General features: G+C 38.3%; 7 protein-coding genes and 2 long non-coding RNA genes across 14 annotated transcripts; 5 read left to right on the top strand and 4 right to left on the bottom strand.

Moving 5' to 3' along the window:
- The first annotated feature begins 3,569 nt into the window (after positions 1-3,569).
- Positions 3,570-10,283, top strand: LOC137090621 (uncharacterized). The gene is made up of 4 exons (XR_010907924.1): positions 3,570-3,792; positions 4,104-4,145; positions 7,314-7,378; positions 9,675-10,283. It is a non-coding gene; the product is annotated as an uncharacterized lncRNA (long non-coding RNA).
- A 75,243-nt stretch (positions 10,284-85,526) lies between these two features.
- Positions 85,527-90,514, bottom strand: LOC137090620 (uncharacterized). Of its 2 annotated transcripts, XR_010907923.1 has the most exons (4): positions 90,137-90,514; positions 89,259-89,805; positions 89,060-89,149; positions 85,527-88,757 (listed from the first exon to the last, which is right to left on the bottom strand). It is a non-coding gene; the product is annotated as an uncharacterized lncRNA (long non-coding RNA). The 2 variants fall into 2 exon arrangements; XR_010907922.1 differs by lacking the exon at positions 89,259-89,805.
- A 15,526-nt stretch (positions 90,515-106,040) lies between these two features.
- Positions 106,041-114,122, bottom strand: cmpk2 (cytidine monophosphate (UMP-CMP) kinase 2, mitochondrial). Its single transcript, XM_067454572.1, has 5 exons — positions 113,326-114,122; positions 111,846-111,960; positions 111,465-111,666; positions 110,116-110,349; positions 106,041-109,431 (listed from the first exon to the last, which is right to left on the bottom strand). The coding sequence occupies exons 1-5, from the start codon at positions 113,902-113,904 to the stop codon at positions 109,311-109,313; spliced, it is 1,251 nt and encodes a 416-aa protein (XP_067310673.1). The 5' UTR covers positions 113,905-114,122; the 3' UTR covers positions 106,041-109,310.
- Positions 114,123-114,979: 857 nt separating this feature from the next.
- Positions 114,980-119,033, top strand: rsad2 (radical S-adenosyl methionine domain containing 2). The gene is made up of 6 exons (XM_067454571.1): positions 114,980-115,396; positions 116,062-116,223; positions 117,090-117,319; positions 117,404-117,553; positions 117,819-117,851; positions 118,201-119,033. The coding sequence occupies exons 1-6, from the start codon at positions 115,057-115,059 to the stop codon at positions 118,363-118,365; spliced, it is 1,080 nt and encodes a 359-aa protein (XP_067310672.1). The 5' UTR covers positions 114,980-115,056; the 3' UTR covers positions 118,366-119,033.
- Positions 119,034-121,472: 2,439 nt separating this feature from the next.
- On the top strand, positions 121,473-172,553 carry rnf144aa (ring finger protein 144aa). The gene is made up of 8 exons (XM_067455361.1): positions 121,473-121,595; positions 143,130-143,280; positions 146,853-146,957; positions 149,123-149,183; positions 154,720-154,930; positions 163,482-163,629; positions 164,359-164,448; positions 168,468-172,553. The coding sequence occupies exons 2-8, from the start codon at positions 143,146-143,148 to the stop codon at positions 168,597-168,599; spliced, it is 882 nt and encodes a 293-aa protein (XP_067311462.1). The 5' UTR covers positions 121,473-121,595; positions 143,130-143,145; the 3' UTR covers positions 168,600-172,553.
- A 356-nt stretch (positions 172,554-172,909) lies between these two features.
- On the top strand, positions 172,910-196,276 carry adam17a (ADAM metallopeptidase domain 17a). Of its 2 annotated transcripts, XM_067455358.1 has the most exons (20): positions 172,910-173,325; positions 173,769-173,901; positions 174,844-174,977; positions 175,068-175,156; positions 175,264-175,441; positions 177,065-177,195; positions 177,330-177,416; positions 178,262-178,375; positions 183,613-183,754; positions 183,831-183,922; positions 184,016-184,168; positions 184,244-184,443; positions 185,015-185,118; positions 185,250-185,384; positions 187,380-187,507; positions 187,594-187,672; positions 187,777-187,865; positions 189,536-189,592; positions 189,813-189,852; positions 193,905-196,276. In XM_067455358.1, the coding sequence occupies exons 1-20, from the start codon at positions 173,211-173,213 to the stop codon at positions 194,249-194,251; spliced, it is 2,547 nt and encodes an 848-aa protein (XP_067311459.1). In that variant the 5' UTR covers positions 172,910-173,210; the 3' UTR covers positions 194,252-196,276. The 2 variants fall into 2 exon arrangements, with proteins under 2 accessions (XP_067311459.1, XP_067311460.1); XM_067455359.1 differs by lacking the exon at positions 189,813-189,852.
- Positions 196,277-196,429: 153 nt separating this feature from the next.
- iah1 (isoamyl acetate hydrolyzing esterase 1 (putative)) lies at positions 196,430-202,294 on the bottom strand. Its single transcript, XM_067455360.1, has 6 exons — positions 201,942-202,294; positions 201,821-201,873; positions 201,594-201,736; positions 201,345-201,506; positions 196,874-196,995; positions 196,430-196,797 (listed from the first exon to the last, which is right to left on the bottom strand). Exons 1-6 carry the CDS (start codon positions 202,002-202,004, stop codon positions 196,624-196,626), a joined length of 717 nt encoding a protein of 238 aa, XP_067311461.1. The 5' UTR covers positions 202,005-202,294; the 3' UTR covers positions 196,430-196,623.
- Positions 202,295-203,579: 1,285 nt separating this feature from the next.
- Positions 203,580-210,486, top strand: itgb1bp1 (integrin beta 1 binding protein 1). The gene is made up of 7 exons (XM_067455364.1): positions 203,580-203,720; positions 205,871-206,000; positions 206,400-206,478; positions 206,561-206,691; positions 207,466-207,558; positions 207,802-207,951; positions 209,883-210,486. The coding sequence occupies exons 2-7, from the start codon at positions 205,929-205,931 to the stop codon at positions 209,952-209,954; spliced, it is 597 nt and encodes a 198-aa protein (XP_067311465.1). The 5' UTR covers positions 203,580-203,720; positions 205,871-205,928; the 3' UTR covers positions 209,955-210,486.
- Positions 210,487-210,670: 184 nt separating this feature from the next.
- Positions 210,671-285,516, bottom strand: asap2a (ArfGAP with SH3 domain, ankyrin repeat and PH domain 2a). Of its 4 annotated transcripts, none has more exons than XM_067455354.1 (29): positions 284,970-285,516; positions 257,554-257,626; positions 243,602-243,747; positions 243,099-243,173; positions 236,597-236,646; positions 236,320-236,346; positions 234,022-234,151; positions 233,835-233,920; positions 232,365-232,440; positions 232,162-232,248; positions 231,185-231,288; positions 230,922-230,991; positions 228,486-228,573; positions 227,543-227,591; positions 227,258-227,424; positions 225,342-225,475; positions 224,789-224,883; positions 224,508-224,697; positions 223,617-223,702; positions 223,260-223,375; positions 222,652-222,719; positions 222,459-222,566; positions 220,419-220,647; positions 216,623-216,769; positions 215,230-215,350; positions 214,766-214,851; positions 214,592-214,671; positions 214,350-214,463; positions 210,671-213,150 (listed from the first exon to the last, which is right to left on the bottom strand). In XM_067455354.1, exons 1-29 carry the CDS (start codon positions 285,093-285,095, stop codon positions 213,076-213,078), a joined length of 3,003 nt encoding a protein of 1,000 aa, XP_067311455.1. In that variant the 5' UTR covers positions 285,096-285,516; the 3' UTR covers positions 210,671-213,075. The 4 variants fall into 4 exon arrangements, with proteins under 4 accessions (XP_067311455.1, XP_067311457.1, XP_067311456.1 ...); XM_067455356.1 differs by having other exon boundaries at positions 214,793-214,851; XM_067455355.1 differs by lacking the exon at positions 236,320-236,346.
- Between the last annotated feature and the right edge of the window lie 2,842 nt (positions 285,517-288,358).

The following is a 288,358-nucleotide window of genomic DNA, read 5'->3' as shown; positions in this document are numbered from 1 at the left end:
TTCTGACATGACATAACAGCTGGGTTCAGCTAAAGCTATGACTTTGCACATAGGGTAGCTGGAGAGTAATTGAAGGGTAATGTAAAGTTTAATAAACATGTGAAGTGATCTTTGAGCTCCCTTTGTTCCGGTTCCAATATTAGTTCTCAGAAAAATCCCACACGGAGCAGAACAACCGCACAGTTATATAACGCTCTGCATTAGATTTTTATCTGCACATGGGCCTATGGATGCCTTTGAGAAGGTTGTACTAATGAGGCATTTATACGTATCATTACTTATTTGTAGATGTTTAAATGAGGTGTTAAAAACAGCATTCCCTCTTCTTGGAAGGATTCCTGTTTTGTTGTTTTTGTTTTTTATCATTTAACTACCACAGAGGATGGGCTTGACTTTTTAAAACTGATTAGCATAAAAACTACAAATAGGTCCAAATGTATTATGTCTATTGGACATAAAACTACTATTTGAAGTACCCTCTTCAAGTTAGTGTTTAGTAAACTCCAAGTGTACTGCCAGGATTTAGTTGAATGATGGATTAGTAAGAACATGTTTTGTTTCTAATGTGGAGTGTTTGGATAATTCCAAACATGTGGTTGGAAAGATGTATAAAATGTATAAGATGGTTTGAGAGCTGCTCAAATGCTTTCTGGCAAACCAAAGCTGATATGTCAAACAGTTTAACAACTTCTTCACAGTGGCTTTATTTTTGCCACTTTCCAATAAAACTGTAGTGCACCCGGACAACATAAATAAATAAATAGCCATTATAGATTTAACTGTACTCTTAAAGAAATTCATTGACTTGGAAATCATCTTGTGTCCATCTTATTTCCAATTATTTTTGCACAAAGTTAAAATACATGGAAGTTTTGCCTTCCAGATACAGGTAGCCTGTTTATGTTACATTTAATGGAATCCTCTTGATTGCACAGAGATAATATACATTTTACGAATTAACATAATAGCGAGTGAGTGCGACATGATTGCATCAGTGAATGATGAGATATTTTGCTACACTGTAAAAAAAATCCTAAAATTACAGAAAATAACTCTAAATTTTTTACAGTATTTTTTTTTAATTTTTAATTATGTTTAAAACTATGTAAAATTACAAACAATATCTGTAAATTAACAACTTGACCATTATTTTAAGGATTATATCATTAATGACAAATTACAGTAATTCTTATTTTTTATACAAGAAAATTACTGTATTTTTTAAATAATATTTTTCTGTTTTCATAAATTACGTACAAATGCATGTAAAATTATAAATAATATTTGTAAATTAACAACTTGACCATTATTTTAATGAATATATCATTCATGACAAATTACAGTAATTCTCAGTTTTTTTATACAGGAAATTACCTTATTTTTACAGTATTTGTTTCTATTTTCATAAATTACATAAAAATTCATGCAAAATTACAAACAATATCTGTAAATTAACAACTTGACTATTATTTTAAGGACTATATCATTAATGTCAAATTACAGTAATTCTTATTTTTCTATACAGAAAAAATACTGTATTTTTTATATAGTATTTTTCTGTTTTCATAAATTACATACAAATGCATGTAAAATTACAATTAATATCTGTAAATTAACAACTCAACCATTATTTTAAGGATCATATCCTTCATGACAAATTACAGTAATTCTCAGTTTTTAATACAGGAAATTACCTTTTTATTTATACAGTAATTTTTTCTATTTTCATAAATTACATAAAATTCATGTAAAATTACAAACAATATCTGTAAATTAACAACTTGACTATTATTTTAAGGACTATATCATTAATGACAAATAACAGTAATTCTTATTTTTTATACAGGAAAATGACTATTATTTATAGAGTAGATCTCTGTTTTCATAAATTTGATAAACATTAATGTAAAATTACAAACAATATCTGTAAATTAATATTTTGACTGCAAGTTTTAGTATTAAATCATTAATGACAAATAACAGTAAATCAAATATTTATGAGAAAATCACTATATTATGGTATTTTTTCTGTTTTCTTAAATTATATACAAATTCAACTCTGGCCTAGATGAAGAAAGCCAAGAATTCTGACAAAAGTAAAATAAGTATCAGGAAAAAACAAATGATAGTTAAACACGTTTATTTTTGTCAAAACCTTGGAAAAAAAACACATTTGAAAATAAAGCATTCTTCTATTAAATTCGGGAGTTAAAAGGGATGGTTCACCAAAAAAAATAAAAATAATTGTCATTATTTACCCATCAAACCTGTACAAGTTTCTTTTTCTGTTTGAACACAGAAGCTGTTATGAAGAATGTTGGTAACCAGACAGCTAACTGACTTCAAACTGACCTCCATAACAGTAGTCGATGACAGTCAGCTGTCTGGTTACCAACATTCTTCATAACAAACAGAAAAAGAAACTTGTACAGGTTTGGTGGGTAAATGATGGCCTTTTTTCGCCATGATTTGCACATGAGCATCAGAATTGGACCACAAAGCACGAATCCTGATGAATCATGTGTGCTTTTACATCACGTGGATGGCCGGGTGCGTGTGCGTGGCTTACCTGAGGAACACATGGCCCCAGGATGCACTATGGGAAGAAGGCGAGCCGGCGGAGGCAGTGTGATGCTTTAGGCAATGTTCTGCTGGGGAACCTTGGGTCCTGCCATCCATTTGGATGTTCCTTTAACACGTCCCTACCTAAGCATTGTTGTAGACCGTGTACACCCTTTGATGGAAAACGGTATTTCCTGGTGGCTGTGGCTCTTCCAGCAGATAATGCTCCTGACACAAAGCAGAGGTGTTGTCTTGGCCTCAAAATTCCCCAGATCTCAATCCAATCGAGCATCTGTGGGATGTGCTGAACAAACAAGTCTGATCCATGGTGGCCCTGCCTTGCAACTTACAGGACTTAAAGGATCTGCTGCTAACATCTTAGGGGTCAGGGCTGTTTTAGCAGCAAAAGGGGGACCAACACAATATTAGGAAGGTGGTCATAAAGCCTCATCTGTGTATGGTGTAACTTGTATGGAATTATGGCAATATTAGCAAACAAGTGTTGCTTTGGACAGAGCATCCACCCTAAATCAACAAGTTATGTTATAGTGCCACACAGTAAAAGGGAAAATGAAAGTTGACAATAGGCAAGATTATTTCTAAAGGAAAGGTCAGTAATTTGTACAAATGTAAAAGGGTCATTATAGGTCACATGAATGTAACTGTAATGCCACCAAGATGCAGAAATTGAAATTAATACATATGCAGTGTTTACGCTGTATGTGTTTAGCAGAGTAGGGGTTGGTATATATATATATATATATATATATATATATATATATATATATATATATATATATATATATATATATATATATATATATATATATATATATATACACACACACAATTTAAACAATTCATTAATTCATTGTCTCTCTGTATTGCTTTGAGCATGATTGGTTATTCTGACTGTCATCCGGTATACTGGCCAATGACAAATGCGCGCGCCTTTTACGGGTCAAATTTGAATTATACGTTTGTTGTAGAGTGAGTGTGTGCGCTGCTAACGTTAACGTTACTGCTCGGGCATCTGTAATGCAGTAGCTAACTTCGGTTCTGTTCGGTTTTACATGGATTTCTACTTGGTTATTTTTTTAAAAAATGTTTTATATTTTGGGCGAATTTAAGTTGCGGGATGTTAATGGAGGACAAAAGAAGAAAGAAAAAAGAAAAAAATTCATATGGGCAACTTTTACCAACGTAACGGACATATTGGAACTGCAGAAGGTAAGTTAACTAACGTTAGTTTTATTTTTATTTTTTAAAAGCTTCTGTTACATCAAAATATAAATGTTTAAGTGATAATCAAATCGCGATTACCCCAATAACGACATTAGTAAGTTACATACTGTAATCATTAACTACCAGCTATCGTTATTGTCGTTGTTTGCATGTGTTAATATTATAAGCTAGGTTTGAGATAAAAAAAAATCAATATAGAAGCTTTGGATTGAGTGAACTGACTTTTGAAAATACCTCTGTTAGTAAGTAAGTTAAATAGCTAATATTGTTGTGTGTTTGTTTCCCTCATGAACCAGAAATTTTGGGAAGAAAATCCAGCCTCACGATCTTCAGGGGTGGTAAGTATTGTAATACTAACACGAAGACAGTGAATTGATAACGTTAACGTTACTGATATGCACAGTAGTAACGTTAGTCATTTTATTGGAAGTTTGTCGTTATGTTAATATTTAATTTCATTTGTTGAAGATATGAAGGTCATTCGTGTGGGAGACAACACATGAAAACAGAAGTAACGTTTCACTTGTAACGTTAATTCAGGTTTAGACAACATATGTGTGAGTAAATGATAAGAGAATTCTCATTTTTGGGTGAGCTATGTTTTTAGGGTCTTGTTTCCAATCTTGGAGTCATTAGAGCATACTTTATATCTTTTGGGGATCATAGTCATGTTTCCCTTATGTGCCATATAAACGTGGGGAACATAGGAAAAAATATAAACGTATAAACGTGGGGAACATAGGAACATAGGAAAAATCCTCATGATGTTTCAAATCTATTAAATCATGATTTGCAGAATATAAGCAAGTGGGTAAAAGATAACAAATTAATTTTAAATGTAGACAAATCAACATCTATGTTTTTCTGGAAAAGATTAAAATTAACTACCCAGCCATCTTTGAACTTGTCAGTCAATGGGCTGCAGCTAAGACAAGTGACGCAAGCCAGGTTACTGGGCGTCACCTTGGATTCTTACTTGTCTTTTTCAGCTCATATTGATGGAATGATTGCTAAAATGGGGAAGGGTATTGCAATGTCCAGAAAATGTATGTCATATATCCCTATGTCCATTGCTAGACAGGTGGTCCAGTCTCTTGTTTTGTGCCATTTAGAAAACTGTCCAATTATATGGTCATCTACATCACAAAAACATCTTCGTAAGCTTCAAGTGGCACAAAATAGGGCGGCAAGGACTGTCCTCCAGTGCTCTTTAAAAACTAACGTGGCCCTGATGCATAAACGTCTTTCTTGGCTCACAGTTGACGACAAAATTAAATTACGATTACTTTTAATGTTGTGGAATGCAGTATTTATGAAACAGCCACAGTTTCTCTCTGAGAAGTTTGTTTTTGTAGGAAGTGGACACCTACACGCCACCAGGCAGGCACTAGGTGGTGATATAAAACTTCCGCTTCCCAGGACAAATTTTTTGAAACGCACATCACTTTACAGAGCAATATCTATTTGGAATAGACTTTCTATCTCATCACGCAGAATTCAAAACAAATACAAATTTAAGAGGACAGTAACCAAGGAACTGCTGCAAATAATCTAGTGCCAGCTGTAAATTGTCTTTTTTTTTTTTTTTTTTTTTTTTTTTTTTTTTTTCTCTCTTCTCTCTGAATGTAAGCGCAATGTTTGAATTATTTTTATTGTAATTTGTGTTGATTATTGTTTTGTGTGATTTTATGATTTGAATAATTTTAAAAGAGGACCCCAGGAAGATTAGCTGCCATTAAATGGGCCGCTAATGGGGATCCTAATAAAACAATAAAACAATAAAACAATAGGAATGACCCCCAATGAACCCAGAGTTGCCAAATTATAAGTGTTAAAGGGATAGTTCACCCAAAAATGAAAATTAGCCCATCATTTACTCACCCTCAAATCATCCTAGGTGTATATGACATTCTTTTTCTTTTGTAATATAATTGTATTCGTCTGGAAGAAGAATCAAATACTTCCTAGGATGATTTGAGGGTGAGTAAATTATGGGCTAATTTTCATTTCTGGGTGAACTATCCCTTTAAACCCCTCCATTCAAATATAAAAATGCACATAGTGCCTCTGGCACAACCTGAATATGAATCCCTATTCTCTATGACTATTACATCATGCTGGCCGCTAAGATTTGTTACACTAGGGGTGTCACTCCCACAAAATATTCAAGGATGTTGTTCAGTTATTTAGTATTATTATGAATTCTGGTTAAAATCATTAACTTTGAATTTTGTTGAACTTCGAAATAAGCACATTGCATGGCATCATTACTCCAGTCTTCAGTGTCACATAATTAAAATATGCTGATTTGCCATTGAGATTTGGGGAGTTTGGAGGCCAAGTCAACACCTCAAACCCGTTGCTGTGCTCCTCAAACCATTCCTGAACCACTTCGCTTTGTGGCAGGGCACATTATCCTGCTGAAAGAGACCACAGCCACCAAGGAAAGGGTTTCCATGAAAGGGTGTAAAATAGTCTGCAACAATGCTTAGGTAGGTGGGACGTGTTAAAGTAACATCCACATGGATGGCAGGCCCCAAGGTTTCCCAGTAGAACATTGCCCAAAGCATCACACTGCCTCCGCCGGCTCGCCTTCTTCTGGTGCCATGTGTTTCCCAGGTAAGCGACACACCTGGCCATCCACGTGATGTAAAAGAACACGTGATTCCTCAGACCAGGCCACCTTCTTCCATTGCTCCGTGGTCCAGTTCTGATGCTCGCGTGCCACTGTTGGTGCTTTCGGCGGGGTCAGGGGTCAGCATGGGCACCCTGACTGGTCAGCGGCTATGCCGCCCATACGCAACAAACTGCGATGCTCTGTGTATTCTGACACCTTTCTATCAGAACCAGCATTAACTTCTGGAGCAGTTTGAGCTCCAGTAGCTCGTCTGTTTGATCGGACCACACGGGCCAGCCTTCGCTCCCCACGTGCATCAATGAGCCTGTGCCATGAGCCTGTGGCCGGTTCTCCACTGTTCCTTCCTTGGAGCACTTTTGATAGATCCTGACCACTGCAGACCGGGAACAGCCCACAAGAGCTGCAGTTTTGGAGATGCTCTGACCCAGTCGTCTAGCCATCACAATTTGGCCCTTGTCAAACTCGCTCAAATCCTTACGCTTGCCCATTTTTCCGGCTTCTAACACATCAACTTTGAGGACAAAATGGTTACTTGCTGCTCACTTCAATTTTCACTATATATATATATATATATATATATATATATAGTATACACGGTGTGTACGGCTTTCTTATATATATATATATATATGTATGTATGTATGTATGTATGTATGTATGTATTTTTTTTTTTTTTTTTTTTAGCAACATAAAAATATGATGAAGCTTGTGCTTGTCTTTGAGAGATTAAAATTATGTTTGACTGCCTGTTTCTTTCCAAGTATTTTTGACATTTCCTTTTCCAACTGTGATAACTGCTAATGATAAAACTTTAAAAGTAGATAAAGCTCATTTTAACTTTTTTTTATTTTATTTTCCTTTTCTTTAGATCAAGCATCGGAACAATGTTTACAGGGCAGAACAGGTACCAACAGAGAAACAAGTACATCACTAGTAAGTATCAATGCAGTATATAAAACCATAGACCATAAAGGTATAATGCACTCCAAAATGCTCTATTTTCCCTTCATCATGCCATCCCAGCTTTCCACAGATTGTTGGAAAAGTGATTCATCTTTGTGAGTCCATATAGGCCTACAGTGTGTGCATAATTACACAAGGTGATATTCTGATCTTATTTTTTTCCAAGCACATTTTACCCATTTCACACAAGTGTGCCACACAAGTCCTAAAAACTGACTTGTTGTCCATCTTTTTTACAGTCTATGATTCCACACCATATTAATCTTGATAACTACTATTAATTTATTAAATCATTTATAAGGGATGTATAATTAAAGAAGGCTGAAAGTGAAAAAGGTAAAATGGGCTAAAAAAGAGATTTAACTCAGACTGAAGAGTCAAAAATTATTAAAATGGAATGATGCAATACTAATGCAATAATCAAAATTAAGGTGTGACCATTGGACAGCAAAATGCTTATTGATTCAGCAGGGTCATACAAAAACAGGCCGATTTTCCAGAACTGCAACCTACCTGGAGTCTCCTGAAGTGCAAGGTGTCCTGACATCTCAGACACTTCAGTTAGGTAAAGAATCCTAAAAAACACCATTTAATAAGAATCAAACATGAAGACATACATAATAGACAGATTGAGAGTGACTCTTGTGATTCTTATTAAGTGGGGGTCATATTTCAGGGTTCTTAAAAGTCTCTGATATCCTGACACCTTGCACTTCTGGAGACTATGTAGGTTGCAGTTCTGGTGGTGTCTGGTCCTGTGGTTCTGGAGACTAAAGGGTTCCTGATGGTTCACAACTAATTCACCTTAATTCATATTTGTGTTAGAAGTTAATTTATTTCTTCACCTGTTTTTTTTGCTGAATCGATGTTTTGCTGTCCAATGGGCATGCCTTAATTGTGCAATTTCTAGTATTGCATCTTTCTCATGGGTATTTTAAAAAAGGACGTTCCAGTCTAAGTTAAATCCTTTTTTTTTGCCCAGTTTATCTATAAATGAAAACCTGTGTAATAATGATGCACACCTGAATACAAGACATTTTTCACTCCGAGCCTTTCTTAAAAAAAATATATCACTTATAATTTTGGATTTGAATTGGTAAAATGTGCTTAGAAAAATAAATCTGAATATAAACTTGCATTATACTAAAGCATGCTTCAGAAACTACATAATAATAATAAGTTATCTTATCATGTGAGCTTCACAATTCTCTTGGATTATTGTCATGATGTGTATACTGACGTGTTTGTTAAAAAAATGTTATACAAATGACAATAATTTATTGAAAAATCCCTGTTTGCACAATTCTACGAAAACAACTAAATAACTCTGTATTAATACATTCTAGACATGTGATTTGGCAATTCCATTGGTAAAGAATGCATATGTGCGCAGACCTACCTTGTCTGCGCACATATGCATTCAAACACGCATACCTATAAACTAAACATGTAATGCGCATGTGTGTCCATCACCATTAAGTTTACACAGAGATAACGGTATTGTTTTCAAAAACATTGTGTTTTCAGGCCACCAGAACTCCATTGTTGTGTAAATGAATGTCCAAAACGCGTTGTGTAAACGTCCCCTTATAAAGCATATATATTTTTTAAAAACCTTGTCATTTTTTAATTGAATTTGCCTAATTAAACTCATCTGAACCACCTAATCAAGGTTTTCAGAACTACCAGAACATTCCAGGCAGATGTTTAGAGCTACACTCTGCAGGAAATTCTACACACAAACTGAAGGGATAGTTGACACCAAAATTAAAAGTCTATCAATCACTTACTCACCCTCATGTTGTTCCAAACATGTATGACTTTCTTTATTTTGATCAATTTGTTTTCAGTGTTTTTTTTTTTTTCTCCATACAAAGGAAAGCAGTTTGGTTGCCAACATTCCTCAAAATATATCAAGAAATAATTATACAGGTTTGAAACGACATGAGGATGAGTTAACGATGACAGAATTTCCATTTTTGGGTGGTAAACCATCTCAAGTATTTTCATGTCTTTTTAGTTAGTTAAAAAATATGCCGTCATTAATCCTATATTTAATTCCCTTAAAAATATTGAGGGAAAGACCCTCAGCTACCAGACCCTACCAGATGAAACAGAAGACAAAAAGAAAACTTTAATTACATTAAATTGAGCTTGTTTAAAGTAAAAAATAATAATAATTTAAAAAAAAAACATTTATTTAAAATCTTTTTTTTTTTTTTTTAAGACTTTTCAGAGAATCATAGTGTTCTTTTTTTCTTCCCAGATGCACCAAGGACCCTGCTGATTACTGGTATTTTGAAGGATTGTTCTTTATCTGCTGTATCTTCTGGTAACAAATCATGGATCTTTTTTTTTTTTGTTACTTCTTAAAACGCTTGTTAGAATTCTGAATAAAAGACTGTTATATTTGTAATCAGATATCTCGAGTTAGAGACGGTTTGTGGATTGTACCCCCCTCATTTGTGTTGAAATCCGATGGCTCAGTGAGGCTTGCATAGCCAGCAATGACATTTCGTTTCTCAAGATCCATTAATGTACTAAAAACATATTTAAATTAGTTCATGTGTGTACAGTGGTTCAATATTAATATTATAAAATGACAAGAATATTTTTTGTGTGCCAAAAAAAACTGACCGATTTCAAAACTGCTTCCTGAAGCTTCAGAAGCTTGACACGCTGATCGCGTGTAAAACCGCCAAACTGCTGAGATCATGTGACTTTGGCTCTCCGAACTGCTGATTTGACACACTGATCTATAATGCTCCAAAGCTTCTTGTTTTGAAATCGGGCATCACTATATAAGTCGTTATTTCGGTTTTTTTGGAGCACCAAAAATATTCTCATCATTTTATAATATTAATATTGAACCACTGTACTCACATGAACCGATTTAAATATGTTTTTAGTACATTAATGGATCTTGAGAGAGGAAATGTCATTGCTGGTTATGGAGGCCTCACTGAGCCATCGGATTCAACACAAATATCTTAATTTGTGTTCCAAAGATGAACGAAGGTCTTATGGGTGTGGAACGGCATGAGGGTGAGGAATAAGTTACATTATTTTCACTAACCCTTTAACATTTAATAAATAAATGCTGTATAATTTTAATAAACGTTGTACATTTTGTAAAGTGTTACACAGTCTTGTATAGCCATAATCCTAAAGTTTGAGAATTTGATAAAACTATTGTTAATTACTGAAGTAGTTTAAATGTTGTATTTTATTTATATCAATATCAATAATTTAATTTAATGATGGAATCATTCCATTTTATTTAGATTGTTTTACATAATTTAAACACTATTAAATTGTGTAAACAAATGCTGCAAATCAGAGTTTGAGTTGATTTGAATTCTTTTTATACTGTTTTCAGACTTATTTTATCTGCCAAAATAAAATAAATAATTTTAAATCTTTATCACGTCTTTGCATTTTATTGAAAGAGTTTGACTGTAATAATCTGGAAAATGCTTGTAAAATAACAGTAATTTTCTGTAGAACTACCATTACCGTCATTTTATTGAAAGAGTTTGACTGTAATAATCTGGTAAATGCCTGTAAAATTACAGTAATTCTCTGTAGAACTATCAGCGCCGTCATTTTATTGAAAGAGTTTGACTGTAATAATCTGGTAAATGCCTGTAAAATTACAGTAATTCTGTGTAGAACTATCAGCGCCGTCATTTTATTGAAAGAGTTTGACTGTAATAATCTGGTAAATGCCTGTAAAATTACAGTAATTCTGTGTAGAACTATCAGCGCCGTCATTTTATTGAAAGAGTTTGACTGTAATAATCTGGTAAATGCCTGTAAAATTACAGTAATTCTGTGTAGAACTATCAGCGCCGTCATTTTATTGAAAGAGTTTGACTGTAATAATCTGGTAAATGCCTGTAAAATTACAGTAATTCTCTGTAGAACTATCAGCGCCGTCATTTTATTGAAAGAGTTTGACTGTAATAATCTGGTAAATGCCTGTAAAATTACAGTAATTCTCTGTAGAACTATCAGCGCCGTCATTTTATTGAAAGAGTTTGACTGTAATAATCTGGTAAATGCCTGTAAAATAACAGTAATTCTGTGTAGAACTATCAGCGCCGTCATTTTATTGAAAGAGTTTGACTGTAATAATCTGGTAAATGCCTGTAAAATAACAGTAATTCTCTGTAGAACTATCAGCGCCGTCATTTTATTGAAAGAGTTTGACTGTAATAATCTGGTAAATGCCTGTAAAATTACAGTAATTCTCTGTAGAACTATCAGTGCCGTCATTTTATTGAAAGAGTTTGATTGTAATAATCTGGTAAATGCCCGTGAAATAACAGTTTTAAACTGTAAAAAAACAATCATAAAAAAATGGTAATTGACTGGCAGCAGCGGCTGCCAAACAAAAACCGTAAAAAAAAGGTAAAACACCTTAATTTAAACAAGGAAAAAATCTGTAAAATAACATTGTTTTTCAATAAATCTTTTAATGAAAATTTCTGTAAAATTATTGTTTTTGCATTTTATTTGAATTAAGATATTTTACTTTAATTTTACGGTTTTTGTTTGGCAGCCGTAGCTGCCAGTCATTTACCATTTTTTTACGAGATTTTTTTTTACAGTGTATAAAATGCTCCTGCCAGAGGAATTGTGTGATAACTTTGATGTCTGTTTCATCTGTATCATCTCAGTGAGCTTTTATCAGATTTTATGCATGCATAAAAAAAATAAAATAAAAAAAAACTCATTGGACAAAGTCAACATTGAGAGCAGGTTTTTCATCCAATAAATATGTGCAGCCCCAGCTCATAAAAAAACTAACTGCAATGAAATGTAATTGAGTTAGTCATACTCAATTTTGAACAATAAAATTGAGTTGGCCCAATTCAATTTTATCAAATACCATTTAAATTATATTTATATACTTGTTAATGGAAAATAAAGTTGAAAATTTAGTTGAAAATTAAATATAAAAAAAAATCAATTATAAGCGATTTCATTCATCGTCATACACAATATAAATATAAGAAAAGGCTGCTGTAACTCCTGACATTAGCATTTAACTGAGTGGCCACAGCCTAAGCGCAGGCGCCACTCTTCAGCAATGGAAACTACAGAATTCAAAAACATTACAGAAACTCCTCTAAATGTCCATCATAACTGAACATTGAACATTAACAACATATTTCCCTTTAGAGAAAAACACATGAAATAACGTGTTAATCCCTAAATTTACTCTCCTAATGTTCCTTGAAAAGCATGCTGAGAACTACAGATCCACTGCCCAGTTAGTAACACAAATTAATTAAGTAAACTTCTGTTTTAAAAATATTAGGTTAATTAAACACAATTAAATTACATTGTGACAAAAAATGGATAAGTTTAAGTAAAGTGAACATCATTTAAATGTGTCGGTTCTGAAGGGCCTGAATAATTTTTTGAGTAAGCAGAAATCTAACTTTTCATTGAAGTAAGACAAGAAAAAGGGAGAGGAAAGCTAATTATGAAATAAATGTTTTTCTGTCATATACACATCGGCCACAATTAATGGAACCCTTTCAATACTTTTTGCAACTTCCTTTTGCCAAGATAACAGCTCTGAGTCTTCACCTATAATGTGTGTGTAATGTGTAGCAGTTTTGGTTTAGTTTTCTCAGTGTTCTGTTCCTTGTTTTACCTGCCTGAGTTGCTAGTTAGCTTCCTTGGCTATTATTTAGCTCTACACCTGTTCCTTGTTTAGTCAATCATCCTGTGTGTAAGCCCTAAGTTTCCTGTGTTACGTGGTTGTGATTTATGTATTGCTCCTGGTTATTCTCATGAGTGTTCTTGTATTCAATTCACAGTTAAAGACTGACTGTGATATTCCTTGTCATCGTGCTCTTCATTACAGCCTCTGCACGCATGAGTGAATTTGGAGAACACCAGACAAAAGATCAGAGATCATTCCTCCATACACTATGTTGATACACTCCCCGTCAGTGTTCTATAGGATTGAGGAAAGGGGACTGGGGTGGTCATGGCAGAACTTTTCTTTTGTGGTCAGTGACTCATTTTTGTGTTGATTTTGATATTTGTTTTGGAGCATTGTCCTAATGCAGGGGTTTCAAACTTGCGGCCCGCAGAATGATATGTTATGCCCCCCTACTTTACATCAGACTTTAGTGATAGTGCGGCCCGCTATTTCTGAAAAACTGAAAAATCTTTTTGGGTGATGGGTTGGTTTGGGGGCAGGGGCATTGTAAGGGAATATAAAATAAGGTTTGTACAGTATAAAAACCATTACACCTTTGGAGAGTCCCTGTAAACCACATAGACCAATGTGTGTGTGTTTGTGTGTGTGTGTGGGGGGGGGCATGTTTTTGTGACATATAAGGACACTTAATGTGTATAATGACATAGGTATGCCACAGGTATTACAAGGAGAGGGTGAAATATGAGGACATTACCCATGTCCCCACTTTTCAAAATGCTTATAAATTATACAGGATGAGTTTTTTTGAGAAAGTAAAAATGCGGAATGTTTCCTGTGATGGGTAGGTTTAGGGGTAGGGGCAGTGTAAGGGGATAGAAAATAAGGTCTTCCCTCATGAAGTATAATTGTTGACACCGCGTAATTGACAGGAACAGAGGCTGATCAGACAGTCAAAACAAATGTAGTCTAACAATGCTCAGATGGCCAATCAAATACAAGTAGGCGGGGTTAACATTGTCTTTTCGCTCGTTCAGTCTTCACACACACAGACGAGCGCGTCAATCTATCGCATAATGCCGTTGCAGATAGTAACTAATCTCTCTGGTGAAATCACAAAACTAAATGTACACAAATGCACACAAAATGCAATTTGTCCATGCTCTTAATATACAATCATTGATGAACATTTTAATGAAGAAGAAAACTATATGAGAGCTGATTAGAACTCTGAACATTTGAGACGATTTACTAAAAGTCTATTACACCACTGAGGAACTCAAGCAGCAAGCGGATGTACGTATATATTCACTCATTCGAAGAATCTCAGGACTAATAATATATTTGACGCAAATCAATACAAATATTGTTTGCAAATAGTCCCAAATAGATTATTTCCCAACTAGAATTATATTTAGAGTTGTGTTCACTGTTCTGTTTGACCTAGTTATGGCCTTGCTTTGAATTTTAAATAAAAATAAAAACATTTATTATTACAGTATTAAGGTCCTTTCACACCGGACGCGTAACGAAAAAGCGTAACGAATAAGCGAATATTTCGCGTCAAAACCATTCACATCAGCCGCGACACGAATTTGCGACTTTTCAGAGCTCCAACATTCTAAAACATTCGCAGCGACAGCTGAGAAAACACGGGCACTTCATCATTCAGTGAAGACGAGCTTTTCATTTTATTTAAAGGACCGAGAGGAAGGTTTTGGGTGAAGCCAGTCTTAAAGAACAGAGTCTAAAGAGGATGCTAATCTTGAACAAGAGGTAAAACTTTATCATGGCCGGTTCTGCACTTACTTTCTAAAGTCTGTGGGACAATTTGAGGATCTCCTCCAGAGACAGCAGTGCATCTAACTAGACAAATCGCGCACTTCTGGGAATCAATCGATCCGAGCAGATGTGTCCAGTCGAGTCACATGTAAACATTTCAGTGCCACAGACGTAGCCTACTGATGGCAACCCGTTCACTTTCCATAATCGCGGACACAATGTTTAGAAAAAAAACAACTATTTATAAAAGGTAATAACTTATAAGTTAAGTAATTGCTGTCTGTATCATACAGTGGGCAAAGACAGCTGCAGCTGTACAGCTTACAGTTGTAATCTCATGAGAAATGCCATGCCTGGCAAAGGTTAAAGTTGATTGAATAGCTCGTGACATCAACTGGACATTTCGTCACCTTTGTTTCCTTTTTTGTGATTGGTTGAAGCCGTTTTTGTCGCCGCTTGAGTAAAAAAAAATCGACATCGATACGAAAAAAATAAATCTCGTTTTTTCGCCTCAGCACATTCGCGTTCGGTGTGGAAGCGCTCATTACACAAACAGCTGATCGGAAAAAAAAACATCGTGCGAATTATTCGCACGTCAAAATCGCGTCCAGTGTGAAAGGGCCTTTACATAATGTTGTAATTTCTATAGGCTATATTTAAAAACAAACAAAAAAATGAGTAGGCAAGATGAACCTAAATGAACCATTCATGTTCAGAAAGGAATGTTCAAATTCAGAAGAACAGTTCATGTTCAGAAGAAACATTCATGTTATAGAACTGTTGATAATAAAGATTAAGATTGGATCATTGGATTTTTTTTTATTTTTTTATTATTATTATTATTTTTGTGGAATACATAATGTGGCCCAGCCTGACCCAGAGTCTACCTCCAGCAGCCCCCGGGTAAATTGAGTTTGAGACCCCTGTCCTAATGAAAGATCCAACACAGCACATTATATGATTTATAGCAGGGGCTGTCAAATTTAGTTTTTTATCTGTTGGTATTTGATAGAATCCATGATGTATTTGAACAAGATGTCCAGGAGCTCCAGCAGAAAAATAGGCCCACAACATTAAAGATCCAGCAGTGTTTTTATTCATACATGTGTGCTTGCTGCCAAAAAGGTTTTTTGTTTTTGTTTGTTTCATCCGACATAGAACCAGCCCTCTTTTGAAGTTGTTGTGTCGGACGACTGAATAGGCCTATGCTGAAGTTTGTTTTTGGATGAGAGCGTTTCATGAGGATTGAGGATTTTTCTTGAAACCCTCCCAAACAACTTGTGGTGATGTACATGCTGTTTGATATTTAGCTTTCTGACCCCAAGGCTCAAATAATATCTTCATTTCTCCAGCTGTGATCCTTGGTGAGTCATTGTCCACTCACACTCTTCTCCTCGCTTTGCATTAAGATGATAGACACACATCCCCCTCCAGGCAGATTCATCTTCAGTTGATTGGAACTTCTTAAAGGGGTGGTTCCGTGTTTTATTTTTCTAGCCTTGGTTGTGTTTATGGTGCGCAGTATAACATGTCTTAATACTTCTTTTTCTTTTTTAAACCACAATATTTTTCTTATACTTTACCTTTATTCCACACCGCTGTCTCCACTGTCCTTTGAACCGCTTGTTTGCTTCCTGTTTCTATGAAGCCCATCCCTCCGAAAAACGCATTGGTCTTAGATTGGTTAGATGGCCAAATGTAGTTTCATATATTTTTACTGGCTGAAGTGCCAAGCACAGGTTGTCCGGAAACACCAGGGCCCTTACCATCACGGGCAGAAGTCCCATTTGAGGCAGTGTTTATGTTAATAGAAAGGGTTTATGATGTCACCAACCCGGGAAGAAGCTTGCTATAGTCCAAACCGGACGTTTTTGTAGGCAATAAACTGCCATAAGACAATATCTCTGTTTGCATTGAACTTTCAGCGCTGTTACTCTGCAGATACTGTTTATGCTCAAGCAGCTACAGGTAAAAGAGGTTAAAAAAAAGAAGTGAAATCGCATGCAACCACCCCTTTAAAGACCCTGTAAAGTCAAAATTAAGTACGTGATCTGAGTTTGTCACACCACAGAAAAATATGTCATTAATCACCCAGCCAAATTTGCTAAAATAACTAAATAAATAATTCGCCAAGTAACTAAAATAAGAGATCAAAATCTTGAAAAATGAGCAGTATTCTCTGCTCTCAAACGCTGGGGGCGTGTCCGCTGGCCGTGCCGAAACCACCCCCACTCGTGGGAAAGCTACCTCCGCCTCACTCAAATGCCATACATGTTTGAGCCTCCAGTTTTTTTTACGGTCTATGCTCCAGAGCCAGAAACAACCTAAGGCCGGTTTCACACTGCACGCGTAAGCAGGGCGTAAGCAGCGTGTTTTTTTTTTTTTTTTTTTTTGCCACTTTATAGTCACATATCAAACTAAAAGATATAATACAGATATTAAAGATATAATATATACAGGTTTACAGATATAATAGTTGAAATCACTTGTCTAAGGAATCATATTGATGTAACTTATATAAACAAAACAAAATCACGTTAGAGGGTTGCAGGATTTAGTTACTGTGGACTAATATAACGTGTCTGTTGTAATTATAACACAAGCACACAAGGAAACTTACACACATTGTTGGGCTCGTAACGTTATTGCGGATGATGTCTGCACCGGCTGTCGGCGGGACGGGAGGATGAAAGCGGGAGATAGTCGGTTCAGCCCCATTCACCAGTAACAGCAGATTATCAGTGAATCCCAGTTGTCTCAGACGAAAGTTTATAAAATTATCCTGTGTAAAATGATCACTACAGAGGCGGTTGTTGGTGGTGATCCTCAGCTCTCCATCAAAGTGACTCTTCACAAAATGAATTCACCTCTTCTTGATATGATCATTTTTCGGAAATTTAAATAAGGACACCGAACTGTTTTGTAAGTGACTACATCCAGGTAATGCATTTTCTCGACAAAGGCATAGCTAGCTAGCAAACTGTAGGCTATAGTAACTAATAGTACTCGCGATTGAGCGGCAAACTGATGCGAATGTGCTCTAGTATGAGCCTCAGTGCGTCATCGACAGTTGGGGCGGGGCCAGGATAAGAGGCTCCAGTGTGTCATCGAGCCACCGTTTTAGCCCCGCCTAGAAAATTCGGAGCACAGCAATGGTGAAAAACTGTTTAGCGGTCTAACTCCACAATTTAGTACTTCATAGTTCACAGTATTTGCAATGTGTTTTAGCAATACATTTCTAACATTTATAATGTGTTTAGAATTTTTTCATAGAGTTGCCTTTACAGAGACTTTAATTATAGCCTTGATGGTGGAAATGGGGATTTTCAAAGCTGTAGCTGTTTTCTTACAGCCAATTTATATCAACAATATGTTGCACATCAGAACTATATTCTTTGGTTTTACTCATTGTGATGAATGATTAATGGAACTTATTCTTTGTGTTTCCTTATATTTATACTCCTGTGGAAGTCATGGCTGGACAATTTCATGTTCCTGGTCATCCTGCTGTGCTAAAAATTTTAAATCTGAAGGGGAATATACTTCAGATACATTTTAGTCATACAAAATTCGATGAGTACTAATATTTGTGGCCAACGTGTATTAGAGATTAATTCATAATGTGATTTTTCTCTTACATTCATACTTCAATGAAAGGTGATTTTTTTTAATGAAATATCAAAAGGTTAAACATCAGAGATTTATTTTCACAGCCTTCCTTTACCATATTTTCCAAGGGTGCCATATTAGCACTCTTATTTACTGCACTGTGCCAAAATGTTAAACACTAAAGCAATTATTTCATTTTACTGAATTCGCACATTCTACATATGCATTTTGTTATCAGAGACTAATGGAAAATTGGATTTTGGAATTTTTTGTATTATTATTATTATTATTATTATTATTACTACATGGCTATATTGTGTTGTTTACCCTATTTTAGAACCAAAAGCATTATTGTCTGTTAAATTCTGTGAAGCTACGGGGTAGCTTCAGGTTCCCTCAGCAGTCAACAGCATCTAGTCCTGCTCCAGTGTGAGTGACTCACATCATCAATCAGTCTGTAGACGGCTAATGAAAAATCCAGCGGAGGGTGGAGGAGGTTTGCCTTCTTGTAACGCTGAGCCTCAGGACAAATGAAAGGAAAACAACATTACCAATGAAATCTCAGATACCACCATTCCTCTGACAAGCTGGAACAATAAAAGCTTTCCTCAAACACGTGAAATTCATCAATTCGAGGGGAAATATTTCTTCTCCCAACATTAATCTAGGAGGTTTTGTTCTTATTATTCATCATTAATTTCGCCGAGGTATTGCCAAGCTAACACATCTCCCTGAGTAAATGAAATGCGTCTGAAGAGTTCATTTGTATTAATGAGAGGTTGTAGTTCTGTTCGCTGCCCTTTATAACTTCCATGCTTTCGGGGCTAAAAGAGGCTTTGCGTTGTCCCCAAAGCGCCACCTGCGTACACAGAGGGCAAACAGACACTGATTCAATGGCACGGAGCGGCCCAACAGGGTAGGAAGATAGCAGCTAAAGTGCTTATTTCCTTAGTCTCTTTATCCTTTCCAGCACTGTGAGATATTGACAGAAAGTCAGTTAACTCTAGCCAGTGGCAGCTGCATGGATTTTGCATAATTAATTATTTATACCAAGCCAGACACAGTAATTACCATCCAGATGAATATGATATTCTAATCAGCCACGCTTTAATTTTAATTGCCCTCCAGCATCTAACTGTCAGCGGTGGCCTGGCGTGATGAAGTGAAGACTCACCGAAGTCTATTAGACATCTGCCTGAAGACCAGTGGCGTTAGCCGCCATTTCTGCCTATGTGCGTCAAAATCAATACGGCTAGTGTGCAAGTACGTGCGTGCGATCTCATCCATCTCATTATGGATCGCCATTTCTGTCACAAATATAAACCAGTAAGAAGATTTCAAGGAATGATGTTGTTCTGCTGTGGTTTGTTTTGGACTGCTTTATAGCGAGCCGCTTTTACAATAATGCTCCAGTGACAGATGGTCTGTGCGAAATAATAGCCAAACTCATATGGCAGCCGATGTATGTAAACTAAACACTAGAGGATTATTGGATTCTCTCATTCGAGGACAGTATGGTAATTCATGCCTCGTCTGATGTGAACTTCATCTTCTTCTCCTGAAAAAGAGCTGAAATGCTATCATGAGTCTTCAGCTATTCATAAATGCCTATTGTGCCACTTCATGTAAACAACAGTAAAACTGTTGTTTATTTGTATGCCTATTGGTTCTAGAATTGGGATGTGGAATAAAAAATGTGAAAAAGCTATCCCTAAAATCAAAAGGAAAATGACTAACACTGATGTAGAAGCACCTAACCCCGGTTGTAAGCCTAAACTTGACATAAACTGTAAACCTGTCCCTGATTGGTTGATTGGAATGTTGTTCCAGGATCAACAAAGTTGTTGATCCTGGATCATGCTGCACTTAGTGAAATCAGATACAGATGTTCAGGTGTGTTTGCACCATGTCGTAATTATCATAAGTACAACATTTCAACATGTAGAAAGCTTTCACGTCCTCTTGGAGCTCGTAATTAAAACTTGCAAAAGCCCCGTTTATACGACATGACAGTTGTACAACCTGACCACTGGAGATTAATTTAGGCGTTGATAGTGGTGCCATAGAAACATAATTCCCAGTCCGAGGACGTGAACATCTAGAACATCACATGTTGTAATTACAACATGGCTTGAACACAGCATAGGAAACTAACAAAACAAATTCCTCATACCAAGAACATTTTTGATCTATAAGTGTATTTCAGCATGTTGAATTTAGTATTTATTTTATTGATATCTAAAATCCATCTAGAAATGTAAATGTAAAACCTATCTAAAATGGCTTTCTTTTACCAGTAACAATCACATTATTTCATAAATAGTGAAAACGTCTCAGGTTACGTATGTAACCCTAGTTCCCTGAGGGAACGAGACGCTGCGTCGAAACGCTGTGAGAACGCCTCTGCGTTAATGCGTCGTGAAGCGCCTGTAGAACCATTCCATCGGAAAAAAGATCGATCGTCGCCGACGTGATGACGTCGCCGACGTGATGACGTCATCAACCGGAGACTATAAAAGGTCCGCGAACACAAACAGGAACTAGCTTCTGATAAAGCCTGAAGTAAGTGATCACGGACACGCCGGGAGTATGGCAGAGCGACGCAGCGTCTCGTTCCCTCAGGGAACTAGGGTTACATACGTAACCTGAGACGTTCCCTTTCGGGGAACTCGAGCTGCGTCGAAACGCTGTGAGAACGCTTATACCCACATCGCCATAGGACCAAGTGTCTCGTATGTGTGAAGCCGAAGCGCACACGGTTACGAGAGTACCTGTGCCCCAACTGTAGATGCCAGGTCTAGTTCATAGAACCTGACGAAAGTTAAAGGAGACGACCATCCGGCCGCGTTTGCAAATATCGTGGAGGGACGCCCCCGACAAAAGTGCTTAAGAAGCAGCCATACCCCTGGTTGAATGCGTCCGGACAGCCAGTGGAGACTGCTGCCCGGCCGCCTCATAAGCAAGTGAGATGGCCTCGACCACTCACTTGCTCATCCTCTGCTTAGATACTGGGGCCCCTTCTTAGGGGGCCCGAAACAGACAAACAGCTGATCAGTTTTCCTCCACAGCTGGCAGCTCTGTGGACATAGTATCTAGTGCTCTAACAGGGCACAGCAGATTAATCTTCCTGGTCTGACGTCGTGAAAGGAGGAGGACAGAATGCTTGAAGAGTAATGGGGCCCCGTGGGCTCGTAGGAACCTTGGGGACATAACCCGGCCTGGGATGAGAAAACCCCGGCGCAAACTCTAGACATGAGTGCATAACAGGCCTCAACCTTAAAGTGCCACGGAGGAAACGTGTAATCAGAGGGTGTCTTCCCAAGACACTCCACCCAAAGGGACGTGGACGGCACCCAAGGCCGCCACGTACGCCTCTATTGTGGAGGGGGTCAACCCTGCCGAGAACCTCGCCTGCAGAAACTCCAGCACTGTACCAACCGGGCAGTTAACTGGGTCCCACTGGCGTTCTCTGCACCATGCTGAGAAAAGTTTCCCTTTCAGAGCGTACAGTTTCCTCGTGGACGGAGCTCTGGAGTGAAGGATGGTCTCTACGACCTCGGCCGAGAGACCTTCCTCTATGAGCCTAGCCCCCTCAGAGGCCAGGCCCACAGTTTCCACATCTCTGGGCGTGGGTGCAGGAATCTCCCGCCCGCCTGAGAGAGTAGATCCCTCCTGGTCGGAATCTCCATCGGAGAGCCTTCCAGGAAAGATATCAGGTCCGAAAACCATACTCGGGTCGGCCAGTACGGAGCCACTAGGAGTACCTGGGCCCCGTCCCGGCGTACCCTCTCCAGAACTCCTGGAAGCAAGACAATCGGGGGGAAGGCGTACAGAGGTAGCCTCGGCCACCCCTGTACCATGGCATCCACCCCAGCGGGGCTGGATGGGTCAGAGAAACTACTGCGGGCAGTGAGAACTCTCCGCCGAAGCAAATAGCTCCCATATACCTTCCATAGGAGCTCCACCACTTCTGGGTGGAGTCTCCATTCCCCGGGCCTCGGCCCCTGCCTCGACAGGCTGTCTGCTTCCTGATTCAGGACCCCCGGGATATATACTGCTCTGACTGACAGCAATTTCCCTTGGGCCCACAGGAGGATCCGATGTGCCAATTGTCCAACGGACGGGACCTCAGACCCCCCTGGTGATTTATATAGACGACCACCGATGTGTTGTCTGCACATGGTGGCCCCTTGAGGTCGGGCAGGAACTGTTTCAATGCAAGAAACACTGCGAGCATCTCTAGCCGATTTACGTGCCAGTGCCGCTGATGTTCCTGCCATAGACCCTGGGATGAGCGACCACTCATGGTCGCCCCCCCAGCCCGTGAGAGAGGCATCTGTCGTTAGCGTTACGCGACGAACATGAGCCCCCAACACGGGACCCTGAGCGGGTTTTTCCACATGACCAGAGCACGTAGGCATCGCCGCGTGACTTTGATCGTGCGGAGCGGATTTCCCCTCGGGGAGAACCCTTTTGTTTTGAGCCACCACTGCAGTGGCCTCATGTACAGTAGGCCAAAAGATATCACGTTGGACGCTGCTGCCATGAGACCTAACAGTTTCTGGAACCGTTTCACAGTGACGGCTCGGCCTAGCTTCTGTTCTTTGGCGGCTGCCAGGATCGATGCTATGCGTGTTGGCGATAATTGCGCCCGCATAATTACCGAGTCCCAGTTCACACCTAGAAAAGTGGTTCTCTGAGCCGGAGAAAGCACACTCTTCTTGGCGTTCAGCCTCAACCCCAGCTTCGACATATGGGCGAGAACAGCATCTCGATGCTGAACCGCCATCTGCTCTGTATTCGCTAGAATCAGCCAGTCGTCGATATAGTTCAGTATGCGGATGCCCTGTAGACGCAGCGGCGCCAGAGCTGCATCCACACACTTGGTGAACGTGCGGGGTGACAGTGCTAGACCGAAGGGAAGTACACGATATTGGTATGCCTCTCCCCCGAAGGCAAACCTCAGGAACTTCCTGTGATGTGGAAGGATGGAGACATGAAAATACGCATCTTTGAGGTCTATGGTGACAAACCAATCCTCCGATTTGACCTGCGCTACAATCTGTCTGAGTGTAAGCATCTTGAATTTGAGCTTGGCCACCGAGCGATTCAATAGCCGCAGATCTAATATCGGGCGTAAGCCCCCATCCTTCTTCGGCACGATGAAGTAACGGCTATAAAAGCCAGACTCCCTGCTGGGAGGGGGAACCCTCTCTATAGCCCCTTTTTGCAGGAGTGTCTCTACTTCCTGTGCCATTACCAGAGCCTGCTCCGGGCCCACCTCTGTAGGTAGGACACCGCAGAAAGGAGGTGGCCGACTTCTGAACTGAATGGCGTACCCCTTTTCTATTATCTGCAGGACCCACTGAGATATATTCGATAGACGTTTCCACTCGTCTAGAAAATCTACTAAGGGAACCAGCCTCTCGAGGCTGGCCTCTGGTGTATTTTGAGCAACAAGCACAGTGCCCTGAAGCGGCGGACCGGCAGGGAACGACTGACTTGACTGCTCGGGAGCCCCCCGAAGGGGGAGCGGACCACCCTCGAGTGGCCCGCGGGGACCGTCTGCGCCCCGGCATTGCGGCGGGGTTGGCAGCGCGGCCCCCAGAGGGCGCTGCAGGACAACGGGTACCGTAGGCAGAGGTAAACACCGTTTCCCTTCGGAGGGGACTACCCTCAGCGTCCTTTTGTTTCCCCTGCCCTCCGAGGAGGGGGCGGACCACCCTCAGGTGGCCCGCGGAGACCCTCTGCGCCCCGACATTGCGGCGGGGTTGGCAGCGCGGCCCCTTGAGGGTACCGAAGGAAGACGGGTACCGTATGCTGAGGTAAGCACCGTCTTCCCACGGAGGGGAAACTAAGGGAACCAGCCTCTCGAGGCTGGCCTCTGGTGTAATTTGAGCAGCGAGTGCAGTGCCCTGAAACGGCGAACCGGCAGGGAACACCTGACGTGACTGCTCGCATGCCCTCCGAGGAGGGGGCGGACCACCCTCAGGTGGCCCGCGGAGACCCTCTGCGCCCTGACATTGCGGCGGGGTTAGCAGCGCGGCCCCCTGTGGGCACCGAAGGAAGACGGGTACCGTGTGCTGAGGTAAGCACCGATTTCCTTCGGAGGGGAAATGCCAGGGACGATGCAGCTGAAGGCGAGAGATAGCTCGCAAGCGTCTCTTCGATCTTCGGCATCGCCCCATAACCATAGTGTCTCAGCCCAAATATATTACTATATGCAGATGTATGTGGGCTGAACACTCTATATGATACCGCTTGTTTCCTCCATGACCTAGACACCTCGGTGTGCAGGTCAGGGAAGAATGGCAGGACGTTGATGCTTTGCACGAGAGGGCAGGAATCGCTCATCTAATTTCGTTCTCTCTGATTTCGATGGGATTCAGATATTTCAGCCAGCCAGTCATTTCTTATTTTTATATTTAACCTGGCCACAGCTCTCGTGAGAACCTCAACTCACTAGCGGGTGACTGAAGTGGCGAGTCTTCAGTCGCGATGCTCTCAACGTCCACCTCCTCAGAGCTGGATAGTTGGAGCACCGGTGCCCCGCCCAGGGAGGAAGAGACCGCAGAGCGGGCTTCCAAACCCCGAGACGAGACACTGGACGATACAGGTGAGGGCTGAGATAAGGCCGGGCCCGTCTCAAACCCCTCTGTAAAGTCCACTTTTTTTTTTTTTTTTCGCAGGGGACTGAAGTGGCGAATCTTCAGTCGCGATGCTCTCAACGTCCACCTCCTCGGAGCTGGATAGTTGGAGCACCGGCGGCTCTCTCGGGGGGGAAGAAACCGCAATGCGTGCTTCCAAGCCCCGAGAAGAACCGCTGGATGGAGCAGGTGAGGGCAGAGATAAGGCAGTGCCCGTCTCAAACCCCTCTGCAACATCCAATTGTGAACCCCACGACTGCAGCCTCCGCTCTGCCTCGGCAGCAGCGGGACCAGAGCCGCGGGGAACACGAGCCGAGGCACCCTCCTCGAAGAGTGCCCGGCGGGAGCGCAGCGTTCTCAGTGGCATACGCTCACAGTGCTCGCAAGCAGCCCCCTCGAGGGCTGCCTGGGCATGCTGCGCTCCCAAGCATGCAACACAGAGAAGATGTGTGTCCCCGCCCGTGATGTAGCGTGGGCAGGGAGGAACACACTTTCTGAAATTGCTGCTTTCACTCGCCATTTCTATCTATTTTATTTTCTCTTTTTTCTGTTAATATATGAAATATTTAACAAAAGGGTGGAAAATCTCTGATAATAGACAGACAAAAACACCAAATAGACAGACAGGTTCACACAGATCGCTTACTGAAGGCACAGAAGCTAGTTCCTGTTTGTGTTCGCGGACCTTTTATAGTCTCCGGTTGATGACGTCATCACGTCGGCGACGTCATCACGTCGGCGACGATCGATCTTTTTTCCGATGGAATGGTTCTACAGGCGCTTCACGACGCATTAACGCAGAGGCGTTCTCACAGCGTTTCGACGCAGCTCGAGTTCCCCGAAAGGGAACTGAATTCTTGATATAAAAAAATGCTTTTTACTCATAATTCAGTAGATATCAATGATAGGCATTTACACTACTAACTTAATTATTGATATCAAAAATTACAATTTTTTTATCATTTGTATAATATGTACATTTCTAATGTGAAATTGGATTTTCCTTTTTGATATGTGTAATTGCATTTGAACGGCAGATCTTTGTGTTGTTAACTAGTGAAAATGCAGTTGCAGATAATAGTAATTCACCTATTTAGTGGAAATGTAATTACTGATATCAAAATAGCCATTTTAACAGTTCCTTTTTCTGATAAAATATTGAAAATTGGCTTACTGATATCAAAAGATTTATTAAAAGCCATCTTTTATTATTAAAAATGGTTTCTGAACCATTCATTAATTTAGAAATGGCCAATATTTTTACAATTCATGACTATAATTCTGTCATTCATAACTTTCTGAGCAGTGAATTTCAGTAGTAAACTTCCTTGCCATCTCACCTTTATCAACCTACAGTATTTGCCAAATGATCTTTATCTTCATTCATTTGGTTTCATTTACCAGATGCTTTTCCTCCAAAGTAACTAGATTAGACTGGAGCAACCTGGTTCTTGTACCATGTTGTACAGTGTTGATAATAATGGACTCTTAACTCGTGATGTGTTGTTCCAGCAGCTCAGCTGTTAGAACATGATGCTATAGCAACACCAATTTCATGGGTTTGATTCTCTGAGACGAAAGTCCTGATTAAATGTGAATCTAAGATCCCTTTGGAGAAAATAGAGCATTTGGTAAATAAATTATTGCAAAAGTCCACATGTCATGGGGTTGTTTTCCTTACCTAAGCAAGCAAAGCCTCAACTGCTACCACCAGCCCATAAGGCTCTTCCTCTGAGAATGCAGCATCAAGGTTGGAAACAAACTTGACCTTGTGTTACTGGAATTTTCCTCTCATGTGTCTTATTATTTCTGTATCTCCTTCCCACAGTCTGTCCTATTTACCACAGCCTCTTCACTCATCAATCTACAGTCACCTTCACATTAAATCTTTGTACCCTTTAACCCATCACCATCACCTTTGTGATTACTACACTTCCACCATATTGACTGGCTCTCAGAAATGACAGCATGATGGAAACATCAAACCCAAATATTAACCACAAATCTCTTGACACCCCCCCCCCTCCCTCTGTATTCTCAAGACCATCTACTGTGCTTATTCCTGATTATTTGTTTGTATAGGCTGACAACAACTTGATGTAGGATTTACTGAAATTGCTAGCAAATAATTACAAAGAAACGACAAACAAGAAGAGCATCAAATGAAACATAAAATTAAGTTGAAAGACTGACTATTTTCTTTACAATGTAGAAATGTGTGTAAATATCAACACAATTACATGGTAATGCGTATCAATAGTTCGAGTGTGCAATCTTGTGGAATGGATACACCAAAATTAGTTTTGCCGTGCATATGCTACGCAGTTTTCCATGTGCATATTATAAGCACTTTATGGTGTGCATATGACACTTGGGTAGGATTAGGGTGGTGGTGTGGATGGTTCGTACGTACGTATAATGCGCCATAAAGTGCGTATCATATACCATATGCACACCAAAGCTCATTTTGGCTTATACATTCCACGAGATTGCACACTCGTACTATTGATACGCATTACCATGTTATCGTGTTGATATTTACACACATTTCTACATTGTAAAGAAAATAGTCAGTATTTATATGCATTACCGTGAGATTCTGATAATAATATCAACATTTCTTTTCGGCACTGATATGTAGAAAACATTTATTTTACAGTTAAAGTTACAAATGTATTCGGCTTCATATTGAAAATGTCTTCCTTCGTTGTACTGTAAAAGATGAGGGTACTCAGAAATGTTCATGATTTATGGCAGTGAACTTATAAAAGTGTGGACTAAAACGTTAAACTTTGCAATAGTGAGGAATCGTCTCATTATTCTGTGTAACCACATAAAAATGCTTGAAGAAAAAAAAATGGTTTGAAAGGAGTCAGCGGTGAGATTGAGTGTGCTAGCTATTGATCTTCTCCAGTAGTTCCCACTGATGGCAAACACAAAGTTGTGTGGAAGACTGAAGTTTCAGCTATTTGAGTTTTGTTAAAGCATCTTCCACTCTTTCAGTCCACAGGAACAAAGACATAGCTGAACTCGATGGTAATCCTGCCTCCAAGGCTTGAGCGCAGAGGTCAGGAGGAAGCCGATGAAATCTCAACTAGAGTTGAGGAAGGTGGTTTAACAGTGAAGTTTTTTTGTCACCTGAAGAATATAATGAGAAGAAGCTGTCATTCAGTCAGTGAACTACGGTGTTATACAGGAAGGGAAGACTTGTGGGGGATCTTATTTTCTGATTACATGTAGCATTACAAGATGTTTTAACAACATTTCTCGCCATGTGAAATGAGATTCCGTATATATCCCACTCTAATGATGTCAGTTATGCTGGTTTGATATCTTTTATAAATGTCAGGAAGGGTCCCAGTGGTGGTGATCACACAGATTTTTATTCTTGAATCTTAAAAGAAAATAGTGTGATAAGCATTTCCATAACACATTTATGTAACTAAAATTGTCAGGTTGAATTTCATTTACTATGACTGAACAGTCATACTGTCTTTGATAATGTAATATTTTGCATCGCCTGAAGTATCTAGCATTTCATTCTGTTTCTCGGTATGTTCTTGAGTCTGATTGAAGCGCACATTGCCCTCATTAGAGCCCTGCTGCAGTAACCTTGCAATCCACCTCATTAATGGTGATTCATTTTCATCTGTGTTATTTAAAAGATCTGAATTGCAAAGATGACTCATAAGACCTCAGTGTGAACTTAATTTGTGATCAAACATCCTCATGAGATTATGAAAGCATGACTTGTGTATGACACGTGTGTGATATGTCAAAGGGTTTTTTATTTTATTTTTATTTTGAAATCCTCACAAAGCTACTATAAATATGTTGCTAATAAACAATAGATTGTCTACAACATATATATATATATATATATATATGCTAAAATATCAATGTGCATTTCCATTTGGAAATAATATATTAGTGCTTGCAGGGCAGTAAAATAAAAGTTTTAAAGTTTCAGATAAGTTTGGACTTCTAGATTGCTTCTGTGCAATAATGTTTCAGAGGTTTATCTTTACCTAAATCAACACATATTAGCCAACCTCCCCTCCCTTATGTATAAAATGTATAAATATAAAGATTGAAGCATTGATGTTTTAAAACTATTGTATTCAATTGTCATATCAATGGCATTGTTTTCAGTATTAAATGCTGTTGAGTTATCTACTTAATGTAAAATGATAAAGTGTTGCTATATTCTGAATGACTTTTGCGGCAAAGTAATTCCGAAAGAATACATAATGTTAAAGGGTTAGTTCGGCCAAAAATGAAAATTCGGTCATCAATTACTCACCCTCATGTTGTTTCAAACCAGTAAGACCTTTGTTCATCTTCAAAACACAAATGAAGATATTTTGATGAAATCTGAGAGCTCTCTAACTCTAATTACCCCTTTTAAGGCACAGAACGGTAGGAAAGACATGGTGTCATGAACTGGCTTTTTTTCTTTTTTTTTCTACTGTTGTCTGAGGTCAACTAATGATGTTCGTGTGTTTTTTACATTCAAAAACATCATAACTAATAAGTAATAGGCTATTTTCTACACTAGTTTTGAGGCTCTCTCCAAAACGCTGGGTTTTGATGGGCATGCCGCGCTGGAGACTTGGAAGTAAACGCCCATGGCAAGGATTGGATAAGATTTGCATATTTAATGAGCTTAAGCTCCCCTGCCAGTTCACATGAGGGAAAGGAGAGGCAACCGGAATGATTTTCTTGATCACAGCTCGTAAACGTCTTTGATGGTTAACAAACCTCAAAGATTCGTAAACGACTTATTTCTCATCCACCCGCGATTGATTGGACTGTTATTTTTATATTAGACATAGCCTGCATGATCGGTCGATATAAGCGTGAACCGCGCACACACACACAAACATGCACGCGCGCTGCCCTTCAAATGTCAAGCCCTAAAAAAACGGCATTATTCAACATTATCTTCTCGTCTATGTCAGTCTCCTACACTGTTGACATAGTAAATACAGTCCAGAACTTTCAAGTTACGTCAGAGCTAAGCCAGCATGCCGGCTTACCATTGGTTGATGCAGATCACGTGAGCACACAACACGTGTGTGATGCTGCGTTCCAGACAGGTTTTACAGCCCGTAAATTACATCTTAAAACCACAACTCATGAATTTGTAGTGTTCCAGGCAAAGTCACACCAAACTGCCTGAGTGCAAGGAATTATGGTAGCTAGATGTAATCAAAACATGGCGAACCGTACGGGGCTTATGCTCATTTACAATCATTTCTATCGCCAAGGGTGCTTACTCCTTGCTTATTTGAGGGAAACAGTGGAGAAAAACATGGCGCATAAGGCTGTTATACCTTATTTTACGTTATTTTTATATTTGGAAATGTATTTGGTATTAATGTATTCTTGCACTCAATGGACTGAAAACTAGCTAAACCTAGAAAAGCTGTTGATAATGCATAGCATTTGCTGATAAATAACTTAAGAGAAATACCTTATTTTAATAAACAAGAAATACCTTATTTTAATAAAAAATACCTTATTTTAATAAATAATTGTTTATTAAAATACCTTATTTTAATAAACAACAATAATGCATAACATTTGCTGATAAATAACTTAAGAGAAATACCTTATTTTAATAAACAACTGCACATTAAGTGGATCAGGCAGAACTACTCGCAGAAGTGAAAAATTTCCAGTTAGGGGCTTTGATAAACGTCTAGAATGTTTGAGGAAAAATCAATAGGGTACTGCACTGCAAGCGATGTAATAAAAAAAACTTAACAGGTGCCGTTTCTCACTCTTCAGGGCCTCAGCATCCCCCCAAAAACTCTGATGCTCGTGTGAATGGCTCCCATTCTATGACCATTATGTGCATGTCAGTTTGTTTCCAGACTCTTTGACACAAGCTGCTGAACAGGAATGCACAAATCCCTTTGAATTCAGCAGCTCCCAGATAGTAATCTGTGCTGGGGAGACCATCCGCTGCCTAAATTGAGCCCTTGGAGACTACTCATCCAGAGAGAGAGCAATTATTAGAAACTGTGGAGACCTGGAGGTGGACCCCGAGTCCCATAACTTGCGTTGAAGACAAGTTAAGGACCCTTGGCCCCCATTTAAATCAGACCTGGGTTCAGTTTGTTCACAGCTGAGGAGTGTACAAAGTACACAGTGAACAACTGGCTACACAGGTCTAAGAAAACAGTGTTCAGTTGATACAGTATTGGTTGTGTTGATATCGAGACAAGATAAAGTCTCAGATCTTAACAAGCGAACGCACTGCACATACTAATATAAATCATTAATCCAGGATGAAAGAATATAACCAAGCCAGACTAGAAATTAGTCTTCTTGAAGGTGAGAAGAAGAAAAAACTGCAAGCTGCTGAAAGTGCACTTCGTTCAAAACGAATCGTATTCTCTAAACGAAATAAGCAGAAGGGATTTATAACCTTCAATGCATCCCTCATATCATTCTAACCCACACAGTAAACAACCACTGTATATATTATATTCAAAGAAGATCCATAATTTGTTGTTATGTCCTAATATTATCTGCCAGCTACCCATATGTTACTGGAATAATCATATTTTTCATGTTCTTATCTGTTTATTCAGCACAAATCCATTCGCAAAGTAAATTAAATGAGTTCCATATAGGAGCATTATAGTTTGCACGGCTCTAATGTATTTCAATAGCTGACATTATTATTTCAAGCTCGGTAACTTTCTTTATTTGTCTTCATAGCTGTCGGGAAGACCGAGCGATTGCTTATCTTTCCCATTTGCATATAGAGATAATTGTAAAACGGCATGAACTAATCCACTCTTAGAACTGTATACTTGATCGTTTTTAGCTTTCAATCCATTAATGAAATTTGTTTGAGCACTGGGTTGAATCATTGCAATAATTATATGAAGGAAGTTATTATTTGAAGTTATCTCTAATTATGGGTTTTGTGTCCCAAATTTGCATACATAAATTGCAGTAATTATGGCACAATAATTAATATGATTTGGCCAACATATTATGATGCAGAAAGTACATGAGGTAAGCCTAAAGCAAAGAGATACAAATATTTGCTTTCAGGAAACCAAGACCAAGTGAATTCATTTACAAAGTTTGCTCCTTTTCTTCTTCTTCTTCTTCTTCTTCTTCTTTTTTTAATTTTTTTTAAATCACTCTAAATGTAAATTTCTTCAAAACGCAATGCAGATATCAAGGTGATCTTGACATCTTTATTCACTAATGTAAGAGTTGATATTTGATTTGCTCTCAAGTTCTTGTATTGTACATCATTTTTCTGTTATCTTTTAGTGCCACAGTCTAATCATGGATGCCTTGTTTGGTTGGTGCTCTACTATTTTTGAGTTCTGATCAAAAATACAGCAACAGCGATATTGTACAATATTGCTACCATTTAAAATAACGTTTTCTATTCGAATACATTTGAAAAATGTGTTCTGTTTATTCCTACGATTACTCCTACAATTGTCACCACATAATCCTTCAGAAATCATTCTAATTTACTGATTATCCGCTAAAGAAACATTTCTTATTATAATCAATGTTAACAGCAGTTGTGCTGCCTAATATGTTGGTGGAAATGGTAATACAATTATTCCAGGATTTAAAAAAAATAAAAAATAAAAATAAAAATAAATAAAAAAAATTGTTTGAAATAGAAATGTTCTAACAATGTAAAAGTCTTGACTTTACCTTTTGATCAAGTTAATGCATCATTTCTTTAAACAAGCTCAATGCTCATGTTTATAGTGTGTTTTCATCCATTGTATCACCTACTAAAAGGGTTAGTTGACCCAAAAATGTAAATTCTGTCATTAAATACTCACCCTCATGTCTTTCAAACATGTAAGGCTTTTGTTCATCTTCAGAACACAAATGAAGATATTTGTTGATGGAATCTGAGAGCTTTCGGTCCCGCAATCGAAAGCTAAGCTAATACTAGTTTGACGCTTTAAAAGGTTCACAAAGAGATCATAAAACTAACCCATATGAATTAAATGGCTTAATCCAAAATTTTCTGAAGAGACATGATCATTTTATATCAGACTGAATTTAGGTTTTTGTTCAAATATAAACATTCATCAACTCACATAGTTTGTGGTAAAATGAAGCATGTTTGCTTGATGTGCACAAGAACCAATGAGGTTCGTTCTCATGTCACGCAGTACGTTTGAGCTTCCACAAGAACCCATGAAGTTTGTTCTTGTATACGTCAAACAGGTTCGGTTGAGCTTCTGTTTATGTTGCCGATCAATGTTTAAATATAAATAAAAGTCTAAATTCAATCTGTTCGTCATCTAAAGTGATTGAGTGTCTTCAGAAAATGAGTAATGATGAGTAACAGAATTTTCTTTTTTGGGTGAACTAACCCTTTAAGTGTGATCACTTCTGAAGTTCTGTTCTCAGCACAAATGTTGTGGGATGAGTTACATGCCAAGTTTTGATAGTCCTTGTGAACTGGTTTGATTACTTTTCCTCCATGTGTTTTAAAGAAATGTGACGCCAGGGCAGGACATAAAAGTCAGTGAAGATCCCTTCCTTGTTTTATATTTTAGCCTAAAGCTGCACTATTTATAATTATTACAGCTATTTATAATAATTACAGTTTTTATCATTCATATAATCTTGTTCTAGAAAGCATTGGATTGGACACAATTCCTCCAGTGTGTTGCAGTTTTCTTTAAATGCTTTCACAGTAGAAGATAATTCATAACATATTAGGTTTTACAATCTCTGTGTTGTGGGCTAATCTGCAAAGTCAGTTTCAGCGTTAATTATTTTAGCGTTTCTCAAAACCGTTTCTACAGCTGTAGATGAGCCAGTGTAAGCACTTTCCATTACTATCTGCAAGAGAAGATCTCTCCTGTATGTTTTTCTCTTCTTAGGATGTCTCTGATCTTGGCAGTTGTCCAGTCAGGCTGTCATTTCAAGGCCTGCACCCTAAGACTGCACTGATGTAGGGCGCACACTGGGGCATTTGTGCCTGGCATCTGCCAAACATGCTGAAAACTGTCAGCCGCTCGCTCTGTTTGTCAGTGAGTAATTGGCACAGAGCGAAGCAGACACATGCAGGTGGCTGTCTGCGCTCGGAGGTACCTTCACTTCTCTCACTAGCGGCCCCCTGGGATGAGTTTGAGCTGGGGCTCCCGCTGCTTCAGGCTGTATTGTGTATACATTACAGCCAATATCCTGCTCTCCTCCACAAAGTTTAAGTGCCCGAATAAAAAATAATTGGCCGTCTGGAGTCGCACGTTATGACATATGTTTATTTCTTAGGTCTCGAACTTCATTTCTTAAAGAAGGGCCGTTTCTTTTTGTTGTTTGTTTGTAACAGATGGCATTTGTTCCGAGGTCCTGCGAAAGCGGTGCCTCCCGCGGAACGGCGGAGTTAAAATTCAGCAGCATATGCGATTCAGCAGGGGTGTTAGTCACGCTATACTAGCCAAATCCCAAACAGGTTGTAAAATCAGGTCTGTCTCAAGTTCTTCTGTCTAGATCTCTGGAGTCATGCAAAAAAGGAGAAAAAAATCTTTCTTGTGGTGTGCTAAGATTTGCAGAAGCTGGACAACTACTGGTTAGCTGTCAAAAAAGGCATGGAAAGTTAGTGAGCAGAACCCAGATTCTAGCATGGGGTGTTGAGTGGACTGTTGACAGGCCGCACAGACACATGGACTCTAGTTTTGTATGTTTTATACCTATTGGATGATGGAAAACCTATGTGACATTCTCTTAGGCCTTGTTTACACCTGGCATTAAGATGTGTTTTTGACGATCGGATCCCAAGTAGATGAGGGAGACATTTTCATTTACATCTGCAGGGTTTTTTTCCACTTTCAACCACTCCGGTCCTGATTTCTTCAAGGAGAGTCTTCTAAGAGTGGGTAAATGTATGGGCTTTAGATCTTTTGATCTAATCTATGAAATAAGCTTGCGCAATTTACATATGAACACGACTGGGGTGATGGAAAAACATACGGAGAGCAACAGCTTTCATTTCTGCTCAGATCACGCTGAACGCTGTGAGTGCGTGTTAGAAATCGTGAGAGAATATTGTGCTTGGTACATTTTTCATCTTCAAACCAAACTTGGATCTTCAGCTGACAAAGTTTCAATCCCGTCTGACTAGCGGGCTTCCCATGATGTTTACACATTAAGTCAGTAGGTGGAGAGTAGGTGGTCTTTTGTTCAACGTGTACCATGTTAAACGGGCTGTTTCTCAATATGCGTTCATAAGTGATCTTGCGTCCTTGTGTTCTCGTACTACGTCGTCATCAACCATCGAAGTTCAATTCCAGTACTCAAGAACACAGGTACAGAGGACACATGAAAGTACCCAGATGTGATCTTGACATCGAGGATGCATCGAATGCAGACTTGAGAGAATCAAACCATTAGAAATCCCAGAAGACGCTGCGGGCGGTAGACGTATGGAAGCCTGTAACCTTTAAAGTAAACCTGCTGTATTTTTATTGGTATGTCAAAAAGAATCTTAACATTGACAAAGCATTGGTAACATTAAACATACATGCTTATTTTCACAAATACACGTGGTAAAATAAAATGATATAAAATAGTATGAAAATAAATGTTTATAATAAAATGAAAGAAATGTTTTAATAGGTTATGACATTTGTTTGTGATGTTCTGTTGTATTTATTGTGCATTGGTTGTTAATCGTTAAAAGCTGGGATGATCAGCTGAGCAACAATTTTTGCAGCACACCTCAATTCTAATAAAGACACGTTCTGTGAAACAACCAAGGTATGTCCTTGTCTGGCTATCACCAGACCAAGCTCAATCTTGAAGATTGAACATTGATCTGGGGAGTCTGCTCTGTATTTTCTACTGCACAAGAGGCTTGATCAACGGGCATAGTTCAAATGGCTCTGTATGAAATTGGATAGTCCTTCAACCAATCAGACCACAAGAGGCGTGATCAACGGACATAGTTCAAATCATAGGCGCCGATTTATGTTTTCCTCCGTGGGTGCTCATTGGCGCACACGGCCTTTAAAGAAAGACCTAAAAAAATTGGTCAAACATTTTTTGCATTTCAGAACCTTAGGAAATGGACAGTGGCCGACACGAACACACACACCTATTTAATTGATAATAAAGCCGTAAAGTAGCATCTCTTTCAAATCAGGACAGCGCCAATTCTCACAAATACAGACAAATATATCATGTAATCATGCACAAAACTTGACCATCTCTGAGGAAAGCTAGGTGAGATTTTGATACAGCTAGAGAGAAGACATTGATGACATGCCTTTATTTGTCAAAAAAAGAGAATATGTATCTCTACAGGAACTTATTGGCCTTTTTAGCCATACAAACATTGAACTGAAGAATTAACTTGCATTTATCAAACTGCCAACATCAGTGTAGGTTTGCCGTGTTCGCGTCCTGTTATACTCGCGTCCTGTTATACGCGTCCGCACGAGCGCGAGGGTGCGCGCTGCAAAAACCTGGAGTGCGCGAGACCCCGTTTCGCTTGGCGGTGTGCCCGTCAAATCTTTTAACTTTGCCTGCGGCTCCGCAACCGAAGAAGCACGAGATCCAGACGAATCTGGCCGAGCCTGACGTCTCATCACGGCGCGTCGAGTTTAAACATCTCCCCAAACGGACGAGGCGCACGCTCCGTCAGCGAGAGAAACATCGAAAACAAACAAGCATGCAAATGGAAATTATCGCGGCCGGAAAAATGATCGAGCTCATTATTTTATTATCATTGAGTATCGCGACAGTTATTATACTTTTTGGGGTTTTTTGGCCGATGGCCCTCGGTTGGACGGCCGTTCTGGACTTTTCCAGAACGCACAGATTGCCAATCCGTCCCTGACTGGCAGTCTGGCACACGTGGGTGCTCGATATTTTCCGTGGGTGCTCGAGCCCCGGAGCACCCACAGTATCGGCGCCTATGGTTCAAATCACTCTGTATGCAGATGAATAGTCCTTCAACCAATAAGACCAATGATCCATCTCTTCTCTATACATAATTGTGTTAAACCCACCAATAGCACGTCAAGTGGATAAGCTGGTTTGTAATTGGTCCCCGCAAATTTGTAACAGAAGCAAGAAAGAAATATGTACAGGTTTCCAGCCTGAGCTGCAGGGCGAAATCAAATCGCCGGCAGATCAGGCTGGGTTTACCCAGTCTAGGTCCATGATCAAAGGGAAAAATCTTAAAAATCAAGTTGAGATAAAGCTGATTTGAGTTAAAGTCTTAAAAGTCGTAATTATTATTTTTCAAGAAAGTTTTTTATTCATGATAAAAAATTATATTTGAAAAATAATATATATATATATATATATATGTATATATATATATACATATATATATATATATATATATATATATATATATATATATATATATATATATATATATATATATATATATATATATATATATATATATATATATATATATATATACATATATATATATATATATATATATATATATATATATATATATACATATATATATATATATATACACATATATATATATATATATATATATATATATATATATATATATATATATATATATATATATATATATATATATATATATATATATATATATATAGGGAAAGTAGTTGATTATGCCGAACTACTTAAGAATTTGTGTTTAAGATTTTCATCCATTTAATTAGTTTTTTTTAATGAGTTTTCTTATGATGTCAGGATAGTTTTATCACCCTGACTTTTTTTTTTACTTAATGCTCCTCGAAAATGAATTTTAATGGTGAAATTAAAAACATGCTAATGTATTCAAGTCATTGTATTTATGAATGCAATTTTTAATGTATTTCTTACATATAAAAAGATGAATAGATAGAGAAAAAACGATCCCGCCAACCTATAGAGTTACTGGTTGTGGGCAGCACAATGTCACATAAGCAGAATTGCAAAGGATTTATATGAGCCTCTTAAAAAGCCTGAAAATCCTGGTTGTTCTCTAAAGTTTAAATTGATTTCTTAGAGAACCAATGAATCATTATGAAATACATTTAATAGATATAAACTAGTTTAATATACCCAAGATAATAGGAGACCCTGAATAATTATTCCATAGCAGAGGGATGTCTTGCACCATTAAAAATGTGCTGTTATGTAAATCAGTCATTGCCAGGGTCTCTGCTGAAGCTGAAGATCATAGAAAACGAGGATCTGCACCTATTTCTAGGGAATTTGCATTTCACATGTATTAGTACTGTTCGCATTGTAACTGTGGTTTCCTTTAGTGCTCATGTCATTGAATCTGACCTACTTAAGTAATTGTCACAAACACAATATGCACTTTTCCCTCGCTTGCTTTGGTGAAAACATCATCTGCTTCAAAAGTAAATGTAAATTTGTACTCATACGTTGAATGTGTTAGGAAAAATGAAGCGCAAATAGTTTGAGTTGTTTTCTCACAGCGTTGCTGGGGATTAAAAGTTTTATGTATGACAATATACTGTATCTATCATTATTAATGCTTGAATGATAAAAAAGTACATACCTGTCATATCCCAACTATGAAATAAAGGCATATTTAATTCTGGGAACAAAGTCATACATTCACTTTGTACATGTTCTGATGGTTTCCTACAAACTGAGTGGGGATTTCAGAGAAACAGCTTGATAGCTGCAATAGCAGTAATATAGACTAAATTATAAAAAGCAGTAGGGTTTTGCAAATCATTAAAGAAAAAGTCTCTTAATACTCTAAAATCATTAAGCCGAAGCACATTTTTTCACATTTCAACCAATTTGTATGTAAAGCGCATCTCTGCAAGAGGAGACAATGAGACCCATAGGAAACAGTACTCTGTATAATACGACAGCACGGCTCTCGCGTTGACACTCAGTCGAATCAGGTCATCGGAAAGCCAAAGCAGTGGGCTTCCCCGATGAGTCCTGTGAGCCAATCAACTCGAACCTCTCAGAGGCATAAATGTGATCCGTAGCTTAACAAACGTCCCCCCACAGCTGCTTGACTGTTAAGTTGTACTTAAGAAAATTGTGTTGAGGGGTCGCGAGGCTCTCATACCATCTAGTGTCCAATGAAAAAGAAAAACAGCAATGATTTCTAACAATGGCCTGTCTTTTTACATGATATTTACCCTATACCAAATTGGACTGTGGTCTGGGTTGTACACAAGGGGAAATATCTATGCTAAAAAGTCTCTTCTCATGAATGGGGTCGACGCTAAACAGTGTTTTTATGTGACGGCCCTTATAAAGGTTTCCTTTCCACTAGAGAATTTCGGTCTGGTGCATAACCTTGCAGTTAAAAGTGAACTCACCGAGAGAGCTGATGTGAGATCGAGGGGAGTATCTGAAATCTCATTAATCTTGTTATTTTTTCACATAACATTGTAAATGTGTTCCAAGGGCAGGAAAATGTGAACGCTTCCCGATGTGGAGAGCGTTTGTGGACAAGCGAAGGCTTTAGACGGCCATTCGCCAGGCCCTCGGGACTGCCACATGTGGAATGGCACTCTTGGGCACCATGAGAAACTCTTAGCTGTCCCAGGTGGGCAATCAGAACTCAGACTGTGGATTATGGCCTCACTAAAAAAGTGATCTTTGGTACAGTGTCTGTAGGAGCTTTTTCACACTGTTAAAATTCAATAAAATTCATTGCAGCAGGTGATGTGTAAGTCTGGGAATAAGGAATAGAGAGGGTAATGTTCCCTTTGCTGGGTACAGACTAGACTTGATATAATAATTTAGGTTTCCTGAAGTCCAGCTGAACACTGTTATAAAGTTCAGGGAATGGATCCCAAATGATCAACTGAACTAAGGTCTTCCAGCGGAACAGTACTGAGTTAAGTGCAGTGCTACCATACAGAAAAATACATTTTCACTGCCATCAGGTTCAATGCAGGCTGGGAACAATTACTTGATCTGCAAGCTCCAATCTACACTTACTTCTGCACGTTTAAGTCTGTGGTCAGTGATTGAGAGGAGCCTTGGGATACCAATGTAAAAAGGTACAAACTCCCTCTCTACTCCATTATGTACATAACCTCTTTGCTGAACCAATACAAATGATTTTGTAGAACACAAAAAAGAGTTAAAGGGGGGGTGAAACACTCAGTTTCAGTCAATCTCATGTCAATCTTGAGTACCTATAGAGTAGTATTGCATCCTTCATATCTCCGAAAAGTCTTTAGTTTTATTACATTTATAAAAGAAATATAGGCTGTACCGAGTCTTTCCAGAAAAAACGCACGCCTGGAGGCGTATCATGTGGGCGGAGCTAAAGAATGACGAGCGCACAAAGCGGTGACGTCCTCAAGCTTAGAGAAACCCATGGCTAGACATGTGCCGATTTTCGATTATGCGATTTATCACAATAATGAATATGCACAATATTGTTATAGTGGGCATTTTAAAATATCATAAATAATAATTTATTAACAATTCATATTTTTTTAATATAATACACTCAATAATACTTTGCCAATCAACCGTATAAATGCTCAACACCGCTGTATTCTGCGTCAAAGGGACACACACGCGCTCAGGTGTAAATGAGAAGCACATGAACGAGTGAAGGAGACCCGCTTCTGAAGTGCCGTTCAGTGACAGCAGAGGGCGCTGATGAACTGCAGAATGCAGGATTACCCCGGAAACCCGCAAATAAACAAAAAAAACCTGTAGTTTTTAAAACAGCCATTCGTTTTGTAATCTCAATGTTGTTCATCACAGCACCAAATACTTAATACTTAAAGACTTAATAGGCTATTTATTTTCAAACTTAAAAATGTTTTATGTTTTAATCTGGACTACAACATGCCCTTATTATTAAACTGTTCTAATTATTTATTGTTCAGTAAAACTTTGAGACATACGACTTCATTAGTTAATATGTTAATTCATTATTACCAAACTGACAATGAAAAATACTTATAAAGAATTAATCATTCTAAGTAATATTAATTTCTTACTTACTGTTTAATAACATCAAAATCAAAATAACTTTTTTAATGGACCTAAGATAAAACAGACAATGATCAGTATTTCATAACTACCATTACCAAATACATTATACTTTCTGTACCAAATGTAGCTGTTGCTCAATCTTAGTTAATGCATTAAATAATGACACCTTATTGTAATTTGTTACCTGTTGTTCTTTATAGCCTAATTCTTTTGCACTTTAATCTGTTTGAAAATTGTACTTTAACAGCTCTGAAAAAAATCAAGAGACCACATTACATTGATTTCTCATTGATTTTAAGTGTTAAGTGGTCTCTTAATTTTTTTCCACAGCTGTATATTATTGTAATTACAAAAATAGTTCTTAAAGCTGTTTTGCTATGGCAACACTTTTTTTGCAACTTATTTCCATATCTTGATAATATCGTATATCGTGATAAAACTTCAGCAATTAATCGCAACATAAAAAATTGATATCGGCACATGCCTACCCATGGCTATCGATTCTCAGCTAATACAGATATGATCCAGAATCAGATCCGGAGGCTGAAATAAATTGAACAGGGGAAGCAAGAAACATCAGGACGTCCGTCTCTGTGGTATGTACTGTATTTAGTGGCCTGTCAACATTCGCGTGTTTACTCGCAGTTTATGAGGACATGATTTGGTTTATGGACTATTGTATGCGACTAAACCTTAGCAGTACCAAGCAAAACGGTTTTGCACGTCAGACTAGTGTAACGTTATACATAGAACAACAATGGAGTAACGTTAGCGCATTTGAATGACGAAGCACGCTTTGTGAGAACGCTAGGTTTATGTTTGGGTGGTTTTACAATAAACAAACTGACACCTATAGTGTTCAGCTAAACAAATGTATTTAAACACAAACCATAGATCGCATGCTCCATTGATAAATTAACCAACGTTATACACGATCGTGTTGTTTACTAATGTTTACTCACGCGACGATAGCAAACAACACAGGCATCTAAAGCAGTTTTACTCACCGCCTGCTTCTAAAGCAGGACCGAACCTTTATCGTCACTGCTCCATCAAAAACCCACTTCTTTGGTATGATTTGGTGAAGTCCTGTGACAGCAGTGACCGTGGAGATCCACTTTTGCGATGCGACTGAAGAGTGATGTTGTGAAGCTTCCCGTCATTTCTGCGTTCAAATCGGTTCAAATGCAGCGCTGCCTTCCCGGAATGCTGTGCTGAGGCGTTGAAGTCGCTTGACATCACCCATAGGAATAAAATGAAGCGCGGCGCGACAGAAGTGTTGCACGGACGACTGGATCTGCACCTTGAGAGCAGTGTTTATGGGCGTGCATTTGCTCTTTCGCCTCAGTCACGCGTGCACGCACCCTTCCGGGAGAAGAGCCCGTACGGCCCATACAAGGACCTTCCGCTCTGTCGACGTCAAGCAGAACCATACTCGAAAAAAACTCTCCGAAACTTGTGAGAAATCGGAAGCAGTACTTTTGACAGAAATACTCCATCAAACGTCCAACTTAGTTTTTGAAACTTTGTCTATGTTTAGGATGGGAATCCAAGTCTTGAAACAGCATTTCAAACACTGTAACTATAAAATACTTTTGTACTGATGCATTGATTAATGCAATATTTCTACATTTATAAAACTGTGCAAACGTAAATACTGTAAGGATCCTTTATATCAGTTTTATAGTTATTTTTATTTAGATATTTTACTGTTGTATGAACCAAACCAACTCTCCTAAACCTATATTACTTAACAGTCTCTTCAGAGAAACAGTCTGTACTGTTTCATTTATTGTGTTTTGGATTGTTCTAAAGACAAAACAGAGTTCTGGCCTTGAAAACAGAGTACAGCCTCGCTTTTTTACCTGCATGGCTGCTGCTCTGAATAAGGTCTATATAATATAGCACAGATATGTGTAATCATTTAAAAAAAAATGATTACATGCAGCATCAGAAATCGCACTGAACAGAATAAAAAACTTACGTCAAATGATCGTGTTAAATTAATGTGATGACACTGAACATTTAACTCATCTCATTAATTTAAATAAAATAAAATCAGCCTTTTATTTTAATGAATTTCATATTGACCTAAAAATACGTGTGATGATCTTTATATTGTAATTTTGGGGCTTGACAGCCACTGGTCCCCATCCACTTTCATGTGAAGAGAAGCTTGTACTTCTCAACTTAATATATCCTAGCACCCCTTCTAATGCTACTGTCTACTAATGTACAGAAAACATACAGGGTACCACCCAAAGTCCCTATATATTTCCTGGGGAAAGTTCCCATGCAAGGAGAAAATGCGGCTATAGTTTTACATTAGTAGACAGTAACATGAAAAGTGGCGCTAGGATATATTAAGTTGCTCAGAGAAGTACAAGCTGCAATAGTAGAGAGAAGTAAGTAGAGAGAATGTTAAGGGATGTTTCACCAAAATGTTTAGTTCTGTCATGATTTCTCATCGTCATGTTGTTCTAAACACATGATTTATTTCTCCTTTGGAACACAAAAGAAATGCAGCAGCAGGTCCGAGCTTCTCTTCACATAAAAGTGGATGGGGAAAGTTCTCTTTTACTGCACGCACCGCGTCCGCAACAGACGTTTAAAAATAGTGGTCGAGTTCACGCAGCATTTTGATTGGCCGACTCAACGCAGTATTTTATTTCAACCACTATTTTTAAATGTCTGTTGTGGACACTGTGCATCCAGTAAAAGAGACAGAGGAGCCTCTAAAAGAAGTTGTTACAGGTCAGTGAGAGCCAAAAATCTTGCTTTTTTGTAGGTGACCAAATACTTATTTTCCACCATAATTTGCACACACAAAAAATTCTTTCTTATTCTGTCTCTCATAGTTGAAGTGTACCTATGATGAAAATTGCAGGCCTCTCTCATCTTTTTAAGTTAGAGAACTTACACAACTGGTGGATGACTAAATACTTTTTTACCCACTGTATGTTAAAGCTCATTCCGTGATCCTACGCCTACCAGTCAAAAATAAATTACGGCACCTTTACCTGTCAACCACCAATCACAGCTATTCTGCTTGATTGATCAATAAACGATAGGCAGTCTTACCCAATTAGTTTTGACACACATGGACAAGGGAATGAGAGGTAAAACATACTCTGTTGTTGCCATCTTAAGGCCGTCGGACACCTCATCAGGTGGTATTGATTTAGCCTAGCCACACTGACTAAACACCAGTCTTATGGCACTCAGCCCCTCATCATTAAGCTCTTCTCCGGAGTTCTGTAGCCGAGAGTAAGCCGCCAATTCTGCCCCATCGACGCTCATTCAGTCCCCCATAATGTCACGGCGACGACCCCCTGCTGGTGATAATAGGGGTGAAAATCAGGTCTGGGCATCAACATACATCTCATCCCTCAGGTGTTAGCCTGCTGGTAATGAGGACAGCCGCTGTTTCCCCCCACTTCCTCTCCTATCACACACGCATACACACTGCCAAATGAGAAGAGGAAGGAGCTGTGCCGTTCTCTGCACCTGTTTTGAGCTTGATTGGAGGATAGTCTGCTGAGATGAGCTCCACATGGCACCCAATTACGTTCCTGGTGCATTTTTCATGGTACCAGTTTTGTTTGTATTCATGTCAGAGTTCAGTTGTACTGGTCTGATAAATGCTGCTCTGGCTGGTCGTTACAATATATTTATTCAGGTTCAATAGAAAGGTGCATGTTTAACATCCGTGCAGAACAACACCCCTGGAAGCAGACGGATCAATATTTGAATTGCTAAACAAATGGACATTTTCACAGCAGCAGTCTAGAGCGAAAATTATTCGCAGGGTGAAAATTGCTTCTGCGCTGACCATCTGACCTTTGCCCTTGCTCATTTAGAGCACCTGTGTGATCTGAATGCAGCTCCAGCTCTTATTAATCACAGGGCCCAAAAAAAAAAAAGGTCCCAGAGCAGTTTGATGAGAAATTGTGTTATGTTTGAATTAGTCTTTAATTTGTACTGAAGAAAAAAAAATTACTTGTCTAGGAATAAATGGTAGATGGATGGTCGATGGATCGAAAAATCCACAAAAAATGACCCTCAAAGGAAGTAAAAACAAAAGGTTGAGTGTGAACTTTCACTTTGCGCTGAACAGATGCTTGTGAACAGAAGTTGTTTGCCTAAGGAGGTAACCATAGTAACATAAGTATTTTGGAGCTTAGCATTTCATTAAAGATTTGTATATTATGAGTATATAAAAAACGTATATATAAAAAAGAAAACCTAAGGCGGGATATAAAAACGACAACAATAATGTTGGGCCTTAGAGGACTTAGCTATGTTTTAAAATTATTATTATTGGGAATAATTATTATTTGTTGTTGTACGACTGCTTAAAGAACATACGTTTTACACTCTTAGTAATTATAAGTAGTATGTAAGTATGTAGTAAGTATCTACCACAACATCTCAAATGTTTTTTGTTTTTTTTTCAAATGAGTTGGCACTGACAAGATTGGACTTTGAGTGGAACAACAAAATATTCTATTCATAATCTATATAATAAATTTTTCCTCAATTTCTCTTTTTTCCACATATCACATCAACAGTTTATTGATTCATTTCCAAGGGAAAATGTTATTTTTTATTTTATTTTAAATTTTATTTATACAAATTTTAAAGTTATCAACATTTTCTTAATTCATTGACACGTGTTTTTCTGCATGCTATGTTGCATGTCATAAAGAATAAGTATGTGCATGTGTGAACTGTTGAAATACATCAGTGGATCATTAACCCTTAAATGCATACCGCAGGTCTTTAGTGACCCGGGGCATCATTCCCTACCTTCATCCTTTTTCATTTTATTTTAAAGTTAGACATCACCCTTCACTGTAAAAGATACAAATAAAAAAATGTCTCCAATTGAAAATTTTCTAGTGACTGATCACATGTAAATTTTTCAGTTGGCTGAAATGAAATTCTGTGATTTGATGTAATTTAATTCACATAAAATCAATTTGGCTAACTGAACATTTTAGATGTGATCATTCACTTAAAAAATTTCCATTGGAGAGCTGAATTTTTTTTTACAGTGTTCTTAGTATTCCTCAGTGGGAGAAAAAAAATCATACATTTATAAAAGAATGCCTGAAATGCCATTCATTTTTTTGTAAAAAAAAATAAAGAAAGAAAAAAGAAAAGAAAAAACATGTATAGGGTCGCTAACAACCCTCGGTGTGTAACAGTGTATGTATTTTTTTTTTTTCTGCAGAACAATAATTTAATCTTTAATGGCTGAATATAAATGCAGTTAACATTTATTACACTAGGTGGCAGTGTCTGATTCACAATGTTGAAGTGACCTTTCACTCATAGTTACCGCAGGCAGAAAACAAAAGAATGGGAAGTATCATCAGCAAAATTAGCAAGTAGGCCCACTGATGCAAACAAATATTAGGGTCTCTGTCATTTGGTGGATCTGAAGAAGAAGCTGTCAGCGATTTAAATATTGATTGTGAAGATGATGAAAATGATCGTTTTGAGAATACATTTGGAATGGTGTCAGATGCTGAATCTAAATGAGCTATGAACATGACAGTGATAATGGTATAAAACATTTGCTCAAACTGAACCCTTCCATGCTCCCAAAGGTAACAAAATATGCTTTATTTTATTCATAATTGTTACTCTAATATCAGGAGAGTTTTATATTATCGTAACTCCATTCATGAGACCCATCCGTGTTAGAAATAAATCTGGGTTGCTAAAGACCCGAATATGTAATAATGATTGGTGATACATTCATGGATTAAATTTGGTCACAGTATTGACAAATTATAGAAATCCATGGATTAGAAACTTGGCCTCTATATCATGGACATATATATTTGATGGACACAATATATCCTTTTTGTTTAGTTAATTGATGCTATTCTGATGCTTTTGATTGGCTCTCTTGTTTGAATCTGTGGCGCACCACATCTGCCAATTACATCAATCCACATTGCTGCGGAAAGCTTAGCTATAGCATAGCTGCAACCTGTCTGAGAGTTGCCAGCATGGCGAATGGTAAAAATGCATTCCAATGCTGGAAATGTAAAAATCATTTCATCCAGAAATCAGAAGGGTGCATATAATAATTCAGAGCAAAATATGTTTGCCAACTATTCAAATGCTATATCGACATCAAAGGTTTCAGTGTTGAACCTGAGGAAGCATCTGCAGGTATATGTAACTTAGCCTACAGTTAACTGTAAGCAGTCATTAAATAAAGTAGAAAAAGCATCGCCTACTCCCTCCTGCCACAGCATGCTACTAATGTGTATTCAAGATTTATTTTAGCTCTGCATTGCTTGGTGCATGTCCATTAGTTTATCTCATCTCCATTCATAACTAATAAGCTAGTCTGCTAGCTAGCTAAAAGCTTAGCTTAGCTCCTCAAAGTATGATCGCAAAGTAAAAAGAGGTGCTGAAGTCTGATTTTGTGGTGGCTGTACTTAAATGTTAATTATTAAGGGTCAAGCACAAAAGAAAGTCTATGGCAGCCCAGAAACAATCAGGAGATGAAAAAACGTATGCTTATAACTTCTGAACCCTTTGGCCAAAATCACAAAACTGGTCTCTTTAGATTTGGTGCATCTACCCAATTTTCCCATATCAGCCATATTGGGCGTCAGCCATTTTGAATTTTGTTATGCATTAACATAACTCAATATGTGTTTTTGGCACCATGACCTGAAGGTACTCAAAAAGTTTTGGGGGCACTTGTGGTCAAAAGTTATAACTATTATTTATTTATTTTGTATAAAATTAGCCTATTATAAAGAACCTTAATGGATTCCTTGGGTCAGGCCAAGAACATAGATATTAATTTTGTCATATTTGGCCAAACTTCCTGTCCACTATTTTGTTTTTGTTTGTTTTTTTGTTTTGTTTTTTTCAAACTCCTCATAGACCCTTTGTCCGATTTTTACCAAAATCAAAATGTATCATCCTCAGACCGCGCCAACAAAAAGTTATGGATTTCGTGTCAATAGCAGAACTATTCACATAACTCAGCAACAAAAATGAAAGGCATAATACCAAAATGACTCTTGCGGCTCTATCTCTGCAATGCTTTAGCATAATGACACCAAACTTTGCATGTGTCATTGTCCTCACTCTGACTACACCCCAAAAATTATGAAAATGAATAACAGTTGAAAACACTCATCAGAAATTTAGAAAAGTAATCAAATGTAATCATTTATTGATATAGTATATAATATATATAATATATAATATATATATATATATATATATATATATATATATATATATAATATATATATATATATATATATATATATATATATATATATATATATATATATATATATATATATATAATTGATATAGTTTGCACTACATGGTGGTGATTTTGCAAATGAGAGTCACATGTGCCTGGGTTGAATTTAGCATCGCAGCCTCATGGCAGCAGTAAGCCATGGTAAGCACTTTGGTTGACTACATACTGTATTTCATTTCACAAGGTTTTTACTGACACTGTTGTCTCCTTAGTAAACAATCAAACTACTTTTAGAAGCAAAATTGTTTGGTATTGTAAATGACACTTAAATGAAGACATGGTCAAAAAAAAAAGAATCTATCCCTGAGAAAGTGCTTGATGTTGAAAAAAAGAGCCAGTTTTCTAGTGACACAAAAATGACATACTTCACCTTCAAAAAGATTTGATACCTTTAGTCGTTGTATAATTTGTAACCTAAATCCCCTGTATAAACCTGGTAGTGCTTTAGCACAAGTTTAACTAAACCAACAGATCGACCTCACTATTTCTGGTGTATCTACCTTTCTGATGGAAACAAATGCATTATGCATGCTCTGAGTCTGAGGGGCTGCATTTAAAAGCCCAATGTTGTACACCAGCGCCCTGAGATGTTTTAGCAAGCAATCAATAATTCCCCATCAGCCCGAACGGATTCTGAGAGACCAGAGCCGCCGGCTTTGAAGTCCTCTGACAAGTTAAACCCAGTCCAGTCTTTAGAAGGCTAATGGCCACCCTCATAAGAGCCAGAGATTTTTTATGTTGTATTTCTTTTCATTTTCGAGCAACACAATTGTATGAAATTCGGGGTATTAGAGGATCAGTTGTGCACTAAGTCCTTGATAGCCCTAAGTTGTAGCTGAGGGGAAAAAACAAGGAACCTAACACTTTGAACACAGCATCTGTCCGCCAACTGCAAGAAACAACAACACTTTGAAGGGATGACAGCACCAAATAAACTCACCGAAAGCCCTGCATATTTTGAGAGTTTTTTTTTTTTTTTTTTTTTGAGAGGAGTAAGAATGCCCTCTGGCGATGTTTTCTCTGAAAGGTGCCGTATTCAAAGACCCCCGTACATTTGAGCTAATGAGACCAGTCAGGCTCTTAAGTCCTTGAACAAGCCATTGATCAATTAGCAACAGCACCACTTTCACATCCCTCTGTGTCTCATTTACAGTTTGCTTTGATTGATATTCTGATTCCAGCAAGAACAAAAGCCATTCCCGGGAGAAAAGAGGATATTCCACCACAAGACAAAAAACATGAAGAGCTATTGCTCACTTTTTGTTCATTTTCTTTCTCTTTTTTTTTTTACTTAAAATATATTTTTCTATCTCTTCACTGTGGCACTAAGGTAACCACATCAGCAGGGGTTCGATATGGTGCAACTCAAAGGCAATCCAAGACATGGTGGTGACATCGCCGCTCTGTGAATAGTCTTCAAAACCCATTTATGTCCCCGGTGTTGTAAAGTTTAAGCTCAAATATTGTGTCTGAAGTTTGTTCATTGTGACATAGGGCAGTGTTATGATTTAGAACTGATTCAAACAATTTGGTTTACAGAGTAGATTAAAAATATAGTTGTATTAAAGTTAATTTGTGTGTCAGTTAGAAGCCAAATTGGGAACTCTCATTATGTTTGGCGAACACATGCTGCCACTTTGCACATCACTTTAAGTTTAATTTAATACCTTTAAATGGTACAAATCCAAAAGTGTGTGTGGGGGGGGGGTGTGCGTGCGTGCGTGCGTGTGTGTGTGTGTGTGTCATATAAGGGCACAAATGTGTATAATGACATGGGTATGACATGGAGAGGGTGAAATATGAGGACATTACCCATGTCCCCACTTTTCAAAATGCTTATAAATCATACAGGATTATTTTTTTTTAGAAAGTAAAAATGCAGAATGTGTCCTGTGATGGGTAGGTTTAGGGGTAGGGGCAGTGTAAAGGGATAGAAAATATGGTTTGTACAGTAAAAAAACCATTATGCCTATGGAATGTCCCCATATGTCACAAAAACAAACGTGTGTGTGTGTACACTATACGTGTATTACTCATTTACTCACACTTTATTTGTATGTTTTAAAGCAGGTAAATTATTTATTGTCTTGGTTATGCCAAACTTACACCTTTCCAGCTGTTTGTGAGAATCTCAAAAGTTCACTTGGCTTTTAAACAGTTGGAAGCAGAGAGATTAATGTGTGCCAGATTCGACTGAGCTTAAAGGTATTTTGAGGCATGATCTCTTCCCCCTTTAGTAAGCCTGAAGGGGGCTGACCACTGATACTCAATTACTCCTCTCACTTTGTGGTCTGAGACTCCAGAGGCCAGCTGTGGACATCCGTCTGTGGCTGAGACAACACACTCCATCTTCACCTCATGATGCAAGAGTGTGACATCGGGCAAGGCCACACGAGAGAGGTCTGCAGCTGACAACATGTAGCACCTCATCCGCATCAGACAAAACATCAGGGACTATCACAGATGCTTCTGTAATTGGTGCTTCCTGAACTGAAACTCCCATCCAATTGGTTGCTGGGCAGACTTCATTCATTTTGGGAAGGTGTTGGTAGAGATTTCAAGTTCACTGTAGAGGTAGACATCTATTTAAATGTACCATGTTGGGTAAAAGCAGGATAGTGACAAATTGAGATGGATTTTAAATGGTGAAAGAAACTACAAGACGGATTCCTGATTACAATATGCAGCTCTGTCTAGTATCCCATTGCTTTACGTAGATATTATTTTTATTATACTTTTAAAAATTTGTCTGATGGAACCAATATCAAATCGCTATTCATTAGCAACAAGCAGTCAGGGCGAAGATAGCCATACTGTAAGTTTGTAAAAGGGCTGACTGATTAGAGAGGTACGATGAAGGACTGTAACAGCGAAGACATAATGAACAACCCGATAATAACAAGTTTTTCAAAGTGTCATGTTCCACAGACTTGTAACTCATTCGCAGTTAGCTATAAGGGTCCACCCTGTGTGATTTGGCTGCTCTCATCTAGAGTAATCAATTCAAGGGGATGCTATGAACCATTAATTAGCCTGACCAATGAAGCTTATAATTTAGCATATGCAGTTCCCATTCAGTCGGTCACTCTCGACGCCACGTCGGAGTACCGACGAATAGGAATCTCGCTAGCGAGAGCCAATCTACTTCGAGTGTAACTAAACGAGCCAATGCACATTGGCATGCAATGATTGCACCAGCTGCCCATGCCACGGAGAGCGGGTATAAATGAGGCACAGGTGCTTGCATTAAATTAGCCTTTTGCTTCGGAGCCGAGTGGTGAATGGATCGTCCTGAAATCACTCTCTACAAGCGTGTGTTAACATTATAACGAGTCAAGCTCTTCGGGTGAATCTCTCCTCGGTTGGTGTTGGAGTGACGGCATTGCAGCGGGGTCGAATTTCTCTCTTTCACTTTCGATTGTTTTATTGAGCAAAAACAAAGGCTGTTCTCACAGCTGGTTTGGTGCGCTGTTTTAGAGCGCTGAAAGGCCGTTTTCACGGCTGGTAAGAGATCGCCTTCTATGAGAAAGAGAGCGCGCATGACAGGCTGCACGAATTCCCTGTCTGTGTCGCCGCGACTATCCCCTGTGTGCTTCAGCACCCCAGAGAGCATTTTCCCTAAAAGAGCTACACAGGTAGAGCTTGCGTCTTTTTAAAGATGACAATTTACCTGTGTGTTTCTGGTTGCGGTTGTTCCCTGTCCTCACTGACGGCCACGAGCACTGTTTCACATGTCTGGGCTGCATGCTGAGACTGCGTTCGTGGGTGGTTCATGTTTTCAAATGGGAACATGACCACGTCGGCACGCCGGTCGCGACTCTTCTTTCTCCGGGAAGCTTGAGTCCCCTTTGTTGTTGGCCAGCCGCGGCTCGTGTGTAAAAGCACAGCCGCGGGTCTGCTCGACACTCTGGGAGACCGTGGAGATCAGCGAGAGCTGCCGCCGGGGGAAAACCGGGCGGACCTCTCGCTTCTCTGCGTGTCGTGTGCCGTCGAGCGGCTAAGCTGCAGCGCGCGTTGTCACGGCAACCCAGCGCTCGCTCGCCGCTCTATGTGCGCTGTCCCCGGGCCGATTTCCCGTTGTAGCGCCCTCCCTGGTGGCCACAGGAGAGGTCTACTTTGGTGTAATGGCTGGGGTGACCTGAGGTGGGTGGGGCTTCTTCGGGGATCCAACCCCCTGGGGCCCCTCCCCCTCTAGCGCACTGCAAGCTGTGTAGCTTCTGGATGGAGTTGCTGGTCCTTCTTAGGGGGGAACCTAGCATTTCATTCAGGGCTCCAGCTGAGGATCAGATGTCAATCGCTACATCGGAGAGAGGGCTGTTGTGCTCTGGGAATGAAGATGATGCTGAGCCCACTGTAATGGTGTGTGCTTTGCTGAATCAGATTCAGAGTCAATAGCCATGCTTTCCTGGGATCTATCCCAGATGTGCATGTAAAACTTGGCAGTATGGAACTCCAGAGGGGCCAGCACTGCATAAGTTTTTCCTCCCTCACTACCCTCCTTGGTGGGGTGGCTGTACGCAGACCACCTCCGCCCTGCACTCTTAATGCACGAGGGTAGTTCTGAGTCGGGGTTGAGCTGCGCACGTTGACTAACCGTGATCAGGTCATGGCGCAGGCCCTCGGCCAGACGATGTCCACCTCTGTGGTCCAGAAACGCCCCCTGGCTTGCCTTGCTGAGATGCGAGTGGTCGTCAAAGTACGCTTCACGATGCTTCCATCTCACAAGGTGGCCATTTCGGCGACACTGTTGAGAACTGAGCCCAGCAGTTCTTTGCAGTCGGTAGCGGGCTGAGGAAATCAAGCTTCAGAGCGCCTTATGGGCCGCCCCTCAGTCTGCTTGTCGCCAAAGACGTCGCCCCTGCAAAAAAAAAAAAAAAAAAAGGGACCCTCGACACAGTCTGCTCTACTGTGTTCACGGCAGGAGGACGACGCCACCCGTCTCTACTGCTGTTTAAGCGGTCGGTGAAACATCACCTCTGAGACGGGTGACCTGGAGATGGGCGGGGCTGCTTTTCCCCGGAAGAGGGCCGGGGAATGTTTTGAGTCTAAATTCTGTTCTGCCGCTGGTCACAACCAGTGGTACCCAAACTCTCAAAAAAAAAAAAAAAAAAGCAGTTCCTCTATCTCTGGGTCCTCAGGGGGCTTGGAGAGTTGTGGCTGGTCAAACGCCGGACCACACTCATCCTCCTCCTGTTTCGCCAGCAGGCAGCAGCGGATGACGCAGGGAATAACCACAGCCTCCTCGCGGACCCTCTGCCCTCCGTGGAATCAGGTATGTGTTGCACAGCACATTCACACCTCACTGCGGGCCACCTCCACGAGACAGCCGCCCCAGGCCGGTGCCTGTATTCCACCTCGCTGCCCCATGGTGGGTACGCCGGTGGTCCTGATGTTCCCGCTTGTTCGGTCTCTGCGAGCCTGGTTAGAGCTCCCCAGTCCGTCTCGCTGGCTCATTCAGGCCATCAGGCTCGGCTATGCGATTCAGTTCGCCCGGCGTTCCCCCTCCCAGGTTCACGGACATCCGCTTCACTTCGGTGAAAGCTGCAGACGTCCGTGTCCTGCGTGCGGAAATCGCAGTCCTACTGGCGAAGGATGGGATAGAGCCGGTCCCTCCAGCCGATATGAGGACAGGCTTCTACAGCCCGTACTTCATTGTACCCAAGAAAACCGGTGGGTTACGGCCAATCTTGGACCTGCGAGTACTGAATCGGAGCCTTCACAAGCTACCGTTCAAGATGCTCACGCAGAAACGCATTTTCGAGTGCATCCGTCCCCAAGATTGGTTTGCAGCGATCGACCTGAAGGACGCGTACTTTCATGTCTCGTTTCTCCCCCGACACAGGCCGTTCCTGCGCTTTGCGTTCGAGGGGCGAGCATATCAGTACAAAGTCCTACCCTTCAGGCTGGCCCTGTCCCCCCGTGTCTTTATGAAGGTCACGGAGGGGGCCCTTGTGCCCATGAGAGAACAGGGCGTTCGCATCCTAAACTATCTCGACGACTGGCTCATCCTTGCACAGTCCCGGGAGCAGTTGTGCGAACACAGGGACTTGGTGCTCAGACACCTCAGCCAGTTGGGTCTTCAGGTCAACTGGGAAAAGAGTAACTCGCCCCCGTGCAGAGGATCTCTTTTCTCGGTATGGAGTTGGATTCGGTCAAGCGGACTGCGCGTCTCACGAAGGAGCGCGTCCAGTCGATGCTGAACTGCCTGAACACGTTTCAGGGCAGGATGGCGGTTCCACTGAAACATTTTCAGAGGCTCCTGGGGCATATGGCGGCTGCGGCGGCAGTTACACCGCTCGGCCTGCTTCATATGAGACCGCTTCAGCATTGGCGTCACGGCCGAGTCCCGAGATGGGCGTGGACACGCGGCACGTATCGGGTGAGCATCACTCCGTCCTGCCGCAAAACCTTCAGCCCGTGGTCAGATCCCGGGTTCCTTCGGGCCGGAGTGCCGTTGGGACAGGTATCCAGGCATGCTGTGGTCTTCACGGATGCCTCGTCCATGGGCTGGGGTGCCACGTACAACGGGCATGCAGTGTCAGGGGTTTGGACGGGCCCGCACCTGCAGTGGCATATCAATTGCCTCGAGTTGCTAGCAGTACATCGTGCACTGAGCCGCCTCAAGGGCCGGTTACGGGGCAAAGATGTACTGGTCCATACGGACAACACGGCGACCGTTGCGTACATCAACCGTCAAGGTGGTCTACGCTCACGTCGCATGTCGCAACTCGCCCGCCATCTCCTCCTCTGGAGTCAGAAGTGTCTGAGGTCGCTCCGGGCCATTCATGTCCCTGGGGTGCGCAACCGGGCGGCCGACGAGCTGTCACGAGCTGCGCTTCCGGGAGAATGGCGGCTCCACCCCCAGGTGGTCCGGCTGATCTGGGTTCAGTTCGGGGTGGCACAGGTCGACCTGTTTGCCTCCCCTGAAACGTCCCACTGCCAGTGGTTTTATTCGCTGACCGAGGGCACACTCGGCACGGATGCACTTGCGCACAGCTGGCCCCAGGGTCTACGCAAATATGCGTTTCCCCCAGTGAGCCTACTTGCACAGACACTGTGCAAGGTCAGGGAGGACAAGGAGCAGGTCCTGTTGGTGGCCCCGTATTGGCCCCACCGGACTTGGTTCCCAGAACTCATGCTCCTCGCGACAGCCCCTCCTTGGCCGATTCCTCTGAGGAAGGATCTATTAACTCAGAGACGGGGCACCCTCTGGCACCCGCGTCCAGACCTCTGGAAACTTCATGTCTGGTCCCTGGACGGGACGCGGAGGTTCTAGGTGACTTACCAACTTAAGAGGTAGTTAACACCATCACTTCAGCTAGAGCACCGTCTACGAGACGGGCCTATGCCTTGAAGTGGAACCTGTTCGTCGATTGGTGTTCTCTCCGCCGGGAGGACCCCCGAAGATGTTCGATCGCGTCAGTGCTTTCCTTCCTGCAGCAGGGGTTGGAGCGGAGGCTGTCGCCCTCCACCATCAGTTTGCGTTGCTGCTATTTCTGCCATGTAGAGGTAAGTCGGTGGGGAAGCACGACCTGGTCGTCAGGTTCCTTAGGGGGCGAGACGGTTAAATCCTCCTCGACCTCCCTCCATACCCTCTTGGGATCTTGCTCTGGTGCTCCGAGCACTTCAGAATGCCCCATGTGAGCCCTTGCAGTCAGCAGAGCTTAAGATTCTGTCCATGAAGACTTTACTGTTGGCTGCATTGGCCTCCATCTAGAGGGTAGGGGACCTGCAGGCATTTTCGGTCGACGATTCGTGCCTGGAGTTCGGGCCGGGTGACGCCCACGTGGTACTGAGACCCCGGCCTGGCTATGTGCCCAAGGTTCCCACCACTCCCTTCAGGGACTAGGTGGTGAACCTGCAAGCGCTGCCCCTGGAGGAGGCAGACCCAGCCCTAGCTTGCTCTGTCCCATCCACTTAGGTACATGGACAGAACTCAAGCTTCAGGACCTCAGTTCAGCTCTTGGTCTGTCACGGAGGCCAGCAGAAGGGAAAGGCTGTCTCCAAGCAGAGGATGGCCCACTGGTTAGTGGATGCCATCACCTTGGCTTACCAAGCACAAGGTGTGCCCTGTCCACTCAGGGTATGAGCACACTCTACTAGATGTGGTGCATCCCCCTGGGTGCTGACACGTGGCGCCTCACTGCCAGACATCTGTAGAGCTGCGGGCTGGGCGACACCCAACACGTTCGTTAGGTTCTATAGCTTACGTGTGGAGCCGGTTTCCTCCTGTGCTCTCACCTCAAACAGGTAGAAGCACTGAGAGGCCCGGCTCCTGTCGGCTTGCTGCGCCTTGGCGCTTACTTTCTCCAGAAGCAAACTCTGTGAGTCATCCACCGCCTTTGGTGCCGGGCGTGGCGGAGCGTCCGGCATCAGGCCTCCTACCGCTGAATCCTTGAGAACCGGTATTGGCTTGGGCCATGTGAGTGACCCTGCTGGGATCCCACATATTTTTCCATGGTTGCTCCTCTCGGAAGCCCGTGTCTTTCCCTTGGGAGAGCCCTCCTTTTAGGGATGGGGCCCCCTCACGGCGGCGGGCTACGGCTCAGCTCTGTGTCCACATAACTCTCCTTGGTATGATGTGGTTCCGCAGCGGCCCCCCATTAGGGCATGCTTCCCAGTGTTATCCAATAGTCACTGAGCGGGTCATGCAGAACAGCAGTGATGGACTTCTCTGTGTGAGCCCCGTCTCGTCAGGTAAGAGAGCTCAGGAGGCTCACACAGGGCACTGGAAGGGGGCACAGGCCATGGCGCTTTGGTAGGGATTCCTATTCGCCGGTACTCCGATGTGGCGTCGAGAGTGACCGACTGAATGGGAACGTCTCGGTTACGTATGTAACCCTCGTTCCCTGAAGGAGGGAACGGAGACGCCACGTCCCGTCGCCATGTCCTCTGTACCCTGCTGGGGTGCCATTTCTCCTACTCGGCTCCTCAGCAAAAGACTAATTTAATGCAAGCACCTGTGCCTCATTTATACCCGCTCTGCGTGGCATGGGCAGCTGGTGCAATCATTGCATGCCAATGTGCATTGGCTCGTTTAGTTACACTCGAAGTAGATTGGCTCTCGCTAGCGAGATTCCTATTCGTCGGTACTCCGACGTGGCGTCTCCGTTACCTCCTTCAGGGAACGAGGGTTACATACGTAACCGAGACGTTCTCTTACAACTTGCAGAAGGTTAAAACTAACCTGAATGCTCAATTTTGCTCTGAAGAAGTGATAGGAATAAAGTCAGTTTATAGACTTTACTTGGTTTCAGAGCTTTCTGGCAGGTGCTTAACTCGAACTGTGCAACTCAGTTATACCTAAAGAATACCTAAAAACTCGTCTTTGGGATATTAAAAGTTAGTATGGTGATTGATTGCAGCAGGACAATGGAACACATTGGTAGTGATGATTTACTTTCTGGCTGAAGTTGATCTCAAGCTTCGGTTTCTCAATGAAAAGACACAAAAGATGTCACTGGGCAGTACACTTTCTAAAGACTAATATACACTTTTAGTACAATTTACTATTAAAGTGCCCTTATTATGCTATTTTAAAAGTTCCTGATTTTGATTTGGAGGTCACCTACAACAGGTTTATATTCATCAAAGGTCAAACACACTTTCATGTTCTTATAATATACAGTGCCTTGCGAAAATATCCGGCCCCCTTGAACTTTGCGACCTTTTGCCACATTTCAGGCTTCAAACATAATGATATGAAAGTTTATTTTTTTGTGAAGAATCAACAACAAGTGGGACACAATAATGAAGTGGAATGAAATGTATTGGATATTTCAAAAAAAAATTACAAATCAAAAATTGAAAAATTGGACGTGCAAAATTATTCGGCCCCCTTAAGTTAATACTTTGTTGCGCCACCTTTTGCTGCGATTACAGCTGTAAGTCACTTGGGGTATGTCTCTATCAGTTTTGCACATCGAGAGACTGACATTTTTGCCCATTCCTCCCGGCAGAACAGCTCGAGCTCAGTGAGGTTGGATGGAAAGCGTTTGTGAACAGCAGTTTTCAGTTCTTTCCACAGATTCTCGATTGGATTCAGGTCTGGACTTTGACTTGGCCCTTCTAACACCTGGATATGTTTATTTTTGAACCATTCCATTGTAGATTTTGCTTTATGTTTTGGATCATTGTCTTGTTGGAAGACAAATCTCTGTCCCAGTCTCAGGTCTTTTGCAGACTCCATCAGGTTTTCTTCCAGAATGGTCCTGTATTTGACTCCATCCATCTTCCCATCAATATTAACCATCTTCCCTGTCCCTGCTGAAGAAAAGCAGGCCCAAACCATGATGCTGCCACCACCATGTTTGACAATGGGGATGGTGTGTTCAGGGTGATGAGCTGTATTGCTTTTACGCCAAACATAACATTTTGCATTGTTGCCAAAAAGTTCAATTTTGGTTTCATCTGACCACAGCACCTTCTTCCACATGTTTGGTGTGTCTCCCAGGTGGCTTGTGGCAAACTTTAAACAACACTTTTTTCTTCTTTCCACTCTTCCATTAAGGCCAGTTTTGTGCAATAAACTGTCACATGCCTGTCCTGTCTTGTGTGCACATGTGGGTTTGTCATGTCTACTGTCAACCCCGCCCTTCTTGTTATCTGATTATTGGTAGGGCGGGGTTGACAGTAGACATGACAAACCCACATGTGCACACAAGACAGGACAGGCATGTGACATAAACGACTGATTGTTGTCCTATGGACAGAGTCTCCCACCTCAGCAGTAGATCTCTGCAGTTCATCCAGAGTGATCATGGGCCTCTTGGCTGCATCTCTGATCAGTCTTCTCCTTGTATTAGCTGAAAGTTTAGAGGGACGGCCAGGTCTTGGTAGATTTGCAGTGGTCTGATACTCCTTCCATTTCAATATTATCGCTTGCACAGTGCTTCTAGGGATGTTTAAAGCTTGGGAAATTGTTTTGTATCCAAATCCAACTTTAAACTTCTCCACAACAGTATCTCGGACTTGCCTGGATCCTCACTGAACTTCTGGAGAGAGTTTGTTGCACTGAAAGTAGAGAGGCCAAATAATTTTGCACGCCCAATATTTCAGTTTTTGATTTGTTAAAATAGTTTGAAATATCCAATAAATTTCGTTCCACTTCATGATTGTGTCCCACTTGTTGTTGATTCTTCACAAAAAAATACAGTTTTATATCTTTATGTTTGAAGCCTGAAATGTGGCAAAAGGTCGCAAAGTTCAAGGGGCCGAATATTTTCGCAGGGCACTGTACATTACACATCACCACATTTTTTCTGAAGATTCAGTCTCTCAAGCCTCTCCTTTCTTAGGGCCTACCCTGCTCTGATTGGCTCGATGGCCGAGTCTGTTGTGATTGGTCTAGCGCTTACAGTGCTTGTCGGAAACTAAATGCCCTTGACCATAACTGGACTTCAGTTACAGAGGCTTTTTAAAGCTCAGCGATTGTACAAACTGTAAAGACAGTAATGGCATTGATTTTACCAATTCGAGCACAAGCCTGATTATGAATCATTGGAAGAACTAGTTATTCAACCAGAACCTCCATCGCAAGGTCGACTTGAGCAGGACGTTTCTCAATGATATGCTACTCAGTTTGTCATACATTATGAGATGTTTCTAATTTATTGTGGTGCACATGTGGGAACTCTATATAACTGTGTTAATAACAGTGCATGTTAGCCGGGCACAAACGTGAATGATTGCTGTGACATTAAAGTTTGTAAAACAAATCTAGCTTCATCCTTTATTCTTACTGAAAGTAGTAAGAACAACAGACAATATCCATAAATAGACACAATTTCAAGTAATAGTGGGCCCACAGTTGCTTAGCAGAAGTATTTCAGTAAGACAGTATTAACATGAGTTAGCTGGAGACCTACACAATATAAAACACAAAACTATGTATTTTGAACTACCAGTAGAAAATATATACATCAATAATTAATCACACTTACAGGTTGTGATTCTGAGCAGCATGTTGGTCCAATCTTTAATGGATAAGCACCTAAATCCCATTTAGACCTCAGAGATTTGAGAAGCAATCGTCAAAACGTTATATACTGCTGTTGTATTGCTGTGATAATTTCAACCACTGACTCTTTGCATCCTCATCCTTTGCAAGTGTTTACAAAGAGAATTTGCTTTTGAAGAGCAGAAAACAGCATCTTTTCGACTTACACAACATAAACCAGCATGTGTTTGAGGGATTTTAAGATATTATATGCAACCTTAGTGGTAAATAAGATGCAAAGGTATACCTTTTGAAAGGATACTGCCCCAGTGACAGCTTTTGTAAAAAAAAAAAATAATAATAATAATAATACAAAAAAAAAAAAAATACAAATCTAAGAGTGTGGGACCCAACTGAAATGTCAATTATTCTACATCAAACTCACTATTGGAATTTCAATAATTGGTATGGTAAAAAACAAACAAACAAAAAAAACAGTAAAAAGACCCAAGGGTAACACTTTAGAATACTGCATCATTAATGAATAGCTGCACAAGAACAAATGAGTAACATAATATTTACAACTATCAAGTAACTACTTTAAACTAACAAGAAACTCTGATGAGCAAATTAGTATAAGTAATAGTGCTGAGTTGAATATGGTAGTTCACTACTAGCTAAATACTATTTTTTCATAACTCCTAGAGGAATGCTAAGAACTATTATATACTAGTTTATAATTAACATGAACAATGCATAATTCACTCTAAAGTGAAGGTAATGGTAACCCACAATTAACCCATAACTCAAGTGTTATTTCATCCTTCTAAAGGAATTACTAATGATTTGGATCAGTATTTAAAAGTGAAATAACTATCTAGTGATTACTGAAGTCATTTTAATCTTTAGAGTTTTTAGTAATATTTTGAATCGTAACACTTTAGTAATTACTATGGGTTACCATGATCTTCACTTTAGAATACTGATCCAAATAACTAGTAATTCCTATAGAAGTATGGGACCCACTTTATATTAGGTGGCCTTAACTACTATGTAACATCTTAATTAATAATTTGATACAATGCACTTATTGTGTACATACATGTTTTTACATTGTACTTACATTTTAAAAAATACCTGCATGTAATTACGTCTGTAATTAATTTTTACATTTGTAAATACAGAGCTGGCACTTCCCTTACACCTAACCCTACCCTTAAACTTACCCATCCCACCACACCTGTCCCTAACTCTACCTGTATCCACCTCAATATCAGCAAAAGTGTTTTGCAATACAATTTGAACACAGTAAGTACATTGTACTTATTTTTTGATGTAAGTACATAGTACTTAAGGCCAGCTAATATAAAGTGGGGCCGAAGTATGTAGTAACACGAGTCATTACTATCGAAAACATAAACGTCAAAAGTTTACAATGACTTTAGTAATTACTAGGGAGATGTCGTGGTCTCACTTTAGAATACTGATCCAAGTAATTGGTTAGGAGTTAGTAGTTTCTTCTGAAGGATTCTGAAGGGGTCATTACTAGTGGGTAACCATGATCTTTACTTTAGAATTAATTATACTTTATGCATTATTCACATTAATTATGACCCTGTATATAGTAGTTCTTAGTAGTCCTCTGTGATGTAAGAAAAAAATAGTAGTTATAGATTAGCTAATAGTGAACTACCACATTCAACTTAGCACTAACTCATTTCTTGTTATTTTCTTGTTAGTTAATAGTAGTTACTAGAGTGTTAATACTGTATTACTCACTTGTTCTTGTGTAGCTATTCATTAATGATGGAGCAGTATTGTAAAGTGTTACCTACCCATAATGTGGGTGGGTTCTGAAGACCGGGTGTTCCTCGGGCCTAATGATCCAGTCTTGCTGGGACTTAAGGGGTTACTGCAGCAGCAACAGCAAGTGCCAAAACAAGGGGGTGTATTAGTAGTGAAACATCCCCTGCAGTGTCTGCAGGCCAGGGAAACGCACAAGGGGATATACTGTAGGATCAATTACCGGCATTTTGCTTGAGGCCTCCTGCTATAGTGAGGGGTCGAGGGAGAGGGGAGAACAATCAATGCCGCCTATTGAGGGGCCTATGTCAGACCACTTACTGGGCTGACCACCCTTATGTGCTTTACTTCCCCATTGCAGCTGCTCAGCAATCTTCTCACCCTTCCATACTTCCTCAGTGTACCTTCTTCCATCTCGGAAGGAAAGACATAGATGGTACAAATGGGACACAAGTTGAACGAAACAAGGATGGAAGTGGGGGGAAAAAACTCATACGGTCACTTGTCCTGTCCCCAATCATGGCAGCGGTTCAATAAAGCGCTCGTTCTGCCTGATTGACACTACCCTGCGGAGAAGACATTTGTCAATGGTGGACAAGGTGCTAGTGGGGTCATCTCTTATGGGACTTCAACTTCTACAGTCTCTTCCAGACAAAGGCAGCTAACATGTCAGGTGGACACACACCTAATCAGGGCTGCCACGCAACGAGATCCATAAACTGTCAGTTGCCTATTAGTCCTTCAACAAGACCCTTTTAAGAAGACTTTCTTGTGGTGCTCGAGATAAACAAGCTTTGACCTTTGGTGCACTTTGCGCACCAGTCTACAATCTTTACAATTCTTTGACAGAACAAACCATCTGTCTTGCCTTTTTCACCTCCCAGTGTAAAAGCATGGAGCTGACAGTGTCCTGTGTGAAACCATTAACATCAGAGTCTTCCGCCACAGTTTGGAATACATTACAGCTACGGCCTCCGTTGTCTCTTCAGTACGCGCCAGTTCTTAATCTTCCAGTTTAAAGGGTTCATTCAGTCCCATTAATTGGCATGCTTGTGGTTTGTCAGAGCCTCATTAATGAGTAAGCCTGTTACGTGGCCTTGCCGGTTCCACTTCAGTGGGCACATCTGCCTACGCTAACCCACAGAATCACAGAGGTGTCAAATTGAGGTGCACACCCAGCAGGTATTAGCATATTGTCACTTTTGCCATTAAAAGCAAAGCTGAGGAGATTATGATCCCATTCAGAGGGGAAGAATGACACACAGACATGAATGATGGCACATCATAAGATCCTTAATAAAAGGGGAGCAAAGAGGGAGTATGGAGATGCATACATAATATAGAGTCTAATCAGAGCTCGTTCTTTTACTCTCTTTCCTCTTCAGTCTTTTTCACCTCTGTGTCCCTTTCTCTCGCTCTCTTTCTGTCTCCGGTAGTCTGGTGGTCACTGAAGAGCAAACGGTTTGGTCCAAATTGTATCTTATTTTGGCTAAGAAGTGTAACAAGGAAAACAACCAACCACCATTTGTTTTGTGATTATGTGCTGTTTAGATTCGGGTTTATCTGAGGGAAAAAAGAGGACAGTTTTTAGATTTAGTCAGCCGGGTCAAAACAATATCTGATGCCACTTACTTTAATTGTATGGACAAAATAACAAGTTAAACCTGTTTGGAACATCATGAGGGTGAGTAATGATGACAGAATTTTAGTTTTGACATAAGCCAACCCTTTCCAATTAGAAAACAATAAATAAATAAAAACTCATAAAGTTGTATCAAATCATCCAATCAGATTACAGCTTTCCAGATTTTGAAAGTGCTTTATAATATTGTGAACAATATCAGGTGGTCACTGCCATCTAAAGCTGAAATTCATCTCTGCTGGGTCTAGACTATAGGTTTGTCTATACCTTGTTCCTTTGAGGCACACCAATAGAACACATTTCAAACACTCATTAGACCCCATTATAGAACATTAGAACTCTAATCAAACAAACCTGATTCAACTCAATTAGATTGTCAGTAGAGACCCCAAGGGTATGTCTACACAACAACAATATATTAAAAAAAAGGCAATAACATTGTCAAAATGAGCCAAGTTCAAACTAATCTGCAAAAAATACTAAAAAGGCTGTATTATGAATAGTTGGAGATGCCGTTTTGTCAAGAAACACTCTGTGAGAAGGTAAAGGTATTGTTTTATAAAACATTGCTTTTTCAGACCTCCAAAACACTATTGTATTGTAAAATAACGGCCATAACGCATTAAGAAAACATATCCCAAGACCTGGGGTCCATTTTCCTATACCTTGCTTAATACATCAGAGATTTGACAAATGCCATATCTTCTAATTGTGATAAATGATCTCTGGCTAATTTGGTTCCTCAAATGAATTTGATTAAAATATCTAGATTAAGTTGTCTGAGATTACTGCACATTCTTGTTTTCATTTGAAAGGGCATATTTATATTATATAGATACGTAAAACCATAATCAGCAATGCAGCATTTGGCTGGTGGTAAGACAGCTGGGGGTTCTGGATGTTTATAAGGAAACGGCCAAGTGACCAAATGGCATAAAAGTTATAATAGATAAATAAAATGTTTACTGCTTGCTACATGATTTCTATTATTTCATGATTTCTAGTATTTGTATTATTTGTACTTGCTTTACATGTGTATTAATTAACAATTCACTTAAGGTGACCTGTGAAGCAGATTTGTTACGTGACAGCATTAATTAAAGTTAGATTTGTTTTGTTTTGTTATCTGCATCTCCTGCTATGCATCAAGCCACTCCCATAATATCTGTTCAAAATAATGCATGTTTAAGGCTGATGTGCGCCTCGAGGGAGGGGTTCTGGCAGACCAATCACAGTGCTTGTGGTCCGCCTAGAATTGACGTGCTGTTACATTTTTGGTGCATTTAGGTGCACGTCAGGGTACGTTGTAGGCTATGCATACAACACACAGCCTGCAGCGTACACTCGACGCAGAAGTATAAACTAACATCGTGTGTAAGACTCCAAACAATTATTAGGTAATTATTCCCTCACAAATATATCTCTAAATGAGTAAAACTGTGTCTATATTATAATTGAATATACAACATTATAATGTTTTCTAATTATTATTATTATTATTATTATTAATTATTTTTAATTATTATTGTACCTGGTTTAATACAGTACTCTCATAAGAAAGTAGCAGTGGCTGCATCAAACTGTAAGCATCACCTCTACTTAAAAAGATGCAATCTAATCCTGTTTACATGAAAAAAGCCTGCTCCCGAGCAGGTTTAAGCTTACGAACCTGTTGCTATGACAGCAACTCCGGGATGAGCTTCGAAGAACCTAACAATCCTGGATCATGTCAAATTGTCAACAATAAAGTCCAGATAACTGAGTAATCCACGTACGAACGATCCCTGAAATGGCCACTGAAATGGATGGGTTAGATAAGCAAGACAATCAAACTGTTTACTGATGGTGTGCCTCCAGGAACAGGGTTGGTAAAAACTGCTCCATAGACCAGCGGTTCCCAACCCTGGTCCTGGAGTACCGCAATGCTGCACATTTTAGGCCGCATCCACATGAAGCCAGAGCGTTACCTTCCCTATATCTTTTTTTCCCTTGTCTCAACGAAACCGCTGAAACCGACTCAAAACGATGTAGTATATACATGCCAGGCCATAGTGTGGCACTGTGGTTCTGCCACAGAAATATACTAAAAACAAAGAAGAAGAGTTGTGGATAGAAAGGGTAGAGTAATGGTAGGAGGTGAGGTCAAATCTAATGATAAAATAAGGGTAAATACATTTGCTTCTTATTAGATTGTGTTTTATTAAAGGGTTAGTTCACATAAAAAAAATTAAAATTCTGTCGTTCAACACCCAAACGACCTCTGTTAATCTTCAGAACACAAATAAAGATATGTTTGTTTAAATCCGATGGCTCAGAAAGGCCTCCATTGGCAAAAATTTCATTTCCTCTCTCAAGACCCATAAAAGGCACTAAAGATGTCGCTACAACGCCCATCTCATTACAGTGCCTCTATAATAATTTTATGAAGGGGCGAAAGATGTTTTTGTGTGCAAAAAAACCTAAATAACGACTTATGCAGTGATGGCCGATTTCAAAACGCCGCTTCGTAAAGCTTCAGAGTTTTATGAATCAGTGTATCGAATCGAAGTCATGTGATTTCAGCAGTTTGGCGGTTTGACACGCGATCCAAATCATGAATCAATACGCTGATTTATAATGTTCCGAGGCTTCAGGAAGCAGTGTTTTGAAATTTACATCACTATGTAAGTCATTATTTAGTTTTGTTTTTTTTGTGTTTTTTTTGCGCACAAAAACTATTCTTGTCGCTTCATACAATTATTGTAGAGCCACTGTAGTGAGATTGATCTTGAGAGAGGAAATTACATTGGTGTCAATGGAGGCCTTTCTGAGCCATCGGATTTCAACCAAAGTCTTCATTTGTGTTCCGAAGATGAACGGAGGTCTTACGTTTCTGGAACAGCATGAGGGTAAGTAATTGATGAAAGAATTTTCATTTTTGGGTGAACAACCCTTTAATGCCTACACATACCGCAACCCTAAACCTACCCTTACTACAACGCATATACAGCATTATTGATGTGAGCATGCCCAGCACCCATAGTTGTATCACCTTCTAGTCTGTAACGTGCAGGACGTGGTGTGATGACATCACCGCTTCACAAAATATACGGATTGGGTGTACACACAAAAACGCAAGGTGTCGTGTTCAGATTTATCCAACTTGGGACACGGTTTCAGGCAACTAAAATGTCGAATCCATCTGGATAGAATGCTGATACAATTTAAAAAAATGTATACAGCTAAATGCGTCTCAGTGTGGATGGGGCCACTCTCTCTTATCTGACACATCCATTTGAATCAGGTGTGTTTGATTAGGGAGACACCCAGTATGTGCCGTGCTTGGTAATCCAGGGTATGAAACAACAGCTATAGACAATTGAAAAAATAAGCCTGTAGTGTAAATTACTTGGATGTCAGTGCGTGTTTATGTTGTGGTCCCTGAGGGTAACATTGATTTGTTCATGCAAGACTTTTTCCCATCTGTGAAAAATTATAATGGTATATTATAGCATTATAGTGATATTAAAACATTGCTTGGTACATACGATTAAAACAAATCCAAAAGAAAGTGCAGCTTGATGTTATTAAACAAACTTGTTTGACCGCAGGGCAAAACCCATCTACCAGTCTATGGATATTGTCCATGTTTGATCTTCTGTATACTTCACATGCCATGACAATATGGGCTAGGTGAGACAGTAAAACCCCCTCTGGAGCATAATGGACCACATCTTCTCATTATCCTACAGGGCAGTGTTAGCCCATATTAAAACAGGCTCTCAAACAGCAGGACAGAACTAGTGATAAAAAGTGGGTATAAAGCGTTCCTATAGGAAATCAACTGCAGCACATCCACAGAATCCAAAGTGGTACTAGTAATATATACGCCATTTTTATCACATCGGGTTTTTTTGGTGCAGACGTTTATGTAAGTGATTTTATTGCCTGAGCCCGAATCATGGGGAGAGAAAGCTATGTTTATGAGATTACTACAAGCAAAAAGAGATTCTCACAATGAATGTTAGAATGGAAGAGGGTAGGAGATGCTGATCTTGTAACTTGTGTGTGAGCATGTGTTTGTGTGTAAAGTATGCGCCTAAAGGACGATGCAAGCCCCTTCAGATGCACAAACTGCCCTCTTTATCATATACACACACTATTCAAATACACAAATTAATCATAACATTTAATTCAAAAAAATATTTATATTTCTTTTCACAATTCTCATGATGCTTGATGTCAATTCTCAATTATCTGCTTTAATGCAAGTCCATAACACAACTGAGTATTAATGGATATTAATAATATGGAAAACAGTAACCATTTAGGGCATGTGCAACAAAGTTAACACTTGTTCTTACTAATTATGAGAAATGATAATAGTAATGCTTATCTTAGCCATCATAAATGATTCCAAGAAAAACCCAGCTTGTATTTACAAGTGTAGTTTTTTATCATGGAATGTGTTATGTCTTTTGTTTGTGTCCAAACTGTCCTGACGCGCCACTGTTCTGAAGAGTTTAGCTCCAACTTGCTTCAGGCTATGTCCACATTAATCCAGAATCCGGATACATTCAAAAGTGTCGTTTTCATTTCTCCGTTCACAATAGCTTTTTTAAACGTTTTCCAAAAGTTTCTCGTCCCCACTGCTCTAAATTCAACTTAAAAACTGCATAAAAACTCTTAAAGCTTATGAGATGATACCAAAAGAGCAGACATAATAATGTTATCATTTTATTATTCGGCCGGGATCAATTTATTTATCAAAATATCTCACCATTCACATGTGTCTAGCCAAGTCACACTCATACGTTTGTTCTAAAACACAACTTCTCTCATGTTTTGCCGCATGACAGCAATTGCGAGTACTTTTTCTGCCATTTTTGCAGGACTGTGATAGAGTGCATAAAGTAACATATCTTAGCAACCGAGTGAAAGTGAATAGCACATAACAGGCACAATAGCGGTATAAACACACATATCTCTCAGTTCATTTTGCGTCACAGGACTAAACATGCGTTATCATTTTCAAATACCTCAAAAATGCTGTTTTCAAATGTATCCACGTGGGAAAGTGTCTTCAAAAGGCTCTGTTTTTGCAGGACAGAAACGCAGTCTCAGTGTGTACGGAAGGCCAAAATGGAGAGAAAAAGATGCATTTTTTAATTAAAAATGTACACTGTAAAAATAAAAATCTAAATTTGAATCTAAATTTTTCAATTGGCTGAATTGAAATTATGTGAATTGATGCAATTTAAATCACAGAAATTAAATTCGGCCAACTGATGAAAAATTTAGATGTGATCAGTCACTTGAAAATTTCAGTTGGAGACCTGAATTTTTTTTACAGTGTATTAATGTGACCAAGGCCTCAATACACCTGGAATTAGTAAAACCTTGATTAGCTGGTTCAGGAGTGTTTAATTGTGGTTGGAGCTGATTTCTGCAGGACAGTGGCCCTTCATGATCAGAACTTGACACCCCTAGTTTAACCTAAAAACGATCAATATCTTTCTTCATAATAGAATTTGACAATATTAGAACAAGGCAAACACAAGTAGGGGGTGAAACGGTGAGATTAAGTTGTGATGGACTGATACTCTCACAATAGGAGGAGGACGTTTGCCCACTACAAACGGACAGCACTGAAAGACAGCAATGCACAGCAACAGCAGCAGTCTGACATTTTGATTAATCTAGTCACGGCCGATGATTTATTCAATTCCACTGGACCGCCAAACCCCTCCAAGGGTTATATGGAATGCATTCAGAATTCAAAGTGCTCAATTATACAATACATTAATTAAAATTTCACCTAAATGTTTTAATATATTTCATGTTGGCTTGATTACAAAAAGACAGTGTTTATGCTGTTTTGATAGTGGATTGTGTGATATCAATTTATTATAGTGATAAAAAGAGGTGTGACAGGAACGTTTTTGATATGGAAAATGTGGGTGTTACGTAATTCAATCCTTTATCAGTTGCGAGACAAAAGAGATGTGATAAGGGCCCAATCTTTGCTGTTGTGAGTAATCTGGCTGCATGAAAGTTCATTACTGAACAAATGATGAACTGTTTTCACAACTTAGACCATCTTATCATTTTAAAGAGCTAGTTCACCTAAAAATGAAAATTCTATCATTAATTACTCACCTCCATGTTATACCAAATCCATAAGACCTTCGTTCATCTTCGGAACACAAATGAAGATATTTTGAGGAAATCTGAGAACAATCCTCTCCATAGACAGCAACTGAATTAACTTTCAAGGTCCAGAAAGATAGTTAAAAATATTAAATAATTTTGTTAAAGTAGTCCATGTGACTCCACTCCAGCGATTCAACCTTAATTTTATGAAGCAACGAGAATACTTTTTCCAAGTAAAAAAAAAAGACTTTATTTCAACAATTTTGTTCTCCTACACTGTTTATGTTGCAGCAGTTTACTGCTATAGATCTCAAGAGTGCTGAACTTTTTTTCAACGGAAACTGCTGCGACTGGCACAGGCTATAACAAATTTGTTGAATAAAGTCCTTATTTTTGTTTGTTTTTGTGCACAAAAAGTACTCTAGTCCCTTCATTAAATTAAGTTTGAACCACTGTAGTCACATGGACTATTTTAACAATGTGTTTACATCCTTTCTTGGACTTGAAACTGTCATTTAAAGGGTTTGTTCACCCAAAAATGAAAAGTATTTCATTAATTACTCACCCTCATGTCGTTGGACACCTATAACACCTTCGTTCATCTTCGGAACACAAATGAAGATATTTTTGTTGAAAGCTGATGGCTGAGAAAGGCTTTAGATAGGCCTCCATTGGCATTCATAACATTTCCACTCACAAAACCCATAAAAGGGCACTAAAGACGTTGTTACAAAGTCCATCTCACTGCAGTGGCTGTACAATAATTTTACGAAGCGACGAGAATAGTTTTTGTGCGCAACAAAAACGTCTTGCGTTATTGCCTTCCGTGTAGGTCTCGGACGTGAACTCACGCGATAGCGGCGCTCCTCCTCGCTTCTGGGTCATTTATTGTACAGCCACTGTAGTGAGATGGACTTTGTATCGATGTTTTTGGTTCCTTTTATGGGTTTTGTGAGTCGGAATGTACTGAATGCCAATGGAGGCCTATCTGAAGCCTTTCTCAGCCATCAGCTTTCAACAAAAATATCTTAATTTGTGTTCCAAAGATGAATGAAGGTGTTATGGGTGTCCAACGACATGAGGGTGAGTAACTCATGAAATACTTTTAATTTTTGGGTGAACTAACCCTTTAAATTGTTGTCAATGAAGGAGTCAGAGAGCTCTTGGATTTCATTAAAAATATCTTCGTTTGAGTGCCAAAGATGAACGAAGGGTTTATGGGTTAAGAACGACATGAGGGTGAGTAATGACAGAATTTTCATTTTTGGGTGAACTAACCCTTTAAGAACAATTTACCCAAAGTTGCTGAGCCTAGAAGTTTGGCAGGAAAAACATAATCTATATATATGGACAGATAACTTTCTCCAGGTTTTGGCTGAGAACAATGTTTGAATAAATCCAAATTGCAATGCTTTGTGACAGCGCCTCTGCTGATTTGGCTGAATTGATAGGTTCCAGTCTGCACTGCCATACATATAATATTGATTGAAATTTTGCTCTGAGAAATGATGTCCTGGAAGCAGTTGTGCAGTGTTCTGCAAATGCAGATTACAATTTGTTAAGATCGGACTGAATCTCAATGATCATACAGAGGCACATATGATGTCAGTAAGTTTTATTGCTCTGCTCCAGAGCTGCGCACATAAAGAGCTGCTGACTCTACAATCTAAAGCATGTGTTCCCTCACTGCTATTAAAGTCTCCTTTATCTCAGATGCTGCCGACAGCCTTAGTAATTAATGAGGGTGTGCTTCTGATGTAATTTAGCTTGCTCAGGGTTGAGATACATTACATCAGACTATATGGATTAGAAATCTTTGCATCAAGGCCTTCATTCACCGTTCCACCACCACAGAATATACATTCAAGAACGACCCCTCATTAAGACCAATATTTCGCCATGGTTTAATTGTGTTGAAGATGTTTTTTTGGGAGGGGGGGGGGGGGGTGTACTTGAAAGTCTCTTTGCAAGAATAGCTATAGGATATGTATTAATTGAGCAGGCTTGTTGTCAAATCCAGTAGTTTTTATAATGTCCCTGCTATCATGCTAACACTCTTTTCCATGAGACTCATTAGTAACTCTCAATCAGAATTCTAAATGGCATATGTTGGAAGTTGTCCTTTTAGGAAGAGCAGTCACACTGCCGAAACTTACAGGGGTGCCGGCAATGATCAGATTCCTGCGCCAGAGGCGAATGTGTTTATGTCCTACAGCATATGCGATCACATTTGTGCTACGCTGGAGGAATCCATTTGTTTCCACAATTGCTGTTTAATTTTCATTGCTATCCAAACATTTAAACATTAAAGCCAACTCGTGGCATGCACACTGGGCTTAGCATGTGCAAGTAAGTTGCAACAAGTTTTGTAATTGGCAAGATTAATAACATTTACAGCGTGGCGATGCAAATCGTCCTCTCAGCACATGAATAATGGAGAGCGAGCCATCACTTTGAATAATTCATCTCAAAATATCCTTTAGTGCAATTTTTAATGACCAGGGGCAAATCTAGATTTGTGACAACAGCACTATGCCAGCGTAATTAACGAGCTCAGCGGCACTCGCTTAATTGCTGTGAGAAAGTTCCTCGATGCCGGCAGGCTTTGGAACAGGGGGCTGAAATAAACACTAGAGCGGAGGTTAGTTATGGAAGACCCATAAAGAAAACGCTTCACAACCGAGGCTCAATGGCTTAACTGCGCGGTTCTCCTGTGCACGTACCGGCTCTGATCACCACTCATGAGTAGAATATTGATGTTGGGAATTAATTACTTGTTTTACATAGATCCAGACAAAGCCCTCAGAGGGAGAGCAAGCTCTGGGAGCAGAGCAGACTTTGACGGAGGTGGGAAATTAGAATGGGGCTTTAAGTTGATGTGCGCACTGGGGAAGAAACTTAACAACGTCTGAGATTGCCGATGATTACAATTAGAGTTGCTTATGGAGTTGTTCTCTGCTTGGAGATTGATTTCACAAACATTTATACTTTCAGAATGTATTGCTTTGTTCTTTAAGCTAAATCAAATGATGTTAGCGGCCTTTAGTAAATAGACCTTTAGAAATGTGATCTGAATGTAATAATAATCACATTTCACATTTTTTTGTTTTAATGTACATTTTAACATTGGCATTCCTACTAAGAAAAAAAACTGTTAAAAAAAGGGTTAGTTCACCCAAAGAATTTCAATTCTGTCATTAATTACTCATTCTCATGTCGTTCCACACGAACAAGACCTTCGTTCATATTCAGAACACAAGTGGTTCAACTTTAGGGCGCATGGTCTGAAGAGCATGGCACAGGTGCACTTAGGGTATGTCTGAATCCAACTTTGCTAGTTTGCTAGCCAGTTTATTTCAGCCCCCTGTTCCAAAGCCTGCCGCCATTCACTATTTACATAGTGGAATTTGTGAGGCGGAAAGACTAAACACTTTTCCATAGAGGAATCTTTTCATTTGTAAAATTTAAAATGTCTGTGTGCTGCTGTGCATCCCTGTGTGTGTAATAAGCAGAGGGAACGCACATTGTGCACCCACCTATAGGCATATATTACAAACACACCCTTTAAATAACAAAAAATACTGAACTATAAATTTACTTTAGGCCAGGTTTTTGTTGGTCAATGGCACAGTCATTTCGAGTTGCCTCAAAATAGCAACGAGCCAACAATGTGCCCGAACACCTTGTTTTCAGACCAGCACGCCAATGGTCAAAAAGATGGCCGCAGGTGCATTTGCTATTTAAACCACATGTAAAATGATAACTGCGTCGGGCTGAAACTAGCAAAAAAACACTTGCGTTGGTAGGCATTTATTTGACTTTTTTTGCTGAGTTTACTATGAATGTGTTTAGTATGCAGTATCTGGCATCTTGTCATTGTAACTGCCATTCACAATGCTTCTCTAGTGGCTTCATGGAGCAGTGGATGTGCACTTCAGAAATAGATCATCTGCGTACTGTTTTCTGAACATAAGAATTCAGATATGCTATAACCTTTTCACATATTGTTATTTGTCTATATGAGGGAACTACACTGTAAAAATAAATAAATAAATAAGTTACCTGGTTGCCTTAAAATTTTGAGTTCATTGAAATAATTTTTTTTAGTTAATACAATGAAGATTTTTAAGAATCGACAGCCTTTATTGAAATATTATTAAAAGATTTTGTAAGCATATTGGGTAACCATTGGGCAACCTTTATCGAGGGAACTCACACTGTATCATCGTAGATGATACTTTGGGGAACGCCCTTAGCATGACGCCACTGAAGCTTGAATGAAAAAAGGCCAATCCTGATTGGTGTTACGTCATGACGTATCGAGTGACGGCATACCCGGAAGGTATAAGGGGATGCTGGCACAAGCAGTGTTAGCTTTCTGCTCTTCAGCGTTAGCGCTCTGTGTTTAGTCGTCTATTGGTGTTGTTTGTCCCGTAGGGCTTATCATTATTAGACTTTTGAGAATGGCGAGCGAGCAGTTCAGACTGTGTGCCTCCCTGTCCACATTTCATTTCGGCATGGACACACACCAGCTCTGTGTGCAGTGCCTCGGTGTGCAGCACGCCCGGGCCTCTCTCGAGGGGCCGGCCTGCGGTGAGTGTGACAAGCTGCTGCTGAGAGTGCTGCGCTTGGCTGTGTTGGTCTTGGCGAGAAACCATGCCGAGAAATATCATGCTGGTCGTTGTCTGCACACTCTTGCGGTTCTGCAGGCCTACCAAGCAGACTTGCTGAAGGAGTTAGATGAAGGCGAGGGACCTTCTCCGGAAGATGTAACTGAACTGAGGAAGGCAACAGATTTGTCTCTCTGTATCACCAAAGAGACAGCCCGTGCTATCGGACGCTCTATGGCTGGTATGGTGTGTGCGGAGAGGCATGTCTGGCTTAACCTGTCAGGGATCAGGGAGAGAGACAGACACTTTCTCCTTGATTCCCCGGTTTCGCCTTCTGGCCTTTTCGGCGGCGCTGTGAGCACCGTCGGCGAGAGGTTTCAGGAGGTGAAGAAACAGGCGGCCGCCTTCAGTCCGTTCCTCCCTCGCCGCTGGGGCTCCTTTAGCAAGACTGCCTCGAGTTATGGAACCTATGGGTCTGGCCCCTGAGGGGGCACAGCTCATTAGAGGAGGGTCTGTCAGCAGGCGTCGTTGAGACCCTGTTCAGCTCCAGAGCTCCTTCCACCAGAAGGCTGCACAACCTGAAGTGGAATGTGTTCTCTACTTGGTGTAGAGAACGTGAGGTGAACCCAGTTAACTGTGTAGTGCCTTCAGTGCTGGAGTTTCTCCAAGATCTTTTCTCCGCTGGGCTTACCCCATCCACACTTAAGGTGTATGTGGCAGCCATTGGTGCTTTCCACGCACCTATAGGTGAGGGACCACTGGGAAGGCACCATTTGGTTGTACGGTTCCTCCGAGGGGCACGGAGGAGGAGGCCTGTGGCTCATTCCAGTGTTCCGACTTGGGACCTGGCAGTAGTGCTCAAGGGGTTGGCTGAGGCCCCCTTCAAGCCGCTGGAGCTGGCTGAGGCCAAGAACCTCACGCTTAAGGTGGCATTGCTCCTTGCCATCACTTCTCTGAGGAGAGTGGGGAACCTCCAGGTGTTGGCAGTCCCGCCAAATTACTTGGAGTTTGCCCCAGGCGGAGTTAAGACCATCTTGCATCCGACCCCGGGTAATGTACCCAAGGTACCATCTAATATGGTACGGTCGGTGGTTCTCCAGGCATTCCATCCCCCGCCTCATGTGACGGCGGAAGAGGGCAGACTTCACCTCCTCTGCCCGGTGCGGGCATTGAGGGTTTACTTGGAGAAGTCTGCCCAGTGGAGGAAGTCAGACCAGCTGTTGGTGTGTTTCGGTCCACCCAAGAAAGGGCTGCCAGTGGCAAAACAGACTATCAGTAACTGGATTGTCCAGGCAATAGCCACAGCCTATCAGGTGCACAATCTGCCTTCACCTATAGCCGTGAGGGCTCATTCTACCAGGGGCATGGCCTCTTCGGTAGCCCTCCTTTCGGGAGCCTCTTTGCAGGAAGTCTGCGAAGCGGCTGGGTGGGCCACTCCGCACACCTTCATTAGGCATTACAGTCTGCACCTCCCGGTGACGCCAGGCGCCAGAGTCCTCGCCTCCTGAGTGTGCCCAGAATTGGTTTCACACTAAGGGGTTACGATGGGCATGGCATAGTGGGTATTCGTTCCCCGAAGTGTCATCTACGTTGATGCAGTGCGAGTTCCCTCGATAAAGGGAACATCTCGGGTTATGAATATAACCAATGTTCCCTGAGAGGGAACGAGACACTGCGTCTCGTAGCCACGCCTATCGTCAGAGCACTCGCTTCATCGCAGCAAGCTAACACTGCTTGTGCCGGCGTCCCTTTATACCTTCCGGGTATGCCGTCACTCGCTACGTCATGATGCAACACCAATCAGGATTGGCCTTTTTTCATTCAAGCTTCAGTGGCGTCACGCTAAGGGCATTCCCCAAGTGTCATCTACGATGACGCAGTGTCTCGTTCCCTCTCAGGGAACATGGGTTATATTCATAACCCGAGACGTTTTATTTGTGATGACGCAGTGAAACTGCCAAATTGTGCTATTTTCATGATTTATCAAATTTTGTACGTCGTCATATACAATAATATTTAGAGTTTCTATTTATTAAACCAATCTCCTTCATTTGTATTAACTCACATTTTTAATTTCAATAAACTCACAATTTTAAGGCAACCAGGTTACTTAATTGTTTAAGTTAAACCAACAATATTTTTTTTACAGTGTAGAAATATTTGGATACAGTACTAGTGAGAAGACCAATAGAGATTATGTGTTATGCTGTTATGTACAGTAGGTAGTGTACTATTGGTGCTTTCACTGCAAAAAACGTTTTACTGTAAAGTTTTACAAAAAAGTTACCTGGTACCTGATTTCTTTTTTTTTACAGTACCTGGTACTTTTTTCCACTTCGGTTGAAGTTCCAAGTGAGCCATACTGACACAAAAATATGATGTGTAGACACTGCAGATCACTGATTGGTCCAAGAGAATCATCAATATCAGTGTCATTGGATTTTGCAAACTTAAGACACCAAACCCACTTAATAGTCAGCAACAGCCACCGCAGTATCATTTGTTTCCACAACTTTTTTAAATAACTTGCTTTAAACGACCGTTGCATGCAATTCTAAAAAAATAACTATAACGATCAGTCTATAATACCACCCACTTTGAAGCCGGGTGGTGTCTAGCCGAGTCGTACCACACACTGGAAAAGTGGCTTAAGTGTTTTAGTATTTAGCAAATACCAGTAGAACCATATAACACATTAACACATTTTACAGACATTGCCTTGTCTAAATTCATTGCAGTATGCATTTAAAAAACAAACATCATATTTTAGTACACTAATTGCTATTTGCATGCATTGTTTGCTCATTAGAGACCTCTTGTACTTTTAGTTTACTACTCTTTGTCTTTCTCTCTCTCCTTCTCCTCCTTCTTGTTTGTGTTAATTACCTCTAACAAACAACTCTGTATCATGTCAGGCACCCAGAGCCCATTAAGCTATGTAGGCCTTTCACCTCCCCTCGTCTCAGAAAGAGGAAGGGCTGGCTCGGGCCTTGCAGAGAGTGCGATCGATCCGCTCTGTGTAATGATGGCTGAGAGATTGCCTGCATCAGAGCCTGATCTGTTCGCTGCAGCTGGATTAAGGGAACCATGGATTGCCATCGATTTCTATCTGATACAATCATTTCATTCAGACTCAAATCTCCTGCCTGGTGGAGGGAGACAATCCCTGCAAAGATCTTTTAATTCCTGCCCAGGACCTTCATCACAGGCCCTCCAATCACTACATGCTCCACAATCCTGCCAGGTTAAAACCTATTGTTGTTCTGGCTATTACTGTCAAACTTATTAATTAAGCCAGAGCAGGAGACTAAGACTCTGCTGGGTCTGAGGGGACTCTACTTCCTCAGAGAATGGGCTGAATGAGGTCGTTGGCAGGTTTGCACATGCCATCAATTGTTCTTCCGGTTCCTGTTGTGTTTACTGATACACACAACATTTGTAGTTCAATTTGTGCTTTCTCTGGAGACTGAGGAATGCTTAAAATAATGCATTCTTAAAAGAATTTTAACTGTGAAGTGGATTCTAAAAACTTTGATTAACTTGTAAAGTAAAACAAAATGTGACAGTCAACTTATACCTTGTATGGGTTTTTTCCCTCCAATTTAATATTTTCTAAAAACAAAACAAAACAAACAAAAACAAATACAGCACTGTTTTAGGTGTATGCCATTTTACATTGCCCTTTGGGACACACTAATAATTGTAACTAAAGTTTGGTTGTGTGAGTATTGTAGTATTGAGTATACTACAATACTCTCTGTATTAAAGGGTTACTTCACCGCTTTTTCATATTAAACCGAAACATCTTCCCTCACATCTCCAGAAATGAGAGAGTGAGGGGAGATGTGAGGGAGGATGTTTCAGCCGGGACTTTTCACTGCGCCGAGCCGAAGTAATCTCAGAAGTGCTATTCCGCCATACACTGTAGTTCTCCTTTTTAATCCGATTAGAGAAGCGCCACGTTTTATTTTGTCACCATACTCGATCGTTCAACTATTCGTGTAACTGTATTTAAATAGGGGAAATGTGGAGGTGTTTGGTACTTCTAACATGATCTCTGTTTGGTTCCATAGTGAATGAACTGGGCTTAGTGGGCTAAGCTAAATGCTATCAGAATGTCACCGCGAGTCAGAGCGATTAAGTGCACACACTGAGACTAGTGAGGTATGTATCAACTCGTTTTAGTTAAGGGAATAACATAGTTTAATATGAAAAAGCGGTGAAGTAACCCTATAAGGTCTCTTATATAAAACAGTTCAGAGTATTAAATATAATATCATAGTCATGTTTCACATGAAATACTTACAGATCAGTTCTGTTTGAGAATAAACATTACATTCGCAGCAGCAGATCAGCATCAAAGATACTCCCCACTGAGAGCTGATCCATTTCCCTTGATCCAGGTTTCTTTAAGCCCATTATATCAGTCTCTTACCATGCAGATCAATTACACCCTCATGCATCACACTGTCATGGACATCCTTCTTAAAGCCTTCTTATAAATTGCACACTTCAATTAGTCCAATTCAAGAAGCAGGGCAGTGATTCACCCTTACGCATGAAAACAAACAGGCATGGGATTTATTGATTTTAGCCAGCTTTTCTTTAGACATCGATTAAATCCCAGTATTATCTCTCCAAGGTGCAGGAAGAGTTGTTGTTGTGGCAAGTTTTGTTTGCATTAGTACATAGACTCCCATCTAAGCCTACATTTTGCAGCACAAGCTTGTCAAATGTGGCACATATCAGACAATATAAACAGATAATGCTTCTCTAAATGGCAATGTGTGTGTGTGTGTGTGTGAGAGTGCGGCCTGGTAATCCCTACATTATGGGGACAAAATGTCCCAACAAAGATGGCAATATCCGAAATCCTTGTCCTTGTGGGGACATTTTTAGGTCCCCATGAGGAAAACATCTTATAAATCACACAGAAGGAGTTTTTTTTAGAAAGTAAAAATGCAGAATGTTTCCTGTGATGGGTTTAGGGGCAGGGTCAGTGTAGGGGGATAGGATGTACAGTTTGTACAGTATGAAATCCATTACGCCTATGGAAAGTCCCCATAAAACATGGAAACACGACATGCACGTGCGTGCGTGCGTGCGTGCGTGCGTGCGTGCGTGCGTGCGTGCGTGCGTGTGTGTGTGTGTGTGTGTGTGTGTGTGTGTGTGTGTGTGTGTGTGTGTGTGTGTATTATTATTGTGTGTGTGTGTGTGTGTGTGTGTGTGTGTGTGTGTGTGTAGTGTCTGTATCCAAAAAAACCTCCATAATATTCTTACAGTAAAGCCACAGGAGTTTAAATATTAACACAGACATCTTTTCAATCTGTCTTATTGGCTTCACGGGTTCAGTTAATGAAGGCAATGGATAAAAGATCACTCCTTGAGGTCAAGAGAAAGCTTCCCCTTCACAATCCTGCTTAGCTGCAGCCGGTGGAGAAAACTTCGCCTCTGCCATTACGTTTGACCTTCTGATTGATTTATCGCAATCAACTGGAAGGAAAGAGGAATTCAGGCACTGTCTATGTGCTGAGCAAAGGCACCTTGGGACTGCAACAGACAGTTCACAGCCTCCCATCAATTTCCAGATGACAGCAACAATAGCTACAGCAGAAAGGTGCAGGGCTGCAGATTGGGGAAAGAAGGGGAGCCGGGCAGTCAAGAAGATCCCTAAGGTGTCCACCAGTTAATTAGCTCTGTAAGAAAACAATCAGGTTAACAAGCAAAACAAAGTTATTAGACTCCTCACATTATCCAGCATGGACTAGGAAGGCCTGTCTGTACCAAACCCCAAGTCCACTGTCACATCTCACCTCTGATCACCTTGATAGCTACTGTATTAACTACTGCATATGTCTTCACCCATTGTCGGCATCTGGACAAGCATTGTTTGTTTTTGTGTGTGTGTGGGGGGGGTGTCGAGTACTACAACTCTATTGGTAAGAGACTCCTTTAAATCCAGTTGTGACAAATTCTAATGGAAATCCAAAATATGAATAAAATATATATGAAAGAACATCAAACAAAAAGCATGGAGATGTTCAATTATAAACAATCAAAGCCAAAAGTCTGGTTTATTTCAATGGATTTGATGACACAAACTAGCCTGGCTCCGACCCTCCTACGTACCTCCGCTCAATTTTCATTTTCCTTCAGTACGCTGTCTGGGTTTGCAATATATTCTGTACATTTTCCAGCCAAATTTTAACCGGTCCAATCAATGAACAGAGGGAGTGGCTGAGAACGATGACGTTGATGTCATGCGCAAACTAGCACTGCAAACTATCTGTACAAGGGAAATGTACGAGAGTCTGGTAGGACCAGACTGGATGCAAACATCCAGAGCACATGACTTAGATGGGAATGTCGTAATTTCCGAAACTCACAATTTAGCAAAAAAGGACAGTTATCTCAACTCATCTGTATTAGCGCATGGTGGGGGGGGGGGGGGTGGCAGCAGCAGCAGAAATCGGAAACAGAACAGCCAACTTAACACGGCGCAGAACTGACAATGAACTGAAAGACAGAACATAAATAGACAGAACAAACCAACAAAAAAAGTGAAATACCTGTGACAACTTCAAATCATCTGTAATCTAGAAGACTAACATGCAGTGAAATATTTCTTGGGAGTTGGGAGCTATGGGGTTGTGAACTGGAGCAGGCTCATGGGCTGGAATGAACTCTGAAACGGGCTCATGGGCTGGAAGCCATTACTGGGCCATGATCCGGGGCTGGATCTTTCACTGAAGCCTGGTCCGAGGCTGGAGCCTTCACTGGAGCCTGGTCAGGGGCTGAGAAATATGTGTGTGTGACCCAGATGCACATAAATGCTAGAACCATTATAGATAGTGCATCCCTCTCTAGGTTGAGACCTGGAATTTCTCTCACTGGAAGGGACTCTGGAATTTCTCTCACTGGAATGGACTCAGGAATCTCACACATTGGAACAGGTTCAAGAACTTCTCTCATTGGAACAGACTTAGTAATTTATCTTACTGGAACAGACTTGGATATTCCACTCCACTGGGATGGACTCAGGAATTTCTCTCACTGGAATGGACTTGAGAATCTCACTGGAACGGACTCAGTGAAACTGGGTTGGACAAACTGGGCACGGCAAGATTTTGGCCAGGTTCTGGTGGTTGATACCAGCTTGGTTTTGAGTGACGAATACACTTGTCTCAAACAGGATTGGTTACTGGAGGAAATCTGATCTTTAGTCTTATTGTCCTCTATCGCACAGATCTCACTGACAGTATAATGAGAGCTACATATCTACAACACACAGTCTAGGTACATATTTAGGGAGAGTGTTGGATTGCCTATTGGTTTTAATAGCTTAATGTGATTGGTTTTAATGGTCCAATCCAATCCATTCCAGATTAAGTCTATTAGACCCTGGTCAACCCAAGATGTTAGATGACAAGATTCTACAAATATCAAGGCCATGCTGATAGATGGAGCACAAAGTGTCTCCTGCTGAATTCATATTCACTGCTGCTATACATTTAAAATGGAGTTTGTTTTGTGTTGTCGACATGTCAAAAGACTTCCAAAACAAAATCAGGAACCTTTAAAGGTGCACTATGTAGTATTTTTGCAGTAAAATATCCAAAAAACACTAGGCCAGTGTTATATATTTTGTTCAGTTGAGTACTTACAATATCCCAAATGTTTCCAACTAAACTTTAAGTGAAAAAAAATTGAAAAAATACGAAAAATGCTATTTTAATTAAGGACCGGGATGTGTCAGCATAGCGTTTGAGGGAGACGCCTGTCAATCGCGTCATATCTGCTTTACCCTCATTTTATTTGGTAGAAGCGCTTTACTCTTAGCAGTGTGAAAAAGTCACAGCAGCGCCGAGCGAACGCACAGAGGAACGTCATAACATCATTTTAAACACACTTAAATGTATCTAATATGATAAACATAGCTGCTTTACCTTATAATCATGACCGAAAACGTGGAAGTGCGAGCGTATGCTAAAGTCCATGGCAACGTTGAAATGATTGTAAAATCAAATGTAGGACGGTTTCAACGCAACATTTTATAAATTAGGCCCTCTAATGCGAAATCTGTGTAAAGGAACCAGGAAATGGAAGATTTCCAGGAGCAGAGTGATTACCTCTCAACTTACACACTGCTCCTGAACAAAAATATACTCTGAAATGTAAGTTACATGATATTATAATGTTTATTGAACCATTGAAGCAATATCAAACTCATAACAGTGCTGTTAGGGGTAAATTAGAAGGAGCCAAATAACATAAATCAGAAGTTATCTAGAAATGCTCAAATAGCTGAATTTCTCTGGATTGCAATTCCATAAAATCCTCTTCCTCTCATTCCAATTCATATTCCAGTTAAACCTCCAGTGAGCCATTGCTAATTTTATTCAAATTCCAACTAATCAACTGAAAAGGAGCCAGTTCTTAAATTCTGAATTTCACCCAACCATGGTGCTTACATGATTGTTTTTCAAAGCAATATCTGAAATTGCAAAGACGCATTTTATGTTTTGCTGTAAAGATTAACACGTTTGTGTGCACATTTCCCCCATTTTCATGCCTCCCTTTGTTACAGCATCAGCCTGGGTGATCCCATGCATTAATGTACTCACAGACTAAAGCCGGTGATAAAATGAGCCTAGCACATAAAACAGCAGCTGTCCACACACAATAAGTTGGGCTTTCAGTCCACCCAAAGCAGACTCTACCTATAGCGCTCTACAAGGGCTTTTATATGTTTTGACATAAATCGGAGGCATTGGAGGGGAAATCTCCAATTTGGACCAGGCCCCATCCAAACAAAATGAAGCTCTGCCTCGTATGAGCTCGTAACTTGAGCAGGTCCCTTTCCATTCTTCAAAACAGCCTGAAATAAGCAATTGGTTTATTTACTCTAATGACACCAGTGAGGTTTGAACGCATGCAGTTCCGTGAGCAAATACGCATGGAACTGAACGTGACCCACCGTCATGACTGGAGCTGAGTGGAGAAGCAGAGCAGATGCCACGATTCGGGTGTGGTTGGCAAAAGAGTGCTTGGCTTGGCTGAAGGCCATCCTTTCCCACTGGGCTGTGGCCAGTAGAGATGCTTTTATTATGAGCTAGCCTCCCAAAGCTGCTAGGGAACCAGGGGATCAGGTTTAATACCAGCCAGCTGCTTGAACTGAGTTCTTCGGATATAAGAGAGAGATTGAGATATCAGGGAGAGAGCGTTTGTGTACAAGAGCATAATTATCAGCAAACAAAATATGCAAATAAAACCTACTGCAATAATTTATTGGTTTGATTAATGCTGATTTACTGCATTAAAAGGGCAGTAAAGTGAACTCATTCCCAACATTTGAACAAAGTGTTTTTTCAGGAGAGTAGGCCATAAATTGCAAGATACTGTGCTGTTGTTTTCAATCAGTGGGCAGTGACATCAGAGAATTGCACAGGTGGATAAACCTAATCGGATAAAATAATCTTTTAATTCAATAATAAAATAATATTATTAAATAATTTATTTAAAAAATGTATCATGTTACTATATGACATATATAATATAATAATAATTCAAATATATTATTATACTGTAACAAATATAATACACAGTTGTGGTCAGAATTATTGGCATCCCTAATAAATATGATGAAAGATGGCTATAAAAAATAAATCTGCATTGTTTATCCTTTTGATCTTTCATTAAAAAAATAACAACAATCTAAACTTTCTTTGAAGTAAAATAATTTAAATTGTGGGGAAAATTACATTATGAAATAAATGTTTAACTCCAATACACGTTGGCCACAATTATTCGCACCCCTATCATTTTTTATGAGTAAAGCATCTGTGAAATATATTTCCATAATATTTAATTTAAAAAAATTAGCACACTAGGGTGGACTATAGGAGCATGACATTGTCTAGCTATGACTTGTTTCACCAGAATATACATATAAGGTAACACAAAAGCCAAATTCCTCATAATGAAATAAAACCAAAGAATATAGCTCTGATGTCCATAAAAAAGATTATTAAGCTTCACAAAATAGAAAGTGGCTGTAGGAAAATAGATAAAGCATTGAAAATCTCCATTTCCAACATTAGGACAATACTTAAGAAGTTCTGATCAACTAAAGATGTCACAAATCTCACTGGAAGCGGACAGAACATGGTGAGTAGGAGAGTTTGAGTGACCAAGGATTCTAAGAGGATCACAGATGGAGAATTGCCGAGATTAGTTGTGTCTGTGTAGTTGTGAGCTCAGAAAGCCTAAAAAATAAATCAAACAAGCCTTGAATCACCACAAGTTGTTTGTGATAGTTTCAAGAAAATCCTGCTCACTCATCCAAAAACAAACTCCAGCATATTCATGAGTCAGACACGACTGGAGCTTCCAAAGGGACCTGGTTCTATGGTCAGATGAAACAAAAACAAAGAGCTTTTTGGCAGTAAATACTAGATGGGTTTGGTGCAAACAGGGATAAAAAGTACCCCATACACTGTAAAAAAAGTTTTGTCAGATCAACTTAGAAATTGTACTTCATTTGGTAACATCTGCTTTAATTGAGTTTGTTGAAGTTAATATCTCATTTTAGATTACTGCGAATAACTCAATTAAACCAACCCGAAATTCCAAGGTTTTACTAAGGCATAACTGTCATTGGTTATAACTTGGTTTGTCCTGCAAGTTTTAAATATGTATGTTATATTAGTTGAAATCTAAATTTAAGTATATTTTGTTTTACCTGAAATCCCAATTTTGCATTGATGTGAACTCATGTGTTCTTTAAAGGCAATTGGCAGTGTGACTTTAATGTAACTTCATGCGTAGCATAACTTCAAATCATGTTTCTACTTTGATTTAAAGTTATTTATTTTATACGCTCAAAATACATTTTGATTTTGATGTAACTTCATATGTAGCATAACTTTAAATTGCCTTTTAACTTTGGTGTAAGGTAATTTCTTTTATAATGCTAAAATCCAGTTTCAATTTGATGTAAAGTTGTGTGTTGCTTAACTTCAAATCAAGTTTTTACTTAAATGTAAGGTAGTTTCTTTTATATGGTCAAAATGCAGTTTCATTTTGATGTAACTTCATGTGAAGCATAACTTCAAATCACATATACACTTTCATGTAAGGTTATTTCTTTTATAAAATCAAAATATAGTTTAATTTTTGAGTAACATCATATGTAGCATCACTTCAAAACATATTTTTCCTTTGATGTAAGGTCATTTCTTTTGTAAAATGAAAAAAATATATTTTCATTCTCATCATGCATAGCATAAAAATCATGTGTTAACTCCTTAATCACTTCTGTACAAAGGTGAAGTCTCATTCACTTACAACTTCTAATCAGTTTCTCAAAATATACTTTAAATCAGTTTTTATTTTAGCAGGGCAGGAAGGAGGCAGGACACAAACAGATGTTTAAATGCCCAGGTGGGGCATTGTATTGTCAAATAGTCAAGGAAAAGGAGGAAAGGGAGGGGCTGAGGGGTCCTCCTGGGCTTTGTGGGTGCCTCTTGTGAGTTTGGGCATCCGGGTGAATTCGGGAAATCACTTGCTTCGTGCTGTGGATAGCTATGTCAGCTCAGCCTGGGTCTTAAGTCGTTTCCTAGGAAAAGGGAACACACATTAGACAGGTTATTGTACTGATATGTTGATGTAGGCCTAAATGTTTTTCTTTGTATAGATGACAATGTTGGCAAAAAATCTGATCACACAGATCCATGAAAACGACTAACATCGTATGATGTATGCCAGACCCATCGTTGCTTACATTATGGACTACACGTCTCAATAGCCTATAGGCCTACATGTGCATTCTGTACGGAGGACCTAATAGAGTCAACATGAACAACGCACCCACACCCTGTCAAAGTTTTAACAGATTTGTTTTTTGTAGTCTAAACTGAGAGTATAGCAACATAATTATTAAAAACCTTTACATTAAAACCTGTTTTTACAACCTTCCTTTGCAATATATAAATGCTATAAGTGTTTTAGATTCCAGTTGAAAATGGTCTCGTGTAAACAGTCCCTGCTGCTTTTTGCGGCCTTTATATCACTTTCTCCCTGATGACTTGAGTAGGGTCAGCTGTGCCCTGGCAGTTAGTGCAGGAGGCAGCTGTAATCAAGTACGGGTTGCTGCAGCTCGGAATGGGTGTCGGCATGTCACGGTCAAAGTTTATCATTGGTCAAAGGTGCTCAGTACTTACAGTAAAATAAAACAATATGCCATTGTATATCATAGTTGTATTACAACTACCACAGTATGAATTACTTCAATGACAGCTATGTTTTTCTAGCATGATGACAACTAAAGCATTTTTTTATTTTATTTACCCCATCAGGAAAAAAGAATGCGGAATATGGAAGTAAATGGGGTCCACGCGCAGTGGCGTGCACAGACCTCAGTAAGGGCAGGGGCCCAAGCGAGTTCGGGGACAGGGGAGAATTGTTGCTACAATCATGCTATATTAGATATGTACAATAACAATTGTAGAAAAAATGAATGTCCAGAAATCAATTTCAATAGTACATTGAAAACATTATTTAATGTCTCTCATAATAGTAGTTTTGAGATTTTTCACTTTAGTATATAAATACATCAGACCGCAAACAATGTTCAATGACCCCAGTGGTCTAGTGGTAGAATCATGAACCGCAGTTTGCAAGGTTTCGCGTTCTAATCCGGCCTTCCATATTAATTCTTTTTTTAAATAGTTGAAGATGTCCATCAGTGGTTGTATATCAGCAGGTACACGTTTGTGTGCATTTGCTTTGTGATTTTACCGGAAAAATATAGCCAAACCTCTACAACGCCGTTAAACGGGGCAAAAAAATGGGGCGGCAGTGGCTCAGTGGTTCATGTAAGTTGTCTACAAACCAGAAGGTTGGTGGTTCAATCCCCGGTTCCACCTGACCAAGTGTCGAGGTGTCCATGAGCAAGACACCTAACCCCAGCTGCTCCCGACGAGCTGGATGGTGCCTTACATGGCTGACATCGCCGTCGATGTGTGAATGAGGGAGTGAATGGGTGAATGTGAGGCAAAATGTAAAGCGCTTTGGATAAAAGCGCTATATAAATGCAGTCCATTTTTTTTTTTAAACGATCGATTGACGGACGCGTGCATCTGTGCTGTAAAGATTATGCACAAGCAAACCCGAACGTAAACCCCAGCTTAATCTGGTCAGCTCAATCATTTTGACAACTGCTGAGGCAGACCAGACAACAAATTACCCTTTTTAACCTTGTTATCATCCTAACATGGGGACAATTTGGCCATTTCTAATTATTCTAATCAATGCCTATGGTGGTTAAGGCCCTTCTCTTTTGCGATCAAATGGGCATGGGCTCAAGCCCCAACCGCCCCCTTCTCGGCGGTAGTGATTGCTCAGAAGTCGCATCTCAGAATTCGTCATGGCAAATACACAACATATGCACCTGGCTCTGATGTTTCTTCAGGTGTGAACCTAGGACATAGCATTCCAATGGTCTGAATCTCTGTTACACCTTGGAAAAACAGAGGTTCAGACAGTGTGAACCTCAAAGGTGGATTCGGCTCTCCTAACTATATTTTGACACCATAGGCTACACATGACCCTTGATTTCATTTAAAATCAAATATAAGCGCAACACAATGAATTACAACTTCTCATCTTGTCAATTCTTGTATTTAATAGTCAGTTTATCATTGGCATTTTTTCTTTGCTGATAGTTACAACTAAACCTATAGAGAAGACAAGTGTGCATAATAAAAAAATAAAAACATTTAAAAAAAAAAAAGACTTCAGACAAACCTAAACGGGGTAGATGCTACATTCCTTTAAACCATCTCTCCTTGTTATCAAAAATATTTCAGCAAAACAATAACATAAATTATTTGTCCTCCCACCACCCAAATGCTTACTCCGTTTGTAGCAACTTCACATAAAGATTGTGCACCTTGCTGGACTTTTTCTGACCTTCAAGGTCCATAAATAACGTTTGGATTGTCTCAAATGTGTATTTTAGATCTCGTGGGTAGCTGAGGTTTAGACAATACATAAGGCTAAAAAGAAAAGAAAAGGCAGATGCAACCGATTTAAAATTATTCAACACCACATTTCCTTCTATGTTGATTTCCACGTCGTCTGGCATTTCAAAGGGTCTCTCACATGGTTTGTTTCACAAAGATGGTCATTGTCTGTTTAGAGAGATCATCTGATTCCTGCCCATCTGTTATATCCTGTTTAGAAAGTGACAGTAAAAGAAATGTAAAGAAAAATGGTACACCACATAATTAAAAGGTTTACCTGCCAAAACCAGTACCAAACACACTATGACATTTTTTTAAACACTTCAGCTACACAACAGGACTTTAAAATTCAATATTTAACACATTTCTAATGTTAACACATAATTAAAATAACGTAAGTTTCATTTAAAATGTAGATCAAATAGAATTTTTATACATATCACAAACAAGTTACGATATTACAACAGAACAGTGGGCATCATCAACCAAAGCTGTTGTGTATTTGTCCTTACCATGTAGTCTTTTATCAGGTTTTCATCCTCACCAAGGTAGAAAATGATGGATCTAAGGATACACTCTCTCCTTATATTTTTGTCAGTAGTCTGAAAATTAAAGATTTATCAGCAGTAAATACCAATGAATAAAGGCAGTACAGCAAAAATGTAAACTAAAGCAGGCTGTAAACAAAGCAAACAACTCATTTTACTGTACCTCATCAAATGCCAACATGGTTACAAAGTGTTGACGACAACTCATGCAGTACACTCTCCTCTATCTTGTAGTTGTGATGCTGAAAGACCTGACTAACAATGAGCTGACTAACAACGTAGCTGGCACACATAGAGAGCCAATTAAGTACCGTAACTCATAGAGAAGATCATTAATAGCTGAGCTAGATACAAGATATATGTGCTCTAGCTTTAATAACAGTGAAGCTAGGTTTGCTTCAATGTCATTCAACTGGTCTTGTTCTTCATTGGAAAAGCCCAGACTTGAACATCCCTTAGTTGGTTCCTCAAATTCTGATGTATTATCAGTTTCTACTGACAAGCCTGAAATTGCCCTTTGTTCAATAACTCCATGATTGAAGTCTTCCAATCTGAAATTTCTGTGTTTTCTGTGCATGGATGAAATTTCTTATGTGCATGGATACAAATGACCTCTTCCATGGTGGTTAAGGTCAAGTCTGTAGTGTTTTAGGAGCACAGATCTTCTTTGAAAAGATGCATCACAATCTTTGCATGTCCACATTAATGTTCTAAAAGAAAACAATATAAGACTATTTTATATACAACACAATGCTTTGCCATCAACACTGCTTAAACGTTAAAAAAACATTTTGACCTCTCAATTTTGTGTATTAAGAAACTTGGTAAATTTTATGTGACCATTTACACGTTTTTTTTCCGTTTTTTAAAAAAAATCTCCGACACCCAAAAGAATTTCTTACACTGAAATGTTAGTGAATCATGACAACAAAATATATTTGTGTGATGCATTCTGCCAACAACAGAAAAGTATCACTCAACTCTAACAATCTTTAAAAAAAATTACATTATACCAATATTAAAAGGAACATCACAACTTACTTTTAAGCTGCTAAATGAGTTGTACCAAACAAGAAACACCACTTCCAGCTGCTTCTCATCATGCCATCAGGGATTCTTCTTCTTCATCTTATGTTTTTGAATGGTGGTTAGCAACCAGGTTGGAGCATTACCACCACCATCTGGACTAGAGTGTGGCTTGTAGATGACACAACTCTATACCGCCCTCTATGTCTGGGGTTGACATCCCATCCCAAGCTCTGTTAGAAATTGTATGTTGATTCAATGTACCTTATTACATTTAAACAGCATTCCCTTGTTTTACATTACATAAACTTGATTAAAGTAGGTTACATCAACAAAATTACTTTTTATTGGTAGAATCAGGTAAAAATAGTTCCTTAAGTCAACAACTGCACATGTTCACTTTTTACAGTGTACCCATGGTTAAATATACAGGGTCTTTAATGTTGTGGGCCTATTTTTTTAGCTGGAGGTCCTTGACATCTTGTTCAGATACATTGTATCATGGATTCTAGCAAATACCTACAGATAAAAAAATCAAGACCTGACGGCCTCTAATCTTATAATGGGCGGTGGTTAGATCCATCAGGACAGTGATCCTAAATAAACATCAAAATCAACATACAAATGTGTCACTGAGCACAAAATGAAGATTCTGCAATGACCATCCATGTTCCCTGACCTGAACCCAAAAATGAGTGAGGTGAAGAAGAGAAGAAGCACTAACATGGAGGATCTAGAGGGATTTTGTATAAAGTAATAGTCTCTGTTCCCCGAACTCATCAGGCATTAGAAGAAAACTTAGAGCTGTTATCTGGAAAAGGGGGGTTGCAAAAAGTATTTAATAAAAGGATGTAAATTATTATGACCTACATGTTATGGAGAAAAGCATTCATTTCTTAAAAAATATATTTATTTTATTATAAGGTTATTATATATATATATATATATATATATATATATATATATATATATATATATATATATATATATATATATATATAATTATTTGTATTATTTTTTTATTTTATGAAATATCAAAAGGATAAATTATGTAGATTTACTTTTACAGCCATCTTTGACCAGAGGTGGCAATAATTCTGACCACAGCTGTGTAACTTAATGTTAAGTGTAATCAGAATAATTTATATCATTCTATCATTCATTTATTAGTTATTTTACAACTGATTGTGGTTATCATATGTTTGTCCATAATGTAACAACACAAATGTAACAAAAAAGACCAATAATATTTTTGTAAATTAACATTAAGCTAAAATAAAAAATGCTCATGACTTAATGACATTAACAAATGTTTTATTTAGCACATCAGGTGTTTGCTAATATCCTCGTTTATCGGTAAAGGCCTGGTAAAGTTTCATTCGTCACTATAAACAACACACTTGAGTAATTTGGATGAGATTTTGCATATATACTGTGTGTGTGTGTGTGTGTGTGTGTGTGTGTGTGTGTGTGTGTGTGTGTGTGTGTGTGTGTGTGTGTGTGTGTGTGTGTGTGTGTGTGTGTGTGTGTGTGTGTGTGTGTGTGTGTGTGTGTGTGTGTGTGTGTGTGTGTGTGTGTGTGTGTGTGTGTGTGTGTGTGTGCTTATGACACACATGCTTATTAAGAAAAAGGGGAACAGTGCTATTTCCATTCGCTGCTTAGCAATATTTTGTATGTATGAAGCAAGGAGGTGAGAATCCATAAATCTTTGAAACATGCACATTATTGCTGTTTTTATGTTGAACTTCTGCTAGTGTCTGAGTGCTACAAACAACATTTGCTTTAACAACACAATCTGTTCCTCATGGCGGCCATTTGGTTTATTGACTATATGCGGTTCACCGTCGCGCTACTATGCGCAGCGGTGAGGGTGAAGTCTTCCCTCCAATAATCCACTAAGTGACAACAATGCCATTTTAGGAGCAATACAGTGAATTATGTAAACTGTTTGGGAACATTTCACCTGATATTGCTGCCGTTAATCACTGAGAGGTCTTATGAGGAGCTGGGAAACTCTCATAAATCAGTTTAGGGTAGCGTGACACTCAAGCAGGGTTGCTGGAGTGTGCAGCTGTGTCCCAAGAACACAGTAATCTCTTTTTTTTAAAGAAGCAAATACGATGACAAAATCAGTTTTATTTATTATCAGTATAGTGTGCTTATGCTAATGTGATGAAATTGTGGAACAATTGACCCAGCACAATGGCAAAAGCCTCTCTGTGACTGTGTATGCTAAAGCTATTTACAAACAAATTCAATTAAATATCAATCCCTGGAGAAACTGATAGCTTTTATTGTATTCAACACCCCATCCTCGCTGACCATTAAAAAAGATATACACTGACTGTGGCGAGGTGGACGAGCGAGAAACATGGGAGGAGCGAGCGAGACCGGGGACGTGATTGCGAAAGAGCGTCAGTTGAAAGGTGAACCAGTGAAGGACCAGAGAGGACCAGGCCTGGACTTTATGTTATGGTTTTGTTTACGGTTTATTATGCGGGCGGCAGTGGCTCAGTGGTTCATGTAGGTTGTCTACAAACCGAATGGTTGGTGGTTCAATCCCCGGTTCCACCTGACCAAGTGTCGAAGTGTCCATGAGCAAGACACCTAACCCCAGCTGCTCCCGACGAGCTGGATGGCGCCTTACATGGCTGACATCGCCGTCGGTGTATGAATGGGTGAATGTGAGGCAAAAATGTAAAGCACTTTGGATAAAAGCGCTATATAAATGCAGTCCATTTAAATGCAGTCCATTTATGTGTGTGTGGGCAGTCTTCCGTGAGGGGCTGCCCACGTTACTTTCATTTTGTATATTTATTTTGAATTAAAGTTGTTGAATGTTCGCCGGTTCCCGCCTCCTTCCTTCCCTTCTACGAACCTCATTACACTGTCAAATTGCATTGCGTTACATTTTTCGCCCTCAAACGAAATTCCCGATCATGTGGATTCCTATTGAATTGACTAGATTTTACTCTCAAAAGTACAACTTTAAATCCGAGGTAAACTCACACCATAGTTCTTTTTCGTTCTTCGCTTAGGAGTAAAAAGAGGTTTTGAAATATGTGACCAGCGATATACTGTAAACGAACATCCTGGCGCCGCTCACACTGTTGAGAGTAACGTTTGAGAGTACACTACAAAATGAGACATTTTTGATAAAGCATTAGAATCTGATCATATCAATGTGGATATGTTTACATAAGCACTGCAATTTGGCACTCTAGTAAATTCACGTCATGTTTATTTATATAGCACTTTATACAACAGATCTGCTTAAAAGCAAACAGATTTACAGTAATAAACATGAAAACCAGTGCCAGTGTCTCATTTCATCAGAACTATAAAATGTTTTTTACTATAAAATGGCTTTTCGTGCACACCTATATATATAATCATCACAGACCAATGGTAGTACAAAGGTGTTTACCTTTCTTTTTCAGACTGCTTGCTTTCCCAAACGAAAAATAGTTATACTTCAAGTGTTATACTTTATACTTAGTTGTACTTAAACTGTACTAATTTTTAAAAAAAAATGTATTATAGCTTGATGGATCCTTTTTTATCAACACTTGAGTGTAAGTTTCATGAAGAAAGGCAACATTTTAAACAAAAAGTTTAAACAAAATTTTTAGTCAAAACACCGATGGAGTAGATCAAGTCCATGAACTTGAGCTTCACAGTCGGTTCCTCTTCATGGGTTCGACATTTCATCTGGTAACATTAAGCAGTTTTGATTTACATGCTTTTTAATGTTTGAGGATCGCTTTATATTACATTTGCATGAGCAATCTTCTATCACCTGTTTCAGCTTCTTCTTTTCCTGTGTTTTGATCGGGGGATTCTGTACTCTTTCAGAAGATGTGTAATAACACCCCCTACCAAATAACAGTGAAAACATGGATAGCTGGAGAATTCAGGCAATGGTGGGAAAAGAGTGAAGCAAATTCCTATGTACTTTGCCAGTGGACTAGCCTACACAAAAAAAATATGTTTTATATCAAATATTCAAATCAATGTTTTATGAACTATGTAGTAAAAAAAAAAACGTATATTTAATAAGCTACTACTCAATCAAAAGATGAATCACAATTACAAGCCAATTATACTTAATATACCCCCTAATTAATACTTTTAAATATATCTCGATCAAAAGATTGAGTACAAGTATTGACCATGATGTCAGTATGGCAAGTATACTTAAGTATTTCGGAGAGTATATAAAAAGTTGACAGCAAGTATATACTTTCTTATTTTTTGTTTAAAATAAGCGTATTAATAAAACACTTCTTTTACATTTTCTTTGATAAATTTCTTTTTTGCAAGGGTCGGCAAGCTGTTAGAACTCCCAGTGAACTCCAAACAAACTTTGTTTTGGCCTTTAATCACTTTCTTCTAGCTACATTCCTTCCTTCCTTCCTTCCTTCCTTCATTCCTTCCTTCCTTCCTTCCTTCCTTCCTTCCTTCCTTCCTTCCTTCCTTCCTTCCTTCCTTCCTTCCTTCCTTCCTTCCTTCCTTCCTTCCTTCCTTCCTTCCTTCCTTCCTGACTTGTTTTCTTTTCCTTCCTCCCTTCCTGACAGTACCAATTTACTTCACTTTCCTACTAAATTCCTTATCTCCTTTTTACCTATATTTCCATTTTTTGCTTCCCTTCTTTACTTCATATTCTTCTCTCCTTATTTACTTGTATATTTAATTTCCTCTATTCACTTCCTTAGTCCCTTCCCTCTTTACTTTTCTTTCTGTCCTTTCTTCCTTGCAGTACATCTATGTATTCCTTTGTTCCTTGCCAACCCGATCACACATAAATGCGTATAAACAGTACGAGTGTGCAATGTCGTGGAATGTATACGCCAAAACTCATTTTGGCGTGCATATGATACGCTGTTTTTCGCGTGCACTTTATGGCGTATATATGACACGCTCTCTTGGGTAAGTTTAGGGTAGTGGGGTGGGGAGTTCGTATAATACGCCATAAAGTGCGTATCATATGCACGCGAAAAACAGCGTATCATATGCACACCAAAATGAGTTTTGGCGTATACATTCCACGACATTGCACACTCGTACTATTTATACGGATTTTTCATGAGATCCGGCTGTCCTTGCTTACATTCTTCCTTCATTTGATTTTGCTTCTTGCTTCCTTGTGTTTTTTCCTTCTGTTTACTTTTTAACAACATCTAAGTTGCAGTTATTAACAATTGTGACATTTGGATCTGTGACTTTACTTTTTTTGGAAATCTGTAGATTTTACTTTTATGAGAGTGTCTGTAATCTTTATGTGGCCATCACAAAAGATCATCTGTGCTAAATGTAACATGAAATATATAACTGAGAGTTGGTATTAAATAAAAACACAGGTTTACCTAAGCTTCTCATGAAAAACTAGTCCCATTCCAATTGAAATTTACTTTCAGATATGACCTAACAAATCTGTGCATTCCCAAAGCATTTGGACACATTGGTGAATCAAGATGTTCCTATATTGATGTAACATTAAATCACCTCACACATATGGTCATGTCTGTCCATGTCCTGAAACAAGACTAAGAAACTGATTTGTAACCCAGGTTTGAACGTCTCTCTGGTGCGTGCATGTGTGTTTATCTGCATGCGCAGAGGAGGTGTGCTAATGGAGTCCGTCTCAAAGGTGAACATGGTAATCCATCAGAACCTCCTCCTCCTCTTCATATGACCCCCGTGTTCAGCAGCTGCTTGAAGAAAACCAGAGGTTGCCCATCCAGTCTGGAAATCCCCTTAAAACTCTACAACCCCTTGACAGTATGAGAGAAATGGCATCCTGTGTTGACAATATGTAACATGGCGGCTTATATCTTGTGCAGAGCCACAGTTTTCGCGATCATATTCTCGCTATGAAGTTCCTGAGGGGGTTAGCAGTGGATGGTGATTGATTCGGGAGGTTCTGCACACCGCCTGTTTAGGTTGCCCTCTTGTACAGTTCACTGGTTCTCCACTTTAAAGGCTACGCTCTCTTCCTCTGTTTCACTTCTTTTTTGAAGTGTCAGCAGAAAATTGAGAGAATGTCCTGAATGTGTTCTGCCTTTCACCACAGGACTAAAGGCTTGCTCACGAAAAAAAAAATTGAAAGCTTTATTGCCTTAATTGTTGTTATCTTGTAGCCAAAGACCTATAGAACCTGCTGACTTTTTGCACATTTTCCACAGTGATTTTTCTAAAGAATGTGCAGAAATCTGCAATGGATTTATGGATTTAAATGAAACATTTTAAAGGATTTAAATGTGGAAATCTGAGTTTCCAGTGGAGCTACGGACATCAGTTCTGTGTGGGGGTTTATATTTTGATAAATATATTTTTTCCACTTGGTCACGTTACCAGTAAAATAGGTTGCAAATGGCAACTTTAATGAAAATGTTAAACTACTAAAGTAAATAAACTATTTATGTTGAGTAAACAAAAAGTAGTTCACAAATACTTTTATTGTGTATGTGAAAACATGATAAAATGACTCAAAACTTTGCCCTTCCACCCGATTTTAAGTATTAAAACCTTCAGTAACCTCTAAATGTATGTGCTCCTCTGTGCTTTTTATCTGTGTGTGTTATGATTCATTTTCCATGTTCACCTATAAGTGAAGACCTAGCCATTGTAAAATGGCTGGGGGCAACTTTCTCGAGCAAAAATCGAATGCATTAAACTGCAGGATGATTTCTGGCTGGAAGAGAGTCTCATTGGCTTGCATTTTTTATGAGAACAGCTGCTCCAATCTCTCCTCTGTTCACAGCCGGGCTTGCTTAATCACACAGTTTATCCCTGCAGCCCCACTGTCAGGGCAAAGGCAAGGCAGGCAGAACAGTAAGGGGCCTGAGAGAAAGATGAGAGGAAGAAGGAAAAGCAGAGAGAGACAGATGAGAGGAAAGAGAAAGTGAAAATTCCTGATAGCAGAAATAAAAAAGTTATTAATTCAAGTTTTGAGGAGGGAGTATGAAGATTTTTAACCATAAGTTCAGCGATAAATGAACGATTTACTCTCATGATGATCCAAAAACGTTCCAAACAGAAAAAAGCTTTCAGAAAGACCCAAAAATAACAGAGTATGATAAAAGTGGATATCTGCAGATTGGATTTCTGAAGTCAAATACCTTTGTGTGATGAGTGGACTGATAACCTCCTCCAGTGTTTATTACCACAACTTACTGGATCATTGATTCAGAGAGTTGAATGTGAGATCCAGATCAGTCTGGTTCCCGATTGACCGGTTTGCGTTCCGCGAGAAACTTTGTATTCGCTTGCAAAACCTTTAGAGCTCTTTGCGAACAAACTCAAAGTTTCTTGCCGGACTGCAAGCGTTTTTGCGAAGGGAACGCAAAAGCATTGACCCTTTTTTTTTCCATCTCATTTTTTCACCAGTCCCTTTAGGGGCTCTGTAGGATTTCTGCCTAAAAGTTGATCTGATATTTATCTAACTCACAATTATAGATAAACATGATCTAAACGAATTAATACACAAATAATTGTATTTACCGAGTACATTCATTGATCACTGACAGGGCAAGGTGGTGAAAGTCAGTGAAATCTCGAATGTTATGACTTATTAGCATCAAAACCTCCACCAACATTTGCTGTATAGCTGCTAATATGAATTATGACCAATTTGTGGCAAATACATAATTAAAATAGCTACCTGTTTATATGTATATATTTTTAAAGAATTCTCAAGCACTTTTTTGTGCTTGAATAAATTATTAACCACTATATTCCTATAATTTTTGGGCACATTATTCCTTTAGGGTTAAGGATTTATAAAAAATAAAAGAAGAAAAATGAGCATTATTAAATTGTTATAATCTTGTAACTGCTTATATATTTTTATTTCACTCATCAGTCCTTAATTTCTGTTGGATACGCTGAATAGCACAACAGCTCAATTCCTAATTAATCAAATAATCCGTGAAAATTGAATTAATAACCTTCTGGTATGAAAAAACTATTTGATCATTGATCTTGACAGCTTGAGCCAGAACTGAACTGAAGTGTATTGCCGCCCCATCTCATGGTCACAGAGGACATTCGGCCCAGGACATTGAAACTGGAGAGTGAAGCGGTGAGGATGTCTGTGTCTGACCACGGGACTGACAGACGGGCCGCAGCACGGTAGTCTCAGCACATCAGGGTGTAACAGGAGCAGCTGAAAGACGAGGAGCATCAAGCCCCCATGTGAACCCACCAGGACGCCCATCCCTTTCGGCCAATTACAGCACTGTGCTGCCAACAGCAGACTGAATAATGCCCCTGTCTGATAACACTGTAAACTCAGACCACCCTCTGTAAGTATTCGCAGACAACCGCACATCCGGATGCTTCGTTATGAATGCCCTGTGAAATAAAGAGATCAGCCACGGTCTCTCATAAATGCCCATCATGTGCATTACGCACACACGCAAACACAGACGCATTATCTTATCTGGTTTCTGTATGCAGGGCCATGCAGACTCGGTGGAGACCCTGTGGTTGTAAAGCATCCTGATATCACGGCTGTGTTTTATGAGCATCTCCTATAGGAGATATTACTCCAGCACAGACATTGCCCCTCTGCTGGTATCAGGACTGATGCACTGAATCATTCGATATTCATCTATGAACCCATGTAGTGGCCCGAAACGAATCCAACCGGATAGGCCCACCACAGCACAATGTTCAAAAACATTTCTGATTGGTTTTGCTCGCAAACAAAGAGCGGATAGAGCAACCTCCCACTTTTTTAGAAGCGGTAGTTTTCCATTTTATTTCTATGTAGGGAGTACTATGCTTTAAACCAAAACGACTAGCGTTCAGAGTTGAATACAACCAGCAAAATTTGAAGTAAATAAGTATTTGAAAATTTAAATTTTTTCTTTTGTGTTATTTAAAGCTGCTGTCCGTAACTTTTTTGTGTTCAAGATTTACAAAAAATATATATGAGAATGTACAAAATGAATCAATTTTCCAGTTCGTGCGTGGCTCACCATAGACATAAACAGAGAGAAGTAGCTCCGGCTACAATGTTCTTCCGCAAGACGCATGCAGTCCTGTTTAATAACCGGAAAGAAGAAAAATATAATGATATATATAAATAAATAAATAAATAAAATCACTTTTAATTCAGAAAAATTAAAGTTTATCATAGAAGAGAAAGAATGCATTTTAATTGTATTTTTAAATAACTTAATCGATTAAGCCAGAAAAAGTGTCATGTGATTGATCCATGTAAACATACAGGTAAGTGACTGCATTCGCCGCTGAGCTCTTTTGATGTTGTTCTTGTTTCCATAGTAACAGCAACTTCTCTGATTGGCTTATCTCTCTTCAGGATTATGGGTATTGTAGTTACTGGCAATTTGGCTATTAAGCTTGTTTTTTGTTTTGTTTTTCAGAAGTGAAGCTTCTTTAAATTCATATACCTTATGTTTGGTCTGTATTAAAAGGTTTATATGTTAGCTCTATAGAGAACTTCAGTTGGGCATTATTCATTGAAATACATTTAGTGCATCTGTTGAGAACACACTCTTCAGGGGATTGGGTGAAAATTGGACATATCACCACTATGAATGCGTGGATAAAATGTGTTGTCCCCTGCCTCGCGGCTGGATGGCTGCCTGGCCGCCGGTGGTGTAGAGACTCATTTAGAGAGCTCGACTGGGACGGGACACTGAAGGTCAGACTGAGAAATGCCTGCAGCAATCTCCCCTCACACATGCTCTCTATTCCCTCAACCCTTCTCTCTCTCTCTCTCTCTCTCTCTCTCTCTCTCTCTCTCTCTCTCTCTCTCTCTCTCTCTATTTCTCAGTCTGCTGGTTATAAATCCTCTGGCTATCAGGTGCAGTGCCCTGCTGGCACTTTCACGAGCTCATGCGTTTGTGTCTGTGGTGCTGAGTGCCGTGTCACAGTCCCTGGACAACTGATGCTGTGACAGGCGGTGAGTGTGACTGAGCATACTGACACTCTCTCTGTATTTATTATGTTGCACCATATATGATTATATTTCGATCTGACTGTCCTTGAGACGTCCACTAGACCATCAGACCTACTTAAACTACTTTCAACCAGACTCAAACTGGCACTTCTGCTGTTTGTGTCAGACCGGTCTAAGGCTTCTGATGCATATGTTCACAGAAAAACAATGAATGTAAATGGCCCCCCGCATATTGGTTCTTAGCATTGCATATTGAAGAACTCAAAAGGGCACTTCCGGTTTTTTGACTTACCTCATAATGTTACCTGTATGTTTCAGGGAATGTGCGATACAAAAAACAAAAAAAGTATATATATATATATTGAATTTCTGTGAATTAAATTGTATAAATTTACAGAAATTCAATTTGGCCAACTGAAAAAATTTCATTTGTCAGCTTTTAAGGAGTACACTAACATAAAGGTGGACTTGAAAATATCCAGTCAAAAATCCAGTTTTGGCTCCTGTGGCGATCAAGTAAAGATATGGCTTCATGATATGGATATTGAATTTGACATCATCTAAGCTTGGACAGACAATTTTCTTATTGCAGTATTTCTGTGTGGTACAGTTAGTTATGTAAAGAAATCCCACCTCAAACTATGAAGCCGTTCAAGGGGTTTAGAGCATTTGACTTGTTGATTTAGCTTTATATTTAAGCTACAGTTCGCTGTGTGAACTGCATGCATTATTCTTTATGACAACATAATGCCTCATTGTATAAAACCAAATTTAGGAATGATAGCAATTCAAACCGCGCACGCTGTGAAGGCTTTCAACCTCAAAGGGACATTCAATAGTGTTACCTTTTGAAAAAGTGGGGACTTTTTTAACTCAGCTATAGGAAGCTGGCGTGGAGCCCGAGTTCTTGTTAGCTTGTCCTGGAGCCGCCCGCCAAGCACGCACACGGATGATTATAGAGATGAACGGCCATAAGCTCCATATTTTACGAGGAGGAGTGACTGAACTCTAAAGTAGGGAGATGTCTGGGTCATAGTCACAAGAATCGCACAGTAAGAAAACTAAATGGGTGTAAAGGGATTCATGAAGCTTATTCTGGATAAGGAGTGAGGATTTCACTCATCTCTTCCTCCCACCTCAGGCCTTCCTCTCAAACACCCTTCAACAGCCCACAAACAATAAGGTGACACAATGGAGTAGAAAAGCAAATGTCAAGACTTGTATATACAATTTCTATGAATGGAGACACAAAAAAAATGGCTAAAAAGGAAACGAATGCCAAAAAAAATCATAAAAGTGGTCCACACCAACACAATCTCATGGCAGTTCATAGTCTTGCGTAGCCAGACCTTCAGACTGATGGCTTTTTCACAGCTTTCATTGGCCAAGAACTGCCCAAAAGAACATTTGACTGACATATAACGCAACCAATCACAGTTCGTTTTTTTTCATGTCATGTTTTGGGACATGAAAATGTAAAGTCAATGTCCCTGCAATAACAGTGCATCTATAAATTTTTCATTCAAGAACTTTGTACAAGTTTACTGCAAAAATGGAGCCGCAAACTTTTGAAAATCCAGGATTTAGTTGATCCTGGTAAGCAGTCATTGTCACAGTTGTACACGAGATGGCGTTTTTCTTCCACAAGGGAGTTGGCATCACGGTATTTGTTTCTAGGCGGACCATTAAAGAATGCAAACCACATGTCTCGCAGACATCTAGAATGCAACCAATCAGATGACAGCTTTGAAACTCCTGAAGTGTTTCCAGATAAGCGTGCCATATGCATCAGACATTAATCCAACGGTCCATGGGCGTGACGTCTGAGGCTGGGACTAGGCAGTTTGCAGCTATATTTACAAATTGGGGCTAATCTCATTCGTAAGTTTTTGTACGATCTGCTTATGCCACAGTAATGGGTATGTGTAGCGGTGGTGTTATAGGCGGACTTGCACGCTTCTTCTTTTTTCGAATAATCGTACATTTCTGTTATGATTCACTTCTTATAAATTCATACAAAATCACCACCTCGTGACATAGTTAGTCATGTTTACCAGTGAGATCAGGTTGTCTATACATGCTATTTTCCAACTCTCCTGAAACGTTGATAAAGCAGACCAACATTTAAGTCGTTAATCACTGAAAATCTAGTTTGCATTTCCTACTTCAAGAGAGAAGAAGTAATGCCCTATTTGTGAATTAAACAATTCCTTTCAATCAGATCTTAAAAAAATAAATAAATAACAAATGCTTGATATGGTTGACACAACCAGTTCGAAAGATTCATTCACGACAAACATCTGGTTCATGTCACTGAACAGATCTGAAGTAGACTACACTCACAGAAGAAAGAAAACCATACGATAGTTACACAACGTGGTCTTGGTTGTTGATAATTAGGGATAGATGCTCACCAGCGTTTCCAGTATATGGCGAAAAAGTAAACTGCTGCGATTCAATGGACTTCCTTCTTTCAGAGCGCCAACTACATCTCGCCACATTCATCATAGACTTGCTTTTCCCTATTGTTCAAATAAGAGCGAAAGAAGTCACTCTTCTTTTATTTATTTATGCAGCAGAGGCTGTTTAAACATTTTTATTCCACACTTCAAGATCTTAGCTTTTTTTCAGCCTTGCATTCATTTTGGGGGACTGGGACTGTGAAAACCAAAACGGTACGTTGCTCGCATTCTCAATAAATACAAACAAGGAGATGGGAGAGGGATAAACAGACACAGTGCTTCATCTCGACGGTTGACACTGATGAAGTTTAAAGCGTGCTCCACCATTAATGGCACTAAAACAAAAATAAACCATTTTCAAGTATAAAAAGACACATCGCCGTGCAGAAACTAGGCAGCCGTGGTCTTTGATTTATTCCTAAGGGGAAGAGAAAGGACGGGAACGTCTTGAACGGCGAACAAGGAGGATTCAAGTTCTCCACAGGAAATCAATTTATGTGAGAGGGCATCCCAGTTAAAAATAGGGTAACGCTAAGAATACAAAGAATTAATTGGCATGATTTTGGTAGAAGAGAGCACAAGGGAAAACCCAAGTTTGTTCACCATCCCGTTTTTGTGTTTACTCTGCGGAGTTAGTCGTGTAGTCAAGCTGTCATGCACTCTTCTTTTCCCTTACTTTTTTCTACCCTCGATCCATTTCTTGTTGTTTTCCGCCTTCGGCTGTCAGGATTCAAGCAGAGCGAATCACTCCAAGATTTTATGAATCTCCGTCAAAGGCTGCCTCATTTCACTGGAAATGATGATATATGATGTTCTTAGTATGACAAGGAAGCTTTAGATAATAAGTGTTGTGTCACACTTCACTGAGTTATGACTAGTATCCAAAATGACTGTGCTAGACACTGATGGGGGTTTTGGTGTGGGTTGCGCTTGTACAGATTTTAATGAGATCTCGCAGCGTGTTTAAATATTTAACAATTCCTGGAGTAGCTCCTCTATCTGCTGTCAGGAACACCCATTGCATTTTCATCCCGATTCCAAGAAATGCTCCAAAAATGTGACATGCACATTGATGTTCTGCTCATTTTCTGTTTGTGCACATATTTGCCAAATTCTTCGTATGAAAGAGGGCTGTTCAAAAAGTCTATAAGTGGGTCTCTAAAAGTGCATTATAAATAAAATCTATTATTATTATTATTATTGTCTCTGGAATACTTGATTCTGATCGGTCAATCGCAGCATCCCATGGTCAACTGTTTGTGAATGCTAAACTCCATAACTGATCACTGTCCCAGGCCACTGTCACGTATCTTAATCAAGTCACTATTAAGGTTTGTTTTGCACTATGCATGTAACTGCCCTCAATAATCATGCTATCAACTGACGCTAGAGGCTGTGGTCTTTAGTGTCCTTGTTAGCAATAGTATGGCCGCCTCCCATGCCAGAGACCCCACTTTGAATCCCTCTCGGAGAGGATCAAGTAGGACCAGTTACATTTGGTGCTGCAACCCAGATGGGAGTGAAACTTAGGGGATGAGTGTAACAGACGGAGACAAGTAAGCTGTGCATGTAAAATTCCCTCTCTTGGCCTCAAGAGGCGAGCCTGACGCTAGTGGCTGCGGCCTTTTGCGTACTCGTTAGTGTGCTTGCCTCCCAAGCCGGAGACCATGGTTTGAATCTCGCTCAGAGTGGGTCGAGTAGAACTGCTTACATATACAATACTACAGTTACAGACTAGTATATCTGGATATTACTTCATGTAATCCAGACATACATTCGACATGTTGTAATTGTCTATTCAGAATCTCGTCATTATCATGTGTCTACTGTTACAGTGAATTTGGACATTCTAGTCTTTTCATGCACAGTTCTGTTCTAATATACAATAAAGGTGCACTATGTAGTATTTTTGCAGTAAAATAGCCAAAAACCACTAGGCCAGTGTTATATATTTTGTTCAGTTGAGTACTTACAATATCCAAAATGTTTCCAGCTATTTGTAAATTGTGATAAAATTGCTATTTTAACTAAGGACCAGAACGTGTCAGCATAGCGTTTGAACGAGTCGCCTGTCAATCGCGTCATATCTGCGTTATCCTCGGTTTTATTCTTCAGAAACGCTTTACTCTTAGAAATGTGAACATGTCACAGCAATGCTGAGTGAACGCACAGAGGAACGTCATAACATCATTTTAAACACACTTAAATGTATCTAATATGATAAACAGAGCTGCTTTACCTTATAATCATGACCGGAAAAAGCGGAAGTGCGCGCGCCCGGCGACTGTGTCCCGTCCCGTCATAATTAAAGTCCCGGTACTCGCGATGTATAACAATCGCTCCAGCGGCCATGCTCAGCTCCACAACACTCGGCCCTGCCCTGCTTTACACTACAGTAACGTTAATAACCGCATCCATGAAGATGATTTCTGCCCGCGTCCTATTTTCCACCGGCTGTGAGGTGAAGACCACATGTCCCAAGATACTGCGCTCACACTTGGTGTCATCAAACTATGCCTTTGTTTAGAATAGGCGCCCTCCGGTGGACGGAAAGTTGCATAGTGCACCTTTAAGGAAATATACATATGCAGTCTATCTTTATGCCTGAATCGAATGATTCCCAGAACCACTGATTTGTTCAAAACAATGATTCATTCAGAAGAAACTGCCCATCTGATTGATATTTAAATCGGATGCACGTGAAAGTTGCATTTGTTACTAGCCTTTGCAATGTTTTTGTTCAGAATCATTAATGGTCTAAATCATTTTGATTAAATACAATTAAGTTATATAGCATAAATAAATATGATCTACCAATGGACAAGAGTATATTTTTGTGAAAAAGATATCCATGAATAATTTAGAATGTCACGTGCAAATGGTAATGTATATGACTTTGTTGTAAAGCGTTACTAATCACAAAATCCTAATCTCCACCATAACCCCCTGAAGGTCATGAACCCTATCATCTGGTGACATATTTGCAGTTATAGATGCATAAAACACACATATAGTCCCTCTCTGGTCTGCCTCCAGCCACCTCATCCATAGGGTCCTATAGGCCTCTAGCCCCCCTCACCCCCCTGCAGTTGGCAGCGTCTCTGGGCCCAGAGAAGTGGGGTTTCAGTGCCAGGTCTCTAGATCCCACTCCAACCCACCATCCTACCCCCACCTCTCTCACCACACTTCACTCATTATTCATGTTCATAGGGACAGCTTTCATTTGATCTATTACTTAGGCGGGGGGGACCGCAGACTGCTGTGCGGCTCCATCCCTGCTGGATCTTTAATTATTGCAGAGAGGGTTTTCTCTGTCTTGTTCTTTGTTGTGCTAATGAAATATTGAAGTGGCCGATGTAGATTGTGTGGGGCCTGCTGGGGAGGATGGTGGCTTACCTTTAGCCTCTGCACAAACCTTCTGCACTCTGACCTGATTTTTCATATTTCAAAGACACGAGTGATCAGTTTATTTAAAGAGGGCAATGCATTCAGCTTTGGTTTTATGTCTGATTACCAGTGTTGAGGTTTAAAAAAAGTAACATCAGATTATCAGATAGCAACTAGTAAAGTACTGTGTTGTGTGCGCAGTGTAAACATGATGGTTATAGTAATTCTAGATTAAATCTCACTTCCTCAAAAACAGAATCAGTCAAATCAATAAAAACAGTCAAACGTAATATTACCCAAACCTGCAATAACTATATCTTATTACCCAAACCTGCAATAACTATATCTTAAATAGCACAATATACTTTATGTATTTATAATCTCACTTTATTAACCAATGCATTTGCTGCTGACCTTTGATGATCCAATTCAACCATAATAAGCAAAAATAACTTTATTAATGAATTATTTTTTAATAAACATTTATGTTTACATTATGAACATCACATTTGTTTATATTGCTGAATTAAGTATGTAGAATTTTTTTTTCCTATTCTTATAGGAAACCCTATTCTTCTGCAATCCAGAATGACGCAGCACAGCTGAAAGGTTTGTTTGAGCTGCGCCCTCTACTGTATTTTACAGGTGTGAATTTGCATGTCCTACAGCCTGAGGCTTATTCAGAACTTTGCCAATAACAGAACTTTGTTGTTGTTGTTGTTGTTGTTGTTGTTGTTGTTGTTGTTGTTGTTGTAAAAAAAAAGCCCAGCCCAGGTTAGAAAAAGTACCGCAAAAGTCACATAACACATTAATCTCCAAAAAAAGTAACTAAAGCCCCTTTCACACTGCGATTCCGGCCAATACACGGATAATGCGACCCGGCATTTGTTCCCGGGCCGCTAGATTTGGTCCATTCACACTGCCAGCGAAATGCCGAGAAAATGTGCGCTTTCACACACACCGCTTAACGGTCCCGGATCGAGTTGACACGTGACATCCGGATGTGACGTATAATGGCGAGCGATCTCAGCTTCAGCGCTGATAGTAAGGAGCTCCGTGGTCTCGACTTGTGTCCAGTTTGCGCACATTTTTGCTTGTTTAAATTTAAGTTTCTTTTGTATACGAACACTCTCTGCGTTTAAAACACCGACTAGCTCTTCTGGCACTGCAGGGTTGTATTATTGAAAAAACAAACTCTAGGAGTCGCACGATAACTACGTACACGTTGCGGCATTAGTTTCGGCTTTTGTTCACACAGCGCTCGTCCCGGGTCGAATACCGCAATATTACTAGGTCCCCGACCCGGGTCGAATTCGGTAATCAATCAAGTGTGTAAAAAATGGGAATGATTTCTGAAGGATCGGGTTTCACTGAAGACTAGAGTAATAATGCAGAAAATTCAGCTTTGACATTACAGGAAGACATTTTAAAGTAGAAAATAGTTTTTCTACTTAAAATACATTTCAAAATGTTTTTTTTTGTTGTTGTTGTTGTTGTTTAATCTTACCGACCCCAAACTTTTGAATAGTAATGTACATTTCAATTTTTTTTTTTACTCAAACATGCTTCTATAGCTTATCATAATGCACTACATAAAGCATTGCTCAAGCTACTGAGAAGCCACCCACAGTATTGTATGAGCACATGTTTGACCCCCTTCCTAGTTCTGCGCTGTAGGAGCGTCTGTCCATAGCAACTGAACATATAATCCTTAAACACTGTATATTCCCTCTGAGAGCAACTGCAAATAGATGTAAAATTGATCAACCTGACTGTCTGACCACTGGGGACCACTGTGGTCTCCGAGCAGAAATTTAACTGGAGCCAGTTTATTAAAATCACTGGCCAGTACATTTCTCATGCCGCATATTTAAATATGGCCTTTTACACCTGTGATGCATTAATATTAACCACCACCGGGCATATAAGCAGTGTTTTAAAAAATAAACATATAACTGAATCTATAGCTAGATTCAGTAATTGGCTAAGGGGAGTGTGTAATTGCGCAGTGGTGTGGAAAGCCATCTGACAGTGATCTACAGGACTCCATTAATTGCCATATGAATATACCCTACTCTACTCCGCACTGCTGAGGCATCAGTGTGAGGGAGACGGGTCACTCTGTCTTTCCCGGCCCATATCCTCACTGAGCTCATAATTACTAAAACCTTTAATTAATCTTGAGATCACTGGGTAAATGCAGCGCTCACCATATAAATGAATTATAGGATAAGTGTGGTATTGTTAGTGCATGAGGGCAGGTGGGCGCCTGCATGCATGCCTTGGCACTTAAGGTGTGCATGTGTGCTAAACGCATTACTGAAGATCAAATGTCTAATTAAAAGATTGTTTGACGCAAAAATAAACTCTTTTGTCATTATCAAATTAAATAATATCAAATGGAATATAGCATATGGACTAATTTTATGGTGTTTTTTTTTGTGATTGTTCTGAAATATATTAATTATCATTAATTGTTTTGATAGTGATTGAAATTAAATAGCTTAAAAAGCAATTGATTAAAAAATTAAATAATAGTAATAATAAATCAGTCTGTTCACACACATAGAATATCGTTTGGCTTGGAATATAGCATGGACTACTTTTATGGTGTTTTATTTTTATTTTTTGGTCATTGCTCTGAAATCTCATAAATTGTTTGTAAAAATATTGTGCCAACTTTTGACAGAGATAGAGATTTTATTCATTTTTAGGTGAACTGCTTCTTTAAAAGAAAAAATCAAAGCTGTGTATTACATTAGAATGTATTCTTAACTGATTATTTCAGTACAATAAACAGACTTTAGGGACTCTGGAACTGAGTTATATATAAACATTTTTGTCCTAGCATATTACTCTTAATTAATGATCAGAGTCTGTGTCCAAAAGCAACAGCAACAAATCAAAGCAAGTTTAAATTGCCTGTATCAGATCTATTGCTTTTAATACCGCCATAAGGTCCCTTGATTCCATCTCCTATAGGAGTGAATGCCGAGCTGACCAACAATGAGTTCTTGTGTTTAAATCTAATTGAAGTGATTGATGAATTCTCAAACCTCTTTAGCTGAGTTCCTGTGTTTCACTGGGAATAAGTCGGAGTGAGGAAAGTGGACGCTGTGACCCTGCGTATGAGAGCTGACATTCAGCTACGGCACCCGCAATAACTTTCTCTCTCGTGTCATCACTAAAACTCTGTGGGAAGGGGAATATGTTGTGACATGTCCAGATACGAGTCCTGAAATATATGCTGGCAGTTAGCCACCAGCCTTCCTTTCAATCAACAAACTCAGTTGACTGGGGCTCTTACAGTGAGTTTCATTGACTGGGGATGCAATCGTAACACTATACTGCCATCTAGTGCTTTGTGGAGGGATTGCAGGGCTTCTTGCAATGGTAGGGAGCTGATTGTTTACAAGTGACATTTGTTCCTAATTAAATGCTGCACTTGTTGCAGCACTTCTTGTGGAGAGGGGCTTGCATCCACGATGATGCAGGCGGGATTCTGGATTCTCTTGTAAGCTTCCTCCACTCTGAAAAACAAGAGCAATTTGTCATAAGCACAACAAAGCATTTTTGCTTATTGTCTTTCTGAATATACTTAATAGTGTTTGTATGAAAATCTTAAAAACTTGGCTACCAATAGGGGTCATCTTCAGGAAAGGGAGCCATAATATTTCTGTGGTAACTATAAAATGTTCAGGATTCTTTGATTAATAAAAACATTTATTTGAAATCGAAATGTAAAAGTATTTACTGTCACTTTTGGTCAATTTCAGTGAAATTATTGTTGTTGTTTTTTCATCTAAAATGCTCTATGCATTTCCTGAAAAATGCTACATTTGTCATTGTTTCTACTTTATGTTCAAGCCAGTTATGATCCAACATTACAATAATGGTTGGATCTTCTTTACCCATTATATTGAACCCTAAAACATTGTGAATAGAATTTGCACAAGCACTTTTTAAAGATACATTGTATTATGAATTATTAATATTGTTTCATATTAAATTAATTTAAGATGAGACACATTTTTTCTCACAAATGGCACCATTACTTGGAAACGCCCATAAATAGCTATTGAAGTTTACTTTGCAATTATAGTAATCAGGACAACCAATATAGAGATGCACAACAACATCTGGTAACTTTAAGGGTTATCACACACAGTAAACAAGTACCGTAAAAGATAAAACACTTCAACAAGTTGACCTACTTAAGTCGGAAGAGCTGATTGATCTCTAGCTCAGCCTCCTCAACGGTCTTGTCCTGTCCTCTGTCTCTGAGTCTTCTGAGTCTTTCTTCTGGATTGACAGTGAGAAGCAGCACCAGGTTTGGTTGGAACAGGTCTTCTGGCCACTGGTAGAGCTCTGAGTCCGGCCTAGGGAGGTTTTCAACCCTCCCACTGACTGCTGTGGCAATGGCATATGCTGCTGTGCTGTGCCAATACCTAAAGGAGACAACAACAAAAAACACTTTATCTTTCATATTTTAACTTTTATCTATATTAGTGATGGGAATAGAAACTAATTTACAAACACAGTTGGGTACCAACTTTTTTGGAATCGTGCATCTGGATACTGTATCCAGTGCAGACGGCGCCAGTGATTATAATGGGTTATATTTCCTTGTGACGTCACAGATCCCACAATATCAAAACGAGCCATTTTCGGGGCTTGTGCACTGTGCAGAAATGTTGCACGGTATTTTATGTCTTTTTTATTTAGTTTCAGCAGCTGATTATCTTTTTTTAACTTATATAGAAATTTGATTCCAATTTAAGCTTTATTAGTTGTATTTTGGGTAAGTTTGTCTGTTTAATTTCATTCTGTTGCCCTAATAAATTGATCTAGGATCTTTATAGACTGTGAGTCATTCTAAGACTGTAAGGATGCGATCTGTCATCATTTGCTTTGGTCCAAGACAGAGATTAAAGCTGTTACAGTTGTTGCTTTCGTATTGGCTCTGTTCGCTTTCATACGGCGGCATTTCTAAATGGACCAAAATTTAATACAAGTCACTTGCAAGTCACCTGTCCTCTCAATGATCAAAATGCACCTGGTCCGCTCATAGCGGTCATCCATCGGACCGGGATGGATAAACAATAGCTCTGAAGACCTATTGTGGCTTTCTTTGTAGCTTCCATTATATTATTTGATCAGGAATTTTGAACTAGAATGTACAGTTGTTCTGAAATATGTTCGTCCGACCAAATTTCAATTACACACCAGGTTCCAAAACAAATGCTAGTCTATAAGTCTATCCCTCACAGCCTCAATTTCATCCATGCAAAATTCAATGTGGTGTCTAACCTGACAAGAGCTATATTTTGATATCCTCATTGTTTTTGTGCCAGATAAATACTCCTCTCATTTCAAAAGTATCGGATATTACCTAATAGGTATAAATTTACTATATTCTCAAACAAACATTTACGTTTGAGCGAGCCTCAATTTCCATAAATCCAGCTTTGAAACATGCATCTACTATATACCTATACGTTCCACAGTGCTGCCCAAACAGTAGCTGAATCTTGTGAGAGTATCTGACCCAGTGTATCTCTACCTGTCCACTATGACAGGAGCCCTTAAGGACTCTTTTCCAACGTGGGCTGCAGTGATGTAGTTCCCAAGAGCGTAAAAGGCCCTACGGATGAGGGGTGGTTCTGAGTCAAAGCGCTGTCTGAAAGGAGCCAGGCACTGGGGAGGAGATTTGAGCAGAGTGGCATTCAGAGACTCCTGAAGGGCTTCTGTGAGAGTAGTTTTGCCTGGGTGAAAATAGGAAAAGGTATGGAGAGAAGTCAAAAACATTTAAGAGTGATATGTGTTTGAGCATGATCATATTGACAGCTATGAATTACTACTTTCTGCTCAGTTAAAAGTATGTGTTTGACTGTATTCCTATTAATTATAAGAACAAAATATTTGTCAAAGGCTCAGTGTCAACCTGTAGCATCCAGTCCTTCAATCACAATGACAGGAAATCCATCACCCCTTCTTGTCTTCAAATGTTTGTCTACAAGCTTCAGCACTTCCTTTGACTCAGGGATAATGTCAGTGCACTGATGGGCAGAATAAAATGTAATGTTTTACCTCAAGCTGCATTGTCGTTAGAGTACTGATTACTAAATTGCATTGGTTAAGTAATCACCCATTATTCATTGTTCCCTCAGATCAGGTAATCAAATATACTTTGATTTTATCATCAAGCAGTTTTTATATGTATATAAATGTCCTAATATTGTGTTGGTCCCCCTTTTCCTGCCAAAACAGCCCTGAAGGTGTGCTGTGATGTCTGGCACCAAGACGTTAGCAGTAGATCCTTTAAGTCCTGTAAGTTCCCAGGTGGGGCCTCCATCAATCAGAATTGTTTGTACAGCACATCCCACAGATGCTCGATTGGATTGAGATCTGGGGAATTTGGAGGCCAAGTCATCACTTCAAACTCTTTGTGCTACTCAAACCATTACTGAACCATTTTTGCTTTGTGATAGGGTACATTATCCTGCTAAAAGAGGCCACAGCCAATAGGAAATACCTTTTCCATGAAAGAGTGTATATGATCTGCAACAATGCTTAGGTAGGTGGTATGTGTCAAAGTAACATCTATCCTTGATTCCAGATACCACAGCACACCTTCAGGGGTCTAGTGCCTCGGCGAGTCAAGGCTGTTTTGGCAGCAAAAGGGGGACCAACACAATATTAGGAAGGCGGTCATAATCTTATGCCTATTCGACTAGTTAATTATAGTAGATATTTACCTGTATAATAGCCTAGTATAGCCTATAGGGGAGAACCAGGGCGAAAGTAACAAACACAGGACGAACAAGCATTTTACGCTAATTTAATTTAATTTTCATATTGTCCATACTGTTGAAGAAAAAAAAAAGATAAAATATGTGGACATTTCAAATAAAAAAAAATACTCACAAAAATTCTAGTTTGTACTGTTGGGTTACATTTTAAAATTTAAAATGAAAATGTAATTTAATACTTTTTTTTCCAAAGATAAAGGACAAAATATGTTTGCAGATAACATGGTCATAGTAATGTATGTTTTTACAAAAAATACAACACAAAGTAACACAAAAAGAATAATAAACACAAAAAAATCTAGCTTGTATTCTTTTGTTACTTTTGACCCACCTGTGCATACTTTCGTCCCAACTGATGGGGTCAAAAGTAGGTAACAATGTGGAGCTTAAGTTCAAAATGAAATTATACTGTAGTCGTTTTACATTTGCACAAAATACCACCTGCTATAGACCACACTTGAGAGTTATGGACCACAGTAAAATATATCTGTCTCAAACATTATCCTTTAAAAATACGTTGTTGTTTTTTTCTGAAAAATGGTAGTAGCTACTATCGCCCTAGGTAGCCTGTAGCCTAATTGGGTCCCAAAATGTTTCAAAATTCTACTGTACCTCCTGAAGGACCTTGTAAGCTTCCTCCATACTGTAGAAGACATCGGAGTTCCTGATATTCAGTGTGGATGGGTGATGCTCTGCTGCTGCTACAGGTGTGATGTACTGTCTCATTGACACCTCCACTTGTTTGACAGGCGACCACAATTCCTGCCAACAGCACTGACCCTCACGCTTGTATGAAAACACACATACTGTTTTACTCTGCGGCAATGTGTTTAAAAAGTCCTCTAAACGTGTTGTAATGGATTTGTCACGTATAAAAAAACCTTTAACGACGCTATTTTCGTCGTCTGGACTAAACGAAGACGCTTCAAAAACATCGCAATCTCGCGAGAGTGTTGAAGACAGCTTGCGTTTTATTTCGGCATGGGTTTGCGCTTTCTCAATTCTGTTCTCACTTAGGACATGTAGCGAGAAGAGTTTCCCACAATATCCAAAAAGCTGTTGGTGATCATGGTGAAGAACCTGTGGGCATGAGCTCAGCGTGAAATAAAGGGGTTCAGCGCGCAAATCAAACTCCACCGCAAATACACGCGAACACAAATGTCCACCTCGAGACATTGCTCTCCTAAGCATTGTGAGCGGTGTTATATTATTGTAGCCTGTTGAGGAACCTTATGTTAACTGGCTACTAGCGCTTACAGAGAAACGAAACTAGACCCGAAAACGAAAGTAGAGCCTTCGTCCACGTAGGCTACGTTACCCAGCTGAGTCAGTTACGCTTTCTAGGATAACAACAGTGTAGTAGTCAGCTACGGGCAACCAAGCTGGTTTTCCATGTTTATCCAGCACAATGAGCACATACCTTTGTAGCCTGAAACTGAAAAGGGGCACTTCGAGGACAATTACATGTCTGTTCATCTAACTTATAAACACTTTATAATTAAACACACGTTTTGTGTGAACAGTTTTATTAACAACACCTTTCCAATGTGATGGGAAAGGAGAGCGAGTTCGTCAAAACTTTCAACCATGTAGACTAGGCTTGATTATTGCCAATTTTACTGCCACCATTAATATAGGCTACAACAATAATAATATTGTAATAGCCTATAATTTGGTGTCTTCCATCATTTTGGCAGCCCAACCAGTAGTGGATTTGCACCAGTGTTAACGACAACATTATACTGTTGTAAAACCGCATGTGACCTAGGCTATAGCATGATTTATTGAAGAAGAAAAACACCACCGCCACCAAAAAAAGGCACTTCGGACTGTAAGCTAAGGGCAAAAAGGGCGCACATGTTGAGCCCCACCTGTGCATGTGCCTGAGAACATTTAAAAAACAATAATATTCCAATGATCATTATTAGGCTAGTTTCTTAGCCTGCATAAGACTAGTTTTAGCTGTTATAGTCTAAAACAGATATAATAACAACCATAGGCAAGCATATATGCAGCTAAAAATGTATTGAGGCAAAAAAGGTGTATGAGAATACCATTGTTATTGTTGTTGTAGCCTAGGCTATTCGTATTGTTAATGGTAGAAAAAAAAACACATTCTTATAATAAAATAATATAATATGTTGCTGCTCGTGGGGGTAGTGAGATGTATTTGGAAAATCAAATGCCACGCCTAAATGACTCTGCAAATAGGATATAGTATTTATCTTTCGTTTTCAGCCCACAGAGTCTCAAGCAAGAACAGAAACTGATCAGAACAGCAACGTGAGACCGTCCTATAAAAAGGGAGGTAGGGCTCATGCAGACAGTCAACACAGATTTTCCATGGTAGCATCAACTCAAGTTGGTTTTGCAAGAATGTTGATGCAGTTGTGTTTCAAGAACGTCCACAGTTTCTTTTTAGCCCTGTTGAGGTGGATTGTGAAGGTATCAGGTACACTAGTGCAACCATCACCTCTTGGAAGGATCAGTCGTCAGAAGACTGGCACCAAAGAACAGAAAGAGGGGTCCAGCACGCAGCTGACTAGTACTCCAAGCAGTGTAAACTACCATTTTACCCGGCAGTGCAATTACAAATGCGGGTTTTGCTTCCACACTGCGAAGACCTCGTTCGTCTTGCCTATTGAAGAGGCAAAGCGAGGCTTACAACTTTTGAAAGAAGCAGGTAATCTACATTTCTCTCTTAAAGTCACTATGAAATCAAAATTTCATTTTTAACGGAATATTTCAGAATTTATTATAAACGATTTATAAGTGCAAATTATTTTTTATTATTATTATTAATAATAATAATAATAATAATTATTATTATTATTATTATTATATAGGATGCACATATATATATTTATTATATATATATATATATATATATATATATATATATATATATATATATATATATAAATTATTTTATATATATATATATATATATATATATATATATATATATATATATATATATATATATATATATATATATATGCTATAATAATAATAATAATAATTATTATTATTATTATTATTATTATTATTATTATTATTATTATTATTATTATTATTATTATTATTAAATAAGGATTTGCACTTATAAATATATATATCTTGAGATAGCCTAATGGAAATGAAATGTTCCCTATTTATTAATATGATTTAATTTAATATTAAACTTTGTTTTAATTATATGGTTGCCATTAATAATGAATATGTATATGCTAAACCTAAATTAAAATTTAGTTAGAGTTATTTTTCCTATTTCAACTTTAATGTTGACTTGATGTTGATCTAGTCTTTTTTTCTTTTCTTTTTATAATATCGATTGGATGTTTTTAGGAATGGAAAAAGTCAACTTCTCGGGTGGCGAGCCCTTTCTTCACGAGAGAGGCAATTTTCTGGGAGAGTTGGTGCGATTCTGCAAGCAGGAGCTGCTGCTGCCGAGCGTCAGCGTCGTTAGTAATGGCAGTATGATCAAAGAAACCTGGTTTCAGAAATACGGTGAGAATCATTCTGACCACCAGAGGGCAGCAAAGATACTTTTAAAGCACTTCAAGCTGATCGTTACACATTTTCCACGCTACAGTTAATAATAATAGAAATAACGATCTCATCGTTGATTATAGGCCTACAGCATACGCAAAATATAGGCCTAGGCCTACTTGTAGGTTAATAATTAAGATCCACTTAATTATTGGATATTATTATGGCCCAGTTTCACAGACAGAACTTATGTATTAGGCCTTATATAGTTCAATTAATCAATATCAATAAAAGCTTTTAATCGAATCCCTGATACATACATAGTAGACTATGACAAAAAAGTGAATGCCTAATTACGAAACATGTCCAACTTAAAATTGTAGCTCTGAGCATAGCCTACAAAAGTTTGGCGTGAGTAAAATGCTTTGATTCAGTAAAGAAGCATTGCATTTATCAAAGTGACATAAAATCATTTACAGTGTTACAACATATTTCTATTTCAAGTAAATATTGTTTTTAACCTTGTATTCATCAAAGAATTCTGAAAAAAATGTGTTGCCAAGAAATTAAGCTACACAACATTGATAATAATAAGAAATGATTCTTGAGCAGCAAATCAGCAATGAATTCTAAAGGACCACTGACAATAAAAACACTATCTGAATCACAGGCATAAATTACATTCCATTTTCATTTTAAAGTATATTATTTACTAAAAACGGAACTATACATTTCTTATAAAATACTTACTTATGGAATGCTAAAAGTGATTAAATAGACAGATATTTGTGAATGAAGTGTACATAATTTTAAAAAGTTACTTAAAAATATCAAAGGCATTTGCATATTTTGACCAAATAATAATTTGCATCTGTATTTTACAGGCGACTACTTGGACATCCTTGCAGTATCTTGTGACAGTTTTAACGAAGACACCAATAAAGCCATTGGTCGAGGTCAGGGCAGGAAGAGCCATTTGGACAATCTACATAAAGTTCGTAACTGGTGCCGGGACTATAAGGTGGCTTTCAAAATCAACTCAGTTATCAACACCTACAATGTGGAAGAAGATATGACAGAGCAGATCAATGCTCTGAACCCAGTGCGCTGGAAGGTACAGTAACTTCTTTACAGACTGCCATTTCTCATAATCATTATAACCAGGCTGCTGAAAATGTGTGCTGCATTGTTCACACAGGTCTTCCAGTGTCTGCTAATTGAAGGTGAAAATGCAGGGGAGAACAGTCTCCGCGAGGCAGAGAAATTTGTCATTAGCGAGCAGCAATTCCAAGACTTCCTGGACCGCCACCAGAGCGTCAAGTGTCTGGTTCCAGAGTCTAATCAAAAGGTAATTTTGAGGCACAGAGCGCATACTTTGGCTCAATTCAGATCAAAATAGCTTACAGTTTGCTAGATTAAGTGGCTTCAATTTATGGGTAATACAGCAATAAACTTTCAGTTGCAATTCATTACCAAAGCTTTTAAGACGTATAAGTGGCCACGAGTTTTGAATTGAAATAAAAATAGCTCTGTTCAGAGATGGAGGCCTGGGACTTCAATATAAAGCTGTTAACTTACGTGAATTGTTTATTTACTCTATTTCCCTTTTACAGATGAGAGACTCTTACCTGATTCTTGATGAATATGTAAGTAGTCATATTTTCTCCTTAGCTTCCATTAAGTGTTCTTCTCATTATTGCAAAGGATTTATTCGATTATGTTGTCATTCGACTCTAAAGGATTTTTGTATATTAGATTACACTGTTATTACAGTTTCAATGATTCCTCTAAATTACATTGTCATATCAGTAGTGAAGGGATTATGGATAGAGATATAATAGGGCATGCAGTAATTTGCCTCATTCCAGGCTTCAGATGACTTCTCCCCCTTGGATAATCTCTGATCTCTATTAATAATCATGCTGTCTATGCTACATCATCAGAAAGAGCAATCATCGCAAATAGATTTTTAATCCTCTATATCTGATGCCGCAGATGCGCTTCTTGGATTGCCGAGAGGGAAGGAAAGATCCGTCAAAGTCCATTCTGGATGTTGGAGTGGAAGAGGCCATCAAGTTCAGTGGTTTTGATGAGAGGATGTTCCTCATAAGAGGGGGGAAATATGTGTGGAGCAAGGAGGATATGAAACTGGAGTGGTGACTTTGCTCAGTATTGCTGTTTACATTGAAATCTGATTTAATTTATTAATGTTAAACAATAAATAATTATGCTATATAGCTCCATATATGAGATATTCAATATTTTTCTAAAGGAGATTCTACTGCACTGAAATACTTATATATAGATTATTTGTATAGATAATATATAACTTGTATAGATTTATACAGCATCTTTACATGTTTGTATTATGCGTATTTGCATTACCCAAAGTATGTTTTTTTAACTCAACAATGCTATGTGCTTTTCTTTAGCTTCACTTTCTTAGTAGAAGTAATTGTTTTAATGCAATCCTGTAGGAAAATGATTGGAAAATGATCTATAGTTTGATTATGTGCACTTTGAAAGCATAAGGACACTTTGAATTAAAATAATTGAGCCTTAATGCGCCTTAAATGCTTTAATTGTCATATAGTTGAACTGGCAATTTACTTGAGGCACAATTTGAGGCTCCTCAGATCACAACGTTGGAATAGTTTTTGCAAGAACTCAAAAGACTCAGCTTGTATTTTAGTGTGAAGTTCACTGAGGCACCTTGAAAAATATTTCTATAGGTATCAAAATGATACCTTGATTATCTTTTCATTTTACATTGAAGTTGTAACTATATTTTATTTGATTTACTTTGTAAATAAATATTTTTGACAACATCTTGTTACATATCTCATTGGTCAAACTGCTCAAAGAGTCATCTTTCAAGATTCAATTTAGGCCTTCCTCTGTCAAGTTTTCAAGTTTGCAAAAGTAACATCTTCTTTGTATATTATAATATACAAAGAAGATGTTACTTTTGCAAACTTGAATTTATTTATAGAGTTCTTCAAGCTAGTATTTAGGCATGTATGGAGTAGGCTACATTTTCTTGTCCCCTTCAAATATACTATACAGATTTTTACTTTGGTTTGAATTTATATTGCCAAAATAAATCGATATGTAGCCTAATATTTCCTGTTAGTCTTTCATAGTACACAACTAATGAAATAACCCAGCGCATCGCAGATTAGAGTAAGATTAGCTTTTGTGGTTAAAAAGTATTTGTTTATCTTTTTTAGAAAAATGACCAATCGTTTTGCTATAAGACCTGTATTCCTTCACTGTAAACATTTTTATTGTTTTTTGTTGGTTTAACTTAAAAAAGTAAGTAACCTGGTTGCCTTAAAATGTTGAGCTTATTGAAATTAAAAATTTGAGTTGATACAATGAAGGAAATTTGTTTAATAAATAGAAACTCACAATGTTTTTGTATCTGAACCACATAAAAAATGTGATAAATCATGAAAATTTGCACTATTTGGCATGTTTCACTGCGTCATCAGAAATAAAACACACACAATTACCCAATATGCTTACAAAATCTTTTTAATAATATTCTAATAGAGGTTGTCGAATCTCAAAAAAATGTTCATTGTATTAACTCAAAATTTTAAGGCAACCAGGTAACTTTTTTTCTAAATAATTTTTTACAGTGTTGGGATCATGTCAAGCCCATTGAAGCTACATTGAAACTGCAATTTGGACCTTCAAAACGTTTTACCCTAGCCTAGATATCTAGACGCACCCTAGCGGCAGCAAATCTAATCTGCCGCAAGTGTCGTCTAGCAACTCTCAATACACTTCTGAGCTGTAAAAGCCAAACTCTGGTCGGGCCAATCAGTCGGGCTTCCCATCATTTCTGCGTTCAAATCGGTTCGAATGCAGCGCTGCCTTCCCAGAATGCTGTGCTGAAGCATTGAAGTCGCTTGATGTCACCCACAGGAATAAAGTGGAGCGCGGCGCGCGACATAAGTTCACGGACGAGTGGATCTGCAGCTGAGCGAGTGTTTACAGGCATGCATTTCCTCTCTCGCTTTAGTCACACACGCGCACACCCTACCGGGAGAAGAGCCCGTACGGCCCATGCAAGGACCTTCCGCTCTATCGACGTCAAGCCGACCCATACTCGAAAAAAACTCTCCGAAACTTGTGAGAAACCGGAAGGAGTATTTTTGACACAGAAATACTCCATTAAACGTCCAACATTAGTTTTTGAAACTTTGTCTATGTTTAGGATGGGAATCCAAGTCTTTAACAGTGTAAAAAGCTCAGTATGCATGAAACAGCATCCTGGAATGTTTAACCTTAATTTCTTTTCGACTGAAGAACCTTCATTTCTTTTCGACCGAAGAAAGAACATCTTGTATGACGTGGGAGTAAACCAAAAATGTAAATTCTGCCATCATTTACTCACCCTCAAGTTGTTCCAAACCTGTATGAATCTATTTCTTCTGCTGAACATGGGTATAAGAATATGGGTAACCAAACAGTTGTTGGTCCCCATTGACTTCCATAGTATTTTTTCCCCCATGGAAGTCAGTGGGGTTGATCAACTGGTTACTGTCATTCTTCAAAACCTTATTTTGTGTTCAGCAAAATAAAGAAATACACACAGTTTTGGAACAACTTGTGCGTGAAAAAAATGACAGAGTTTTCATTTTTGGGTGAAATATCACTTTAAAAGAAGTGTATGTAAGATTGTGGCCAAAACTGGTACTGCAGGTGTATCCCTCTCCTCCTCCCCCTGACTAAAGGTTGCCAGATAGGCATGGTAACTAAAGCAGAGCTGGCAACCCGGATAGATTGGAGGGTGGAGCTTCAGGCCAAAACACAACATGTCAACATCAACATCAGTTGAGGGCTGCAACAACAACTTTTAAATTACAATATCCTGGTCGGACTACTAGTTATCAGTTATATAAGTCTGTGAAATTAACATGATTTCTTACTGTCTATTGACATCACAGGGCCATTTTATGATTCATTGAAATACATTGCATACAGTTCCTTTAAGTCGAGCTGTTTTAATTGAAAGCAACTCAAAATATAACAATGCCATTGTTTAAGATGCACACCAGTGAATTTTATTTATTTTAATTTTACTTACTTAAATGTCCTAATTGAACTAAGAAGACCTAAGCCTGGTTTAATCTATACTCTGACTGTAAAACTGAACCAGAAATCTTTTTCTAAAGCGCTATATAGTTTGTGTATTGCACCCAACAGAGGGCGCTAGTGCTGCGCCTTGGCTTCACAGACACATACATATATATAGAGAGAGAGACGTATGAACAGAGTGTACAACAGTAGGATATACTCAGACTAATGGCGTCTTCACAACGCGTCCAACGGATCAGCTGATTCTTATATCTGCCTGCAAAACTACATGAAGACATAAGGTAAAACCCCCGTGCAAGTACAGATAGCTATGATGATGAATGTGCCTGCCTTAAACTGTTTGCTTATCCACAATATTCGCCGTGTACGACACTATATTGACTTTCATGATTGCAATAGAATGTGTGCAGCGTTCATGCCTCAAGATAAACGTCTATGTCAGCAATCAATACAATTTCGGTTTAATTTTTTTCTTTTTTGGAATTCGATGTTTGCCTATAACAGTGAAACTCCACTTTCCTCATGGATGTGCAGCTATCATAGATTTGTTTACCCGAGTGATGTCTAATATGGCTGTTTACTATTATTGTATGTACATATGGTTGCTGTAAAATTAAGACGGACTGGCTCTCAAAATCTAGTGTGTTGCATGTCTATTTTTTAGCGTCGTGATGTCCAAAAATGCTGCTAGGTAGGCAGGGCAGCACACTCTGTTTTGGGATCATGGGACCCTTGGCCCTTCCAGTCAGATGATGCAAAAATTCACCCGTTCTGGTATTTGAGGAGTTCATGTGTTGCAGTTCAGGTGCTGGTGCTCTGCAGGGGTCTAGAGGATCAGGACTGTGTTGCATAGTTCAACAGTAGTATGTTACATTTTGACACAAACTCTGGATGAACACTATGGAAAAACAGTTGATAGATCTGGGATTTTAAAGGAATAATGGTCCCCCCCTGGTTGTCAACTACATGTGTGATCCAAAGTACTAGGATCTTCATGCATCTGTTGATATCTCAAGGTTAAAAAAAATGTGTTAGGATTTGATTTGAAAGTTGTTTTTAATATTGCAAGAAGGCAGGAGAAAACCATGAAACAAACCAATGATTTATCATATTCAAAATGTTTATAATAATTGCATTGTGTTGCATTGTAATATAAAGCCATGGCTTCTCTTTTTCTTTTGGATTCTGAGAATTACAAGTTTTTGATTTAAGTTTTATTCAAATACTGCCTGTGGTTAAAATTTTGTCCTACAACTTAAATTACACAGTCATATATCATAATCATTTTAAAGATACTATGTGCCTTTGAAGTGGAGTTGGAAATATTGTAAATGACAAGTTCTGAGCTCATAAATGGCTATGAGTAAAGTCATACTTAATAGTGGGAAACTTGGAATTCTAGACGAGTTGTTGAGTTCTGATATCATAAGGGTGTCACTGTGAAAAACTGTGGCAACACTGTGGCAACACTGATCTAAATTTATCATCGATATGTATAGAGATCATTGAGCAAAAAGTAAGTCTGTGGACATGGATGATTTTGGACATTATTGTAATATTACAAATATCATGCAATAATGCAAGCTGTATTTAATTTATTTTAGAGGTGCCAGGTGCGATATTCAGAGTTTATTGACAACGTGTAAAGTGAATCATTCAACTTTCAGTAAAATATAAAAAAAGCTCAATTGAGTCAGATCTTTTTTCTTTTTTTTTATTAAATAAAAATAAATCCCTTATTGAGCAACAACAACAAAAAATGATTTGCCCCAACAGAGGATGTGATTGGATAACTGGACTAACCAACAGATCAATTATATTGCGCATCTCAGATATTTATTTGATCATTCTGAAATCTGAGCCAAGGTCTGTCATCAAAATAATTTGGTCCACCAGAAGTGTCAGGCATCTGAACATGACCGCGTTAATGGGTTTTCGTCTGAACGCTCTTACACTGTCATTTATTATGTAGTAAAAAAAACAAAAAAACATCCACAATGGCCTTCCCTGATTGCAGAAACTTCTTTTTTCATTACAGATACCGATTTGTGTCTTCCAATTTCAAAATGAAGTGACGATTTTGTTCTCTTAAATAAAAGATGGAAACGCTGCTTTATTAACATGTTTTATTGCTATATTTCATACTGTAAGTTAAATTTCGCAACTTTGAATGGAAACGCATGCATTCCAAATCCAAAACCCTCTGTGTTGGCCTACAATAAGATAACTAAATTAATTTCCAAATAAATACATTGAAAATATCAGTATCGTTTTTTTACTTAGAGAATTTGGTTGGTGGAATCAGATCACACCATACGTGCGTTGTTAGGGAAGAGAGTTTATTAAAATAGTTCCAGTCATTGTCCAGAAAAAAACTCTTTACTCCCATTGGCCCTCTCAAATAACTGCAAAGATTTGACAACACCACATGTTGCTAACTGCCACTGTTTACATTTGGAGTGCAGTCCCTCTGGTATTCAGTCAACACCAGCATTCATTACTGTACTGACTCATTACTGGCTGGGTTACTATGAGGGAGACATGTATTTCTCTTTGACATAAGTAGAGTAATGTTACCTGTGCTATTTGGGATGGCATCTTTCTGGATTTGTTATTAATAGATTCATTAAATTCTTAATTTCTGTGTTGTCTGAAATGAATTTGATTTGTATTAAATTTGATTGTAATTTATGAGAGGGAAAAATGTATTGGTAATCACATGAATCAGCCTTTTAAAATGTAATCAAATTAAAATATTCCATTAAATTGCAAAAAAAATATTGCATTTCCAAAATTCGGTGACATTTTATGTTAGACCGTGAATTCAAATTTGATGACAGGATTCTATAATTCCATAATTAATCATCATGGAAATCATAGGGCCCTTTGACTCATCGGTTAAACGTAAGAATGTGTGTTGTTATAATCATTGTTAAACATGGGTGATTCTATATTTGTTGTCTAAAGTCATTATTGTTTCTGCTTTTTTCAAAATGGTAATATTTGTAATTATTTTAATATTTTGTTACTCATATTTGTGGATCACAAGATGTTACAGGCCGTAACATTATACTATTTTCTGTAAAAAGTGTCTTGCGTAGCTTAAAGCCCTGATTCTTGTTGTCCGAATTAGTCAGTGTATTTTTATCCTTCATGTTCTTTTGGTAATAGTTTATTTATTTTATTTATAAAAGCCCTTAATAGTCGTTTTCCTAATTTTACATTAAATTGTTTAAAAATAACTTATGATATAAAAATGTGTCCATAAATTGCATCAATTCTGTTACCATACTATAATTTGTCTTTAAATTGGTGGAATTATTTCCCACAACATACAGGAAATGATGTCACTTTCCCCCAGTGATAAGATCTTAAGCACTGAAAGCTGCGCTCTCTCTCTCTCTCTCTCTGAGAAAATATTTGAATCTAAAGTTCTTACAAGAAGAGTTATTGTGTAAAACATCAAAACTGTTACAACAATATCAAAATAAAACCGAGTTTATCACTGATCACAGTGGGTTGTTTGAAAGTCTTTTAATCATGATTTCATTAGTGCCATGTGCTCTTAGCATTTTTGCGAACAAGTAGAGTTTTTGGCAAAAAGGTTTAAAATGGTCCAACTCTGTTACCAATGTTATTTCTACACATTGCCTAATTTGTCTTTAAAACAACACTATAAATAAATGACTTTTTGTTAAAAGTAATAAAGGAAATAACTTGCGTTTGGCAAGCACTGAAAGTTTAAAAAAGATTATTAGTTTAAAAAGCTACTGGAGAATTTCTCTTATAATGAACAATTTTTTTCCTTAATTTCTTAAAATTCAAAATGTATCTCCATTTATGGAATCACTCATATGTAGGCTTACACTTTAGAGAAGGTCTTATGGGATACCGGCAGTCTGTTTACATTGTAAGAGAGTCTTTATCTGATTTTTCTTATCTAGTGTAGGGTTGGATTTGACTTTGTGCTTGACAGTGTATTTAAAGCATTAACAATAACATCAAACTCTTGATCCTCCATCTAACATCAAGACCATCTGCATTTTAGCCTTGCCTGAAGAACAATTCTATTATACACTATATTTGCATTATAAACAGTAACATTATTGATCTGTGCTCTGTATTTGATATTCGGTTTGCAGTTTCACCAGAAAAACAGCAGAACAAAGATAAGTGTGTTGCTCCGTCATAAAGATACTCCCAAATGAGGCCACTTATCTTTCCACACCATAAATAGACATTCTGTCGTTCAATTTTCATTATTCGTCCTTTAGTCACAGTGGTGGCTTGAATGGTAAACAAAAAACAGACTGACTTTTCTCTGATAGGCTTTATTTATGCTGTTCATAGCGGTTCACAGATGCTTAAATTCAGCCAAAGGTTGTAGTGACCCATGCAACAGTGGCACTATGGCTGGACGGTATATCAAGTTTGAATGATATATCCATATATTTTTTATGAACAAGGCAATTGAGGCAATACTGTTTATATCGATATACAGTATGATATGAGCGCATTTAAAAAATAGTGTATGATCCAATTTAAACATGACACATACTTTATATTAAGGGCTTCAACATAATAATAATAATAATGCTTATTGTTTAAATCAGCAGATGCTCTGACAGATAAATACTTGTGCTGTTTTTTTTTTTGGCCATATCGTCCAGCCCTAGTAAGTACAACAGTCAACTCACAAATATGATACATGCAAACAGGCCAGATTTGCTAAAAAGAGCAAATTAGGTCCAATCTCAAAAGCACGGATGAGAGGAGAAAAGTTCTGCGAGTGATCGACTGACAACACGTGAATTGAACACAGCCGCTGACAAATGCAATCTAGAGCAGTGCAAATTAGCAAATGTCACAGAAATAGACATAGACCCCTCCCTGAGTGAGCGGTACACCATCCGCCATGTTTATCTCCTCAACAAATAAAGCATTTAACAGCAGCATTTACGGAAAAAAACGTATTCTTATTCTTTTATTGTCTGATTAACAACATAGGGGTTCACTCTAATACATTGTTCACTTACGTATGCGATTTCTTTGCTGTTTACGTTCACATAACCGACTGTTCATGTGAACTTTGTTTGACATAACCATGTGTGTATTTGACATTTTAAGTGCAAGAAGATGTGAAAGTGAACTTAGTTTATTCTCATGGGACGTGCCTTCTGACAGCCAGATTTCTGTGCACGTGCTTCAGAAAACCATCAGAAGTTTAGACTGATACGGCTTTAAAACGCATGCAGATAACTTTCATGATGATGGTGATGATGAACTATCTGCAATATCACGTGAGCGTAACTGCGAAAGAGATGATAATCAAAACCAAACAGATGTTTTAACAAAGTAGGCACAAGCTGTACAGGCTCCGCCCCCTTCTGGATAGGGTGGTGGGGAGCATCAGCTCATTTACATTTAAAGATACATGCTTAAACAGCACTTGAAAACGAGCATTTACAGCGACAGCATGTTATAATCTGCAAAAGAGAACTGAATTCGGGATAGCATGGTATTTGAGGGCGAACACCGCATTGAGGTTGTTTTTTATGGCATCATGCACTTCCCTTTCTATATATTCTCATCCTTATCTCTGCATATTCTTTCTAAAGTGCCAGTAACTTTTAGTACTTTTGCTACATGGATATATTTTCATACTTTGATACAATACTTTATATTGTGTTCATGAGTTATAGCATCATACCGTGGCACAACATATAGCAAACTTTGATTTTATGTTGTTGGCATTTGTTTCTAATACAATAAGATGTAACACTTTTTTTAATAACAAAGAATGCTAAATAGCCTGACCTGGCCATATAAAATATTTAATAACGCTTTATCCCATTTAATGCACCTGATGGAATTTTATGGGAAATCCAGGAAGACATTGACTAGCTTTGCAAATGTGTTCTAATCTATGAGCTTAACAGACACGCATACTGTATTTTAACCATAATATGGCCTTTGTTGACCTTCTCAGCACCCACACACATACATTCGATGCACTAAATGCATTACAGAGCACTTAAAGCTATTATGTTGTGGCCAGCAGTTGGACGTTTGTCCAACCATTTTGCAATTTAATGAGAGGCAGTATGACAACAGATGTTTCACTCAGGATTTTGCTATTGCCATACCAACTAATGAATAATGAACTTTTCAAATCATGTATTACTTCAACATTACATATGCTACCACTGAATACCTCCTAAATCAAATCTGTGGTGTCTTTATCACTCAAGACATTGTTTTTACCATAAGTACACTGTAAGGATTCTTCTGAAATTTTTGAGTATTACCTAAATGCAGTCGCTTAATAACATACCATGTTTTCTCTGTTAGTCAGTCATCATACCTATCATCAGTGATATCAATAGGTGCATTGTTGCTCCCCAACAGCTGTGGATGAGAAAGCAGTTATCGCAAAGCTCTGTAATGCAGGCAAGGAGCCTGGCTGCCTCACGGCAGAAGGTGACCTCAGCTGGGTTCAGATCTGATTGAGTCAGATATTTCGCAGGATAAATCCCAGTAGCCTAGCCTAGTGTATAAAAGTTGCATGTGCGCAAAATAATTTTCCTAAGTGAGTGTGCCAAGAACACATTGGGATTCATGACATAAAATAAATCAGTCCCACCAAAGACTCACACGAGTCAAAGTCATTGGTTTAACACAGCCTATAAAGATAATCTGTCAGTACTTAATCTGAATCAACATCTGATTAGTGTTTTTTGGCTTGTTTTTTTGTTTTACTCCTGTGAGAACGTTTGTCATTTAAACAAAAATTAGATTAAAATGAGATGGTTTGGTGAACAAGCTTAAGCTCTTGCAGGTCTGTCTGATGTGATTTTTAATTGCAGCCTACCTGGTTGACGGGTAAAAAAATGCCACATGTGGCTGGTGATAGAGACATTTGCATGTTAATAGCTTGATGGCAACGTGTCAACTCATCAGGCAGTCAAGGCTGTTAAAGCTTTGCCTTTATTGTAGCGGTTTGTACAGCACTGTACTACAACATCCAAATTCCGGTACCACCATGATGGTTAATGGAGCAACAGTTCAAAATGGTAGTATCATACATGATGTATATTTTTAAACCACCAAATTATATCTGTCATTTCAAAAATTCAATTTATGGAACCTCAGCAATAAAAAGGAGATAAAATGAAATAATTACAAATGCAATTTAAATTTTAAATTTTAAATTTTTAACCTCTCAATTAAAGCTACACTGTGTGATATTTTCCCCAATCTAGCGGTGTAAAGGTATATGACCAGCCAGTGAATATTAGTTTCTGTTCCTCTCAATTCCGATTTCGTTTTAACTCCTACGGTGGCCGGTTTAGTCCAAGATTAATATGGCTTCCAGTTAGACCTCGTCCATGAGTGCCATCGACTGTTAAAATGCGAAAGGCGAAGCTTGAATTTACGGGTATGTCCCTCTTTGGCTAATGTACTTTCAAGATGGAGGGGCAACATGGCGACTGGCATTCGAACCCCTCACCCGTATGTATTTTCAAGGCATTTTATAAACTTACGAGAATACTTTATTACTTAAAAGAAGTAAATATAAATTAATGAGCACATATATTTTTGAAAGACCTAAGTGTTTTTAGCCAAGAATAAACTAAAAAAGTTACACAGTGTAGCTTTAAGACTTAATTTGTCATAATTGTGACTTTTATTCCCCAGTGTGAATTTATACTTTATAGCTCACTATTTCAAATTTATATCTCGTAATTAAAGGTGGGGTAAGTGCTTTCTGGTAACCGTTGTTGATATTTCAAATCACGAAACCAAACACGCCCCTACCCCCAAAAGGGTCTCACCCCTATTTTGATAGCTCCTCCCCCCAGACACCCAGGCAATGACTAATGGCATAATCTATGTGTTACTAATCCAGGTCAAATATTCGATGGGAAAGTCACCCCTTCCTTCACAAAAACGCAAACCGTTCTCATTAACAACTCGATAGTACACGACAGTCCAGCTAACGACATATTATAATAATGACAAGATTAGAGTTATAGCTATAACAAAAACACAAACCGTTCTCATGACAACTCAATGCACAAGCACAACAGTCCAACTAATGACATATTATAATTATGACCAGAGAGTTATAGCGATCACAAAAACACAAACTGTTCACATGACAACTCGATAGTAGTCTACACGAGCACAATAGTCCAATTAATGACATATGACAATTCTGACCGGATAAGGGTTATATAGATCATGAAAATAGGACAAACATATTAGGAGTACAGTAGTATCTTACATTGGACACATTTTGTAAGCTGACGCTTGAAACAGACAAGCGAGGAGATTTAGATGCTCCATACGGTGTGGAAATGAACAGGTCTTTATCATCGCTTAAGTGAGTTGCAATACGATCGCAATATCGACAAACAAGCGAACATGACACACGAGCATATTCAAGCAAAAGCCAGCATATATTAGTTCTCGGCTAATATCCGTCATATGTGTTTTGAATAATGACGTGCACCGAATGCTCCCTTCTCACCATTATTAGTAATTTAGTAGACGCGCCCCTTACCTGCTGATTGGCTACAAGTTTGTTATTGGACTCGGCCCAAGTCCATTTTGTAAAACGTTTAGACTATGACTATGGGCCAGATTTACTAACCGCTTGCCTCAGCGCAAAACCTCTTGGCATTAAAAATAAGCTGCTGTCAGGATTTACTAAAGATATGCAGTGATAAATTAGCGCTGAAAAGGCATGGACACAGTTATTTTTTTAAGGCTGAACTTATTGCATATGTATTTGTATGAGTTTTACTTTAAGGTGCAAAATTTATAGGATGAGAGTATTTAAAAGAAGTGTATTTAAGATTGTGGCCAAAAATGCTACTGCAATCACTTTCAAATGACTGTAGAGCGGTGTATCCCTTTCCCCCTCCCCCTGTTTCAAGGTTGCCAGATAGACTGCAGGATCCAGCAGGAACGTTTGTATTCCAGCTGTGGTAACTAGAGCAGAACTGGCAACCTGGATGCTGAAACACTACTGACTTCGTGATTGGTCGATCGGTGGAGGGTGGAGCTTCAGGCCAAAACACAACATGTTAAAATCAACATCAGTTGAGGGCTGCAACAAACAACTTTTAAATGACAATATCCTGGCCAGACTACTGTTGTCAGTGATATAAGTTTTGAAATTAACCTGATTTCTTAATGTTTAGTGACATATCAGGGCCATTTTATGATTCATTGAAATACATTTCTTACATACACTTCCTTTAAATGAATCACACAAGGTGATTTACAATCAAATTTACTGGTGTTTCCACCATTATTTACCCCCTCAAAAAAGCATGTCTTATATCAGACGCTAACAGGTAGATTGCGTTGGTCATTATGGAAATGATCCTGTGTTCGTGTTCTTTAATTTGCATGTTGTCGGTAGATCACGCGCAGAATGGTCCACTCTCATCTGCACTTTTATGAAATAAAAAGCTAATTTACCCTGTTTAGTAAATCTAGCCTATATCTGAATTGTATCTTTTTATTTCTCAATGCCATTATATTCCATATGAATCTGACTTATTTGTTATTTTTTACTTTATTTCACAACTCAACTTTTATAATTGTCCCACAAATTTCAAATTCTGGGAAGCTGCTGTGGCTTGCCACCGCTATTTTACGAGTTCAAGAGGAACTTTGATAGGCTCAGCAAATTAGTGAAATCTGACTAATCCGTTGGGTTGCAATTTTTTTTAACACAGGACTTCAGTTTTGTAAGGTTTTCTAAGTTATTGAACTTTTTCTGTCAGCTAATTGTTTTGTACAATAATGTTCAATTTTTGTTTTCTTTCCAGACACCCAAGTTGTTATAGTATCTAGAAGAATGTTTCTGATGTGTAAAGCCAGGACAAGGCGGATTAGTATGGAGTGTTTTCCAGTGAGGGTGTGTTTACCAAGGGAGACCGGTTTGGGCATGTCCTGACCTCAGCATCTGTGATTCAGAGGCCTTATTCACAAACATTGCCTACTGAAGTGCTACTTTACTTTCATAAAATAATCTGAATGTTAAAAATACCTTCTATTACAGAAGTGTAGACATTCATCCATGGCTTATGTTTTTGTTGGCTAAATGTTTTACTTTTTCTCACATCTGTTATCACTCAAGAACCTTAACTGACAACAGATGGCATTTACAGATAACCTCGGGGCTCTCAGTCTCTGTTCGTGTCAATAGAAATAAGTACTCTGCAGCATGCTTGTCATATCCTCTTAATTTTTCAGGCGCAAATGGTGTGCCACAATACGTCTGAGAAGAAAGATGTCTTCATATTTTAATCTAGTTTTCTTCTGACATGGTTGATGTTGTTTTATTCCATTCAAATCATTGTCTTCACACCACAGAGAGGTTCAATTTCTTGCTGTTCAATTCTGCTTCATTATTATACTCGGAGATAATGGTATGCTGCAGTCACACTGGAAAATGTTTTCCACAGTCTGTAGACGCTATGAAGAGTGACCTCAGATCATTAGAGAAATCTTCTCCTTATTCTGGAGGATTGACCTTTACTCTACTACTAAAACTTATGAACAGTGAATTTTTTTCTCCATGATCATCTTCCTTCAGGCAGTTTGAGAACTTTTTAATTCGTCTGTTTCATCACTTCCTCATGATTCCGCTGTCTTCCCAACAAGTCAGTACCTGTGCAATTTTGAAACTGCATTTCTTGGTTCTCCAGCTTGTACGGCTGAAGAAACTAGGTCATATAAGGTGGTCTTTACTCATCGTCAAACAATTCAAACTATGTTTTGGATGGAACTCAACTCAGTTTAACCAGCTCAATTGTGTTTTAGTTTATTAGCTCAACTAGGACCCAACCAGCTTAGTTAAGGTCTACCAGCTCTGGCCTGGCTAACCAAAATTGTCTACCAGGTAGGGAGGAGCAAAAGTACATATTTTTTTAAAGAGGGGGGGGGGGGGGTATGGGGGTGAAACACTCAGTTTCAGTCAATCTCATGTCAATCTTGAGTACCTATAGAGTAGTATTGCATCCTTCATATCTCCGAAAAGTCTCTAGTTTTATTATATTTATAAAAGAAAGATAGGCTGTAGCGAGTCTTTCCGGGAAAAAACGAGTGGATGTAGGCGTATCGTGTGGGCGGAGCTAAAGAATCACGAGCACGCGCAGCTGTTGCATTGATAGCGTCTAAAAGCTGTGACATCCTCAAGCGTGGAAAAGAAAACGTTACCCTAAATTAACCATGGCCATCAATCAGATTCAACTAATACATATATGATCCAGAATCAGATCCGGAGGCTGAAATAAATTGAACAGGGGAAGCAACAACAGAAGGACGTCTGTCTCTGTGGTATGTACTGTATTTAGTGGCTTGTCAACATTCGCGTGTTTACTCGTGGTTTATGAGGACATGATTCGGTTTATGGACTATTGTATGCGATTAAACCTTAGCAGTAGCAAGCAAAACGGTTTTGCACGTCAGACTAGTGTAACGTTATACAAAGAACAACAATGGAGTAACCGTTAGCGCATTTGAATGACGAAGCACGCTTTGTGAGAACGTCCCCTTTATGTTTGCGGTGGTTCAATAAACAAACTGACACCTATAGTGTTCAGCTAAACAACTGTATTTTAAACACACACCAAAGATCGCATGCTCCATTGATAAGTTAACTATATATGATCGTGTTGTTTACTGATGTTTACTTGCGCGACGATAGCCAACAACATAGACATTTGAAGCAGTTCTACTCACCGCCCGCTTCCAAAGCACGACTATGAACCTCTTTCGCCGGGAGCGCTCCATCAAAAACACACTTCTTTGGTAACATTGTTAATTTGGTGAAGTCCTGTGACAGCAGGGAGAGCAGCATTTATGGCCGTCGTGCATTTCCTCTCTCACTCTGGCCGTTAAGGCCCGTATGGCCCATACAAGGGCCTTCCACTCTGTTGACGTCAAGCGGACCCATACTCGAAAAAACTCTCCGAAACTTGTGAGAACCCGGAAGGAGTTTTTTGACACAGAAATACTCCATCAAACGTCCAACTTTGTCCATGTTTAGGATGGGAATCCAAGTCTTTAACAGTGTAAAAAGCTCTATGCATGAAAGAGCATCCCCCCCCCCCCCCCCCCCCCTTAAAATTGTGGGTTTCCTAACAAGTCCAAATAATCTGTCATAGGGAATTTAATGATTAAATGTTTGGGTTCACTTGACCTTGATCTAATTTGTTAGTTACAGAACGTTTGACCATACTAGACACTTATTTAATTACTAATTGACCATCTTGACTAATTCCTATTGGTCATCTTTAGCCCCAATGGGTTAATAAACCACCTAAACCACCTTAACCACCTTGGTTAATCAACCCCCATCAAATTGTGCTTGTTCCAAAAAGGATATCATCTCTGCCAGTTGTAATTTAGTTGATTAGTGTACAGCCTTGATAATCTGGAGTTCTGAAAAACATAACCTTCTTATTTAGACTCTTTAGAAGTGCTGACTATTAATCTAGCCCATGACATTCAAGGAAACTTTTTTTTTTTGAGAAAAGACTGATGACTGTCGCATGCCAGGTTTAAAGGCTGACACTGGCCCATATTTTCATGCAAAATTGTCATTGTAGTCTTGTCTGAGTCACTGAACTTCAAAAATAAACTTAAATGAAAAAAGCTCAGTAAAGCAGCCTGTTGTAGATTTCAGTTTTGATCTTACTGAGAACTGAAGATAATTGTCCCTGTCTGCTCACTGGGAGTGTTTCCCCATTGGGATTCCTAAAGTTTATAAAGACTGAGCCAAAAATAAATGAGTGCTCAATGGCTTTGGGTGATAAAAGTGGGTCATTTGACAAGGGCAGGCAAACATTGTGAGAACAGTTACACATGCATGTGTGTGTGTTCTTTTTACTTTGACCAAATAGGAGAATTTGTCCACACAGGGTCATGGCCTCTTGAAGTTTTTAACTTTGCACTAGTTTCTTTTCCTCCATGAAAGTCCAGACTGTCTGTTTTACTCTTAGTACACTGTAAAAAATTATTTAGAAAAAAAGTTACCTGGTTGCCTTAAAAATTTGAGTTCATTGAAATTAAAATTTAGAGTTAATACAATGAAAAAAATGTTGAGATTCGACAACCTTTATTAAAAGATTATTAAAAGATTTTGTAAGCATATTGGGTAATAATGTGTGTTTTATTTCTGATGATGCAGTGAAACATGCCAAATTGTGCTATTTTCATGATTTATCACATTTTTTATGTGGTTCAGATACAAAAATATTTTGAGTTTCTATTTATTAAACTAATTTCCTTCATTGTATCAACTCAAATTTTTAATTTTAATAAACTCAAAATTTTAAGGCAACCAGGTTACTTACTTTTTTAAGTTAAACCAACAAAAACCACCACACATTTTTTACAGTGTATATGTGTTAGTCTGACAGCTATGGTTGCATTCTCGGAAGAACTGTAAAATAAATATCTTTATATGAGCTGGAGGAATTGTAGATATGGTAAAGATTTTTTTATGAGATGTCTGGAGTTTAAAAATTGCTGCCAACAAGTGAACTGATTTGCCTGAAAGGGACATTTAAAACATCCTGTAAGTACAAAATTAGCATTTATGATAAATATGATTGCCTCAAGAAAGAGCAGGGCTGCAACGATTATTTTGATAATTGATTAATCTGACTATTATTGTTTGATTAATCAGATGGAGGAAAGATATTATACATTAAAAATAAGTTCTTTACATTTAAACATTTATTTTAATTCATTATTTTAAAAAATATTATTCCACATCATACCCAATGCTGTCCTCAAACAATGTGTATAATATAAAGCTGAAAACAGATATACTGAATATATCTACATAGGCCATGCTGTACATTTTAAGCAAAAAATAAATAAATAAATACAGGGTTAAAATGCATTCTAAAACTATGAATTTATATGTTTAATTATATTGCATTAATGGTTTTTTTACTGTTACTGCTTTCATAAATATTACTTGTGTTACATGTACACTTTTAAACCTACACCTAAACCTGCATTTTAGTCAGAATCACTGCACCTTATTCTAGTTGTCTGTTTGACATTCATGCGTCCACCGGCGCTTGTTCATTGAACTGTGAAGTTTAAAGAGCATGAGTTATTCAGGTTTAAAAAAAGTTCAGGTTGAATAAAAAAATCAAAATTAATATATACCCTTGAACACACCATATGACTTTCTTAATTCAGATGAACACAAACAATGTTTATTAACAAAGATTCGGGAGGAGGACTTTCAGATAATTGACACAGGTGAAAAGCACTCAGTTAATCAACAAAGAGGTGTCTATATATATATTTCTAGGGGGGTACTCTGGGTTCGGGCCAAGTTCGAGATCGAATCCCTCCCCCCGGACAGCACGCCTAATATGCATTTAAAATTACTCTATATAATTATATGCAACTCGTAAATCAGAGTTAAATAATAAAAAAAAAATCCTTTATAACGGCAGTGAATTTTCTTGTCCATAAAAGTGCATACCTGTCATATAACTGCTCCACATGGCTCCGGGGGGTTAGTAAAGGCCTTCTGAAGCGAACCGATGTGCTTGTGTTAGAAAATTATCCATATTTAAAATTTTATAAAGTAAATAATTTAGCTTCTGGCGAATCGCCTTCCGTGTTCAATTTATGGTGTAGCGCCCGCGCTTCTCGCAGTTTAAAATACTTACGTCTGACGAGCATAACTGGTGTGCGGTGTTGTCAGACACGGCGTAAGTGGAGCAGTGTGGAACTGTCGATCCATTGTTTTCCTATTGTTGAAATTAACCTATTGTTGAAATTAAACAATGAAATTGTTTTCCTATTGTTGAAATTGGAAGTGGCGTAACCTCCCGTTACGTCACTTCCATTTATTTCTATTTTTACATGCGGAAGTAACATTTTCTCACAAAAACGACTGCAGAAGCCTTAGTAGCGTATTCAGTATTTAATAGTATATTTTAAAGAGAATCTAGTTCCTAAATTATTTTTCTATCCATTGACTCGCTGGTTGCAATATGTTGCAATATGTCCTCTAATTTGCAATATGTCCTTAAAGGATTATTTCACTTTTTCCTGATATTTTACCCCCATCTCATCAAAGATCTTCATGTCTTTCTTTCTTCAGTCGAAAAGAAATTAAGTTTTTTGAGGAAAACATTCCAGGATTTTTCTCTCAATCACAAACTTCCATGTTGAAGGTGCAAATCAATGCAGTTTCAAAACGCTTTGGAGGGCTTCAGAGGCTCTGCACAATCCAAGACCCCCAGGAATAGCGAAATGAACGGTCATTTAAAAAAATAAGTGAATATACTTTTTAAACTAAATTGCTCATCTTGCGCTGCCCAGTGCAAATGTTGGACCTTAAAAACTTTGATTGCCATGGAAGTCTATGGTGTGGAGAAAAATCCTGGAATGTTTTCCTCAAAAAACGTGATTTCTTTTCGACTGAAGAAATAAATAAATTAAGATCTTTGATGAGATTGGAGTGAGTAAAATATCAGGACATTTTTATTTTGACGTGAACTAATCCTTTAACAAGACTCACTTTCTGTCAGAATATACTAAATAAAAATACACACAGCATGACTAAAAAGATATAACCATAACATAAGTTATATGCGCTGAAGAAAGTTTCAGAGGCATTCAGTTCTGCATATTTTATTATTCCACCATTCGTGTCAAAAACAAATATAGAACCTATTATAATTATAGATGCACATTCAATTTCTGATACACTCGCACTTGCGCTACTCCTGACAACAGGACAAATGGAAGAGTAAAGGAACGTTTGCTTTGACGTGTTCGGTTTAAACTTGAGTCATTGAGACTGTGTGGTCACACAGATAGCCAATGTTGATCAGCTAAATAAAAATCATAACTCATCATAAATCACAAGGAATTTGTTCAAAATCATCTTATAGTCTCATTTATGAAACTTATTGACATTTGTCATATGCCAGGTTGGCATTCAACTGGTAATATGGCAGTTTAATGAGGTTATAGCTTTTGACAGGAAGCCAGGAATGACCTTTAGAGAAAGACCGACTCAGTGCTGACATACCACCTCAGTGAGTGCACACACACACAGCCTGCAGTCAGAGACCAGCCCAGCCATATGAAAACCTACTGGGGTTCCTCCATTTCGGGACATTCCCATATTATTACATCAAAACTGGATTTACCTCTTCAGAACTGTGCATTATAATGTTACGCAATTTTTAAAATATTAATTTGGGTTTGTAGTTTTATTTTTTATTTATACAAAATAATTTATAATACTAAAATTATACATTTATCAGCTATAGTTTATTGTGTATATATATACTCAAATTTGAGTTGATACAATAAAGGAAATTTGTTTAATAAATAGAAACTCAAGATATTATTGTATCTGAACCACAAAAAAAATAGATAAATCATGAAAATAGCGCTATTTGGCATGTTTTACTGCAACATCAGAAATAAAACACACCAAATCTTTACATAATATTTTAATAAAGGTTGTCGAATCTCAAAAAATTGTCATTGTATTAACTCAAAATGTTAATTTCAATGAACTCAAAATTTTAAGGCAACCAGGTAACTTTTTTTCAAAAAAATGTTTTACAGTGTATATATATATATATATATGTATGTATGTATGTATGTATATGTATATATATAATATACACACACACAGTGTCATTCTTTGTTCTTTTCTCAGAGAAAAGCTGAACTCTAAGTCTTCCAGAGTTGTTCAGCTTTTCTGAGGCCAAAGCGATCCGAAAGACCGCCGTTCGCCAGCTTCTTTTTTTACATGTAGCACACAAGCAGAACTCTGCCGTCATAATGTTAAGCCCGCCCACCGACTCTATACAAGATGTGATTGGCCTGAACAGAGTTTGATTTTTCCAGCTCGCAAGTCTATGGAGAGTTGCTAGACGACACTCGCTGCAAATTAGATTTGCTGCCACTAGGGTGCGTCTAGATTTCTAAGCTGCGACATATTTAAAGGTGCCCTAGAATGATTTGAAACAATATGTAAAATTGTTCTCTGATATCTACATAGAAGGTATTTGGCTTATTTAAGGAAAACAATTGTCCAGATACAGTTTTACAGGTCCATTTACAACCCTATAAATTGTCCCTATACAGGTCCTTCTCAAAAAATTAGAATATTGTGATAAAGTTCATTATTTTCCATAATGTAATGATAAAAATTAAACTTTCATATATTTTAGATTCATTGCACACCAACTGAAATATTTCAGGTCTTTTATTGTTTTAATACTGATGATTTTGGCATCAGTATTTGGAATACAGTTGCCCCTTTCTTCAGTTTAAGACGCTGAGCAAAGCTTGCTTGAAATGGGCCGAACAATCGAACGATTTGTTGTGGTATCCGATTATAATAAACCTCAACCATGACTGTTGACATATGAATAGTCCAGACGTCCCCTGCACAGCCTGAACATGACGTGTGTCATGAGAGCCGTTTTTGCTATCCTCCAGTGTCTTGTTTACCTGCAGTACCCAGTTCCACCTGAACATGAACATGTTTGGACAAATGCAAATGTTGGGGGCATACATATAAATGATCCCCAACGCTTGCGTCACGGTTGGGTTTATGTTGAGTAGCACTTATTTTTCTGTGGCGTTTTTGATTCACGAGATTTACATATGAAGGAGGAGGCAGTGGTGTTTGAGACTCACAGTATGTGATGTCCATGTACTGAACTTTTATTATTATGGCAAGGTTAATTCAATTTTTCATTCTAGGGCTCCTTTAAATCTGATATAATTCATGTTTTAAAAATAAGTTAAAATATTTACATTAATAAATAACTGTAATAATGATAAAAAAATAGACCTGTTTTTTGAGCATAATGTTTCAGAGTAAACATATATTAACTGCTGATTCATTCTGCGATGTATTAAAATGTGGGAAAATCATAAAAAAACGGCTCTCATGCCTGTCTGTTGTGCTGTAGGCATCTGACTGATCTCATTTATTATCGTCAATCATTTTCTGACTGAAAGTGTTATGAAACCCATGCCTACAGTATTACCACACAGTGGTTAATGGTGAAACATGATGCTTTTATTTTATGATAAATGAAGTCGAACTGAGCCCATGGAGCAGGTAAATGATTCTGCTCTTTTCAAAGATGATTGAGTAGAAGCCAAAAGTCAGATAAAGTTGAGTAAGGGAACATTGTGTTCATGTTTGTGGAGACTGGGGCATCCATATCTTGAAATATTCAGGCAGGTACTTCTTTCATTGTGAGACTGACCCATTTCTCTGAGAATAAATAATGATGGGGAGACTTAGAGACCAACACAAGACCTTTTGAGAAGTTGCACCTTCTGCACTTATTTCATATTTGAACATAAAGACTCTGTATAAGAATGAAAAGAACTCTATGGAAGAAGATAAGGTATAGTCTCACTATGAATAGCATGTTTGTAACCATTTGAGCATCAATTCTATTGGAAACCATACTGTCGGACAAAATTCAGTTATTGTTGCTACTTTAAAAGCATAAATGGTAATAACATAGAAATATATTGTTTCCTTTATTGTCTTTTTAAAAGTATTTCAGGCTATGAGTAACCCACTTCTAGCCAAAATAACCTTGAAATTGGTTACATGTAATTTTTCCCTAAATAACTTGAGATTTATGAAATTCTATCATCAAGTCAACTATGATTACAAGGTGTTTGGTTTCATTTCTTTGACATGTTCTATATGTTGGTGACTAGTCTATTCTTGGGCTATGGTTAGACATTTCTACAATATTCTATTAAATATTCTCTGACAGCCCAAATTTTGCCTAGACATCCGTGCTGTGTTTGGACGGCTGTTGGGCATCTTTTAAACGCTGCATTGCTTGCTGGGTTATGATCGTAACCACAGTGTTTGGTGTGGCATTTTGATCAAATCTGAGGTAGGGATGGATAAAATACATATTTTCAAAATCTTTCAAGTTGCCATCAGCAATTTCAGGGAAGTCCTAAATTTAGGTTTATCTTGAACATGCATTCAATTTATATAATGTAACCGCTAGATGGACGAAGTTCATGTCATCATATACTTACGTTTCTTCTCAATCCTGTATGACTTTCTTTCTTCTCTGGAACAAAACATAACCTATTTTAAGATGTTTCAACTATTTATATTGTTCAGTGAAAGTCTGAAACAACTAGACCCCAGTGACTTTTTGCATGGACAAAAACACAAACAAATGAAATGTATTGCATTCACATAATGTAAATGATAACAATTTTCAGTTTTGTGTGAACAATCCCAGATGCATCACATGTTTTTTCTTTTTCTTTCATAATGTTGTAAATCATATTGCAGGCTGAACTCATGATAAATTATTCTGTTCTGTTCAGTGATCTGATAAGAAACTGAAATGAGGGCATAGTGATGTTCTCTCTGAGGGCTGCATTGTTGAGGATTACTTGTTTTTCCTTGTTATTGTTTCTCTTTTGGAAAGTGATATTTGCTTTCTGAGTAATGCAGATCAGTGAACTATCTCACGCACCACCTTTTCTCACAGAACATTTGTCACTGGAGACCTTGATTTTTGATGTTGAGGGTGGGTAAATGGGAATGGGATTGTTAAACTGAATCAAACCTATTCATAACTATTTCTATGAAAGATTCTTTTGGGACTTGAAGCAAGCACACCTCTTTTAACCACACACACACACACACACACACACACACACAGACACAGACACAGACACAGACACAGACACAGACACAGACACACACACACACACACACACACACACACACACACACACACACACACACACACACACACACACACACACACACACAAAGAATACTGTAAGTAAATATATCTAATATTATTTGCATACATGTGAATATCAATTTATTGTGAATGTGGTCTCTTTCCTCTGTGTTGCTCAGATGAGGTGGTAGTCTGAGAGAACGAGCATCAGAGATGGATGGATGTGCATGAGCAAGACAGGTTGTGACAGGTTGAAGGGAGAGTGATGTAAGACCGCTGAGCTCAACCAGCAAAATCAGCTTTCTTTGCCGTCTCTGTTCTTGATATCCTGGAGGCTGCACTGGTGCATCATCAAGCTATCAATACTTCACCTCGTTTGACTTATCAAGCGGAAACAGCCAAGACTTTTTGTGGAAATGATGAATGAGAGCTTAAAAGCCTGTTAACGTCTACTCTGTAGCACTAGGAAAAAACCTATCTGCTCTGTGCCCTCAAAATGAGAACTGCAATTTCTCATACTTAAAGGGTTAGTTCACCTACAAATTATAATTCTGTCATTTATTGCTTACCCTCCTGTCGTTCCAAGCTTTTGACTTTTGTTCATCTTCGGAACACAAATGAAGATCTTTTCTGAGAGCGTTCTGTCCCTACATAGACAGCTACTCAACTACCACTTTGATAAAAAAGGCTCATAAAAAGATTGTAGGGGAGAGCGGGGCACAACCTAACGCTTTTTGGCTTCAGTTTGTGTAAATAAACGTGTTTTTTTTGTGTGTGTGTGTGTGTTTTTTACAGGATACATATATTATAGTTGTATTTTGAGAGCATAAGGAAACTGTCTTAAGTTATTCACAGTACTTCATTAGAGTGGGTGTGTGCTAAAAAGTTATTTTGTTAATTTTGGCTTGATATTCTCTGATTGGTGGCGAATTCTTTATAGAATCATGGGTGATAAAAGTTTAGCATTTATAGTTAACCAGTTGTGGCACATTTCCATTTAAAATCTTTAATTAACAGGACAAAGATAGGTGGAGTGAAATATTTTTGCTTTCATTTGATGTCAGCATAGAAAGATGACATAAACGACACCTGCATGTGTTAAGAGCCTTCCGGCACCTTGCACTAAACCTCAACACTACATCACACAACTCTCTACATCGCTGACTGAAATGTCTAAAAGCATCCTGAGTGATTCTGCCCAACATACAGAGAAGTTTCTTCCCTCATCCTGCCACAAGTGAACATAACCTGCCTTAAGCACCCGTTCTACCACCGGCAGAAGCGCATCTGCCTCGTTCCCCTTTCCCCCATAGCAGCCAAGAAGAGTGTTGATGTTCACATCACTTCCTGTAAACACTTGAGCCACAAGCATCTCTATGCACAACAGCCCACTTCAGCGTGAGAAAATGGAAGTGTCTCATAGTCGAGACTTCCAAAAATATCCATCTCTGAAAAACTGTAAAAAAGGGGAGATGTAGGCGGTGTGTCTCTCTCTCTCTCTCTCTCTCTCTCTCTCTCTCTCTCTCTCTCTCTCTCTCTCTCTCTCTCTCTCTCTCTCTCTCTCTCTCTCTCTCTCTCTCTCTCTCTCTCTCTCTCTCTCTCTCTCTCTCTCTCTCTCTCTCTCTCTGAGTACCACACTCATCTTTCATTCAGCACAGCAGAAGACGAAAAATTGTTCCGTCTATCTGGTCCGACTTTTCATTCCATTACAGTCAGACTAGACTCCTGCACGTCTCAGAAAAGCACTTCTTGACCAGGCCTTAAGCTGGCCTACAGAATATAAATGGGGGTAAATGTGTTTGCCCCTTTCACCACTGTTTCTGTTAGACCATCTCTAAACGCAACGTGGCTAATTTGATGTGCATTTAAAGGGCTGATGTTTGTGATTCCGTGGATATTAGCGCTGAGAAGCACTTATTGTGGCTGCGGCAGCAGTCGCCACTTTAGATTGGCAGCGGTTAAAAGCTTTGTGCTGTTTGTATAGGTGCATTAAAGTGTGTAGGCTTTTTTCTAATAGCAGCTATTCTGTTTCAGCTCGGCAGCAGGCATCATGACTACAGCTAGGTACCGACCCACCTGGGACTTGGCCCTGGACCCGCTGGTGTCCTGTAAGTTGTGCCTGGGAGAGTTTCCCTTGGAGCAAATGACCACCATCACCCAGTGCCAATGCATCTTCTGCACCCTGGTGAGTAGTATCTAAACATGGATTTTAGATAGGGCTGTAAACGATTAATCGCGATTATTCGCAACCAAAATAAACGTTTGTTGTCGAATCACATCACATACACTCAATTAAGGGTTATTAGAAATAGGCTTGGGCGGTATCCAAATTTTGATACCGTCAAACCTCCTCCCTATTTTACCTCGGTATACGGTATTACCGTGAATAATTAAAACATTATGATGTAAGGCTCAGACAGCGTCAACAAACTGTTGGCTGGCTTATATATATAGGCCTATATTTTTATTTTATTTTTTACATTTGAGCCCCTGCCCCTGAGAAACTCTGCACGTTTTATGCTTACCGTTATGAGACAATTGTCAGACAATTGAATTTTTTTTTTGTGAGTCCCATGTCCACTTGATTTTTGTGGAGTTCATGCTTATTGCTTACATTGCCAGCTGTGTGACAAAAGGCTTCGGCAATATTACAGCATAGTCCGAGGGTGCGCTCGGTTTTTCATCCACGCAGCAGTGAGTGGATGGTGGTTAACGGATATGCGCCCTTAGGTTCAAGGTATTTCCATCTCTCGCGGTCATCTTTTTGTTGCACAATTTGCAAATTGCCTCGTCTGTATTTACCGTCAAAACCCAAAATACTTCCAAACTGCAGAAGTTTCGAGACCGAATAACTCAGTGCCCGACTCGCCGTCTTTTCCCCTCTCTCTCTCTCTCTCTCATCCACGCTGTCACAACAACGGATACACATATTTAGGCATTTAACAAATAAATAGTATTTAATATGTAAATAGTTTAATTAGTTCAACTTATTAAATATTTAATAATTAATTGTTGATCAGCAATATGTAAGTTGATCTGAATTTTTTTTTTGACGGTTTGACGGTATTGAAACTGATACCGTTGCTATTTTTAGATCCCGCGGTATACCATTTTACCGTATTACCGCCCAAGCCTAATTAGAAACACCTGTTCAATTTCTCATTAATCAAAGTAAACAAAATCTGCACACTGCTATTTGCTGCTCCCAAAAATGTATTAAAAAGGACAACATTTTGACCCAAAGGGTCTTCGTCATTAATGCAATTATCTAATCAACCAATCACATGGCAGTTGCTTCAATGCATTTAAGGGTGTGGTCCTGGTCAAGACAATCTCCTGAACTCCAAACTGAAGTCAGAATGGGAAAGAGGTGATTTAAGCAATTTTGAGCGTGGCATGGTTGTTGGTGCCAGACGGGCCGTCTGAGTATTTCACAATCTGCTCAGTTACTGGAATTTTCACGCACAACAATTTCTAGGGTTTACAAAGAATGGTATGCGGCAGTCCTGTGGTCGAAAATGCCTTGTTGATGCTAGAGGTCAGAGGAGAATGGGCCACTGATTCAAGCTGATAGAAGAGCAACTTCGACTGAAATAACCACTCGTTACAACGGAGGTATGCAGCAAAGCATTTGTGAAGCCACAACACGCACAACCTTTAGGTGGATGGGCTACAACAGCAGAAGACCCCACCGGGTACCACTCATCTCCACTACAAATAAGAAAAAGAGTCTACAATTTGTACGAGCTCACCAAAATTAGACAGTTGAAGACTGGAAAAATGTTGCCTGGTCTGATGCGTCTCGATTTTTGTTGAGACATTCAGATGGTAGAGTCAGAATTTGGCGTAAACAGAATGAGAACATGGATCCATCATGCCTTGTTATCACTGTGCAGGCTGGTGGTGATGGTGTAATGGTGTGGGGGATGTTTTCTTGGCACACTTTAGGCCCCTTAGTGCCAATTGGTCATCGTTTAAATGCCACGGCCTACCAGAGCATTGTTTCTGACCATGTCCATCCCTTTATGACCACCCTGTACCCAACCTCTGATGGCTACTTCCAGCAGGATAATGCACCATGTCACAAAGCTCAAATCATTTCAAATTGGTTTCTTGAACATGACAATAAGTTCACTGTACTAAAATGGCCCCCACAGTCACCAGATCTCAACCCAATACAGCATCTTTGGGATGCTGTGCAAAAGGAGGTCCGTGCCCTGGATGTGCATCCTACAAATCTCCATCAACTGCAAGATGCTATCCTATCAATATGGGCCGACATTTCTAAAGAATGCTTTCAGCACCTTGTTGAATCAATGCCACGTAGAATTAAGTCAGTTCTGAAGGCGAAAGGGGGTCAAACACAGTATTAGTATGGTGTTCCTAATAACCCTTTAGGTGAGTGTACAGAATAATTATACACCGTACACACATATTATATAAACATTTATATAATTGCGATTAATCGTTTACAGCCCTAATTTTAGGTTTGAAAAACCTTGATCTATTTTATTATATCTATTTTTTTTATTTGTAATTTTTTATCAACATAAAATAAAATGTAATGTATAATAAGCAACATAAATAAAAATTGATCAAATATTTACTTTAGTATTATTTTATGTTATATGATTTATCAAAATGAAATAAAAGAAATATATAATGAGAATATAAATTAAAAATAAAACTATTTTATTGTATTTATTGTATTTAAATTTAAAATAGATGTCAATGGCCTAAAATAACATTATGAAGATTGATTCTCTGTTTTATTTCATTCTTGAATTCTGTCTTTAGGTTTCACAGTAATAGGAATGGAACGTCTAAAAATAAATCAGTGGGATTCTTACATAAGACTCAGACATTTTGAAATGTGTCTATATATAAGCAGAGAGTTCACAGCTATAGACAGAATATCCACAGGCCAAATGAACTCTGTTTTTTTATTTCAGCAGTGTGATTCACAGTCCAGTAATAAACAGTCGTCTTCAACCCTCTGAGGTTTGCTGTCCTGGCTTTCCCTTTGCTGTGTTATTGTACTGATTTGTGAGCAGTTTTATTTATATCATGAGGTTGCAGGCAACATTTGGGGTAAGGAAGCTTCTAGAGTAGGGTAAAGGGAAAGCATCTCCTCATCTGGCTCTGAGAAGCCTTGTCTTCGTTGTGTCTGAGCTCACTAGGGACAAAACTGTCTTTGTGTCTTAAGCAAAGCATGTTTATGGAAACAACTCCCTCAGACTTTGACTTGCCAAACATTCTTTAAAGCTCAAATACACAATTACTTTTTGCTGCGTTCAGATTATTTCTTTAATAATAATTATTTATTTAATTAATTGTTTTGATTTTATTTATTATTATATTATTTATTTTTATTATTATTTAATTTTGAGAGAGAGTGGGAGAGACGATATGGAAATATGACCTGATTTTTCCTCTGAAGCAAAAATGAAATAATAAAATAAGATTTTTTTCACAGCCTATTAAAACAGTGAGTTTGCAAATTGCTAACGCTAGAGGATAATTAGTCTTGGACAAGTGACTGCGTCTTCATTAAATTGAGATGTTATACAGCGTAATTATTTTGAAGAAGTTAACAGTGCATTTCAAGTGGTTAAGTGCCTCTGTACTCACACGCTCACAGATACAGTGTGCAAATTGAACAGAAAATTAAAAGCAGAATTTGTTTACACATAATGTGTTTTTCCATATTTTGTATTTTATTAACTTAATTTGTATGTCTTATTATCCTTTTCAAAGTGCCTGAAGCAGTATGTGGAGCTTCTCATCAAAGAGGGCTTCGAAACAGCCATCAGCTGTCCAGACTCGGCCTGTCCAAAACGTGGACATTTACAAGAAAATGAGGTAATGTCAATATACACTGCTGTTCAAAAAATGTTTATATATATTGTTTATATATACTTTACCATAGCAAATTGTCTGAGATCCTGACACCTTGTAATTCTGGAGAAAAGGATGGCACTAATAATCTAAAGGTTACCTGATGGTTTCACAGCTAATTCTTCGCCTTAATTCCTAATTGTCTTGCAGTTAACATGTCTTTTCTTTTTGCCCTGTTTTTGTATGACCCTGCTGAACCAACGAGCGTTTTGCTGTCCTTCGGTCATGCCTTAATTTTGCGATTTTCTGGTATTGAATTAGTATTCTATACTTCTCATTAGCATTTAATCATTTTTAAATTTGCTAATTTTAAAGCTGCAGTCCTTAACTTTTTTTGGTTAAAAGTTATCCAAAATCAATTTTTGATCAAGTACATGACTATTGCATTCAATACTATCTCCTTACTCCTTACTATCACCGTTCGAATTTGCTTCATTGTCACGTCTGTATACATAAAGAAGGAGGATGTTGTGAGGATGCTGCAGGTGGCGGATCATTTATAGCCTTTTCTCTAAGATTGACTGTACAGAAATTGAAATGTACAGGTAACACTAATACACACTAAATACACAGTCACGCAATGTTGATGTCGTTAATAGTAACAATTTGAGAACAAAGTATAACAATAATATTAATTTGGCAGTTTGATGTGATATAAGCGACCGCTAGATTTAATCATCGTTCATAGTGCTATTTATTTTAATGCTTTTTTCTCAGTTGGCCAGAACAAAAGTGGCAGACATGTTACCTACTTGTTCAGATGACATTTTCTGTTGAAAATTCTCATTTTGGTTATACTCCAAGACGCCGAATCTGTGATTCTGATGTACAGTATCCACACCGCTGTGGTGAATGAACAACAGCCACACATACTGCTCAAAACATTTGATTCATCCGCGCTGAGGAGCCGTGACGATGCACAAGCCACGTAAAGATAATAATTCCACAAATAACTGCAGTTGCAGTTTTCAAACAGAGATGGTGACAAAAAAAATTAACTTACAGACTGCAGCTTTAAAGGGATAGTTCACTCTAAAATGAAAATGTGATGTTTATCTGCTTACCCCCAGTGCATCCAAGATGTAGGTGTCTTTGTTGAAACCTACATCTTGGATGCAATGGGGGTAAGCAGATAAACAACACCTTTTCAATTTTTATATGAACTATCCCTTTAAAAGTAAAACCTGCTTAATAATTGGATACCTGGATATAAAGTGTTTTTATTTCCAGCCTTCCTTAAATGATATATCACTTATAAATGCTTAAATACAAAATCAATAGTTATTAAGATTAATGTGGTTTTATTTATTTTTTATTTTTTCAGAATATCAACTTGCATAATAAATAAGGCCCATAAAGCTAGTTTATGAATATACCTAGTATATGAACAACACTAAAAACTAATTACTAACTGTGTCTAACTAATGATCTGTTAAGCAGTATATAATATTTGTATATAAGTATATAATATTATAATATAATATGTTTATCTGGGTGGGGAGTCTAAAAACGATGATGATTTTGTTAGGAATAATGGGGTTTTAGCAACTATTTGCAAACCCTGCTATAGTCCCAGCTTCTGAAACAACAAATACTTTAGTATTCAAGTAAAAATCCTAAAATGGATCTGCATCTCATCAGGATGAGATTTAAGGCTCTTTTAGCATAAAATGGATGCTGAAACCTCTCCACTCTGACTCTTCCCTCGGTTGCTTGCACCACGAAATCCTTCCAAGTATGAGGTCAGTCCGAGGGCAGGGTTCCTCCTCTGCGCTGCAGGCTCATTGTGAGGATGGCTGGCTCGTTCAGTATCAAAGCAGCTAAACCAGATGAATCAAGCCCAGATGCAAAGCATTAGAGCAACTAATGTGTCTTTTTTGGGCTCTTCTTAAAGCTGAAGCATGTCGTTTGCACTAGAATCGCCAAGCAAAAATTAAACGTGCGTATTCCTGCTGTTTTGTTTGATCTTGAGACAATGATTAGATTAGAAACCATATTTGATGTTGAGTGTGTGTTTACCCAGATCAAATTGAATTGCTAAATGCAATATCTGCAAAGCAAAGAGTGTTTTTGAATCCATCAGACCATATTGTTTTATAATATCTTCGTTCTCTCTCTTTTTCTGTCAGATTGAATGCATGGTGGCCACGGAGATAATGCAGAGGTACAGGAAGCTGCAGTTTGAGAAGGGTAAGTGGAAAGAGGAAAGTCTGTCTGTCACTTGGCATCGGACAGCAGCTGATGAGGCATGTGGGCATGTTTGTTGATGGTGAGCTCCATGCTTGCTGTCCTAGATGACTCAGAATGACTCACAGTAGACAAATAGGCCAGTGCAGGTGTGAGGATGAAAGGGATGTGAGTGGACTTGCACTGGGCACGTGTAGGTCCAGCTGACTTTATGCTTTCACAGAATGGAGGCTTTTATCTGTACTGTCTGAGCTTCTCTTCAATGAGATTGCCACCTGCCGACAACTGTACCTCATTATGTTTGCTGATTATCTTTTGCTGAGTTTTTTTTTCTTCAGAAAAATGGCGGATTCAATTCTACTTTTTACGCATAAGCACCAAGGGTAAAAGTTTTGAATCTCGTTCTGATCACAATGCCACAGCCCTAACTTTAAAAAAATATATATTAAGAAACTGTCTCTTATTTTTCAAAGCGGAAATAAGCTATTTTCTGTGATTCCATTCCATTAAAGGTGCTGTATGTACTTTTTTGTTGTTGACTGTACTAAAGCATAAAAATACCATAATATGTTTCAGATATTTAGGAAACATGCCAATTTACCTAACAGTATTTTGACACCCTCGGTTTCCAGTTGGCGCAAAACAGTGTATTGCAGACATGGAAGCCAGCAAATTAACTGGGTCAGAGACCGCAGATTCTACCTGACCTAAAAGAGCCTCAGCTATGACCAGAGCTTATAAAAACATCAAACTCATCAAATCAACTCATCAACTTATAGTGTTAGGCTTGTCGCCTTCTATTGTCAACTGCTCTTGTTCCTGTTGCATGTCCTCAATCTGGCAACCCGTGTGAGTGTCGAGTCTGAGGAGGAGCGGCCGAATTTGGACTGCAGTACCCATTTCAACTGCTAGCTGTCAATATTACACACTGCACCTTTAAGTTTCAACTTTCAACACCTTGCGCACAACTAAACATTTTTGCATTGCACCATTAAACTTGTTGAAACGTAACTCTACACATAAAATATTTATGGAACTGTCTTCAACCAAGATAATAAAACAGGTTTAAGAAGCTCTTGTTTCCACTAACAGACTTCAGTCACTTAATACATGTGAGGATGTTGACATTTACATTATTTACAATTTGCATTTTAAGAGAGAGAACATTATGTGAATAAATTACTTGTCAGTGACTCTTCAACAGGAACTTGATCCAAACAGTGCACCTCTGTGCACTCTGTGTATGCCAAATACAAATATGTAAATTAAATAAAAATGTTTTATTTGTATCAGTATTTATTTATTATTCATTATTTCTAATACATGCTTTAAATGTTATTCAATATAAAGCACCTATTATGTTATTTTTTGATAAAGTAATGTTTCAATAGAATTTATTATATGATGCGAAAGAAGTTTGAATGAATATGAACGGAATAAACACAGCATTCCAACACAACTTGTGCTAACAAATTTGCAACCCACTGTCGGATCATTGAAAGTAAATGTTATACTTTGTGAATATAGGGTATAAATGCAACAGAATTAAAGGTGCCCTAGAATGAAAAATTTAATGAACCTTGCCATAGTTAAATAACAAGAGTTCAGTACATGGACATCACATGCAGTGAGTCTAAACACCATTACCTCCTACTTCTTATGTAAATCTTGTTGGTGAAAAACACCACGGAAAAACAGGCTATATTCAACATAACGCCACCTGTAATGCAATCGCTGGGATCATTATGTCGGGAGTTCAGTCAGATAGACAAGCGACACGCGAGTATAGCGAAAACGGCAGCTCTCATGGACACAAATATCATGTTTCAGGCTGTGCAGGGGATGTGAGGACTTTTTATAGCCTTCCCACATATAAACAATGTCAACAATCATGGTTGATGATTATTTACAATCGGATACCACAACAATGTAATTCAGCCCATTTCACCACAGAGAGTTTTTCTAACTGGGCAATATCAAGCAGGATTCGCTCAGTGTCTAAAACTGAAGAAAGGGCCGATTCCAACCGTATTCCTGCAAGCAGTAGTGATTTTAACAACTTCTTGACTGTCGAACCCATTTCGGGTTAAATTGAAAGTTTCTTAGTAAGATAACATTACGATAACATCCCCTGTGTTGTCTAGATCAGGGGTTTTCAAACTTTATGATGACAAGGACCCCCAAATATGATGAACCTTTATGAGGGACCCCCTTCCTAAAATCCATCTATTTTAATCTAAGAAAAAACATTTAAACTGTTATATAAATAGTAAGTGTAATATTTATAAATACAACATACAACAACTTAAATTGGCTATACTTCATATTGGATGTATAAACCTGAAGAACATTTTCAAATAAAACTTATTTGTATAAGCAAATTTCACAATAAATGTATGCAAGCAGTTTACGTTCTTGCCTTAGAACCCCAGTGAGCGAGATATGGGGCGATAGAACGATGCGATGCAAACATATTCAGTTCTGGAAAGTATTTATACAACAAGAAATGAGAGAAACATTTAGAAATTAAATTGTTACAGACTTTATCCATTATTGATTTGTCTTTTTATTCTCTGAAATTTTCTGGGGACCCCATAGAAGTTTCTGGAGGACCCCTGGGGGTCCCCGGACCCCAGTTTGAAAACCCCTGGTCTAGATCTAACGCAAGATGCTAAAGTAACAATCGGAAACTCCAAGTAGCACACATAACAGTTTGTCAAATGACAAAGTTTAATATTATTTCCTGCCAGTGTTGTCATAAAATACAACAGTAGATTGTATGTCGATCCCTTATGACGGCTCTAAATTAGCCTATATTTAATCATTAACACATAACTCAGAAACTAACTATGTTTTCTACTACTGTTCAGTTGCTTACAGATCACTCACTCGATCCGTGTAACTAACGTCACCTTCTCCACCATCTAAGTTGAAATGATAGTCATTTGACAAGGCATCTAGTCAATTTATTAAATAAATGTACATTTTTAAGAACTGAAGTATGATTACTTTGGACTAACAATTTGAAGTGTGTGAGGCAAAACTTCATACCTTTTGGCAGTACAATTTCCAAGGCATGGCTTCATAATTCAGAGTTTAAAGCATTGCAAACCTTCTGTGAAACACAATTCAATCTGTATGCTACAAGTTTAAAAGACTAATAAAGAATAAATTAGACTATTGCTAATTGGATACACTTGATCAAAAGCATGAAGATTCCCTTAAACAGAAAAGACCTGAGGCTCTGTTCTATATGCCTGGCATATGAATCTTCTCTTTCATTATTTTATCAGTAGGGGATCCAGGCTCTGGACTCTGATAGTCTCCAGTTGAGATTATCTGTGTACCCCTCCAGTGTGTTACATTATTTTGAAAAAGACATAAGGGAGAAAAATAAAAGTAGTTGCGTATAGTAGTTGTTCTTATGCTGTGAACTGCCCTCTCTGGTCCTGTGTACTCCTGGTATTAAAGGAAGTGTATGTAAGAAATGTATTTCAATGAATCATAAAATGGCGCTGAAATGTCACTAAACATTAAGAAATCATGTTAATTTCACATACTTATATCACTGACAACAGTAGTCCGGTCAGGATATTGTCATTTAAAAGTTGTTGTTGTAGCCCTCAACTGATGTTGATGTTGACATGTTGTGTTTTGGCCTGAAGCTCCACCCTTCACCGATCGACCAATCATGAAGTTAGTAGTGTTTTAGCATCAGGGTTGCCAGCTCTGCTCTAGTTACCACAGCTGGAGCTACAAACACAATCTTTTCCTTAAAGATGCGTTTTGCTCGATCGGATGACAAGTAGATGCGGAAGACACATCCTTGTTTACATCTTATGTTTTAATCTGTTTATTTTGTCCACTTTCAACCACTTCTGTCCTGACATACACTTTCAACGCTGTGTGTGTGTGTGTGTTAGAAACAGACTGTGTGTTTTCGAATACCTGTGGAAGTGGTTAAATGTGGACAAGCGCAAAACGTTTTAGACCCTGTTTTACACCTGTATTTATTGTCGTCCACTTGTGGTCCGATCGACCAAAACGCATCTTAACTCTTTCCTCATCATTGGCTGGCTTTCCATGTTTTCATTGTTATACAATAGGAGGTGCTATGACACATCTTCAGAAAGAGTACTGAATCTCCTGATCAAAAGGCATTGAAGAAGAAGCAGAAACAAGCGATATCATATGCAAGCAGATGCATATGTAAAATAACGTGATTAACATTTAAACAGCATATAAATCAGAACTGCCTAATGTTACCAAATAAAATGTCGATGACGAGTTATAATCCTGTTTTTCTCAGTTTTTTGCTCAAAGTGTTCCTTTTTTTTAAACTTACCCACATTCAAATGTTGATAAATAAATAATGCATTAAGCTAGAATAAAACATTTGTGTGGTTGTGTAAAAATATTCTGGGGACCATGAATATAATACAAAATATATAATAATAAAAATGCTGGCGGTGGCTGCTGGCAACCTTCTTTTTTTATGCTGGTGGGGTTGTTACACCTGTGTACACAGGTGTAACAACATTGTACACATTGTTACACCAGGTGTAAACAGGCCTCTGTTTCCTCCTGGGTCTGTATTTAAGACTTTCATATGAGAACCATGGTGGCAACATCCTCATAAATGAGAGATTTGCATAGAGAGAGGAAGTAAAAATGCATTCATTTAGCCCATCAGAGTTCTAGGGAACTGGAGTGGAATGTTGGTTATAACATATCCCCATCCCAGAAACGGAGCCGAGAGTTCATGCGTGGCCTGCCGTGTCAGATGAGAGAGGCCGTGCATGAATGTGTTGAGTTTGTCTGAGTGCACATGGGAACAGATGAAAATGCATGCCTTCCTCAAGACGGCTAAAAATGGCTGTCAGCAGATATGACTGAAAGTCCTCTTTCTAACATAATGGCCTCACATTACACAGCCATAGCCATATCGTATGTCACTAACAGACCTGTTATGCATTCATCAGGCAAATGAGCAAGTAAAACCATTATAAAACAATCAAAGCTCTATATAGCCAGGGACCAGGATATCATAGACATTTGGGATAGACTGTTTTGATGTGGCTCAGTAAGCGACTCAGGACAACCTAGAGATCACCTTGCTAGGCCCTAGCAGAATGACTTAGCAATTGCATAGCTACACCCAGACATCCAGATCTTTTGCACTGGCAAGCACCCATCAATTTTATCAGAATATTTAAATCTAGCCACTACTAAATGTAATTATTTATTGAACAGCATTGTTCAATAAGCACTCCACCTCCTACTGTGCCTAGTCGTAAAATCACTGTTATGCACGGGTCTCATGCAGCTTTTTGCTTTAATGAAATTTAACTAATGAATTTATGCAAAGCTATGATAAGTAGCAACTCTAGTATCTCGTTCCTGAGGGCAGATGAGACCAAAGCTGCTCTTTTCTATTACCCCTCCATCTTAGATGGCGTAACCATGGTGACCTGTCAGCCTGCATCAGCTGTAAGCAGCCTAAAATATACACTGCATCTGATCTCTCTTCTTTCAACAGAGGTGTTGCTGGACCCAAGCCGGACCTGGTGCCCATCCTCCACGTGCCAGGCCGTGTGCCAGCTGAAGGAGTCTGACACGCCGCATCCGCAGTTGGTGCGGTGCAACGTTTGCACACTTGAGTTCTGTTCCGCCTGCAAGGCCAGCTGGCACCCGGACCAAGACTGCCAGGAGAACGTTCCCATCACCTCGTTTCTACCTGGAGAAAGCAGGTACTGTTGCCTGTTAAGAAAATGTTCTAGGTTCTGTATAAGTTTTGCTTAAATGACCACTTGTGGTAGCCTGACAAGCCAGACCCACATCAAGATGTTTGGTCTGGAAACTCACCATAGACAGGGCTCAATCCGAGGGGCGGGATAAACGGTTGTTTTTCAAAGTCCCTCTGCACGCGATAGGATAGCGCTACACCAACCAGAGCAACGAAGGTGAAACAGAGCTCGCTGATAGATTAAACATTCGCCTTATCCGGTCGGCTAAACTCCGAACACATCTTTTTAAGAATGACTTCAGTGCCGTTCTTTGTTCTTTTCTCAGAGAAAAGCTTAACTCCAAGTCTTCCAGAGTGGCGGTCAAAGCTGATTCGAAAGACCGCCGCCGTTCGCCAGTTTCTGTGTTTACTAGTAGCACGCAAACGCAACTCGGCCGTCGTCATTATGGCCCCGCCCGCCGACTCTATACATGATGTGATTGGGCCGTCCAGAGGAACACAGCTCAGAAAGGTATTGAGAGTGCCTAGACGACACTTGCGGGCAAATTAAATTTGCTGCCGCTAGGGTGCGTCTAGATTTCTAGGCTACACTTGTGGCATAATGTTGTCACAAAAAAAAAAAAAATTTTTACTTGTCCTTTAAAAAACAAAAGGGTTGCCTCGAGGCACTTAAAATATGACAACATAAACAATATGCGTGTTAACATGTTTTTAGTGTGAACAAAATATATCCTTTTCTATGTAATATCCAATATTGCAATGTTTTTTGCCATGTCAGCTTAATGCCTAAAATTGACTTTAAAAATGGGTGTGAAATTGACAGGAACAACTTAAGAGCTCAAATAATTCACACGTTTAAGGAGAATAATTAATGTAAGGGGTTTTATAAAAATTCAAAATGTTGAGGTCAGTAAGATTTTTGAAAGAAATTGGTATTTTTATTCTGCAAGGATGCATTAAACTGAACCTTCTGTTCCACTAATGCTCAAAAATATTTTTTATAACAATAAAACTTTGTTTAATGTAGTCGCAATGTTCTATTCTCATATCAAACTTAAACTGATAAAAAATGTAGATCCCACTTCATTGATAGTGTAGAACTTTACATGTTGAACTTTATTCTTATACAAACAGATGCTGTATTAAGCAGTGCATAAAGTACTGAATGAAAATGCCTTCTAAAACATCTGTGTATTTGACAAATCTTGCATTTATTGGTAACACTTTATTTTGATAGTCCACTTTAGACATTTTACTAACTATAAGTAACTTTGCAACTACATGTCACCTAACTGTCATTAGAGTATTTGTAGACTGTCTGATTAATATTTACAAAAACTTTATTTTGTTGGTCTCCCAACAGATATTCTACTGACTATAAGTAACTTGGCTACTACAATTCAACTTATTCTACTAACCCGAATCCTAACACCTAACCATGACCTACCAGTCTACTGACAGTCCACAAATACTCTAATGAGAGTTAGTTGACATGTAGTTGAAAAGTTACTTATAGCTAGAAGAATGTTTAAAGTGGACTATCGAAATAAAGTCTAACCCATTTATTTAATTTCAGCTGTGATAAAGCATGCAAATATGCAAAGCGCTTTGAGTGCCTAGAAAAGCGCTATATAAATGTAATGAATTAAATATAGCGTGAGCATCACTAAAATTGAAGCAGAAAATTTCTGACTTCACATCTTAGTTTGCAGCTAAGTAAGCCGTTGATCAAGCCTCTTGTGCAGTAGAAAATACAGAGCAGACTCCCCAGATCAATGTTCAGTCTTAAAAGATGGAGCTTGGTCTGCTGATAGCCATTTAAATAAGTTAAAAAAGGTATCTATTTTAAATAAATGCTGTCCTTTTGAACAATTTTCAACATTAAAGAATCCTGAAAAAAACCTTAGTTTTCACAAAAATAGTAAGCATTTAAACTATTAAAGGGGGGGTGAAACACTCAGTTTCAGTCAGTGTCATGTCAATCTTGAGTACCTATAGAGTAGCATTGCATCCTGCATATCTCCGAAAAGTCTTTATTTTTTTTAATAATTATATAAGAAAGATGCGCTGTTCCGAGTCTTTCCGAAAAAAGCCGAGCGGGTGGGGGCGTGTCGGGTGAGCGGAGCTAAATAATGACGTGTGCTCGCTGCTGCTATGTTGAGTCGAGCTGTGTCATCCCTAACAGCGGGAAAAAAACTTTATTCAAAATAAAAATATGGCTTTTAATCAGATACAGCCATACATCTATGATCCGGAATCAGACCCAGAGGCTGCAGTTGAACAGGAGCAGCAGCAAAAACGACTAGAGCAGGACGTCTGTATGTGGTACAAGTTATACACTAACTATATAATATGCTTAGCGGCTTGTGTTATTTACATATTTATACTTGAATTATATCGTCGTATTTTTGTCTTTGAAGGTGTACATGTGGGAAGTGCAGTTGTGCACGTGTGTTTGTGTGTTTACGCGTGGTTTGTGTAGACAGTAAGCGGACTAAAAAAAACACAGACATTTGAAGCAGTCTCACTCACCCTTCTAACGTTGGGACTGCTCCATCCTTCAGCATTAGGCGATTGGGAAAATTCGGCGTCGAGCTGGGCCTTGTTTATGAAACAGTCGGCACCGAAATGCAGCGAACAGACATAAACATTCGCGCAACTCAGTTGCTGATCCGGAAAAGCAAATTACATCCACTGTTGCCTTAACGCGGGGTTTTTGGCGAATCTGTGCAGGACTGTCTTGGTCTGGCAACCAAAAATGCCATTTTTATGTGACATTGTTATGTGCACATCACCTGTCCTACAAGCATCCTACAAGCCAGCGCTTTGATGGGCGTAGGCTGTTGCTTTCGCTCTCTCCTTCGCTCTCTCTCACGCGCTTCCGGTAGAATTGTCCGTAAGGCCCATACAAGGAAATTCCGCCCCCATTAACGTCAAAGGGGACGCATGATCGGAAAAAACTTGCCGAAACTTATGACTAACCGGAAGTAGTATTTTTGACAAAGAAATACTCCCATCAAACGTCCACCTTAACTTTTGAAACTTTGTCTATGTTTAGGATGGGATTCCAAGTCTTTAACAGTGTAAAAAGATCAGTATGCATGAAACAGCATTTCACCCCCCCTTTAAATATTATTGATAACTGTTTTTTGAACAACAAATCGGAATTATTTCTAAAGGATCATGTGACACTGAAGAACGGAGTAATAAAACATTTAAATCGAAAGCACTTATTTTAAATGTTTTTGTGTATTTTTGATTAAATAAATGCAGTCTTGGGGAGCATAGGACACTTGCCAACCCTAAACTATTGAATGTTGGTGTAAGTTTCACATTTCTGCTTTCAAATCCACCTCATCTCATGTAACCCTTTCTCTATAAAGAAAATGAGAGACCAGTCAGAATTAATTATTTTTGCGGGGTACATTGTGCCACTGATGCTGTAGATTGAGGTTATCTTGTATCTGAGGTTATCTTATCTTGTACTTTTCTATTTCTCGTCTTGTCTACTCCGCATTCATCAGCAGCTACGCCTCAGTGTAGTTTTGTCTCTTTGATGTGCGTTTAAACACTCCAATCCTCCCTCCTGGTCGGTATGTGAATGCAGCTGTCACGATGAGGCATGTTCAGTGTAATGATGTTCAATGTTGATAAGTCGACATGAGATTTGAGATAAAATACCTCGATCTGTCTGTTTTTCTGCACTGTTGAACATGCTCATCATTCAGTCGAAGAATGGATCTTCATCTTCTAGATGAAGAGTGATTTTTCTCTCTGCTCAGTAAGCCAGGGATTCATGCACAGGTGTTATTTGACATTCATGTCACACGTACACTTGATTCGAAAGCAAAAGCATCATTGAGCGGAGTTTCTGATCCTTGATCTTGGGTCATACAGGAATGAACACTCAGCCAGCTCTGAAGTGAATTGCTTCACTAATAATACTCCACTAGTCATAATAATCAAAAAGAGCCTTTCAAGTTTACAGCTCAATTTCTGTATCATTTCATGTTTGAGATTGCGCCTGAACTCCAAAGAATATCTCAGATTGAAGGAAACAGTCTTTAGACGCCATGAAATCAAAATGGACCCCATTTACACATTAAACAGACTGTTGTTTCCTCAAGCTATGAGCTGACCTGACTCTTAAAAAAGTATAAATAATATATTTAAACTAAATTTGAAAAGAAATTATTTCATAGCCTCCCTATGAACTCAAGCAATGGCCCTGGAAAAATATATATATTTATGTTAATTAACATTATTTATTTGTTTTACACTTTGTACTTTATAATAGCTTGACAAGCCAGACCCACATAGAGTTGTTTGGTCTGGAAACTCACCATTGACAGCTCAATCCGAGGGGCGGGATAAACGGTTGTCTTTCAAATTCCCTCTGCATGGTGTGCACGCAATTGGATAGAGCTACAACCAACCAGAGCAACGAAGGTGAAGCAGAGCGAGTTGGAAGATTAAACTTTCGCTGTATCCGGTCGGCAAAACTCAGAACACATCTTCCCTTCTTAAGAATGACTTCAGTGCCGTTCTTTGTTCTTTTCTGAGAGAAAAGCTCAACTCCAAGTCCCACCGACTCTATACACGATGTGATTGGCCTGACCAGAGTTAGGCATTTACAGCTCCGAAGTGAATTGAGAGTTGCTAGACGACACTCGCGGCAGATTAGATTTGCTGCCACTAGGGTGCGTCTATATTTCTAGGCTAACTTTTTTATGTACTTGATAATAATTGTATATGCATAGAAAGGAGAAAAAAAATTATTAAATTAAAATGTTTTCTTTGCTTCTGACATAACCAAGCAAGGCTCAACAATAAAGATCTTTCTATTTCTTTTCTTTTTTGCTGGCTCTTTATTTATTTTTGTAGATATACACTGATCACATTATGATTAATAGCATGAGCACCCTTACCGGTCTGCGGCTATTCAACTTCATACGCAACAAACGTGATGCATTGTGTTTTTTGACATGTTTCTGTCAGAACCAGCATTAACTTCTTGAGCAATTTGAGCTACAGTAGCTCGTCTGTTTGATCGGACTAAACGGGCCAGCCTTCGGTCCTCACGTGGATCAATGAGCCTTGGCCGCCCACTGTTCCTTTCTTGGACCACTTTTGATAGATACTGACCACTGCAGATCAGGAAAACCCCACAAGAGCTGCAGTTTTGGAGATGATCTGACCTAGTCATCTGGACATTACAATTTGTCAAACTCAATCAAATCCTTATGCTTGCCCATTTTTCCTCCTTCTAACACATCACTTGTGCGGACAAAATGTTCACTTGCTGCCTAATATATCCCACTCACTAACAGGTGCCATGCCATGATGATGAGATAATCAGTGTTATTCACTTGACCATAATGTCTGATCTATTATATATATATATAATATATGATTGGATACGATCGGTTATAATTTGATATGATTGGTTCATGTGATAAATCCCGCCTCTTGCTTTTGTGGTCTTTCTAGACTAAATATATAAATATTACAGTAACAGTACAGTAATTAAACAGTAACATGTTCTTACTGATGAGATGATGCTATTTTTGTGTTAGTCATTTAGTTACATTGGTGACAAATTAATAGAATTTGCAAATACATCACAGAATACCAAACATTTAAGTTTACAGGGCATAAAAATGGATCAATGATTGTAAAACTTTCATTGGCAAGTAGCCTAAAACTCTCTCACACTGGCCTCAGGCCAGCAGCCCTACTTGAGCTATAAAATAATATTATCAATATATTTGCTTATTAATAAGAAGCCTACTTGTCATTAAATCAAATACGATGGACAAAATCAAGTCTAACCCTACATGTTTTCCATATTTAAATGTAATGTATTCGTTTTTTTTAAATAATTTACAGACTTTTCAGCAGCCATTACTCCAGTCTTCAGTGTCAAATGATCCTTCAGAAATCATTCTATGATGTTGATTTTCTACTCAATACGTTTTTATTATTATCAGTGTAATATTTTTGTGGAAATCATGATTCTTTGATGACTGGAATTTTTTTTACTGTCTTTACTGTCACTTTTGATCAATTGATTCCATCTTTTCTGAAGAAAAGTATAATTATTTGATTTAACTTTTTTGTGTAAATGTTTTTTGTATATAACTCAAACAGTGTATGTATAATCAAAACGGAAATAATCATATTACTACAACTATGGTTATTAATAGTATTCAACTAAACAGCAGTGTTGCAGTACTGAGAGTCAGATTCAGCCCCTGCAGTTCTAAGGAGGAGCTGCTACTGTTTTACTGGCTATAAGAGGTTTTCTGCGCAGTGTCACTTCGCTTAGATCAATAGACTGGGAATTGTCCTGGAAATGAATGGGCTTGTACTTGTCATCTCGGTCCCCGTGGGTCAGCCTCTTCATTACCAGTGAACACTGTCCCTGGCTCACAACTTTTTAGTACATATAAAAGAGATGAGCCTGTCTGGGTGGAAAAATAATCGACTGTAGTACCTGTACCATGTTTTCTTTTATCCTGTGAAAAGGTATCATTTTAGAGATGCACCGATATTCTAAATTATCAGCTATCAGTATACCAATAGCTGATTATTCAGAATATCTGCCAATACCTATAAAGTCTCGTGAAACAGTAGAGCCCAAACTATTATATTTAACTGCTATTTATTTTCAGATATAATAATTATGCTTAAATAATATAAACTGAAAGTTTGTGTACTACTCATTTGCAAGGTAGTTTTCATAAATATATATTCAAACATACATATATAATGAACTCCTCTAAATAAGCTCATCTTTAGAGTTTTCTTGTAGCTAACTAATGAACTGTGAACACTAGATAACTTTCCTGAGGTAATGCAACATTAAAGGAGTACTTCACTTTATTACTTTTCCATAATTTACTCACCCTCATGCCATCCTAGGTGTATATGACTTTTTCTTTCTGATGAACACAATCAGAGACACACATCAGAGTTGTATTAATAAATATCCTGATGCTTCCAAGCTTTATAATGGAAGTGACGGGGTCCATTGAGTTTGAAGCTCAAAAAAAGCACATCCATCATAAACGTATTCCACATGGCTCCGGGGGGTTAATGAAGGCCTTCTGAAGCGAATCGTTGGGGTTTTGTAAGAAAAATATCCATATTTATAACGTTAAAAAGTTAAATATCTAGCTTCCGGCAGTGTAACGCCTATCTCAGTTCAAAACACTTTCGCTACATCCTTGTGATGCATCGCACAAGTTTTCTTAAGTTGAATACTGAAGGTTTTACTGACATGTCTCCACTGCTTGAGTGATTATATGAGATGATATTTCATCAAGTTGTACTATATCTTTTAACATACTTTTTGATGTTCATGCAAGTTTTAATAACTCATATTAAAGTGGAAGAAATTACGTGCTTCATGCTAATTTATTGTTTGAATGTAATAATAAAATGGACAGATTTTAAAAACTGAGACTTTGTTTCTTATCAAACATAACAAGCACAAGGCTCTTTGTGATTTGTATGATGGGAGGCATGCTACAGGCTATAAAGATATAGATGTGAATAATGGTGTAGGGATAAACCACGGCTTGTAATACGGCTGATACGTTTTAACTTCGACAACCTTATTTTCTTCACACACGGTACGAGTTGAAGTCTGAGATATTTTTCCTCCCCTTTTTAATTGACAGGAAATAATGGGGCCTGATAATTGGCTGTAAAAATATTATTGCTTTTATCGGTCGATACCAATTATTGGCCGATACATCAATTCATCCCTAATAATCCGGTTGTTAAGTCTGATGTCACGCGGCAGCGCTTCCAGGTCCAAACGCTCTTATCTCATACCACAAGAAAAACAACAAACGGTGCTAATATACACACACAATGTGGTGTAATACTACAAAACAAATTATAATCATAACCATTATCTCCATACCAAAATTCCAGATGTCCAGACAGTGATTCATCTTTTATAAATCATTATAATATTAATGTCTGTAACGCTGTGAGCACAGACAATGTTGTGTAGACTGTAAGTATTTCAAATGTTTGCTGTTTAATAGGAATAAATAGCACTCATAAACGGCTGTCAATGGCATTCTCAAGTGAAACGAGTTGAGGTTTAAACCCAGAAACGATGGTCATTACATCACGACTTAAAGAACACTCACCCTTTTTTAGAAATAGGGCTTACTGGTATTCAACTTCTTTCCTACATTTAGATATGTGGGCAAATGCATTTTTTTTTAGTTTGGCAGGGTTGCCGCTAGCTTAGTTTAGCATAATCAATAGAATCCTATGTTGCCACCTAGCATGTCCTTGGGACATTTACTTGGGACAATCTAGCTGGCAAGTGGCAACATAGGATTTCATTCATTATGCTAAGCTAAACCAGCGGCGACCCTGCCAAACTAAAACAATCCATGCACTGAGACAAAAATGCATTTGCCCACATATCTAAATTTAGAAGTTTAATAAGCCCTATTTCTAAAAACAGTGGAGTGTTCTTTTAAGAAGCGGATATTAACACTTTCTCTTATCTTATGTTTTTTTTTTAGTTCATTCTTTAAGGCGGATGATGACGACGCCCCCATCAAACGCTGTCCCAAATGCAAAGTCTACATAGAAAGGGACGAGGGCTGTGCCCAGATGATGTGTAAGAACTGCAAGCATGCTTTCTGCTGGTACTGCCTCGAGTCTCTAGACGTAAGTACTCAGAGAGCAAAATATCTCAGCTAAACACTCTTAAAGACCCCCTGGGGAGAAAATCATTTTTTTTTTAAATGTTGTTATGTTGTCTACGTAGTGTTTTTAATATGCTTTAAGACAAATTCATTAGTCAACACCATTGCTGTGGATTTTATTTTATTTTTTCTCTAAAACTCTGTTTGTAAAGCCGGTGTTTTTTATGTGACGAACTACCTTGTAACCAATTACGTCAATGGTCAATGTGTGGGCGGGCTTTAGCATATCATTAACTATAACCTCTCTGAAGCAGGGGAGTCTCAGTGCCAAGTTATTCCGGTACATTTTGAGTGAATTTTTCAATATATGAGGTGAATTATGCCTTGATGAGTGAGTGGAGGCAGGGAGTCAGTTGCATATTCATGGCTCCACGTATACTAAATGAAGCAAGGGTGTAGAGTTACATTCAAGCTGTTTTAAGGCATATTTTTCACAGGAAAAACAACAACATTTAAATATGTAATTTTGGCGATCAAAGATGAGTTTTAAGGGATAAAAAGGATCGACTACAGTGGGATTTTAACATCATGCTGCTATCTTACTGTATTTTTATTTGGCCATGTGTGTGCCACTGAAGGCGGTATGTTAGTCCTTCAATCAAGGCCGTAAATGCAACAGTGTCCTTCACACTGCTTTTCCGAACACCCACGTAGATAATGACCGGCCTCTTGTAAATTGTGTGTTTGACAGGACGATTTCCTCCTGATCCATTATGACAAAGGACCCTGCCGGAACAAATTAGGCCACTCCAGAGCCTCGGTGATCTGGCACAGAACGCAGGTGGGTGCTCACGGGAAGGAGCACACGTTTTCTTCCACATTTTCTTTTCTCTGCTGTGTTCAAAGTGAGTACATGTGCACTACACGTGACCGAGTCAAAGGCATCCATTCAGACATAAGTGTTTATTCATGAAGTAAGTGCTTGTCTGCTTCGAGCAGGTGATACCTGATGTTTCACAGCAGATTATATGTAAGAAGGTCACTTTGGGACAAATTCACTGAAATTTTTCATCAAATGATGGAGAAGAACAGTAGAATCGGCTGTGTATTTAGAGCAGTTTGGACTAGATAGAACATCTTAAAAGGCCAACTCGGGTACTCCTACCTCCCTTTGTGTTTCCTTTGTTAGACTAAATAATGATAAGAGAATATCACATTTGAAAATGCTGATTAAAAAAAAAGAAGAATATCAACCGCGAATGAAATCTCAACTTCATTCTTGGATTGAAGGCATATACAAGGATTTTTCAACACAAGGCTCATTAGTCCCACTGTCCATTATGTATTTCTTAATAGCTTTGAAAAAATAAATTTTCTTATGGTTCAAAAATCAGTACAAATAGTGTTGGATAAAAGCCTTTAAGGAATGTCATTAGGAACTGAGAGGAACATAGTATGCAGAAACAGCTGTTTGAAACAATGCTCCAAAACTTTACTCCGAATTTTCTTTCTTGAAATATGACACTATAAAGAATAGCCTGTAAACCATATAAAATATTGGTATTTCGTGACAATTAAACATTTGTAGAAATAGGAATGTCGAAAAATCTCTAAAATATTTTATCATTTAAAATATATATATATATAATATATTTTTTTATTATAATTTTAAGTACATTTAATATTAAATAAGTTCATATTAATTATGGTGCCATCATGTGTTATGCTATGGTAAATGTAGCTGATTTTAATAAAATAAAAACATTATAAAAGGAATGCAATTACAGCATTAATTTAGTACTTATATTTTTGTAATTTATAATTATGCTGAATTAGGAAAATGTGTCAATGTAAAAATAATAAAAAACTTTTTTTTTTTTCTAATGCAAAATGTTTCTTATGTTTTTCTTTTAATTTTGAGGTGTAATTCTGTTAGTCTTATTCGCCTTATTCCTATAGTCTTATTATGAACCTTGAGTTCAGAAAGACTTTGTTCACATGCTCATCATTTCATATGCTGAACATAATGTCGAAAAGGTGATATGGCCCTGAAACTATGGAGAGCTTTCAGTACTTTTGCACAAAGACATCTGTTGCTCTGCAGGGAAGAGTGAGTCATATTAAGCTTCACGCGAGCGTAGCGGCTCTTCTACGGCCCTAGGAGTTTGCATTTTACAAAGCTTCAGCCTAGCAGCATCAGAAATTTGATTCTTTATGAATTAGTAAAGATGGAGCTGCCGGTCCCGGGCTTGAACCTCAGGGGTTGCCAACACTCTTCCATTACGCCACTCCGCTCTCCTCCTCTCATGCCATTCCACACAAGGCCTCTGATAAAAAAAAGAGACATAAAATGGAGGGTGATTTACATAGAAACAGAAATAGTGTGCAACGTTAAAATTTGTCCCATGATAAATGGGTATTGTCATCTTCAGAATGCTGGGAAGATTCCCGCATAGAAGAATAAATGTTAATTGTGTCCTTTTCCCTGTTCAGAATTGAGGGATTGTTTTGCATCCCGAGAAACTCAGTTTTATATGGTGTTCCTAGAGTGATGTGAAATGTGTAATTTTGTTGGTCCATGATATTGACAGATTTTGTATAAATATAGTTCATGCATAAGATGAACTCAATATCTGTTCCATTTTGGAACCATTATAAATTCTAAGGATCTGACGCCCCTATGTGGCAAAAGATGATGCAGCATCCAAATAGTGAATTTTGTTCCTTTTTTAATTTAAATGATTGCAGAGTAATAAGAGTGCTAGAAATTATAGTAAGAAGAAGGGGGAACAAGATTAGGAAGGAAATGTGTTCATATATTGTCTTGCTTTTAATATATAAAAAAGCATAACAGTTATTTTAATTTATCTTGTGAAAATTTCAGAAACAAAATTATTTGATGGTGTCCTTGTGATTTATGCATACTGAGTAATATTAATTATGTACTAGAGTTATGGTTAGGATTAGGGTTTTGTTTTGTTTAGTTTACATTTACATTTATGCATTTATGCATTTAGCACACGCTTTTATCCAAAACGACTTACAACGGAGGAGTAAAGGAACCGATCCATCATGAAGAGTGCCTTAAATACAAAGTTTTGAACATTACTCAGAGTAGCATAAGCTAGAATAGAGAGGGAATAAAGAAAAAATAGTTGAACAAGAATTATATTTTTTTATTTTGTTAGTTGTATATATTAATTATGCATAATTCATATGTTAGGGGTTAACAGCTTATGACCCGTAGTGAAAGACCAGTTGTGAAAAATTAAGACCAAGTGTCAGACGTGTAATTAATTAAAAGAAAAATGTACTTAAGAATAGTTTGCAGTTTTAACAGCAATAGCCAGATTTAACAGCTAGGTATGCTACTCACCCTTATGTTAATTGGAATTTTGGAAGTTTTCAAACAATGATATTTCAAATTGTCCACATACATGCATACAAACACACACACACACACACACACACACACACACACACACACACACACACACACACACACACACACACACGCACAAACAAAAACCCATTTTATTTTATTTTAAAAAATGTTTAAAATATGAATATTGTATATTGATCAAAATGTATATTGATAAAAAAATATAAATTAATTTTAATTCTTAAACTGAATTTATATTTTTTTGATGGGCATAAGGTCAAAAATATCAGGGTGTTCTGATATCATAATAAAGAAAGAGCTTAATTAATAGAATAAAAGTATTGTCTTGTTGAATTGATAAGTTTATATATTGGTCATCTTTTATCTGGGACAGCTCAACATCATAAAATGTGTACAGGGCATGAATGTAAGAAACATAAAAAAGAACTGTATATATTAATGCCCACTACACATTGTACGATATTAGGCTGTCCCAGAATAAAGATGACCAACTGTGGAGATTTCTGTGGTCATGGCTAAATGTTGGTCCTGCGCCGTACAGTGAGAGAGGCTCAAAGACAGCCGTTGTCAGGGTCTTGCAAACTAAAGATAGTCTGCGATCATTTTATGACCGTGTCAGAAATTTAGCATGATCATCTCACAGTGTGTGTGCTACTATGACCTACATCTACGGACTAGCCAATAAAAATACAACATGAAAGGTCATATTGATCACCGTGATATGGCGCTAATACTTAAATTATAAAACTACTTACCTTAAACTCTATTTGCAAAATTGGTATACCAAGTTGGCCTCTTTTTTTTTCTACCATATTGTATTGGGTATTCATCTTGCTCTGTGTTTATCACTAGCGCATGCTGATGTTTCTTTTATTCTTCGATACCACCTTACGCTGTAGCCCACCATTCAGTAGGTGTCATCATCTCGTACAGTCTACATGTCATACCCAAGTCTATTAGATCCAGTGTCATTTGTAATGATCTAATTGCTGAAATTGCACAGTCTAAAGCAGTCTTTATAAGATATGTACATTCAAATGTACTCCGTGTGTAAGGTAAATGCATTATTCGTTTTTACTTGATGGTTAAACGTTACATTTAAACATGTCTTAACATGAAACCATCAAGAGGACCTGGTACATGTTTAGTATGGGGAACACATATTAACTATTAACTATGACTTTTGCCTCAATAAACTCCTAATTTACTGCTTATTAATAGTAAGGTAGTAAGGTAGCATTTAAGTTTAGGTATTGGGTAGGATTAAGGGATGTAGAATAAGGTCATGCAGAATAAGGCATTAATATGTGCTTCATTAGTACTAATAAACAGACAATATCCTAGTAATGTGCATGCTAATAAGCAACTAGTTAATAACTGACCCTTAAAATAAATTGTTACCATGTGTTTTAAACATATTCTGGTTGTGAACTTTTTCATTTCTTTCATCTCTGCAGGTTGTTGGAATCTTTGCTGGTTTCGGCCTCCTCTTACTAGTAGCCTCTCCGTTCCTGCTGCTAGCCACACCATTCGTGCTGTGCTGTAAATGCAAGTGCAGTAAAGGCGACGATGACCCTTTACCGACCTAACAGCTCGGAGTGAGCAGTCCCTGTACGAGGAATTCCGGTCATCTCCTTTAATCGTTTTTCTTTTCCTCCTCCGCCTTCGAGCTCTTCATCAACCGGTGGGACTTGCGCATTTGAAGCCGCAACACGAGCCATCTCACGCCACGGTTGCCGTCACAGCTAGCTGAGTAGGCTCCATCCCCACAGGCCTGATGAGACAAAAGCAGACCCCACGAGGCTGCTGCTTGCTTAGGTGGAGGATTCGACAGGTGAGGGTTCCTTTTGCGCACCCCTCCGCAGTAACAGTAAACGTTGCCGAAGGAGCACGGTGCTGTTCCATCCGGGCGCTTGACTATTTTGTGGATGTTCCCCATATGTGGCTCTTATGGAGGGTTCAGTTCTATCAGAAAATATATTCAGTGTCTGTGTTTGTCTGTCTGTTTCTATGTGCATAGTAGCATTACAGTCACACAGCCTATTCTTTATTACTTGTTTTGCACGGATAAGGGGCTTTTCTGTTACTTGAAATGCTCTAAAGGGAGTAGATTTCATTTTTTTTTGGCTCAAATGTACAGCTTAATACGACTTTACATGTTTATTAAAAGTTCAGTTTTAGATTCAAACCTTTATAATGGCACTTTCCCTCTTTTTTCATGTCAAGTAATTGTCTTTCAGTCTAAAACTACAGACAAACCTAATTTGATTTGGCAGATTTTGGCTATTGATGATATCAGGAGATGATATTTGGCAATGAAATTTCTCCCAGTGCACTTAGCCTTGAGATTGAGTCACTGACGTCCCTGGATTTAAAGCATAAATATGATTCCAAAGCAGGGATGCTGTGTGAGTTTACAAATGCACTGAAAGTGTTGCTCAAATGACTATTACTTTAATGACAACTTATCTGAACACCCAACATCTAAATGCAAACTGCCAAAATACTGCAACCAAATAGAACGATTTGAGCTCTTTAATTTCCCCCTTTTTTTCCAAATGTTTCTTTTTTATGTAGCTTAAGTTGAACTCTGCTCATGTTCTTAAAATTAAGAATTGTATTATGTGTCAGATAATACAGTTTGTATCTCTTGCATAATTTAGAATTTTGGAATAGTCACTGTAATTCTGGCTGGAATTATACACTGATTTCTAGACTGTTTGGCTTAAACTTAAATTTACAAGTCCAGCACTGTATCTATGCAAGTTCATATAACTTGAAGATAAAGAAGTGGTTTCTGCTGTCTTGAACTGAATGGTTGATATGAACAAGTTAGTGTGTTTTAGTTAAAAGGAGGAATATATCAAAATATATCTAAAACTGAGTCGATCAGTTTCTGAAAAGCCATTATAAACACTTAAAATTTTTCGTAAAATAGACTGGTTTTAAAATATGCACTGCCGCTCAAATGTTTTTGATCTGTAAGTTTTGAATGTTTTTAGAAAGTCTCTTCTGCATTTTTTTATTTAATTTTTTTATTATTAAAATACAAACAAACAAAAAACTGTGTGCGCGCAGAAGAAATGAATACATTCATTCAGCAAGGATGATTTAAATTGATCAAAAGTGACAGTAAATACATTTATAATGTTACAAAAGATTATATTTAAAATAAATGCTGTTCTTTTGAACTTTCTATTCATCAAAGAATCTTGAAAATAATCATACATGTTTCATGAGAAGCAAATCAGCATATTAGAATGATTTCTGAAGGCTCATGAGACTGGAGTACTAATGCTAAAAATGCAGCTTTGAATCATAGAAATAAACTATATTTTAAAATATATTCAAATAGAAAACCGTTATTTTACGTTTTAATATTTTACAATATTACAGTTTTTCGTTGTAAAATAAATGCAGCCTTGGAGACTTCTTTTTTAAAAAACATAAAAAATCTTACAGATCAAAAACTTTTGAATGGTTGTGTAAGTACGAGACTGAATGTCAATACCTTGCCTGCACCAACTGGAATAGTAAGCATATGTTCAAAAACTGTTGTGCCATCATGTGTAACTAGAGATATTCAAATCAGAGCACCTGCCATATGTGTAGCTGTATAATATGTAGCTCATTAGGTTTCTTTAAAATCTTTGGTGCGATTTTATCATCTGCCATTTTGCGGTCATGTTATGTAATGGAAGCGTGCCATTTTTGGAGGTTATGACATGACAATGTGAATGTTTTCTTCTGTTATAATACAAAATTCGTAGCCTGACGTGGTCATACTCAATTCTAGTCAGAATATGAACCGCCCGACCTAAAAAAAATTGTGGGCGGGGGTAAGTTCGGCTGGCATCCAGGCTACAAAATTTGTTTATCCTTCTGGAACCCAAAGTTGATTTCTGGTAAATATTTGATGTTCGTCACCTCCATCTTATGGTAGCAACCTGCATTGTCCTATTTTAGCCTTAACGTTTTTGAGTACCTCACTGGTTTTATCTCCTGTAGCTGAGGGCTTTATGATTTGTCTTTTTTATTTGTTTATGTATTTATCCTCAGGTCCTCTTTTGAATTTTGGCACTAAATTTCGTGATGTTTAAAGGAATAAATTTATGCATATGTTTTTAAAATGATGTATATGAAATGGCCATGATACAGATCTCAAAATTGATTTTGCTACATTATTCTGATTTGAAATCACAAGTAAGAATCAGCATGATAAGATTAAAGCACAGCATCCTTGTCCGTAACGAATAGCACACAAGTTACTCAAATACAGCTGAATCTAATTATACTCATTATTACGCAAAATTTGGCCATTTCATGTAAAGTAACGCTTATATAATATATACATGTATATATTGACAATCGTGCCAAGCAGGTTTGTAAGATATTGATGAGGGAGAATTTTTCTACATTGGGTAAATATTTACTCAAAGCAGATGTTGAGATGTTATATGGGCTATAAATTTAACTGCTTGTTTCGTTTGTATTTTTGTTTTGTTTTTTTTGTTTTGTTGTAATACTCGATTTGATGTAATTTTTTTTATTGTATACAGTGTTTATGAAATATTAGTTGTACAAATATAATAGTTTCCTTACTTCAGGGTTGTTGAATTTGCAATTTTGGCTGTACATTCAGTCGTGCTCTTCTTTTTTTCTTTTTCTTTTTTTCATTCTTTTTTTTTGGGGGGGGGGGGGGGGGGTCATGTTTCTGTTCGGTTTGAAATGTAACTTGTTCATAAATCTAATTAGAAATAATTGTGGCTTTACATGCAAATTGGGAAATACTCTCCTTGACAGTATAGATCTTGCAAACAGCCAAAAACTGTATTTTTCCTTTTTGTAGGAATTTGCTCGTTGCACAAAACTTAGCCTTGCAGATTCATTTTTATATTTCCAGATGAAACTCCTGTAAGCTCTTATAGTTTAGAGTCAGAGCAGAAATTTGGAAAGCATGTCTCTCTCTTTTTTTTCACCACAGTGGTCTGTTTGTATTGACGTCTGCCTTTTACACTTGACTTTTGGCTATTCCAAATATTAATTATTGTTTTAATTGTTTTACCTTGTACCCCTGACTGGATTTTTAGGGACCTTGGCATTGCCTCTTTGCCATTGCTTTCAAAGCTAGTTTTGCCTTTCATTCTTCCTTAGATGGCCTTTATGTGTCACTCGTTTGTTTTTGATCTATCTGTCATAAAGAAATTTTATTTTATTTTATCTAAATTAGAACCATATTCCACCTGTACAGTTCTATGTAAAATTGCATGTATGTGAAGTCTTGAGGATAAAAATATACAAATATCAAAATCATTTTGTATCATCTGTGCCACTAACACTGTGACATTAAAATGTATTCATTGTCATAATTTATTCCTGTTATTTTGTTTATATTTGCATTTTGATTAATAATGTCAAGAAAACTGTTTAGTAGGCCACTGTTGAAAAATAAAATATAGGCTACCATAAAAAAGTAAATTCAGGATGTGCTGGAAAAAAATAAAACAATGTTTGCCAAACATGGCTATGTAAGATAATTGAAATCACTCTTTTCCATTTTTGTTGAAAATGTTTCATATTTCTAAAGAAATGTATCTGCATACCATGGTAAATTTGGAATGTTGTTTGATGTCAAAAAGCTGAATATTTAAATAATGTATAACTTCTGGGTACATTCTGTATCCATTATTGTAAGCGTATGAAGAGAAAGCGATAAATGAAAAGACACCACGGGTTATTTAAAAGTTTTGTCCATGTTTTATTATTTATTTACTTATTCTAAGTATTTAAATGTCATAAATCATGTTCAATAAAACAAATCTAAGCAAGACACCGGTAGGAAATCAAATTTAAAAGGAAATACAAAATAAAGGTGCTCTCTTCCTGGGTATTCAATCTTTGGCCGGAAGTCGATGAAATGCTTCCTCAGATTGTTATCGCAGCAGAATCCAGCGCAAATGTGAAGGAAGGACTGAGACCAGCTGAAAACTGGCAGTTCGCGGTGTATTATCTTTTATTTGTGGACGTTCAGCATTCACCCGGATCCCATCCTGTCAAATATTGTAGTCATTGAATCCTTCTTTCATAGTCGTGTTTAAGGTGGTCGTGAATATTGGTAAATAGCGGATAGTAGATGTTGACAGCAGAGAACTTCACATCCAAACATGGTGCTTTGACAAAAGCGATGCTGCATCGCCAGTATGGAGTCTTTGATATTTTATTTCGTGCTGTTAGTTCCACTTTGTGTCCATTGTGCTGTGAAACCAGTTTCTGTTGAAGAAGACTTGAGAAATCAGGAAGAGGCACAAGAGTTTGGTAAGTTACTCTGAGAAAGCTTTTTAAATGGGCGCAACAAGGAAATTCGGGTTCAAACTAAATATAACAAGTTAACGTTACTGTTTTCTTGAAGGGGGATATATGAGGGTTGTGGGGATTTGTGAGATCAGTCTTCCTTCCTTTTCCTGTTTTGACTCAGTTATGACTGCTTAGTTAATTTCCTTAAACAGGGAAGTTGGTGTATTTACGGACTGAATGAAAGGGCATTTTGGTGTGCTTCTCTTGAAGTAGAGTCGGTATTTGGGTCACTGTATGATCATATAAACAAACGTAGTCTGTAGTGCTGCTTACTATTTCATCTTTATAGGCCTAAATAGTTTGGTGGTGTTGTTTTAGAAATTGGGATTTTAAAAGTTTTGTGTGGATGAATAGTGGTATTATGTATGAATGGTGATTATATTTGCATTACTTGATGCATGCAGAGACGCTCAGCTCCTTATTGTCAGACTTTGAGGTGGTACCTGCATCAGGATTCCAGCTTCACTCGGTCAGGAAAAGGGAAGTTGATGCCCGATCACATGTGGAGCGGCTGGTCAGTTTCACAGCTCTCCAGAGGTAAAGCTAACAGATCCATGTATGCCTCTCTCTTGCTATATTACACAGTAAAAAAAAAAAAAAACGCTCTGAAGGTTGTGGCTGTTCATGGCAGGTCATGTGATGATAAAAGAGATGACACTTTTTAATATATTTTAAATGTATTCTTCTTTAAACTCCTGATTTCTTATCATAATAATAATTATTATTATGTATTCATCATATTTATTTTAATGCATTTTATTATGTATTTTTATTTATTCATATTATTATATTCTAGTATTTATTTTTATTATTCTATTCTAAATCTATGTATTATTTATAAGAATGTTTGTTTTTTGTTTTTTGACCACCCCTTATTTCTAAAATATATAGTATAGTGTATTTATCATATTTATTTTTGTCTTTTATTTTTTACTTTTATTTATTCATATTATTTATATTTTTCTATGTTATTATTTTTATTTATATTATTTATTTTTATTATATTTTATATCTGTTTTTTGTTTGTAAGAATATTTGTTATTCTTCTGACAGCCCCTGATTTAAAAAAATATTAATATTTATTTATTGTTTTATTTTATAAAATTAAAATGTATTGTTAAAAATTATTTTATTATTTATTTGTATGGATTTATTTTTATTCCATTTTTTTATTTTTTTATTTCAAAGAATGTTTGGCACCACCCATGACTTTTAATAATAATACTAATAATTATTAAAATTGTATTTGTTTGTTTATTTATTGTATTTTTATTTATTTTAAAAATTATTATATCATTTATTTTATAATATTTTATTTTATTTATTATTCATGTATTTTTATTCAATTCTAGATCTATTTTTTTGAGAGTCTTTGTGTTTTTCTCTGACCACTCCTGACCTTAGGAAATTATTAGACACTGATTCTTATTTTAGATTTTCTCTGCACTAAAAGATGTTTGTTACATCTTATTTTCAAAGGCACTTCAAACTGTACTTGACAACAAACACAGAACTTTTTACAGACAACTTCAAGGCTGTATTTGTAGATGAGAATGGAAAAGAGGACCAATATGATATTCAGTTACAGAATTACTTCAAAGGACACGTAGTAGGTAAGACATGGGATGAGGATATTATCCTTGGCTGAGAACTGAATGATTCACTGTCATAAACTGACACATCATTGTTTGCTATCCCGACAGGAGATGAGCACTCACGTGTGCAGGCGCACATAGACGGGGACGAGTTTTCAGCCCACATTCTTACTGAAAATGCAGAATACAATGTAGAGGTGATTTGTGCTCCTCAAAATCTTCATACATTAAAGTATTTGAAATTAATTTCACAAAGTATTTTTTTTACTGTATGTTTCAATATCTCTTGTCTTGTCATCTTTAGCCCTTGTGGCGGTTTACAGAGTCGCCCCCTGATGGCCGTTTGCTGGTGTACCGCTCAGAGGACATTAAGAACATTAGTCGACTGTCCTCACCCAAGGTCTGTGGATATGTGAATGCTGATACGCAGAATCTCCTGCCAGAAGAGGCAAGAGCAGCAGGACAAACGGAAGAGGAGGAGGGTGTGTATTTATTTACATATGTATAGTAATAATAATCATTTATATTTATAAAGTGCCTTTCGCAAGCTCAAGGTCGCTGCACGGGAGAATAAAGTAGTAATGACGTAGACATGCCATCATCAAGATACATGCTTGTGTAAACACACACACGCATACATATATATCAAATGTTGTTTCATGTTGTCTTTAAAATTGTTTTGTTTTTAGTAGGGCTTTTAGTATGTGTTTGGTGGGTTTTTAAAATTTTGTGATTCTAATATTTTGTGGGGTTTTTTTGCATCCCCATCGAAACTGTTTTCATTTGCGTTTGAATGTGTTTACATTACATAATCTGGCGAAACACACTACTCTTTCTTTTCTTTTCTTTTTTACAATTATCTTCTTTACAATTATCATAGCCTAGCCATTTAGTAGGATGGACAGCTGAAGGAACCCAACCTTGTTATACTTAATAAATATATTTGCTTCTTCTTAGCCTACTAAAGTTTTCCCTGCAACTGGAGTATTCTCTGCCTAGATCACACAACTGCATGAGCTTCTATGGACAGAAGTGTAAACTTGAGCTTGTATTTTGGGTTAAGCTGCATTGCTTTGACATTGTGGAAAACGGAATAATAGAAAGAAACTGTAAACATTTACTTTACCCGTTATTATCCATCTAAAGAATTCTACTGCAAAATAAGAGGAGCTTGTTAAAACTCAAACTTGAGATTTTACTGGGACGTCTCGTGACCCAGTAAAATCGCCCATGAGTGAATTAATTGAAATTGAATTCTTAAATTCATGAGTTCATCTTGAAGAGAAAGTAAAAATGCCAAAGAACTCAGCTGTGTGGGAGCACCTTAAATTGAAAAATGTTAGGCTACCTTATTAAAAATATTGCTCTTAACAGACCTGTGTGTTTTGTATCACTAGTGCGGTGTCCATTCTCGGAGCATATTAGCCATGTAGGGCTGTGAGGCTCACCGCTGCCGGCTTGCGCTGTTCGATAGTTTAATAAACATTTATTCAAGTGTCGCGTGTGCATATTGGGTCCCTGCTCCCTTGGGTCCGCAGCAACACACCCCCCAAGTCTGAAGTCTATTGGATGAACGGTTCTAGAAATAATCAAAATGCAAACAGGCACACAGAGATTCCTGCCTTTATTAGAATGAAGAATATGTTCAGCCCCCTCTCTCTGTTGATTACTACCGAAGCTTCAAAGCTAAAAAATGGTATTCGGACCACTCCTAGTTTTTAGCCTTTTTGAGACAGACACATTTCTTTAGGAGAACAGCCTAAATGCACAATAGATGATCAGTTTAATCATATGTTCATGATGAGCGAGATGGTTACTGCATGAGTGTGTAGGAGTTATACATTAGTCTGACAAAGGCCACCCATTCAAGCATGTAGTCACCCGGCAGTGACCTCCTGCCAAATGTTCTGGAGACAAAGCATAATAATTCAGTTCGAATAACTTCTTCATTCTTTGTCCTTTATCAAATTCAAAGTCCCCATTGTGAAGCTTTAAATTGGGTAGATCCATTTATGGATATTAGTGCTTTGGGATTTACATAACTAATTCAAAATCATTTATCTCATAGTGCACATTGTTTAGGTGTTTTTATGTTTTGAATGCAGAGCCTCACAACAGAGAAAGAAGATATGTGCACGACTCCAAGAAGAACACCTGCCCGCTGCTGTTAGTGGCAGATTATCGCTTCTATAAGCACATGGGCCGTGGACAGGAGAGCACCACCCTCAACTACTTGGTGAGCAAAGCACACAAAATATACATGGAAAGAAGGAATGTCATTGTTCTTGTACTGTACAACAGAGAAGTTTGTTGATGATATCAGATTTATTAATAAAAGTGCATTGAATTTGAGTGTTTTGTGTCTTGCAGATTGAGCTGATTGACCGAGTGGATGATATCTATAGGAACACATCTTGGGATGAAGGATTTAAAGGTTACGGTGTGCAGATTCATCAGGTGACCTTAATAAATGGAGGAATCATCCTTCTCAATTTTCATCTTTTATTTTATATTGCATCACTTCAGTAGATCAGTTTGACTCTCCTAGTTTCTCTTTATATTTGCGAATGGGATAATTCAGCATTTGAAACTTGAAAAGCATGAAAAGGGACGCAAAGGCTCCTTTAAAATATGTTCAATATGACTTGTATAACAAGTTTTCAAGTCGTTATTCTTTGAAAATCTTGAAATATGTCTAAACAATGTCCGGTTTTTGAACGAATCACAAAAATGGTCTATGAAAACATTCTGAATGATCAAACTGATGAGTGTCTCGAGTACAATTTATTGTTTCGCAAGGTTATCAGTAAATAATGTCTTCATTTTAGTCTTTAGACAATTTGTAATACAACACTAGTCGTATGAACCACATTTATGCTGCTGGAAAAGAACAACCACGACTTTATTCAAAGTTCCTCCTTTTGTGTTCCACAGAAGAAATACAGGTTTATGTGGTTCTCATATTGCATCCTTGGTTTTCTAATTCTTGATCATTGGTATAACTGGTGACTCCAAAGTAAAAGTGAGCATAGCAGCTGACTCAAATCTAATACAAAGAGCTTAATGATAGTTTCATCAAACCACAAAAATTTCCAGATTTTGTCACATGGCATGTAGCAAACTAGATGTGACTTAATGTTGGCCAAATGGCCTATCTCAGAAGTGGCTTTTGATTATGCCACCTGATGAAATTGTGAAGAAATCCATTTCCTGCATTTTCCACTTTTTTTCCCAGCTTGTTATTACTATCTCAATGTTCAGTAAATATTACCTTGCCATCTAAGATGTAAATATCCCAACAGATAATCATAAACAAGGTGCCCACAATAGTTGCCCAAGGAGATAAACACTACAACATGGATGGAAGCCCATTAGGAAGAAAGGATGGTGTGTGGGATGTGAAGAAGCTTCTGGAAGTAAGTGCCATGTAATCCCTGGAAATATACACAGGTCAAAATTGTATGATCAATCCACAACAACAATCCGTTTTTGGGGTCAATTTATGTTCTTTGTATTTAGGTCAGATATTACAGGGTGCAGACTGAAAAACTGATCACATGTGCAACAAGAATACAATAATTAAAAAAATGTCAAGACAAGACAGCATTTAAAAAAGAAGACTGTTGGGATTCATCAGATATCATCTGGTTAGGGTATGTGACAGTGTTTCCTGCAAAAATAAATGAAGACAGTCCGATTTTACTTATGGTTCAAGTTATATTAACTCTGTCTGTGAATTCATTACTATCCCTTATGATCCGCTACTGTCAGTGGCGGTATGGCGTTTAAATGAAGTCAAAAGTCGCGCGCACGAAAACCACGAGCACGCGAATAAACCCAAGCGCGCAAAACAGACCCACGAGAGGAAAATAGCAACGCGAGAGCGCATCTGTACACCCGCGAGAGCGCATCTGTGCAGCCGCGAGCGCATTTGTACACCGCGAGCGCGCGAAACAGTATTTAGGGGCGGAAATGAATACTAGCGCAAGCCCCTGCTGCCTAGCGCGCACAACTGCAAATGAGCGCTCGCGTGACTACTCAACACTCGCTCGCTCCTCGAGTTGACTTTTGACACTTTGAGGGCGGGGCAATGACTTTTGTCTTCCCACCTGTGATTGGTCATTTGTTTAATCAGTTTCACTCTTGTTTAAACATGTAGCAGGACTAAGACAAGGCACGTTTTAAGGAACCATTATGTCGGACCCTGAGCAGGTAATTTAATTTTTAAGTCTTTGTGTTTCGAGTGCAATATATTCAATATATGAAATTGTATTGTACAATTTCAAAGGTATTTTGTTTACAATCATCTTGAATAGTTTGTATAGGACCTTAACACCAAAAAAGATAAGCTAATTTAAGATAAAGCTGACTAACCCATAAATGTAGGATGTTAAAGGTTAGTTTTGACCTACATTGACAATATACAGTAAATAAATCATCGCTGAGTAGCATTTCTAGCTACTTAACAAAGCTAGTATGCTAATGTATAAACAAAGCAGCGTAAATGCAATCTTTGTGATTTATTTATCTGACACATGATGCTGGATGTTCCGCTTGTGCCCGTATAAGGTCAAAGAGCTCTTGCAAAGCCTGGGTGATACCACCCATTGGGCCACTGAATCTGCATTAACGACAACAGCTGGGGCAACAGCCTTAGTCCTAATGGGTTGTTATCATAGCTATCAAAATCCAGTGTTTTGTATTTTGCGTACGTGAGTTTTTGTTGTACATGTCTGTTAAAAAATATATATATATATTTGTACTGTGCTAATTAATTGAGATTTCTTACAGCTCTTACGGGTTGTTGGCCTTGTCTGTTTCGTTGCTTCTATTACTCTCCCCTTTTTTGTAAGTCGCTTTGGATAAAAGCGTCTGCTAAATGATTACATGTAAATGTAAATGATAGCAGGGGGTACTTGTATGTGACTGGACAGGGCCTCCAGAATATACAGCTCCTGACGACACAGAAACTCCAGATAATCTAAATCCAGTGGTGTTGTGCTGAAGGCCTGTTGCAACTTGTGTAAAAGATTTGCCAAAAAGTGGTGTCTTAGCTATTGACAGAACAAAGAATAATTAATGAGATGTTAAGATACCATGTCACTTTTGTGATAAACACACTTCAAAAGTTGAAAGGGTTACATTATCTCTACTCATCCTTTGAGTCCAGGAAAGTATTAAAAAAAAATAGATAATGAGCATCAAAGTTTGATTTTACTTACTAATTTCCCTATTTCAAACATGGTCTTAGTAGTACATCTATCAAAATTATTTTCTTAATTGTTTGCATATAGGATGACAGAAAACATCAAAACGTCACTTTTTTTTGTTTTACACTTTTTACAGGGTCACATAGACCATCAGCTGAAAAACGCTTTCAGTGATGTAACCGTTAAGTTTCACTAATGCCGTTTGTAATGTGTTCTAATCATTTTATAAACGGCATTACGATAATAGCAATAGGGCAATAGGGGTCGGTGCTGTGGTTTGAATAAATTACAAAGATTGCATTTACGCTGCTTTGTTTAGTACATTAGCATACTAGTTTTGTTAAGTAGTTAGAAATGCTACTCAGCGATGATTTATTTACTGTATATTGTCAATGTAGGTCAAAACTAACCTTTAACATCCTACATTTATGGGTTAGTCAGCTTTATCTTAAATTAGCTTATCTTTTTTGGTGTTAAGGTCCTATACAAACTATTCAAGATGATTGTAAACAAAATACCTTTGAAATTGTACAATACAATTTCATATATTGAATATATTGCACTCGAAACACAAAGACTTAAAAATTAAATTACCTGCTCAGGGTCCGACATAATGGTTCCTTAAAACGTGCCTTGTCCTAGTCCTGCTACATGTTTAAACAAGAGTGAAACTGATTAAACAAATGACCAATCACAGGTGGGAAGACAAAAGTCATTGCCCCGCCCTCAAAGTGTCAAAAGTCAACTCGAGGAGCGAGCGAGTGTTGAGTAGTCACGCGAGCGCTCATTTGCAGTTGTGCGCGCTAGGCAGCAGGGCCTAGCGCATTTTAATTTTATTCAAACCTCCTGACAGACCGGCAGCATCTAGTGAGACTGGCGAAACTCACATCCAGCACTCTCACAATCAGCACAGTTTCCTATCGGTGTACACCAAGACCCCTTCCACCAAAGGGCACTTCTAAAGACCCCTCTGTCAAGCTCCTGAAATTTGCAGACAAAACCAGTCATTGGTCTCATCCAAAACGTTGACGAGTCTGCTTACAGACTGGAGGTTGAACAGCTGAGTGTCTGGTGCAGTTAAAGGGATAGTTCACTTTGAAATTAAATTGATATGTTTTAGCTTACCTCATGGGCATCCGAGATGTAGGAGTATTTGTTTCCCCAGTAGTTTCAATTTTGATCATTTTAGGTCAAACCGTTCTTGTCTGTCCCTCACATAATGCAGGTCTATGGTCACCAGCTCAAAGAGCATACACAGAGAAGTCCAAATTAAACAATCCCCCATCGTAAGTACACACTGATGGCTTAAGACTCGAAACGAACGGTTTGTGTGAGAAAACGAACAGTATTTATATCGTTTTTACCTCTTGCACACCACTACGTCCGACTTATCCGAGGGTGCGCGTGTGTTTCCTGTGGTATACAAGAAGTAAAAACGATATAAATACTGTTCGTTTTCTCACACGAACTGCTCGTTTCGTGTCTTAGGCCATCAATGTGTACGATGGGGGATTGTTTAATTTGGACTTCTCTGTGTATGCTCTTTGAGCTGGTGACCATAGACCTGCATTATGTGAGGCACAGACAAGAACGGTTTGACCTAAAATGATCAAAATTGAAACTACTGGGGAAACAAATACTCCTACATCTCGGATGCCTATGAGGTAAGCTAAAACATATCAATTTAATTTCAAAGTGAACTATCCCTTTAACTGCACCAGACACTCAGCTGTTCAACCTCCAGTCTGTAAGCAGACTCGTCAACGTTTTGGATGAGACCAATGACTGGTTTTGTCTGCAAATTTCAGGAGCTTGACAGAGGGGTCTTTAGAAGTGCCCTTTGGTGGAAGGGGTCTTGGTGTACACCGATAGGAAACTGTGCTGATTGTGAGAGTGCTGGATGTGAGTTTCGCCAGTCTCACTAGATGCTGCCGGTCTGTCAGGAGGTGTCAGTGGTGGTCCACTGACAAATTTAGGATGGCATGGAGAGCTGATCTGTTTGGCTGTGAGAAGATCAGGAATGATGGTATTGAAGGCCGAACTAAAGTTCACAAGTAAGATCCTTGAAAAAAGTCCCAGGTCTGTCAAGTTGTTGCAGGATATAATGCAGTCCCATGTTGACTGCCTTATCCACAGACATGTTTGCTCTGTAGGCAAATTAAAGAAGATCCAGTCAGGGTCCAGTGAGGTCTATAGTCATTAAGTCCAGTGATTATTTGGCGACCGGAATGATATTGGAGCTGCAGGGAACTTCACAATGCTCCAATGATATGTTGAAGATCTCCGTAAAGACTGGGGCCAGTTGGTCAACAGCACAGACTTTTTTAAACAAGCAGATGAGATGCTGTCTGGGCCCGAAGCTTCCCTAGTCTTCTGTTTTTTTTTGTAGACCCACTTCACGTTCTCCACACAGACCTTAAGTGCAGGTTGGCTGGCAGGTGTTGGTGAATGTGTAAAGTGCAGATCAGAGCGGGTGTGTGGTGTGAGACTGGGCTTTTCAAACCTGCGGTAGAATGCATTCAGATCCTCAGTCAATTGTTGATTTTCCACAGATCCCCCCGATGGTGACTTGGCGATGTGGTCCAGGCTGATGCTGGGTCATTGGCTAAATTATTTTTTTTTTCCAGCTTTGCAGAATACCTTCTTTTAGCAACTCTGTTCTCCTTTTTCAGTCTGTTTCTGGCCTGGTTATACAAGATTTTATCCACACTTCTGTAAGCATGCTTTTTGGCATGACAAAGCTGTTTGGGTTTCCCAGTAAATCATGGTTTATCATTAGTGAATGGTCAAAATGTCCCAGTAGGAATGCACATATCCTCACAGACACTTGTGTATGATGTTACAGTATGTAAGCTCGTCCAGATTAATGGCAGCCGTTTCAAAAAACAGTCCAATTAGTGCAATCGAAGCAGGCTTGTAAGTCCCGCTCTGCTTCATTAGTCCATCTTTTTACAGTCCTTAGTGCTGATTTCAGTTTCTGCCTGTAGGTTGGTATAAGATGAACCAAACCATGATCAAGAGCCCCAAAGCACCCCGTGGGACTAAGTGATATGCATTCTTTATTGTGGTGTAACAGTGGTCCAGTATATGACTGTTCCTGGTGGGGCATATGATGATGCATAGTCATGTATTATAAATGTCATATACATATTCATGTCACAATATATATTTAAATATATTCAGAATGTTATTTAAATTAATTATTATTAAATTAATTAATTAATGGTGTTCTAAAAAAATGCATAAAAATATTATTGGTCAAACGATTAATAAATAATAATGTGTCAACTAAAAAAGTAATTTGGCTTCTAAAACCAAGAACCAGTGACTCCCTCATCATCATATTATTATTATTATTATGTATATATTTATTTTTGTGAAGAGCCCTGAAGCACAGATTTATTGATGTTCATTTTATCATTTTTTTCCTCTGGTCTCTTCAGCAATTCAGTCATGACATCGCAGACAACGCCTCTGCAGTCTGCCTTGCCCATCTCTTCACCTATCAGGACTTTGATGATGGCACTCTGGGTCTGGCATACGTGGCCCCTTCCAAACAGGGATTGGGAGGACTCTGCCCTAAACGTAAGGATCTCTACAACTGTGATTAATGGAATTCCACCAACAGTGCTTGACTTCAGACATTCATTTTGTCTTACAGCCTACTATCCATCACAGTCCGTCAGGAAACCCAGTTACCTGAACACTGGCTTGACAAGCACCATGAATTATGGGAAAACTATTCTGACCAAGGTTTGTATCCATTGCTTTTTAAATACCAATTGTATTTTGTATACTAGATGCTTTTTTTTTAGCAGGAAGCACATTTATGCATTGTCTATCCAGGAAGCAGATCTTGTAACCACTCATGAGCTCGGACACAACTTTGGAGCTGAACATGATCCAGATAACATAGCTGATTGTGCACCCAGTGATGACCAGGGTGGCAAATTTGTTATGTACCCTATTGCGGTTAGCGGGGATCACATCAACAACAAGGTATTTTCCATTCTGAGCTAATTGTTTCCTTTAACATCTAGTCACTTTTTCTCACTCACGTATTGTTTCCCTCAGCGCTTCTCCAGCTGTAGCAGGATCTCAGTCAGTAGGGCGTTAAAGGCTAAGGCCCATCAGTGCTTTACGGAGAGAAGCAGTAAGCTGTGTGGGAACTCTCGTGTGGAGGAGGACGAAGACTGCGACCCTGGACTGCTTCATCTCAATGACGACCCCTGCTGCACAGCTAAGTGCAAATTCAAGAAGCTGGCACAATGCAGGTAAGGAAGTTAACCGTGATAAACCAATATATCAGCCGTTTATCAGGGTCAACTTTGCATAGATCTAGATCACAATAGTGACTGCCCACTGTTTCACTATTTGCTGTTTGTTCCTTAAGTATTTTTCCCTATTATTGCCTTCATGTGGATTTCCAAAAATACCTCAATCCAAGCCAGGAACCAAACCAACAAGCTCTGAGATGCATCTTAATATTAATACATTAATTTAATCAAATATCAATAAATAAGAAACATATATACACTATCATTTAAATGTTGTTTTTTTGTCAAGAAATAAATACTTTTTAATCAGCAAGGATGAGTTATATTGATTAACTTTTAATTCACTTTTTTAAAGCTTTTATAATGTTACGAAAATGTATTTTTATTTAAAAAAAAATTCTGTTCTTTTGAACTTACTATTCATCACAAAAATATTAAGCTGTTAAAAAAAAAATCTTACATAGCCTGACTGATGACAACTGCAATTTAAACTGTGGTCTTAATGAGAAATGTGTTCTCTTAATTCTCTTAAGTATTTGTGCCTGATATTGTTTTCTGTGACCTTCAGTGACAGGAACAGCCCCTGCTGCAAGAACTGTATGTTTGAAAGCGCAGATAAGATCTGTCAGGAGATCATCACTGCCACCTGCAAGAACATGTCAAGGTGCACAGGTAAGCCTGCTCACACCAACTTTAATGGTGCTTAATAGTAAAATAACAATGTCAGGGTTGTCTATCCAGACCACTACTGACCACAGCTTTTATATTTGGTTGGTTATCTTTTTAACTCTTGTTTATCCCAGGCAACAGCAGCGAGTGCCCCACACCTGGTATCCTGGATGATAACACTGAGTGTGTGGACAGGGGTCTATGTCGGAAGGGCGAGTGTAAGCCTTTCTGTGAGGCCTTGCATAACCTTGAGTCCTGTGCCTGCAATGGTACATTTCTCCACTACACTCTGTGTTCACAGTAGTGATAAAAAAAGAGATATATATTTTGAATGGCCAGTTGACACCTAGTGATCAGCGATGGAAAATATAACCTTTCTATATATTGCAGAGGCTAGTTGTCACAATCTTTTACTTCAGAAGATTTTTTTCAGTTTATTTATAGACACAGACCTTAATGTCTTGGTGTAAATGTTAAAAAGTTTTATTGTAGCCATGTAAAGACCTAAAAAGATGTGGGTCATATTTATATATTTTTTACATTTCTGATTAATCGCAATAATCTCAGTATGATTTTTCTCATGGTTTTATGAGTTTAGGCATTAAGCTTTGTATTTAAACTGGGTCATTATTGTAGTAGAAATGTGAAATTATTTTTTATATTTGGTGCCTTCTATACTGAGAAAAGAAAATATATTTTTGTCTCATGTAGATGAAAGACAACAACTCCCAGAATGCACTTGCTTTGCTGCCCTACGAGGCCACTCCCAAAGGCCGAAGAATAGATCAGTATGCTAGAAGCTAAAATTACTGGATTACTTGCCCACCGCATTCATTTTCATAAAATCAATTCAGTTAGAGAACAGACACTACAATTAAAAACTGTACGTGTCTGTTCAATATAATGTGAGTGAGCCGATTGAGTGTCACGGTAGCCTGGTTAAATTCAGACTATTCTCAGTAGTAACTGAGTTACGGTCTGGGAAAGCTTCATAGACGAATCATTTCCAAAGGGTTGTCACCAACGGATGATGACGTAGCCTATGCAGAGTGACGGAGAAACATCTGATCTGAGACAGCAATTTCGAGGATGATGTTGCAATGGCTTCTGACACCTTTTGCTGTTGTTGTAAAAGAAATATGATAATAGCTGGTGTCCATCGCCACTCCATCAACATATTTGCAAAATTTAGAAAACCTAATAGCATCTCAGACCGACTAAAACATCTCGGATTAACGGTCGAGCAGAAAACATCAAGCTCTGGTCGCATTTGCCCCCGTTGTAAGGCATTTGTATTGCGATTAGAACGCAATTTACAATATTTTAAAAAATAAATTCATATTGAGGAGTCTTTGGAAAATTGTCTCACAAACTTAAAATTCAGTAATTTCAGATGTATTAGAACATTTTCAGACTTGAGCATAGTTACGCAGGTTATTTATTTACAATTATTTACAAACACGATCATTTGAATATACATCTAGAATGGCTTGAGGGTGACTAAATTATGCACTAATTTTCAGTTTTCATCAACTATCCCTTTAAGAAATATTTTGTTATTTTTATCAAGGTTAGAAAAAAAAATTAAAACCATGATGCATTTTTGTCAGTTTTCTTTGATGAATAGAAAGTTCAGAAGAAAAGAAAAAAAAAACGTACCCACCCCAAACGTTTAATGATGTAAATACAGACCATGTGACTTGAATCCCCTATAATGACAACATGTAAGGTGTATAAATATTTAGGCTATTTTACACAACATTTACTCCATATAAGTATAGACTTAAGCAAAACAGAAGAGATGGCTGACCGCACACTGGATCCAAAAAAGACTAAAAAGTCTAAGAAACTATATCATTTTTATTTTTTCAATTGCATAGTGCAATAACGTGCAAAGTGCAAGTGCGTTAAAAACAGAGGAGCATGAGCAAACGTTTCAGCAGATTGCTATCCTCAGTGCTCCTGAAAAGACTTTTTAGTCTTTTTTGGATCCAGTGTGCGGTCAGCCATCTCTTCTGTTTTGCTTAAGTCTACCCTTCTCTGGCTCTACGCACCTGAAAGAAAAAGAATCTTTCCTATGAAGAGCGCAACAACCTTCTTTGCTCCATATAATTATAAACAGAACCTGCACATATATCGGCGAGTGTCATTTCAGTCTGATATTTGCCTGTTAATTGGGATGGTCGATGTACACTGAAACCGTTTTAGCCTCCATTATGAATGCAAAAGCACTGAGTCCGTCCATTTGCTGTTATGTTTTTCAGAGACTGAGGACTCTTGTAAAGTGTGCTGTAGAAGCAGAGACGGGCTGTGCACCCCCTTTGATAATGAAGGGTCACCTCTTTACCTGCGCAAGGGCAAACCCTGTACCGTTGGCTACTGTGATGGGGTCGTGAGTGCATTACTTGTCTATTTTGACTGATCATTTATCAGACCGAATACTGTTTTCTATAAATGATGTGGTGGTCTTTATTTCAGGGTAAATGCATGAAGCATGTCCAGGATGTCATTGAACGTTTATGGGACTTCATAGACAAACTGGACATCAACACATTTGGTAAGGGATTGCAGAGCGAATTTAGCTATTAATCATGCAATGATATCTGACTTTTTTGTATATTTTGTAAATGTCAATGGGAACTCTTTTCTGTCAATGTGCAGGGAAGTTCTTGGCAGACAACATAGTGGGATCAGTGGTGGTCTTCTCTCTGCTGTTCTGGATTCCCCTAAGCATACTGGTGCACTGTGTGGTGAGACACAATACGTTTTTTTCTGAATTGATTTTTCTTAAAAGAATAGTCCATCCAAGATGAAAATACTATTCTCATTTACTCACTGTCATGTATTTGTAGTTTTTGGTATCCCTGCCCAAGGACAGTTGGATTGACAGAGGTTTATTAACAAAACAGTTGTATCACTGTTTATCGCTGAAAATGAGTGCTGTCAATTGTTTAAAAAAAATTAACTAATTTATCACATTTTTATATTGTAATATGTTCACATTTAATCTCCAAATTAATGGAAAAAAAACATAAACTATTTAAGACTAGTATATATATATATATATATATATATATATATATATATATATATATATATATATATATATATATTATCTAACAGGTAGGAAATATAGCCTACAGAATTTAATAAAGTTATCAAACACTTCACAGTCTTTATTGCATAAATTAAATATTAAATATAGATTAATCTTTATTAAAGCTACAAAAGTTTAGTCAGGAGCAGTGGGTGATTTTCTTATGATTTACATTCATGACACATCACAGCAGTGGGTTTATGTGGTTGCCGTCACTTTAAGATCGGAAGCACATGACATGGATCCGGATCAGACATGAATGCGATTATATATTTTTAAAACTCATTTAAGATCGTGCTTATGGGGATACTCAACAAAGTGGACATTTAGGCATATTTTTAACTGTTTTTTTTTTTTCATTCAAGAGCGGAAAAGCGAATGCAGTGCACATGTGTATGTCACAACAAAGAGGAGATTCACAGACAGCACACCAGTACAGATTCAAGCACTGCTTTAATAGCACTTGAATGAATGCTAGCATTATACACTGTCCCGCAGTCAAAGGATGACAGAAAAAAACTATGTTAAATACTCTTAATGTGTTTAACTGAAAAAATAATCACATGCGTTAACATGCTAATTTTGACAGCCCTACTGAAAATAGATTTAAATTCATTTGCAGCCTTTAGCCACTGCTAAGCGTTTAGTCTTTGAATTCTTACACCTGGGAACAAGTCAACACAATTATGACTACAAAGTTTTCTCAGAAAATAAGTATTTCCTTCTAAAGCAAGGTGGCATTTGGTAAGCGTAACCATAGTATTCTAGTGGGAGTGGCCTTGGAAGGCAAAATACCAGTGCATTATGGGCATTGATGTTTTCCCAACCTATTTGGCGAAAGGGAAGACAACATCCTTTTTTCTCTAGTCAGGTAGCGGCGTAGCGCTGATTTAAAAAAAAAAAAAAGTTCTCCATTCTACTGTATAAGCAGTTTAGGTTTTTTCATCTTATAATTTTGAAATCAGCAAATTATTTTTAATATTTCATAGGGGTAATATTTATATAGGGGTACATAGTATATTATGTCACAATATATCCTAATACAAAAATGCTACAATAGGTATTGTGGATAGTTTAAATTACTATGCTAGAAAAATATTCAAGTTTGCAGAGTTTTAGTGTCAGTACTACATTAAAATACTATATAGTATATAATACTATAATGTATAATTATACAATAGGGGGATATTTTTGGGTCTTAATGCCAAATGTCTTATGTTACCAGTAGAAACTCTGTGACAGTGTGCAAGCTTATTCGACTAAAATAATTATGCATTGTCTAAACATAACATTACAATGATCATCTCTCTTTGATTTTCCTAGGACAAGAAACTGGATCAACAATATGAGGAAAACTCCAAAACCATGATGTACCCTAGTGTAAGTCCTTCTGTCACAAAACTACAACTGCAACAATGGACACCTTTCTCATACAGCGGAGATCAGAGTACTAACAGACTAACACACTAAACATTCATTAAAGTCATCCAGAACCGCAAAATAACATAATAACTTGCTTATTCAGTTAGCATGGCGTCTTTTTTAGGGCTAGTAGTGTATGACTTGTGGCTTGTTTGCTCTGACCCTTGTGGAACTGCAGCAGATGGTGGTGGAGGTGTGTAGTAGAGCTCTCAACTCAGGTGAGTGTGTGTAAAACGGCCCCCTGGCACTGCTGTGCTCCCCTCTCCTCCGAGTGTGACGAGTCGGAGCAGGCTGGTTGTGACGTGTCAGATGGGCAGACTGAGTTTAGTTCAGCTTGTTCTGTATGTCTCGTGCATTCAGTGTCAGTGAGGATGTGTTGGCGGTTTCTGGTTGAAATATGTTTTTTGGATGCAGTTTTGTACTTTAGCGTTTTAAATGCACGGCTTTAAAACTCTCTTGATACTGCATCCGCTACAGATGCCCTTCTGGTTCAAGAGATATGAATGAATCGCATATTTTGCTTCATCTAACTCAAGTTTAGCATGCTGTTCATGTTATGCATAGGGATGGGCATCAGTTTGTGCTCGTACTTGACAGAGACAGTAAATCCGTAACCATCATCACTGTGCTTCTATTTAATTGTTTCATTATTATTTCTGCTTACTGTAATAGTTTCTTTTGATGTTCTAATTTATAAAAAATTAGATCCTAGACCTTACAAAAAACTGAAGAACATTTTTTATTTTCCCACTTTTGTGGTACATTTTCAGTAAAAACAAGCATGATGTATTACAAAATAAAAAACAACAACAAAATGTATTACAAAATATATAAATATGATATAAATGTTATATGTAAATTATATAAAAAAACTAAAGTTTTGGCGCATCAGTAGTTGGTTTATATACACAAGCACCATACAGATGTTTTTCCATCATGTCTTACTGTCACAGTTTCACGATGATGTCATGTTAAAAATAGTTCAAAACACCTTCGTTTCATCCCATTTTGTTCTCTCAACCCTTTTTGTTTCATTGCGATGTCTAGATCCGTGGTTCTTAACCAGGGGGCCAGGGTTACTCAAAATTATTCAATTATAAAAATACAATTATACATTATAAAAATACAATTATACATTAATTGCTAAAATCAATATTTAAACCAAAAAAAAAAACATTTTTTTTATTGAAAAACATACAGAATCAGAATCTTTCTGAATCATAAAATATATTGTTTTATTAATTTCATAAAGCAGTAGTCCCAGTTTATACTAATAATAATTTGTTACATTTATATATCGCTTTTCTGGGTACTCAAATCGCTTTATATATGGAAGTGGGGAATCCTCTTAACCGCCACCAATGTGCACCGATACAACGGCAGCCATATTGTGCCAGATCGCCCACCACACACCAGCTGATTTGTGGAGAGGAGACAGAGTGATGAAGCCAATCAGGATAGGGGGATGATTAGGGGGCCATGATGGACAGAGGCCAATGGGCAAATTTGGCCAGGATGCCAGGGTTACAGAGAGTCAGGACCTCTGTTATAATGAATATTTATGTTAAAGGGATAGTTCACCTAAAAAAAAGTGATGTTTGACTGCTTATTCCCTGGGCATCCAAGATATAGGTGACTGTTTCTTCAGTTGAACACAAATGAAGATTTTTAACTCCAGCTGTTTCAGTCTGTCAGTCATATAACGCATGTGAATGTTAACAAAATCTATGAGAGTAAAAAAAAAAAAAAACATGCACAGACAAATCCATATTAAACCCTGCGGCTCGTGAAGACACATTGATGTCTTAAGATGGGAAACAATAATTTTTTGTGAGAAACCGAACAGTATATAATTTTGTTTTACCTCTAAAGCCATGTCCAACAGCCTTCATCACTTCTGGTGAGTGAGGTCAATGTACAAGATCTGGCATAGAGATATGCACGTGTGATCATTTCCACCGCTTGTGTAAACTAAGATCTTGTACATTTGACCTCACTTACCAGAAGTGATCGCACGCTGAAGACTGTAGGACATAGAGTTGTATTTGAGGTAAAAAAATATATATATAAATACTGTTCAGTTTCTCACACAAACCAATCGTTTCGTGTCTTAAAGGGTTAGTTCACCCAAAAATGAAAATTCTGTAAAAAATTACTTACCCTAATGTCTTTCAACACCAGTAAGACCTCTGTTCAACTTCGAACATAAATAAAGATATTTTTGTTGAAATCCGATGGCTCAGAAAGGCCTCCATTGAAGACCCATAAAAGGCACTAAAGACGCCGGTAAAAATCTCACTACAGTGTCTCTCTACAATAATTTTATGAAGTGACGAGAATAGTTTTTGTGTGCAAAAACAAAAAACAACTTATATAGTGATGGGCCGATTTATCAACAAAGCTTTGAGCGGTTATGTATCAGTGTATCGATTCATGATTCAGATCGCCAATGTCACGTGATTTCAGATTTCAGTGTGCTGATTCATAACCTTTCAAAACTTTGTGTCTATATAATTTGTCTATGTAGTGTTTTAAGACAAACCATATGCAAAGACAACACCATTGCCAAGTATTTTTTCTCCTTAAAACTGCAGTGGAGAAGGTGAAAAATACATCTCAAAAACACGGTTTGAAATGCCTTTTTTTTTGTCACTAACTACCTTGTATCCAATCATGTCAACGTGCGGGCGGGCTTTAGCAAATCATTAATATACTGTGAAGCAGAGGAGTCGAGAAATCAGGTCATCCCGTTATATCTTTCTGTTGATATAAAAACAGACATTTAGAAATATAGCGGATACTGTAAATTATGTACATAATGTATATTACAATGTTATGAAGAAATATATGCCTTTCTCTACTGATGTTATGATGTTCAAAGCGTTTCTAAGGATGCGGTTTTCAGAAGGCATGCTGTGTGAATCCGAGATCGAGCAGGAACATGGTTTGTGTAACATTAGCAACACATTATTAGCTGTTTGATGATGTAGTCAAGCAAAATCATATTAATCACGGTTATATGTCTGATTTTGTAGAGAGCGATACATAAAACACATTACCGTTAAGATACATCGCCAAACCTGAGTGAGTAATTGGAGGCGGGCTCATTTGCATATTCATGGTTCCGTGTACTAAATGAAGCACGGGTGTAGTTACATTCAAGCTGTTTTAAGGATTTAAAAATACATATTAATTTTTTTTTTATATGTATTTTTTTGTGATCAAAAGATGTGTTTTAAGGGATAAAATTATTGACTACAGAGGAACTTTAAAACCAATATTGTAGCCAAAATAGGGGATCTTTAAAGAAATCAAGCTTTCAGTGTTTATATGTCTGTGTGGTGTTTTTAAGACAAACCATGTGCAAATTCATCATTCAACACAATATCTGAGTATTTTCTCCTTAACTGCAGTGTACCAAAAAAAAAAAAAACTACCGTCACAATAATGTAACCAATCTCGTAAATGAGCAAGAACAATGATTTTCTGATGTTCAAAACGTTTCTTAAGGATGCTGATATTTTAGAAGGCAGCTGCCTGAAAATGGGAACATTTTGTAAAATTAGCAAAACATTATTAGCTGTTTGATAAAATAGTAAAGTCAAAGGCTAGTCAAGCTTTCCTGCAGCTCAACCAGAAGAGCGTGGCTCTAGCAACGCCAAGGTCATGGGTTCAATTCCCAGGGAAAGCAAGAAGTGACAAAAATGTAAAAATGTGTAACCTAAAATGCAATATAAGTCACTTTGGATAAAGGCATCTGCCAAATGCATAAATGTAAATCATCTAAATGGCCATTATGTCTCTGACATTGTAGAGACATAAAATGCTTTACAATTCTGATGCACGGACCCTGTATAATTAGCTGTCCTATTTTATATGGCTGAATTAAATCAATATTTCCACTTGCCATTATGTAGTGTTTACTACAGTTGAATATGAAAAGGGCTTTACAAATAAAATATATTATTATTATTATTATATGTATTTGCATATTCATGATAAAAAAACATTTAAATACGTAATTTTGATTTTCAAAGAACAGTTTTATCAATACAATTATTTACTGCTGCGGGACTACTTTGTTGGACAATGTGGGGCCTTTGAGTCAAGCAGGTTGCAAAGCACTGGTCTAGATTTTTTTGGACTGAATAAAGGAAACTAATGCTGTCACTTCCGATCACTCGTGCCCATCCCTAGTTATGTAATGCATACCATAATGAGCTGTTTGGAAGTCTTCCTTACTGATTCTGTCACAAACCTCTATCCTTAGACCGCAGAGATGATGAGCAGTCAGGAGTCGGCACCCATCCGCATTGTCAAGGCCCCTCTTCCGCATTCAGTGGCAGCACGACCTCAGCCCTCACTGGGCCCCCCCGTCTCACCGGCACAGGAGACACTCGCCGGCCCAAGCCCTGCCAGCGTCTCCGCCGTACCCAGAGTGGATCCGCTGCGAATGGCCACCATCGAGGAGGACCCCAGCGGCGACTCCTCTCACCTGGACGAGGAGGAAGGCTTCCCTCCAAGCGGCACAGCTGCCAGGTCCTTCGAGGACCTCACAGGACAGGCAACGCCATCCCGCGGGGACAAGAGACGGCTGACGAGACAGGCGCGCATTGACAGTAAGGAGACCGAGTGCTGAGGAACAGGCTCATATTCATAAGTCAAAGATCACATGACTGAGACAAGAGTCGTGATAAACAGTGCAATCAGGCTTCATTTTTGTTGGTGCACTTAAATGTGCATGTGATGTAGACTGCTGACACATTTCGGGTGGTTCTTAGAACTTTTGTAGCGTTCTTTTAATGCACAATTGTAGTCGTTACATTTAAAAGCATGTCAGAAACTGCCAAGAGAAATTACTGATGTTTGGTCAATGCAAAAATTAAAGGAATTAAAAGAATTCAATGCGGCTTTGGTCATTTGCGAAATGTGACATGCCAATCAGTTTTTAAAAGCAAGCAAAAAGACGTGTTGACAGATATGAACTGACAAGAAAAGTTTAGGGGTTAAAAGATAGTGAAAATAAAAATTCTGCCATTTACTCAACCTTATGTCATTTCAAACATGTAAAACTTTCTCTTTTCTGTGGAACCACAAAAGGAAACATTTACAAAACAGTACAAACATTCTTCAGAATAACTTCTTGTGCGTTTCATAGAAGAAAGCAAGTCATATAAAGGTTTGGAACAACATGAGAGTGAGTAAATGATGACAATTTTCATTTTAGGGTGAACCATTCCTTTAATAATTGTACATTTAAACTTCCGCTGTAACTGTTTCTGCACTTGTAGGTGTTTTTATCTGAAATACAAAATGATTTTATTGTGGTAACTGACAACCACAGATGCTGTCTATAGAGATTAAAGGGACAGTTCATCCAAAAATAAAAATACTGTCATTATGTAATCATGCTTGTCATTTCAAACCCCAAAAATCAAAAAATGTAAAGAAACTTGATAGATTTCCATCCCTTCATTGAAACATTGGACATTCAAAGAGTTCTCAAAGACATTATAAACAATATATGAATCACGGTTTAATCCATGTCTTCTGGAGAGAAATGATTGCTTTATACGATAAACAGATACTTGAATATCAAACATACCATATTTGGTGAGCTCTATGTATCCGTTGATCAATGTTTATATGTCAAATAAATCTGTTTATCATATAAAGTGTGTGAAGGTTTTGGGAGGATGGACTTTCACTGGAGGGAATAACGGTTTCATTAAAAAATAACTGTATTTGTGTTTCGAAGATGATTGAAAGTCTTATGGATTTGAAACGACATGAGGGAGAGTAAATAACAGAATTTAATTTTTTGGGTGAGCTATCCCTTTAACTTATTTAACCTGAAATACAATCAATATGTGCCTTGTAACACGGTTCCAGTAGTGCAAATTCTTGTATTCTCATTCATTTATACCTCATTTAAAACATGAGCAGCAGGACTACAGCACGCCTCTATACGCGTCATCACACTTAATATTGCACTGGTCGACTTGCTGAGAAAATTCTAATTATGCATGTTCTATGCCATATGTATATGAAATAATTGTTATATGTTTATGGGAAGAGGAGATGCTATTTATGAGTTTTCTTGGACACTTTCTTAAGGCTTAATGATTTCATGATAGAAATTGCACAGGATGTTAAAAATGTTTTCATATATTTTTGCATTTTAAGGCTTGTTCTGTTTATTATGTACTGCATCTCGTGTCATTTTAATATGAAATGTATGAATATGTGAAACACTGATTACAGAGCCAGGGATGTGCATATTTCATAGATTTCCTCTTTTTATCACTAAAACGGTTGTACAGACGTGACCAAAATCAATCGATACTTCAGAAGTATTAGTATAGACTATTATGCCCCCACTGTGAAATATCAGACTATGACTATTAAAGTTGAGTTTTAACAACGTTTTTATGTGCCATAAGTCAGTAGACTAAATATATATTTTGTATTGTTTCTTATATTCCTGTATATCAAATCAGAAGTAATTAAAACCTCTCAGTAGAACGCTGTATCTGATGTCAATCTGCTGTCATTCAATGTGTTTCTGATGCTTGGTTGTTACATTTATAACACATATTCTTGGGGTATGAACCCGCATGAATAAACTGCCTCCACACTGAAGTGTTGTGAATTATTTTATGGATCTACATTGAAAACGAACACATGAAAATGCATTGGATTTTGCTAGGATATACAAAAATTAAAGCAGTTATTGACCCTACTACAAGCTTTGTGTGTGCATGTTAGGACGCCAGGAAATCAATTGGCCTCACCAAAACTTTAATACTTCTGAAATATATATATATATATTTTTTTTGGCAGAATATCAAATAAAATCCATGGCAATACGCCCTGTTGGCAAATAGGACTGTCTTTCCACCATTTATGATTAGTGTATCCAAAAATCTTTACATTTAAACCATAGGAAATAAATGTTGTTTTATCCGCTGTGCATTGTGACCTGAGTTTTAATCACACAGTAGTCTGCTCTCAGGGCATTTTGGGTCCACATCCCCCCAGTAAGGGAGAATGAAGGGCAAATCAGCCGCTCGCCTCTCAAGAAGTGTCCATAAATGCTCTGCCACGAACTGATTGCCTTTCTCAGAAAGATGCAGTCCGTCCAAAAGATACACGGAGAAATCCTGAGGGGAAAACATGCATTTGTTTATATTCTAGTTATTTTTAAACATGTTCATTCACAAACAGTATGTGCCTTACCTGTCCATCTTTCTGCATGAGTGTCCAGAGATCCAGAACATCCACACCAGACTGACCTGCAGCCTGGACGCAGGCCTGCGCATACTGACCAGCCACAGAGTTCAAACGATTCAAAGCTGAACCTGATGAAAACAGCAGCAAAAATCATATTCAATGTGAGAGAGAGAGAGAGACCGGCTATCTTTGTAATTGAATACTAGATCACTGTCTATACTGACAAGTATAATTAGTATTATATTTTAGTATTATTATTAGTATTATATTAGTAATTTAAATAGTATGAGAATATGCAGCGATACACGTTTCATATATTTTGCTGTCACGTGACTTCACTATGACAATCTAATATGATTTCTGACCTGTAAGGTTGCCAGAATAATAATCTTACACGGTGTGTTAATAGGCCAGAGGAGAACTGGCACCCCGACTGAGTCTGGTTTCTCCCAAGGTTTATTTTTCTCCATCATGCCCTGATGGAGTTTTGGTTCCTTGCCACTGTCGCCTTTGGCTTGGCTTGCTCAGTTGGGTACACTAAAATTATGATTAAAGTTATTCAACTAATTATACAAATAAAATTTATGAATTAGGTTTTATTTAATTCTATAAACTATAATACTGATCTGCCAACATTGTCACTATATGATAAATTAAAATAAGCTGATAACGTCACTGAAGCTGCTTTGACACAATCGTGATTGTGAAAGCGCTATATAAATAAAGTTGATTGATTGATTGATATGTTGGATCTTTAATGAAGTGGTCTGGATATAATCTTAGAAATAAATATGATGCTACATTTATATTTATGCATTTAGCAGATGCTTTTATCCAAAGCGACTTACAACTTAGGAGTATTGGAAGCGATCCGTCAAGAAGAGGCAAAGAAACACAAAAAGTGCCCTAGATACCAAGATTTGTATACTACTCAGAGTAGCAAAAACCAGAAAAAGGGAAGAAAAAAGAAAAAGTAATGGGGGAAGTATTTAGAGGTTGTTGTTGTTTTTTTTTTTATAAGATTAAGTGCTCATTGAAGAGATGAGTTTTACCTGTCTTTTGAATGAAGCTAGTGATTTTGTCGTGCGTATGGAGGACGGAAGATCGTTCCACAAACCAGGAACAATGAATGAAAAAGTTCTGGAGAGGGATTTCATGCCTCTCTGTGAGGGTGGGGGTGCTGACTGAGCTTGTGGAAGATCCAAAAGCAAGAGTCAGAGCACTGCTGAGTGAACACTGGCAATACTTAAAAATAAAGGCATTTCTCATCATTTTTAAAGGCATTTCTAAAAAAAAAATTACATTTTTTCTAATAATCTTAAAATGCTCATCTTTTTTTTTCTCATAAAAATAAATGCAAATGATAAACTTTAGTGACGATGCGACACTGCCTCGATTGTGCAAGTGGCAAATGTGTGAACTGTGCAGCTCGATTTAAGTTGCAGAGGCGATGCGCTGATGTGAAGCCATTTGAGCACTTTGAGAGTGAAAGTGAGAGAGAGAGAGAGAGTGAGTGAGAGAGAGAGAGCGCGTGAAAATAACTAATCTTTAACTTATCTGTAATTGGTCTTGTTATTTTGCATTTAGCCTTATTTTAAGCATTTGTTAATGGTTAATACACATTAAGTACAGTATGTGTATTCTGCACATGTAAGTTAATGTATTTATTTAAGTTTGAGTATAGATGTAATCACTGCATTGTGACTCCGGAACTTTTGGGGACAACAATCCCGGACCCAGTCGAGGCTTTGTTAAAGTACATGCCAACTTTAAAGTACATGCCAACATTATTACTTTAATTTAACATGAATAGTTAGTATGTTACTACCTTGAAAAGCGTTTAATGATTTTTTTGTTTGATATTTGACGATAATGGCGTTATCTGGTTACTGCTCTCGGTTACATTCTTCATGAAGTAGTAGTGAGTGGCGAACGCGTGGCCAAGTAGAGTCAGCGTATCTCACAGCCCCATCTGCTGGTGAGAATAATGAGGGGAGCGGAGAGAGCGCAGACACAGACAGAGTGGACAGAGAAATGGAGGAGCGACTGCTGCAAGGTGTTTGTGCAAAACTGCGGAAAAAGTGCAGAAAAAGTGTGGGTGTTGAACCCTCTCACCGGGAAAAGTGTGGGTGTTAAAACACCCACATAACCCACGGGTGCGACGCCCCTGCGTGATAATATTGCACTGTTACAGATCGTACTGATTATGTCACGTGTCTAACAGAGCATACCAGCACGATGTCACAGGCTGGAGAATCCCTTATTTGTTGGTTCATTGCGATTCGGGTTCAGACTCCCAGGGCTCACAAAGCCCAACATCCTGGGGCTATGTGTTTTCCAGACGGGCTACCAAAACGTAAGGACACCGGCAGGCCGGTGAGTCTTAAATGTGAAATAACATTTCTTTCTTGACCTCCGTTGTGTTTGAAGTGCGCGTGTGTGGTTCGCGTTCATATCCACCGATTGGGTGGGCCAAGTAATAAAGAAATAAATCAATCACGGGTGGATGAGAGAGAAATCAGTGTGTTGTTTGATAAATACGTTTTGAGACTGAGCCCTGTCAGAGAATTATTCCAGCCGCTTTCCGGCCTCCCTCATGTGCACTGACGGGAGCAGAATTAAATGACCTAATTAAAACTTCAAAGTAATAAGTTATGTAGCATACTACCTTTTGCAACTCCTTCGTACCCTTTATTATTGCATACTATTTGTAAAGCATGCGACTTTGGGCTTCTTTTTTTGGCAAGAATAGCAAAAATCTTGAGTCGGGGTTGCGTTTTTTGGGGCTTATTTAAAAAAAATGTGGTTACTTGTTAGGAAAATATGATTAGCAACTTTGTTTCTTTACATTTATGGTCGCTGTTTTGTCCAATACATTGAGTGACACTGTCTTCTCACAGCTGATAGCCATTCAATGAAATGATACAAGTGCTTGTACAGTAATTCGTCCTCGTACATCCTGCCTCCTTCTCCCCCTCATTTAAAGGGGTACTTCAGCGCTGGGAAGATGAATCTGTATTTAAACTGGGTCATCAATGTAGAAGAAATGTGAAATTATTTTTGTATTTTGGTGCCTTCTAGACTGAGAAAAGACAGAAAATGTATTTGTCTCATGGGGATGAAAGACTACAATTCCCAGAATGCTTCGCTGCCCTGTGAGGCCATTCCCAAAGCCACCTGTACTGTGGCTGAGTTAGAGACACTACAATTAAAACCTGAACGTGTCTGTTAAATATAATGAGTGAGTCACCGCGCGAGTATCACAGCACTGAGCACTAACTGCAGGAGTGAGAGAAATGAGCTTGTGATGAGAGCTGAGGTAATCGCGACTACACTCGCGGCATACATTCACAACGCGAGTTCAGTCTGGCGCTTTTCAGTTCATGCCTTTGCAAGCTTAACTTTCATAGAAATTAATTTGAGAAGTTAAAAGACTTACATTGCTTACCACAGCTCCGTTTAAATGAGTGCCTGTGGCTGAGCTGAGCTCTGAGTGTGATCTCCCATCCCCCATGCGCGAGTTCAAAACATGCGGAAATGGCTCCCTCTGCTGGCTGTAGTCTTTAGCCTTATTCCAAACATTCCTCCTATGATGCAAATATCGTCAATTTTCATCATAGGAGGAATTTTTCCAGAAATAAAATGCATAAATCTCTTGTCTCAGGGGGATATGAGGGGGGAAAGCACAATCATTTGAATATACTTCAGGGTTTCTACTGATATAAAGCCATATGCTAATCGCTGAAGTAACCCTTTAAGAAAAATTCAACATGCTGGCATGTGACGTTATAAATGCACGTAATGATAGTTAGTAGATGTAAAAAGAAGTATACATTTTTACAAACAATGCCACCAGCAGAAATGTACAGAGATGGAAAGGAAACAGGTTGATGAGGCATGCAGGCACCTATTTATTTATTTATTTTTAATTATAATGTATTTATCATTACAAGCTATTATAAAAAAACAACTATACTAACAGTAGGTATGGTTCGAATTTATTTTATTATAAATATGTGGCTATATTGCAGCACTGTTTGCATGTGTCGCAATCATAGACTGTAAAAAAAAAAGTGCATATTATTAATCCTAAATAGTATGTGACATTAGGGCAGATTGCACATAGAGATGCAGGGCTTATCCTTTTTTCCATTTGTGTGTCTGTGTGTGTGTGTTTTTCCATCTCCAAACCTATTCTAGTCATAGCTAATCAGAGGATATTGCGTGGCCTTTTTTTGCTTTTCAAACTCTGAGGGGTTTCAGTTTAATCTTTTACAGGCTCATGTATTGATAAAAAAACTTATTGATCATAAATTATATTGATGATAATAAATAATATAGGGCTTGTTTTTAAAACTGCGGTTGCTTACTTGTCTCGCGAGAGTTGGCAACACTGATACTATTTCACATGCATACAGGCTGAGCAGTATCCAGTGCACTAGTATTGAACGCATCTTAAAATCAGGAGGTATGTCACCTTTTAGCAAGCATTCTTTCTCCCAGGCGGCTTCTTGAAGTGGTGGTGGAGTGATGAAGATGATCTTGTCATTGGACACTCCTACAGACACCAGATATCTGACAATGTCCTTCAAATTTTCGGAGAACTCGTGAAGAGGCACGTGCTGCACGGGGTTCTTGTCTGTAAAGAAAATAAACTATAAGTGTCTCAATCACCGTGGCTGATGTTTCTGATGCACAACAGTTGACATATTATTATCTTTCTTACCTTCCAAAGAACAATCATTAGAGCCAAAGAAAACAGTCACCGCCGTAATAGGAGCATCAGAAACTGGCACAATGCGAGGGAGCACAATCTTAGCCCACCTTGTGTTGTATCCCGACAAGCCCCTGTTTACCACGTCGCATTTCCTAATAAAACAAACAAATGATAAAATCATCAGCTACGGTGGGGTAAATGCAATGATGCATCCGTGTTATCATGATGTAGGCTACCTCTCGAGTTTATGAGAGATTTCAGATCCCCATCCGTTCGCTTGAAAGGCATACTGAAACAAAAACAATGCATGTTACAGTATCAAAACTCAAACGCTACAGGACTATCCCAAAATGTTACCTGTGTTATTGAGTCGCCGAAGAGAATGATTTGGGGCCATACAACTCTCTTCAGTGTCGACATATTAACAGAAAGACCTGATGACTTTTAAATCCGCACTTCAAATCAGAGAGAGAACTAAGAAGCAGCAAAGCCTTGAAATGTGCTTTGTTCTTAAATGATTCAGAGTTCGATTCTTTTAATCGTTTACTTCCACGTACTGAATCATAGAATTTCCGGGATCAATAACTTGTGCGCTAAACGCTGTTACTGCACAAATAGCACCTCTTTTCAATCGTAGTCGTGTGGACAAGCAGCTAACAGTTACACCTTTATTTTCCTCAAAACAAGCTTTCCTCCGAGTCCGCAATGGAATTGACAGGCAGATTCGAAGAGACCGTCTGAAAAGTGCAACTTTAAAATAAAGTTAAAAAAAAAAATAATAATTAAAAAAAAAAAAAAAAAAAAATATATATATATATATATATATATATATATATATATATATATATATATATATATATATATATATATATATATATATATATTATTTTTTTATACAATAACTTTACTTTTTTGAAAAGTAGATAATGCCACCAAATTCAGCTCACACATCACTGCTGTCCTGATAGTTAAACTACAATACTTAATCTGGGAAAACATATTTTTTGTATATTTTTTATGATTTTTTTCATAATGAAAGATATTTAATACTTACTGTAATACACTGTACTGTCCACAAATTCAGCTCACACATCACTGCTGTCCTGATAGTTCAACTACAACACTTATTTAACACAATCATATCCCCAAAGTGTTGTAGTAAACTATCAGGTCAGCAGTGATGTGTGAGCTGAATTTGTTGACAGTACGGTGTATTACAGAAAAGTTATTTAATGAACAAATCATAAAAATATACAAAAATAAATTTTTCAGAAGTAAATGTTATACATTTTTATATATTTTCCCAAAATAAGTGTTGTAGTATAACTATCAGGACAGCAGTGATGTGTGAAATTAATCTGGTGACTAGGCCTACACCAGTGTATTAAAGTAAAGTTATTAAATATCTTTCATTATGAAAAATCATAAAATAAATGCAAAAAATTATTTCCCCAGAAAAAGTATCAGGACAGCAGTGATGTGAGCTGAATTTAGTGACATATTACAGTGTATTACAGTAATACTTTCCAAAATAGTCAAGTTATTGAATGCTTTTTTCATAATAAAAATAAAAAAAAAAACTATACATTTTCTTCATCTTTATTTAACTATCGGGGCAGCAGTGATGTGTGAAATTAATTTGGTGACAGTAGCCTACAGTGTATTCGTTTTCGTAGTGACGCTTTTCGGGTGTTGCACTTTTCAGACGGTCTCTTCGAATCTGCCTGTCAGCCGTCGGCGCGGAGATCAGTGTAAATAAGTGTAATTACAGTTATTTTATTCCGTCCATTCAAAACTATACCAATGAATGAATGAATAGGCTACAGCTTATAGTTAGTTAGCTGATGTTCTGTCCATTCTTAATCCATTAGCCACTGACTATTTAAAAATCTCAGTGTGTGCAGTAGGCAATTTAATTTAGTAAGTAGACGTAATATTCCATTCCAAATTTAGCCACCTACTAGCATGCGTCCCCTTTAAGAGGTGCTGGGTGGAGCCGTACAGGAAGTGAAGTGTCAACGCACGTCTCGCCAAAGCAGAGAGAGAGAGAGAGAGAGAGCTGCCGACGCCGCTTTGATGAACCATATTAATAATTATTACATCCGTACAGTGCTTCATAGTGAGCTCAAAATAGAGGTATGCCCAGTGTGCTTGTTTACCAAATTCATATTCTCCATATTTCTTCATAGAGGTGCCAATAAACGACCAAATAACTGCCCTTTGCGTTTGCATTGGTCAAGTTAGACGTGGGGGCTGAATGTTTATCCTAGCAACGGGTTTCCGCACTTTCCGCGGGGTTTTCATTAACAATGTGTTCGCAAGTCAGCTCGTGCCTACTAGTGATCGGAGACCGCGAGTTGAGCGCCTCTGTAGATTCCTAAAAAAGTTACCCAAAGTTTGGCACCATTGTTTTACAGGGGCGTGGGCTCATGGAGTGCCTTGAACAGTTGAACCCCGAAAACATGTCAATGCTGTCTTATGAAGGTAGTATTTATCTGTAGCGTAATTAGATTATATGAGCAGAAATACTGCAAAAGGAACATTGTTCATTGCGCCGATACAGCACTAAATTTACACTTTTTGATGCAGTTATTTTGTTTTGAGTTTTGAGTGAGTATTACTGTGAATAAGTGTCAAGACTTAAATAGATTAATTGAAATTTACAGTTTAAACTCACGATTCATAGAAATAGAAATAAATCAAAATTACAAACACACTAATGGATAATTTAACTGGATAATTACAGTATCACGTTAATTAAACAGTTACGACATTTTAGCCAGAAAAAAATGTTCTTGCTAAATTTTTATTAAATGTACAAAACTCTGACAAAAAGTTACTATATATATATATATATATATATATATATATATATATATATATATATATATATATATATATATATATATATATATATATATATATATACACACACACATATGCATATATACTTAGGCTTAAGAGATGTAACCAGTTTAGATGAAAGGGTCTCAAGCTGACTAGCTGAAGATGTAACTGTAGCTATATCCAATAATAGACATGGTACTTCCTTGAAAATAAATTCAAGCACAGTGCTACAACCATAATGAAACAACCCTTTACCATAGAAAATGCTTTACAGTGATCTCTGATAGAGAGCTACAAATAGCAACCCGTTTAATTTATTGGTTCAACCTTACTCACCTGTTCAGTGTTGAGTAATAAAAATGTAATCTGTTGCTTTTACAACATTTTAAACATTTAAATCCAAAAAGCCACACCAACGTTGATTCATGTTTTATTACGAGCTCTTGCATTCTCTTTTTGCCAGCAGATTCTCCTCTATTTGGCTGTGTTTTTCACTCCCACACCATGTACTCCCACAGTAAGAGCTGGGCAAGTAAGCCTCACTCCCCTGGCATAGCGAATGACACTAGCGCACCCACCTCTCATGCCGGAGAGGTTACATTGGTGCCGTGACCCGATGCGAGTGAGGTTTTGGGGGATGAGTGTAATGGAGACCAGCTAGTAGGAAACCCCAGTTCGAATTCCGATCTGAGCAGTCCAAGTAAAACCGGAGGTAGTAGCCAGATATGACGAGACATGCACATATATGATGATATATATATAATTTCTCATGAAAACCATCCTGCTATGGTCTAAAATACAAACTTATAATAGGCTAACCATAATGAATCAGGATAAAGCCAGGTGCACACTGCGATTTTAAATAGTCCCGCTGTAAGCCATGTCACACTGTAAGATCTAAGTTGACATTAATGTCAGACTGTACGATAGTCAATGCACGTTAAAAATGGACGCATACAACAAAACTCATCTGGAGTTTCATATCATCAATCAATGATGCGTTCGGTGACAGTGAGCTGCATTACACGAGGGATTGAAATGGTGGCTACAAAGAAATCTCTAACGCTCATTTTGGTCATGGTTTGTCTTGAAAAACAAAGACAAATTGACAGTCGTCATAGAAGTCACACTGCAGGACTGTGCACCAAATCTTCTGACACAGCCGAAATTTCATCGGTAAAAGTTAATTGCATCGGTCATTAATCGGCTGTCGGTGAATATGTCAAACAAACGATTGGATACTTCAGAGTAGGATCAGAGGAATCTTTTAAGATTTACTTAATGTGTCTGAGACGTCTAAATCGTGGCCAAAATCACATCGGGTACCTGGCTTAAGACAAAAAGCATGTTTTGGAAGACGTATTGATTAATTAAAATAGGTAATTTTGACGAGAAATTGTGTACCTTAAAATGGTGCTAAAGCTGATAAATCTCCTCAGACTCAGCTGCCATCTGCTGGTAAGCTGGAGAACTGCAGCATTGGCGTCATGGTGAAGGATGTTTCGAAAAGTCAAGAAGCGCCACAGCAGCAGCAGCTCCCAAAGCAGTGAGATCAGCACTAAAAGCAAGGTCAGTTCATGTCATAAACTAAAAGTTGGCTGAATCTCAATTTGCACATTTCTGCTAGCTACAGAAAGCATATAATGCATTGTTTATGGTAAATTACATCCTTTTTAAGTGTGAATTTAGCCAGTATGCCAGTTCTACAACACCATGGAATTGCACCTTGATACCAGAGAGTGCAAAGACGAGTGTTGGCCAGTATTAGCTAAAAAGGCATGCACAGATTCATACTACAAAAGTCCATTTGTAAAAAGCACAGTATGCAATCCGTGAACTTTTGACATTGTACTACGAGGATTTGGGACCCACTAATTTGTAAAAGACTGACCTGGGATTAAGCCGTTCTGTCTCCTGTGTTCTTTATTCCTCAAAAGTCATGATAAACTGTAAATTCCCTTTATCCAGTCAGTAGATTCCAGTTTGGGAGGCCTGTCTAGGTCAAGCACAGTCGCCAGTCTTGATACAGACTCCACCAAGAGCTCAGGTTAGACCTCACGAAAAGTGCAGAATCTCTTGCGTTATTATTTTTAATTTTGTAAGAGTTCCTGACCTTGTTGAACCTCCAGGTAACGCTGTGTCTGACACGTGTGCTGAGTTCAGAGTCAAGTATGTGGGAGCCATTGAGAAGATGCAGTTTGAGATGAGCAAAACCCTCCAGGAGCCTCTAGACCTGATCAATTTCATCGATGCAGCTCAGGTAAGGATCTGCCCCCTTAAAGGTGCAGTAAGCGATTTCTGAGAAACACTGTTGATATTTGAAATCAACCCAAACAAACACACCCCTCCCTTCAAAATCTATGAGTGTACAATGCAAGAGTGTAGGTTTCTTTATCACAGCTGAATCAAAGAAAAATCATGCTTCTCTAAAATTAGAATGATGATGTCGAACGAATGACAAGAAAGAACCAAAAATTAGCATGCGGTATATAAAAGCAAGAGTTTGTTGTTAGTCACCAGCAGCAGACAATGACACTGTTCCAATGTTACTCATGTATGGAGCAGAAATAAAGCAACCTTGGTATCCGGTTTGCTGCTTGTCTCCTACAATGGAAAGTTTTCCTAAAATTAAAGTGGGATCTTAAGCTCTTGTCTAATCATAATTTTTTTTTTCCCAGCTATATTACTCTTACCTTTCTCTTTTGTAATGTCTCTACTGCTAATTGGCTACAAGTCTGTTGTGGCATTTGGTCCAATCCACTTTCAACAGCAACACTTACTTCACCTATAATCTAGCTAACTGTTTTTTTCCTTCTTTTTTTGTGACCACTTCACTTTTGGAGAAGCCAAAAGATTTTCATTTGATGAAAATAATAATAATCATAATTATGAGAATTACTTTAGCTTATTTTTTCTGGTCTAGAGGAGAAGTACAAAGTATCACTGTTTTATATCTACTGTTATCATTTATCATAATATCATACATTGAGTTTGAAGCTGTTTATAAACCTAATCTCATGTATTCACATTAAAGCAAGATGGAAAACTGCCGTTTGTGCCTGGAGATGAGGAAATGATTCTGGGAGTGTCCAAGTATGGAGTTAAAGTGGCCTCATTAGACCAGTGTGTGAGTTGACTCATTGTCATTGGTAACTGTTAATCTGAGAGATTTATATCTCTTTCTTTTTACATGAAATAAAGGAGCATGTTGAAAGTAGCATTTAAATTCATTATCACAAGTGATTGTGAAACTGAATGTCTTGAAACTGAACATCTAATTACACCTCTATGAAATCCAGGATTTCAGTATAATGGCATTGCTGGGTTTCCTCACAATATCTGATTTGTTATTAATTCTCTCTTTTCTCAGGATGTGCTTCACCGTCATCCGCTCTACCTGATTGTGCGTATGCTTTGCTACGATGATGGTCTGGGTGCTGGAAAGAACCTGCTCGCTCTGAAGACCACTGATGCCAAGCAGCATGAGTGCAGCATCTGGGTGTATCAGTGCAGCAGTGCGGTAAGTACAGGAAGTGTTTCTTAGAACATCGGTTTCGCAGAGAGGGCTTAGATTAAGCCAGGATTAATCCTTAGTTAAATTAGGGCATTTAAGTAGCTTTTATAAACGTGCCTTAGAAAAAAACGTTACTGTTTTTACATATTTACATTTGTGTAACATATTTTAAGTGCAAATTACTTTCATTTAAAAGGGCTCAAACATGCATTTTAGTCTGGGACTATCTTAAACCTCGTCTGTGAAACCAGGGGATAAAGTATGAATTAGGGCTAGTTCTGGATAATGTAGCAGAAATATTTAGTTTTGTATTATTTATGCATTTGCTCTGAAATGGCTTATATGGATTTTATTTTAAATTGAAGGAAACCATTAACTAGAACAATAACTACTTTATTTAAAACAGAGGTGGACAGTAACTAAGTACATTTACTTGAGTACTGTACTTAAGTACACTTTTTGAGTATCTGTACTTTACTGGAGTATAATTTTTTCAGGATACTTTTACTTTACTACATTTGAAAGACAAATATTGTACTTTTTACTCCACTACATTTCTATCAAGGTCGAAAGTCGTTTCTGCAGCAGCTCTGAAAGTCGGAGGATGATTTTTTCCATCTTTAAAGGTTTTTTTTTGGTGTTGTTTCAGACAGTCTGTCAGGAATCACTCTTATAGGGTCATATACATTTCCCCAACTTTTTTTGAACACTGATCAGTTCATAGCAAAATGGAAGAAGACTGTTCTTAGGCACAGTGTGCGCACCCATAGCCATTCTTTGAAAGTATGTTTCAGTTTAAAAAAAATCAAGATTAGTTTAGTTGGCATACACTTGATGCATGTCTTATAAAATATTACAAATATAAACATCTGTGAGAAAGAGGAGTAAAGTTGGGAGAATATCAGAAGTGTATCAGTGTATTGGATCCGTGCATTCGGCCTTAAAGTGACAGCAGCTTTGTAAAGAGCTTTGTAACTTATATGCAAGTATTTAAATTAGTTTAAGTTAGTCGTTTGGTAGTATGTCAGATGGAGCATCACTGACTGGCTTAAACCATGATGACAGTGTGCATTTATACAACACTAATACAATAATGCATTGGCATAAAAAAGGAAATTTACTTTTATACTTAAGTACTTTTGAAAACAAATACTTCTGTACTTTTACTTGAGTAAAAATCTAGTTGTACAACTTTCACTTGTAACGGAGTAATATTTGACCAGTAGTACTTTTACTCAAGTAATAGAGTTGTGTACTTTGTCCACCTCTGATTTAAAATATGTTTTTCTGCATTATTACTCCAGTCTTTAGTGTCACATAATCCTCAGAAATCATTCTTATATGCTGATTTGGTGCTCAAAAACATTTCCTATTATTATCAATGCTGAAAACAGTTATGCGGTTTAAAGCTACAGTAGGCAATTTCGGAAAGGCTAGCAATAGCAAGCAAGGTTCTTTATTAAAAAAGAAAAGACCCCATCAGAGTGCTCTCCAAACAAAGCCACACCTCCTTCAAATCATTTCGGTGTTAATAATGCGGCCATAGAAACACATATGTTGACAGGCAGGTAGGAGATCCTATTGGACAAGAACTTAAGATTTTTTTGGTCCCCTAGACAGCCACAGAAGACATCTTTTAATTAGACCACTTCTATTATTGATTGTTGTCGGGATGCGAAGTTTCAACCAGTATGACAGAAAGTTAGAACAGAAATGAATGTTCTTTTGCATTTGATGAATGGAAAGTACAAAAGAACCTTTAGTTGAAATAGAAATCTTTTGTAACTTTTTTAATGTCTCTACTGTCACTTTTGATCAATTTAATGTGTCCTTGCTGAATAAAAGTATCAATTTCTTACCCCAAACTTTTGAATGGTAATGTGCAAACCTTTAAATTCTGCATTCTGTAGCATTAAAACATCATTTGTGCTCTGCAGGAACAAGCCCAGGCCATCTGTAAAGTTCTGTCCACCTCCTTCGACTGCGCTCTGGCCTCAGAGAAGTCCTGATGAGTCCTGGGAGTGCTCTTTTTCTTCCACCCTCACTTGTTCCTTCAGCAGGAGGAAGGAAGTATGTTTGTGGAAGGTGCCCTTTTTAAACAGATCTGATAGAAATGCTGGAATTTGTCTCACTTTGATTAATGTTAGTACTGCTGTTCAATCATTGTTCAGCATGGAAGGGCAGTCATCTCAACCACATGTTTACACCATATTCATTAGTCTTACCCAGCATTATCAGCCCCACCACAACCCAAAAGTCCAAGTTTGGGCTGCATCTATTTTTGTAACCTAATTTAATCTTATTTAATGTAAATATGCAACAACCTCAGAGCACATTTCTAACTGTGGGCCAGTAAATCCGGGATTTCTTGGGCTCTAGTTGGATGTGTGTAAAGCATGGTACATTAATGTCGGTGGAACACAAAGATGCTGTAAAACCTGACCCCGCCCTGTATATGTACGGCCCCCTTCTCTGTCGTCCTCCAGTGTCCTGGTCCAAGTAGGATCGGATCAGTTAATACGGTACAATAAATCAATGCGAATGTAATGTGTAGTTTCTTCTCATGTTTTTTTCCCTCATCCCCAACAGATGGCAGTGCTCTTTAACCTATTGAGTTAAGGGCCTCTGCTTTCAAATGATTCATCTTTAAAAACCATCCAGCCACCCCCAAATTTAGGGGAGATTTAATCTACCTGAATAATGCAACATATTAACAAGAAATGAATTTGCATTTTTTAAATTCCAGTTTTCCCATTTATTTGTACATATATGCATATATTTATATATTAGCATCAATGACGTTTATGGTAAACGGGTGAATAGAGGTTGTTTTCATCTTAGTTAAAAGTGTACTGTAACAGTCTTATCTAACAAAACATCAGTCATTATCAGTTTAGCTCTCTGTTTACAATTAAATATGCACAAAGCAAAGTCTACATTTATTTACAATCCCAGCCGGCCAGGTGCCGTCTTCATACAGCGAGCTGAACACAGGATAATTACATCCCGTCACTGCCCGAGTTACAGGTCACTCTGGTCCGAGCTCAATCAAGACTAACATGACTGTAATTAAAAAGTTACATAACAGACTCTATTAAGTTGCTCTGCAACCACATCAAACACTCATGACATTAAAAACGCTCCTGCACACAATTACTGATGGATGAGCATTTCAAAGCTTTAGAAAGGATTAAGAGAAGTGTTGTGAGGGGGAAATGACATGAGGGATTTTAATTTCCCCTGGAATACAATTAGAGTACTAGAGAAAGAAAGAGAAGCAGAGTTATTACTGGTACAGTGAACACCCATCTGGCCAACCAAAGCTGGGAGATTCAGGGCACATCCTGATGGTGGAAATACAATTCATATCTCAAACTGATACCTTGGAATCTGTTAAAAATGATTAGGTTTTAGTGCTCTCAAGCTAAAAACGCTATTCAGAAAATGTTCACGTTCTACACATTGAAGGAAGGTAAGGGCCTCTTAAAAGGTTAGTTCACCCAAAAATGAAAATACTGTCATCATTTGCTCACCTTCATGTCATTTTAGACTCTTATCTGACTAGAATGAATTTTGAAGAATGTCAAGAGTGCTTTTTCCATAATGGCGACACAACTGTCAAGCTCCAAAAAAGACATGAAAATGTTTAAATGTGGTTGAAAGTGACCCTGAAGTACCCTGAACCCATATATTAACTAAAACAGAGAAATTAAACTTGTTACTAAATATCTTCCCCCTTGACCACAGTTCTCAATTATCATTTAAACTTGTGTTCGTTTCAAATATGTCACTTACCAAGTTGGATGGTTGTATTGGTTTTTCATGTCAAGACAGGTTCGATTTTTAGCGAATAACAATGTCTTGCCTAACCTGTATGATTTATTTTAGGAACATATTTTGAGAAACTGTATTTTTGTCCATACTATGGAAGTCAGTGTTTGGATTCCATGTTCTATCTTCTGTGTTCCACAGAATAAAGTAAGTTACTCATCAGGATGAGTAAATAATGACAGAATTTCCCTTTAAATATGGGTCTGTTCCTTTCACAAAGTTACAGTAGCAAAGCAAATAGCAAATTATTCTTATGGACCACTTTTATAGTGTCTAACATTAACAGTTCCCATTATGAAAAAGCACTCTGGGAATTCTGCAGTACATGGTCTTTTGCACAGTTTGAAAGAACATGATGGTGAGTAAATGACTGAATTTTCAGTTTTGGTCTATCGCTTTAAGAAAGAATGAGCCAGTTGAAAAATGACACTGTTCCACAGGCCTCTCAAGGCAAACTGCATACGCACTGAAGAAAGGCCTGCAAAAGATCATTAAAATCAATAAGAGCATCTAAATCAAGAACACAGAAGGACAGCTCAGAATTATAAATATCTATACAGAAATAAACCTCCTTGATGCTCTTCACTGGCTCCTTTCCTCTCCCTGGAGGCGGCCGATTGTTCATGATGACTGTCACGGCGCTCAAAACTCCCAGCAGGTACCAAGTCAAGATTACTTTCATTCAGTCTCTATGTTCCGGTCCCTTAGCAAGCACAAAAGCGCACTTGTGTCAGTCCATTTCTCCATCTCTCTCCATCTCTGAGGGAAATCCCCCTCGGAAGGCAGACGGCTCTTGTAGCATATTCCTAGCTTAGCACCATTGACGAAGCTGCCTTTCCCAACAGAGTCTTCAAAAGTCAGTGATTCTCAGATTATCCTTCTGCCTTTCCTTGCCAGACATGGAATGTGGGCAAATAAGACTATATTCACAGATCTGTACTGTACTTCAAATTCAACCTTACGTTATCTATTGTGTCTATGAGGAATAAGGATGTGAATGATCTCAGACTAAAACCTTCATCTTGGTGACATTCTTCTCATTAGCACTGTGGTCATGATAAATTAAGTTGAAAGTGCATTTATTGCAACAAACTAGCGCACAAACTTAAAAACAAAAGAAAAATCCAAAGCCCAGGAAGCCGTTATATTCCAGTGGCTCTGCTCAAGCCAGGTAAGAGCAGGGATTAGTGGAAGCCTCATAATAATGGGGACAGCGATGATGATGATGGTTAGTGAGGACACAGAGAGGCAGAGAAGTGCCGTCATCAGTCCAGCTCAGTGTCCGTGAGCTCCAGCCCTTCAGTCCATAATGAATTGCACGAATGTGACAGGAAACGCTCCTCTTCTCATCGGTTCTCCCTCAATATGGCCCAGCTACAAAACATTTAAGAGAAAGTGTATTAGAAATGTTTCTCATTAACGCAATTATCTAATCAACCAATCTCATGGCAGTTGCTTCAATGCATTTAGGGGTGTGGTCCTGGTCAAGACAATCTCCTGAACTCCAAACTAAATGTCAGAATGGGAAAGAAAGGTGATTTAAGCAATTCTGAGCTTGGCATGGTTGTTGGTGCCAGATGGGCCGGTCTGAGTATTTCACAATCTGCTCAGTTACTGGGATTTTCACGCACAACCATTTCTAGGGTTTACAAAGAATGGTGTGAAAAGGGAAAAACATCCAGTATGCGGCAGTCCTGTGGCCGAAAATGCCTCGTTGATGCTAGAGGTCAGAGGAGAATGGGCCGACTGATTCAAGCTGATAGAAGAGGAACTTTGACTGAAATAACCACTCGTTACAACCGAGGTATGCAGCAAAGCATTTGTGAAGCCACAGCACGCACAACCTTGAGGCAGACGGGCTACAACAGCAGAAGACCCCAACGGGTACCACTCATCTCCACTAAAAATAAGAAAAAGAGTCTACAATTTGCAAAAGCTTACCAAAAATGGGGACTGAAAATGTCCACAAGTTTTTTTTTTCTCTTAATAAGTAACATATTAGTATATGAATAATATGAAAATAGCACTGGATTTATCTCTTAAAATTTTTTTTAACACATTTATTTTAGTGTTTTTGTTTTTTCACAAAACAATCTGAACAGCAACAATGGAGAAGAAAATGCCCTGTATTGAGTTTTTACACAAATTACATTGGCGTTAATCTGAGTAATACAAATGTGCAATGTTATGTGTAATACTGTCAATTAAGGAAAAAAACAACAACAAAAATTAAGGTAGAAATGCAGCTTAAACCCACTGAAGCACATTCATATGTAAATACCGCACAGGACCAGAGATTTGGGGATTTGGCTGCACCACTGATGAGCCTCCATGGAGAATAAATTACTAAACACAGCCAGTCGAAACAAAATTGATTGGCTGAATACAGACCAGCTGCTTGTTTTCCAGTAAGAGACGCTGAACCAGACCCTCAACTAGTTTACTTATTAACCACCAGCCAGTAATAGGAAGGGAAATACGGTACCCTCACTTTTCCTCTCTGGTTCTCTCTCATAAACCATACTCATAATACATAGAGTTGAAGTCTAGTGTGCAGCAGTCAGGATACTCACCCACCACTCCTGGTCCTCCTCACCGTCCACCACGATGACCTCTCCCTCAGAGAATGTCAGCTCGTCTGGATTATCAGCCACGCAGTTATACATGGCCTTCACACGCTTCGGCTTCTGCTTACCACACACGGATCGGGTTTGGAAACAAGAACACGTCAATTAGTATCTCATAAATAAATGACGTAAATATGGCATATTAGGTGGTATCCATCATGGTGGCATCCTCTTGTGGTTAACCATACCAGGTACGTTTTCCTGGGCATGTGGGTAGCAGGCAGAGTTTGACCGATGGTGTTTTGAGGGCCTCCAGGAATTTCTTTAGCTGTTTAACAAAAAATAGGAAATGAAAACATTATTAGCATTCCCTTTTCATTACAATAATGACTGCCCACCTTTTATAAAAACAATCAACTTACAGTTAACATGGTTTTTCTGACATCTACCTGGTCTTTCGATGGATCCCGAGCGCATCAGTGTGCTTTTGCTGAAGTTTTTGTCCGCGCTGCAAACAAACAAAAGGAGATGTGAATATTTTGTCCAGTTCTTGTAATACGGAGTACTAAAAGTTGCAATATTTAGACTCGGGTCATGCTCAGATGAGTGCGGCCTACTTGTCTCGTCCTCTGGCACTGTGTGCGTGAATGAGGACTTGAATAGGAATTAATGACCTGGTAAAGCAGCAGTTCCCTATAGGCACTTTCCACCTCTGTGTTCAGATAAGGGCAGGCTCACCTTTTACTGGAGTCAGGCTCACCAAACACTGTGGAGAAGGACCAGCGGCTATCCGCAGCTATAATGAGTCAGACTGTGTTGTCCTATAGGATATGACTGTCAGAGGGCATGTGTGTGCATGTGGTCATGGGTTATTTAGTATTCTGACCTTGTAGCCCGGTTGATGTTCTGACCAGGAGGACCATGCCCGGGTTTGGGTTGTATATTCTTGGCCTCCATCATACTGGCAGTTTTAGACACAGGAGGGGGAGCACCGCTGGGCACAAGAACTGCAGAGAGACCGTCAAATAGATGTTAAACATGCTCTAAATTACAAAAAAAAGCATGTTTCAATATTTTATGTTCGACAATATTGTTAGCAGGGTTCCCACAAGTGAATTTCCAGTTTTCCTTGATTTCTGGATAAAGATGTATATTTTAATATAAAAGATATGGCTCACACTTTAGTTCAGGGTCTAATTCCCACAATTAATAATAATTAACTACCACTTTTGCCTCAATGCCCTAATTCCCTAATTACTGCTTATTAATAGATAGTAAGGTAGTTGTTAAGTGTATGTATTGAGATAAAGGGATGTAGAATATGGTCATGGAGGATAAAGCAATTAATATGTGCTTTATAAATACTAATAAACAGACAATAATATTCATGCTAATAAGAAACTAGTTAATAGTGAGAACTGGACCCTAGACTAAAGTGTTACCAAAATATGTTTATAATTCTATATTATATAAATAATAATATATAAATGTATACATTGTTTTATATCTATAGCGGATTAAATACTGTAGAGCTGAACATAACTAGAATATCATTTATTTAGTATAATTATTTTAGAAGAATGTTTATATTTGTAGGTTTTGTTTTGCAATTGTTGTTTTGTTTTGCTCATTTGCAAATAAGAAAAAAAAAACATTATAATATGTTTGAATATTTTATTTTTATTTTGCTATCTAGCTATCTTTATCTATCTATCTATCTATCCATCCATCTAAATTGTAAATGTGCTCATCTCTATGATATATATATACACACACACACACACACACACACACACACACACACACACATCCAATATAATAATATTAACAATAACACAAAAAAAAATACATTTAATATGTTATTAAATTATTTATAGCTGATTAAATATTGTAAAACTGAGTATAACTAGGAGTCAATGTAATAATAATAACAATAATAAAACATTTAAAATATTCTGATATTAAATGGTCAAATGGTTAAAAGTAACTTTTTGACCCTGAACTGAGAGAACAAAAAGACAGATCTTTAAATAAACTTGAAGACCAGAATTTTTGAAGTCTGATACCTGGTCCATGAATATTAATTAGGCTATGTGAATAGAAAAACCTCACAAACACAGCATAACCCAATTAATATTCATACATTTAGACACCGCCATGTTATGACATCACAACCGGCAGATCCAGGATCAATCAAAGCACAATGACTCAAATCTTAACATGAAGCAGCTCGGCCTCCAGCAAAAGTTCATCCTCTCATTCATGTGCAGCCAACTCACGGGAAGTGGATGTGACCCGTAAGGGGGGCGCCGGGGGATGCATGTTGGGGGGGTCAGAGGAAGATCTCTGCCTGCCGGTCAGATCTAGGGAGCCAGGCTTCCAACCGGGCGATCCCTGAGCCATCCCAGCAAGACCAGACGGCTGTACTGTGGGAAGGAAAAGAGAAGAAGAAACCCGATTAAAATGTGAGATAAAAAGAGAAGACGGAGCTTTTGTTAACTCTTTTTCTGGACTTTGGGACCTGCTCCAGACCTGCAGAGCTCTGGGCGTTATGCATCTCATTTCATTAGTGTCTTTAAGAATACAGCTCATTGTGATGTACCTACCAGAGGTTTGAGTGTAAAGAACTGTAGGATTCCCTTCAAAGTCTTACTCGTTTCAAAAGAAAAACGTCTTGTTCTAACAGAAATCAGCTCTTTTTTATCCGAGTGAAACTCTGACAGACAAAGACATGACATAATCAAGATGTCAACGAACAATTTCATCCTAACGGACCAGTAAGGCCTTACATTTCTGAAAGCGTTTGAAAGACTGCAGCTGCACATGACACCTGCTGCCTGCCCAGCGTTTGAGCTCATGACGGCACCCTGTCCCGAGACTTTGGGAGCGCACATATAGGTCAGCATCTTCACACGGCCGTTTCCATGGAGCTCTGCAGTGTAACTGGGTGATGGTGAGAATTCAAGAACAGGTCAAATGAGATTATCTGCCATTTTGAGACCTGACATTTGTGAGGCTTGAAATACAGCAGCCTGAATGTTATTCATAATGAATCAAACTGAATTAGTGACTTATGGAATCATTTGCTTTTTTTGTGTATATTTAGTCTATTTTTAATCAATAATTATAAATATGAATAAAGTGGACTAAAGTGTTAAAGGGATAGTTCACTTTAAAATGAAAATTCTGTCATCATTTACTCACCCTTAAGTTGTTTCTAACCTGTATGATTTTTTTCTTCAGCTGAACACAAGGGAAGATATTTTGAAGAATCAGTAACCAAACAGTTAACTGGAACCATTGACTTCCATAATATATTTTTTATTTATTTACTTATTAATTTTTTTTACTATGGAAGTCAATGGTCCAAGTTAACTGTTTTGGTAACTGTTTAAATGGTTATTGGGCTGCAGTCAGCATCAGTAAGGGCCTTAATTTGGGTTGAGGATTGACCAGTGTCTTCACGGACAACCCATCGGATCCTGCGGATCAGTGCAGGTGAAATATTTTTGGGTCTACCACTTGAATTTTTTGTCCCATAACCCTCAGGATTTTTTACGAAATGTAAAATGACTGTCTCACTGCGTCCAATCTCAGCATCGATGGCGCGTTGCGAAAGGCCTTGCTTGTGCAGCTTAACAATCCTGCCACGTTCAAAGAGAGAAAGCCTTTTTGTATTTGCCATCAGGAGATCTTGACAATATGACTGCTTGAAGGACAATGACATGAAAGCCATATTTTTGTGCAGATTTGAACTTTTTATGGCCATGGTCTTGGCTGAACACGCCAACTTTTTGGGACTTTGGCTTATTAAGTGTATCCCCCAGAGTTAGATAAGTACTGCTCAAAAAGTGACAAAATAACGCCAACATTTTCCTATTTACATGTTGCAATGTGTATAGTCACAGCGCGTACAAATAACAAGGTTACATGAGACACAGCTATCTTATAAACATATAAATACTGTGGACTATATTCTCAGAAGGCGCAGCACTGCTCCACTTCTGTGTCTCATGTAACCTTGTTATTTGTACGCGCTGTGACTATACACATTGCAACATGTAAATAGGAAAATGTTGGTGTTATTTTGTCACTTTTTGAGAAGTATAGGCTAGCTGAAGCCATATACCTCCAGTCTTTGTGCTAAGCTAGGCTTGCGGGAGTGCGTGTCAGACTGAGTTATGGGATGCACGGAGATGAGAATGATATATATGGACTTATATAACTCTGGGGGATACACTTAATAAGCCAAAGTCCCAAAAAGTTGGCATGTTCCTTTAAACTTCAGCTGATCAGCCGATGAACAACCTGTTTGAGTTTAAATGCAGTTTTCAATAAATTGCCTACTCTCTATTTTTTGTCTCTTGCTCCTGTTTCTTCTTTTGACATTTTGAAGCAACACGTACAACCCGGTTATGATCCACAAGTGCGAAATGTGTAAAACTTGTGATGAGGTTACTTTAGAAAACTATTATAATTTGCAGTTATTTAATATGTCAGTTAACATGTAGGTTATGACATCTATGTAAAATGAATAATAGTTTTACGTTTTAGTTTTTTTTTTTTTTACCATTTCATTGCTAACATTAGCTTGCATTCGTCTGGGAACCTGATAGCTGATCTTAGTAAAGTAACTTTTATCAGTGCTATCGTTATTCTGTAAATATACAGAATAACGATAGCACTGAGAAAAGTTACTTTACTAAGATCAGCTATCAGGTTCCCATAACGAATGCAAGCTAATGTTAGCAATGAAATGAAAAAAAAAAAAAAAAAACAAACACTATCCTTTTTTTTTTTTTACAACATCACTAGCGTAAGGCAAAGTTTACATTGTAGGCTATATCATTTTCTCCGTGAGCAGAGATCAGTTGATGTGACAGAGGTGCGAGGGAGAGCTAGAGGTACGCGAAAGGCGTTCATTTACGGGTATGTCCCTCTTTGGCTAATGTACTTTCAAGATGGAGGGGCAACATGGCAACCGGCGATATTCGAACCCCTCACCCATATGTATTTTCAATGGCATATTATAAACTTACGAGAATACTTTATTACTTGAAAGAAGTAAATATACATTAATGACCACATATATTTTTGAAAGAACGAAGTGTTTTTAGCTAAGAATAAACTAAAAGAAGTTACGCAGTGTAGCTTTAACACAGTCAGGTTTAAATGTGGGTGCAAAAAAATCCATTAAAACTTTAGCAGAGGCTTTCTGGCTTTCTGGCATTACTTTCAATTCCTTTTACATTCTCCAAGGTATTAACATTAACATTTTTCATGTATTTTTCATGACTCCATTTAGGACGTCACTGTACATAAATATAAGCACTGTGGCAGTAGTAATGCAATATTTAGAAAATGTATTCTTGTACTCTTGATACTCAAGTACTTTTAAAAACAAGTAATTTTACTTAAGTAGCCATCTGAATATAGTACTTTTACTTGTACTTGAGTCAAATTTAGCAAGCTGTGTAATCTGTCCGCCTCTGGTTGATGCCAGAGATAAGAGGAGAATGACCAGACTAGTTCACTCTAATAGAAAGGCAACAGTAACTCAAATTATGACTTGTTACAATTGAGGCCTGCAGGAGAGCATCTCTGAGACAACAGAAGGAAAAAAAGCCTGGTCTGATGAGTTTTGATGTCTGCTGCGACATTCAGATGGTAGGGTCACAATATGGCATAAACAACATGAAAGCGTTTGTACTTCCAGCAGGATAATGTGCCATGTCACAAATCTCAAATCTTCTCAAACTGGTTTCTTGAACATGGCTATGAGCTCACTTTACTCAAATGACCAGATATCAGTCCATTAGAGCACATTTAGGATGTGGTGGAATGGGAGATTCACATCATGAATGTGCATCCGACAAATCTGCAGCAACTGTTGTGATGTTATCATGCCAATTTGGACCAAGATCTCGGAGGAATGTCTCCAACACCTTGTTGAATCTATGCCACAAAGTTCTGGGAGCAAAAGGGGGTCCAATCTGGTACTAGCAAGGAGTAGGAGGCTGGTCTTTTTCTCCTCTCAATCAGTGATTTCTTTTATCTGAATGAAATGTAAAGTACCTAAATTTCGTGGTGGGAGTGGTGGAGCAGAGGAGGACAGGGTGACCGGTGAGTTGGTGTTGATAATGGTTCCATAGGTCTCGTTGTTGACCAGGTTGGGCACGAAACGCTGCTTGTCTTTGACCATGTCTCGTGCGTCTCGTGCCAGGCTGGCCGGACTGGGCTGAAGGGAATTACTGCCCGGTGTGTAGCAGCTGATGGGCCTCTCGTCACGCCGGTGAGGACTGGACTATAGGCACAAAGGTCAAAGGTCATAAGTGGGACTGGATAAACACAGAGAGCTCTATTTTAACAATCTAAGCACATGGTCTAAAATGCGTAGCACAGGTGCACAAATACACGTTTGCTATTTTAACAACGTAATACATGGTTGGCTCGCCAGGCATATGGTCTAAAAGGGTTGTACCTAGTCTCTTAATGAGTCATGTGTTTTTTTTGGGGGGGGGCATAACGTACAATAAACCAGTCAGAGTCATCATCTCCCATTCCCTTTAAAAGCCAGCTGCGCTCGCACCATGGCGGATTCGCTATTTACGTGGTGAATTTGCGAGTGGAAAGACTAAACGCTTCTCCAAAGGGGAATTATTTTATTTTAAAATATCTAAAAATGTTTGTGTGCTGCTGCATGTCCCTGTGTGTGTAATAAGCAGAGTCCCCGTGTTGGGCACCCACCTATAGGCTCATATTACTAATGCGCTATTGACTGACTTATGGTGCGTTCACACCGCACGTGAATGATGCGAATAAATCGCGCTATTCGCGCGAAGTTGGACGCGTGAACATTTTGAATCCATTCGCTTCATTCGCGTGTGACATTCACTTCACAAAAGACGCGAATTCGCGTTTTGGGAGGGGATTCTGCCAGGCAGTGGCAGCCAGCAGAAGGACTAGCCGAGTTAAGGCTGCTCTCACCGGTGTTGATGAGCGCTGAGCTCCGGTGATCGCCTGGGTCTCACACCTCCGAAAACACCAGATCAAATTTTCAAATAGGAGCTCTCTTAATAAATAAATCACATATTTGAGCTTTAAACAACTACATTCTCGCCTGAAAAACTATTAAAACTACATTTTGTGACACAATACAGTAGTATTTTTAAATGACTCTGGCCTCGGGGTTTCCCCTGTGGGTTTCCCATCCGTCACTTCACCACGTGACAGCAGTAAGCAGGCTCCTCATTGTTTAACGCGGCGTGAATATCCGCCAAAGTTCAGATTTTACAACTTGAGCGATTCGCGTGTTTCGCACGGTTATTTTAATGGTTCAGTCGTTTTCAGGTGCCTCAAAATAGAAACGCGGCAACAATGTGCCTGAACACACCTCATTTTCAGACCAGCACAACGACGAGCCAACAGATGGGCACGAGTCCCTTTGTCATTTAAACAACTGGGCGTGAAAATGATAACTGTGTCAGGCTGAAACTAGCAAAAAACATTTGTGTCGCACCTGGTGTAGCATTGTGCCAGGTGTACGATATGGCACTGAACATAAAAAATATATAAATATTACAACAACAAAAAAATTCACCAAGATTTTGCAGGCAAAACAAAAATTAAGCAACATTGTAACTATTGAGATGATAAAGCACTTATTATTTGGTCATTGCAAAATATGCACTTTGAACTCCTGAAACATTTCAAACAGTCTAAGCGAACTGATTAATATATATATATATATATATATATATATATATATATATATATATATATATATATATATATATATATATATATATATTTTTTTTTTTTTTTAAATAATGAAATCCACAGTAAACACAACCATATGAATATTAATTATAAATTAGTTAAATAATTTTTAACTTAATTTTTACTATATTTTCTATCTACTCTGCTACAATAACTATATGATTGAAACCCTTTTAAACTATTTAATAGTAAATACATATTTATAGTATCTTAAATATTATTAAATATCTACACACACACACACACACATATATATATTAGTCAGGCATAATCTGACACGTGCAACCAAAACAACCAAAATACGTTTTCCTTGAGGTCTCAGGAGTTTTTCCTCACCTTCTCATCCAGATCTTCATCACTCTCGTCCAGGTCTTCATGCTGAAGTCTCCACTCGTACTCCACATGCACATGAGCATTGAACTTCCCTGCAAGTGCCTGGTTCAGCTAAAAGACAGATAGACATACCATAATAAACTGCAGTTCTCACCATCTAGGCCAGGGACGATGAATGTACAAAATGTGAGCTCACCAGTTCCTCACACTGCAGGTGTTTGAGCCGCCTGGCGATGTCGAGCGGGGTCTCGCCAGCCTCATTAGCTAAATATACACAGACACACATTTCAACAGGAGGATACACTAGTTAGATACATTTTAGAACGCATGACAGTCGCCAAGCCTGGAAGAATGATGGTTCCACCACATTCTGTACTCTTGGCTTCCTGTGCTGAATTTGACTTTACAGACAAGACAAAGCCAAGTCGATCCAGACAGCTTGCTCACAAAAGACGCTGGCAAGGATCTGAGAGAGGAGATTCCCTGGCACAGATTCACCCACCCACATACATACACACACACACGCAGAACCACTAGGCCACATACGGCTCTGTGTTATCTTTTCTTCCCATTCTTGGTGGACAGATTGTTAATCCCAGAACAACAACAGAATTACAAATCACCACACTCACTTTTCCCAGCAGTCAAAATAAGAACATGGTGTGAGAACAACATCCTGAAATGTGCCACCAGACAAAACAAGGAGCCTGGGAATCCTTAAGGACATCATTAAAAGGGATCCCGTCAATATGTCCCACCCAAACTTCAACAGGGACTACAGGAGACTTCTTTTTTGTTGCATACCGATGTCTATAGAGGCTTTTCCTCTCAGCAGAAGTTTGAGACACTCGCTGTTGTCCGTCAGGCAGCAGTAATGCAGCGCTGTACTTCCTTTAGCCGTTTGCTTATCCAAGTTTAAACTGAGGAGAGAGAAAAACAATTTTGCCTATTTAGAAAACATTAAATCTCAATTTTCCATTCCAGGCACAGCTATAATTGCCTCTTTAACCTTCAAAACCAGCACGTTTAAACAACTTTGGTCAAATGAATGACAAAAAAGCTGTTCATTCGGATTTAGTTGTGGGGTAGCACCAGTCAGCATTTGGTCAGCAAAGAAGGAAAAGGTGTTTTCCAGCCTTTGCTCGGCTGTCTGAGTCTTGCCTGTTCTGCGTGAGGAAGTCTATGATGTGAAGGGAGGTTCTGTCCACCAGTCTCACGGCCAGATGAAGGGCTGTCTCACCTTGTTCCTACCACACCAAACCAACAAACAACATGACATGTTTATATAGTAGCTTGGTTGCTATTTAGGTTTATGCATAAGAGCTACTCGTGTCTGAATGGACCATGATATTTTGGACATATCGTTTATATGTGAATTTACCAGGAGTACTTATATACAGAATACTTGTGAAAATGAAGTCTGTTCAGTTTTATTTAATGTCATGTATTCATGTGAAGGAGTTTGCATGTTCTCCCTGTGTCTGGATGGGTTTCCTCCAATCCAAAAACACGCAGTACACATGAATTGGAGACGCTACAAATTTGCCCGTAGGTGTGGATGCGCGTGTGTGTATGAGTCCCAAGCCATAGAATGGGGAGGGTTGGGGAAAGACCTGGCAACCTACCTCAGAAAAATCATTGACAAGAAAATTCATGGGCAGGATCATTAGCAAATGATGCTGATGATTCATATGATTCTAAAATATTTATGACACTCATAAAAGCACACACATTTTCTGCATTGCAATGCAAAATACTACTGAATATTATTTATAATTTGTCCTACACATGAATTTCCTCCAAAATATCACAGTAACAACTACTACTGTAAATTCATAATAAATGAGTAATTGATCGGATGCAAATACTCCATTATTTAATTGTTGTTTGTTTGTTTATTTTTAGTACTTAAAATATCAGATATTTGTGTATTATTTTAACCCATATTAAACAAGACCACATGGAAAAAAAATACTGTAATTTAATAATTCATGAGTAATACACACAGACAAAACTCTTATCAAATCCAAAGAAAAATGGGAACAGACTCACATGGCCATTGGCCAGAGGAATCGGCTCCATTAGGTCAACCCCCTCAGCGTAGACCTGGATGAGAGAGAAAATATCCCGGGCCTTCACGGCATCACAGAGCGTGTGCAGTTTCGACATCGCGTCAGGACACTTCTTACGAGCAAAGCGCTTCTCTGTGTACTTGGCCATGATGAAGTCTTTCCTCGCCTGCCTGTGGCATTAAAAGAAAATGGAACAAGAACAAATTTGCATAAAATACAACATAAGTGATGGCAAATTCCCAAAGAGAAACTTTGGCTTACATGTCACTGGCCGGATTTGGTTTGATCACATCTTCTGCCGTCAGACAAGCTTCCATGATCTCATTAAATCCAGCATTCCCCACGTTCTTGGCCAGCTAAACAACACAACACACACAAACACACGCATTAAATCAATGGTGCTACAAAACTAATTTCATCTCGCAACTCTAAAGTACCAACAAAAGCATTTATTCAGGGTCCATTTGATCGGTTTTGTTACTTCATAATATCCCAATCAGCAAAACAATGCATCTTGGCAGTTACTCAGAGACTCTGGGCTTTTTCACTGTGGCTAACAGTTCTGCAGTCTTGTGTAATTGCTGTAATGATCCTAATTGCTGGCCAAAAAAGCTTTGGGCTGAAATCCTGCGTGTGGAATGGCTCCCAAAGAGCCCAAGTGATTTAAGCAAACCATATAAAAATTTCAAGCATGAAGGCTGAATTAAAAGAATCCAGTGCAAACTAAATAAATAAACCCAATATTTGGCTTACAGCAGCAGTCCTGGGGAATCTGGGGAGATGCACTCTGTGAAATCAAAGATCAAACACTAACCAAGAGCTCTGAGGTGCTGAGAACATCCAGTGTTAGTGACTGGATTCTGGAGTAGTGCACACCCAACTCCCGGTGGATCCCTGAACATTCAATACAAGTCAGGATGCCCAGGTTGGTGGAGAGCCACGTGGGACCTGAGGGAGAACGAGAGGAGAAAAAAAAATGCTTTAACAACTTTAACAGAGGCTGTCGATCAAGAATGTGTAACATTTAAACAGAATTTGAAAGATGAAAAAACTTGTCCTCATTCCCACAATGAATTTTAAGTAGAATTGTATGATCATTGATCAATTATGCAAATTGCTGGAGCTAGCAGCTAGCACACATAGTCTAAAATCTGAACATTTCTTGATCCCAAAATATAAAGTTTTAGAAAATGCAAATAAATAAAACAACAATAATAATTATTTAAAAATGAATTATATTTTATTATATTCATTAGAATAATAAACAAATGTTGTTGATAGTATAATTGTTATAGTACATTTTTATATTTAATAAATTAATAAAAAATATTAGGGCACTTTAGGGAAAAAAAACTATTAAAAGCACATTATTAACAATAATAATAATAATAATTATTATTATTATTGTTTGAATTTATTATTATTATTATTATTATTATTATTATTATTAAACAATAAATACATGTTACAGACATTGTTATGCATCATTATTGTATTAAATTATTGTATTTAATACATTTATTAAATTACACAATTATTTTATTATTTTATTCATTATTATTACTTAATTAGTGAAACATTGTATAAACAAATAAATAAAATAAATAAATATTATTAGCATCATTTTGAAATTACATTATTTAACAAACCAATTAAATTATATAATAATAATAATAATAATAATAATTAGTATTATTGTATTCTAGTATTTTATGTAATCCTCCTTTATATATATTTTTATATATATAAAAATAAATAAATATTATTATTAGCATTATTGTGTTATTTATTTTCACATTATTGCTGTTGCTTTTTAATAATGAAGAATATATATATATATATATATATATATATATATATATATATATATATATATATATATATATATATATATATAATCGCGATTAATCACATGATTGTCATGAGATAACTCGCGATTAATCACAATTTAATCGCACAAGTTTAGCAATTGTAAATGCATCTTAAGTTTAAATTAAGTTTTTAATACTCTAATCAACATGGGTATGGACAAATATGCATGCTTTATGCAAATGTACATTTAGTATTAGTGAAACCATACTTATTCTATATTAATCAATACAGCATGAAGACTAGATGTATCAAAGGTCATAGATATGTTTATCTAAGAAATTGTTCATGCCTCTTGAGCCTAAACTTAAAAATTAAGAGTAAGTAGTGATTTCTCTCATTTTAACAATATAAAGGGAGTTTTTACACTGGCAGTTTAATTCAGAGCAGGGCACAGTTCGTATGAAAAATTGGTAATGTGTACCACTGAGCGCACCAGAACCACACCATACCTGGAGGAGGTCCATATTCCACGAGTAGGAATATAGTGCGGCCCCTTTAAGAGATCCGAATTCCCTATTGAACTGCCGGTATTTTGCGTGTGTGCGCCGAACTGGGCCGCGATTAACGTGGACAATGTGAAGAACACAGACTCGGGAGCGCACTTGTTCAGGAAAGTAACCTGTGTATTCGTTTTAGCCGAATGTAATGTATTTAGTTCAATAAAACATGTATACTGTAAGCTGTGATGGTGTTAATGATTTAACTCAGACATGAGCGAGAATGAGCTGCAGTGCACCGGATCATTTATCAGAGTTCCTTTACTACCAACTTCCAATTTGTTCTTCCTGTGAGCCGATTCAAAACAGCCCCCCTCCCTTTCTCCACTTCCTCCTTCCTGTCGATTTCCAGGTCACTCACCGGGAGCTCCACAGTCACAGCAGACGTCGTTACCCGCCATCCGCTTGACCTCACCCAGGATGGCCTTGGTCAGCTCCTGCACAATGTTGTTCTCGCCAACATGCTGGTCGCCCTTAAAGGCGTTGTTGAGCGCCTCCTCCTTGCTGTTCTGCAGCACTGAGATCCATCTGAGAAGACATGCACAGTTTAAGGAAAAGCCGCAGTGTTCTGTTGTTACTTTGAGTTAGTTATTCCCTAAAACTAGAGAATGTCATATGACAGGATGTAACAAACAAACACACTTACATTTGACACTCTGGCTCATCCTCTGCCTGGAAATGATACGTTCTGTCATCTAAGAGTGAAACAAGCGAGAAAGACTGTGGTAGATGAAAGTACAAATACATCTTGTAGAAAAAAGAAAGTATCTAATAGATCTGCCCTATATTTTAAGTAAACCTCAGAGTAACAACCACTTTCAGGCCAAATGTTATTATATTTTTTGTCACAAAATTGTGATACAGTTTCCTGTCGTTAGGTTGCACATTTTCTTTTTCAGTTGTCCTGGCAAATTTGATAAACCTTAACTGACTTGTACATATACTATTATTGTATTTATTAAGATTTGATTGTAATTTTTGTTTAAGTTTTACTCTTTTTAAAGTTTAGTTTTTAATTTATTTTCTATTTTAAGGTGACGTAGTTACATTGTACTTACTCAAATAAGTACACGTACTACATCATTTACTATTATTAATATAGTAACTATGTCGTCTTAAATTAAAGTGTTACCGAACTCTGTTACAAGATTCATTTAAAAGTTGTGCTGGTTAATGGAGGGGAACACTTTTGCCTTACAAGAGTGACACTGTGGAAATCCATTTGGAATGAGGAAGACTGGAAAACATAAGAGGATGGACAGGCCAGATAAGCTCAAACTCCCCCACTCACAGAGGGACACATACAACTGAACTTGTTTTTTTCTCTGGCATTAGTTTCCTGTGGTTAGATGAGATGTTAAAGGAAGCACGGGGACATGGGAGAAAATCCCTCAGCCAGGGTCAGCGTTTCCTCAGCCAATATTTCCTCATAGATAACAATAACACTCAACTACAGTGTAGCCTTAAAAGTTCAATCGGTGCTCTACAACACTATTTCTATGCTCTCAGCTAGGTCTTTAGTTGTACAGATTTCCAAAATCAGGTTTATAAATGTGTGTGTGAAGTAACAGTCACGGGTGTAACCGTACGGGAGATGAGGTCGAAACTTTTCTTCTCCTCTGGGTTGTGCTTCACCTGACAGGTAAGGAGATTGAGTTTGGCAGGAGGTCTGTTTGCCTGAGACAGAGAGAAACCAGAGAGAAGAAAGAAAGAGAGAGAGAGAGAGAGAGAGAGAGAGAGAGAGAGAGAGAGAGAGAGAGAGAGAGAGAGAGAGAGAGAGAGAGAGAGAGAGAGAGAGAGAGAGAGAGAGAGAGAGAGAGAGAGAGAGAGAGAGAGAGAGAGAGAGAGAGAGAGAGAGAGAGAGAGAGAGACATTAGAACCCAATAGAACCCATTATAATCAGTGATGCTATGGTAAACTGATGCCCCATTCTTTTTCTGACGAAGAACAAATGAATTTGTAACAGTCTTTTTGTCTCAAGCAGTTGCGGTGCGAAGTGACAACTGTAGCATCCGGTGTAGACACATGGTGCAATAGTAAAAGTCTCTACTATAATGTGAAAAATTATGATTAATTATTAACTGTGAAATATTTAGACATCATGGTAGTATTTGTTGTACTGGATTTTATTTATACTCACTTTTTTACTTTAATACAGGAAAAACTACTCTTATAGTAATTAGAATCTAACAAGAATAATTACATGAGAATAATGTCCCAGCACACACTGGTTCACTATCTTTCTGGGGACTCTCCATAGCGGTAATGGTTTTTACTGTACATACTGTATATTCTATCCCCTTGCACTAACCCTACCGCTAAACGTTCTGCATTTTTAAATTTTCACACAAAAAAATATAAATATGATTTCTACGTTTTTTCCTCATGGGGACCTCAATTTGGTCCCCACGGTGACATGAGTCCCCATGAGTCTATGTGCATTTAGGTTGAAGTCCCCACTGGGATAGAAAAACATGAACACACACAAAACCTAAAACCAGATTCATTTTCAATATTTTTTTTTCTATTTGTGCTTTCATGAGATCCACTCTTATACTACCCATACTTCAAATTCACCTTTATGAATCCCTATATAAAATGTATTTGTCTCTTTTTCGTGCATATACAAAATTGTATATAACTCAATACGGCAACTGGTGCCCTACTTTAATGATCAGCCACAGCAAGAACATACTTGATGTTTCACAGTAAGGCCACAGATTGATATGCTCCAGCATAAGGTGTAAAACATCATCTGTTTAATTTTTTCTGAATTCTTTTATACGATACTTCATGTAATTCTCTCACCAGTTGTCTTGGTCACAAAAATCTAAACAGCACTGAGGCTAGAAAAACGCTAGACTGACTAATGATGTTGACCAAGAGGCTGAAAGCCTACTGAATTAGCACTGCACTGAGGAAACTGCCCAGATTTATCAAAGATAAGTGCATACTGCAGGTGCTGTGGTTGGCCCCCTTTTAATTAATTCATCAATTATTATTATTTTTTAAATCACCTTTTAGCCTTCGCAAGCTCGCATAAATGCATATACATGAGTATGAGTCTCCTACAGTGTGATAAATTAATTTTAAAAATATTCCATTTAATCTCAATTAACATAATAGCATAAAAATCTGTGCTCATAATAATTATTTTTAAACGTAAAGATCTTTTTAAATTGAATGAACAGCCAATTCCACTTATTTTCTTTTCATATCAATATCAAGACTAATATAGCAGATAATGGCACCAATGTACCAGATAATGATACCTCTATTAAATGGAAGTTTTTGGGTGATTTCTCGGTAATTATTTCCATTTAACATTATATTGAAAGCAATAATGATTAATATTAAATATATTTATATGAATTTAACTAAATAAAGAGAAATAATAAAATGATTTAACAAAAACAGGAAGAAAGTGTTCCTATTCTACACAACTAAATAGTTTAAGAATTGTATTTTATTATTACTACTGGTTCATTTTTCACTTCAAAGCTTAACATATTTGTTATAGTGCTATCAAATCGACTAATCACGATTACTTGCATCCAAAATAAAAGTTTGCGTTTAACTAATATATTTTTGAGTACTATGTATAATTATGTATATAATAGACACTCAATCATGTATTTATTTAAGAAATGTTTGCATATTTCATATATAAATACATTTGTCTTAAATATATATTCATGCATGTGTGTTTATTTATATATTCATAATAATTATACATAGTACTCAACTTTTATTTTGGATGCGAATAATCGGGATTAAACAATTTGACAATTAAACAATTTTTATTTTTTATTTTTACAGTATTATATTTATTCTCATGTGGACAAAAAAACGAACGATACTTCATTATCTTAGTATCAACAAAATAATATTTTAAGATTCTTTGGCCTATCCCTATTCGAATTGAAAGTTGCACTGTCACTGCTCGACTTGACATTTCAGCTGAAATGTTAGTTAATGTACAAGCATATGAGCACAGAAACCATTCAAATATGAAGATTACGTACCGTCCCGTGCGAGATGGTCAAATAACCGTTCTTCACAGTGCACTTTCTCTTCTGCCACACTTTCCGCAACCTGAGGAAGGAGCCAGGAAACAGTAAACGTCACATCAACATTCAACACTGACTATTTAAGAGTTAAACACACCTCCGCTGGTCTACAAGATAATACAAGATAAATTATGCAGGATGGACTTTAGTTGCTGTAATGAGCGTGCGTTAACTAAATGTATGGCGCGCACTGTTATGTGATACCAAAATATTATTACCCATCACTCTTCTTGTAAAGGTTCCCGCTGCGCTCCGTCCCGTGTTCTTTGTTGCCCTGGGGCTGGTGTAGGCTGTAGGTGGCGCTCTGTCTAACCTGCGAGTCCTGTGAGGAGAAACGGATATATAAATGTATTCTCTGCACACACAGCAGCAGTGAACCACTGGCATGTCAGCAGTCAGAGGAAGTGAAAAGCTGTTGTTGTTTTTTTACGGCAGTGTTGTCACTCCAGTGAGGAAATGGGAGCAGTGGGCTTCAAGCGTCTCCAGGGAGATGAGCACATTTGGAAACGCACTGCGTGGAACACAAGGCTCTGAGCCAGTAATGAGCGCACTGCCATTTTAGAACTAATGTTTTGAGTTGAGCAAAAGCCAAAATGGGCTGTATTCTGACGGTGTGTGGTGTATAAAGCTCGGATGAAACATAGTGCCTTATCATTCAGGGTTGGGTAAAAGACCTCGATGCAGGCTAAATTGTATGAACTGCACTCAGAGCCTTAGATTTTATAAATTCATCTGTATTGTATGTGTTTTTTCTTCAATATTTTGTAAACAAAAGGCAAATATGCAAATATGATCATGTATACCAAGTAGTCACTTACTCTCCTAGACTTCGTTGCCAAAGGACGGTAGCATTAAAGAAGAAAAGAGAGCATTCTTTAGACAGGTTATACATTTTGCACACCAAACTGAAAAAAAAAACCCACTCCTAAATATGGTAGGAATGCACCAAACTCCAAAATTGGGTAATTTCCATAGCCAGGTAGTTTTATGTTATGAATGATAATCTTAAAGGATTAAATCACCCAGTCTCCCTTCATTTACCATATCATCCATTTGTGTTTCAAATGGATGACTTTTTCTAATCCAACCCAAAAGCTTGAAATGGGGAAAAAGTCAATATCATCCAAATTAGACTATTAATAGTGCTGTGGTTTTTCAATTGCTGCAAATTGATTTGATTTGCGAAAGGACTAACCTCCTTCTGCTCCACTTGCAGAGCGGTCTTTAGCACGTCACGTAACTGGGTTAGCTGCCTGCGTTCTTCATCCTGTACCTGTTTGATCTGAAGACAGAAGCAGAAGTGGAAACAGAAGTCAGAAATGAGAATCGATCTTGAAATCAGTGGTGTGGGCCACTTTAGGGCCGGTGTGGCAGTGCTTTAGGTATGAAGAGTCTCACCGAGTGCAAATCTGTGGCGAGTTTTTCTATTGAGGGTTTGAGGTTGTCCACGGCTTTGAGACCATCCTGAAAGAAGCTATTACAGAAGATGCCAGTTCAGTTATTTTCCAAATAATTAAACATATGCTCCATTTCAGTCAAAACTCCATTGACTTTGACAATGTATGGAGAGAGAAAAAAAAACTGATTATTTCAAGACATTCCTCAGAATAATTTTGTTTGTGCTCCACAGAAGAAAGTCATACAGGTTTGGAACCACGTGGATAAATAAATGGGTTTCATTTTTGATTAAACGATCCCTTTAATTGCTTTAAACACCCCTTAAAAATATAATAATCTATTCAGCTTTTTTTGGAGGGGTGCATGTTTTGCACCTTTTAAAGCCTAAAAATGCTGTCTTAGAGCTGGTTCACACGGAATTAGTTTTTTGCAGGTCAGTGGAAGGGAATAAAGCAAGCTCTTGAAACTCCAGACACACCACCTCCCGGGAGTCTCCCGCATTTTAGTGACGCTTCAGACGTCACTCCCACGGATAACTGGCCTAAAGTCTGATGCATATGGCACTTATCTGGAAACACTTTAGGAGTTTCGAAGTTGGCATCTGATTGGTTGAAATTTTACAGGATGTCCACAAGACACGTGTCTTGCGTTCTATAACGGTCCACCTGGAAACAAATGGCTTGATGCCGTCTGTCGCGTTTACAACTGTGACAATGAGCGATTACCAGGATCAACTAAACGCTGGATTTTCAAAAGTATGTGAAGTTCTCTGCTCCATTTTTGCAGTAAACTTGTACAATGCTCTTAAATGAATAATTTATAGATGCGCGCCGGTCTGTTATTGCAGGGATATCAACTTTACATCTTCACACCACCAAACATGATGTGGAACAAAACGAACTGTGATTGGTTGCGTCACGTCAGTAAGACGTCCTCTTGGGCGATCCTTGGCCAGTGAAAACTGCGATAGTCCAATCCTTCTGTGCTCAGTCTGAAGGTCTGGCTACGAGAGACTAGCGGCTCCCTGATTCCCCCAAAATATATACAATAATTTGGAAATGAAGCGTGCGAGAGAAATCCAGTTTCCCTTAAGATGCATTTTCAGTGAGCCGATCACAAGTGGACAGCCACACACTTTCGTTTACACTTGGTGTTGCATTTTAAATGCATTTTCTGTGACCTCTTGCTTAATGTACGAACCCATGTTAGGCAGCTTATGCAATTAATTATAATATGATAAAAATAAGTATAATACATATTTTGGGGAGGGATAGGTATCTGACATGAGATGAACAATTAAACTTGAGTGCCACATTTTTAGAACAAGTTAGGCACGAGAAGAAGATGCAAATGCGTGAGTTAAATATGTCCATCTAGCACGTTTACATAGAAAACCAATGAAAAAACACGCGAACCGGGCCTTATGATGGCCATTGTTTTAGATAAACATTGACAAGTGGCCAGACTTACTTGCACTGAGCGTGAAAGTATTTGATGAGATTCTGGAGCAGGTCGACACCCTTCTTGATCTTGATTTCATTGACTTTGAGGAGGTACTGAAACAAACCAATGGAGCGAGTGAAGCACACACACTGCACAGGAAGCGCCCATGACAGCATCATAACATGATCCTCCAATAAAATGTGTCTCTTCTGACCTCACACATCTGAAGCTGAAAGAAACGGCGCTCCTTTTCCATCTCCTCTGCTATCTCCGCTCCACTGATCTCAGTCCGGATCATTCCATGCTGTCGGGCGTGCTCTTTTTTCTCCTTCTCTATTTTAGAACTGCGTGAAACACACAGACGACCTTAAAAATTCAGACATACAAATACAAACACACGCACAGGAAACACTCATGCAGCAGGGCATTCTTTTCCATATGCTCCAGCGGCATATTGTACCCCACGTTACGGATGCAGCATTTCCTCTGTGGGGAAGGATTCCAGAGAGAGCCTCATGCGTTTGGGTTAGGCCTTTATACGCTCTCAGCTCCAGCGGCCGATCATGAAGCAGGCTGGCCATTTCTGGAACCTCTGCTTTCAGAGTTTGAAGCCTAGCAAGGAGATGGCTGGACACTAGAAGCCATTTCCAGTATAAAACATTTCTAGTCAGTGAAACTAGAAACGGTTAAGGCAAATAAAGATTGTGATAAAATGCTTTAAGCGCTGAATGAAGTAATGTGTTAGCATGAGAAGCTGCCTCTGACAACAATTTGGATTTCTGTATTTTAGTGTTGGGGAGAAGCCAGACTATTAACTTAAGATATTTTTCACCCAAAAATACAAAATATTTTAAGGTGTGTTTACACAACAATGTACTAAACATTTACCTTTTTCAGGTACAGTCTACAACGTTGTAAAAATGATCCCCATTGACACAGAGCTGCAAAAAATACTATATTATGTATGCCAGGCCAGTAGTTGGCAATGTCACTTTGTAAAGAAACACCTGAATGCATGTACGTCACCTTTTCATAGTTTCAAGTTTTTGTAGATTACACAGATACGATAATGGTATAGTTTTCAAAAATGCCATTTTTGGTTTTTGTCTTTGAATCCCGTCTTCAAAAGTGCGCATTTTCAGGCCCCCCCAAAACGCTATTGTGTACATGAACAGCCAAAACGCATACGAAATGTTCACTTTTTAGTTAAAAACAGTGTCATGTAAACGGCCTCTTAGTGTTTAAAGGGATTGTTCAGCCAAACAAAATATTACTTACCCTCATGTCCTTCAAAAACTCTACATTTCTGTCCTTTCCCGAGCACAAAAAAAAATGCTGTTTAGTTTTTTGCTTTGTTTAGTACAATGAAAACCAATTGGGTTCAATGTTATTTGGTTCCCAATGTGCTTCAAAATATCTTCTTGTGTATTCCACAGAAGAAAGTTATACAGCTTTGTTAGGACATGAAAGTGAGGAAATTATGAGAATTTAATTAGAGAACTACTCCTTTAACTAAACTTTTTTAATAATGTTACAGAAGATAAATCTATCTATGATAAAAACAGAAAACTGAATGTGGGATTTAAGGAAATTCTTCTAATATATATATATATATTTTTTTAATTTGGTTATATTAATTATGTATTGCCTAGTGTAAAATTCTTTCTATTTCTACTTCTTGTAGAATTGTATATAACACACTATAACTTTCTATCCAAAAAAGGCATATAAAGTTAAAAATATTACTTAAAAGCTGAGAAGCTAACGTTTTTCATATAGCTTCCCCGACAAGAATTACTTTAGGTAGTGCATCTGTACATCTGACAGATGGAAGAAATGAGTCTGAACAGACTTCCTCATGCCAGCACATCCCTTCCACAGGTGATTGTAAAGAACAGTCCACCATTTTTAGTGAAAACAAATCATGTTCAAAATCAAACCAGTTAAAAACAAAATAACAAAATGGTGGAGTGTTGCTTTTATCTTTGGGAGAAAGAAACACACGCAAACAAAGTAAATGTGAATCGTGATTTGATGTTTCCTGCTGTTCACCTGCTCTTTCGAGGCACATTATTTTTAGTTTTCAGACTCTGATTATTACACAAACACAGCGAGATCTTAAGCATACTCATCAGCAGGATATTTGCACTAATGAAGCTTGCTGCGCAAACAGCAAATTTGCGAGAAAGCCGGAAGCTTTGCACAGACACAGAGATTGAAGAGAACTCAAACTGTAGCGGTGGTGACGATGAAAACCAGTTTAATGGAGTTAGAGCCAGTGTCACGTTAGAGGGCGGTTTCGTTTCTTTCTGTCTGGAAACATGAAGGTATCGGTCACAATCAAACACCCGAGATTATTTCCAGTGATGGGCAGGTGAAACATGTATTTGACTGAGCAAAACTGACGATGATGGAAAACAGCAATGCTATAAAAAGACAGGATCGTAAAAAGCACCTGCATTTAAAAGGTAAATCAATTAGCCAAATGATGTGTCATAAGAAAATATATTACCCTTTAAGTAAAGAATGTCCCTTGCAGCTTGGAAATATATAAGAAGTGCTATATAAATGACATTTATTGTTGCATGCAGAACAATCAGTGTGATAGCATAGGATAGGAGAACAGGAAGTGAGGTGGTAACAATGACAGCTCATTATCCAGAGTGCTGATCCCTCATTTGACCCTCTGGAAACAACTTCAATTTAATTCATTTTCAGACTAAGATATAAACATAGCCAAACATGCAAAAAAGAAATGAACGGTTTTAGATTCTTTGAAAATGTCTTACACTTTAGTCTCATAGTCTTTCCAGGCTTTATCAAAGGGCTTCTTGAGATCCTGCGAGCGAGAGAGCGAGAGAGAGAGAGAGGGGATATTCATTAGACAGAAGCATGACTCAAGTTTCATTTTGACTTCCTCAGTGTAACCCAAATAAATAAGGAAAAACAGACCGGAGTAAAAATGCCATCTCCCAGGGCTAGACGTTTGCGTATCAGCATAACGTCTAGACTAGGTTAGAATTGCCTGCAAAATTGCCTTCGGCATTGTCATACAAATCAATGTTGTTTCATTGTTTGTGTGTTGATTGCATTAAGGAACATTAACACAAATGATAAAGATTGTTTAAATTGGATGCATCACCCAGCCAATCAGATTGGAGTTTGTTTTGCACAAAATGGCAATGCCATTTAAGGCTAAGAGTGGCATAAAAGCAACATTTTGCTGCCAAACTCAGTGCACGTCATCCCACATGATGTCATGCTCATAAAGAAAGTACCTGATGTAATGCCAGTGGTTGCTTTTTGTAATGACATCATCTGAAAGCTTTAGGGAAATTCGCTGCTTGTACAAACAGAGCATTATCCAGCAGCTCTACCGAGGGTTTACACTAATAACAGAAGGCTGTGTTTGTAGAGAGACTTCCTAAGAGTCCAATACACTCCGCTAATATGCTTTCATAACAGATGTTACACGCAGCTTGAGTTGTGCGGAAAACAGTATCATCTGTGCCAGCAAAATGGCTTAGTAAGAGGATTCTGACAAGGAATATGAGGCCTATATATTGTTAGAGGTTTCACACCTATATATACACGGCCTAGTGGCCAATCTACACTGATTTCACATTCCATAAGTAAGAGCAGAGTGTGAAGGTTGAATATGCAGAGCAATAGCACAGCTGTAAATAAAATATTGCAATCCACACAACATAATGTGAGACTGAGTACAAAAGAGGACAAATTATTGGTGTGTGTGTGTTTTGCTGGCTCATCAGTGAACAGGGCAGCAAGTCTTAAATAATGAGACTTGTATCAAGCTATGAATCCAGAGTAACGCCTGTTTCACACCGCAAGCGTGAGCAGCGCGTGAGCAGCACTTCAGCGTAACTACACCGTGACTGCAGCTGCAGAAGCGCGAGAGTATTCACACTGGAAGCGTTGGTGCAGCGTCACAGCAGCGGCTCCCACAATGATAGAGCCTATACCTGTCTGAGTATTAAATACTAAACTAAAATAAATTATTATATTTTCTGCCTAGTTTACTTTACTTTTTATAATACTTTCACCCGAACTGAATAATTAAAACAAGTTTAAATGGGTAAATCTTCTACAGATGATTGTTATTCTTCGTTTTCTTTAATGACATACTCCAGTTATTGTTAAAACACCACATGTGCTTCTTGTGTGCATTTTGAGCGCTTTTGTGATATTTACTTTGTCCATCAAAAGTGTACTTTCGCTTTACACCGTGACTGCCGCTGCAGACCGATCCTACCTGTCTGAATATTAAATACTAAACTAAACGAAAGTTTGTTATATTTTCTGGCTAGTTTACTTTATTTTTTATAATCATAACCATACTTTCACCCAAACTGAATAATCAAAACAAGTTTAAATTGCAAAAATCTTCCACAGATATTTTTTAGTCTTCGTTTTCTTCTCTGATATACTCCAGTTATTGTTCAAATACACTACACGTGCTTCCTGTGTGCATTTTAGGCACTTTTTGTGTGAAATCACATTTATTTTGTCCTTTCAAAGTGTGCTTTTACTTTAATTGAGCGTCAGGAGCGTCAGCAGCGCAGCAAAAATAGGCTTGCAGCCGAAACCCCCGCTTCACTGCTGCTCACGCGACGCTCCTGCTCGACGCTCACGTGCTGCTCCTGCTCCCGGTGTGAATGCACTCATTGATTAACATGGGCGCCGAAAAAAATACGCGCTGCTCACGCGCCGCTCACGCTTGCGGTGTGAAACGGCCGTAATGTTGGCATACCACCACTTTGGATGAACCACATCCAACAGGAGTAACTGTCGACGCAAAAGGAAGCTGTCTGGAAGGGTTGTCCATGTACCAACCAGGGGCCGTATTCACAAAACATCTTAAGGCTTGAGGAGAAACTCTTAAAAATATTGTTCAGTCAGTCCTATTTTAGGACTCCCAAAATTTTGCTCTAAGAGCATTTAGCACTAAAACTAGCTCTTAAATCCATTAAAAGCTAGGAGTAGTCAAGAGAACTCCCAAGTCACTAAGACCAAATCACAAACAATCGTAATGGCTGTTGCCGCAATCACAACCAAAGACTCTAATATGCAACATTAAAGGGCTACTTCAGCGATTAGCATATGGCCTTGTATCAGTAGAAACCCTGGAGTATATTCAAATAATTGTGCTTGTCAGATAATGTCAGATTACCTGTGGCAGTTGTTTTTACGAGTCCATACTGACAAATGATCGAATAGAGTAAAAAAAAATACAAAAAAACAACATATTAGGCGCACTGTCCGAGGGGATCAAGGGCTCCGAGCTTGGAATTAAGTCCAAACCTATAGTTCTGGCCCGAATTGCTGACCGAGGTTGAGGAGAGCGGAGGGATGCAGAAAACTGTCGAGGTAACTAGGCGAGTCGGCTCTCGGCTGTGTATACCTCCTCTCGCGCAGATTAGATAGACCATTTAAACATGCCCCTCACAAACTTTAAAAAACATAATCTCTCAAGATGCAGACATGTAAGACGCTGACAATTAGCTGAACATATACTAGTTTAATTGGAGACACCTAACCTACTTTTTTAAATCTTCATTCGAATATGGCAACATGAAACCTCATTCAACACAATATTTCTATAATTAAATCACTGACAGAGAACGCTCCCCTATCAGCCAATCACTGTGGTCATAGTTAGTAAGCGCGTTGACATTATCCATAGCAACGAGGTCAACCTCGCCCTTACTCTTAGCTTAAGACTTCTCTATATTCCTTAGTAAAAGTGGTAAGATAAAATGTTTTGTGAATACAGCCCCTAAACTGTATAAAAAAAACTTGGAACCACAGCTGCCCAACACACTGCAGAATTAAATGCGCACCTTGACTCTCCTGTTTCCACCAAAACTGTTTATCGGGAGTCAATAGTCATGGTTGGGCTGATATAGCCAAACCTTCGGTCACTTGTACCAATGTCAGAAAAATTTCAATAGCACCTACAGTGCAAATCTGGGTCCGTGGACAATGTGAAACGTAAATGTATTGTTCTCTGATGAGTCCACCTTCACTGTCTTTCCCACATCTGTGGGAATTATGGCGTGGAGAAGCCCCAAAGAATACAGTGACTGTTGCACGCCCAGAGTGAAGCACAGGAGTGGATCAGTGATGGTTTGGGCTTGGGTTTATCATGGCAATCCCTACGGTGCTAAATGCCACTTTGGGTCATTTTGGCGGAGCAAGTCAGAAAACATTTTCCTCCACCAGCATCACATGGGCATTGTTCTGAAAGAGGAATGGCTCAAAATATGTAATTAATGTCACACATTTTGTGTGATTCGTTTGTCAATCATTAGCACTAATTAGCACTTATATATAATGTTAATGTAACTATGACTATAAAATAAATAATTGAAAATGAAAACGCGCCATAAAAGATTTATGCACTACATTTCGTATTTATGATCTTATAATTTGAGAATTTATAAAAATGCTCTTACATTTTTACAAAACAGCAAGAATTAAATTAGCATACTTTAATGTAGTATTAAAGTATATTAAGACTGCAGACTTGTATTGTGTCTGAACAGTATTTACTTAATATTATTAAGTATATTATTTACTTTAATTTTATTTTTATATTTTTTAATATAAAAAAATATTCATTATTTACTTAATATTATTAAGTAAATAATGTTCAGACACAATACAAGTCTGCAGGTACATGTCAGCCAAACAAGTGCAACAGATAAAATAGGATCATTTGGATCATTCATCCTTACCAACACTTTACAATTTGTGCTTTTGTAATTTTGGTTATTCAAACTCATTTCTCAATTTTGTTATTTTGGAAATATTATATTTTGAACTTTGGCACACAATAACAGCACACGTTATATAGACTTATATAGGAGCAGCATGGAGCAAGATGTGAAATAAGTGATTAATAAAATAAATAAAATAAAAAAATCGACAGATCGAGCAATTACCAAAATTGTGTTGAGATGCAGGTCTAGTCTGCTACTGTTTTTAAGAGCATTCTTGAGGTTTGAATTAGAAAGATCTTCGTGGCTCATTACAGGAAAGATCTCAAATCACCAAAAGGGCCACTTCAGGATTCAGAGAATGATCGTTCAGCAATTCAGCCAATTAACTCATTAACAACGCCAGTGGCATTAAACGCCATTTCAAGCTACTTGATAGTTTGATTGAACTATAAATCACCATTCCTCACCACACAGCACTAGGGTACATATCTCTAACAAGCTGAGTCACAATGCCATCACCTGGACTTTGAGACCACAACATCTATCAGCCCGAGGGGCCAAAAAAAAAAAAAGCTTGAGTGGGTGGGTTTTCACAGCTCAGCGGGCTTCATCGCTGACATCACTCCCTCTGAGGCTGACAAAACTGTCTACTCCAGCAAAGTCAGTGGGACTGTCTGAACAGAGGATGTGTCGTTCACAAACACACACACACACACACACACTCTAAGACAATAGATGCAGCTGAGGAACAGACAGCACCATCATCAAGTTGAGAGGTTTTGGCATGATGTCAGCCCGTCTGTTTTACGAGGATTGCATTTCCGCTTCTCTCAGCAATTCCAAAAACATGCAACTCAGGGTCAGGAACAGGGGACATTGGGGGTCAAGCTTTCTGACATATTACAAACCATAACCATTTACATTAAGGTTGAATTCATTAACATTGTGTATCATGAACTAACAGTCAACATTTTGTACAGCATTTACACATATTTAACAGACTGTGGATCCAACTACAGGTAACAGATGACCTCGTAATGACACCAAAGACACTTCATTTCAAAGATCCATTTGCTGATGGGTTAATGAGGCACAGATTCAGGTTAATGACTGGAATGATGGCCCAAGACAAGGCCTGTGATCTTCACCCATTAACGGCAGTCCCCTACTGTGCTCAGAATCGAGCACAATGCAAATGCTGACAGTTCTGAGACCGTTAGCACTCCATAACTGCAGGTTAAACGAGGCAGCCGCCGGTGTCCTCCCAATCACCTCTACAGGAAACTGACACAAAGCAGGAATTACATCTTCATCGGGGATGGATTTATATGAGAATCTGATGCTTTGGCATGGGCTGAGGTCAGACTAGTTACTTATTTTACCCAATCATTTTAAAACAGTCAGTTTTAAATACAAACTCCCTTTAGCAAAAGAAGAAGAAAAAAAAGTAAACCAATTTCGAGGTTAAAAATGGATCGTTTTTGATAAAGGCCGTTTGTATTAGTCCTCGGACATTTGCTTGGGGCGGTACTTCCGCCTACGTCTAGTGTGAAGTTTTCGACGTGATTGCGCAATCCTTGGCACGTAGCAGTGCAGCACAAGATGGGCAATTTAGGTTAAAAGGTATATTAATTTTAAAGATTTTTGAAAATGACAGATCGTTTATGATTGGGAGTTTTCCTCAAAACATGTTTTATTTCTTTTTGATTGAAGAAAGAAAGATATGAACATTTTGGATGTGATGGGGTGAGTAAAATATCTGAATTTTTATTTTATTTAGTAGCGAACTAATCCTTTAACTGTCCTTTCTTTTTTAACTCCAGGTTTAAGGAATCACATCAACTAAGCAGAATGTCTTTTTCAACACCAGCACACAGAGAGAGGGATAGAGAGAGAGAGGGATAGAGAGAGAGAGGGAGGGAGAGAGGTCTCCAGGGAAACAAGACAGGGAGCTGAGTGAAGCGCCTCATTAGGAGTAAATCACATCAGATTCATCCCAAGAGCTAACAAGACAGAGTCACATGGTGCAGAGAAGGTCATGAGGTCACAGTGGACATTAATGAACTGAGGCGGTCTAAAACGACATTCTGAGAATCAGTTCAATAGAGCTACCAGCTGTTTTACACTCAAGTGTGTGTTAATGTGAGCATAAACGGACAGTACTCTAAGACTGGTACTAGACTTTCTGTCAGACATATTCACCAAATGCATTATATTATGTTTAAAAAGTGGCATTGCTAATGAAATGTCCACAAAAAAAAAAAAACTATGCAGACTTCCAATGACTGAGTTGACAATTTCTGACAAAACATAACAAATCATAATGTCTAAGTAACTTTTTGTGCATTTTGTGTGAATTCTTGCAAAAAGTAATGTGATTACACAAGAAACTCAAGACCTGCGTGCCAAGGAATATTACTCATCCATTGTGTATTGGCTGACTAGCATGTGCCTGAAACACCTTGAGACAAGCACTGATCAATATGCTGCTGATAAACTGCCAAAAAGCAGAGAGAAGGCATTTATAGGCTTAAAGTAATGAACTTACCCCTTTAACCCCTTTCAGATCTCCTTTCAGCAGACTGTCCAATGGGAAGGTAATGATGTTATTCATGTTCTGAAACTAGAGAGTAAAAGTACAGCGTTAAACAAATGTTTGTCTTCCCAGCTGTGTAATTGTCTTTCTTATTACTGCAATCAGAGATAAACACACAAGACGGAGAGGAAACAAAACAGCCAATGGCAGCGGGAAAAAATAGACGTTTTAAGTATTCATACAAACATGACATTAGGGGAATTATTCATTAGGTTTGCAAAAAAAAACAAGAAAATATTTCAAATCATAAATGTTGAATGGTAAGCTTATTTGAAGTAAAAACGCCAGTAATTGCTTAAACACATTCATGAAAGTTGATCCACCCTGTAGACCAATGACTCAAGATCAGCTTTTGAGCCCTGAGGTCCAAGCACATTAACAAGTGGAAGGTAAGACGCTTAAAATCCCATTTGCTCTACATAAAAATCACATAAACGCAAAATAATTATCCTCACCAGGTTCTTGAACAGGGCTGTGAGCTCCTTGGTGAAGACGGAGAACTTCAGGAATGCTGATCCCAGGTCAGGATCATCTCTGTACACACAGTTCTCTCCGAACTTCTCCAGAGCTTGAGTGTACTGCTCCTCGTTCTCCACATGAGCTACAAACAGAAAGTCAATTTAGTCTACATCAAAACTTAAAGGGGTACTTCAGCGCTGGGAAGATGAATCTGTATTTAAACTGGGTCATCAATGTAGTAGAAATGTGAAATTATTTTTGTATTTGGTGCCTTCTAGACTGAGAAAAGACAGAAAATGTATTTTTGTCTCATGGGGATGAAAGACTACAATTCCCAGAATGCTTCGCTGCCCTGTGAGGCCATTCCCAAAGCCACCTGTACTGTGGCTGAGTTGAAGACACTACAATTAAAACCTGAACGTGTCTGTTAAATATAATGAGTGAGTCACCGCGCGAGTATCACAGCACTGAGCACTAACTGCAGGAGTGAGAGAAATGAGCTCGTGATGAGAGCTGAGGTAATCGCGACTACACTCGCGGCATACATTCACAACGCGAGTTCAGTCTGGCGCTTTTCAGTTCATGCCTTTGCAAGCTTAACTTTCATAGAAATTAATTTGAGAAGTTAAAACACTTACATTGCTTAGCACAGCTCCATTTAAATGAGTGCCTGTAGCTGAGCTGAGCTCTGAGTGTAATCTCCCATCCCCCATGCGCGAGTTCAAAACATGCGGAAATGGCTCCTTCTGCTGGCTGTAGTCTTTAGCCTTATTCCAAACATTCCTCCTATGATGCAAATATCGTCAATTTGCATCATAGGAGGAATTTTTCCAGAAATAAAATGCATAAATCTCTTGTCTCAGGGGGATATGAGGGGGGAAAGCACAATCATTTAAATATACTCCAGGGTTTCTACTGATACAAAGCCATATGCTAATCGCTGAAGTAACCCTTTAATGAAATTAGCCACATTTTAAAGCACTTATGGATTAAGTCAAAAATGGCCACTATGTAGACTTAAGAGTGGAATAAAGAAAGAGAACAAGTTTATTAAAGGGATAGTTAAGCCCAAAATTATCATTTAAAATTAATACGCATCCTCATGCCATTTCAAACCTGTACGATATTCATTTTCAGAAAACAAATAAAGAATGTTTTTATGAAATCTGAGAGCCTTCTGTCCCTCTATTTCTATCCAACTACCACTTTGACTCTTCAAAAAGTTCATAAAGAGATCATAAAACTAATCCATATGAACATGCTGCATAACATACAAGAATGAACCTCATTGGTTCTTGCGAAAGCTCAAACGTACTGTGTAACACGCGAGAGTAAACTTCATTGGTTCTCACACATCAAGCGAACATGCTTGAGCTTTCGTTTACCACAACTGATGTGTGAGTCGAAGGATTGTGTGAATAAAAGGCTAAATTCAATCTGTTCATCATATAAAGCAATCAAGACTCTTAAAAAAAAAATGACCAAAACAATCATATAGATTAGCTAATGACATAATGATATCTTTATGAAATTTTTGAAGTGGTAGTTGTTTGGACTGTCAATGGGGGGACAAGCTTTGTCAAAAAGATTTTCCTGTATGTTCCAAAGATGAACGGAAGTCTTATGTGTTTGGAACGACATGAGGGCGAGTAATTAATAACAGAATTTTCCGTGTCGGGTGAACTATCCCTTTAAGCGCTACACACACATTAGCCTGACATTCTCTGTAGTCGCAGTATCATGTGTTTTTCTTCCCACGTATTTTTCTTTCCTACTGTTGCTTTCTTTCCTCCAGATTGTGTCATCTTGCATTCCAACATTATCAGTTACAGTCTACCTAATCACATCTACTTTGTGCAACCACGGACACACAATATAGTCTATTTATTGTTTTAAGGAATCTTTTCCACACTCCGTTCATTGTTATTGTATGGCAGGACAAAACGACCCTGATAGAGCCTGATGGAAACTTAAACAAATACAAAAACCTAGAACTTCCTCTTAATTCCATCAAACTCCCAGGTGTCGTCCTCTCAAGGGGCAAAGTATATACGATGGAAAACAAGCAAGCATGTAATTCACTCGTGCAGTGATGTTGCAAACTCCCCATAGTTTGTCTACAGGGAAAATGTGTAATTTGCAAGTACAGACATGTCATAAAATGTCAGGATACTAGTCAGTGTGCAAGCCTGTTTGTAATCAGCACCTGGAGGTTTTGTGAGACTCCCTCGTGGTGACCGTCTTCCAACAACTAGTTAAAATGATCTAGCGCAATTTCCTCAAAGATCGCCGCCAAGAATAGCCACAAAGTATTATTATATAATCAATGCCTTCTTATGAATAATTCACTCATAACTAATTTGTTTTAGTGCAGCTTGTGATAGTTAGCTTTCTCTTTAAGTCACCTATTGTATCTCGATAGGAAGGACACAATGGGACAGGAAGAGAAGCAGTGGTATGCGATCACTCTAAAGCTGGTCCAGAACTGGGGCCATGTGGCAACAACACAGCACAAAAACAAACGGAAGACCTGGAGACGCACTCTAGCAGATCTTAGCGCTCATGTGCTTGAGTAGACTTGGAGCACTGCCCAGGTCACAACAACAGGCATGGTAATTAGATACAGGCTAATAAGGATAATGGATATATGAAGGTCGTGTGCTGAGGAGATTCCATTCAACTGAAACCAGATTTTCTTATAGGCCTACCTGATTGGGAAAGCAGAGCTAGGGCATTTGTTTATGCTGTATGTCGTTTGCCTACTCAGTTTGATGAATGGCTACACCTGCTTCAATTAATAGCACTTGATGAATACAAGTGATACTACAAATGTGCATTATACGCATTAGTAAAAAACTGCTAACTCCAGCTCAAACTCAGGGAGTCCATACTCTCCTATTAGCTTTATCTCTAGTGCAGTAGTCAGGAGCTGAATATTAAAAATAGCTATTTGCCAAAAACTAGCTGCAAGTGCCTACCATAACAACAATCAGATATCTTCTAAACCAATCCTAACTGAAAGGGAAGTATATTTTGGGCTTGAACATCTTGGATAATTGCGGTTTAGATGCAGTTTAAACACTTAGCGTATGTTTATAGCCGAACGAATAGGCTTTCAAAGTATGTATGTGATATGTGCCTTCAACCATGTGGGAACAAAAGCGCTTGAAACACCTCTCACACAATTGCTCTTCAAACCAGGCATCTATTGTTGTTGCGATCAGACTTTCCTAAAATTACAGTTTTTTGTTGTTATGTTTCTCTGGTTTCTTTGGGCCAATATGTTGTGTACCTTGTTGACCAGCTAATTAGCACAATTTTACAATATTACACATATGCAGAGGGGTTTATACACACATATAGGGCTGAGAATCGATTCCAAAAAGAATCTGAAACGATTCCAAAAATTTCGGAATCGACCAGCCCTACGATTAAAAAGATTGGGGTGCGCGTATACTATGCTGATGATGGAGTCATGTTAACTGTACACATAACCTTGCATACAAGTAAAAAAACAGACTAAATTTAGGCTTTAATGGTCACTAGCATCACACAATTAGCGCTCCTCAGGCAAAATACAAACATTTACAGTTGATTCTGAAAGAATGTGATTAAGAAGTTAACAAGGCAATACTGAAGCACAAATACTAAAAGGAACATATACTGGGTGAAATTATTCTGTTTTAATTACTTGAAGCTATTTTAACGATATTTTACAGAATTAAATAATTGAATAAAATACAAGTATATTTATAAACAATCACTTGGATGAGCTTGTACCAGTGCATTCTGGTATTGCCTTATCCTGCTTTAGAAAATAAATATTTTCTTAAAAAGGCAACATGATTTTACAACATATTGCAACAATATGCCTAAAAATGATGGCTGGGTAAAGAGCTCAATAATGTAGAACAGATTGAATGAGTTATTTTACTTTCCCCTCAAAGGGATTTCAAACGACAAGTGCAAATACATAAACTTCTATCAAATAACCCTCACCTGAAGGAATATCATTGGATTACTGTAAAAGCATTTTTCCTTAAGTTGTATGCCATATTGGTCACAATCTTTAGCTACAACATGCAAAGCTTATTCTAAATCTAAAATATTGATTATCCTAGAAGACCTGTTCCTTCAATCCACCAGCTGTATCAGAGTGGCAAATGGCCTGCAGACTTTCCTAACTTCATATACCCATTTACCATTGATAAAGCAAGTGCCAATGCATTCTACAATTTTTTTTACTGAAGAATGTTTTGGACTTTCAACACACCCGGTGAATACTTGACCGGGTTAAAGTCTTTTACAAACCACGGCATGTGGGGTTCTGAATATTACAGCAGAGCTTATGATCTCCACACGGTATGACATTCACAGTAAGGCTCTTCACATACAGTTGATGCCGCCGCTAATGTTATGACAATAAATCTCCAGACCCAGCGGTGTGTGTACAGCCTCAACAGAGGCTGTGTTTGGACTTCAAACATCCCATCTTGTTTTCCGCCGCAGTGGCCGACTGTTCATTTGGATCTGGCTTTTGTTTTTAAAGCGGCATATGTGCGCTCACTGCGCTGCACGTCTTCCGCTCGTCTCCAACAGCAAAACTTTGTCTCCAAGCTGTGTCCTTGCTTACGGTAACTCAACCCTAGCAGGCAGCTTTTTGTGCTGTGGCTGTCTGAATGAGCTTTTGGGGGAACAGACTGACTGCTTCATTAGCCTTTTTCAGGGTCACCTACAAAATCCGTCACACAAATATATATATATTTTTTTATAAGTTTCTGAAATGCCATTACACAACTATTATTGCATGCAATTGACTTTTCTGACGGTTTCTGGCTACCCACTCACTGAGCTTATTATGTGGTTTCAGACAGTAACCACAGACACGATTGAGCCTGTGAGTAGAGGAGGGGTTCGCTCATGTGAGTAATGCTTGAGTCATTTAAACACCTGTGTATATTGCACATGGATTAAAGGGTTAGAAAAATCCCCCATCATAAGTCACAATAAACTCCTAGAGTTTATCTAGAAGCAGCTTTTTGATGCTAAAATATAATTAATACAATGCAATACAATAATACAGTTAGTTCACATTTGATTGGGCATTCCAAGAGTGCTAATATTTAGTTTGGAAATTTGGTTTGTATGTTCCAAAGAGATTGTCAAGAGATTTTCAGTGTGTACATGTGTGTGCATCTGATCAAAGTCCCATTAAGATAAGTCATTTCACTCGGCGGCCATTTCTGTAACGCCTTTCGGGCATTCAAGTGCACCTCCTATCTCTTTGGACGGGTAACATCAAATTCTCCAAAACTGTTCGCCAATCTTATAATTAAAATCATAAATTACCAATGAAATTAGACAACAACTGCCTCTTTTGTTTCTTAACGCTTGAATCATGTAACGCAGAACACTGCCTGTTTCTACAACAACTGGAGCTTCTAACGGCAGCTGTATTGATGCGATGACTTTACTAATCAACGATTGGCTCTTTCATGTAGATACCGAGGCTTATTCACCATATTAAGCGTTGAAACTGAAAATGTGTCTTAAAGGGTTAGTTCACCCAAAAATTAAAAATATAAAACTAAAAATAAAACTAAAAACGTTGTTACAAAGTCCATCTCACTGCAGTGGCTCTACAGTAATTTTACGAAGCGACGAGAATAATTTTTGTGCGCAAAAAAATTCAAAATAACGACTTTATCCACCAAGTTATTGTCTTCCACGTATGCCTCTGATGTGAACTCACAAAGCATCCACGACGCATGCGCAAGAATATGACGCAGATCCGCCATTCGGACACATGACCCAGAAGCGAGCAACTTTGTTTACAAGCAGAGGAAGGGAAGACACGCCGTATCTAAGCTGTTGAATTCTACACTGGGTCATGTATCCAAACGGTGGATCTGCATCATATTCTCGCGCATGTTTCGTGAGTTCACATCCGAGGCATACGTGGAAGACAATAACTTGGTGGATTAAGTCGTTATTTAGATTTTTTTTTTTGTGCACAAAAACTATTCATCGCTTCGTAAAATTACTGTAGAGCCACTGCAGTTAGGTGGACTTTGTAACAACGTTTTTAGTGCCTTTTATGGGTCTTTTGAGTGTAAATGTACTGAATGGAGGCCTATCTAAAGTCTTTCTCAGCCATCAGCTTTTAACAAAAATATCTTCATTTGTGTTCCGAAGATGAACAAAGTTCTTACGGGTGCCGAACAACAAGTAATTAATGATATATTTTTCATTTTTGGGTGAACTAACCCTTTAAGTGTAATGCAGTAAATCAATATTAATGACATTTGGAGCTCTTGGTATTCTTACGTGGGTAATATTGATTATTTATAATCAATCTGCCAAATTTGAGTAGCCAATTATTTTGTTAGAAACAATCAAGCGTCAACCACCCCATGTTTCTCTTGAAGCCAATAGGGAAGTGACTTGAACTGTAATTCCTCGACTGGTCGCTAGGCACAGGCTCCAGTAGGGAGCAGAATCTCATTGAGCCCCATGTTAAAATACCCAGCTTTACACCAGAAAGAATTTACAGACTGGTACAAATTGTGGTTTTGGTCTATTCAGCAAATTTTGCCCTTCATCCCAACTGTGAGGGGGTGAATTTTTTTATAACTTATTCATTTACATTATATAAAGCCTTAAAGTTCTGCATAATTAAGGGCGTGGCCACTTTGAGTGACAGGTGGATTGTCATTTGTCTGCTGTCTGTTAGTCATCATGTCACCTCAGCTCCGCCCATGTCCCACCTCTTTGCCCATTGTCTGTTATCCGGCCATCTCTACCCTACTTTACGCTTCAAAACTGCTCTTCACAATCCTATGGGTGACGTCACGGACACTACGTCCATAATTTTTACAGTCTACGGTTACAGTTAATTATAATGTATGTACAACTTCTTTATTATTTAGCATAGTGTACTATGTAGCAAAGAGTGTAAAAACCTTCAGAAACCTTGTTTTGTTTGATTTAGTGGAGGTTTTCATTCAGGCCTTGCTCTTCTAAATCATCCTCTACACACCAGTAGGGACAAAAGTCCTCACCCGGTGACATCACCAGACAATTGATACTGTGAGTGACACCTGATGCCAGCTCAAGCCAAGATTTCATTATTGGCAAAAACCCTCCAGCAGCCCTCAGGCTCCAACCAGATACGGGACAGATGCTCCACTTCTGTCAGCGTCTCTCATTCTCTCTCTTCCTCCTTCACTCTCTCATTCTTTCTGGGCAGCCTGCAGCTCGCTGTCTGCGATGGACTATGATTGTCATGCATAAATAATTAGAAGTGCTTGTTTCTTGGGCTGAAGTGAGAACACTGACGTGTCATGATTGAGAGTTGATCTCTTTCACCTTGCTGAAGACACAGTGGCAGATTATTCAATAAAAGGCTCTTGGTAAGCGATATCATGCGAAGAGACAGAATAAACAAATAATGAAGTAAATGCTGTGACTTCACGACTGTAACAGCCTGTGCTTCTTTAGGACCTGTCTTGCAAATGGACCACATGGGGATGTTTTGTGAGAAAAACACATCCTGCTGAACAAACTTTTGCAAAGTTTCCTTTGAATAACCAAGTGCTTCCCTTTACAAACAAAATAACACCACAGAAATGCTGAAGGATGCTTCATATCAGCACATTAAGAATGCATAGCTCAAGTATATAAGTTTATATATGTATGTGGCAAGCAGGGTGGGTGGAGAAACGTGGGAATGGAATGAGGCCAGTGGCATGAGTACAAAGGAGAATCCCCTGCATGCCACACACCGGTCTACGGAATGATTAAAGGAGGAGTGATGACAGTGGGTGCGTTTACATGCACACCAGTAAGCTGATAACTCACAAATATCAGCTTATTGAAATAATCAGTTTTCCCTGTTTACATGCAAACCAGTAAACTGATAATGCCGCATGCATTTACATGACTTTATTAATAAACCGGGTTATTTCCTTGTAGTAACGTCAAACATAATAATGTCAGTATCTGATACGGAGTATTCCAAATGTGATGGTAAATAAAGCGTGCATGCAGTTATATGCAGCATTTTGACGGAAGCTCTTCTACTTCTGCTGCATGAGAAGAGAACACATCTTTGTAATTTTCTGGGTCTTAAAAGAGTCTGCTTTTGTGATACATGTCCTTATTTCATGCAAAACGCTAGCTCACTCTGTCTGGATGCGTTTTGTCACCTATCACACATGCGCACTTCAATAAGCCGACAAAAAGCGGGTTAATGCATCTACATGCAGCACGAAATCGGGGTAAGAGGCAAAAAACTACCTGTCCCAACCGGTTTATGCTTACGCCGTTTATGATCTTACTCTGATAAAAGAAAACGGGTTACCGCGTTTACATGACTATGTTCATTGTCGGTTTATTAGGCATAATCAGTTTAAGAATGGGCATGTAAACGCACCCAGTGAGAGGACGAGGCCTGGATTTTATGTTGTTGTTGTTTTGTTGATATGCGGCAGTCATATACGTATAACATTACATTATATTTTTATATCACCATTTTTTAAATTATTATTAAAGGGGTCCATTAACACAAAATTAAAATTATCCCATAATTTACTCAACCTCAATCCATCAAGGTGTATATGACATTCTTCTTTCAGGAAACACATTCATAGTTATATTAAAAATATATCTTCCAAGTTTTATAATAGGAGTGAATCGAACCTTAGATTTTGAAGCCCAGAAAAACGCTTCCATCTATGATAAAAGTAATCCATACAGCTCCAGGGGGTTAATAAAGGGCTTCTGAAGCATGTTTTCATAAGAAAAATATCTGTATTAATAGCTGTATAAAGGCTGGGCGGATACAGGTGCACTATGTAGTATTTTGGCAGTAAAATATCCAAAAAAAACATATATTATATGTTTATATTTAACATATAATATATTTAACATTAATATATGTTTAAACATATATTATGTGTTATATATTTTCTATACTGGTTTTGAGGCTCTCTCCTGAATGCTGGGTTTTGATGGGCGTGCCGCACTGGAGACTTGGAAGTAAACGCCCACGGCTAGGATTGGATAAGATTTGCATATTTAATGAGCTTCAGCTCCGCTGTCATATCTATGCCCCTGTCAGTTCACATGAAGGAGAGATTATTTTGAAAGTGGCAACTGAAAAGATTCTCTCAAACCACAGGGCTCGTAAACGTCTTTATCATGCAAACACAATGATTTATTTCTCATCCATCCACGATTCATTGGAACATTATTTCTGTAGTACATGGCCCGAATTATTGGTCGATAGAAGCGTGAACCGCACGCACGCACACAAACACATGCAACCAGATCAAGAAAAAATTTCTGCCGACGGGCGTACTTTTTGGTAGCCCGTCTGGAAAACACACAGCCCCCGGTCTACTATTACTACATATAAAAAAGATGTTTTACTTAAGTTTGTTGCACCATTCCTGTCGGATCCAATATAGAAGGCACTACATTGTGTCTGCAAATAAAGCACTTGAGACTTGTTTACAAACGATTCTGCAGTGAAATTAAGCGATTGTGAACACACGTACAGTCTTCCCCACGTGAGCTGGAACTTCATTAAAAATAAATGAAGTGTCACACATTCCTAATATTATGATCCAAAGGAAGCTTATGCAGCGACTGTTCTTCTACAGTATCTTGCTATCTTCTTCCAAATTGCTATTGCTGCTGGCTAGTGAGCCGAACAGCTCCATGAGTCGGTGGGTGGGGCTACTGAATTACACGTTCTCTAGAGGTGCGTTTTGTCACGTGATGACGTAAGGAAGCACAAGATCGTTTTCTGGGCCTAGTGTCTATAAAAGCTTTTCTTTGACTAAAAAGGAAGTTTTCAGCTCTGAAACTTACAGGATAATCTTATATTACCATGACCTTTTATATATCAAAAGCTCAAGGGAAAGATGATTTCTCAATTCATCACCCCTTTAAACAAGGAGCCGGGACGTCTGAGGGAGTCGTCTGTCAATTGTGCCATATCTGCATTACCCTCGGTTTCCGCTTTTATTCTGCAGAAACTCTTTATCAGCCGCTGAGCGAACGCACAGTTATGTCATTACATAATTTTAAATACACTTAAATGTATCTAATATGATAAAGATAGCGAAGTTACCTCATACTCATGACCGGAAAAGCAAAAATGGAGCTGGCGACTGTGTCTCTTCATAATAAAAGTCCCGCTCCTCGCGAGCTGTGTGTTTGTGTAACAATCGCTCCAGTGGCCTTGCTCAGCTCCTCAACACTCGGTCTGGCTCTGCTTCATAATACGGTTAAGTTAATAATCACATTCATTAACATTATTTCTGCATCTCGACTCTTTTCCACCGGCTGTGAAATGAAAATCTCATATCCCAAGATTCTGCGCTCAAACTTGCCGTCAACAAGCTACGCCTTTGTTTTCAATAGGCACCTTCTTTCATTAGGAAAATATATCCCATCTTTAATAGTCAAACATATTTACAGTACAAATCTTGTCAGGGAACGATGAGAGCAAAAACAAAGTAAAAAAAATCATGAATCATAAATCAGGGTAAAAAGTTTAATTCATTTTATGATTTAGTTTTAAGTTCATATCATCCACTATTATGAACTATAAACATTGGTTTCCGTAATGGCCACAAGCAAGTTGAGTTCCAGCGTCTGACCCATCGCAGAAGGCCTTTGTTAACCTCTTGAAGCCATATGGATTATTTGCATGATGGATGGATGTGCTTTTGGGGCTTTAAAATCTAAGGTTCCATTCATTTCCATTATAAAGCTTTTTTTAATATAACTGACTGTGTTTTGCTCATATACACCTTGATTAAGGGTGAGAAAATTATGGGATTTTGAAAACGTTTAGAATTTGGATTTGTATTTAGAAAAACATTTGTGATAAAGTGTCTTTGCTCAACCATAATGTTTGACTGTAAAGAGCAGAAAGTGTTAACCTATTAACTTTCCCATAAAATAGCTTTAAAAATAGACAAATGTATATACTGTATTTTTTTTTAATTGCCACATTAACACTTTTTGTCATCATGTGATCATTGTAGCACCAGCTGAGACAATGAAAATAGCAGTTAATTTCAAGAGGACTCAAGATCCCAGCAGTGAATTCCACACTCCAGCAGTGATTTTAACACACTGTCACTGTTCTCTCCAGGTGTGAATTAGACCTATTTCTGCACCTCTGCATGTGACCCAGCAGTTCAAAGCGCTCTGATGATGAGATTTGTCTCTCACATCAACATTGAGGGATTTACTGTCTGGCCTTTCTAAAGCCAGCTAAGAACAGATGTCCTGTTCCTCACTGAAAACAGAACGTGTTAAGAGCAGAGAAATTAATCAAACTCACCATAGGTTACTAGCCTGTGAGCAGGGAGTCTCTGATTTATTACTGCGGAAGAATATGATGTGAAGGATTATGAAATATAGCTTCTCTAATGAATAACCACTTTTAACTGATTTAAAAGGGAGTTGCTATATGGTTGCTATGGTGTATTTTAATTATTTGCTAAGGTGAGGTGTGTTGTTCTAGATTGTTACTGTGTTGTAGCTATGGGGTTCTGGGAATATTTCGGTAGCATGTTGGTTATCGACTGATATTAATTTAAATTCGGCCTATTTTAACATTTAAATTACTCATAAAAGTTCACTTGTTCCATTTAAAATAAATGGTAAAAGTGTTTTAATTTTTATATAGACAAAATATATCTATTTTTTTATTATAATGCTGTGGTATGCTGTTGCACTTGTAGTATTTAAAACAACAGACTTTAGTTGTTTTTATTGTTTTATTTATTTAGAATGTAAAATTTTATATGATAATACTGTGATTCCTAAATACACAAATGCAGCATTTAATATAATTTGTATTGATTTATATTTGCCTAAATATACTTTTAGCACAAATATGCTTTCCTTAGCATTAATTTTGTATGATATGCAAATATGGTATGGATATTAAATAGTCAGGTGTATTTAGATCAGTAAAATGCAAATAAGGAAAAACGGATGAGAGTTGTAAATTAGTTTCGATGATACTCCATCAAATGAGAATTTGGTAATCAAATGAGAGTACCAGATCTTGCCAGAATGAAACGCCACAAAAGCCCCGGTTCCCGCGAACAGGAAACAATAAGGGAGCCACGGCTCTGGGAACCCCATCAGCATGTACGGGTGACAGACAGACATGAAGGGAGCGTCCAGGCACAGCTGTCCCCTGGGGTGTGGGAGACAGCTGTCCCGCCTGAACAGAGCCAGCAGTGTTCCTGGAAAAGTGTCGATCAGCAGAGCTCGCCCCTGCTTTCTCGTCTGGGCCTCCTTGTGCAGTTGAAACAAATTCAGTGTGTGAATGATCTGTGTTGTCATAGGCAGAGACAGGCGGCACAATGGAGAGCTGCTCAACCTCAGTACCGGCAGCCAGTGCAAAGAACAGCCCTTCAGTTCACGCTGATAACTGGAGCCATTCAAATCAAGCATCACTCGGAAACACTCCAAAACACTAATTATATTCCAGGAAGAGCGCAACTCATGGAAGCGGTCTTCTCCGGTGGGTCAGCGTAAAGATAACAGCCTGTCAGCTACATGAAGTTAACGCTGTCTCCTAAGCAGACGAGACTCGTTAAAGTGGAAAGAGATCACTTTTGGCTCGTGTTAATGAGTTTTAGTTCACAGCAATCACAGTTTTGTTTTGTTTATTCACCCTAATGTCATTCTAAACCTAAATAAATGTATTTCTGTGTAACATCAAATGAGTGCACAAATACTATCCCACACCTGTAGATAATAGATAGGTGCGTAGGGCGAAGGATAACCAGATCCAAAAACCTCAACAAACAAACAAAATGAAATCCTGCACACAGTCAATACTTAAAAAAAAAAAGAAAATCACCAAAAAAAAAAAAAAAATCTATATATAAGAGAGTACCAGAGAGTTTTCAGTGGTGTATAAAGATATCACATAATGTCTTTTTTTATGTGACATAATATAATAAAGAACCGTTATGTTTTTATTACCTTAGAACGAGCCATTTCTATCTACATACATGGCTCCCCTTGCAGTGAAGTCACCATTTTCTGCAGTGCATCATGTTTCTACAGTAGCCCTAAATGGATAACCTTTTCTACAGAGCGCTCATCACTCTCTACTCTCGCCGACGGTGTTATGTGTTGAATAAATATACAAATAAAGTTAATGAATTAGGTCTTATTTAATTCTATAAAGTAAACTATAATACTGATCTGCCAACATTGTCGCTATGATAAAAAATAAATAAGCTGATAACATCCCTTTTTTCTCCAGAACGACTGTACAGCCAAATAAAATTGTGCAATATTGCCGTCTTTAACACTGTGAAGCTGCTTTGAAACAATAATCATAGTAAAAGCGCTATATAAATAAAGTTGATTGATTGATTGACGTGTTGGCCTTTTCTAGGTGCTTCGAAAGGGAGGGGTGAGCTTTGGGGGGTTGCAATCCACAACCTCACCACTAGATGCCGCTAAAATTCACACACTGCATCTTTAAGTTGAGATAAGACCTCACCAAACAAAAAAAGTCACTAGATAACCAGTTGACCATCCTCCTGCCCTGCCCTAGTTAGTACATTATCAGGACGCTCCTCTTTAAATTTCACTTTGCTCTTATAGAACCCATTGAGAAACTGAACATCTCTGAAGATGAAAATCAAACGCACTACTAACTACACTCAGTTCTTTACTAAAGAACAAACTCTGTTTTTCAGCTTGATCAATATATCATGTTTCAAAAGTGTCACCTATAGATAAAGTGGAGTACATTCCCTGTATCAGATGTATGCGCAGATGTGCTCCAGAGATTTCCTGACTGTAATCCAATCAGACTGCGGCCGCATCACGAGACAGGCTGAGATGATGAATGACAGCGAGCTGAGGCAGTGAAGTGGCTGAGATCACTTACCCAGACCGGAGGCGTAAATGGCCTTAACTGACTTCTTCATCTTGTAAAGGACACTGCGGTCCACATCCAAGGCCTAAACAAAGATACAGAAAGAAAGAAAGAGAGAGATGTAATATGTGTATCCCAAAGCCTATCGGACAGTAACAGATGCACATTACAGCACCACACGCATTTATCAAATACCCTTAATTATCTTCTTGGGAGTGTATGTTAGTGTGTGTGTACACAGGGGGCAGTCCCTGCTGTCTTCAGTCTGCAGGTGATTCATTATTCAAAAGCAAGCTCCTAAAAATACTCTAAAACAATCCCTGCTCAGCAAGAGCAGCGGAAGCATGCATGCCGGCCTGCACAGCTGAATCTGTAAGGCATCCACAAAAGAAAACTCACCAGAAGCACCGTAGGAAGCAAAACCACACACCCAAACCAATAAAACACTCAAAAAGAGTGTAAAGCAGAAGCAAGAAACTAACATACTTGGTAAACAAGGCTTCACACTTGTAATTTAGAAAGTTTTGGAACTCTACAGGGTTAGCACTGGTTTGTGGTGTTAAACCTACATTGCAGTACCAAACATGCACAGAGTGCAGCAATAGCCTATGAATAAACAGAAGGATTTTTTTTTAAACCCGAGTAAATTATGAGCGATGTGAAATGTTATGCAAGATAACCCAAGATTCTGTTCACCCCGGGTTTGGAATGACCCAGGGTTCACAATTTCAAGTGTGAAAAGCCCTTATTTGTTTCAATATGATGTAACCCGATTTATTTAGGTCTATTTCAGTTCTAATGTAAATGTTGATATACATTATTTGTATTTAGCTAATTCAACATGATCTCATTTTACACCCTTTTGACAGTATTTATATTTGCTCTGAAAGGCCTTAAAAGAGTAAGACCAAAGCATAAAAACTAAAACATGTTTTGATCTTAATAATATTTATTTATTTTTATTTGCCTCAATATAAGGAAGCTTAACTAACAAACTGTTATTTACCTAAAAAAAATTCATTCCTTTAAATTCCTTTACATTGTTTATAGAATTTCATGTATTTATGCTATCAGAGACATTATATTATAATAATAATTATCATACTAATACTATCAGATGTTTAATGCTATCAGAGAGAGAAACTATAATTGTTTTTTTTTTATCATATTGATATATAATCACAAACATGTTTGGTCAAATTGTGCAGCCCTGCAAACAAGCATAGTAAACCTTTTTTGATCCAAAACACATTCGCATTTTAAATTTCCCCCAATAAATTCGAGAAGCGTATAAATCATAAGCAAGAAGCTAACATATTTTAAAGCCTGAGTCAGAGTGTAAAATATTGGACAGTTACAGTACATTCAAATTAAATTCAAAATAGGAATTAGATTTCAAAATTGTGCAGCCCTGGACCACTGTAAAATGTCAGAGCACAACCTAAAATAAAATGTGATCATATGCATCAAGCGTTAAAAAGGGAAATAGCATATAGGATAATAACATAAATAGTTCCTCTATTGAACCAGCTCGGCTCAGATGTGGTCAACTGATCAAGTCACGCATCCTCTTCCTTCACCTCACAGTACCTCTACGCTGCTCATAAAGCCTCAAACCACCAGACAAATCTAATGAAACACCAACCCCAACACCGTCTGTCATTTGGCCTGGCCCGCTCACAAGAGCCTCCCAAAATGTTACAATGTAAATCCTGATTTTATTAAAAATGCTGTGTAATATTTATTTTCCAAGCATATCATAGGGAAGCTTTCCAGATGCTCAGCTGGCTGTGTTTTATGGGTGTTTAATTTCAAAGCGGTAGGTAGAATGACAATGCTTTAGTCGAGAGTGAGCTGGAACGTGAACCACCAAAACCAAGATGCCTGACAAAGCAAAAGGAAAGCCTGCTGAGCAAACACTACAGTTATTAATAAAGCAGATTATTAAGTAAAAATAGAAAGAAAGTCTCCACATTATTTATGGAACTACAACCAATTTAGTAACCACAGGAAAGCATCAGCCAGACCTTTTCTTTATATCCATGTGAAGGATTGATATTTCAGTACAAAAACAATGAATTTTTTTTTTTTTTTTTTTATAAATATCAATAGAGTTATTGAAGTAATGGTCGAGATGTGACCAACACTTGAACTTGGTGGGTAAAAATAGGGAAGCAGTTTCATTTTAGGCATTAAACCTCAGTGTCCGATTGGGACGGAGGAGGAAAAAACTCAAATTTCACTACACAGTGTGTCTTTGTTTCACACACAGAGATCTACTCTACAACAGCCTTTCATTGAAGTGACATGAGAATTGTTGGAGAAGTAGGACTTTATTACAGTATTCATAAGTGGATTACTTGTTAGGTACTAGTTAAGCATCAACCACCTGTCTCTTCATGGATCACAATACTTGACTGCTCTGATATTTTAACAGTCTAACATTAGAATGATGCTAATCTCTAAGAGCTTGATACTCTTATTAGCATACAAATATACAAAGCAGTGGCATAATTATAATTGCATTACGTTGATCAAAAGACAGTAAAGACATCCTAATGTTTCAAAATATTTAAATAAATGCTGCTCTTCAAAGAATCCTGAAAAAAAAAAAAATTCCACAAATGTGAGCACAAAAAGGTGCACTATGTAACATGTTTTTGGTCAAATATCCAGCAAGTGTTATATATTTTGTTCAATTGAGTACTTACAATATCCCAAATCTTTCCAACTATTTGTAAATCGTGAGAAAACTGCTATTTTTAACAAAGAACCGGGATTGGTGAGGGAGTCGCCTGTCAATTGCGTCATATCTGCTTTACCCCCAGCTTTATTTTGCAGAAATGCTTTACTCTTACTGCAGTGTGCATCAAGTGTCATAGCAGCCGAGCGAACGCATGGAGTAACATCATAACAACATTTTAAACACACTTAAATGTATATAAATTTGATCAACAGAGCTGCGTTACCTCATACTCACGACCGGAAAAGCGGAAATGGCGCCGGTGACTGTGGCATAATAAAAGTCCCGCTGTGTTGTGTTGAATTGCTCCAGCGGCCTTGTTTAGCTTCACAACACTCGGTCCTGCTCTGCTTCATACTACAGTAATGTTAATAATCGCATCCATGAACATGATCTCTGCCCGAGTCCTATCCCGAGTCTTTTCCACCAGCTGGGAGGTAAAGACCACATGTCCCAAGATTCTGCGCTCAAACTTGGAGTCATTAAACTACGCCTTTGTTTTGAACAGGCCACGTCTAGCGGATGGAAAAGTTACATCGTGCGCATTTAAGCAACAAATCAGCATGTTAGAATGCTTTCTGAAAGATTGTGTGACAATGAAGACTGGAGTAATAATGCTTAAAGTAAAAAAGTAAAAAATACTTTTCCACACCTCACACATCTAGACTCTTACTGCCTTACAGACTCTGCATTTCCCTTTTATGTGCAGAAAGAGGTGCATTAGAGTGATGTGCCGTAAAATCTGACAGACTGATCAAGTATCGCTTTGCAATCTGAAACCACCATTTATATTCATCTCCACAGGCCCTTTTCTCCTTCACTTAATCTCATTTTACTGGCCTTTATTTTTATCTGTAAGTGAGGCACTCAGCCCTGGACAAACTGAGTCTGAGCACATCCCGGAAGGAGATCTGACACTATATTTCTTCAGCTACACCTTCAAATGAATCTTGAAGGGAATTTACAAAGGCGTAAATCTCTTTCCGCAGCTCATAAAGAGCATAAAAATGGTTAAAGAGGTTCTATGCTTCCCGAATTGCTGCTGTTATGGCAACATGGTGGCATTTTTTCCATCTACATCTTTCTAAATTAATCTTCATTGGTTTTAATTTAAATTGGTGAGGCACTAAATGGGGTCCTTGAAAGAATGCAGAGGGCAGAACTGGGCAGAACACAACTGGCTGAGGGTCTGATGCATAAGGCACACAACATAGGAAACACTTTAGGAGTTTCGTAGTCATTATCTGATTGGTTAAGTTCTACTGGATTTCTGGGATTGCAGTAAATTTTTACAGTTTTTCTCAAATTAATCGTTTATTTCAGGATTGAAGTAAACTTGTACAATGTTCTCAAATTAATTGTTTATTAGATGCACATTGGTCTGTTATCGTAGGGACATCAACTTTACATTTTAACCCCACAAAACATGACACAGAACAAAACAACTGTGATTGGTTGCTTTACATGCCAGTCAGATGGATGGTCCTTGGATGGTACTTGACCAATGAAAGCTGAGATGAAGCCCAGACCTTCTGTCGTCAGTCGGAAAGTCTGGCCAGGCGTGACTAGAACTGAACAGGCTAAGTGTCCATCAAACTTCATCAGTCAATGTTAGCAGAGAAATGAAGGGGGGGCACACCAAATATGACAAACATGTCTACCTCAACATTTTAGTGATACTTTCATTGTGTTGAAACACATTCTGACAGGCTCCTCTGTAAGAGTTTGAGTGTTAAATAAGCATGCAGGGACTGACAAGATGTTGTGTTAGTGTTTGTGACAGTGTGAAATGAATTACACACCTGCCACACGCTCGCTCTCATCTGCAGAAAATACCGCTCTTCAGCTGAAACTGAAAACAGTCCATTGTAAGGGCTGTACATTTCTAAAATTGTTCATTTAAAGGGACCCTATTATGCTTTTTATGTTTTTTTTATGTAATGTTGCTGTTTGAGCATAAAGATCTGCAAGGTTACAAAGCTCGAAGACCACTCCGAAATCCACTTTTCAAGAACCACAACAACTCGTTTTTTTATTACAAGGCGATTTTTTCAAGTCAATATGTCACTCATTTAAATAATTGCCACCCACGGAATACACAAAAAAGGTTTGAGGCCTTGTTGAGCTGCATTCGAGAAGACGAGTGACAAGATGCACTGTTTTGTTCATAGCAATTCCAAAGCTAATTTGTTTGACTTTTTTAAGGCTGACGAAAGTGGTTAAAATTGAGTTTAAACACTGTTCCTGAACATTATAATACCTGTAAATATAAAAGATTTTTAAAAAGTTCTCTATCGAGTCATGGTTCGGAATCCAGAATCGATACGCTGATTCATAACCTTTCGAATCTTTGTTTTGAAATCGGCTCATCACTATATAAGTCGTTTTTTTTTTGTTGTTTTTTTTTTGGGGGGGGGGGGTTGTGCAAAAAAATAATTCTCATCACTTAATAAAATTATTGTTCTATGTAATGACATAGAAAAATAGTAAATTCAAAAAAAACTTTTTTTCTGGGTCCCAGGATGGATGGATGGATGGATGGATGGATGGATGGATGGATGGATGGATGGATGGATGGATGGATGGATGGATGGATGGATGGATGGATGGATGGATGGATGGATGGATGGATGGATGGATGGATGGATGGATGGATGGATGGATGGATGGATGGATGGATGGATGGATGGATGGATGGATGGATGGATGGATGGATGGATGGAAATTAATTATCCAATAACAATACATAAAAAATAATAATAATAGGTAGCATACCACCGTTCAACCCCCCAACCATCCATCTTTAAACAAAACTCCTCAGCCGACAAAGTTTCAATCCCGTCAACTACATTACAAATTGTGTTCTAACATTTAACATTAAGCAAAAAAGCTCAGAGAGTGGTGTTGAAAATTATCCTGTAAAACTGAATAACGATTTTGATTTGGTCCAAGATATCTTGACTAAATTTATAAGTGGACTCCAGGGGGGAAAAAAACACAGCCGAATATGACCTCTGTAATACACTGTGCTTCATGGCATTCTTTTCTCTTCTCTCTGCTTCTAAAAGAGCAAGAGTGTCACAACTTCATCTTTGAATCACTCAGGTGATAATGGGCGACACGGCATCTGCCACAGAAATGAGACATTCATTGTACTAGTGTCCTGGCGTCATTATCCCGTGCTGCCACACATGCACCAACCTTCTAAACAGAGCTAGGAGGCACTCTCCCATCTTTCATTTGCTTTATTTCCGCTAACTAATGTATAACAGACACTCTGAACACTGCCAAAACATTGCAAAAACAAAGATTTGATGACTATCCCAGCACAGTAAAATAGGGACCTTCAAGTCAATATGACGTCAGGCACCATCTGTCCTGCGCTAGTCTGGAAAGCAGCATCTCTGAAGGTGCCAGGCCATCGCTGGGGTGACTGTGTCACTTTATATTCCCCACGCTGGCGGGAGAGCACCAGGTTTCGGAGCTTATCACCCCGTCAGACAGCAGTGACCCTGATTTATGGGACACCAGGGAAGAGTCACACCATGGGCCAAATGGGAGGAACTTTCTCCTGACAGATGCTGCCATGTCTCAAGCTGACAGAACCAAGCCTCAAACCAGTGGAGTATTGGTTCAAATAAGGAAAATAAAGGCCATACTTAAAGTCAACTTTACAACTACTCAAATATTTGATTCTATGCAGCTTTATGTCTAGTTATGGCCAATGACATGATGCTTATTCTTTCATCTGGATATATACTAATGTATTCCAAAAAATATACATTACATATTCAATTCATACATGAAGAGCAACACGCCTTTTCCATGGAAAGATCCTCAAATTTTACAGTAGTTAAATCCCTTCATTTTTTTCGTCAGATTTTTTGTTTTTAATTTCTGCAATAAAATATATAATTATTTTTGAAAGTAAAAAAAGCTGTCCTGTCACCATCATAAAGAAAAACGTTTTTGTTTTGTTTTTTTATCTATACAGTACAGGCCAAAAGTTTGGACACATTACTATTTGTAATGTTTTTGAAAGAAGTTTCTTCTCCTCATCAAGCCTGCATTTATTTGATCAAAAATACAGAAAAAAATAATAATATTGTGATATATTATTACAATTTAAAATAATTGGTTTTATTCAAGTTTAATGAACTTTAAATGATCATTTATTGTGATGCAAAGCTGAATTTTCAGGATCATTCCTCCAGTCTTCAGTGTCACATGATCCTTCAGAAAGCATTCTAATATGATGATTCATTTTCAAAGTTGGAAACAGTTCTGCAGCTTAATATTTTTTCATAACCCGTGATACTTTTTTATAATACTTTGATGAATAAAACGTTTTTAAAAAAAGAGAAAAAAAAGAAGCAAATGTTTTAAAAATAGAAATATTTTGGAAAAAAACAATATAGCTACACTACTGGTCAGTAATTTGGGATCAGTCATTTTTTTCTTTTTTTGTTGTTGAAATAAATCAATAATTTTATTCAGCAAGGATGTGTTAAATTGACAAAAATTGATAGTAAAGGAGATTTATATTATTTGAAAATATGTTTTTATTTTGAATAAATGCAGTTCTTTTGAACCTTTTATTCATCAATTAGGCAGCAGAACTGTTTCCAACACATAATAAATCAAAATATTAGAATGATTTCTGAAGGATCATGTGATAGACTAGCCTAGAAATCTAGATGCACCCTAGCGGCAGCAAATTTAATTTGCCCGCAAGTGTCGTCTAGGAACTCTCAATACCATTCTGAGCTGTGTTCCTCAAAATCTGGACGGCCCAATCACATCATGTATAGAGTCGGCGGGCGGGGCCATAATGACGACGGCCGAGTTGCGTTTGCGTGCTTCTAGTAAACACAGAAACTGGCGAACGGCGGCGGTCTTTTGAATCAGCTTTGACCGCGACTCTGGAAGACTTGGAGTTAAGCTTTTCTCTGAGAAAAGAACGGCACTGAAGTCATTCTTAAAAAGGGAAGATGTGTTCGAGTTTTGCTGACCGGAAACGGTGAATGTTTAATCTATCAACAAGCTCTGTTTCACCTTCGTTGCTCTGGTTGGTTGTAGCGCTATCCTATCGCATGCAGAGGTTGTTTGAAAGACAACCGTTTATCCCGCCCCTCGGATTGAGCCCTGTCTATGAGTTTTCAGACCAAACATCTTGATGTGGGTCTGGCTTGTCAGGCTAGTGATAGACTGGATGTCATGTGACACTGAAGAGTAGAGTAACGATCCTGAAAATTCAGCTTTGCATCACAGATATAAATGATAATTTAAAGTATAATAAATTGAAAACCAAATATTTTAAATTGTAATAATATATCACAATATAAAAAATAAAAAAATCTGTATTTTTGATCAAATAAATGCAGGCTTGATGAGCAAAGGAAACGTCTTTAAAAAACAAAAGCAAAAAACATTACAAATAGTAATGTGTCCAAATTTTTAGCCTGTACTATATTAATGTAAAAAAAAAATGTATTCATTGTTATTAATGAAAGAAATATTCTGTATTCATTAGGCTACTATAATTATATATTTTTTTATAAAATGTTATAATTTTAATCATTTGTATTAATACAAATAAAACCTCCACAAATTTAAGCAATAATAATAATAAAATGTATTTTTAAGAAAAAAAAGGGGGAAAAAACACCTTACTCCTATTGATATTAATCAATGTTGTGGCACAATCAAAATGCAGAAACAAGATGACGCATTCAGAATGAATGAATGCTAAAAATATATACTTAAAAAGTTTCGATTGTGTGCTAGGTTGTGGCTCGCTCAATTTGCTTTCACTGTTTAATTAAGCTTACAACACAAAACAGGGATGGAAGAATGATTATTATTTATATAAAAACTGATGATTTTATTGTATTCTTAGAAATCATTATGTCTTCCTGTTCAGCTGGAAATCATTCTTTAAAAACCTCAGCCATATTCACCAAAATCACATGTGTGGAAGCCCTGCTTACCACCACTCAAAAAACAGCCCAACCACAACCGGTCATCAGCCCAAAACGGCTGTCCAGAGCAAGGCCCTAATCTGCCGTCTGGCCTTGGTTAAGCCACACTTGGCCCAAAGCAAAGATTAAACACACTAACCCTGTATTACACAAGGTTTTTTAAACCTTAATGCCTTTGCAGACTTTGTTTAATCTAAAAGCCTCCACATTGACACTGCACAGAATTGGCTACTTGTATTGCTGAATTAATTTGACCCCGTCTATCACACACACCAAAAATAGATATTTACATTTTGAAAGAAGTCTCTTATGCTCACCAAGGCTGCATTTTTTTATTATTATTAAAAATATACAGTAAAAATGGTAATATTGTGTATTACATACATGGATTTGGAGTTCATGAAACATTCTTATTATTATCAATGATGAAAACAGTTGTGCTGCTGAGCAAAATGACTCCAGGTCCACTGCACATAGTGGGATTAGCCATGACCTGGTCTGCATTGTTCTCAGATTTGCAACTATTTGATGACGACATGTCTAGCGTAGGTTAACACACTCCCCCTCCATTCCCACTGGCCCAAACTGACAAAGCAAAACAATTGTGGCGACTAGCATATTTTTGATGCATCACAATCTATTTTTTACTTCCTCTCACCGCATGCCTTCTAGTCTCAACCCAGATGCCAGTGCCGCCCACTTTGAAGTACAAAGCAGGAATCATGGGAGCGACGTCTGCGGGGCACGTGCTTGGCTCCTGTCTGGTGTCACTTTATAACATGTCGCACTTTCATCTCCCCCGAACCAGACAAACACAGTTGAACTTGGGCCAAAAGAGGCCGTCTGGATCGCAATTATCCAATTCAGTGGGGAAAGGGAGCTGATTAACATCCAGGTTTTCACAGAGGCACCAGATGTTTTCGCTCGACAAACAAATATTGTTAATGCCGATGCAGTTCTGGGTCGCGTTTTCTTCATGTGTGATATCTGACACCGCTGTAGTGTTTGTGAATGGGAACCATGAGAGTGGCGTGTTATTATGGTGCAGTCTGATACTCCAGACAGGCAGTAAACTCCACCCTGTGTGGTCCACTCGTGTGTGTTGGAGGCATGGGTGTGCTCAAACTCTCAAGTGTCTAATTAGTTCAAACCTGGAAGAGAGCTGAAGTTATCTTCATCCTAACAATGGTGTATATGGGTCCATTTTGTCTATTAAGGGATTAGTTCATATAAACATTTCTTGATATTTTACTCACCCCATCTCATCCAAGATGTTCATGTCTTTCTTTCTTCAGTCGAAAAGAAATTACGTTTTTTTAAGGAAAACATTCCAGGATTTTTCTTCACATAATGGACTTAAATGGAAACCAACAGGTTCAAGGTCCAAATCAATGCAGATTCAAAGGGCTTCAGTGGGCTCTGCATGATCCCAGCTGAAGAATAGGCTCTTATCTAGCAAAACGATTATAATTTTAACACAAAAATATATATAATAATGATAAACGTTTTACCACAAATGCATGAGTTGGTGTTGTTGCCTCTTCACGACGTATGATGTCATCCCATTGGTTCTCCTCCAACTTTAAAATTGTCCGACATTGTTGGTTTACCTTAATTTTTTGTAAAGGGTGTTTGTCTCTGTCGGACAAAATTTGATAAGTCAGTTAGTCTTTGCACATTCGGTTTAACACTTGGTCGGTATTCCACATACGCCACGGATGTAACCTATCTGACATGATGACGTCATGCCTTGCGAAGAAGCACCACAGCAAAAACGTCTTGTTTGTTTGTTTTTTCAACGAATGATCATTTCGCTATAGATAAGACCCTATTCCACACCTGGGATCATGCAGAGACCTCTGAATCTCTTTGACGCCCTGCATTGAAACTGTACTGATTAGAACCTTTAACCCGTTGGTTACCATTGAAGTCCATTATGTGGAGAAAAATCCTGGGATGTTTTCCTCAAAAAAGTTTTTTTTTCTTTTTAAATGACTGAAGAAAGACAGGCATTGTAACGCATAACGTGAGTTATGTAATCCGATTACGTTTTTCAAGTAACTAGTATATTAACATTACTTTTAAATGTACAAGAAAATAGATGAGTTACTTCAAATAAATAATACTTTCATTTTCAAATAAGAAAAAATAATGCAAAAGTAATGTAATACATTGCTTTCCGTAAAAAGTAATGCAATTAATTACTTTTTAAGGGAGTAATGTAGTATTGTAATGCATTACTTTTAAAGGTAACTTCCCCCACTAAAAAAATCATTTAAAAAAAAAATTGAGGCATAAAATGAAATCGAGAACCAAGAAACTGTCATACATTGTCGGCCACACCAATAACTGATTTTCATACAGAGGTCTTCATTTCACAAGCCAATCTGCTTCTGATATCTTCAAGCCTCTTGATTTGGTTTCAAACAGATGTTTTCGTACAGCAGAGAGGAAATGGATTTGGTAGGTTTCCCAGTATTTTAATGCACTCTTTGAGCCAGGGTCAAATGGTGACGTCTCCTTTTGTGCACAACCCCTTAGTGTGTCAAGTGTGTAGTCAACCAACTTGTCAATGGTGGTATAAGCATGGGGCAGAACAAGAATGATTCTCTACTGGTCTCACTGTTATTCTGAAATGGTCATCTGATTTTTTCACAGAGCTATTCTAGGGCACTATAATTGAGTTGTCACTGCCATTCAGGAACAAGAATAGCCTTTTCCCAGTCATGGGCTGTTGCAGAAAGAGGAATTTAAAAGAATTCAAAATACAGCTCTCCCTCCATTTACTGTACCACTAAACTCAGGAAACTATGGTGTCTCACTTGGTATCTGGCTTGACCCCAATGTTTGTGTATAACAATCTCTATAAATGAAAACTGACATCCATCATTGCTCTTGAAATGTTAAATGTGGTTTGCAGATCCTCAATGTGGCATCAAAACATGAACCTCAAAGAGCTATGCACAGACATGACAATTTTAAAGAGCTTCACACAACGAAGGAAGAATTGGGGGCCACTGTGCTAGTGAGCTCTGTAATAGTGAGGGCTGAATGGGGTATGTGTGTGTAGATTATAGTGAGCTCCATTAATGTGATTGCTATGGTGTATCTCCTCCCACTAATACTCCAAGAACACATTGAGGAATGTGTGCCCACGAGCCCGATTGGGTGACAGCAAGGGTCTGTTAGCTCAGCCCTCTACACAGTTTGTTCACACACAAGCGCACGCACACCCGTACACAGGGACCAAGTGTGTGATAAAAGCATTTCACGCAATAGTTTCTCAAAACATCAGCAGTGTTTTTAATATTCCAGTCTCCAGCACAGTGGTCTGAACTCATCCTTATCCACATTCTCACACATCCACCAACCAAGTGAGGAAAACTGCTACTAAACTGCACTTTAATTCTGGAGAACAAAGAAATAGTCCATTTGGTGTAAATTAGCCAAAAACGATGCACGGTACATCATTGCTGTGGCAACGTGGCACATCTAGACGGCCTACTCAGCAAACCACCTTCAGACATGAGAGAAAACAGAAAGAAAAGCTGCAACTCATTTAAAAACACATGACCGAAGCGTAGCATGCATTCCTCCCTTCTGGAGCCATGTAGCTGAACAGTGCTGAGTTAGGTTTTACTAACCTACAGAATGATATAGGTTTTAGACTAAATAATAGGCTGGGATTTACTAGACTAGATTATGTTGTTGTACTAAACTATAAACTAACATAGGTTTTACTACAATGCAGTTGATACAAACAAGGCTGATAGACTTGTTACACCTGTCTACAGATTAGGCTGGGCTTTAGTAGACTACAGAATCGGCTGGGATTTATTAGACTAGATTATGCTGTTATACTAAACTATTAACGAACATGGGTTTTATTACACTACAGTTTGTTATAGACAAGGCTAGACTTGTTACACTCTACATATTAAGATGGGCTTTAGTAGAATACAGAATAAGATGGGCTTTACCATACTAGAGACTAAGCATAGTCTTTCAAGACTATGTTCTAACCTGGGTATTACTATGGTACAGTTTGACATCAAACAAGGATAGATATGTTACACCTAACTACATAATAGGCTAAACTTTACTTAACTACAGAATGTACTGAGGTTATTATTATTGTTATGTTTTGAGTTTTGCAAGACTACTACACTAGATTTTACAAGACTACAGAATGGGCTACACTACAGTGTTATAAACAAAACTGTACTTGACAGTTAGACTTGACTACAGATTAGGATGGCCTTTCAAAGAATAGAGATCATTCTTGGCTTTACTACATTAGTCTCGGATTTACCAGACTACAAATTAAGATGGATTATTAATACACTAGACTAGAGGTTATTACAGACTTGTAACAGACAAGGCTGGACTTCACTTGACAATGGATTAGGCCCAGGTTTACTGGACTTCAGTTCCAGGATGGGCTTTAACAATAAAAATAAATAAGATTAATTATACAGAGTAGTACATTTACATTTACATTTAATCATTTAGCAGACGCTTTTATCCAAAGCGACTTACAAAAAAGGGGAGAGTAATAGAAGCAACGGAACAGACAAGGCCAAAAACCTGTAAGAGCTGTAAGAAATCTCAATTAATTAGCACAATACACAGGTATGCTTGGTTGAGCTGGACTAGGCAGAGAAAAGAAACAATTATCCGTCTAGAAAAGCAATGACCTTTTATCAAAAGACATTTATCATCCCATGAATTCCTTGGTTATTTTAAAAGAATAAATGTTTCTTTAAAACTAAATCAGATTTAAGAAAATGAAATAAGTAAAAAAAAAAAAAAAAAAACATCACTCTTTCATTAAATGACATGCTGGGAACAATTCATGTCATATGTGACTCTGGATCACAAAATTTAGCCATAAGTCGCATGGGTATATTTGTGGCAATAGCCAACAATACAATGTATGTCAAAAATCATTAGGTTATTAAGTAAAGATCATGTTCCATTAAAGGACAACTCGGGGGAAGTTTTAAAGGTCCCGTTCTTCGCGATTCCATCTTTCAAACTTTAGTTAGTGTGTAATGTTGCTGTTGGAGCGTAAATAATACCTGTAAAATTATAAAGCTCAAAGTTCAATGCCAAGTGAGATATTTTATTTAACAGAAGTTCCCTTTCAAAGCCTACAGCGAACGGCCGGTTTGGACTACACCCCTGCACTTCCTGGCAGGAATGACGTCACTAGAACCGTTTGTTGACTAACCCTCCGCCCACAAGTACAAGCAAAATAGGGGGCGTGGTCTTGTTGCTCTCCCACGTGGAGAAGAGCGAGCATTCAGCGCTTGCATCTCCCCGTTATGGTAAGAGGCGGGACCTTTCCGGGAAAAGTACGCTAAGCTGCTGTCCAATTACATCACGGGAAGCGCTGGCCCAATAAGAACTCGTTACGTATTTCTGAAGGTGGGACTTCATAGAACAAGGAAATCATCAGGCCGTTTTTAGGACAGAGTAAACAGCGCTGTACAGATAAGTAAATTGTGTGAAAAATATTGTGTTTTTTTACACGCGAAACATGAACTCATGTTATATTGCACACTGTAAACATAATCAAAGCTTCGAAAACACGCGAAGAACGGGATCTTTAAGTTTATCTTGATCGTTATACCTTTGTGAGTACAGTCTATAGAAAAAAACAAACCAGATTGGTGCTTGCAACATGGAGCTGTTACAGGTAATGCCCAGAGCCCCCACTCAGCTAAAATGGCAGTTATGGGGGCATTAGAGCTGCAACTAACGATTATTTTTTCTGTCGACTAATCTAACGATTATTTTTTCGATTAGTCGACTAATCTAACGATTAATTTTTTTAACCCTTTGAAATTTTTCAAAATTCTGTGGCAACCACTCGCATAACGCTAGAGGTGTAACAGTACAGACTGCTCACAGTTTGCTTTGTATCACGGTTTTAGGTTCACGTTTCAGAACAGTTTGGTATTTGCTATGTTCAGGGGAAAAATGACTACTGTCAAATGAAAATAAAGAAAATAAGAACAGATAACTTAAATAGAAGCTGCAGCACAAATAAATACTATTGAGCAAAGATGAGAACAAAATAAACAATGCTTTTCAGGTAGGTCTAACATTAGTTTTTAGGTAGAGAAATGGAATGAAGTAATCAAAAGTAAAATAACCACACATTTAACTGTTTAAAATCAAAAAAATAATCCTTATTAAACTTACAAAAGCTATTCAGTCAGGAGCAGTGAGTGATGTCTTTATCTTTTGTTTGACATTAAACAGACAGCAGTGAATGCTACTGCCCCTTTAAGACCCAAGGATAGTCGTCGTATTTTCTGTATAAAGTTCACTTAAGGCATAGAGTAGGCTATGACAGTTTGACATACTTTTTGTGAGTTTGTCCGTTTAAGCACAGGATTTGAAAGATAACTCATTATTTGCGCGCTTTGGGACGAGTGCAGAGACAGATCTTCTCATTCGAGTCTCCTTGCTACACGGGGGTGATGACTGTGAAAATGACTGCTCATATTAGGACGTACAGCAGCACTCGCATGCGTTTTATAAAGTTTACAAAGAGAGACCGTTTTGCCCACGTTTTTCTTTTATTATCGCTGTTGTTGTAGTGTATACCCGAGGAGTCAGCGCGTGTCGACAGAAACATACATACAGCATTATTTCCAAGTTACAACCCATATTAAAGATGCGTCATCAGATGCGAGATGAACCGAAGTGTAAGTGCGTCCCCGCAACTTTTGCTCGGGATCCCGGTTGGGAAACACTGGTCTGTATTGATTGACACCTCGCTGGTTTGTTTAGAATTATATGAGCGCCGTGACCGCGTGATGAAGGCGTGTCGCAACTCTGTTATTCAACTGCTCTGGTTTTAAAAGCTATGTCATACTAAATGCGCCAAAATGCAATAAAACTTGTTTTACGGTCGAATGCAACGCGCGTGTGTGTGTGAGTGAATAAGAGACGCGCAAAAGGACGGAGAGAGAACTTAAGGAAATGCAGCTAAACGAATATGCGTGCGTCTTTTAAATAGCGTAAAAATGAATGAATGACGAATGTGGCGGATTATGTGGCAGTCCGCCACAAATTAGTCTATGTGTGGGAAACACTGTTTGGCCTCTGTTTAAAGTATTCCCATACTTTTGATATTCGCGGTCTAGGTTTTTGTGATAGAACCAGGAGCAGAAACCAACATTACGCGAGATGAACGTCTGACACGACGCGTCGACGCATTTCACGAACGTCGACGTATTTCCGTAGTCGACGTCATCGATGACGTCGACGCGTCGTTGCAGCACTAGGGGGCATAAACGTAAAGCGTGTCTTTGTGACTCTTAACAGACGCAAAATGCAATTAAAATGTCTGTCCAACAAGAACAGGTCCCTTACATGACAACGAGATGCGTTTAGCCACTTAGCCATTGTTTAAATTCACCTAAATAGTGTTTTAGATGGCTAGCTGTCTCACGATGAAGTCCCGTGAGAAGGCAGTTGTAGCTGAAAAAAAAGGCAAATAGTCCAGTTGGGAAGAGCATTGTGTGTAAAGCATGATTATTTTATTACTGCACATCTTTCCTCAAGCCGTGTGTGCCCAAATGGAAGGATAAATAAAGTTTGCATTATCTCCACAGTGGTTGCACCTAGGGCTGGGCGATATGGAGCAAAAAATATATCTCGATATATTTTGCTATATCTCGATATACGATCTCGATATCTTTACAGGAAAAATAACCCCCTAAAAACTACAGCAAAAACAAATATGCCAAATACCACAAAAACCTTTTTTTTTTTTTAAATTGAAGTGCAAAGAGGTAGTCAAGTGCTTTTGCGACATTTAAAATAAAAAACTCCCTGATTACATAAATAATAATAATTTAACTGTAAAAGAAAATAAATAATATTGCCTTCTTTTCATTTATTTCATGCTTTCAAAAGATGAATCAAAGACTCCCTTTTTTACAGTTAAAGTAAACAGTAAGCATTTTGCAGAAAGATGGGGGCATGACTGAGATATAAATAAACTGATTTTGTCATAACACCATTTCCTGTTAAATTTGTATCAAAATTCAAACAGTGATGTTTGTCATGAGTTTGACAAAATTCAAACTCATCATGCAGATCATGTAGGCTACACATGAGCTGAATTTCACTTCTTTTCCAGTTACAGAAAGAAATATGAATGTCAGAAGGTAGGCTATATGATAATATGATACAGTACAACTTACAGAAGAGCACTGTGTCTCAGGACACCCGGGATGTCGCGTTTTTCCCTCTTGGTTAAAACGTGAATAGACCTATTCATCATAATCCCGTGATAAAGCTGACAAAATAATAATAGTAATGATATTGCAATACTTTTTAAATGTTTTCAAATGATATGCGATCATTTTGACATTTTAACCGAAAACTATGCGATCAGTTAGACACAGATCATAAACTGGCATGATTGCGACCGCGTCTCGCACCAGTAGTGTCAATCACCTGACTGTGGGTGAAACGTGCGATTTGAACTATGATGAACATTAATATTTCTTTATGAATTTTAGCAAGCAGTTGTGTTAGAAGGAAAACATGGTCTCTAAACTGAGTCCTGAACAACGTGCGCGCTTGTCAACATGATAACTAATCCTCACCTGGTTGTGGAAGCAGCCGTGTTCAATGAGACAACACGCGAGGGGAGGGGGAACAAAGCAAGAGGGGGGAGGCGCGCGAGGCTCCGCGAGCACAACACAGAGAAGGCAAACAAGCAAAGTGGCGGAATCAGAATTTAATATAAACAATATATCGATATATACGATATGTCCAAATCCATATCGAGCTGAAAAAATATCTCGATATATTTTAAATATCGAGATATCGCCCACCCCTAGTTGCACCCGTCTTCGACCACGGAATGGCATTTTATTTCAACCGGCCCCGCTGTGTTGTGTCTGTGTAAGTCAGTCATCCTTGTCAAAGCGTTCACTGCAAATTTTCACATTATGTTGCCACAATTCAGAAAGGCACAAATGCGAAACATTTCTTCTTCACTTGTGAGCTGATCGTCACTCTAGTGATGTCCGGTTCACGAACAAATTGTTTTTTTTAACCGTTTCTTTTAAGTGAACCGGACGAACCAGTTCACCAAATCGGACTGAATCATTCTAAATGGATCGCGTCTCAAATCAGCGCTGATCCCAAAAGTTACTTTAGTTACTCACTTTCTGACATGAGTGACAGTCCTTCCGAATAGAAATAAACGAATGTCTTGAATTATATGTTGTAACTCCAACCGTTCACTGAACTGAGACATGTTTTGCTGAGAAACCCATGAACTTACAAGCAGCTGATACTGCGCATGCACATTTAACATAAAATGCAGCGGTTCTCGGATCAGCAGTACAGAATCGAAAACCATTTCTTTCGGACACGTTCAATACTGAGAACCGACGAGCCGATGAGCAGAGCCTCTTCATACATTTCAAAGACACGTATGACTGGTTTTGCGGTCCAGGGTCACATACAGACAAAAGCAAAAAAGTATTTGTTATGCCATATATAGAAAGTGTTACTATAAAAGCACAATGGCCTTCACTTGAGTGATTTCACAAGGCTGAATAATGAGCTCTATTAACTCAAACACGTTTTATTGCGACTCCTCTCTTGTAGCGTCACGGGACTGCCCTAAGCAACCAGTGTCAAACAAACACATCTCCCCCAGGACTGCTGTTAAATGCTCCATGAAAACAGAGGTAACTCTAGAGTGCTACAAGGTTAAAAAGCTCACCTTGACACACACACACACACACACACACACACACCAGTGTGACATATCTACCTCAAAAAACGCATTACTAATGGACTCATTTGAATGCAGGAAAACAACACATACTAAAGCTCTGTGGACTTCTCTTGATGGCAGTTCAACCTAACAAAACCACCATTGTCTATGCTGAGCGTGCGCGTGTGCGTGCATGCGCGTGTGTGTGTGTGCGTGTGTGTGTGTGAAAGAAAGAGAGAAAAAGAAGGGAAAGTGCAACACGCTACAGCAGACAACTACCTACTTGACTAGGTCAAAGTCCCTTTGAGAAACTAAAGAGCTGAACTGGCACACCAAACAATGCTTTCAATCAAATGAAAGAAATCAAATTTATGTGACATCTTTGATGAGTAGTTAAGATTCCTCGTCTCTTGAAAGCTCATCAGTATATAGTTCCATTTGTCTTTAGTGGAAGTACTTGTCAACAGGAAGACCTTTTGCCCTGCAATGGGCACTTCAAAGAAAAGCCCCTGTTTTATGTCCTTCTGGGTACACAGCACATCAAGTGTTACGAGACATACTGGACTGACCACAACTTCTCCACAAAAAGAGCACCCGAGTTCAGATGGTAACATAAAAATACAAGGCACCATGTTATTTTGCCCATTTGTTTAATGGTTAACCCAAGACCTAAGGTGCCGTCTTAAAGGGAAAGGCGCACCTAAAATGAAAATCCTGTCCTTATTTACTAACACTCATCTCATTCCAAAACCTTCACTTTCTTTTCTTCATAAAAGTTTTTGTTTTTTGTTTTTTAGGAGTATCCTACTCACTGTTTTCAATATAATCAACATATAATCGTTAGCCTGACAAGCCAGACCCACATCAAGATGTTTGGTCTGGAAACTCACCATTGACAGGGCTCAATCCGAGGGGCGGGATAAACGGTTGTCTTTCAAACTCCCTCTGCATGGCGTGCACACAACAAGATAGCGCTACAACCAACCAGAGCAACGAAGGTGAACGAAGGTGTATCCGGTTGGCAAAACTCTGAACACATCTTCACTTCTTAAGAATGACTTCAGTGCCGTTCTTTGTGCTTTTTTTTAGAGAAAAGCTTAACTCCAAGTCTTTCAGAGTCGAGGTCAAAGCTGATTCAAAAGACCGCCGTTCGGCAGTTTCTGTGTTTACTAGAAGCACATAAGCGCAACTAGGCTGTCATTATGTTAAGCCCCGCCCACCGACTCTATACACGATGTGGCCCGACCAGAGTTTGGTTTTTACAGCTCAGAAGTGTATTGAGAGTTGCTAGACGACACTCGCGGCAGATTAGATTTGCTGCCGTTAGGGTGCGTGTAGATTTCTAGGCTACATAATCGTTTCAATGGGAAAAGGCCTAGAATTTAAGTCGTAATTTGATAATAACAAAAATACACTAAAAGGATGATACAAACTGACCTGACTTTTACATAGTTACAGCAACCAAACCAAAATACTGCTGTGTAACAAGTGTCTAAATACGTATTTAACCAACTAAAAAAGCAAAGACAGCTGTGTGAAAGCTAGACAACAGAAATCTGAAAGTTACAGTATTGCAACTACAGCTGTCCCCTAATAGTCGACTAAATGTTAGTTGACTAGAAGCAGCTTTGTCGGACAAAATATGATAAGTCAGTTAGTTGAAGAAAAAAATTACTTCAGTGACTTTACATGGCCTCTCGGCACTTACTTTAATGTTAAACCTAGATAAAAGTGTGCTATAAGGCGCATATCCAAGTGATTGTGTGAAAGGTGAAGCTAAAGTATTTGTGCACTTGCTCCATGACATGGAGGCGCCGGCGCGATCACTTGCATTTTTAACTCATAACAGCGGAAACTACTTAAAATACTCTGTAATTTTACGTCATACAGATAATACATAATCGGATCTACTTTTATATGTGTAAACTCACAATAACAACAAAATGTGCAATTAGTCAACCGACGGCTTGAATGAAAGAATACTAGTCGACTAGAAAAATCTTTAGTCGGGGGCAGCCCTACCTGCAACACTAAAAGGAAAAAAATCCCCAGTTATTAGTTCACTGACTCAGATTACCTAAGAAACAAAAAGCGACATGGAAAGACATATAGGCTGGCTGGGTTTTAATGACTGCTTTATAATTTAAAGCGACTGCAAGGGAGTGTGTAAACTCCAGGAGACTGATAAAGGCTCAATCTGACAAAATGAAGACCAAATGTGTGTGCTGGAGACGCACTTAATGAGAAAGTTCCCACACACCACATTGAAGTGAACTGGAATACTGCAATACTACTCCTTTGTGACTACTTTTATGGTATTTTTATAGTGTTGTCCTTTTTTGGATGTTTACAGATGTGGTCACTATAAACAGCTGTCGTATGGACTACATGAATATTCTTGAAAATATCTCTGGGTCTAGAAAAAAATGGATGCGTAAATAATATATTCTGTGTAAAAAAAACATGAAAATTAAACGTGAGTACTGCAAGTTTTATTTGTTTTTCAGAGATCCTCTGAACACTCACATCTATAAGCTTTCAGCAGTGGCAGCAGCATTAAAAATTCAGCTGATGTAAAAATAGCAGCAATCCAGAGCCCAAGAGAGCATGTCGAAATGTGGACATGCAGGTAGCCTACTCACATTTTAGAAATAAAATAAAACCTAGGATCAAGACTTTGACTTTGCTTTTCTACAGTGCAAGGAAAAAACACTTTTACTGATCAACTTGGAAAAAGTGCTGAATTAAAAAAAAAATGTATACCAATAAGTAATATAGAAATATTAGCCTAAACATAAACATAATACTTAAAAGAAAATAACGAATACTGATCAAAACCAATATGGTGTCCAATATATTATGCATTGTTAATATTTAGGTCTAAAGCCAATTACAAATTTAAAAGATTAAATAGTAGAAACTAGGATTTTAATGCAAGTCAAAGGGGGAAAAAATGACATGCAGTTAAAACAGTTCTCAAATTTGCCATTGGGATTGCTTAAAGTGAAAGTGACAGTGTAAGACGATTACCAGGCACCTCTGGGAAAAGGATGGCCGTCTTCAACAAATCAATGGAGGGAACTTCATTAATGAAGAAGTAGAGCTTGACCAGTTAACAATGGCCCTGAAAAGGGAGTTGTCCCTTGTAATCTGTGACAAACCCCCTGGATGGGACAGAGGGTCTGCCTGCCCCCATCAACACTCCCGAAACAAAGGCCAGTGCACTTGTGAACCCTAGCAGATCAATGCAACCTGCTCCACCCAATTAATGGGATTTCCTCAAACCCACTTTTCCAACATGTCATCAGGGATTCATTCAAGGTCCTTTGGCCTCTACCATGAGATAAAGAACTCCAGAACTCATCGAGAAAGAGCCGAGGCTTTGGTCCAAATCAAAGGGAAAGTTTCCCAGAAACCCAGCGAGATATGATGGATTCACAGCATGGTTACCACTAGAAAAGCACTTACTCCACCTCAGCTGATGTCACCAAACTCTCTTCCAATCAAATCCCGATAAAGTCCCATCTTAAAAATATTTTTCCTGTTGAATGTCTTGTTTGATTTGAAAATAGGGAATGGAATAAGCAAATGGAATGTAAAAATCACAATGAGCGAATTATGGTCTCAGAAGACAGCAGGTTTAAAAAACATTTACAGAGGACAGGTGCCAGTGTTGTTTTAGCTTTTGTCTATTGTAATCTCAACTACTGATGCTTTAAACCCCCACAACTCACCTGTTCCACAGAGCAGCTGCTGGTTCCATCAGCATCGTTGCATGTCTTGACAGTGTGAATGTTTTACCAGCATTTGCGTCTAAATAGATGTATGCAAAGTGTAAAATGTTTTTAGGAACAAGTTCAAATCAAAAAATAGTCACTGTGGTTCCTTAAAAGTTTAAGTTTAGACTTAAGTCAAAACATAGCCCGGTTGCATGTTCTACAGGCTTGCGGCTTTAACGCAGTTAACGATCAATGAATGGAGCGCACTTACGCCAACGATTACATACAATCTATTGTTGATGAATTATGACAATAATTATGTGTTATGACAAGTGTTATGTTGTTAAGAATGCTTTACAAATGCCTGCGGTTCATTCAAAAATATGCATAGACATTTCAATGTCCCAGTGTATTTTAGGTTTGTTTGTTTATAGTTAAAGGTCCAGCATTATGCATGACCTTTTATCCTGTTTTTATTGGCATTTTGGGTTTTTTAATATATATATATATATCACAAGAACACTGCTAAGAATCGAAATAAGAGTAAAAAATTCTAGGCTCAAAGCTGCGTATAAAAGCTATAGCTATCAAGCATCTCAGTCATCCTTTAAGTGACGTGTAGGACTAAATCTTAAGTGTCAGTCTGAATAGATTTCCAAGAATATTCTATAATATAGATTTTAATGATACAATCCAAAATTGCTTGCTGAATTAGTCGAAAAGCGATTTTTTTGTTGTTGATAAAAGACAAATTCAGCCCAACATTAACCAGTGCTGAAAAAGATGATGCCTGCTCTGTCCAAACTATACTGTTTGATTAACTGATCGTCGTCAAATATTTCGACAACTTTCTTCCTCTCCTGAGAGATTTATGCACATCTTTGTCTCCTTATTGCCATCACAAGCCTCTACTGGCAACCCCTAACCACTTGAGAGACCTCTCGAGCTGTCTTAAATAACTGGGAGAGTGAGAGGGATTCTTAGTTTGATAACTTGCTTTTATACTTAAGTTTGAAATAGGGAGTAAATTTCATGTATTTTCAGCACTTAAGACTAATTGGCACTTTAAGAAGCTTGATAACAGACCCTGAAATGGTTATCAGTATAAGGCATGTTTTGAATACTATGGTAACCCACCAGCATGGCTATTCTAGTCAAGCTGGTATACCTGCAACAACAATGCTTTTTTCCAGCAATAGACCAGTATTCCTCATCTGAAAACCACTGAGGAGCCGGAGTTTGTTTACACCAAATGGGTGTAAACCAACACGAATGTTCAGCACAAAAATTCAGTCCAATTTTCCCCTGTGATTTGTCTGTCAGCTCTGGGCATGTGACCAAAAGTGTTTTGGAAAAGTGATTAAAACACCTCTCCTTACAAAAAAATACTGCATTAACAGTATGTGAATATTCGCATCATATTTAACAGACACATTAACAGCCATTTATTCAGATTCAAATGTTTATGGCACTTAAGTTTCGCACTGAGCATTCATCTTGGTGTGAACGGGCCTTACATGTTTTTTTCCTTACAAAGTTGTTTCCAACTGGCTACAACAACAAATATCTAATGACAACTAATTCATTTAAATATTATTTTACAATATAATATAATATAATATAATATAATATAATATAATATAATATAATATAATATAATATAATATAATATAATATAATATAATATAATATAATATAATATAATAGGTTGATATTATATTATATTATATTATATTATATTATATTATATTATATTATATTATATTATATTATATTATATTATATTATATTATATTATATTTCAACATCAAAAATCAGACAAGTCAGGTGGATGAATTTACATTGAGAAAAAGACCCAAGCTGTTTCTTCAGAGACCTGCTTTGAGGACAAAACCGGAATATCAAAAGAAACTGTTGTTCCGACTCAGAGAGTGCTTATTTGGTTGATTATGACTTCTGGACAACAACGCACCACTGGCTTCAAACAGCCGAAGGTTTTCAGCAGATAGCCTAACAAGGTCAAAGCCAACATTTCTAAAGGATACCAGGAATACCATAGTGGTTTCCCAACTTTCCCCCTGTAATCCCCAAGCAGAGCCATTCAGTGGGATCACACACTTCACTGACACACTGTGAATGTGAACTCTGTGTGGAAGTTACAAAGATCCACTCAAACCACACAAGGGTGAGCAGCAAGACTTAAATGTGTTTGAAACCCTTTCTAAAGATAAAGTGCAACCGAGGAGACAAAACTCTTGCCAGTATCTAGAGTCAGCTTATGATCAGTTCGAACTAGGCTATACAGCTCTCTTTGGCCTACAAAAGTGGACTAAATTTATAAAAGTGGGTTAACCTTATTTAAAAGAAAGTCTGCTAGCTATATCCATGCACAAAAGCACCGTCATGTAATCAGACACATCATAACATTCAGATAAATGTAAGAGAAAATTCAGATAGTATCATATTAAGCACTGGTATTGATTCTGAACCCGTTGCCCTCAGCTGACCTCGCAAGACGACAAGGACACATCCGACCATAAATTCACCCCGCTCTCCTACGCCATAAAAGACAGGCTATTAAACTAAAAACTGCAATGTTTCAGAGTCCAAGATCTGATTTATTGTCTAAAAATCACATTTTACTCATCATGAGGTGACTAAAAAGACACAATCAAACTGGAAAAGCACAAAACTAGATGAAGTACTCTATATAGTACTATGCAGTAACATTCCTCTGATAGTTATTTGTTAAGTAAATGTTTGGTAATGCATATGAACAGCCTAGACACGCCTGAAGGCTACACATTTCAAATTCATACTTTTATTTTCGTGGACAACCAACATATAGTTACCTCAAACTGGGGAGTACAGACTTTATTTCCCCTGTGGCTCAAGCGTTCGCAACTGCAGGCCTCAAATTAACTTGTTTTTCACTGTAACTGCATTAAAAAGAAATGATAATTCCTTCTATTTAGTCCTGTTTATTATCAGGCAAAAGCTGAAGCAATGAGACCCATGAGGGAAGCAGTTTCAAAGTAATGAGACAATACAGAGGCATCATACTGAATGCTGCTATAAACCAATCGCAATGCAAAAAGCTTCTAATTAAAGCATAAAAGGGCATCTTTAGCATGGTATCCAGAAATCCATCTCCAACAAATACTGATTTGGACTCTGTTGGTGAGTGGTCAGTGTGAGACGAAACATTTAAAAAACACCCAACTTACAGTGATTCCATAAAACTGCAAATATGTGGGCAGCACTATTTATGTCCCTAAAGCAATGACCACAAAGCCAAAGAGCGGACAAACAGCATGCAATAAGAGGAAGACCAAAAACAATCATTTAGCTCCAGACTTCCTGAGTTCCTCATAGGAACACACCGCCACAGGATAGAACACAGTTACACATATGTAGGATTACCAAAAAGTCAACAGGAATCATTAAAGCCAAAATCATAACATCAAATGTGAATTCGAGCTATAACCAGTGAAATAGCGATAAACTGACATCAAACTCACCTTGCTATTGACAGTCATATAGATACTATTTTGACCCTTTCTAAGATAGCATAACACCTTGAAACACTACATTACCGTTATCTGTAAACTTAATAACAAGTCTATACACAGCCAGCGGCATTTATCACAGTTATAATCTGGAGCTGTGATGATGGATATCCCACAGGAAGCTGTCTCCATTCAACACAACACAAAAGCAGCAGAGCCCATCAGAGTTGAGAAAGGCTATTTATATCTGGTCAGGGCGAGGCTTCATTTTTTTATACAATCTAGACTCTTTATCAACTTTAGATGCACCATGCATATCCCCTATCCCCTTGTGTTTAAGATGTGTTTTGGAGCCTGGTCGTCCCTACTGATGGCTGGATTTAGAAGGGCTTTGGACACTTTTCAGGCTGACAGACTAGCTTGTCAATAAAACAAAACTAGCTGAACACCTATGTTTGCCAGTTTCAGAGACCAGCTAGACTTGGATCTTGGCCAGGCTGTGAGAACACTGTAAACCAGATTAATCTATGATGTAGTCAGGTTTATGACTTTTGGTCATTATCATGTCCAAACTTGGTCAATCTTAAGGATGTCAAGGGAGGTTTTGGAACATCGTAGCTGGTCAACCAGCTAATGCACCAGCTCTTAGACCAACTGGAAAGCAGCTTTGACAGATGAGATTTGTTGCTGAAGCCTAGTCCCAGATTAAAATGTATGTTTGAGTTGTTTTAACTAAAATCAACTTGCACTATATCTTTAAATATGTCAGTTCCATTTTTTTGTCTCAAGATGCATACCAGTAATGTTTTAAAGCACACTTATAAACGCCATTTAAATGCCCTTATTTGAGCCTGGTCTAATATAGTCGTCCCCGCTGATGGCTGGTTTTAGAGGGGCTTTGGACACTTTCATGCTGGTAGACAATCTTGTCAGCAAACTAAACTAGCTGAACACCTGCTTCGCCAGCTTCAGAGACCAGCCAGACTTGGATCTTTGCTAGGCTGTGAGAACATTGTAAACCAACTTTAGTCTGGTTTATGATCTTTTCTTCTTTTTTTTCTTTTTGCAGCTGGTCATTATCATTATGTCCAAACTTGGGCCATCTTAAGGATGTCAAGGGAGGTTTTGATACATTGTAGCTGGTCAACCAGTGAATGCACCAGCTCTTAGACCTCTAAGAAACCAGCTTTATTAGAACAAGATAGAGAGTTACTGAAACCTAGTCCCAGACTAAAATGCATGTTTAAGCTGTTATTGTGAAAGCAACTTGCACTGATATGTCAATTCCAGCGTTTTGTCTCAAGATGCACACCAGGCACATTTATATTTAAATGCCCTACTTAAACTAAGGCCTAATCCTAGCTTAATCTAAGCCATGTCTGTGGAACAGGGTCAGTAATATGTTAATTTTGTTGATCAACTATATTTTTTTCTTGCACAAATTCGAACCCATTCAATGTACACTTCAGCCTGTGCATTTATCTAAATATGCAGTGAATAAACGAATTGTTTATTAGATCTCATCAGCATGAGACAATGCAATACAGCAGTTGTCTGATGGGTGAGGCATCAACAAAGGATTTGCCTCCTCAGTAACTCATTTAGTTACTCCAAGGGGGGCAATAGCTGACTCTAGCGGTCTTTTAAGTAAGCAAAACACTCAGCCAGGTTTTAACAAATGCCAAATAGCAGGTTAATTAAAGTTATTAGTCTCACCTCCTCCAGTGCGGATACAGTATTCCTGCAGTGAGTCATTCTAGTGGTGAAGTTTGAGGCGGTGGGCGATTTATAATCTTCATTCGTCTCCGCCACAAACTCCGCCACTGTGATCTGGTCCGGCATTGTATTTCCTTTCGCAAAAACCACAAATCTCGGTTTTAATCCTTGTAATGACCGGTTGTGGTGCACTTAATGTCGAAATTTAGAGGTACAATGACGAAATAAAACTCTCATGAGCGCCCTGAAGTCTTATCATCGCTGTGTTTTGTCCTCGGTGGATTAAGACAAGTTGGGAATTAATAAAAATCATTAGCCAACTACAGAGAAGTGACGCTTCTACGACGGGAAATCTCTCTCCCACGGTGTTGGTTCTCACTTCTTCCACCAGTGAAAGTGCGAATTTGGTCCACCCTTCTGATGATAAACCAGTTCGCTGATGTAGTCCTCATCTGTTAACGGACAGTAGTGTACGTTGTCGTGCTGGGATTGCTGCAGGCTTCAGATCGATGCAGCTCTTGCAACGCAATTCAATGAAAGCGCAGAAATTGACAAAGTAAAGGTGGAGGAGATTCAATGGGAAAGGAGTGACCAATGAGGAACCAGAGCTACCAGCTTTCGGCCAATAGGAACTGACGCAGGGCGTGGCCTTATTGTAGATCGCCTTTAGGATCGTGAGCGCCTCTCTTAAAGCAAGTGGTTCGCCCTGCAGAGCCAAATGATGTCCAGCTCCGCCTCTCTGGACGTCATAGGGGTCAAGCTCCACCCCAGCTCCATCTCTGTGGATCTAATGGGTGGAGGGATAGAGTTTATGGGTAGTGTCAGAGTGTGGTTTAAACCTTCTTGCTCCACCCATTATGCCCCAATTTCATCTAGAGAGGGGGAGTTAGACTTCACACTCCACCCATGGCTCGGCAGTAAGCCAGCCTCTCTCTTAAGGTGGAGAAGGACATTTAAGCGTGTAAATAACATAATTTGAACTTAATGTCTCTGTAAAATGTTTAATGTAAAAAAAAAAGTGCATGATATCATAACGAGTTACAGATTTTTATTCTATAATTTTAGTTTTTTTAAGCAATAGTTTGCCCAACAATAAATTACTGCCTTTATTTACATGCCATTCCAAAGAATTATTATTCTTTACAAATGTATTATTTTCAATGTTTTTATTTTATTTTTATTTTTATTTTTAAATTTTTAAATTTTATTTTTTTTAGGCAGCTTTCCTTGGAACAATCTGTATGGCAGTTTTAAATACTAAACTCTATAAAGGACAAAACAATTCATAAAAGTAGTCCATATGAGTAGCTAGTCCAAATTTCTTTGTTTTCTAAGTTGCCCAATAATAATAATAATGCGTTCGATTTATATAGCACTTTTCTAGGCACTCAAAGCGCTTTACATATAAGGGGGAATCTCCTCAACCACCACCAATGTGCAGCACCCACCTGGATGATGTGACGGCAGCCATATTGCGCCAGAACGCTCACCACACACCAGCTGATTGGTGGAGAGGAGACCGTGTGATGAAGCCAATCAGGATAGGGGGATTATTAGGAGGCCATGGACAGGTGCCAATGGGCAAATTTGACCAGGATGCCGGGGTTACACCCCTACTCTTTTTCCGAAAGACATCCTGGGATTTTTAATGACCACAGAGAGTCAGGACCTCAGTTTAACGTCTCATCCGAAAGACGGTGCTCTTTGCAGTATAGTGTCCCCATCACTATACTGGGGTGTTAGGACCCACACAGACCACAGGGTGAGCACCCCCTGTTGGCCTCACTAACACCTCTACCAACAGCTACCTGGTTTTCCCAGTTGGTCTCCCATCCAGGTACTGGCCAGGCTCACCCCTGCTTAGCTTCAGGGGGAAACCAGTCTTGGGCTACAGGGTGATATGGCTGCTGGTATACACAATAATAGTGCTGCAGGGCTATTGTTGTAGGCCAAATGCATTTATGAATGATATTATAATATTTGCTAATGATATTATATAATAATTTCAAAATATTTTAGATTTATCTTTTGTGCTTCAAAAAGAAACCTTATCCTCCCTTCTGGAAATATTAATTAGCTTGTAGAATAAGAGTGCTTTATTGTCAGTGCCATGCCTCTTTCAATATAAGCTTCACACCCCCTGCCTCTGAAACAAAAGAGTTTTTGCATATGGGACTGAATAGCCGCAGACGAGTCATGCTGACCCCTGTCCACCACCAAAAGCGTCAACAGTGGGCACGTGACCATCAGAACTGGACCACAGAGCAATGGAATACGGTGGCCTGGTCTGATGAATCACGTTTTATTTTATTTTATGGCCGGGTGCATGTGCATCACTTGGATGCACTGTTGGAAGAAGGCTAGCCGATGGAGGCTGTGTGATGCTTTGGGCAATGTTCTGCTGGGAAACCTTGGGTCCTGCCATCCATGTGGATGTTCCTTGGACACGTACCACCTACCTAAGCATTGTTGCAGACCATGTACACCGTTTCATGGAAACGTTACTCCCTGGTGGCTGTTGCCTCTTTCAGCAGGATAATGTGCCCTGCCACGAAGCAAAAATAGTTCAGTAATGGTCTGACGAGCATAATGTTGTGCCTGATCGATGTATGTGAGTGTGGAGAACAATTAATCAGAGATTATTAGGTTCACAATACATTAATAATTCGCAAAATTGTTTTTCAGTAACGCACATTTAATAGACTCCAAAGGACAATTGGAGAATTGTATTTTCAGACAATTACACCTTTCATAACACAAGTGCCGTGTGAAATAACATGAAGTCTAAAAGTGATATATTGCTTTGTAAAAGCAACAACCCTTTTTTTTGCAAGATATCTGTGCTCTCATTTGTGAACTGCAGTCACATAAAAAGAGAAAACATTATTCATATTTTTATGCCACATACAGTTTAATTCTGTTTAGGCTAGTGTTGTGACAAAGAAAATAATAGATTACTTTGCTTTTGATTAATTGTATTGTTTACACACCTTGATCATCATGTGCAGGACCCATGATGACCCCAGTGACATTGAGACCAATCAAATTAACTCCTGTTAATATGAATATTGTAAAATCATTCATTATGATGAGCAGGTTTTATATCTCATTCCCATTTTTCACAGCAGGCTCTCTTTTGAATGTATACTTTCCTCTCAGAGCTCATGATGAAGAGTGAAAGCAGGGGTTGATTCATGACCTCTACTGGTGTCTCTCAGAATACGGTAAACGGTTTCTTAAGGAAATGTATTACAGTTCAGTCTGCTACAGTACAATGACTCAAATACGTTAGAAATACTGCATTTAATATGAAAGTCCATTTCCACAACTAAAGAAAAAAATTGAATAAAAAAATGTAAATAATGAGAGTAACAAATAAGATATAAAAT

This window comes from Pseudorasbora parva, chromosome 10 (assembly GCF_024679245.1).
Source record: "Pseudorasbora parva isolate DD20220531a chromosome 10, ASM2467924v1, whole genome shotgun sequence".
Classification (NCBI taxonomy): domain Eukaryota; kingdom Metazoa; phylum Chordata; class Actinopteri; order Cypriniformes; family Gobionidae; genus Pseudorasbora; species Pseudorasbora parva.
This window is presented reverse-complemented; position numbering and strand designations above follow the sequence as displayed.

Excerpts from the sequence above, each read along its gene's own strand:
- asap2a (XM_067455354.1), bottom strand. The coding sequence starts at position 285,095 with ATGCCGGACCAGATCACAGTGGCGGAGTTTGTGGCGGAGACGAATGAA. Across the intron at positions 257,627-284,969 it reads CTGTATCCGCACTGGAGGAG|GCCTTGGATGTGGACCGCAG; the intron begins GTGAGACTAATA and ends ATCTTTGTTTAG. Across the intron at positions 233,921-234,021 it reads TTCAGCTTCAGATGTGTGAG|TACCTCCTCAAAGTCAATGA; the intron begins GTCAGAAGAGAC and ends GGTTTGTTTCAG.
- cmpk2 (XM_067454572.1), bottom strand. The coding sequence starts at position 113,904 with ATGCTTAGGAGAGCAATGTCTCGAGGTGGACATTTGTGTTCGCGTGTA. Across the intron at positions 111,961-113,325 it reads CTTACAAGGTCCTTCAGGAG|TGCACTGACATTATCCCTGA; the intron begins GTACAGTAGAAT and ends TCTGCCCATCAG. Across the intron at positions 111,667-111,845 it reads TGAAGGACTGGATGCTACAG|GCAAAACTACTCTCACAGAA; the intron begins GTTGACACTGAG and ends ATTTTCACCCAG.
- iah1 (XM_067455360.1), bottom strand. The coding sequence starts at position 202,004 with ATGTCGACACTGAAGAGAGTTGTATGGCCCCAAATCATTCTCTTCGGC. Across the intron at positions 201,507-201,593 it reads TAATGATTGTTCTTTGGAAG|ACAAGAACCCCGTGCAGCAC; the intron begins GTAAGAAAGATA and ends TTTTCTTTACAG. Across the intron at positions 196,798-196,873 it reads TCATGCAGAAAGATGGACAG|GATTTCTCCGTGTATCTTTT; the intron begins GTAAGGCACATA and ends TTTTCCCCTCAG.
- rnf144aa (XM_067455361.1), top strand. The coding sequence starts at position 143,146 with ATGACTACAGCTAGGTACCGACCCACCTGGGACTTGGCCCTGGACCCG. Across the intron at positions 154,931-163,481 it reads TTTCTACCTGGAGAAAGCAG|TTCATTCTTTAAGGCGGATG; the intron begins GTACTGTTGCCT and ends TTTTTTTTTTAG. Across the intron at positions 163,630-164,358 it reads ACTGCCTCGAGTCTCTAGAC|GACGATTTCCTCCTGATCCA; the intron begins GTAAGTACTCAG and ends TGTGTTTGACAG.
- itgb1bp1 (XM_067455364.1), top strand. The coding sequence starts at position 205,929 with ATGTTTCGAAAAGTCAAGAAGCGCCACAGCAGCAGCAGCTCCCAAAGC. Across the intron at positions 206,001-206,399 it reads AGATCAGCACTAAAAGCAAG|TCAGTAGATTCCAGTTTGGG; the intron begins GTCAGTTCATGT and ends CCCTTTATCCAG. Across the intron at positions 207,952-209,882 it reads TGTATCAGTGCAGCAGTGCG|GAACAAGCCCAGGCCATCTG; the intron begins GTAAGTACAGGA and ends TGTGCTCTGCAG.
- rsad2 (XM_067454571.1), top strand. The coding sequence starts at position 115,057 with ATGGTAGCATCAACTCAAGTTGGTTTTGCAAGAATGTTGATGCAGTTG. Across the intron at positions 116,224-117,089 it reads AACCTGGTTTCAGAAATACG|GCGACTACTTGGACATCCTT; the intron begins GTGAGAATCATT and ends TGTATTTTACAG. Across the intron at positions 117,320-117,403 it reads TGAACCCAGTGCGCTGGAAG|GTCTTCCAGTGTCTGCTAAT; the intron begins GTACAGTAACTT and ends TTGTTCACACAG.
- adam17a (XM_067455358.1), top strand. The coding sequence starts at position 173,211 with ATGGAGTCTTTGATATTTTATTTCGTGCTGTTAGTTCCACTTTGTGTC. Across the intron at positions 173,902-174,843 it reads AGTTTCACAGCTCTCCAGAG|GCACTTCAAACTGTACTTGA; the intron begins GTAAAGCTAACA and ends TTATTTTCAAAG. Across the intron at positions 187,673-187,776 it reads ACTGGACATCAACACATTTG|GGAAGTTCTTGGCAGACAAC; the intron begins GTAAGGGATTGC and ends GTCAATGTGCAG.